We start from the raw sequence: 255,490 nt of genomic DNA on the forward strand, positions 1-255,490 counted from the left end.
TTACACCCTGAAAAGATAGGCCGGCACAGTATGAGGGTCTGCTTTAATCATCATGCTCTTTATACTAAATCTCTGTGGCGTCCCATTCATTGAGTCTATACTGATTTAATAAATACGCAGATCTTTTTTTCATTCACATTTGGTTTGACAAAAATACCCAATATTATAAAACGCAAAAATAAAACTTGTACAAAATGAACATTGCCTGACATGTGACTTTATGCAAATAGCTCACATAGTAACTGATAAAGTGCATTTCTGATACTTGAGGCAGATTATTACGACAATAGATTGAAGTTAAATGCTCAAAAATAAAAGTCTCGAACACAACAGAATCAAGTCTACATTATGAACTGTTCCCTAAACCAAAACAATTGTAACCCACATTATTCCAAAGGGGAGGCAAGACTAAACACATTAACAACATCTCTTGTAATTTAATAGATGACAAACCCACCACTGCCATAAAAACAAAACATTACCTGCGTGGTTATTGTGGATTGTCAGTGCTGCACCAGGAGATACAGTACGGTAGGTTTGGTTCCTGAAGTTATTGAAAAGCTCATCACAGCCCTCTGAAGTAAAGCTTCAGATAAGAGGTTTGACGACAGAGTAAGGTGGCAGGTTGTCTGAAGACAAATGTGGAAGGAGCTCAAAGATTTTAAATTTGGCTTCCATTTACAATTCTAAGTAGCAAACAGTTGAATTGCTTGTTTGTTTGAATCACCTATTTTTGTTAATCTCATATGGAGTTACATTTGAATTTAAGGAATAGTTTGACAGTTGTGAAAGTGTAAAAAATGTTTGGTTTTACAACCGATAAATCGTTTACAACATAACCTCTTGTAAAACCACAACTTGTCGTTTCAACACTTTTATTTTTATTTTTAACAAATAGAGGAGATAACACATATAACAGAGCTTTAGGTGCGCTGTTAGCCAGATTGTGTTACCTTTGGTCAGAGCCAGGCTCCTAGCTCCAGCTACATATTTATCGTACAGATGTTTCTTCGAAGCATATTTCCCAACATGTCAAACTATTCCTTTAAATATCAAACTTAATGGACAGCAACCACAAAACATGTGCTTGTTGCTTTTAGATTCACGTATCGCTCAGGACTTCTCGCCATGTGGGGGGGAGTGTTCTCGCTGAAAGAGCAGGGTCACACCCTTCCTGAAGCGGTGGTCCCTGACACTGTAGATAATGACATTACAGCAACTGTTTCCTGTCAGGATCCAGAAGGCAAGAAAGGAAAAGTTACACCAGGTGTATCCCACCACGTTCCCGAGCACAAACACTGCGATGGGAGAGAAGGATGCTGTGAAGGCGAATGTCAGTATGCCAATTGTCTTGGCAGCTTTGATGTCTGAAAAGGAGGGCCTGTGAGAGCATCCTCCTCCTCCCCCTGCCCCTCCCCCTCCTCCTCCATCACTCAGACTCCCCTCTGACAGCAGTTTGCGTTTTCGGGTGTACCGTCGGATGCTAGTGAAAGACACAATGTTCACTGCTAATGTGCCACCGAGCAATGTAAAGTCAAAAGCTGGGAATAACAGCAAAATGTAGGCATCAGGTGGCAGCTTTAGCGGTGTGTAGTTGCACATACGACTGCACTCATTGTACTCCAAAGTGAAGTTTCTGCTGAAGATGAGGGGCGCAAGAGCCAGCAGGAAGCTGGCAGCCCAGGAGAGCAGGATGAGGAGCAGAGTTCTTCTCCGGGACACCAGGGTGTCCTTGTGGAGGGGCCGTAGGATGGCCACGCTTCGCTCCAGTGTCATGAGGAAGATGGTGCTGATGGAGACAAAGGTGCATCCGGCAAACACAGGACCGATCAGCATGCAGGGCTGCCAAGGGCTCAGCAGTCCCCCGAGAGAAGAGGAGGTGGCCGGTGAAATAGAACTGCCCTGGTACCAAATGGGAGGTGTGCTGGTCACCATCAGGGAGATTTCAGTGTAGACGGAGAATGGGACCACGAGGACACCGACCATCATGTCCGCTATGGCCAGGGACACTGTCAGAGAGAGAGAGACAACAAGAAAAGGAGGGCTAAGGGAGCACATTCAAGCTTTTTTTTCCTGGTCAATACACTTCCAGCTCTTTTAGATAAAATTGCACTATGAGTGTGAGAATGTGTGAGAATTTAAATTATAATTGTGTCGGTGCAAGATGGGCAACATCTCAATGAGATAAAGTGATGCAATAAATCACCAAGTTCTCTTAGATCTTCGTAATTCAACCTCAGAAGGCCTTTGGTGTTGGCAGGTTGATAAAATATTCTTCATTAACAATATTGATTTGAATAGGAAACATGAAATTCCATTTAGCCATTTATTTATTTTCAGGAATTTCTGCTGGAAGGAACCTTCCCTGTGGGAAGCGCTTCAACACTAATCTAAGCTTATTCGTTTAATGACAGGTTTGCATTGAATGCTAATATGATTAACAGCATTTACCTTTCAGGTATCCCTGTGGTGTTCGGGACTGCCTCGTTTGCACAAAGACAGTAATGGTGACCACATTTCCAACCACGACAGCAAATGCCAGGCTGACCATGAACACCACGGCCAAAGTGCGATTGATAAATCCACAGCAACAGAGGGTGCAGAGCGGCGCCAGTGACTGGCCTGAAGCGAGTCCTTCCTGAGCAGCTGCAGTGACATTAAACGGACAGTCTGTAGTCGGCAGCAGAACTGCTGTACTCCCAGGAACACTGACGTTGGAAGGCAGAGCAGTCATGGCCCAGGATAGACTGGATTTACCCCTTGTGATTTGTAGGCGGTAGGGCCGCTCAGGAGACCATGTCCTGGACTGGGTCACTATACTGATGAGAAATGAAAAATATATGAAAGCAGTTAAATGGTCCATGGAAATAAAGAACCTATATTGTAAGAAGCAGTGTAAAGTACAGCATGTCATTGATCTGTATGTCAAGTTTCATGGCACAACTCTCTCTCTCACTTAAAAACAAATCAACACTCTCCCATCAACCATGCAGGGAAAACATTATGTTTTACTATTGGGACCACAGGCCACTTCCTTATTGACTCTTTGGTGGAAAAAAAAACTTAAACATATCAATGTAGCTTTTTATCCAAGATTTTAAAAAACAGTGATTTTGTGGTTACCGGTACATGCTTTTCTTGTGCCCTAACACTGTTGGAAGCACCTCAATCTGTCGGTACCTATGCAGAGACTAGTTTAGTACCAAATGTCTCCCTCAGCTGACAACCAAATACACGGGTCCTTCAATCATTGATGCTGTTCTCTAGGCTGGAGAACAGGAAGGTACACACATCCAAGAAAACACACGTAACAGGAATAGACATGTTCAGACCAGAACAAAATCAAATCCCATGTTTTCACTCTGGCCTTGGGTGCAGGAACAGCCAACAAAACATCACAGTTATGAGACTTGAAATCCATTTCAAGTTATTAGCAGTAGCCTGAGAATAATGAGAGGTTCTTGAGAAGCAGAAAAAAAAACACTTGAAGGTGTGTAGTGTGAGACCAGCATATAGTTCAGGATTTAATAAAGACTCGATTTGAATATGAAAGACCTTCCACAAATTAGATTCACAGACGCTGATTGTAAAAAGGAGTTGTAAATACAGTGAGCCAAATAAATATACTGTGATCTCTAATAAAAACATATCTGTATGGAAACGGGTAAGAGATAATACAACTTGTCAATCCTTTCTTGTTTTTCTATGATATCCATTTGCAGTGCTAACAGCATAGAACATCTAATGGATACATGAAGTGGAAATGGTTGATCAAACATTATTATACACTGCTTATAACAATTATTCACCCCCAAGTAACTACAAAAGCCCTTTTCAGACATGGAATATATATAACAAAGCAGGCTTCATCTGTCCCCCCAAGTGACGTCTTTCTGTCAATCCAACATGAGTGACTTTAATCTTGATGTTCCATTCAGACATAACAGCAGCATTCCTTTATGTGATTCAATCAGCTGTATTTGTGCCTATATTGTTATACACTATATGCTTGGTATTTACTGAGACATCATACAAGCATTCAGAGAGGACAGCATGTAGTTATGTGTCTTTCTCCAAGGCTCTGTACTCTACTCTACTTCCTCACTGTTTGGGGTCCATAGACTCCACAGCTGTATAAAAATAATAACAACCATTGCAATATTCAAAAATATATTTTTGGGAGAATAGAGGATGAACCTCATTAATGGGCTTTTTGCCTTTACCTTGAGTGAAGATGACAGGCGGAAGTCTTCCTTGTGGCAAGACCTCAGGTGTGATGAGACAAGCAGCTGAGAGCAAAGACAACACACACACACACACACACACACACACACACACACACACACGGATCTGTCAGAGAGATACAACCCCAGCATCTTCATAATCAGTACAGACTGAGAAATCTAGGCCTACCTGTGTTTGTGTAAGGGGGAAATAAAATACAAACACAGCACAACATGGCCTAAACTGGGCCATCATTTTGTGTGTGTGTCTTCTTGGAATATATTAAATGAATATTGATAAAAACTCTTTCTCCAGCTCTTACTTTCTCTCATTGTTGTTGCCCACTTAGTAGTTCATAGTTCAACATATTTGCTGGAGTTGATGTACTTGTATAATACTTCCATGCATTTATTGTAGGTTGTTTTGGATAACAAGGTCAGCTAAATGAATGTAATGTAATAAGATGAGATAGGCCGAATGTCTTTGCCAAAACCTCTTCAAACCATAGACTCTATGCTTCAAACAAAGGATTTAGCAATATGACATTATGCGCCCCCCCCCCCCCCCCACCCCCACCCCCTCTGACAAATCTGAGACAAGTGCAAAATGTGATGATTCTCAGGCAAGTTCTGAATGAAGGAGCGTCTTTTCCCTGATGAATTTTGAAGTGGATTTATGGACATTAATTCACCATGGATGTCAAAGATAACGATATCCTCGGAAAATGTAAGTTACACTTTATCGATAAAGATATGTAGGCCTATCATGGATGTGTGTTAATCACAGTATTACCGTAAGCTAACAAGCATGTTTTGTAGGTTTTTACAAGTGTGATTGGGAATAGCAGGTGTTCATTACTTAACGTAAATCAGACACTGACGTTTTCTCCCAATACATTTCAAGGCCACCCTTGGGTTGGAGTGAACCAAACTGAGCATTATGGATTGACTGTTATATACCATCAGAAGCCAACAGGGGAACAACAATCCAACAGTGAGTGTGTTTTTTGTTCTTCTTGTTCATTAAGAACATGGAACTGGAGTTTAACTCGATCACATCTCGGTGCTCTAAATGCTCAAAGAGCACAACATGTGGATTAATGTGCCCATGGAAATATAGGCGCCAACAAATCCACTACTTCTATGTGAGTAACGTTTGCTGAAGAACTACAGTGCCTGTTTGCTGTAAGAAATACGGCTTTTTTTTAAGTGAAAATGTGTATTTGTGACTTGTTTATAAAGATTTGCATCTTTAGTAGGAACAAATTGTCATGGGCCTGAGAGCCACAAACAGTGTAGGGAAGTTATAAAGTGTTGCAAAACAGACTGTTGGTCTTGGTCTTTGGTTTCCATGGGCTATTTTACAAAAAAATAGCAAGAATGCCAGCCTTATCGTTTACAACAGATCACGTCCTTTTCAGCCTTGCATTACGGCCCTTCTGCTGTTCGTACTTTTTCCCATTCAGCATGAAAAATCCTAAATAATGACGAATCAACAAGAAATCTTAGTCGACTAAGACCAAAGAGGGGGCAGCCGTACCAAATTCCATGGTAATCCAACCAATAGTTATCAATATATTTCAAATACACAAATGTCAACTGCTTAGTGGCAGGACAGTCAGGATTACCAAAGTTATTAAAATACATGTCTGGGTGGGAAGCAATAATATCTGTGCTTTTGTGAAAATGCATCTTGTAGATGTTGAGATTCTCTGAAGCGATTATCAGATAATAATAATAACTGGTTTTGCTGAAGCTAGCATTCATTGACCAGATTGAACCAATCCCCTTTAATGATGTCACATCCTCTGGGGACCACTGTGCTGCAATAGCTGCGTTTAGGTGTAGGTTGTTCATGCATGCAGTGAATTTCCTTTGACAGTGTCCCCGAGTGACAGGTCAGGCATATGCAGGAAGACTGTGGGGGCTTGGCTTGGCTCTCAGGCCAGGTCGCCCAATTCACAGAAGGGTCATTTGCAGTAATGATGGACAGGCTGGCTTAAAGCCGCCTGAGGCCGTCTGCCACAGCACATGAGCAGAATGACAACTTTCTCTTCACATTTTGGTCATTCCGTCTGTGTTTGTTTCCTTGTGTTGGTCAGAGAATTGCCCAAACACATTTCTACAGACATAAGTGTTACTTTCTTGTTATTGTTGTTTTAACTTTCCTGTGTTAGTGTCTCATTTACAATTGTGGCAATACATTTTCTCTGGCAGCATGTATTCTCGCTATGTGTCTGTCTCCCAACAGTAGTTCTACTTTTCTCTGTATTCTTTTAAAAACATAAACATTTATTAAACTGTAAAGTATTTTATGGTTCAATTTATAAAGCCACGCCCCTCTTCCCAGACTAAGCCCATTATTTTGTAAAAGGAATAAAAGGACATCATTTATAACATTAAAACTATATTCATTATAGTAAATACTCTTGTCATGTTTTGTAATTGCATCATAATTCTAAATTCAATGATAATATAAATTAAGGGGGAATAAAAAATTGATACACTCGTATATCGCAATAACATGTTTTGTGATACTGTATCGATTCTCAAAGGACGATTGATCTTTAAATAAAAGTTATGCAAAGATTCATGGCAGGCAGTGGTTCATTCTGTGTTGAGTTTAAACCCCCGAAGGCTTTGATGTTGGATGTTACAGAACTGTGAAAAATCAAAAAATGTCTGCAACTGGCGGTGTGTTCTTTATACAATGACTTTCCTAAAATTAGATTTTAAAAAATCACCTTGCTTACAAATAGCAATATATTGAATCATTACCTCTGTATCATGATATCGTATTGTATCGCTGTTAGAACATCGTTCATTGCTCCTGAACCAATAGTGTTACTATTGCACACAGAACTTATTAGCTGTTCAGTCATTTAATAAAACTTGCGGTGTAATTTATTTGAATGTTCATCTTAAACACTAAACTGTTAACCCATGATGTCCTGACCTTTGGTCTTCTTCTCTTGTAGATATTCAACAAGTATTTATTGTGTATTACAGTGTATCAAAATTCAAATTTATAACGGCAACAATATCTTTGAAAAGTGAAATTCAAATTTAACAGGACAGAGTTAAGTGTATGCAGGTGTGAGCCGATTAATGTACGAGTACATCGAAAGACAACAAATGGGCGGGAAAAAATGTACCCAATTATTTACATGGTGTCATTATGAAGTACGTTTTCCTGTTACAGGGATTTCTTTGTCATGTAAATGTGGGAAAGCTTTGCTCATAGTCAGTCCATTTTTTAAATTGAAATATTTTGACGACAGACATTGCTAAAAGCTACTTAATAATAATTAAATGTATCAAACCTGGAAGACCTAGTCAATTAACATGAGACAATAATAACGAAACCTTTTACTCCAGAAATGTACATGCTGTCAGTTTAAAACAAATGTAATACATTGCAAATGAATATCACTCAAGAGCACTAACACTAAATTAGTCGAAGCAAAGTAATTATTCATATGCAAACGCATATGTGAGTGAAGCCTGACACGCATCCATTTTTAATCATTGCTAAAACAGAAGTTTCTTTTAAAAACAAACAAATGTAGAAATGTTGTATCTCCTTGTGTGGTATTTATCATGGAAAAGGCCTGTCATATAATACCACACATACGTTATCTTACCGGCATTTCCACTATGATGGACCAAAGAGCAGTTCTGCAGACAGCGGTTGATAACAGCAAAACAATCCAGCATGAATTAGTGGAGGTAAAATCCAGAGAAGGAGAGAGTGGCGATGGAGTCCTCCTATCATTCATTCTCCTGAGAAGCACACATTCAGCACAGAGCCTCTCGTGCACTCCAGCGCTCTGTCGCTGCGATTCAGCCTCTCCTCCACCTCTCTCGTTCTGTGGAGCGCTCAACCTCCAGCTTCCTCCTCCCCTCTCCTCCCGTCTCTGCCCCTCACCCTCTGAGCGCCTTATCACATGCGCACACTCTTCCCTCGGAGCTTCAAGGTAAAGTCCACAGCAGCTCCTTTCTCACTCTTCCTCCCACGTTCACCCTCTGATGTGCCTCCTCTGCCTCCTCTTCTCCCCCTCGTTCCCCAAACATCTCTCATGCTTCGGAGCTTACAGCCTCCTTCACTGTGGAACCCTTGCTTTCAGGCCACGCTTCGTTGTATATTTATTTAACTCTTTAACTTTGCCCTCAAGCATCTGTGTCTTTGCTGTACACATTCACTCGTTGTATCTTTGTTGTGCCCAAACTAATGACGATGATCTCTAGTTCTACGTTTCGCAGCCTCGGATCCCGTAAAAAACAAAAAGCAGACAGAATGAATGAGAGAGACAGAGAGACATTACATTGCACTAATGAGAGGAGACTGTATAACAGTATGAGACGGGGGGAAATGCATCCATCCTCTAATGGGCATTTGTCCGGCTTTGCCCCCCGATGGCCTTGGCCCGTGTCCGTGGCTTTGATCATGCCTGGCACATGGGTCATGTCATCTCCTCTTTGTTGCCCCTAGTGAGCAGAAACTACAGCACTCAAGTGAGGCCCCTGCCCTCGGACATGGTCTGAGACACTGGGCAGCATGTTGCAGGACACATCACTGATTTGCCCTTGCCTTGACACTACCTCTGCATACAAATATACATCTCTCAGAGACAAGTTATTCAACAGCAACAACTTTGAAACTGAAATATAAAAATGAAGCTCAGATTCTGAATATAAATGCTGAAGTAAAGTTGATAAGATAATCTTGCCAAGTAAATAACTACAGGGCATATGCCATGTTATAGGTCCTACATATTATATATCTGATTTGCTTTCCCACAAGGTATAACCTGGCTGCTTGTTGATTACATTTGGGGTCCCAGTTGCCTTGAAACTCTACAGCACACAATAGACAAATGCATTTCTATCCTGCTGTCAAATATAATGAGATAAGCTCTGGTAAAAGTCCCAAAGCAGCATTTACCTGTGTGGATTTTTCTCTGAGGTGATAGTGACCGTGGCTGTTTCATATGCCATGTGGACAGGAATTCATTTTCATATTAAATCATTTCTGCGAGACCAGGGATTGCTTTAGAGTACAGCTAAATTTCTTCATTTAAATGCTACTTTTAGGGGGCCGGGTTGGTGGCCTAGCTGTCTAAGATGCTAACCATGTGAACGGGTTGATGTCGAGTCTGGCCAATTTTCTGTCACATCCCTACGGCATACTGTCAAATAAAGGTTCTTAAAATTGTAAATGAATGTGTGTACAAAATGTTCTGCCAATTCATCTGGCAAGTATTGACAGATTTCTCAGGAAACTTGTCTTCACCTGTATTCCAGCTCAGTTCCGCTTCCTCGTGATCAGCTGCTGTGTTTGATCAAGTTGAGGGTGCACTAGCCTCAGGTCACTGAATAATGCAAAGCTTTATCCACACCGCCACCATGAAATGACTTCCTTTGAAACCAGTGTTTGATTTTCATATCCAATCATACGCTTTAACAGATAACCTTCAGGAAACTTTCAAGTCCAAGATATGAATCTGAAATCTAGTCAGGCTTGTTAAATGTGGGAACTTGTGTGCTGCTGACAACATGGAAGGGGAAGGGAAGCTTGCCTTCCATGTAGTTTCTGTACATTTTCTGTCAGTATTCATATATATATATGTTATATATATACATATATATATAATATATATATATGGTGCAATATAAATCCACCCTCATGTGTTTGTGTACGATTCATTTTATTCTGTTTTTATCTTAATCTGTAGCCTGTTTTTGTATTTCATATCAGTATGCTTAAGCATTGGTGTTGGCATTGGATTGGCTATTTTGAAATAGAAATAGTTTGGCTGGACCATGTTTACTTACTTTATTTGTACTGGTATAATATTAAAACTGGAAACTAGTAGAGGGAAATTGTAAAGATGAAAAAAGAAAATGCAAAAATAAGATGAGTAAAAAAATAGTTTTATGATTGTTATTCCAAACACTGTAACCTGTGCATACTTTATACGAACAAATTGTCGTAGATGGCGGTCGATATTAAACTATTTGACAGCTGCTTTTTTATAATAGAAAACAATGTAATCGAATACGCCAAATTGATCAAGGCAGCAAACTCTGAAATACAATATAATTCAATGATACATGTTTTACTAATCATAAACTTCTGTAACCTCTTGTAAATACCCAAACTAGTAATGCTGGACTTTCCTCCCTGCAGCACACATCTGACTCACTGCTGTCACTATTTACTGCCAGGAATTTGACAGAACATTGTGTCTATTTGTTCCCTGCTTTTAAATCGGATGAGGGAATATGTGCTTTATTTTATGTAATAACAAATTAAACAGCACAGTGTGTTGCAATGTCATTACCATCTGATCCACCAGAGACAGAAATGTTAGACTCAGCCTTGTTTACTTGTGGTAAACTGTGAAGCAAAACTATGATACAAACGGTACAAAGTTTCAACCGTCTTCTTTTGCAGTGGAAACACTGACTTCTGAAGTAGCTTTACTTTGAAAAACCTCCACAGAAGAGCTACGGACGTAAATAAAAGCTGAATCTACCATAACTCAACTCGTATGAATTAAAACATGATCAGGATGTTTTTTTACCACATGATCAAAATGATGAAAACGTTCACGAGAAATGTTGTGCTGTGGTATTGTTGACATTACTGTGCAGCGTTACAGACTGACCTGAATTCCCTTTATTACACAATAAACCTGCGCTGGTGAAACTCAGATTTCGCAAACCTTTATTTCAGAATCAACTTTTTTCTGCCAAGCACAAGTTCCCCTGGCAGACGCTCAATATCTCAACAGATATAAATACTCCCTGCTCCAAAATGTACAGCACACTCAAGAAGAAGAGATTGTAGCCATCACTGCAGAAGATGAATATCATCAACAAAATGTGGTAAGTTAAAATATTATTTAGTCATTTATCTCCCTGAATACACCTGATTGTAAATCTCTTCCTTCGTCTCAAATATTTTATATTTAGGACTAAAAACATTCATAGCTGAGCCTTAACAATAATTACAGCAAAAGGGTTACAATCTGTAAGTAATCACAGTTTTACTATGAAAGAACTGATCTAATATCTTTTTAAAATGCAATCTAACATGGTTACATTTTACAATAATGATCCAGAAATGATTTGTGAGCTCTGGTATATCAAATACTTGGATAACTGATTTGTTTACAATTTGTCCTTCTCGATCCTTAAATGGACAATGAAACAGTTAGTGTTTGTTCATCGTGTGAATGTGTTGTTGTTTGAAGGGTTTCTCTGACTCTGCTCTACTTGGCTGCATGTGCCTGTCAGGCTCAAACCGAAGAAAGGACCAGACGCTCCGTGTCAGGTAGCACACGCTAGCAAACACAAACATGCTACACACAGATAAACATGGTGTCTTAATTAAAAAACAAGTTCTAGTTTTTACATCAATATTCTATATTTATGATCAGTCTACAGCCATAAGCACCAGCAGCTGAGGCTGTACTTAAGCACAGTGTTGCTTTGGGGTAACTGCCAATGTGAACTACTGTCAATGACAATGATAACACGCTGAAGTTTAGCAGGTATGATGTGTCCCATGTTCACCACATTATTTTAACACACACACTGATTAGCATTAATAATTAGCAGCTGAGGCTGATGGAAATCAATTCCAATTACTTTTGATATAAAATATTTATTTAGCACCTTTTCAAAAATAGTTACAAAATGCAGCACAGTCAAAACTAGGAATAAAAGCCATAAGAAAAATAACAGATTTTAAGAGATTGTACAAGTGGATAAAGAGTTTGATGAATCATTTGTTGATTCAAAAGAAGCTAATTATCAGTAAAAAGATGAAAATAATGAGAGACAAAGATTAAATGTAACAGAACTATCTACCATTTTCATATGTCATATTCATGCAGTCTCTCTAATCAATGCATCAAACTAATTCATTTAATTCCGCTTGAAAGCTTGAAAGCCATTGTTTACTGTTTTTAATACATTGATTTAAACAAGACAATACTTCTTGGTAAATAAACACTGTCACGATGTAGAATAACACCGTTAATAATCATGAATAATACATTTTTACAGTGCAGAATGGAGCCATCTGTGTACTAAGCATCACTCTGAAGAGATCACGTGAACCAGTTTTCATGATTATCTCAGCAGCACAAAGGACTTGTGGATCAAAGCACAGCGAGTGGATGGATTTTGTTCTTGGCGTCATAATAAATAAATTAGAGGCCAGTGTTTCTGGAGGAACAACGTGATAACCTCAGTGTCAAGGAGACCATTTTTTATTAAATATGTTAAACTTCTACGAGAAGGAAAACGGGTTAGAACAAAAATGCTGTCAACAGTGTTCAACACGCAGAGATAAACTACTGAAACTGGCCAAGCGTTAATATCTGAGCTCAAAACAGCCATCTTGGAATTAATCGAAGTAGTTAGTTAGTTAGCTGAGCTTTATATATTCAGGAGGACTCATTGAGATTTGAAAAGAAAAGGAACGCCGAAGGTTGTGTTCGTGAAATGTATACCAGTTCTCTTCCTAGAGTTTAGATTGAGCTTTTAGTTTCATCATAAATGCCATCAAAGAAAGTAGACTGTAACCAGGATAAAGTCTGGTTTGTGGTGGAGTCGGAGGCCTATGGTGGTGATAGTTAATAGGAGGAGCCCTGATGTTAGTCCTTGTGGATCACCCTTATCAACCACTTGATTTTAAACCATGCACCGAAAACAAAAGTCTGAATTTCACCAGATAGACAAGATTTGAACCAGATGTAAGCAGAACACTCAAAACCCACAGAAGCATCATCTTTAACTAAATGTGATTAATGTCATCAAAAGCCTTGTTGTGTTTACTAAATTTACATTATAGGTCATATGGGAACACTATCTGTGACTATGAAACAAATCAAGAAGAATCGTTCAAATACAAAACAACAAACAGTATACAGACACAGATATCGATACCGTATAATATGAATAAATATGTCCTGTTGTTTGTTTCCCAGCCTCCGGGTTACCATCACTCCGGTCCAGAAGAATGATTGGGGGGACCCTGGCTCCTCATGTCCCCTGGCAGGCCATGGTCTACATTGCTGACAGGGTGCTGGACGGAGGCTATGCAGGTGGTGCTCTCATCTCTGAGCGCTGGGTTTTGACGGCTGGCAGGAACCTGTTTGTCAGGAAGAGTCGAGCGGACGCTCAGGGTCAAGATCCTGTCCTTCCTAAAGTGTACTTGGGAATCACTGGGCGGGCAGAAGCTGATGTCTCCAGGGAGGTTGCTGTAGTGAAGGTGAGCGAGAAAGACATTTGATCTGAAATACAAACCTTTACCGATGCGACCATGTTCAAGCCACAGCAGCCGCAATTCAAATGCATGTTGTTCGTCATTAGTGCCGGATTTCCATAGATCCCAATAATGCAGTCCTGCATTGCAGGAAATATGTAAAAGTCTTTATGGCTGCAACATTATAACAATTGGAGAGAAAAATGGATGTCTGAAAAAATTCAGAGGATCACCTTCCCAAATAAATGAGAAATAAGCTGAGCAGTAAAATGTGGTATGCCCTTTGTCATCTGTGATGTCCAACATAAATATTTAGCTTGCCGTTATGAATTGAAATTGTATGTATTCTGGGTCATAATTTCTCCCGCATTCTTTGTTGCGTTTACTGGCGCAGTGTTGTCTCCCACAACACTTTTTCATATCAAAATCCGAGCACCATTTTGTTTCACTGCGTGGGAACATTAGCGAGCTCTCTGTGGCATGACAGGTTTGTCTCTACCTGACACTGTGTTGGGATTGGCCTGATGCTATTCAAACACAGCTGAATTATTGAAATCATTATGCATTTTAATTTGACTTTTTTTTTTATTGTTCTTGAGCACATTTAGATATAAAAATACCTCAATTATTCTTTTAAATGTAATCTTACCATTTGGCAGTACCCCTGCGGCCAACTAGATGGCGCTCTGAGGTCCCCTAGTGGCTTAGGAATAGTTGCTTTACACGGTCCTGATGTCAGCAGTACTCACTAGTGCACCGGATGTGTATTAATCCCCGGCTACAAATAGTCTCAGTCAAATACACCATTTACCCGCTAAACCTTATTCTTGACTAGTTTTTAAAGATATTTGTCTTCAGTATGAACAGGTGGGCTTGGAACTGAGTGCCACAGATAGGCTGGGATATTTGGAACAGTATGACAAACTAAATCATTGTTGCTTTCGATCTTTTCATGATTTCATTTTAAAAAATGTACAGGTTGTAAAAATAATAAATCCAGACAGTGACAAGATATGGAATATGTTTAACGGAGTTGAAAAAATAAATCTATTTCCACACCTATTTCATGTTGTATAATCAGATGGGACATTTGTTATTTGCTGTGCTACTGCAGTTCCGTTGGAAGGACAATGAAAAGAGTAAAGACCAAACATGCAATCATCTCTGGTATTCTACCTTCCCTCCGCCAGGTTGTTCTCCATCCACGCTTCCAGAACCAATCTGATTGGGACAATGACCTGGCGCTGATCCAGCTGAAGGAGCCTGTGGTTATGAGCGATAAAGTGACCCCCATCCCCCTGCCAGAGAGAGGCCAGGACCTGGCAGACACCGTGCGGGGGTCAGGGGTCATCACCGGCTGGGGCTGGGGGATCTTCTTCACCCCTGCTACATCACTCAAACACCTTGTACTTCCCCTGGCCAATCACTCTGACTGTAAGGCAGAATATGAACGTAGCGAGCTCACACCATCTGTAGACGACAACATGTTCTGCACCGGACCCACCAAGTATGAGGAAAATGTTTGTTTTGGCGACGCAGGAAGCGCTCTGGCTGTCACAGATGCTGAAAATGGGCACATCTACGCTGCTGGGATCCTTTCCTTTGACAAGTCCTGCAAGAGCTACAAATACGGAGTCTATATGAAGATTTCCTCGTATTTGCCCTGGATCCACAGTGTCATCAGAGGAGATACAGAGAAATCACCTGCTCTGCGCTCTGATGCAATGTCTAAGATGTTCTCATGGCAGCCATAGAGCCTCAGCCTCTGTTCTTTAGATTTTGGAGAGAAATCAGTGAATTTTATTAAATGCTGTGTTCTGTCACTTTAATGTTTTGATTAGAGAGGAAAAAATAAATAAAAATCCAGTATTTGAAATTCTTCTTGTTTGCCCTAATACACACGAATTGCCCTCCGAAGAACAACGGCAGCATATCAGTATTGACCAGTATCAGCAAATGCCCAAAAACGACATGTTTACATTACAGCAGCAATATAATTATAAAGGAGGAAGTAGTGTGACATTGTTATTAATCCAGCTCCCTTTTCCATTATTTCCACCACTATAACTGTCACTTTTCATTTGTACAAATGACTCGAGTGGAGTAACTCTATGAAAGCCCAACAAGAAAGACAAAGTGTGTGCTGTTATCCCCACATTTATATGATTACTGCTATTATTGTTTAGAACAGATACAAACACTTGAGATGTTTGGTTCTGGGGATGGATGGGTCAACAAAATGTTGGACTTTAACACAGGAGATCTACTGACATGACCGTGATCTTTCCATAAGCTTCATTTTGAGGCCTCTTTGCTTTAGTGGTCGACTGCTGTGCCCACATTACATGTTTAACTGTTCGACGGTTAACTTTCGAAAACAACTTGAGGGCGTCAAAGGTTGAGACAACATTTCATCATGTGCAGTCATCAGCGTGAAAGCAAAATTCGACGATGGAATAGAAATGACACAATGACACAACTCAGAATCTGATGTTTTCAAGTGTTGCTCACAGATGGGTTTTTTCCCCCAACAGCAGTAGTGGGACTGGAAAGATATTTTTGTCTGGCAGATGTGTCCACTCTGCCACAGACCATGAACTGCCTCAACATCAAATGCTTTTCTCCACGCTAAAAAAAAGTGGGGTGATGACAGCTACCTGTCCAGCCAGTACAGTACGGTAGAGAAAGATAAGCGGGAAGTAACAATCAAAGTGGAAGGCAGAGACGACTGAATTCCTCTCGGTCTTTTTCAGTGTATAATAAGAATATATAAGCTCAGGTTGAGGCAATGACACTCTTCATTACTGTCATCTCAAATATGTGTGCAATTTTATATTTTAATTATAGCTGTAAAGATTCTACAGACAGCTTTGACAAAGAATGCTACCGCTGACTTAAACCAACAAACATGTTGCAAAACGAATGTGGGCAGGCCGTCTGTGTCTCATAGCCACAGTGAGATCCATGAGAAGACTTTCAGGGGTCGGCGGCTACAGGCCGGTGACAAACCCCTGAAGAAATGTTTGGGAGATTTTTGACCCAACGTGTTAGACACTGCTGTCCACCAATATCATCAAAACACCAAATGAAGGGATATCTTTTGAAACAATAGTGTTCAAGTGAGGTCAGTTATAGCCCAAAAATCATAAATCACAAATTTGCCCTTGATTCAGATAAGGTAATACTCCCAGTATAGTTCAGAGACGTAGTAGAATCCAGGACAAGGTTCATACTTGTGGACGTTTTTACTTTTATTGCCAATTATAACCATGCCCCAAAACTGTAAGTTAAAGCATCTGATTGGAGTAATTTGTTGGGATGGTTCAAATCCTCACTTGAGGCATTAACTGGAAGGCTCAGTTTACACATCACAACATCAGTCCGTGACGGGCCAGCGGTACATACATGAGAGTGTCTGGGTTCACAGCCAGTGATGTCAGATTGACAGTAGAAAGAGACTTTGAGACAAGCTTTCTCTCTTCAGCTGTTCAATCAAGATTTTGGGCATTTTTTAAAACAAAAGCGGCGCTGTTGAAGGAAGTACTTTCAGCAGGTCTGCAGCAGGGTGCATGAGGTTCTCCTCTTTGGCTTCTAAAATATTAATACCCCTGTCAAGGGCCGTTACTCTCAACCAGTCTCAGAATGTACTCTCTCTGGCTCCATCACTCCTGCAGAGCCCCGACTGAGGTCAAAACACCAACAGTCTCACTGCAGTTGAATCCAGAATTAGATGGTGAAGAGATATATATATATATATGTATAGATATAGTCAGATATAGTCGTTTTCTTTGTGGCTAACAGGTCACAAGCCCAACCCTTAAGACAGTAACACAATGTACAGGTAACTTGTTCAGTCAGTGCTCATAAGTATGTAGGTGTCAGTTGTTTTTTAATTGCATTAAATCAATTACATGTCAAGTGATTATCATACTGTATATCGTCAAATCGAAGTATAATACACACTTTCTCATTTAATTACTGCATGTGTTCCTCACCTCTGAAATAGACACAGTTTTAATCAGCATCTCACCTGTTGTAACTGGACTGTTTATGCGGTCGCAGTTTAACCGACACTTAAGTTGTCGTTGTGGAAAAATCGACAACAGTCTTCAGGGAGAGAAAGCGGTAGATACAAGTCTGCATCATCTGAAAGCTGTGAACCTGAGGATGAACTTAGGATGCAGTGTAGCACCGTGCATCACGTTTTTCCAGTCATAAATCTACAATAAACATTGTTTTGATGAGGCATCTATTCAACTGTTGAAAGTTGAAATCTTGCACCACAGATTTGGTGCAAGGGTCTTTACTGGTTCTGTAAAGCTATATAGTCAGTGTATGATGACAATTACCAGTGTTGTAGTCGTTGTACCCGACTGTTCTGCTGATACCGGCCATCTGTATATTCAATCATCAAACATAAATGAATGGTATTTTCTAAGCCAGTCTGCTGTTTGAAGCCTGATGTGTACTCAGCTGCCGGGTTATGTACTCTGTCCTCATGTGTAACTGGGAAACTGAAGCTTTCTGAGCTTCGTATTGACTGTACTTACCCCAGACACACAAACACACGAAGCTTTTGAAAAGGCAATATTACAACAGATATGTCGTACTGTATCATTTTCCACTGCTGGCCTAAACAGGATTTAGTCTGTCTTCTATTCGTCAAAGATAAGCTTTATTATTACTTGCTTGATTCTGAATGATACTTCCTTTCAAATATTAAATTGACATCATCAGGAAACAGACAAAAACAATCGAGCGTCAGAACACGCATCAGCTAAAAATATGAGGAAGTCCAGTCTGAGCCACTGTCGTGCTGATCTCTCTCCTCCTGGCGGTTATTCACAATAATCCACCCTTTTTATCGAGTCCTTAAAGGAAGTGTAAATGGCATTTTAGTTGTTTTTTACACTGTCAAGAGTGTCCTGTTCAGGCTCAGATATGTCACTTTTGTCACCAGTTCAACCACATAATCAAGCACTAAAAGAAGGCAACATTAGACTGAGATATGTTTTGATTTTATGCTACTTTATACATCTACGCCTCACAGTGAAATATTGCTATTTTTACTTCACTACATTTGCTATTCATAGCGTAGCTCCACCTCTACCGACTAAAGCATTTTTGTAATGTAAATAAATACATTCAATAATATGTTTTCACCACTGACCTTTAGCATAAATTAAATCAGTTTACGGTGGACAACAGCACATTTCTTTAGAATACCTGTTGTTAAATACAATATGCTGATTAAATAATCAACAATGTGCAATGAGGTGCCGTGATAGTTCCCATCAAGTCCATTATTGAGGGCACTGTCAATAACATGTAGCTAACATGTTAAACTTGAACATGTTGAAGTTGTGTTTATTTGTTGTATGGCGTTTTAAATATTGTGATTGTTGTACTACGCACAGTGATTAACCTGCTGACCCTAACTATTGTTAGATGTCCCAATTATTCACTCTTAGTGCCGCCCATAAAGACTGGTTGGCTCAGTTGTTTCTTCAACAAAAAAACAAAGCAGCAGTTTGTAAGAGCAACGCCTCACCCTTTTGAGTTGATTCACAAAACGTGTATAACTCCACAGCGCCGTGTCAGCACTAAAGAATGGTCTGACTCCACACGTTATCATCCTGCTATAGGGGGGAAAAATGCTCTGCCTTGTTTCTTTAAACCAATCACAATGGTGTTGGGCAGCGCTAGGCAGAGGATGTAGCGATAGTGCCCTTGCAAAATATATAGTGCAGATAGCGGAATTGGAGGAGAATGAAATAGGAGGCCAATGGCAGACTTATAGCCACAGTCTAGATCCGGTGTGTCAGACTACAAAGTCAGAGATGCCGGCAGCAGTTCAGAGTTCTGGGAGCAGTCGATACTTAAATGCCAAAATCAATTATCGTTGTTAGTTTGCCCAACTTCCAATATCAAAAAAAAATGTAATTCAGTGAGCTATGAACAAAACCAGCTCATGGAAATGATTAAAGCTCTTCTTTGTCCTCTTACGCTTCCATCATCCGGGCATACAGCCTCTCACATATTATGTGGTTTCCTGCCGTCCTCTCTAAATGTGGAGCAGCATTTTCTTCTCATACTAATCCTCGACTGTCACACCTTGTCATGAACACAACCGCCTGCCGTGACTCTCTTCAGATCTCCTGGTCTCATTACCCGTCTCGTACCAGTGAGGAACCACAGTTGGTACTCCTGGTCAGAGTTGACATCACTCAGTAGCAAAGAAAAAAGGTTTTTAGGGTTTTCTTATACAGTTGCCAGTAACCTTTTAAATAATGAATAAGGGAATGAATATTTAAATGATTTGGTGCAGATTTGGTGCAGATCAGAATTGGTGCAGTAGAGGCCGAGATATCCTCATTTGAGTACCTTTCAATGAGTATCGGGCGATATTGAAATTACCCAACTGACAATATTGCTTAAAGAAAATGATGCACAAAATGATCATCCCAAAAAAAAGAGAAGCTGAAGAGAGAGATGCACATAGATATAAATATCCATGGACTGGAGGTGCATCTGTTGCCATACTCTCAGAATGTGCATTGATTTTGCTAATGAGAGCAGAAATCATGCCAATTTGGAATTTCCCCAGACTCAAACAAAGCTCCCTCCAGAGCCACACAGCTTGTTTTCACAGTGAGTAGTACTCCCCATGATGAGTAAACTGACCCTTGTATGTGTAAAACTGGAGCACCTTTAAGACACATTTGAGCCTATAGAAAGGTTGATGCATCCATGTTTAACTTGAAAAGTGCAACGCGGTGGGTCTTTCCTAAATGCCTTCACCCTGTGAGCGATATAAACAAGGCCACCCGGTGGCCAGAGGAGTCATATCACGTCATTTCTTTCAAACCTCCAGGTACTTTCCCATTCACAACAACCAACAACTTTGTGATATTCTGCAGCTAAACTTCAAACAATGAATAGGATATGATGCTAAAGCTGGCGAGCAAAAGGAGAGACAGTCCAGTTGAGCAATGATTTCTAAACATTGTCTTGAAAGTCTGTTAAAAATAAATCTGTAAACAAGTTGTAAAGATCTTATTCTGAGCCAATCAAACAAATCATTTCGGAGGACATGTTATAAATGTGTTATGAAGTGTACTTCAGTTTACATGGTTGAAATAGTTCAAATAACAAATAGAATTTGGGAAAGAAATATGCATCCTATTAGCAATGTTGCATCTGTTAGGTTAGGAGCACTTACATGTATTTTAATTATTCTTATTGGTTGAGGATGTTTCCAGCAGAGCTCAGCCCAACTTCAACCTGAGCAGATGTTTAGTTAGCCAGAATAAAAACACCTCTCTGAAATGTACACATTTAACGAATGATAAATGTGATAATTCAATCATTTGTTCTGTGAACATTAACAAAACTCGTTTGGGCTAAATAACAGTAGATAAGTCTTTGTGCTGCTCAACATGTCAAATGTCAAAACAGGCTAGCAACAATGATACTTTTTCATTATAGAGAAGTGTGAAGTAGAGTGTGTGTGCACAGCAAAAAGCACAAATGCCACAGTCGTGTGTGTGTATGTGTGACCATGCATGGACTTTATTAGCAGCGGATGCTAATACAACAGCACATCGGAGCCCCTTGTCAGCTGGATTACTCAGTGCACGTTTAACAAAGATCAATGTCAGAAGGTGAAGGAAGAGACCTGTTAGGCTGGACAGTCCACACAACTGACAACGTGAACAAAAAACGGTTCCAGACAGGGTGGTGTTGTTTATATGGTTTAGTGAATAACCTGTTATCAAAGGTCAACTTAAATATATGGTCTAGACAAACTACAATTGGGATCATTTCCTGTTTCATTTCCTCTTTCACACGAATAAATATAACTGACCTTTTCAACCAGACAGAGGTACGGTCCTTCCTCCAGTCCTTCCTACCTCAAATGTATTAACAAAGCAGATTTCTGCAACAGACAAAACACAATGCTTTGTACTGTTCATGCCAAAAAGTGGTGCAAGGACGCTATATTTCTTAAGAAACGGACATTCCAGCAGATGATATACAGAGGATAGGTGCTGTTAGAATGACATTTACGGAGTATGATAATATTCTATTGTTTTTATTTGATGTGATTTTAGTAAGAAGGGAGAACAACTCTTTTGACCTCTAAATAACAGATATCTACAATTTGAGTTCAACGAACTGTCTTTGTTGTGGGACATAAGTCATATAAGCAGGTGTCTGTCAGCTATGGGCCTCTGTGGATTAATGCTCATATCAACCTTTACCAGACTGATGCCTTTCCTTCAGTTATCAGAGTTCAGTCACAGAGCACAGTGTGTTCCGTACAATCTGTACCATACGTTAGCTCTTATACACACACACACACACACACACACACACACACATTCGATCAAAGCTCTCCAGTGCATGGAAACTGGAAGGTGAACAGCAACTTTCTGTGAATTGACAAGACACACAAGGACAGCTCAGCCCTCTGGGTGAGGAGCTTTATATTGAAACCTGTGGCCTGTCCGTACCCCTCTGTTCAATGTTGTGCGGCTTAAAGTTGCGTTGCTCGTCCTGCACATTAGCAACCAAGTGAACCAAAAACAAATCATTTGGACCACGGTTGTGGTCCAGTTTAAAAGAGGATTCGGTTGATCTGAGATTTATTCATGCATAATATTAATCAAAATAGTGAATACATCATCAAGTGTTACATCAAACACAGGTGAATTGAAAAAAACAAGTCTGCAATATATATAAAGGCATTGAAGGTTACTGAGCATTACATGTCCCAAAGTGGTCTTTTATTCATTTAACCCACAGCGTAGAGAACGCTTGTGATCCATCTCACACAATCCAACATATCAAACTCCATTTAGCTCTTTTCACAGTTTGGTGTTCTTCAGTTCAATTCTTTCATTTGGGATTCTCTTCTTTATGTTGCTCATCCCACACAAACTCCAGAGTGCAGTCCTTCATCTTGGACTCAAAGACACTTTTGAAATATTGATTCAGCTCCTCTGTGAACATGTTTTTCCAGTCTCCAATCTTACCTGAATTGTAGGGAGGGAACAATAAGATTTAATTAATTGCCAAATACATCATTTTAAAACCTTCTCGCAGGTAAATGTGCATATATGATTCAAGCACAAATATGTTTTCCTCCTCAACTGATCATGCTTATAAACAGACCTGTTGACTCATGTGTTTACAGACAAACTAACCTTTTAAATAAATGTAAACGTAAACATATCATAATGAAAGTAAAAAACAAGCATATTGTTCGTACTTACTAACAGCTTGTGGAAGACGCCAGTGACGAGCAATGAGTTCCCGGGCAGAGAATGATTGGCCGGGCTTATTACAGGCCTGCGACAGCCACAGATACTTCATTTTGCTCTCTTTTTTAATTTGTCAGTCCGGATGTAATGAGAATATTAATCCCTTTAATTATCTTGTGACCCCTCCGATTGATCTTGGGACTCTTTTGGATGTTCTGACTCTCTAGTTGGGAACCATTGTAGTAAAAGTCATTTTCGGTTTGATAACAGGTTCCAATTTTGGTCACCACTGTTTTATTATTTTTTTATTTGGATCCCATATTGTGAGACATAGGACACAATCAATCAACCGCGTTTGGTTTATCAGCATGTAATAGAAAAAAAGCCCCACCTTTTCTCATGAAGGAGCCCTTGTTATGGTCCATTATCTCCTCAGTGACCAGAGTGTAGTTGGCCATCTTGTTGTCTTTCATGCTGCTGAAGCTGCAGTGTTTCACACAGTTGTTGACCTCGTCCTCCAGTAAGGGACTTTGTAGATGAGAGCTCACCCTCTTTATGGCACCTTTTATGTCCTGACAGCAGGAAGAAGAGACTCATAATACTGAAATCTTTTTTTTATGTTACAGATAAAAAGTAATCATAAAGTAACATCTCGATTGCAGTTTGCAACAGCTTCCTTGAAATGCTTTATAAATAATTATAGCCTCTGAAGTAAGATTTGAAGGTTAAAGTCGTGTTTTGAAGGCAAGCTTTGAAGAAGTGACAGAGCAACATTTTCACAACATGAACTTCCACTTCTAGACCCGCCCCCGTTCTTGTGATTGGGGAACAAGACAAATAAGTATCTTATAAGAAATTGTTTATGGACAAATGTCTATGATGAGAGTGATGAATCAATTCTCCTTTACCATCGACATCTCTTCATAGGTGATGTGAAGCAGATTGTTCATCGTTGCTGTCTGACTGGTCCAGCCTTTAATGTGGTCAAACCAGGAGCCATAGTGCACTGAAACAAAGAAAAGCACAACTAATTGCACTTTTGGCTGCAGAGCTGCAGTCGGCATATCTTCATAAAAAATGTAAATATTAAAGTAATTCAATATGTCTTTTTGTCCTGATGTCAACTCACGTGTGCTGTCCAGGAATCGATTTAAAAACTCAGAAAATGAGCCTGCCTCAGGTAGGAAGTTGGCCATTTCGTGGAAGTGATAAAAGGAAACCACCACATCTTTGGGGTTTCTGCTCACATAGATGACCTGTGAAATGACACAGAACAACAGTGTCCGAATGTTTGTACCGCCCTTTGTATAGCTTCAGCAATTTCTAAAAATCTAATAATGATATATATTTTTTTGTTTCACATAAACAACATTTTTAGAGTTAAAAAAACCAATAAGAGCTGTCTCAGAACTAGTGACACTGTTACTACATTACCTCAAAACCTTTGTAGCATTTCGGTGCTACAATTTCGTCATACTTATCGGCCAGCACATACACTGATACCGATATGTCTGCAATAAATACTTGTTGGCCAGGGCCAATTTATTGGTTTATCTCGGTACTCTGTGGTCCAAACAGGCAAATAAACTTGTGAATTTGACCTTTGCTTTGGAGCCCTGGAGGGTGGGGCCCAGCAGGTGATGTGGCAGGTGTGTGGTGATGACTCGAGGTTTGGTGGGTGAAGCCTCCAGTACCGCGGTGATGCTCCAGCCAGGGAGCCCTAGCCCAGTTTGGGACAGTTTGGGACACGTCGGGGTCCCCTCTGCTGGATATGAGAGTCACAATTTCCTGCATCCATGTGGTGCCTGTTTAAAGAAATGAGAGGAGCATGCTGTGTAGTAATGCATCATGTAAATTCCAGTCATACTATTACATGCTTAAATGCATTTCGACATTATGTCTGTTACTCAATGTGCTCATGTTGTTAGTTGCAATATGTTTGCAGACACCGCAAGCGCCATGTATCCTGATCATCGCTTCTTACCTGACTTTGGATAAGAGACAATGATGATATCTGTGTCCTGAAAGGGAAATTTGAGAGCAAGTTGTAAGGAATCCTGTGTGTGCAGGTGTCCAGGAAAAAATAAACCATGAAAGGTCTCTACGACATCCAACCTGGCCATATCCAACCGTGATATAGATACGTTTTCTGGTCTCTGTCTCTCTGTTTCAGCTGCCTCTAGACGAGTTCTCCTTTTGTGTTTAGCTCTCTGTAGCTCTGTGCCGGTCTCTCTACTCCAGCCGCTCTGTGAGAGAGAGCGAGTGACGACCACACAGGCTTCACATGAGCTGAAAAGGGGAAATGCAAACGGACTCCTCAAATGGGTGTCAGGCGTATCTTGCTAAATTTGCCAAAGATAACACATAGGTCCAGCCATCTATCATCGCTGCTCTGACAGCTAGATCCAGTTTCCTGCTGTTACTTTGTTCAGCCTAGGGTTTGTACATTATGTTTCCAGAATTACAGTAGTTTCTGGAACTTAACAATACCTTTTAATGCCAGTCTAGTTGTCAATAGTTAATCACATATTTTAACAGCATAAACCCTGGTTTTACTGTCATGTTGCTCCTCAAATGTGTGCGATATGGCCATCATTTAATAAAACAGTCAAAGAATTAAATGACAGTGTTGTTATATCAAAGACCTCTTATTAGTGTGTTGCAAAGATATCTACTAAAATGAGCACGCTAACCGACTATCCGCTGCTGTACTGTCTTGTTTTCCACTTGTTTCTCGAGTGCTGGCCGCTCTCCTCCCGTCGGTGAGTTCTTCTGGCCGGAAGACCAGACCAGGGTCCGTGGCACTTTTGTTTCTGCCTCTTTTGATTTTATCCAACAAACAAACTATCTAACCGTACACAGACCGTACTGCCCCTAATTGGTGTCTATGCATTTGAGTTATTTTTCAAATGTATTAGTTTTTCAATAACTGAAATAACTAACTATAATTTAGACTGTATGGACCCAGAAGTTAGAGGTAATTTCTAATCTGTTTGTTTGGAGTACACTTTGCACCTTTAAAGTACTTTGAAAAGATAGAAACATTGACAGTGTCTCGTGTTTATTTTGTATCAACTTGTTACAGTTCTTCAATGATGTTAGGCCATAATACGATGTTCACACTGAATAAGTTATTCTCCATGTTTTGTGACGACATCATTCCATCAAATGGAAATATTCTTGATGTCCTGGGCATCATTTCAGACACACTTCCCCAAAATTCAGTCTCCTTTAATTCTCTTTACTTGTTTTGGGTAATGTTGGGGATTTACCCTCGGGCAAAAAGACCACCGTATAATCTGACTCCAAAAGACTACACCTTCAGAAGGACCCCGCGCAGATCGTTTTGATTGGAATTACATTCGATGAACAGAAGACGGTAGACGATCTATAAGTATTAAGAATTTAATAAGTCAAGCATCAAAGCATAAACAACATAGATCTATGGTTTCACAAAACACAATAATTGATTAAGTATCCCTAGCAACAGACAGAAAGTCAGGGCTCGGTCCACGCATCTCTCCTCTCAGTGTTTTGTGAGCCCCGTTCTATCATTTCCCTGTTTCTTTATTCATTCTCATGAGGAGGTGACCTCGTCCTGCACAGGGACGAGTTATCTTCACACACACACACACACGCCAGGGTGAGGCCACTGTGTGTGAGAGTCCTCCAGTTCCCATGGACAGAGAAGATGCTGTTCCTGCTTTCCACCTGTTGTTACTACATAATATCTCACGGACTAACCCGCTTCACAACACATCTAGTTACGAGTTGAAGCTAAACCACCTGTGTGTCAGAGCGTCTTCTTTGTACGGGAAGCGCGTGCGTGCCTCACCCGGAGATTCAAACCTTTGCTCTATGACACACGCAACACTATTGCAAATGAGCACACACGCACATACACACGCACATAATACTTATACGTTTAATGCCTGTAAATACCATTAGCATATTTCTACAATCCCTCTTTTCACACTGTTTAACAGTGTGAATATAAATTGCTATATCAGTCGTCATTTTGCAATGTAAGCGTGCAGGCAGACCAAAGGAGCACATTACAATTATTTTTGACACATGTGGAAATGGTTCGACAGTTTAAATGCGCGTTTTTAATGCAGAGTTATTTGGAAGTGGTTATAACAGCAACATCGTCGTAGTTTAGTGGCTGGAGGGGATGGCATCCACCCCCGTCAGCGTCCTGATAGTCATCGTCAGAGTGTAAGTCGAGGTATCGGTCTGGGTCCTGTTGGGTCAGAGGTTGATACAGCTGTTGGCACTGAGTGAGGAGCATTTGTCTGGGAACAGATCCCTCTTTTGTCAGTCACATTTTTATTAGGAGTAGGGTCAGTCGTTGTTACATCAGTGTCACTCTGTCTCGTCAGTGACCTTTGGTAACCCTCGTAAAATAGGATGGGGACAACAATACAGAAGGTAAGGAGTCCCAGTACGCAAGTTGATTCTCGTAACCCACATCCCCACAGACGTCTTTGTCTGGACCTAGGGGGCCTTATTGGCCATTTTCTACAGATGTACACCAAATTAAGATAGAAAAACCCACTAATAACAGAAGCAAAGTGAGCACTGCTATTAAGGCTGTTTTAGCTTCTGATGATGAAGGCTGATTGGTTTTTACTGAATTGTTTGGTCCTGATATGTCCTGTGTATCAGTGCCTCGTAATTTTCTGGTCATTTTATTCCACAAGAAGAGGAGAGCTGTTGACTATTACAGATACTTTCAGTTGCGCACACACATCTGGGCGTCTTGCCAACGCACAGTAGGCGGAGCACGAAAGGAGGGCTATTGTAACAGAAAAAACAAAAAAGAATAAAACACAATAGGCAGTGATAACCTCTCCTGGGAGAGGGCCTGGTTTAGTTAATGTTTTATGAGTGTTTAAACCAAAGTTCCCCGTGGCACAGAGCTTTTTTGTCTTTTTGCCAGTCAGTGCAAATCTAACTTTGGTTGTCTTGTGCCTTTGCACACTGAGTCTGATGATACCAGTTTGACCCTTTTTTCTCAAGTCTTACTGAATGTGTGGTGGCAGCCTCTATTCTGTAAGGTCCCGTCCACTTTGGTTCAGTCCATTTTCTTTTAATGACTTTTAACCAAACCCACTCTCCTTCTTTCACGGTTCCGCTGGGGAGCTCGATCCTTGGCTTGCCTCTGCTGATTCTGCGCCTGTTGAGAGAGGGAAGCTACCAATGTTGTTAGTGCATCATAGTATACTTTACCCTCTATACTTGATAGTTCTGCAGGCTCCTTCAGAGGGCCACTGGATGCCGGTCCTGGCATCCTCCTTCCTGTTACTAATTCATGGGGAGAGAAACCTGTACTGCTGTTTATTGATGATCTAATGCTCATTAGTACATGTGGTAATGCCTCCACCCAATGGAGGCCGGTTTCTCTGCAGGCTTTTGACAATTTGTCCTTGAGAGTTCTGTTTGCTCTCTCCACCTTCCCCTGGGACTCCGGGTGATACACTGAACCGTAAGAGTGCGCTATGTTTAACACAGCCTCTACCTTTTTTAGGTCCTTGCTTGAAAAATGTGTTCCATTATCCGATCTTATCCTCATAGGGAGTCCAAGCCTAGGGATATGTTGATTTACCAAATATTTTATCACTGACGCGGCATCCTCTTTTTTAGTGGGGACTGCCTCCACCCACTTTGAGAAACAGTCGACTATTACTAACATGGACCTGTGACCCCCAACTCGTTGTTCTTGTCCCATGTCTATAATCGATCATTATTTCTTGCCATGGCGCTGTAGGAACTGGATAGCTGCCCATGGTTGGTTTTACTGTTGGTTTAGCATTATGTTCATTCCATATTTTACAATCAATTACATATTGCTGTATCATTGCTTTTGGGTAAGGATGCCACCAATGTAGCTCCATGTTTGTCAATGTTTGTTTTCTTCCACTATGAGTAACCCCATGTGCTTGTTTTATCAATAGAGGGATAAGTCCTGCTGTATGTTACAAAAGCCATAACACCATGCTCAGTGAAAGTGGATGGCTCATGACTCGGTCTAAGAAGGCAACAACCTCTGCAGAGTTGAACCTGAGTTTTGCTTACTTTAAACCCGCACTCAGCCAATCGTGCGAGCACCTGGTGGCTTGCACTCACGCATGTCTCTGCTGATGGAGCAGCAATCAGTAAGTCGTCCACATATATAATTAACAGTATGTCCTCAGGAAGTTCAAGAGTTGACAAGTCATGTTTCAAATGTTGGTTAAACAGTCCTGGCGAGAGAACCGAGCCTTGTGGCAGTCTGGTGTATGTGTACTGCTGTCCCTGGAAAGTCAATGCAAAAACCTCTTGTAAGGCTGGGTCAAATGGAAGACAGAAAAACAGTGAGGGAGACAATGATGAGAGAGCATGTCTGTATGGACCCCGAGTCTGAAATAAAGTCTATCTATCTATCTATCTATCTATCTATCTATCTATCTATCTATCTATCTATCTATCTATCTATCTATCTATCTATCTATCTATCTATCTATCTATCTATCTATCTATCTATCTATCTATCTATCTATCTAACTAACCAACTTTACCTCTGGTCTAGAACTCTGTAAACATATGAGGTGATGAATGACATCATCTCACTCTGGGCATTATTTTTCAGGAGGCAGCTGGAGAATGAGAACAGTCGGTGTTTGATGGGTAAAGGCTGTCGACTACATCATCGCCTCAGTCTTCATGTCGGTGATGCTTGGACACGTACGGTATGAGTCAACCCTTAAATAGTCTTCTCTGCTGCTTGACTTTGTTGATGTTCGATGTTTATATCTCCATGTATTTAGTTTTACTTCAGTGGAGGACATTTATGGAGATAAGTGCACTTTTACTGTCAATCATTTGGCTAAAATACTGTGTGGCCAGTTGAAAGAAAAACTTTTTTATTTTTGGTACTGCCCAAAATAGCTAAACAATGCAAATAAATAAATATATCATAACTTTTTTCTGAAATATTAGTCAGAACTAAACTAAGCGTAAATTGCTGAAGGTGCAAAGTGTTTTTTCTAAATTTAAAGAAACGTCTCACACAAATGGAACCTGCTTTGTCGTTTGTTCTTCTGGAAAAGCGGACTATCTAGTCTGCAGCACTGTAGCTACAAGATACCTATGATGCATCTTGTGTAACTCATCAATGATAATCCATCAATAATAATCCACTATATTCACTGAAATGAGGTGGGAAGTATGAAATAAAATAAAAACTGTACATAAAACATATGAATTCTGAATAATTCATATGTTACTCTTTGACCCACTCAAGTGGGCGTCATTTCCTGGAGATCGTCATCTTTATTGACTCATTTGAAGAGCAGCCTTGAAGATAAGAAGATGGAGTCGATAGAAGCAGTAAATCAATGCTGACAGAAGGGCATCTCATCTGTTGTTCTACATATACATATCTACATGTAGATTAAGCTCTGAGTGCATATTCAGCATGAAGAGAATCCCTGTCATTGTAATCATTACACAAGGCTCTCAATTATCATCCAATGAACCGGTCACTGTTGTGTGTATGAGCCGGATATATATGTGTGTGTGAGCGTCTGTGTTTACATGCATATATACAGTCCTTAAAGTCCAAATGAAATACTGAATGTTTGTAGTGCCCCATAGTGTTTAATTAATGTACAGTCAGGTGTTCTGTGTTGGATTTCTGTGTTAATTCAGCTTCATTTTGGCATGACATGAACATGTTTAAACATTGTTTTTGTCAGGGAAGTTCATTACGGCAGCAGAAACAAGCAAAACCACAACATTGTCACGTTGTTCTGCCGAACATTCAAGCAGTTGCTTATTTGCACGTCCAGCATTTCCAGAGCAACATTATCATTCATTTAAATTCCCCCTATAACACCAGTCCAATATTCACTCATCTAATATCTCTGTTTCGTCTCCAACAACTCCTGAGAAACATAGCTGGCTCTCTCTTTCGCTGTTAGTAGCTGTTTGTTGTTTGTCAGCGTACAGTTGTGTTATTAGGCCTTTTACTGAAAACAGCTGAAAACATGGACAATGAGAAAGAAACATGAGCTGAGGAAAACTGCAGAGTTGGGCGATAATTCTCTGTGGATTCGTCACTTGGAGTATCACTTCTCACAGAATTTATTGAGAATAAGCAAAAGAAGAATATTCATATAAACACATGCACCCTTATTGTTCAGGGTCTCTTCCTCATATCATTCAAGCTGTGGCGCAAAATGTATTTATTGAGATTTAGTTTATGTGAGAATCTGTAGTACCGGTATACATCTCTTCTACATATGTGTGACTTTGTATGAAACTCCTCATCACTTGTCTTCACCCTAAAGATGGTTCATGTGCTCCAGACTGCTGTGCTGGTTCTGCTACGCAGTTCTGGAACAATACATTTAAAACTGTAAGATATTCTCGTCCAAAGCACATGTTCTGAACTGTGGGAGAAGCAGTCAAAAGGTGCATAACACATTAACCAACATGCAATGTTTAACAGGTGTAGAGATTGTAAGAATTGTTAAGCTACTGTGTCGCATTTATGACTGCAGACGCTGTAATGAGAAACAGGAGAGAGACAGAGGAGGAGCGATGAGTTCATCTCAGAACAGACAGAAACGGACTGAAAGCTGGAGAGAGAATCTGAAAGAATCGACATAAATGCAAACAAAAAACTAAAAGACTGGGAACCGGTAACCCGTGGAGAAACCTGTTTAAACAGCCGTTAGTGGAATCAGGATTACTCAGACGTTAAAGAAAGGTCAAGATCTTGCGAATGAGCTAACAAAGAAGGAAGTTTAGGCACACAAAGAAAAAGAAGAGCAGTGCGTTCAACAGTGTGTCAAAGTTTGAGAAATGCTTTCCAAGGTTATCTCAGCAGCATATTTTGCGCTGTGGGTCAGTTCTTGTACCTCCACCTCAGCTGAGGATCCGTTCATGACCAGAGCTCTGCAGCTGATGACTGAGACCCCGCTCATTGACGGGTAAGTGCAAATGTCTTTTGTATCTGGACAAAGCTTTCGTCCCTGCTGTTAAATCACTGTTGATGATGAGAGTTTTGAGAAAAGGATCTCTGAGGCTGTGACCTTTTACCTTTCTGGTCTTTCAGCCATAACGACCTGCCATGGCAGCTCCGTAAGCAATTCAACAACGAGCTCAACAAAGTGGATCTAAACACTCTGGAAACGACACACACCAACATCCCTAAAATCAAGGAGGGACGGCTGGGAGCGCAGGTATGTACGGAACATAACGTACTTGACTCATGTTTTGATTCAGTGATTTATTCTGTTTTATTGAGATGTTCCATGTGTCTTGCACTTTATTTCCTGCCTTTGTCTGTCTTACCCCGGTGAGGGTCTGCCCTTCCTCTAATTAGACACTGCTGCGTTCAATCTCCTGCACCTCCTCAGTCTGCTTCACTTCACTGTCTGCTCCTCTCTGTTCCTCTCGTGGTTGTCTGCCCCACCCTTATTTGAAACCTGCTGTGTCTAACCACCTGCACCTTCCCTGTGTATCCCTTGGCTCAGTGTTTTACAGGGACGCTCTTGTAAAAGAAATACTGTGTCTCACACTCCAGGTTATATTCTGTAAACAAAGCATGTCTAATCAATCATCAATAACGCAATAAAAAGGGATGCGGTTCAAATAAGGAACGTAGCTTTGTAAACCCTCCCTGGATACACAGCGGTGCTGATAATTCATGCATTCCTCTTTCAGTTCTGGTCGGCCTATGTTCCCTGTGAGACTCAGTACAAAGATGCTGTCAGACAAACACTGGAGCAGATAGATGTGGTTCACAGGATGTGTCAGAAATACCCTGAAACCTTCATGTTTGCCACCAGTAGCAAAGGTGAGACGAGGCGTATTTGTAATTTCAGAGACATTTGCCACCTCTCGTAATCACCCATCTCATCTCATCTCCTCTCTCATGTCTGCACTGCACAGACATCATGGACGCCTTCAACATGAACAAGACAGCCAGTCTGATCGGGGTGGAGGGGGGTCACTCCCTGGACAGCAGTCTGAGCACACTGCGCACCATGTACCAGCTGGGGGTCCGCTACCTCACCCTCACACATTCATGCAACACACCCTGGTAAGAGCCAGCCGCACACAGCAGATTTACCCCATCAAACTAAAAAATCACACTTAAGTCAATGAAAGCAGCAAATCCTCACTTGGAAGAAGTTGAAACCAGGACTTGTTTTGCCACTGAAAAATAAAACTGTTGTCAAACATTCTTTTCATTTCCCGTCGATCGACTAAACCATTCATCATTTCAGCCCCGTTTTTCTTTTTGGTTAGATTAATCTATAATAACACATTATATTCTGGCTCGTCGTATGTGTTGTATGTAGTCTTAATGTGTAACCTGCCAGGCACTGTAGATGAGAATTAGCCTGTATGACTAAATCATTTTTACATAAAAGTTACAATTAGTGTCAATTAGATGTCGTGGAGTCAAAAGTACAAACTATCATGAAATGACAATACCCAAGTACGAGTACCTCAGATACATTTACTTCGTTACATTCCACCACTACCCTATGCACATAAACAGGTCAATGTCACACGTAAACAACAACATAAATGAACACAGTAGTTTTAATGCTGTTATTCAGTCGCAACAATTGATGAACTGTTGCCCTTTTAGCTTTTAGTTAGCCTCGGCCATGTATGTGTGGTGTATTTCCATCAGACGTCATGGTCCGTTTCGATTGTCGGGAGTTTGGGGGATTCCTGCAGGCCTGTTGAGCCCTCAAGCAGCAGTGTCAGGTTCCCTTATCACTTCAGGTGGCTACATGTAGTGTAACTGCAGAAGAAAACCTCATGAATTATACATAAGGAAGTGGAAAAAACGAATTCTCCCTGACACCAAAGTATTGAAGTATGGTAACTGTTTTTTTCTCGTCAGGGCGGATAACTGGCTTATTGACACTGGATCAGAACCATCTCAACATAGTGGCCTGTCCCCGTTTGGCAAGGTCAGTCAACAAGCAGGGTTGGGCAAATGAATCTTTAAAAGTGTAATAAGTTACATTCGTGTCTTCCAGCTTGAGCTTATTACAAGCACGACCAAACTTTACTTAAAAATAAAATGTCAGCACACACAATTACAATGACGCCTTGTTCTAGCACAACTGTGTTTTGACAACCGAACATCTTCCATAAAATATTACTATCAGAAACTAATCTAATAATATCTATATGTACATGTATTTTTTTCATCCAACTAGTTGGACAGGGTGCCTATAAGCAGTCCTACATCAAACTAAATCAGATTTCATATGACTTTGATGCTGAACACATCTCTTCAACAATACTTTCTGTTATTTCATGAACGGGTGAACTAGTGACATTAGAAACAAAAGAAATAAGGATTTTATGTCATATTTTTGTTGAAATAAATATATTTTAATCGATATAATCATCGTTCTTGCTTACAACAGCAACTAATCGTGGAAATGAACCGTCTGGGGATGCTGATCGACCTGGCTCATGTGACTGAAGCAGTGATGAACCAGGTGCTGGACATGTCTGCAGCTCCGGTCATCTTCAGCCACTCCTCCGCCTACACCATCTGTCCACACAAGAGGAACGTCCCAGATAACGTTCTCATTAGAGTGGTGAGTGGTACGAGCAAGGGGCCCCAAGTACACACTTCACAAGCCAAAACGGTTGAGAACAGTTGGTTTAATTTACAACGACAGACTGCATATTAATGTGACCGAGCTGCTTTCCACCACTGACATTGGAAATTGGCCCCTTGTGTCCAGTTTAACTGACACATGCATAAAGTAGGTTTCCTGGTTAAAGGCCATGAACCAGGAAACAAGAAGCGGGTTATTGTGCAGCACTGTAATATAACAAGAAGAGATAAAAAAAGCAACTCGGTTATGACCAAGAGACATGCACTTTGATAGATGGGAGAAAAGGGAGGTCAATACCCTCGAGTCATGTAACATCCTGTCTGTCTCTCCAGAATGAGACGGGAGGAATCGTCATGGTGAACTTCTACAATGACTATGTGACCTGCAGCAAGACTGCCACTATCTCACATGTTGCTGGTAAACGACTGTTATGATCATGACAGCTGCTGTAAACCTGGTTAAATATTAACATTCATCATTCTTTCTATAAACCCCCCCCCCGTGTGTCCATCCCATTTACCTTCATGTTTACCGCTCTCATCACAGATCACTTTGACCATATAAAGAAAGTGGCCGGGGCGGGCGTCGTTGGCTTTGGTGGAGATTACGACGGGGTTACAAGGTGAGTTCAAAACATTCAAGCTTTTACTGAAACCTAAAAGACAACAAACACTCAACTGTGAAACTGTATTCCTCTGCATGTCATCCTCTCAGACTACCAGAGGGTCTGGAGGACGTGTCCAAGGTGCCCAAACTGGTGGCTGAACTGCTGAGGAGAGGATGGACTGATGAGGAGATCAAAGCTGCTCTGGGAAACAACCTGCTCAGAGTCCTAAGCAAGGCTGAGCAGGTGAGACTTACCTATGTGCACGCACGCACGCACGCACGCACGCACACGCACGCACACACACACACACACCAGGGTTATCTGGATTTAGGCTTGGAGCCTACACATTTATAAATAGACAGTTACAAGCTAGAACATTTGATCACTTTTAACGTATGCTTTTGGCCAATAATGATGTGCATGGTGTACTGCCACACCCTGGAGTACACTTTTACTCTTCAAGATCTTAGTAGTCATGATATTCAGGAATTCTTTTCCCGTTTCAAAAGTAATCCAGGGATAGTTATTTCCGTGGAAACAGGAACCACTAGCAGCCAGTGGTGGAATTTAGTCAAGTACTGTACTTGAGTTTTTTCATTTTCTGTTACTTTCTACTTTTACCCGATCACATTTCAGAGAGAAATATTGTATATTTTTACCACAGTAAATGTATTTGACAACAGTTACTTGACAGATTATGATTTTACATGTAAAACATTTGATTTTATATAATACGAGGGACTACTGTAGAATATACTACACTATATACAATTGTTCAATTTAGCTCCACCTCGACCAACATTAAAATGCCTCGCACACATTAATGCATCAATAATGATAATTATCCAATATGATAGTTAAACACTCAGAGGCCATTTTCATGCATTATGACGACTGATTATTTTCTAATTGTGCAAAGCTTTTTTTTCCTCATAAGAACTGAAGATGTATGATGATTGACATGCCTAACTTATCCTGGAAACAACACATAGCACAACTCTCACTTTTAACAATCCATATGTATCTTGTACTTTCTGTACCTGGTGGCCACAACAGTGAAAAGCTGATCAGTCAAAAGCAGTAAAACAATTATACGTAGGCGCACACAAATAAAATGTTTGGACTTCTGTTCAGAAACCTGCAGCCGAAATACAGATCGGAATCATAAGTAAACCGAATTGGCTCTTTTTATCAGGAAGGACTCGCTTTGGTAGCAGGTGGACCCTGCGAGTCAACGTACACACACCTGTCATGCTGCCTCTCTGTCTACTGCATGACGGTCTTATCTTTGTGTGTCAGGTCCGTGACGGTCTCGCAGGCAAGAGTCCGGATGATGTTCCTATTCCATATGACGAGGTGAAGAACTCGTGCAGGACGAGCTATGGTTACCGCAATGCTGGAGCCGTCCACTCACTCAGCACACTGGCCCTTGTGCTCACACTGGCTCTCCAGGCTTTTATCACAGTAACCGTTTCATAAGCTGCCTATCACGACAGCTGATGGTATGTACGTGACGAATTTGTCTGCGAGTACTAATAAAGTCTGATTTAAATGTCGGGATGATTTCCACAGATGCTCTCTGTTCTCAGAATCACTAGGTCGTTTCACTTTACTGTTTTTATGAACAGCTTGTTTTTATCTGATTTTAAAGGTTTTCTGCAGGTTAGCTTTACTACAATTGACCAAAAAACTGGCCCAACAGTTTTACAGTTATCGGGAAAACAAAGACAGCAACACGGTGATTATCATGTCGGACCAAGTTCAGTTTATTGATCTCCTCCATCTGTTTTATCTCACCATAACACTGTCAGATAGAGACTGCTGTGGGCAAATGTTGGTTGTGTGATGACAATGATACACCAGTGTAATCTGAATACACACACACACACACACACACACACGCACACACACACGCACACACAATTATTCCTCAACATCTGATTACTGACATTTCCACCTGAGGTAGTACAGTGCATAGCTCCATCTAGTGGTCTGAGAGGGTAACAACTAAGGAGACGCAAAACATCTCAACCCAAAGTTTTGAATGTAATTTACGCTTTCGGCCGGTAGGAACATCTGACCCGAAGGTTAGGATACAAACAAGGCAACAGCTCTTCGTCATTAAGGTTTTTCACTTGATAAGGACATTGAGAATTAAGGACATGAAAAGAGTTATCAAAAAACAATACATGATTTTCTCTGACCAACTGGACGAGTTTCAGTCGATACAAAAGCATCTTTAGCACATTTAGCGAACTATTACACCAAATCTTCTATAGGCCGAACCAGTGGTGTGTTTTTCTCCTGTTATTTAAGGCAACCGTGACATTTTCATCATCCTCTCAGTAACAAACTACTCTACACCTACGCTTGTATTGTGAAAATATCTAATCCCCTTCAGTTAAAGTTGGTACTGCTGAATTTTAAAGCTTTTCAACCACACTTTTCTTAATACTTATCTTTTATATATAACAAAAGGACACAACTTAATCATTACAAGACAGAGAGGGGATTACATTTTGTCTGCCAGTTACAGTAGTTAGTATATTGCCAATGTATTGGCGTCGTTTCAAGAGACACGTAATGCAAAAATAGCACCTTTAAATCAGTTTGTAACACAGTGGGCTACAGAATAAACAGAATTCACTGGCTGATATCTGGTGTTATTTTCCAAATTCTTCCCAGTGAAATAGTTTCCTTTGACTCCGGCCTCATATTCAATGACCAGTGCATCATTAAGCACCCTCTTGTGTGCTTCACAAGTATAACAAGACTCCACAAAGACCTAGTTGAGTGTGTCCTCGGGATCCTCTCAGCACTGACGCACTGCTGGTGAATCAGACGGACAGACTCGTGGAAAGTGCATGGAGCAGCTAATAAGTGGACAAAGGACTGCAGCTCACATGATCTCCAGCATCCGCACGATTGAGCGAGCTTCTCTGGTGAAACTAGTGTCTGACTATTCAGTTTGAATGCCCCTACACAGACCAGCAGTGTGACCTCCACTGCATTGGCCAAAGAGCGCGAGCATATCTAAGGGAATTCGCCACATAGGAACACGCATAACATGCAATGTTACCGTTCAACCCTCACCCGAGGTTTGGACGACAAAAACCTTGAGCTAAAGAAGGCCACTGCTTTTCAGCGCATAATGAAGGGAGAAAACAACACAGCACAGAAATGGGCTTCAAGTGTCAAATGCAACAAGAGGAGACAAACTTGGAGCCATCGCTCTGAAGTGCACTCCATCTGAGCCCAGGTCAGTTCTTCAGTTGGGTTATGACCAACCAATGACTTAGAAAATAATTAAATGAAGGACGATGGTAAACCGTCTATAGAGGTATGAAGGAGGACAGATAGGAGGATGAGGAGGATGAGGAGGCTCCGTCAGCAGAGTTAAGCTATGACCTCATTCTCTTGTTCCTGTGTTTCACTGTGTGACAGCAGAGGGGAACGAGTTGGTACAGCGATCCTATAAGGCAAATTGTCTTTAGTCAACATCCTCCTGGTAGCAGAGACCAAACGGGAATAGTTATCAGGGTTGTAGTCTGATAAAGGTGGCCGGGCGCAGAGTAGCGGCAGGTTGTCCCCGTCAGGCCGGGACAGGAAGAGAGAAGGCCGGCGTTGACTCTCGCCGTCCTTCAGGGAGTCTGGGAGCGGCTTGCGTTTGCTTTCAGGCAGGAGCATTATGCAGAGAACAGCGAGGACAGCGAAGGAGGCGAAGACAACATGGTGGAGAAAGTAGCCACTGTTATTCTGGAGCTCCATCAAGGAGGAGGCGGCCATGCCAACACAACCGGCTGCCAGCACCAGGCCAAGGCAACCACCTCTGGCAGAGAGAGGGAAGAGGAGAACAGAAATCAAGGCGGAATAATCAGACATCACTTTATATCTTGTGTTGACATTTTTCTGCATCTCTACACTTGCCAACTGTCATACCCTGTCTGTAGGACCGAAACCCAAGCCTTAGTGTTCCTACAACTGTTCTGGGCACTGTAGTTTTTAGCACATGATACTCAAACAGAAGTAATTGCGCATTTGACAGCCTCATCACTTTTGTCAGACAGACGCTTACCGAACCACCGTCGGCATCACCTCACAGGCAAAGAACGCACTGAGCATGGCGAGAGCTTGAGAGAACAGCAGACCCACGACGGAGAGCACCAGCACCAGGCCTCCGTGCAGATCTGACACGTAAGAAAAGACAACAGACTCATGTGCAAAACATAACTGCAGCACAATTTACAGCTGAGATAATCAACATTTTCTGGCCTGGTATCCAGATGTTATTTAAAGTAAAATGAAGTTAATGCAAACAAGAGATGAGGATGTCATTTACACTGAGTGAGGGCCAGCAGCAGCAGCGACGACAGCCCAGTGATGATGGCAGAGAGCAGAAGCATACCACGCCGACCAAAGTGATCGACAGACAAGCAGATGAAGATGCAGGCCAGAGCGCCGGTTATCACTCGGAGGAAGTAGACAAAGTAGAAGTTGGAGGAATAACCGTGCAGGTTTCTGGTGAAACAGTACTGGATCCCTGTTCCAATGAAGCTGAAGGAGAGAGAAGAGGAAGAGAACATTCACTATGAAGCCCAACATTCAACACACACACGCATGGCACTTTCATCATGACATGGAAGGCCTGCATCTCATGGTCAAGTCAGGTGAACTTTACTTTTTCACACTGAGCATACAAACTCACAGCGTGAAGCTCAGGATGAGGCAGTTCTTCCAGATAACACGAGTCCGACGCAGCTCCAGAACGGAAGAGTAGGCTGGCCGACAGTCCTCTCCGTATGCTGAATCTATCTCTAGAAGATGAAGAAGAGGGGAAAGAAAAACTGAGAATAATTAAACATCCACATCTTGCATCACTGTGCAATACAGACTTCATGAGGACCGATTCACTTGAAAGAAACATGCATTCAGCAGAACGTTTATGCAATAATGTCATTTATATATTAGTATATTACTTCTGCATCCAAGTCAATCAGATAAGCAAACACTGATAATCTCCACAACAGATGGATTTGATGAAGTACGAAACATGTCATGTGGTGAACCATGATCAGTCAAGTTTAGAGGTTTTACCCGGTACAGCCTGGAGCAAACAATGTTGGGCAAACTTGATTTTGATTCATCGTTCATGTCATTTTTCTAGCACAAATGCCTTAAAGATATTGGTTGTAGCTGTTCTGTTGTGAGGAAGTTCTGCCTTTGTGTTTTATGTCATTGTTAGCTGGATGACTTTGGGTTCTGGACTGTTGGTTGGACAAAACATAACAGCCGAAGACATACATATAAAATAATTGGTTGTAGAAAATAATTGTTATTTTCAGCCTTAATTTGCATTCATGTGGGAATACCTACTGAAAAGAACTCTGATGACAGCAAGGATATCAACAATATTTAGGTTGGCAAGATTTATTCTGCCTACAGAAAGTGTGAAGAACAAGATGGACGGAGTCCAGATATTATGAGAAAGGAAAAACAGGTGTTGCTTTGAGAGTCTGTTTTGTGAGTTTGTAAGTTATGAGTCTTTTGTGACTAAAACAGACGAAACATTTCCTGTACTCTGGTAGTACAGGAAATGTTTAGTCCGTTTCCTGTGCAGAGACATTTCATTCATGCTCTAGGTAATGTTATGTCACGATAATGACACATGTTTTGTCTTCTGTTTTAATAGATTATTACATGACTTGTTTTAAACTCTTCTCATGAAAGAAAAACTGTCAGACCAGTTTGTGTCTGTGTTCATTCACATGCTTTTGTGTGTGTGTACCTGACAGCAGGGTTTCACCAGGGTAGATTTCATCACGCAGACAAACACCATTCCTGCTGGAGAATTGCTGGAGGCTCCTCTTCACCTGGTGGATCTGAGCTGTGGCCAGCAGCCAGCGAGGAGACTCAGGAAACACTGACGCACAGCTGAGGACATGTACAGACGTACAACATTGACACAAACAGCTGAACAGTTGTCCACCCTGGTACTGTTTTTGATAACAAAGAAGAAGTTGTCATTGCAACATTGTTTGACATCACTGACACGTACAAGGCATCATCATACCATGCTATCCAAGTTGCTGAGATATTTAACATCCTCAGTCGACTCTGCTTTGAGTGACTGAACTTGTGTCTTGTTATGTTTGTTCTCAGGTCTCGTCTGTAAAAGCAACTTCCTGACTTCCTGAATAAATACCTAAACTAAACGAACTCCGAGTGGTGGTCCACAGGATATTCCAAGTGGGATCGTATATATTTAAAGACGTGGTTGATTGTGAATTCCAAACTGCATACAGGCCAAAATTCAACTGTGAGACTGGTATACTGAGCACCACTGTAGAATAATAAACTTCCCTTAATACACACATGGTGCGTCCACCTCCGCATCCCAAATCGTGAAACCGGACTCACCACCAGTAGGAGAGCAGCAGGAGCAGAGGCACAGTGGCCACGGCCTGGACAACGGGCCAGTCGCGGCACAGAACAGCGAGGCCCGGCAACAGCAGCTCTGCGAAAATGCCAAAGAAGCCGCTGATCATGGCAACCATGAGACGATGGGGAGGATCACAAAGCTCCAACCCTGAGTGAGCGATGGGAACACACACAGAGAGAGAGAGAGAGAGAGCGAGAGAGAGAGAGAGAGAGAGAGAGAGAGAGAGAGAGAGAGAGAGAGAGAGAGAGAGAGAGAGAGAGAGAGAGAGAGAGGGGAAAGACGGATAACATCAAAACACAGCTGAAGCTAAACAAATGCATCTGACCAAAACCAGTTAGTTTCCTGTCGGGACACAAACCTCTTCTCACATAAAGCTACTTCATGTAAAACCGGTTCAACGCAGAGACCAGTACGTTGTCGTGGCATGGAACTCCTCACCACGGAAAGTAGTAAAACATGTTTGAATAAAATGTTTGATTGTATTTATTCTGTCAAGGAATGGAGCAGCTAAACAAGTTCCTGTCTTTTTTTCTTCTTCTCCTCCTGACAATCCTAAAAAGCTATCTCACTTTATTTATTTGAAATTACGTGGAACGATCAGTTCTACTAGACGTGCAACGTGCAATACTGGCATTGAAGTATTGTACGTACATAATGTGGACCCAAGGAAGTGTAGCTCCTGTTGTTACAGCAGCTAATGGGGATCTTAATAAACTAAATAAAACTAAACATGGAATCTAACTTTCTGTTTGCCACAAACTCTTTGCACCGTGTTTGCTAGTTCATAGCAAAGCAAAGTTCTGAATACCACCCGAAAGAAAACAACGCTAGAACAACAAGCTAGATAAAGCTGGTCGGAGATAAAGGACTCTTGAACCTCGAGTAAGTGGTTCGAGCTGTGAGGCGAGAGAAGGAGGAGAGAAAAGGAAAATGAGGAGTTCACTTCCTGCTCACTTCCTTGCCTTTGGTTCCGTCCCGCTATTGTTTTCTCCTCCCTGTGGAGGAGCAGCACTGGCAGCACATCGCTGAGAAACATTTCTCTCAGGCCCTCATCCCGCCCATCCCAACATCAGCATGAACGACAACAACTAAATCTGGACTCAATCTAGCCCTGACCTCGCAGAAGAATGTGTGCGTGTGTGTGTGCGCGCTTCAGATGAGGTCACCACCTAGTACCACCACCTCCCATGCAGGAATGTGCAGGTTCTACAAATGTGAATGTAATTACATTGAGATGTTGCTTCACTCTTGTTTTAGACAGTTTCAGAAACTACTTTGTTTGCCATGATTATTGACTGACGCATTAAACCAGTGCGAGTTTGTTGTATTTCTGATGTAGCTGCTCAAGGAGTGTTTCCTGTAGTTTTAAACCACACTGGCTGTTACCGCGGCTGTCACCAAATCAACCAGGACTGTAATCTTAAGTATTTAAACTTCACATAAAAAAGGTTAAAAGTTATTGTTGTTTTCTTGGGTGTTCACAAATTTGTTTTATCACAATCCACAATTAGATTGAATTGTAAAGTTGTTCGCAGCTGTTCGTGGCTCCTTCGTTTCCTTTGTGCACTGAATTCACGGAAAGTAGTTCAACCATTTGTACGATCGTGAAAATGATCTCATTCTGCTGCAACGTGACCAGGGATTCAAATAATTGAATGTGTATTCATTTGTACGATGCAACTATCTTGAGTGTTCACTGGACTGAACTGTAATATTTTTGTCAAAATATTCAGCCTCCTCACGAAAGTATTTTTGAATAATCATTTTCTTGTATAAGAACATCATAACGCTTTAGCCGGTACATTTTTTGAACTCCAGGTCGGTGTATTTCAGCCTCCAGTATGTCCTCCAAGTTCAAAGCAATAAAAAGTCTCCTGAGAGGCCGTAGTTACGTAGTCCGGTATTCAGACGTAATAGTCATTTTTGTTAAGTGCTGAACAAATCAGAGACATGGGCATGGATTAAAAGTCTGAATTATTTGAGTTTAAATCATAACTGCAGACTCACAGGCTTCATGCAGTTAGGAACCGTGAAGCAGAAGAGAGGACTAAGACGAAGCAGCAGTAGCCATCGTTTTGAATTGGCTTGGGTTTTCCATTATCAAAGGCCTTCCAGTGGAATCTCAAGAGGAGAAAACATCTGCTTTTCAACTACCATGAATAGGCCTTGTTTTTAAGTTAACACAATAACAAAAGTTGGAAATATTAAACTACCATTTGTCTTGACTAATATGATCTGATGAAAGTAATTCAACTATTCTTTATGTTATCAGAGATTCAAAGACGAAAGCTAAACGCACGTCTTTTTTACAGGTCATAAAGAAATTAGGAGATTCTGCGTTTACATTTATCTACAGCCTCTCTTTACATAATATACTGTTTAAGATTACATGTGGTTTAGCCAGAGACGCTGAGGCCATGCAGCCACCAAATTTCATGTTAAAAAAAATATATATTGGTGGACAAATAAACAAGAAGTATTACAAAAGGTAACACTTAAATATGAATCTCTCTGGTGAGAGAACAGTGAGATGCTGTTACAGTCTTCCATCTCCTATCACCTGGAAACACCAGAAAGTTAAACTATTCATTACCTGTCTGCTAAATAATTGCATCATATACATTAAATTGACATTAAACCGGCTTATTTCCTTTCGTTCTTGTTCTTGACTTTCAGACGTCGGAAATGAAAGTCTAATCTCAGTTGTTTTTGTTTCCTGAAATAAAGATAAGATGGTAACACCAAGATGGAAGGATTTGTAATTTGCTTATGGAAGGGCACAATGGGACCTTTCTTAACTAGTTCACCCGTTAGCCAGCTGCGTTGTGCCTTTTTATTCACTTTAATCTTAATGTTTTTAAGATGTTTTCATTGAGTAAAGCACTAAAAAAAATGAAACAGTAAAAAATCACAAGAGTGAAATGTGATTCAACAAAAACATGACATTTGGATAAACACAGTGCCAGCAAACGACTCAGAACGAAGCCCGGGAATCCAAAAGTGAACACTAAAATAAACAAAGAAGTGAGTGGCTGTGTCTGAGGAAGCTGATATTTCCCCCAATCCCCTGGAGAAGTCGATTACCAACATGTAGATGTGCGTGGAGGATACTCACTGGCTATATAGGAGGATAGCAACACCCCAGCGAGCATGGCGCCCTGAGAGAGACGCAGCAGCAGAAATACCACCACACTGTTGGATAAACATACGGCCGCTCCCAACAGGCTGGACAGACTGATGGAGAGGAGGAAACATCTCCGCCGACCCAGCCTGAACACACACATTAGTGTCACATCACTTCATTCATCAGGAGCAAAACACACAAGTGAAATAAGGGAGCTTCAACGTGTTCAATTCCAAATAAGTGAGGATGTAATTCGTGATAAAATAAGTTGCATAAATTAAGAAAAACATTTAAATATTAGCAATATTTATTTTTTACTTCAAAATGGCATAGAAATGTCCTTTTTATTTCTCAATGTTAGCTTGGAAATCATCATTACAAAGTATTTTTATAGTATGTCTAAAAAAAGTCATTAAAAAGTCAAACTATAGCATGATCAAAGGAGTCATTAAAAAACAGTTAAGTCACTGTACGTTTTCAAAAAAGTCATGGTAGAACGTGTAAAAAAGTGATTGAAAAGATATAGAATATAAAGTAAACATTAATATAGCGTCACGGTGTAGCATGTCTGAAAACACAATGGTATAATCTGTCAACAAATGTCATAATATAGTTTGTAATGTCAAATAAAAATAAAGAGTATAGCGTGTCATAAAAAAGTCAAAATAGACCATGTCACAAAGTTCTTAGTAGTGAAAAAGCCATGAAAAAACATATTATAGTATGTGGCATAAAGTAACATTGAGCCCCTTTAGGTTCCATATAAATGTGATTATTACTTACCAGTCGCACAATGTACCAAGAAGGATGTATCCCAAAATCCACCCAGTCATGAAGCAGATGTGCTGCAAAGGGATTTTCCAGAAGTCACTGCAAACCAGATCCCACTGCAAAGGACCACAAAGACGAACAGCGACACATTCTCAGACCAAAACACAACTCAACATTAACTTCGACAAAAAACAAGAAAATACAGAGCACCGCCATTTAAAGAGAGACTTTAAGCGTCAAGTAAAAACATTCCATGCAGTTAGCAGGCATCATTTAGCATATTGTACCAACTGGTGCGCTTTCTTTTCTCTTATGAAAAGGTTAAAAGATTATTCTGGTATGTTCTGTTTACATTTCATGACGTGATAGAGCTGGTGCCCACTGATGACTTGCATCTCTAAAAACAGGACACAATACGTGTAGTTGAATTCTTATAAAAGGCTGAGTAATAAGCAAACGTTACTCAAGCAGAAGTGAATAGTGCATTTGTTGGGGAATATTTTCGGCTGTGGATTAATACACTGATGCTCTGGTGAGTATTGGCGGCAGCAGGATGGTGCACGTGAGATCTAAAATAATCCGAAGCGCCCATGTTCATTGCAATGAAGGAAAATGCCAATTTGTGTAACTCAATGTGTTTAAAATAGCTTTTTGTAACGACAATGGCTGTTGCATTGAGAAGTGATGCATATCAAGGCTAGAACGATGAATTCAATGTTGTTTCATGTCTTTTTGTTCACAAAAAGAAACAGTAGGTTTAGTAGTTACAATAAATGTAACTCGGCACAAACACAGAGGGAGTTCTGTGAGGAAGCAGGAATGTAGATCATGTCGTTCCTGATTGAGTTAAGATGTCTGCTGACAGCGGTATGACATTAGTAGTGCTCAAAGTAGAGCCTGACAGCAGCTCCACGCCTGATTGGTACCAGTCCTTTCAACATGATGGTCACCGTTGAAGCTTTAGTTTGTAGCACTATAGTAGCCTATCAATGATTTTAAACAATACCCAACGAGGATAATGTGCTTTAAGAATACAATAACACAAGAATGCATCAGAAAGGTACACTCGCATCAGAATGACATCGAATGTCAATCAGCGGCGTAAGAGTTGAGCTCATTCAGATTATATTCTGTCAGGTGGTGAGGGTCCACTTGTGAGCACTGCTAAACTGCTCATGCTATTTCCCCGTATTAGGAATGTCACTATGATTTTAGGATTTCTTCTCGTCACATAACACGGTTATTTTACACCGTGTGCAACACCAGAAACCCTAACTACTGACATCAGCGACGGCACAATGAAAACTCTATGACTTCGGGTTAGTCTTCCCGGACTTTCCTTTGGCTCCTGTGCAGTAAATCGTAAATATATTTTTTAAAAACCAACACAAATGAGTCATTGCGTAGGACACCAATTAACCTATATGTGAACTTTAGAAAACGTCTTAAAAGTTGGTTTTGAAGGCTTTGAAGAAGCAGGAATTGGAAAACAACATATGCCAAGCTGATGAAAAGGGCTTCAGCAAAGAGGAAGAGTGGCCTCCAGCTGATCCTCACCAACATGAAGGCAACAAACAAACTCCTCAGGTCTAGATTATTGTACTTCTCCCCCTGTATTTGATGAGCACTATTGTTTCTGTGTTCAACTTTTCTTTTCCTTTACTAAAGTTTTCCTTTGTCACAGCAAACGGCGTCATGTGCAGAGGAAGCTGCTGTTGGTGAAGGAGGCGTTCAGGGTCTCAGGAAGGAACATGGAGGCCTCAGACTTCCCAGCGCCACAGTATGTCATGAAGGACAACGAGGAAAAGTCTCCTCACTGCCAGGATCTGTTTCCATGTTACACAGACGACACTGTGAAGAGCAGCTGAGGGGAAATTCCCCACAATGACTCTGTGCTGCTGCTCAGCCCCCTCTAACTACTGCGGTTTGGAGACTATACGCCAAATACTCTGATGTTGTCTTTATGGGTTACAAAATACTGTCCCGAGACAGACGTGTTCGTGGTCACATTGACAAATATTTTTCTAAGAACTCGTTATCAATACTTGCAGACTGGGAGGGATCCTTGAATAGCTGACGTCCAGGAAAACAGAGCGAGGAGGAGATAAAACATGTGTCTGCTGCTTATTCACACGTGTGGTTACACAACAAGACGCGATCACAGTGAATCCCATCATCTGTAACACTGGTGAGATCTAAAGTGTGGAAGAGACAATCAAAGAGGATCTCAATTCAGCTTGGGAATCTCTCAAACTAAAAGTCAGAAGAGATGTTGAAAGCGAGAGATGGGTTTTTTTTGAGTCAACACTTCAGTTTATAATCCTAAATTCCAGATATTTATTTATATAGTCTAAGAAATAGTCATTTGTCCATTGCCTGATTGATCTCTTATAGTGTGACCCTGGGAAACAGAGTGCCAGACAGCAGATATGCGAGAGCAAATATTGACTGGACAGCCATCTTCATCACAACACTTGTTCACAGCAGAGACAAACTGAGCGGAAACTGGAAGATCAGCACCAACACCTGCAAGGCCATACGAAAATGTCTTAGTTGTGAAAAGTGACACGACCCCAAAAAAACGTTTCTTTCTAGAAATACCGCGACATGTGTGAGTAACTCTAGCGGTGAGGTAACGTTAAATACACGTGGATGAAAAACAACAACCCGGAGTTGAATTGGATCCGGGAAAGCGTTTCTTTAATGCAATGCTGTGGGTACTCCGCATTACTTCAGCCCCAAAAAATGTGGATAAACTAACTTGTATTACGTTTTTTCCTCCTACTCCAGGCCACCTCTTACCTCAGTCACAAAGTTGCTGTGGAGCCCCGCTACATGGCCGTACTCCCACCCCACGGTGCACGACACCCTCTGCCTGGAGAGCTTTTCGGAAAAGTCGGAGGCATTTGGCGGGTACTTGAACAGTTCGCAGTGGCTGAGACCGGAGCCGTTCCGCCAGGGGATGGTGAGGTTGAGGTACCCCTGTCTGGAGAAGTTGCTGGGGAGGAACGCGGAGGGCAGGAGCCGCGGGTCGGGTTTGCAGTGGTAGGAGTCCGGGATCACGGTGTAGAAAACGTCGCTGAACAGATTCAGCATGGCCGCGAAGTTGGGGAACCAGCTGAAAACCACCACGACTCGGTTGTAGCGTCCATAGCCGCCGGTGTGAGGGAAAACCTTCGTCTCGTAATCCATTTGAAGACGAGTGTGTTTGCGGTAACAGATGGTTCCGTGGCTATGGCGCAGTGAGCGCGCACGACGGAGAGCCACGCGACGCAGCGGCGACAGGTGCGCACCGGGAAGGAGGAGGGCGGGGTCGACCTATTAACTTCTGGATGGCCTCTGAGTCACACAAAACACAAGTCAGAATACGGTTACCATACGGTTATCTGTTGCTCATCTTCATGTTTGGATCTATGTGACCCAGCAGATAATTTAATATACAGGGTTGATATTGTGACAGAAGGGATAACAAAAACAAAACAATGTTCAAAATCAAAGCAGCAGAGGCTGAGGTCTCCTGACATTCATTTAATACAATTCTATTCAGTGTATATACTGTGCATTTGTATTACTTTGTTTTCTTAAATTCAATAAGTCCTGCTCTGTTATTTTATTATATTGTATATAGTGTGCATTTCCCATACCCAATATTTTATTTTATTGTGTAACCCTGTTTGCTGCTGCCACAGACAAATTTCCCCTTGGGGATGAATAAAGTACATTTCTATTCTATTCTTCTAAGAAACAACTTACGTAGCTGTGATAAATTACAGCACAAACATGTTTCTCTGCCTTGTGACAGTAAATGCCATGAGTAGGTTTGGTAAAAAAATATGATCGTTTAGGTGAAAGGACTCCAACGAGCATGACTTATGGAATGGCAAAGATAAAGGACACAAATTGAGTTGTTTAAATAAACCATATATTGACTATATATATATATATATATATATACTTTTTTGCAGAAATCAGATTTTGGTGCGAGACGTTCTGTGTTGAGTGCAAAACTCCCCCAAGCCATAAGATCAACATCTGTAATGGATCTGGCAGCATTTCAAACCTTCTGATTGTGAAACGCTGAAGACATGATTACCTAATCCTGCTATTAATAGAAACTGGTCTCTTGGACCACCACATCATGAGTGAGGTAAATATTATTACTCTATATGTATTATACATTCATGGTACATTTCAAATAGAATATATAAATGAATATATTTCAAAGGTATAGTTTCAGATGAAGCCAACTTTGTTCTTGAGTGTATATATTTTGGGTGTTGCGGTAGCGTAAAATGCAGCTTTTCATGACACAATCAATGACCAGAGGACAGCTGGTAATATTTCAAAGTTTTATTAACGAACATAATCTCTGAGGAACAACAGCAGTTCTCGCGCTCTCTGTACATGCAACTGTAGAAAATAACAATTTAGAATTTTTACTTTTCAGTTTTAGTCTTTTTTTCCCCATCCATCCTCATTTTCGGTTTCTCACGTTTTTTAATTTTTTTTTTATGTCTATTTTTTTGCAGGAAATCAACAGCAGCTAGAGGTGAAAGTACTGGATTTCTGTTACAGCACTGACAATATCATCAACAACCCCCCTCATATACTCCCCCCCCCCTCCTAGCTGCTCCAACAATATGTACACAAATAAACTACATTGTACAAATAAAAAAATGTTACATTAGAATCACCTGCAGCAAGCGCACGCAGCTCGTTGCTGTTAGAACCCCACATTCTACGCAATTTTTCAGACTAGTACAAAGAGGAGGGTGCAAAACGTCCTGGGAGGTTTTATTTACAGAGCTATGTACAGTATGTCTCTTTCACGCATTACAAGGAGGAAAATTTACACAGCGGAGACCAACTTCAACTCAAAACATACCACAGGTGTCAGAAAAAACAAAACAAAACAAATAATAAATAGGTTGTTTCTCACCATTTAAAGAGTAGTTCTCCATGCTTTGTATTAGTCACGTTCCACTCTAAAAAAATAGGAACAAAGAAATAGCTACAGTCTGGGTTTTAATAAAAAAATAAACAAACAAAAACTAGAAAAAAAGGCTTGAAATCGTGATTCTATAGAATGAAAAAATCGCAATTATGTATATTCATGTCCAGTAAGAAAAACAACAAATACATCTAAAATAAACATTATGAGTGAATGTGAGGAGAGTAGAGGTAATATGTTGCTGACTGAGGTGGTGTCAGGCTAGCATCTGTATCACCACGGCAAAGTGCTCTACACGCGTCCGAGGACCGATGCCCGTTTGTGTCTGCGTTCAATTTATCCAGAAATCACTCTGTTCGTGAGTTGAATGTTCACACCGGAGAATCAAAGTGGGTGGACGTGTTTAGCCTATTGCTCTGTGCAGCGGTGTGCCGCAGACTGAGGGAGAAAGTTGCCCGTCAGTCGTGTCAACCATCACCATTTCAAGCCTTTGTGGTTACAGAAGTAAAATCAAAGGCAGGGCTTAAACCGTTAAAAAAAAAAGAAAAAAGGGTGATTCGTGAAACGGAAACCGCTTGATGTCTTGTAAACAATAGTGAGAGGGCGTGGTCGGTCAGGGCATAGTAACGGTATACATTCTGCTCGATAAGCAACGTGATTGACATGCCACTGGTGTTTATGCTTTATACAGGAACAAAAACCCAGAAGATAAACACGACAACATTCAAAACTACAAACACTGAGCTAAAAAACACAAGGATTCTGTGAACAAAAGACACCCTTAAACCTCTTTCCCCCAAAACTGTGTAGGAAACCAACAACGAATTAAAACCAAAAAAGAAAACATGACAAACAGGGGTTTAAAAACCAAATGTCTGGCTATTTGTATCCAAGTATGCAAGTCTATACCAAACAGGATATGTGTATCTCTCAAAAATACCCAGGACTATACATCTAGCCACCTTGTCTGCACAGCCTCCACAACCATTGCACTTGACTAGACATACCATACACAGCCATGCTGACCGACAGTGTGTAAATAACTTAAAACGTTTCAGAGACTATTGCCATCAGGATACAGGAGCAGCTCTCTCACACAGACAGGACAGTCTGTGTGTGGGCTTGGGAAAGATTTTCAAAGCCAAGAGCCACTCAAAAAGAATAATAATAGAGAATCAATACAAGTCATCACAAATCAACATTATAAATGGGATTTCCTTTTTTTAAATCGAGGACAAAAAAAACCCCCAGATCTATTCAGCGGTGAGCAATTTCTTTCCCCTCCACTGTTTGTGTTACTGTCTGTCCAGGTTCTGGTTCATTCGAAGGAGATTTAAGTATTGCAACTGGTCTGCTTGGGACTGAAACAAGAACGTGCTTATGGCAAATACCAACACCCAAACGGAGCAATGTGACGAAGGAACCGACCATTTAAAATCCCTGACAACACTAACCAAACCCCTTGTAAATTAAACATGGATAAAAATTAGACGTCTAATGTGACTGGGGCTGAAAGCTTGGGCCTATTATATTTGAATTGACTACCAAACTGATGCAAGTGTTGTATAAGAATCCTTATGAAGGGATATTTAAAAACACTCATTCACGTAAAAGGCCACAGGTCTGATGCAAAGCCAAATAGGTTGTCGAGTCTTCTGACACACTGTGCCATTCAGTGGGTAAAGTTGGAACAGCAATTAAAAACAATAAGCTGCTCACAAATTTGGACAAAGTGGAAGACGGATGTTAAAAGTCCGTAAAGAATGAAACCGTTCGGTGGCTTTCACAACTCTTCAGTCTATTCGACGTGAAAAGCCGAACAAGCTGGGAGAACAGAACCCACAATGAAAAACCTGCGTCCTGTTGGTTTTAGAGAAAATGTTGTTTTGTGATGATTAGAAATGAGTTCAGCCCAATTTTTGTAAATTAAAAACAAGGAAAATGAATTTGAAACCATTCTACATTAACGTGATGGTTTTGCCCGTGAATGACATCTCTCTCACTTTCATCCCACTCGTATATATCTATGTGACTTTGCCCAACAATGAGTACATTTGTTTTTTTCACTGAACAAGGCATTTTCTTGGTTTGAAATTTTTCAGATATAATTGTGTAGTAAAGCAATGAATAATAATCCTCTCTCTATTCTTTAAATAAATCCTCAACAACTATTCTGCTACATCTGAGGGACTATGTGGTGGTTGGCCAGTGGGAGGCCGGTTTAAATCCAGAGGTGTTCTCTGTCAGCTATTTGTGAGTTGTGGAGATCCACGCCCAGGTGAGTTACCAAAGCCTGGGCTGAATCTAGAGATGGGATCATACAACTGTGCACTGGAGTCTTTCAAATACTGACCGAACCGTGTACACATTTTGGCCCATGGATATGAGAGGGGGAAGGGGGGGGGGGGGGGTGCTGCCCAAAAGTGAACTGTACATAAAAAGGTAATTTTTATTTCTTTTGTTTTTTCTTTACACTTAACTGAGTGATATTACAGTACATAGGTTATTTACAACTGTGCAGTAATGTGTGGCAAAATAAATTATCTAGAAGGCAGCAAGAATACATTGGTTAACGAATATAAAAACTGTACATCATTTACGGAATACAACTTTTTTTCATTTTTCTTTTGTTTTTTTTCCATTAAACTAATATTGGCTCTGTAGTGTTTCAAGTCACTTCCTCAGAAACAATGAAATGCCCAAGTAAAGAAATAGACAAAAACAATATTTCTCTCTCCTCCTGCCAAAGCACACTTTCTCAATAGTCTCTTTGAATCTCAACATTCGTTATGTTTGTTTCTTCAGGTTGTCCTGTGGTGTTTTTGCAGTCCATGGCGGTCTGATGCGTTTGTGTTTGGAGCAAGCAGGGTGGCTGAGGAACACTCCGGTCTGTCCTCAGAGATCCATGCCTGTCCTCTTCTGTTCAGCCAGGCCGAGAGGCTGCAGGGTCAGTCTCTTCCTCTCGGACACTGGCCCCTGATGTGCACACACACACAAATCGCTAGCCCTCTGCTGTGTTGCACGACTGTTAAGCTAGGCCTGCCTGGTGCAGTGTGAAGAGAGAGGGGTGTCCTTCGGGTATATGGTCTTATAGCCCCAAAACCATCAGCGACTGGTTCTAGCTTCCTGGTCTGTCCATCCCAGCTGTTCAACAGTGAAGAACCACATGCTCCGTTGACTTCCTCCGGGTCTGCGCTGGACTCTGTCCAGTTCTCCTGGCCCACCAGGAGCCCTGGGTCAACAGGGGAGGCTTCTCCTCAGTCCTCCCTCAGGACAGGCACCACGCTGCTGGGAGAGCTCTTCTCCGATACCGCCTCCCAGTGGTTGGTTCTATTGAAGCAGGGACCAAAATTGAATGCAGAAAATATATCTTTGTCCCTTGACTCACCGAAACTGAGCACTGAGGAGTTGTGTTCCGATGTCAGAGCCCCGAAGCAAAAACTGTTTCTGCTTCTCCCACTCTGATCAAACATAAGCGTAAAAACTTTTGAGGATGAAAGTGCAAGTTGTGTGTTTTCTTCCCCCCCAGTAAAAACAGGGTTCCTTCTTCACGGAAGGGAATCCAGAGCATGTTTTTCATCTTTACTCTTTTTCTATAGAATATAATTTTTTCCTGTGTAAAGTCCTCTTTCATACTTGCTAGCCCTTTCCATTCGTTCAGTTCAACGAAGTCTCTTTGAGAAGAAGTGATTCAGACAAAGTTTGCTCTTAATTTGTGCACAAAAGTGTCATGCAGGCAGCAGGACAAAGTCGTCGTTGACATCGACCATTGGCACGTAGAAGGACGGCACTTCGTTGACACAGAGGGACTTGTGCACTGCTGGGTCCAGCTCCTGGACCTTCAACTGCCACTCCATCCTTTGCACTGCGTTCAGGGCTGCTGCCTCGTGCTGTTGCCGCATCAACAAACATGTCTGGTGGAGGAGAAGCAAAGCATAAATCCACTTGGTGTATACACAAGATCTCGGTATCAACGCCTTCAACTGAAGACATCTTAAATCACTGCAGAGTGCCGATATTTACCTTCATACGGTCATATTTATCATCCACATCCTGGATCCAGGAAATGAACTGACGAGCGTTGAAGCGATCTCTCACAGATTTGTTCTCATCTCCCTGAGAACACACACCAAGTTACAATGTAGATTAAGTACTGGGTTATGTATTAATTGGCTGCCTCTAATGCAATCTGTTATAATTGACCCCACACTTGACAAGAGGATCGGGACAAGAGGATGTCAAATGTGTACATATTGTAAAGCCCTCTGAGGCAAATTTGTAATTTTGGGCTATACAAAAATAAATTGAATTGAATTGAACTTGAGTGTATGCTGAAATATTTCCTACCTGGCTCTCTGATGGCATATTGTATACTTCAGAGTCCAACAGCATGGTGCAGGCACTGAATGGCACAACCTGATTGGCTATTGTTCTGGCGGCTCTGCAGTGGACCCTTAAAACCTCCTGCTCACATGACACAATCAGCTTCTCCTGTGAAAGGAGAAAATTAACATTCCATTTAAAGTTGGGCATTAGGCTAGCCAATGGGCTGGTTAGTGAGGTCAATAGAAATGGGTCTTGGATCAGCAAGATTTCAGAGAAATCATTGTCATGTAACTGATTTCTGTCTGCATTTCACTATAGTAGGAGGTATGCAGATTTCACTTGCATTTATATTAAAACAGGCTTTGAAAAGTGTATAGTGTAGAGTACACGTATGTTGCTGCATGTATAACAGGGAGCGAGCAAAGAGTGAATTAAGGATAGAGAATGTGCAGATGTGTTCCTTACCCGTTCTATGCTGTGCTGCAACCTGAGCTTCCCTCTCACGGCCTCCTGTTGTCTGAAAAGCTCCTTCAGAGGTTCTGACAGCGAGGGAGGTGGGGCAATCTGATGAGCCAACACAACATTGAGTATTATATACTGTCTTCATCAGCCAGAATCAAAACAAGTTTTGTTAACATTTCTACAGTGAGATACAGTATTGATGTCGAGAAAAAGAAACTCCTGCAATGCAGGTCTTTTTTAATCGCAGAATCAGACTTTCATTCCAAACGGTTTTAAAACCTACTCACTGCTTTGTCTATATCGTCGGAAAGAAAGGGGTAAAGACGTCATAACTTACCACAGGGATGTGAAGCTTGCTGAGGGGCTTGCCGTGCAGCAGGTAAGAGCCAGTGTAGGTCACGTATTCAGCGTAACACTGTGGGGCCTGTGGGGTGATGTAGCACAGAATCTTCCTCTTTTCCTCAATCTTCTTCCTGATCTGCAGGTACTCAAAGTATGGGTTGGAGCGGTCACTGATGTAGGGCTCAATATCGTCCAGCTTGATGGCATTGACTACTACAGCCAAGGTCTGTTGGATCATTTCCCTGGTCTGCTGCATGGCCGTGTTTACCAGCTGGACCTGCTGCCCAGCAGAACGTGGGAATTTCCTCTTCCGTGGGTGCTGGGTCTGAGATTCCTCTTCGTCCAAGGGGACAGGGCGACCTTTTGTCGTCTTACTGATAACCAGTGGGACAGAAGTTGTCACAGAAGTAGGTACAGACACTGCCGGGGTTGTATTAGACGCAGTCGAGGACACAGTAAGCACAGATTCATTCTTCAGAGCTGGGAAGGAAGATGCTGAGGTGGGTGTCGGGGTTCCAGTAGGAATTGGGCTAAGGGTCACTGTCGGACTGGTCGTTACAGGGGCGGCAGTGGCAGACGAGGTTACTATGCAGGAGGTAGGAGGGACAGCAGCAACAGAGGGATTGTTCTTGGCGCGATTGCGAGTTATCCTTTGAGGGATTTCATCCACCTTCTTGGGGATATCTACAGTTGTGGAGACAGTGGTCAGGGTTACCGGCGTTAGCTTGGATGTGGTCTCCTGAGTGTCTGGTAGTTCCACTGTGCTGGAGAGGGTGACTGCCACTGGGAGCTGAGGAACAGGACTGCATGCAACAGATTCTGTTACGGTCTCAGACATCTCCTTCTGTCTCACCTCTGAGTTGATAGCAGAAACTGAATCCATTGGTAACGGCAAAGACTCTGTAAGGGAGTGGATCTGAATGTGATGTTGCTTACTGGGATCTGATTTTACAGATGAAAACAACACGCTGGGATCTGACTCATCAGGTTCTCCATAAGGTCCATTTCTTTCCAACATGCCGCCCTGTTGTTGTATTAGAGAGCGAGAGCCGTTAATTGGCTCGGGGTCCATCTCTTGCTGGAATTCGGCATGGGGTGACGGTACAACCAAGTCTTGTCCGGTAGGTTCTCCTAAACCTTGCTCACCAGCAGGGCATGGAGCCTTACCCAGGCTTGGTAAGTCCATCTCCATTATCTCCGGGTCATCTCTGTCTGTAATGGTAGGTCTAATGTGGGTCAGCACAGTCTTGGTGCGATCAACTAGTTCTGGGTCTCGAGACTCAGCTTCTTCCGACTTGTCAGGTAGTGGTAGGTCAGGCAAAGAGAACGGTCCAAGGTCATCCAGTTCATCTGCATCAGCTGAGAATGGGTCTGCCCAGGGCACCACAGGCTCAGGGCCCACAGCTGGAGCCATGTGGCTTTCAGTGGTAGCACTGAAGCTGTGCGTGGTCTGTCTGCTGTCTGGTTCTTCACATGTTGACTCAGTGTCCATCTGATGACTTTCCTCTATGCTAGGCTTGTTGCAATCCTGGAAGAAAGACTCCAGTCTATTGGAGGATGAAGAGGTGTTTAAATAGTTGGGTTCCTCATCGATAGCGGTGTCAGGCCTCTCTGGAGAGGGGATGTCAGCCACAGCCTCCTTCTGTTCTTCAAAGTCCTCTTGGTCCTCTTTATGCCATCTATTCCAGGTAGCATAAGGGGGTGTGACAGAGGGGTGACCAGACAAGTGCTGCATCTCACTGTCTGAATGGTATGGACTAGTTATTTTGGAGACAGCAGCCTCTATCTCTCCATACGTCCTGTGGGGAGATTTGAGATCCATATCAGGCTCCCAACCAATGCTGTGATCAAAACAGTTCTCTCCATGGTTGGGTGCAGAGTGTGTTGGGGAGAGCTCTTGTTGGACCTCTGGTTCCTGTCGGTCTGGAGACTCTTCAGGCCAGCTCTTCCTAAGAGGGTCCTCAACTGGAGGGGAGAAGGAACATGGGTCCCTTGTTTGCTCCAGCTCCTCCACTGCACAGTGGTCTCCATCAGCTCTCTCATCCATATCACATTCGTCCTCAAAGTCCTCCTCCTCTTCTTCTTCTTCTTCTTCTTCTTCTTCCTCCTCCTCCTCCTCCTCCTCCTCCTCCTCCTCCTCCTCCTCCTCCTCCTCTTCCTCCTCCTGTTGTTCTTCCTCCTCTTCCTGCTCCTGTTCTTCAGTGACAGAGGGAAGATCCGACAGGACCAGGTTAGGTTCACTGTGGTGAGGCTCAGAGATGTCATCGATATCCAGGGGTGGCAAAGCAGCAGGAGCTGGGGTTGGTGGTGCAGCAATGTCGAAGCAGGGCTCCTGGGGGTCTGGCCTGTGAACTGGAGTAGAGGGTCTGGGCAAGAAATTGTTGTATACATTGTCAGGAAAATGTTCAGTCCCCTCGGTGCCAGCAAGGGTTGGTGCTGCCACATCTGGTGTCGGAAGGGCTGGCTCCTGCCGAGGGGACAACATCCTAAGTGGGGAGAAATAAGGAGATGGGATGCACTCCAGTCTATCCACCGTTTCTGATTTGTCCTCTAGAGTTTGGGAGGGTGATGACTGATCAAATTCAGCAGCTGGATCACTCTGCTGTCGAAGGAACTTGTCAGCCTCAGCCTTGAACTCATCCTCCAGCGGCCGGCGGACGTCAGAAGATGCAGAGCGGCTGACAAGTGGTAGCTGGAGGTTCTTAGCAGGGGTGGGACATGTGCCCTCCTGGAAACTCTGGGAGTTAGAGTACCTGCTGGGTGGACAACAGAAAGACAAAATATTAGATAATATGTCACATTCAACAGAGGGCAAAAGTTAAAATGTTTAAAACATTAACCCTGCAGTATGTTTGCGCGTTTAAATACCTTTCAAAGAAGGTTGGCGAGCAGGCGTTCATTGACATAGTCATAGCCGATGAGTTCTGGCAGTCCAGCCCATCCAACATAATGTCGGGGTAATCCTCCGCACTACAGGACGGGGTACGTGGAGTCTGCATTACTTCCTCAAAGCTGGGGCAGGAGATGACAGATGTTGGCGTGGGAACACCAGTTGGCCTGTTTTGATCTGGCCTGGGAGAAGCAGGAAGGTTCTCCTTCGTTTGATGGCCAGCCAGCCAGTCCTTTGAATTTTGACTGTCTGCAGACTGGAACTTCCTGCTTGGGGACATCATTTGGGCTGGGAGACCCACATCCTTCAGCTTCTTCTCTTTAAGACCAGACTCCAGACTGTTGGACTTCTTGGATGATAGCTCACTGCGGTTTTTCCGTACTTCCTCTGTGGACTTGCTCTTGTCCTTGAGTTTAGTGTCCCCTGACTTGGGTCTCAGCTTCTCCATTTGCTTCATCCTTTCTTTATGTTTCTTGTGGCGCTCTTCAATCTCCTGGTCTTTTAGACTCAACATCTGACCAAAACTTGTCATTTGATAATCACCATCCACCAGCAGTTTTTCACGTGGACGATTATCTTTCCTTACTGTGTCCTTGGACTGAGTGAGCTTTTCATTTTCATCCTTAGCCTTAGATTTACTGTGGTCCATTCTGTTGTCTTTGTCCAATGTATCCCGACTTCTGTCTTTTTTCAGATCAAATTTAGGACTTTCTTCTTTTGACCTTTCTTTCAGAACAGTGACCTGAGGACTATCTTTCAACCCAGACTTCACATCCTCTTTGGAGTGTTTAAGTGACCCAAAGCCATCAATGTACTTATTCTTCTCCTCCTTTATTTTTTCCTTATGTTTCTCCTTCTTCTTTTTGTCCTTCGTCCTGTCACTGATGACACCAGCTGCTTTGTCCTTGTCCTTTTTGGACATCTCTTTTTCAAATTCCAAGGTTTTATCAAAGTCGTCTTCGCCGTCTCCCTTACTTCCATATGGGAATGTGTAAGGGTCTGCCTCTAGAGGCATGGGCTCTTTCTCAAAAGGTAGACTCTCTCTGCGGCTGTAAGACTCTCTGATCTCCTCTGTCTTGTCACGTTTGTCTCCTTTGTCCTTCTTGACCTTTTCTTTCTCCTTGTCGTGGCTTTTCTTGGACGAGGATGAAGAGGAATGCCGGTGCCTCTCTTTCTCTCTGAACTTGTCTTGGGGTGTAGATATGGACAGGGAGTCTCTCCTGTCCTCAGTCACATCAGTCAGGCTGATGGAGTCATAGTAAGTAGCGAGGATTGGCTCATGACCTCGGTCAGTGAAACTATCTGAAGAGATTTCACTGTTCTTGTCATTGGAGTCATCCTTGTAGTCATTCATGGCTTCTTCCTCCAATTTTTCTAAGAGGGACTTTTCATTCTCACCACTGCCTTTTGAGGGTTTCCTTTCCTTAGAATGGTCGAGCTTGTCTTTATATTTGCTCTTTGTCTTTTCCTCACTGGTGTCCCTTTTGTCCAACAGCTTCTGCTTATTTTTCTTCTCCTGATTTGAGTCCAGTGAAATTCTGTCTTTTCTTTCCTTGTGTTTTGCATCTACAGAATCTTTCTTGTCTTTGTTGTGTTTCTCTAGAGAGCCTTTTCTTTCTTTACCGGTGTCAAATGTGGTTTTTTCTTTCTTCTTTTCTTTGTGGTCTTTGTCCTTTGACTTTTCTGTGTTGTGTTTAGCCTCTGTAGAAGATTTTCTTATTTTTTCTGATGGGAAATGATCCAGCTCATCCTGATCAGGTGTTAAGTCTTTTCTGACGGAGTCAGACACAAGTGCAACAGCCCCATTGTAGCTGTCCTCGTCATCATCACTTTCATCAGTGAAGATGTCAGCTATCTTGTACCACGTTTTCTCACGGATTTTCTCAGGTTTTCTTTCCTCTTTCTTTCCCTCCAAAAAGTCCTTCTCCCTATCAGCATGTTTGTCTTGAGAGGCCTTTTCTTTCTTGTCCTTGGTCTGTTCTGAGGACATCTTTCGATCTTTGTCTTTGCCATGACACTCTTTGTGTTTGTCTTTGACGCCCTCCTTCTTGTCTTTGGTGCCCCTGTCTGCATCCTTTTCCTTGACAGTTTTTTCTGCAGAGCTTTTCTCGCCCTTATCTTTCTCCTGATCAGCTCCTCTGTCTTTTGTTTTCTCCTTGTGCTTGTCAGCTTTCGTCTTTTCTCGCTTTTCCACTACCTCACCCTTCTTTTCTTTCTCCTTTCCAGAATAGTTTCTTTCTCTGATATCACACGATTTACCGACAGCATCGGTGTCTTTGAAGAAAGCATCATTGCCATATTCATCTCTTAAAGTTTCCTGTTTGATTTTGACCTCTTTTCTTTCCTTCGTGAAGTCATTCGAGTCTTTACGGTCTCGACTGTTGTCTAAAGAGTCCTTGTCTTTCTTGTCTTTGACTGTGTCCGTGGACTCCTTCCGCTTCTTTTCTTTTTCAACTGAGTGACTGGAGTTTAATTTCTGTTTTTCTGACCAGTCCTTCTTCTTTTCATTTGTCTTTTCTGAGGAATCTTTGTCTTTCTTCTTGGAGGGGGCTTCTTTATCTGATCTTTTCTCATTGTGATCCGATTTCTTGTCCTTGACTTTGTTTTCTTTTCTCCTTGTCTCTTCCTTAACGGTCTCCACAATTAGTTTAACAGCGTTGTTGGCTTTATATTCCTTGTATTCCTTGACAGGAGCGTCCCAACTGTCATCTCCATAAAGGGAGGAGTCAGAGGACATCTCCGAGCCCCATCTGTCATGATGGTCATCCGAGGCACTGAGCTTTGTGTCCTCCAAGTTGAGGAAGTGGTTGTTAACGTCATAGCCTTCATACTCAGACTCTTCCTTCTGTGCTTTGTCTTTTTTACATTTGTCCTTCTCCTCCTTGGGGTTTTTCTCCTTGTCCACCTTTAAATGTTTTTCCTCTTTCTGCTCACTTTTCCTGTCTGTCTTTGAGGAGGACTTGTCCTTGGACTTTTTCTTTTTCTCCTCTTTGTGAGCCTTTTGTTTATCCTCCTTGGGCTTCTCCTTCTCCTTGACAGTTCTTTCCTTGTCCGATTTTAAAGGCTTCTCCCTCTCCTCTTTAATTGTCTTATCCTTGGTAGAGTCCTTTGTTTTCTTATTTTTCTCCTCTTTTGCTGTTCTGTGCACGTCTTTTCCAGATGACCAATCCTTATCCTCAGACTTGCTTTTCGAAAGCCTGTCCTCTTTTTTTGAATGGTCTTTTTCGTGTTTGGATAACTTGACCTTGCTCTCAGCGGGCGATTCTGCCTCAACAATTAGGGACTTCTGCCTTGAATCATCAAAATCAAAAGAATAGCTCTTGACAAATTTCTCATTCATGTCTTGATTGAGAACTAGACTAGGAGCTTTGTCCTTTTCCTTATTTTTGTGCTTGTGCTTCACCTTATGCTTTTTCAGCACTTTGCCATCTACATCGGTTTTGGAGATCGTACTGTCTGCATTGGAGTTTTTGTAGAGCTCAGAATTCTTCTTGTCTACTGTGCTACTGTGCACATTGTTATTCTTCTTTTTGATCTCCTGCGCTTTCCTCTTCACTTGTTTTATTGACTCTACACTGGAATCAGCGGAGGAGTAGTCGGACTCACTGGACAGTCTTGTTCTGACTGAATCTGAGAGAGAACTGACGTCGGACCACGTCGGAGATGAAACAGTCTTCCAGCCATCTGTCCTCCACTGCTTTGGATGCTGTTCTGCTAATGATGGTACTTGTTTCTGAGAGTTCGAGTTTCCATGGGAAGATGAAGAGGATGCATTAAAGCCAGGGGAGTCTTTCAGACTTGTTGCAGAAGAGTCCTTTATACTGTTTGAGCCCTTATCCTCCTCACTCTCCATATCCCCACAATCCGAGTCAGATGTACAGAACTTGTCATTGACTTTACCAAACCGCACTTCTTTACTGACATTGTTTTTACTCTCTTTCTTCCGTTTCTTTTTGACTTTATTCTTGTCTTTTTGTTGTTTAGAGCTCATGCTGCCAGAGTCTCTAGTCTTAGTATTTGTTTGCTGGGCTTGTTGCCGCGGCGTAGGCGCTGGCGTGAAAGACGTCCTATCATCCTCGTCTGAACTGTTACTGTCAGAGATGATCCGCCTGACAGTTTTCTTTGGTGTGAGCGAGTTGCTTTTGGAATAGGTTTTGACCTCCATCTTGGGTGTGGCGATCAAGCTGTTGGCCTTGATGACCATTTCCTTACGGAAGTCTTTTTTCAAAAGGTGTTTATCGTCCACAGGAGGAACACGTTCCTCCTCATCATCCTCATCAAATTCATACTCGTCTTTTACGGGTGTGACAGCAGATTTAGGAGTGTCAATGGTTTTCCCTTTCAACTTCAACTTCTCAAACTCTGAGTCCGTGTTATTGCCATCGACAGAGCTGGACGGGGCAAATGAGGGTGCATCTTCCTCCTCTGAAGATTCTGTGTAGAAAAAAAGAGGCAGGATCAAACAACTGATATAAATCCATGATCTATACTAAGAATTTACATAACTTATGAAAGTCACATTATTAGGTGTCTGGAAGATTTCATCATAAATACCTGATGAACTTTCTTCACTTGAGGTGTAAGTGCCTTTCCCCAGCAATAGATTCAGCATAGTTGGAGAGTTGGCAACCTTCAGTGCCGTTTCACCTTTCCTGTTGCTTTGACGTGGGTCCCCTCCATACCGTAAAAGTAGTTTAACCACCTGAAATGAATACAATTAAATATTGAATTACTATAAATCGCAATTTAAGAGTTGATAAGATAAAGTTATCTTGTGGTTCAGACTTTAAAGAGGTCAGAGGTTACAAAGTAAATGTACCACTAGCTTCATGGATAGGCTCAACAGACAGTCAGGGTAATAATCTCTTATGCAGTCTCATAATTACTGTATCTATCATTTTGCATTATGAATTTAGAAAGGTTATTTTGTTCTTTACCTAAAATGTGTGTATTCAGACATGAACTGCCTACATTTGAGGCTTTTTATTTTTTCTTACCTTGAAATGTCCATTGTTGGATGCATCGTGTAGAGGGGTGTCATCATCCAGACCCTTGGTGTTGACCTCTGCTCCGGCTGCCAGCAGCTGCTTGGCCACATCATAATACCCTCTGTTGCACGCCTCATGCAATGCAGTCCAGCCTAAACCGGAGAGGAAATTACTGCGTGAGAGATGTATCGAATATACAAATAGATATACATTGGTACACGCACAAAGTACAAGGACAGTCTATACAAAAAGCCTCTCACCTGCAAAGTCTTTTACATTCACATCAGCTCCCTCGCTGATGAGCTCCTTGATGCGGCGTGTCTCTCCACGGATTGCTGATCTGTGCAGCCGAGTCTCTCCTCTCTCATTCCGTTTATTCACTTTGTCTTTGGTTTTAGATGCAGAGTTTGGCGTTCCCTTCTGACCCATACTGGACTGTGACTGATGCTTTGGTGTTGTGTCTGTAAGTAGGAGATGGACACACATTTCAACAATCCAACAGTGAATTTGTTTTCATCGTCGTTTCTATTTTGTCGACCCTTATTTCCCCCAATACTATGAATACTGGTTTGCTTGGAGTGCTTACAGCCAGAAGGGGGCAATCTTACTCTAGCAATCAACAGCAGAGCACTTAGACCTACTTCACTTGAGCTCATTTTTTAAAGGTATATTTAAGGATTTAATACATTGAGGGCAAAATGACTTTGTCTACCACTAATAAACATACCACTTGACAGGACATTAGGAGGAAGTAAATGTTATGATTAATCATCTAACAGCAGATAGGATAACAGATAACAAATCAACTAAACCAGAATGCTTGAAGGCCTTTTACATTTGGAAGTCCGTTATGATTTGGCTCAAATGCTGAGATTGCACAATTAGTTCCAGATTAACGCAATACCAACAAAAGACTTGGTTTCATTTCCTGGACAGCCCCATGCTGTATTTCATAACAATAATTCCACTTCAATAATCACACTACTGTAAATTAACAAATATGTGACTGTTATGGCTGCAAAAACAGAACAACCACTTTTCTGACTGACAGTGACAGCATGGCTGTAATAAGAATTCACGTGGATTAGCTTGTATGACTAGATTCAAATCAAGCACCCGGTCCTTTCCAGAGGCAGAGTACGGCTGAGATGTGGCAACAAAACGTGCTCAACGTCCCAAAAAATAAACAAAAATAATCAATTGCATGCCCCATCTCCCCCTCTCAGCCTCTTTCTCTTTAAGACCACCATCATTGTTCTCACACACACACACACACAAAGACACACACACACACACACACACACACACACACACACACACACACACACACACACACACACACACACACACACACACACACACACACACACACACACACACACACACACACACACACACACACACACACACCTCCCATCCCTCTTTCCTTGTCTGCCAGCCGTCCACAGAGGACGTGGCCTCCATGATAAGCACGCACCTGGACTGTTGACGGACTCCTCAGCTGTCATTTGCATGAGCAAGGCCACCTGCTGCCGCTCAGAGAGGGGGTACCCGGCCCGGATCCCTGGCATCCCCATTCCGAACGGCAAACCCGCCTTCCGGGTGTTGGTTGGCTCCTTTTTAATCCGCTTCCGCTCTGGACCTGGTTTCTCTGCAACGATAGTGAGAGGAGAGAAGCAACGTTAATGTTATTATTGGGCTGCGTGGACACACATGTAGCCATGCACTTATTCATGTTCCAGAGACCCATCTGAAAACTAAAGGGGACAGAGCATTCTGCACTTCGGGCCCTGAGGGTCTGGAACGATCTGCCTGAGGAAACTGGGTCGGCTGAGTCAGGGATCTCCTTTAATCCCTTCTTAAAATATACTTTTATTGCAGCGCTTTTCCTTATTTTACTCGAGTTTTATTTTCATTTGTAATGCAATTTAAATTCCTTTAAAATGTTGTTCTTTTCCTTTTCGTAACTATTCATGCACTATAATAGTTTTTATACACCAAATCCAAAAAAAATCGTTATCGATTAAACCTGATGGTTTTATGGCTTGTATTTTGAAAAGTGGTCTAAGGATTAAATAATTTTATTATCAATCGTTCACGAACACGCAAACAAATCGAATTGACTCAAACTTGTGAAGGGTGAGTGTTGTTTTGTTATAGCAGTAAGAAAAACGTTTGTGAAATTATTCATTGGCTCAATTTATTATTGATCTCTTAATATGACTGCTAACAATTCCTTAAATTAGTTATCTTTTTTTGCCACATCATTACATTGTTTCCCCGAAACATAATTAAGTTGTTTATTTCTTAAATTTGTCCTTCACCTACATGAAACAATCTTTCACCAATATGAACATTTTCAAAAGCACACTGAATGCATCACAAGGGTAGGACACCCTGCAAAGTCAGCTAGTTTCCAAAATAAACATTAAAAAAAACATATTTGCATAACCATGTATATGTAGCCAAGTGTGTGAGAGGCTTGGTGGTAGCAGGGGCTGACTTTAGTGTTATTACCCTGCTGCTCCTGAGGGAGGGAGGGGCCAACCAGTAGTGTGTTTATGTCTGTCTGTCTCATAGCCAATCAGTCCGCATCCAGAAGAGAGGAAAGAGGGTGTGACTTGGCAGACCCAGGGTTATTACGAAATAGTTGGTTTACATTTCAATTCAATGTGGCCTTGCCAAGGTCGCCACATGCCTGCCTGCGTGCCTGATCGGTTTACTGGAGACACCGTGCTACTGGACAAAAGCAGCTGCTCCACAAAGACACACCCAGCAATTATTTTCAGCCGTAACATACCATCAGATGACCCTTACGGAGGGCAGAGCTACACATGACTAACACTTCAATCACTGAGGGGGAACAACTCCCAGAGCAAGAAAACGCGAGTGACAAAAAAAGATTCCTACCCAAAAAAGAAAAATAGGACCAACAAATGTCAACTGTGCATGTACAGAGACACCCGTAGATTTGTGAATGCGTCCAAGTCCAACTCCTTCGAGGCCTTTCTCGTTCCAAGACTGGCTGCATTGCTCAAGGCCACAAACGCACAAGTAAACAAGGCAAGAAGGAAGCATGGCGGCTGATGCTTCCGATGGCAAAAAAGGCTTTCCAGGAAAAGATTTTTCCAGTCACAAGTACAGAGCTGATGAACTTTCGCTAACATCTGTGAATACTTACAGCTAATGTGCCCCCACCCCTCTTTGATACGCTCTCACGTTTGCCATTAAGACACATTCCTTCAGCTAGACCTTTAACAGCTGGAACCACAGAAGCAGTCCAAACACGTTTTTTTTGAGCAACAGAACAGAGAAAGTGCAAGGCTAGCTTTTCCAGGCTATGTTTATAAGATTGGGAACCAGGAAGGCAGTTATTACCCATGTGGAGGACTGCTACTTAACGACACGCAAGACCAAAGTCTGGAATACAAGATTCACCATCACTGGCCTGCTCATCTCTGAGCAGGTAAGACTGTATTACACAAAAGGAACAAACAATGACACAGCATACTGTGCCTGCTTCATAGTGTGTATTTCTGTTGGATGTCTATTTAGGGAACACTGCTGGAGCTCTTATGTGTCTCAATAAATTGATATTACTCCGCTTACAGACATCGGTGAAACTCGACTAACAAGAAAAGAAAAAAGGAAAAGCAAGCTTGATGGGGTAGGCATTGTCCTCCCATGAATAGAGTGCCTACCTGAGCCAGGGGAGGAGACCACATGAAACATAAATGCCTGGAAATAATAGAGGTAGATTTTGATATGGCAGGCAGACAATACCACCGTGTCAGCTAAAGCCAAAACAAAACAGACTGTCTGGCTCGGATAACGAATGCACCTCCACGACCAGAAGAACCACTCCAACCAGCCAGACCAGGTATGTTTGACGGTAGCACGAAAGAGTGAAACAATGCTCTGTTTAGGGACTAATGAACACTGCATAAACAGGAAGTCGAGTGAGACGAGGCAGGAAGTGGCCAACAGGATGTTTGTCAATGCTTTTGTATTGAGCAAGAGAGACTGATAGAAATACAGTATGAACATATTGAGTGAATGATGCTCTGCCTGACCTCTCTATATATGACTGTTACATACTGCTTTAATCAGTTATGCAGTGACTGTACTGCTTCTGTCTATCAGTGTCATTCAGAGCCTGTGTGAGTCTGGGAGACAGAAAGACAAATATAACCTGCCAGAGGGAAAACATGTGTGGGCTGAAGATCTGCGCAAAACCACTGTTTTGATTTTTGCAACCCACTCTACGTGGCTCAGCTCGCACCTTCCTTCAACCTTCACAGACACGACCATCATTACTGTGCCGCACAACTGACCCGGTGGCAAAGGCTATGCTGCAATTACAATTAATATTCTAGAGGGCTGCAAAGGAAATGACAAAGTTCTTCCGTGTGAGCACAAGCTACAAATCCAAAGACGTAAAAAAAGAGCAACTGACTTAGACAGCACCATTAGCAAGCTGGCCACATTTGTTTGGATAATACATTTCGGTCTTTTGTAAATTCTAGGAGGGCATTTTCACACCGAAAAACAATTCTTTACTGGTATGTATGAAGTCGGCCTGCTCAGACAGGGTACAGAGATGTGCAGCTCATTTTTAATGCCACCAAAATAACTAATTAAACTCATTAGCCACAGACTGTCTGACACAGAGACATAAAAATATTAGCGCTGCATCAATTATTTGTCTTATTGATTAATGGATTAGTCGTTAGAAAGAGTCCAAAATAAGCTCATCAAATTGCTTGTCCAGTACAATTAATGTCATGTCAATTGGCCAATAGATTCATCTACTCATATTAGCAGTATACTTTTTTTTGTGTGTGGCTGTAATCAAACATTGTTAAAGTGAACGCTGACAGCATGAAGCAACAGAATGAAGTCTTTGTGTTGGTCTCACTCCTCATAAGATGATAGCTGTCCATTATTTAATTGTTTTCCAACTAAGAGGACATAAAGAACAGGAAGAAAAGATTCTGTTGTTTTCCTGTTCTGGTACTTCAGTGAGGCTAGCTCTCTAGTTGTTTTCACTCGTAAACAGCCTCTGGAGACTTATCCTTCTCAGCGCCGCCTGTACTATTTATCGCTGACCACTGTGGATAGTGGAAAGGAGGCTGACCTCAAGGAGGAGGAATGCTAATGTCTAGCCTCTTCATGAGGAGGTCATGGGAGGCTTGGCAATTCTGTGAAGGAGCATTGAAGTTTGCAAAGCTTTGATTAACTCCAACTTGACTGATCTGCAGTGTGCGGTGGACAGTCGTACGATGAGTGCATATTCTGTCCCTGCTCTAACTCGCTCATAGGCTCTCTTGTAATGTTTGTAAACACTAAGCAGGCTACTTGCATGATTAACCAGTTGCTTAGTCCGACCCCTTGACCGCAGACTGGCCAATTATAGTGCTTCATAGACTCTCGTGCAATCGTTTCAGATTTCACACTAGCCATGGCTAGACGTTGTGCAATAGTGATATTTGTTACCCGGAGAGGTTGGACAGAGAACTATTTTTCTAAAACGTTATATTTCTATGTGAAATCCTGTGGCGCTAACATTAGCACATCATTAACTAGCGTTAGCACTTCTATGCTATGCTAGCTAGTGAAGGTGTACTGAATGTCTACACATACTGCTTTTTAATGATTGTAACAGGGAATAAAGATACCTGGCTTTACAGCAACAGTGTTTATTTAATTTCATTGTGTTCTATCTCGGTCGCCGGGTGATGTGGTGGTTCACTTTTACACTGATCTGTAACTTTATCCTTTAGCGTCTCCATTTATCTTCCAAACCTGTTTTTGCTGCTCAATCAGTTTGTCTTCCTGGATATATCCTTCAAATGTATATCGAAGACCCTTCTGTCTGCTTCTCTGAAAGTACTGTTTTTTCTAAAAGCAGAGTTGACGTGGTAGCTCGAACAGCTTAACAGAGTAACAGCGGGGGCGGGGCTTAGCGAGGGGCCAATTGGAGGCTTAGTTAATAGCAATGCTTTACTGCCATTATAGCCCAAGCTCAGGCTAAAGTTGATCTTTCAGATATATTTGGTATTCCCTCTGAAGACAATGTCCAACACTACATTTTAACACACCTCCAAATAGCAAAGCTATGACCCATTTCAAATATGTAGGAAATTGACTTGATAGTATTTAAGAGCTACACTGGAGAGAATCTTGTTGTGAAGCATCTGCGGTGTAACATATTAGCATTTAAAACACAATACCAGCAAATTCCATCCAACACTGTTCTAAATTGACTTGCAATATTTTGGCAGACTTAAGCATTTCCCGAAGGCTGCTTACACACCACTACGTTTTGGTTTTAATACTCACTACTTTTGTAACGCTTATGCCTAGCGTCTAGATGGATATTGTTTGTTTTTAAACACGGTTTTAAAAGAAAACATAGTCGAGTGGATGACTCCTTAGTTTGAGCCAAGAACATGGCTGCAGAATATTTTGGTATATGCTACCATACCCCATGGTCACCTCCATCAGCTCAAGCCACAGAGGACTGGAGAGTTGATAATGGGGTATGGTTAGAGTGTGGGGAATGTGGGGGGAGAGTTGTGAAGTGTTACATTTTGCAAAGAGGCTAGACACTGAGGCTAGAGCTTGAATGGCCATGCAACAAAGTCGGACTGTAAAACACAGACATATGCAGAGACAACTCAATATGCAGAGCAGAAAAGGATGCAAACACACTACCCCAAGCTGAAATAGAAGCAGAGAAAATACACTTGAATTATTAGGCTAGCCACCGCTAAGACAAAACAAATCTTGCCGATGTGATGAAATACATCCTTTGAGCACCAAGATGAGAGACAGATGCTAGCAACTTGATTGTGTAAACTGTGAGAATTGTGCTGTGGCTTGAGCCCTGGAAACTTCCTGGCTTCTACAGTTTGTAAACATGAAAAACGATTGAGAGACGGTTCCATTTGTAATATGTTGCACACATGGAGGTAAATTTGAGAGTCAAGGGCTGAAAGACCATACAGCCCAACCCAAGGAGAGCTCAAGCTATCAGCATATGAATAGACCGTCCAGCTGTTGTTCCCTCAGGGGAGAGTTCACATACCCCCTTACTGAGGGGGGTGCAGTAAAACGGTTTCTTCGAGCCTAACACAGCAAACATGTGAATAATATCAAACCAGCTAGTGAGAATAATAATATAATATAATATACAACAAGTGTATATAATTCCCCAACAAACGGTACACTACATAATCTTGCAACATTAAAGTAATCTAGCAGAAGGCAACGACAGGTACACAAACTACAGAGATTCAAGATAAAACAAGTTACAGCTTCTCAATCAAACTGAGCAATGACAAACAACCCCATGTGTCTACATAATACATGTCCAATCTTACTGGAACCCAAACCATGAGAGTCATCCGTTGCAGCAGGCATGCTTTTAGCTCTGCACTCGTTTTTTTTCAAGTAGAATCAAAGAACATAAACCAATATAGCGACCCAGCCAGCGTGGATGATGAAGGCCGTCTCCAAAGCATCCGTTGATGGACTTATCAACAAACTAAATCCTGAACCCTGAAAGCCCAAAGCCAAACAAGCATGAGCAGTAGTCCTCCTCTCCCTAATTAAAGAAAACACAAAGCCGGAGCCTTACCAAAAGCCGGACCTGGTCAGTCCAGCGCGTTAAACAAACTCCCACTTAATTGGATCATGAGTTTGTGTGGTCCTCCTCTCCTTTCAGAATGCAACTGTAGGAACAAGTTCCTCGGTTCTTCCACGGACTCACAAGCTGACTTGAAGCTGGAGCTAGGAGCCCATTCACCTCACAAAGCCCAGCCCCTCTTTTCACAGAGCACGCATAACTACTTCCTGCAAGCTTGAGTGGATGTGATGTAACTCCCATTTGATTGCCACTTCAAAGTCACATGCAGTAGAAGCAAAGTCTACGTGTGTGCTCTTACCTGAGTCAGAATCTTTCTGGTCTCCATTAGCTCCAGCAGTGAATGGCAGCTTCCTTTTAGGGGCCTTTTCTTTCATCTCTTTGACCCCATCACTGCGATCCAATTTGGGAGTCTTATTTGACAACACTTTATCCTGTAAAAGAGGCAAAGCAGAACACAAAGGGAACTTTAAGTGACATGGGTCAGATTTGACACAGCTTTAAATCAGAATGAAGAAAAAGGGACTAATTTAAACATCTAAAGGAGTTCAAAAAGAGACGTAGGCTAATGCAGTCAGTCATATATGAGCTAGCTGCGGCTTTAGTCTGTGCCGTTCTCTGCCCAGACTGTTAACTATTATGGGCTTCGTGGAGCAAAACTTTTCCATTTAGATTCTTCCTAGATTCCAGAGCAAAGAGCCGGGGAGCCCTGGGAGAGGCGGCTGAGCCGACGCCGACTCGGCTCTGTGGTCTACAGCTGCTGGAAACAATCACAAACCCAAGAGTATCTGCTACCAACAGATGTGAATACTTGTGTGCTTGAGATCCGATAGTGACTTGCTTAACCTGACCAGAGGCTTTACAGCAGTTAATAGCTGAGAAGACGCGGCAAAAGTCTGGATATGTTTATCATGAATTCTTGCTGGGTTACAATTACATATTTTATTATGATAAATATCGACATATCAATCGGTTTTTTTTATCAACTAATCAATAGATTCACCATAAGTAACTGGAGCTCAAAGAGATTTCTTCAAATTGCTTATTTTGTCTCATCAGCAATCCAAAAACCCAGAGGATTCATTTTACGATTGCATTGCTTTAAAAGCATTCTGGTGTACTCTGAGAAGAAACTTAAGTGATAAGATATTTACTTTAAGCAAAAAACAAATTTATTATTCAGCTCTTTGACCTCATCATCTCATCAGTATCATCCGGGCCTCATTTTTCATGTTCACCAAAGTTATCACCACGAAATCCCCTCATTCTACTTTGAGTTAAAAAAACAACCTGCAACCATCCACCTGTGTTCCGGTTTAACGTTAACAACTTGGTAACTCGAATTTTCAGCTCCTTCCACAGATTTTCTATGAGAGTCTGGCTAAGCTTCTTTGTCAGTGGGCACTTACAAAAATCGGCAAGAGGTCAAATAATTATATATATATATATATCCTTTACTGTATGTAGCATATAGAGCACACATGGCTAAAAGCATTTGGAAGCCACTTATAATAGAATAATAATATACTATTATAATACAATCATTTCTTTAACTAACGACAGCCAGAGCTGCACTTCTCAGCGGGAGGCTTTCTTTCAGAAAATATTTACCACGAATGCCCAGGCCAGAAACGGAACACTCAATACATCCTACTGTGCAAATTATTGCTTGCAGGCTTTCTGATAATTCCCGTTACGTTTTTGTTCCTAAATTGCGATAATAACGAAAGTTAGCAGTTGGCAAAGTTTTGCATGCAGTGTACGTTATCCTTAACCGAGCAAGTCTGAACTGTTACGGTACAGAACATAACTTAAACTTTAACGGAGGGAAATGAAGACGCTGTAGACATCTTAATGCTGATTGGCCAAGACTCGACACCAAAAAAAATCTCTACGAATCTCCACGATCCACGTGGATGATATATTTTGATTCAAAACTGTGAATTTCGCCGAAAAGCGAGAAGTTTGCAGGTATGAATAATTGTGTGGTTGAGGAGGGAGAAGTGAGTGAGAGCCAGACGTTTCAGTGAATGACAGAACGGAGTATCACAGCAGCAAAGAACAAATACATATCCCCACATATAGAGCTGTCTGGCAACACAGCACGGTCAAAGCAAAGCTGGAACACAGGCCATGCAACGAATTTAAAATGAGTCATTCATTTAATGTAAATCTTTATTCAAATGAATTACCAACCAAATACTTTTTTGATTTTTTAATGATCTATTTATCATGCAGAGTAAATGCATCTCCCTTATAAACACTAGTCCATCCTGCAGCATTTCAGGTAAAGACTGTGCTTGTAGAATACAGATACAGTTATAAACATTACAGGACTAATCCCTCAGTGAGAAGTGAATCACCAGCCATGGATTCCCTCTGTTGGGAATTCCTGCTACATTTGTCAAATTGCTCAGTCCAAAATGTATTTTGATATAAAAAGGTCAAGCTGTCCAGTATGCTTCATGTACGGAGGGTTTGAGGTCTCATAGCGGAGATGCAGGAGCAGGTCAGATGTGATGTTCAGTACACGCACTCATTTATTTCACCAAATCACTCTGTCCCCTGCTCGTCTCTCTCTGTCCTCGGGGCAGCTTTTCCATTATGTGTCGACTCTTTGAACTCCTCCCCCTGCCCTGCCCCACCCCAGTCATAAGACCATGATGTCATGGTACAGTAGAGACAAACAGTGTCAGCTACAGTGATCTCTCTCCCTTTCTTTCTCAGTCTGTGTCTCCGCTCAGCGACACACAGGAAACACACAATTCATGCAAAAGCACGATGTACACATCAGAGCGTGTGCAGAAGCTACAGTCAATCCAAGCGGGGAAAAACAAGAAGCAATCGAGTGATTTCTTTAAGAGAAGAAAAAATGTAAAATAAAACAGCAAATGTAGCGCTAAATTGCATTGGTAGAAAATGGTATACATCTACAAAGTCTATCTCCAGAGTTGGACTGGATTCTTTTTTTTTCTTGAGTTAAATTCAAAGAAAGCTTTGACTCGAGACTTTCCTCACATCTGCCTTCACAAGACACCCTGTTTGATGGTCTCCTAGCAATGCCTGCTCTTTTCGCCTCCCTCCGTTTTCCACCCACCCCTGTGCGCTTCATTCCCTCCCTCCCTCCATGCCAGAGTCTGATGCAATCCTTTGCAGAGGGTTGTAAACCTATGCCTGCATAAGCTGTACCTCTCTTCTCTTCGCCTCTAGTCGCTGCTCCGGGTATAGCCGAACAGTTGGCACAATCCATGCCAGAGTCTGATGCAATCCTTTGCAGAGGGTTGTAAACCTATGCCTGCATAAGCTGTACCTCTCTTCTCTTCGCCTCTAGTCGCTGCTCCGGGTATATCCGAACAGTTGGCACACACCCATGACATCATCAAGCTGCGTCTACCACTTAAATCCACAGCAAACAACACGGCTGTACCAGTGTCAAACTCAGGGGACGCTGCCTTCATAGCCTGCGTTTCAAGACTGAATATTTCTTAACAGGTCAGCAAGGCTGTCGAATCCCAAAGGTGCCTCTGAATCTGGCTGAGGAATTCAGAACTCAGCCTCATGTTGCCTGAATCTCAAAGACACAAACACTGCATTCTTTGCGGCAGTCACCAAATTTTCTTATTTATTTTAGCCTACGTTCCCACCGTCTGTGAGGCCTTACAAGGTTTTGAAATTGTTGGTCAGATGTAGTGGTTCAGTGTCAAGTTTCAAGGACAACCAGCAGTTGGCATTACATGTTGTGTACACAAACATTTGGTTATTGTGCATGGTGTGTTTGTCTGTAGGCTTTTTTTCAGTCTTACCTTCTTCCCACCCTGCTTTTCCACCATGTCGGTGTTGAGTGGGAAGTGGTCCAGCTGGGGGGTTTTAGATCCCCCACCTTTGGGCATCGTTCAGCTCTCCCCACGCCAAGCTTCATTCACGCTGCCATTGCATCGTCATCAACCGTCTGGAACAAAGGGAAAGAAGAAAAGGTTAGCAACTGGCCACTACGTTTCTTTGAAAACACATTTACACATTGCCAGGCGATGCAGCCATTAGCGGCACATCAAGCACTCGATTTTCAACCATTAAACCCTGATCTGAAAGAGACGATGAGAGGGAGGACAGCAGGCTGAGGTGCAGCTGTGGGAGGCAAAAAGCTTATCTGTTGGTGAGCAAGGTCTTCCCAAATACCCTAAAAACTATGCTCGGTAGCATCTGCTTATTTTAAAAAGCAAGAGAAACTGCAATCCCTTTAAAAAGCAGCAGAGGGACACGATTCAGTCATATACTGGAGTTTAGATACAACACCAGGACGGACCATGTGAGATATTGCATAACTCCAATGTGGGATACAGACAGAGCTAGGAACAGCTGAGGAATTTCTTCAGGAACGTGACTGGCACGTCTCGACAAAAACCCAAACAGCTACTTACCGTCATAGCTAGCCACCCCTTGTAATTGTGGGCGTTACCCTGTTCTCAATCATGTCATCCCTACATAGTAAGAGGGATCATCGCCTTCTTGCAACCAGAAACCTAGCTGCTATGAGTGATTGGTTTTATCATGAACTTAGTGAATAGAGCACACTTGTCTGTGCAAGTACACAAAACAATCCTGAAAAGAGGCCTTCTGCCGCACAGGGCCATGAATTAATCATACATTTCATCCCTCAGCTCTCTCCTCCATAATGCACTGTTTTTTCTGAGTGCGTCCGAGTATGATCATCCTTGTGACTGAGTGAGTGACCAGATGAGACCATGAGTGGCTGCAGCGGTTTTTTTTCCTCTACTTTGAGACACTGGCAATCCTATCTTCCCTGGCGCCACTTCCATCTCCACTCCCCCACCCTCATTCCCTTCCCTCTGCAGTTATCCTATTCAAAAGACTGCTATTTATATCCCCCCCCCCCCCCAGTCAAGACAGCCAGCCAGCCAACCAGAGAGGTACGGAGCTACAGAGGATGTAGCGCTCCCTCTTTTACTGGTGTATGGAAAGAGACATGAGCAAACACAGCAAACCACAGCCCCCCTCCTCTCTCCTCTGGTTCATTGTTACTGCTAGGCTCCTGCTTCAACCTCCCATAAACTCCCACCTCTCAGCATACCAAACAAAGCAACAGGAAGGTTGATTACTCTCAGAAATAAACAAACCACACACACACCAAACTGAGTCAGCTGGACTTCTAGAACAACAATCTCTGCACTATTTTGGGACTACGATGATGGGCAGTTATAGCTCTAGAACATTCAGCTGACATGCGAAACACAAGAAAATGATGTTTGCAAGCAAGCGGTCACACAAGACGCACAAAAGGAGAGGACACCCTGTTCAAAAACCACAGGCCCCATTTCCTTTTGTAATTTCATCCCAATCAAAATATACAGAACATCTGCTAACCTTGTGACTCTCTGAGTGTGTCTCGTCCAGTCAAGTGTTGATTAACTCCATCTGTGTATTTGTATGTGAGTGAATATACAAAAATAGCACGTAGTATATGAAAACTAAGTTTCTCATCATATTGTTTTACCAAATATACTTTGTGCCTTTACAAGGACATGTGTAATGAAATAAAGGTCGGGCGATCCTTTCTACGTTCATATCGTCCAATCATAGCTGCTCAAGATCGCTGATAGGCGATCCCATCACCAGGGGGCAGTGTGGCGCATCGTCTGAAGTTACGTGACGAAGCATTTAAAAGAGTGTGAGCATTGTATCTAAAGTCCGTGTGTCTGTGCTCGGTGCGACATCACAGCATCGTGATGCGTTTAACACCAGGCCATCATCTTATCTTCAAAATCACAATCCAATCAGAACCATGAATTGGGCTGTTCCAAATAGTTCAAAGCATCGCAGTTTCATTCATAACGTGGAAATTTGACAAAAATACATTCGATAGGCCTACGGCCCCATTTATAACGTAAACTTCTCTTATGGAGCAATAAGCAAAGTTATGGTGAGCAGGCACATGGAGAACAGCGATGCAGATAGATTATTGTCTGCTGACCATAGCCAAAACTCCTAATAACAGTCATGCCTCGACACCAGAAACAACCCCGGAAGATTTGAATGTTTGACGCATGACGTCCAGTTAACTTGGCAATGGAGATGAGGACTGCAGAAAGAAGTGAGGAGAGGTGAGCCAGAGAAGCCATCTCTTCCAAATGAAGGACGGGACCTGCCAGTACTGTTATCCATCCGGTCTCCCTCCCTTGCACACACACCTTTCTTTCTACGTATCCTTTCTCTCTTCATCCTCCGGTAGCATCCTCTCTATACTCCGAGCCACTCCCTCTGCGGTCAGATAGAGGCCAACACTTCAGCATATTGCAGCATACTCTATGCACACTCACAGATGCACCGACACACACCACAAGCACACTTACATCAGGATGTTACAGTAGCAGCTCACTTGATTTCGGAAATGTAACAAGAAGGTCTGACTTCAAACATGACAATATGTAGTGATTTAAAAACAGACATGCTATGATTGAAATCACCTCTTGGCTGTGTCTAGCAACTAGTGAAACTCGTCGTGTAAAATGAGCACTGGCCATCGACAACAAACGTGAATTCTTCAGTTAAAACAATTTATGGTACAAGCAGCTATTCAGCTATTAGCTGAGTTAAGTAGCAGTGGCCTCCAGAGTGATTCAATGATGCTATTTCAGGCTTTGTACAATAAGAAGACGTGTATGTAAACAAATGTAAATGCAGCCATATTTAATAATAGTGCATGTGGTTGTGAGTTTCTTCCTTTTAAAACATTAATATTATAATTGAAAATACTGTTACTGTATGGTGTAACATCCTGGGATGAACACAAGCTATTTTTTACCAGAGTTAGTCTACGAAAGTGCAAAGCATTACACACCGCTACGTTCAAGAAGACAAATGCTAATTTATCGGCAGACGTTCAAAACTATGATCTCAAACCTGAAGGGCGCATGGACCAATTTTTACCATGCAGGTTTTTAGCACGGCAAGCAATTCTGCTAGAACATGAACTGTTGATTATATTGTTATTATTATTATTATTATTATTATTATATATGGGGGAAACGACATTCAGCAATGGGAAAACACAAAGATGCAGATGCACAGCCCTGTGAAAGAGGTGAAGGTGCATGTGCAGAGATGAAAAGTAGCTGTCTACTCCAACTCTGTGCCACTCCTAACTCATGACTCCCCACACAGAAACACGCCTCACATTTTACACACCGACAGCTGAGCAACACAGCAGCTGCATACAGGGATGGGCATGCTGCTCTCTGTCCGTCTGTCCGTGCTCATGTTTGTGTGTGTTGTGCAGTTTGCAGACACATATCACCAGCACGCTCCCTGGCTGTCAGTCAACTGATCTCGGTGTTGGTTAACAATGACGGTGACTAAGAAATATCTTTTGATGGATAATACAGGTGCACCTTTATCTCAACGAAACAACTAAAATGAACACCAATCCGCACTGCCACAAAGATACTTAAAATGGAAAAATCTAAACTTCCACTGAAACACAGCTCCAAGTGTGCTAGTGACCATCCAACACATCTGAAGTTGATAGCTAATCCTAACAGCTAAAAACTGGCTTAATGTGCTTTGTGGGTCATTCAAAAGCAAATGTTGTTGGTTGCCATTTGTTTCACATTCTGCACATAATAGTGTTGTTAATACTCCTTTTTAAAAACTCTTTCAAGTCTCTTAAAGCAAAAGCTACAAACAGTAGCTGTCCTGTGGAAGCCACAGATACCGACACAGCTTGTTGTTTTGATTCAGAATCCCCCATAGTTTTACACTATTATAAGTTTTAGGCAAGATAATAAAAATCACAACCTTGCTTCAGCAGAGACGTCACATTTCTTTACCCCTCTTTGCAGACAAAAGACTTATATTTTGTCTGCTTCCAATGTCTTCCCTCAGTTATCCCTGACTAATTACACAACACATGTAAAGGTGCAAAAATGACTTTACCCCAACCTCTCTCACTCCAAACTGATTTATCACCGTCACACTAGGGCTGGGCGATAAATCGATTTAATCGATTAATTCGAATGTGTGCTTTAAGGCGATGTGTTTTATTGAAAATCGAGAAAATCGCCCCCACCCCTCCCCCCCGTTGGGTTCCCGTAGTAGAGTGCGCGCGCATTGTTTACAAACGAAAACAATGGCGGCCAGCAGTGAAGCTCTCGTTCTTAAGAGAGGGAAGAATGTGTCTTCGGTGGTCTGGAAATGGTTCGGGTTCGTGTCATCTGACACAGAACAAACAGCACCACGATGTAAGGTCTGTCTAAAAGCTATTGCTACAAAATCAAGCAGCACAACAAATTTAATGCAGCACCTCAAACAGAGGCATGCTGCCGAGTGGGAGAGGTGTTGTTGCCCTGAGGAGGGAGCAGGACCGCGGGAGCACAAGCGACGCCGCCGCCACCTCACAACAACAACCCAGCATTTTGGAGACATTCACCAACTGTACTCCGCATGAGAAGAAGAGTGCCCGGTGGAAAGCCATCACGGATGCAGTCGCGATGTATATCGCAAAAGATATGGTGCCCATATACACCGTGGAAAAGCCGGGGTTTATTCACCTTCTCAAAGCTTTGGACCCCAGATACGTGCTACCAAGCCGTAAACATTTTTCTGACGTTGCCTTGCCTCGGCTGTACAATAGTACACGCCAAAGGATCTCTGCGGAGCTGGAGGGGATGTCATTCTACTCCGCAACAACTGACCTGTGGTCCAGCAGGTTGACCCAGACACCGATCCACTTGACTGGTGGAAGCGTCACCAACTTAACTTTCCAAGGATAAGTACTTTAGCAAAGAAATACCTCTCTGTGCCAGCTACAAGTGCCCCCTCTGAGAGGCTTTTCAGTGTGTGGGGGGGCATTGTTACATGCCACCGTGCATGCCTGAAGCCAGAGGTAGTAGATAAGGCTTGTCTTCCTGGCAAAAAATATTTAGAAAAAACATGCACTACTGTTTAATACTGTTGGTTATGTTGTGAATGCACTTGATTTTGTTTACATGCACTTATTTACTGTGCAAAATATGTTATGTTGATGTTAGATCAGATGTTGCACTTTTGAAAATGTGAATGTTAAAGGGTCACATACATTTTATTTCATGCTGTGTTTGTATCAGTGTATTCAGTTAGAAAAGCTTACTGTAAAAAGTTACATTTGCACAGTTGTTTACAATGGAAGGCTACTATTTAATGCCATTTAATGTTATGTTTAATTTAATTTTATATTTAAATGATTCAGGGAAACAAAAGAGTGACCAAATACTTTTTGTATACTACAGGCACCTTTCTACAATGTTCAGGTTTTGTTTGCACTTTATTTTTATCAACCTACTTGGGAAAATCATCACAAAATTAAATAAAAAATAGTTTTCAACAGCTTCTGTCATCTGCAAAAATTTGGGGGGAAAAAAATCGATTTAAATCGTGAATCGGATTTTTTGTAAAAAAATCGGAGATTTTTTTTTTAGGCCATATCGCCCAGCCCTACGTCACACCAACAACTGAGGTATCAACATCGAGCCATAAGCCCTTTGTTGATAAAATGCTTGTCATTCATAAATCATGATCAACTCCTTTGAACTCGTACTGAAGGGTGTCATTTTGTATTGATTTTGACTGTGATGTGACACAGTACATACACACGTACACAAACACACGCATATATAAAATATACATTTGTCTGGTTATTTTAACACTAAAGTGGTACCATCTCATCCAGGTTATGCATGTGTTTACCCTGCAGCGCCTGTGGCAGCAGCAGGAGAATGGGCTACAGTAGGACAGCAGCTAGCAGCTAGCTAGCCTGTTTGTTTAGTATGCCAATAAAGCCGGCCGGGCTCGACTGCTGTATCCTGGCAACCGGAGCCCAGCCTGGCGGCTCAGTCCCTGACCCGGGTCCATTCACTTCATTATGAACCCGTGTAGAGAAAGAAGAGCCCCGACACATGAACACACACACAAACGTGTGCTAACACACACAAGCGCTGAGTGGAAAGATGCATTATGCTAGAACAGAACTGTGTGCTTAAAAAGTGTGGAGCGTTGTATCAAAGAACAGTGAGTATCTGTACTTCTTGAGGGTGGAGATCCATTTTTGAATTATAAAAGATATGCATTTAGCATGCTAGCCTACATACTCTATACGGTATTGTTCCTGGTTTGCATTTTCAGCGAACAAGGAGGTTAAACAAAATGGTACAACATCTCGAGCTATCATTTCTTTTCCTACTTAATAAAAGTGAGCACGGTTAAATGTCGATATGAGCAGCAGCTGACACACAAGGGCATCTGGAAATGACAGACATGTATTTGAAATGTGAGCGAGTGGGAGTGGTTCTGTTATCCAAAAGGCTCTCGGAGCAGAGAGAGAGATGTGGGGAGGAATCCAATCACTTGGTCAGATTCTCTATTCTGAGCACGTTCACTCTCCCTTACACCTCTCTGTTCCATCCAACAGCCGCTCAGTGCTTGCTGCCCGCCTGCCAAATCATGGTGTCTTTGCCAGTGACCTCGCAAAGATAGTGGCAGACCTGCGCATATGTGTGTGTGTGATATATATATATATATATATATATATATATATATATATATATATATATATATATATATGCAGCTAGGCTGCAGGAAAGGCCAGAGACAATCTCGTGCTTTCTGGCTCCCTCCTCTCAATCCCTCAGCTTCATCAGTGCTCCGACTCATTCTCATTTCTTCCCCCTCTCAGAGTACTTCTCTCTCTCATCTGCCTTTCTCTCTATTCTCAACATCTCTCTCTCACATTGCCACAGCACACATGGAAATGCCTGTTGCCTAGCAACTCTGGGATGAGACAGATGCAGGCCTATCAGAGAAGCCGGTGAAAGAGTTGAGAAGAGAGAGAGAGAGATAGAGAACCTATTGATAGACGAGCGCTTCTGCATATATCAACCTTAAGCAATGAGGATTCAATCCCTTTCTGACCTTTGGATCACTGTCGGACAAAACAAAGCTGTTCCACTCATTCACGGACTACATGTTGTGATAACACAGCTACCACATATGTCTATAGTCATGTGGCACATGTGAACACTGCGACAGGACAACAACACAAGAGGTTGCGCAGTAAAACTGTACTATTGCTGAAAACATTAAACTGGTGTGTAGCAATCACACTATCGAGCAATTGGGGCTGTAGTCAACTAAAGAAAAGCAGTGTGTTGACTATTCCATCTACTCTTCAACATTCTCCAAATCCACTATTCATATTAACTTTTGATTTTAGGGACAAGATTTAAACCATTTTCTTTTTTAACGAGAGCCAATTCGTACCACCAAACTCGTAAAAATATGCATTAATCAACCAATCCAGGCACGCAAACTGCCAACTTTATGCATTATATATTAGTACAGCTGTCTGGACTGAGAGACAAGGACAGCTCCTGTCCTCTTGAGCTCCTCTCAAGGGGGACAGCTACAGCTTGAGCGGTCCTCCGTGTCTACTGAAGTGGGAAGATCTAAGCTAAATAATTGTTAAAATGATGTTCTTCATTGTTGAATAATAGCTCGACGAGTAACCTTTCGTTAAAGACATGAGCTCTGTCTCCCTCTCACCCTGAAAATACTGGATTAAGAAGCGCTTTTTTACGCAGTTAAGTAACACCAGCAAATATTAAATTATGTCCAACAAGAGCACATCAACCAACCTTTGGACCAACTGACCAGATGGTGTCAGCCCTGCAAGCAATATAATCCAACACGTTTGCAGAACTACCACCACTACGTCCACACAACAACAGCAGCAGCAGCAGCACTTAATAAATCAGCTGAAGCCACATTAGCTGCTCCAATTCTCTAGTTTGCTTGGCCTTATTTTCACATTGCCCAACACCCCCCACTGAGTTGTTAAGCAGGACTGATGGAGAGAATAACAGTGTTTGGTAGACCAGTCTTCCCATGCAGGGGATGCACACAGGCCTTGGAGGTGTCCTACTTACAATATTCTAAAAAGGGGTGATTTAAAGAGATACTTTTGCTATTTTAAATTCAACATCAGCATTTCTTCTTTCCTATCACTGTAAGTATTCCAGTTAGAAGTTGTTGGCACAGGCTCAGTCTGTGTGACAGCACGCATGAAGCAGCTACCCAGCCTGGCCCTTAAGCTACACCCACACTGAGCTGCTCACTGAATTTAGATCTCAAGACAGAAACACTTCTGTACAGAGAAACTTTTTGTACAGCAACCGTGAGTGCTCAATATTTTTGCAGCAATTCGTGGCATGTCTTTACCGTCAAGAAACACAGAACCAGGTTCATGCCCCGAAGATTCATGCCCCACAAACTCCAGCAGCAGTTAGCGGCTGACCGGCAGAATTGGCAGCGAATTGGAGAGACAACAAGATCCGGGAGCTCCATACCCTCCGGGCAGAGGACGAGAGCAGACAGTTTTACGTCACACAAGTAGATGACACAGTTGGGTTTAACGTCACGCCTCTTCGGCTCACGTGATGCCAGCATGCTATCTGAAATAATGCACTCGGCGGATCTTGCTTGTGGACTCTCCGTGTGAAAGAGCTATAGCGACCAGTGGACGCGCTTCATATTAACAGAAATAGACAACCTTTGCATTCCAGGTTAATGAAAAACAATAAATAATGATAATGCAGGGGCACCAGAGGAAGATTTGGGACAGGTTCATCCCACATTAAACAAAAAGCTGTGTAGCACAACTCAGTGGTTAATGGAAAGATAAGATCGAGGAGGGGGAGTGCCTGAATAAAAAACACATCTCTGGCAAAGACTGACACGGTTTGACCCGTCCTACATCAAAAACTGAATGAACTAACGGGTGAATAAATCTCCTTCCAGGACAGCAGAAAACTATTCTTCAATAACGAATGTTTGAAACGCTTCTGTATCCGACACATAACCATGACAAAGTGTGAGATTGCAGAAATAGATAGTTATTCTGGGAACATAAAACATGTTGAGATTCTACTAATGCCGTGAATAAAAGTCGATTCATCCTCGTATTCCTGAAGATGAAACGTTAGCTTACGTACTGTTCACATGCACTCGCATACATGAAAAATATACGATCAACGCCTTTGGCAAATGGACTTATTATATAGCTCCTTTCTACTCATTCACACACTGATGCCAGAGGCCGCCACACAAGGTGCCACCTGCTCATCAGGATCTAAACCAACCACACACACACACACACACACACACACACACACACACACACACACACACACACACACACACACACACACACACACACACACACACACACACACACACACACACACACACACACACACACACACACACACACACACACACACACACACACACCCTTACGGGAGCAATTGTTTGGTACAGCATCTTGTGGACTGGAGGAGCCGGGATCGAACCAAATATCTTCCAAATAGTGGAGCTCTATCTCTTGAGCCACAGCCAAATAATATTGTGGTTAGAATTGACTGCACAAGGACTGCTAATCAACAGGAATAAGGTTATACAGCCAATAGAGTGACTTTGGGGATTCTGGTGTATTTTTGAGTTACGTGCAGTGGTTTCATCCCTCTAATCAGACCAAACATAACCTTTCCAAAAATCATTTGACATAGGTGATCTATGCTGATAGTGTTGATCAGTGTCGACAAATAAAAAGGTTCATTATTCCCGTGACTCAAAGTTGGCGCATTACTGAATAACAGAGATGAGTAAATCATGCAATCTGGACTGTGAGGAACAAACTCCTTCATGTGAAGCTTTCATAAACAACAAAAAAAGCAACATCTTTCTTGAGATGGTCTCAGTAGTTATGCCACAGTTGAACAAAGAGAAAAAGCTGGAGAACGAGGGAGATGACATGCATCAGGGGTCCCGGGTCAGATTTGGAGCTGGGACATGATGGTTATGTGCTTTAGCTCACTGAGCAATGAGGCCGCCCCATCTGCCCATTATTGTAAAGTGTGCAACGTGTTACGATCTACATCATTATGCTCCGGCAAAAAGAATGCGCAGAGAGAAGAAGACGATAAATGATTAAATGTGCGTGTGCCTGCTTGAGAGAACATGAATGAGTGAGTGTTGTATGCACGCATGTGTGCAAGCGAGTGCGTATGGTAGTAGGATGTGAGGCCCGGCGACAGGCTCTACATTAATTCAGGATTACGTGAGGAGGTAAAAATAAATGCAGAGCAGAGGGAGAGAGAGCCCGGATGGATAATGAACGGAGCGAGAGAGCGAGGAGAGGCGAGGATGGTGGATCTGACCTTTCCACAGATGAGCATCATAATGTCTCACAAACAAACAGCGATGTGAGCCTGCCAGCATCTGAAGAGCGGCCCATGTTTGAAGCAGACTGCATGCTGTGATGGAATTCTGATTAAAGTTTTTGGCAGAAAAAAAAAACCCTGCATCGGTTTCACACAAAGGGCCAGATACTGGCAGACATCTGTCATTCGTCCGCTATTTGATCTCATTAGAAGTTGTGTATCTGCTGGTCCAGACCGCGCTTGTTCCTGTACATTATGGTTAAAGATCTGTTTACGGGATAACGACCAGGCTCTCAGCAGGTGACGGCCATCCTGTTTTGCATGAGGTTTTCTTTTTGCAAACACCTACTTGAACCTGCTCCATAAAACTATGTTATTCCACTTTGTCGCTCTTCTTGGTTTACTTTGGACTCTTCTGCTTTCTGCTAATTTCAGAATTTGACTCATGTTCATATTGACATAAAGCATGGGTTAAGAGTACATTTATTTGGCAGTTTTATTTACATTAATTAAATTTACAGTTACGATAACAATCTCTCACAATAAAAATCCACAATAGGCACGACGCCGTTTTCCTCATGTTCCTCACTTACTGCGATTACATTGCCTCACCTCATCTTACTAGGCACGATCAAGGATCCAAAATAAAACAAAGCCAACGTCCGACCATCAAGCACAAGATTACAATTTGCAGTTACTCCAAATTATGACGGTGATTCAAATAGACGAGTGCACGGATACTGTACTTAAAATTACATTGTTTCACATTGAGCAACAGTTAAATCAACAGCTGAATGCAACTTTATTCAGACAGACGAACACGTTCGCTTGCTCGACTGCACCGATCCAATGTGCTCGCTGAATAGAGAACATCAGCCATTTTCCTGTCCGTCATCGAGTCAGAACAAGACCAGCAGACATCAACTTGTTCACACTTGTAGAGAAGAATGAAATGACCAAGGAAAAGGAAAAGTCCAGCAGGACAAGCTGGAGGCCTCTCTCACGCACAAGGACGAGTGATGGACACATTGCAGCGTGTAGTGAACTCAAGTATTACACTCTTCATCTGTAGTTTTGAGTGTATGAAAACGGCTAGCAAATAATGCGGTGGCGTTTCTTTTTTTAGCAAATTTTATAAAATCGAATGCGATTTTTCAATTTCATATGACATTTAACCCGCAATTACAAAAGAGTATTCTAAAAGAATCTCTAAACGGAGGTCTTGTTTTCTGTGAAAAATATAACGGTGCACATAATCTATGCATGTATTGCTTTGGATAGATAAGAAACACCTATACATGTTTTGTGCTCAATGTTGATTGATTTGGAGTTTGTATATTTAGACTGGTGCAATACGTTAATGATGTGTAGTAAATTCTGTGTTTGAAATTAGCATTAAAATGGTTCTATTAGTGGGAATAGGAGTCATGTCTTTTGGGGTACTGGGGAAGGCCCCTCTGAGGAACAACGGTAACATTCTGCCGCACTGCTTTCTGTTATTACACCGGGACCAAAAGGTGGGACAGGCAGCTGACTTGGCACATATGGAGACAGAGAAGAATGACGACCAACAGCAGACAGAAAGCCAGACGAGCAACCCGATCCCTACCATAACAGTGGGACGCAGGCAGAGCCAGAGCAGAATCAACACATACAGCTACAACAACAGCCTTTTCCAAATGGAGCCTCGCTGCCGAGGAATCATTCCTCAGACACGCACAACGCACAACATACACATACGCGCACACACACACACACGGGTGCAGCGTAGCTGGGGACCAAACTGAATGTTAATGCTGTCCTGGTGCAGAGGGAGGCAGGATCCCAGATGAATTATAAATCACTGGGCAGGGCCGGATGGAGGGATGGAAGGATGAAAGACCTGCTACTGCAGAGCACAACCAGCTGAGGGCTGGGGCGGTGCCTGCTTAAAGAGGGGGCAGGGAAACCATGCCAGACTGAGGCAGTGTGGAGGGAATGTGCATATTCAGTAAAACATGCTGATTGTTCAGGGTATATACACACACATATACATCGACACACATATGTATGCAGGTATATATGCAACCTCAGTAATGATTAGCCTGACGACCATGTGATAAAAAGTGATGCTGAATCTTTCTGGTACACTACAGTGTCATCATCCAAGTGAGTATGAGCTCAAAATGAGTCTAAAGTCCGATGCAGCGTTTCCACCACATGTACTCAGAGGTGGCAGTAATCCTTGGGTGTAATATTGACCAAGATTTCAATCTCCCATTGCCAGCAACAACACACAGTAACAGACAATAGAGGAGTCGGACGTTGGAGGAGGAAGTCGATTCACATAAGAAGTGAGATTCTTATGTGATTCTGAATTAATTGATTTAAGAACTTTATCACTCGCTTTGTCTGACTAAAGCGAAGTGTTTTGTGACTACTTAACCCAGAGACTAGCTAAAGTAAGTGGAGCTCCAAGCTCTTGTTGTCCACAGTCCGTTTCAGTTCAAATAAGCTGCTACAGCCTGTGGATAACAAGAGCTGGCCTCCCGCAGTGCAAACGTTGCAGCAGAGATAGTAAGACCACTCCCACTGATATGATACTATAATAGCATCATAATGCAAATATACCTCAAAAAGAGCAATGGACTTAATCCTTAATGATGCGTCCTACGCGTATCGGACTACACCGCCATGAAACAGTCTTCAGTCTTTTGGCTAGCCTGGCCAAACGAACCCCAACCACAAATGACGACACAGTCACTCATAATGGAACAATCCATGTACTCATCAGATTGGACAAAGGCTCCAATTAGTGGATTGAAACAGTGCTGTTCACTCACAGAGACGTGAAAGCTCTCATAATTCCAACAATACATTGTAACCTAAATCTACATATAATACATTGTAACCTAAATTATTTAAGCCAAAATATATACCAAAAGCATTCTCTGTCCAGTAAAAGAGCAACATAGCTTGGAAGGACACATGCATGCTGTGACCACACATCACAGGGTCAAATCCTAAAAACACCCTCGGCTGTAAGTTTGGTCATACAACTCGACCTGGACTATAAAGAGTCAACTATGGCTCCTATAGGCGACCTGGCCTAATGCTTAAGCCAAGCAGCACAACACTAACAGTTTGCATGCAGTTTGGAGTTAGTATAAGTGTGTGTGTGTGTGTGTGTGTGCGCGCGCGCGCGTGTACGCACGCTCTAGCTCTCCATCTTTGTTCGAAATGGAAACTGCAATAATTGAAGGAGGCACTACCCTGAGGGAATTGTTGTTCACAAGGCATCACTTCTGAGCTTGAGCCTGTACACAGATGTGCACAGACACACAAACACACCTCCAGACAACAGCTATCAACACATGTATGCAATTTAGCCAATTAAAGCTTTAACCCATAACCCAGTGCAGCCCTACCGCAGAGGTAACACAAACTGTTTTCATGTTAGAAGAGAAAAGAGAAAGGATTTAAAATAATAATAAAAAGGTCTGATAGTGATAAAGCAGGAAAAGGGTGAATCATATATTAATAGAAAATGGCAATGCGTTGGCCGTTTCCCTTTTCAATCCACTATACCAGGGGTGTCAAACTCATTTTCACTCTGGGGCCACATCAGCATCACGGTCGCCCTCAAAGGGCCGGTTGTAAATGTAAGACGGTGTAAATGTAACTACTCCCTAACATATTTAGTTTAGTTTCCCGGGATATCTGTGACTTCCACAACACCTACTAAGCAGAAATAGGTTATTTTTTCCATGGTTAATGGCGGACAGTTGAACGGCTTTCAGGGCGATAAGCCACGCCCCCTCTCCGGCGCGTCCAGTGCGAATGAACACAAATAGCCCCCGGCGAGACCGGCGGCGCGAATGGTTCAACTCAATTTTTTTTTTTATACTCAAACATCTCTGTGACTTATTGAGTGGCGTAATAATCGCGCGACACAACGAATCGAAAATGAAATTCGTTGCCAACTCTTTTAATAATCGATTTTATCGATTCGTTGTTGCAGCCCTACAGACAATTGGAACAGCAGCTTACTTGATGACATCACCACCTCAGCTGGTCTCATGAGTTTAACCCGTTTTTGTCTGTAAAGTATTTTTACAATCAAACTAAATATGACAACCCTGCTGTTTTCGTTTTCATTTAAAATCAAAAATGATATATTATTTACATATATATATATATATATATATATATATATATATATATACACATATACATACATACAATTATATATATATATATAAATAAATATATGTATGTGGATCAGATCCCGCGAGCAACACCTCACATCTCCGAAATCGTCGGAGCAGATGTTTAAAATCGGCTGAATCTTGACAAACAGACCACAGATTTGGTGCTTAAACAACTAACTTCTCGCCTCAAAACATCCTAAAATTGCTTTCTGTGACTTAACAGTAGTATTTCGTAAGTTCCAACTTCCAGTGATTTCTCCTCCGCCATTGTTTCCTGTTGCTGATGCAACATGCATTCTGGGATATTTGGCTGTCCCAAGTACAGACAAGTCACCTCCGATGCATCCCCGGTAAAATGGGCGGAGCCACATCCGGGGATTAGGACCGTGCTTGGCTCGATGTGAACTTTGAATTGGAACAGTACTTGGGCTGAGACCGATGACGTTTCAGTACAGAGAAGTACGCATGTTGAGAAAGGCACGATCACTTGTTGGAAATCCTCTTTATGGGTTGTTGCATCTCCTGTCCACCTGTTGTGATAGTTTTAATGTCGGCACACAGACAACATGCTATCTCATAATTTCGACCATGGGGATATTTTTATTTTAACATCTAACTTTTAATTTTTGTAAAAAAAAAATTAAATATAATTTTTTTTTTTCTGCTGGCGGATTCACGGGCCACATAAAATGACGTTGCGGGCCGGATCCGGCCCGTATGTTTGACACCCCTGCACTAGACCAATACCCGATAAAGACCTCTGATAGGAACGTAAGCACCAATTCAGTCCTTTAATGATGATGTCATACAGCAGCTGTTTGCTTCGTAGCAGGCTCTGCTGTGTCCTTTAACAAAACACATGATATTCCATTTCTGGAACATGTGTAGATTCAAACACTATCTTGGGAAGCAGCCATTTATGAAGAGAACAATGGCCAGATTTCCATTAAGGAGTGCCGACACATTCAATTTACCAACACGGATTAGTGATGTTCATGATTGATCAATTATCTATTTTCCAACAATGCAAGTAGGGGAGGGGGTGAGATGGGTGTGTCCCTCCTCTATATGCCATCTTTATTTTACTACTCTTATGCAGTGCACTTGAGGCCTGGCACCACATGGTTGATGAGTGTTGCACAGCAAAGCAACACGGTGGAAATCCCAGTTGAGTTGCATTCTGCTGGCTCGTCAAGTTAGCTAGCCGTCCTGAGGTTCATGCCAACATCGTACTATGAGCTCCACTTTCTCGCAGCGACTCCCAGAGCGGCCCAGAAAGCAACCGCAACAGACATCGCAACAGGCGGCGTAGCTAGCCTGCTACGGCTAGGATACAGACGTCAAGTCTTTGGGGACAAGCAACGCGTCGCACAAGCTTCAGAAACAGTGAAAAGCAAAAAAAGAAGTTAAAGAGCATCCGATCTTCTGGTGGAATGGAAATATCATAGATTTCCCTCGCTGGCACAGTTACCACAGTATCTGTGCATCCCAGGGACGTTGGTTCCTCCTGAGCAGCTGGTTCTACAGACTGTAGTGAAAAGAAATCCGGGAAGACTGACGTGTGTTGTCGACAGATCAGTTGAGCCTATTTTATGTTCCCTCTTGATAACAGGCACTTGCTCCTGGCAGCCCACAGCTCTTTCCATTGATACAACACTGAGTTCTTGGCTTTAAGCACTACGTCCGCAACGTGTATCTTGTATTATGTAAATGATTGACAGTGAAGACGCCCACTCTCTTACGGAAAACCTACTTTGAAGATGAGCATGAGAGGCCGAAGAAGGAGAAAACCGCCGAATAGAAATGCATGTCATGGTGGTGCCTTCTGGCAAAAAAACACAAACAGAAAAGTTTATACTGCTGGCACACTTTTAGATTTCCCCAAAGACTACCACTAACATCACAATGAGTATTCTCTTGAGTTTGGGTGCTGTAATCGCCAAATATCTCCAAGACCAAAATCACTCATGAACTGTTTTATCACGTCTGTGGATTGCCAGGTACGCTTATTATTTGGATTTTTAGATCTGTCCACTGATGGGTCGATAACTGTGTTGAAATCACCTCCTATTATGACTGGGCAGTTACAGATGTTTGAGAAGGATAAAAAAAAAATTACGAAAAAAGGATGGGTCATCAGTGTTTGGGCCATAAACATTACAGATTGTGACTGGACTATTGTTGATGGATATGTTTATAATGATAACGGCCTTCAGGATTGGTGATGGTGGAATTATGGACAAAATAAACTTTTTTTGTTAATTAAAATACATACCCCTCTGTTTTGAGTTATAGTGAGCCGAGAATGAGTGAGTGAATTGTGGTGATTTAAATTTGTTGTGATCTGATTCTGAGAGGGGCGTTTCTTGTAATAAGCATATATCTGCTTGCAGTTTAGCCAGATGATTCAAAACTTTAATTTTTTTTGCCTGAGAACCAATTCCACGGATATTCCAGGTTAAGAATTTGATAGATGACATGTTGATTGGGTTAATATAGACTGAACATTAATGTTGATAAGTGTAAGTGTGTCTAAGTGTGTGTGTGTGTGCGTGTGCGAGTGAGAATGACACAGCAGGACCTGCAGACACTGAATCAGGGGAAAACAAACACATAAGAACATGAACACAACAAAGTAAGTAAAACAATACACAAAACAAAAATACAAAGGTGTATGTGGTCCAGATAGGGTTTCATACTGTCTGGCACATTGAGACGTAGGTGCAATACCATACAGTATAATAATCGAAACAGTGCAAATGCAGACAAAAGCAAAGGGGCATACCTAAACTACGGAGGGGGGTTTATCATATGTGAATGTGTGTGTGTGTATGCGGAGCCGTAGAGGCAGGAGAGCGAGAGAGTCTAGAAAAGCCAGGGGGTGACTGTTAGGATCTCGGTCTGACCTAGTGTGTGCTCCTCTGTTTTTCCCCCTGTCAGTGTTGTTGTTTGAAGGCCATGTGCTAATGTTTTGTTTGTGTGTCAGCCTATAGTTTCCACCCCCGAGTTCCATCTCCAACCACGCCCCTCTCCCCAGGCTCAGCTGTGGGGAATTCCGGTGATCAGCGCCGACGGACTTAAATACCCCCAGCTGTCCTCCGGCGCGTTGTCAGTCCGTACGGTTACCAGTCTGGTTCGAGTCTCCGTGAGTTTGAGCAGTGTTTTCATGAACAGTTATTTCTAACCTTTCTGGCTGTCTGCAGCACTCCTGCCGCGCAGAGTCGATCCTCGGGAATTCACCTGTGCGCAGAGGCCGATCCGAGTAGTACCACGGAGTTCACTGGTCGGCATCTCGTGTTTTCATCCCGGAACGTTTCCAGCCGTGAGTAAGGTTGAGTTTCCCTCCCGACTCCGGAGGCTGCATCATCCTTCCTCGGTTGAGTTTCCCTCCCGACTCAGGGAGAACGGACAGGCTTTGGCCACTGGACACGAGCCGTAGTCTGTTTGGATATTTTTGTCTGTTTAGGTCTGCAGCTATATATATATATATATATAATAAAGATCTTGAAGGATTAATCTGCTGTGTGAGCGTGCGTTTGGGTCCATCTACTACACCACCACATAACAGAACGACCTGACCATAATGGACCCAGCAACCACAGGAGCAGCTACACTGTACGGCCCTAACAGTCTGCTGGAGGAGGTGAGAAGTGTCACTGCTGAGATTTCTCGGATTGGCTGTTTCGTGCAGGAACTAGCCCGGGCAGTCAGGTCTCCACCAGGTCCAGCACCTGCACTATTCCCTCCAGTCCTCGCTCCGCCGGTCTGGGGATCCCCTGTGCCGGTTCCAATTCCCTATGACGGAACACTGGGGAAGTGCCAGGGCTTCCTGTTGCTTTGCCAACGAGTGTTTGACCGTCGGCCTCAGGCTTTTGCCTCGGACGGGTCCAAGGTCGCCTACGTGGTTGGATTACTGCGGGGAAGGGCTTTGGACTGGGCTGCGAGAACATTAAGTTTTGATCGGCCTAATACTGTGGGTTATGTGGACTTTGTGGCGGCTCTGATGAGTTTTTGACCCTCTGGGGAACTCGGATTATTTGGCCAAGCACCTTCTCAGCCGGAGAGGGAGCCAAGCAAGTGTAGCGGAACACTCGGTGGCCTGGCCGACTCCGGCTCCCCGTATTCGGACGGCATTGCAGCCAGCTCCTGTTCCTGCCACCTCTTCGCCGCAGCCCGCTCCGGTTCCTACCGCCTCTGCGGCACAGCTTTCCCCAGTCCCGGCCGCTGCCGTCCCAGATCAGCAGCGACCTCCAGTCCCGGCCGCTGCCATCCCAGAGCAGCGACCTCCAGGTCCCGCCGCTGCCGTCCCAGAGCAGCAGCGACCTCCAGTCCCGGCTGTCGTCTCGGAGCCGCAGCTATCCCCGGACATCGCGGTCTCAGAGCCAGAGCCGCTCCCAGTCCCGGCCGCTGCCGCCTCTACGCCAGCTCCAGTTCCTGCCGCTGCCGCCTCTACGCCGCAGCCCGCTCCAGTTCCTGCCGCCTCAGCGCCGCAGCCCGCTCCAGTTCCTGCCGCCTCAGCGCCGCAGCCCGCTCCAGTTCCTGCCGCCTCAGCGCCGCAGCCCGCTCCAGTTCCTGCCGCCTCAGCGCCGCAGCGCCAGCTCCAGTTCCTGCCGCCTCTACGCCGCAGCCCGCTCCAGTTCCTGCCGCCGCAGCGCCAGCTCCAGTTCCTGCCGCCGCAGCGCCAGCTCCAGTTCCTGCTGCCGCAGCGCCAGCTCCAGTTCCTGCCGCCGCAGTGCCCGCTGCCGTCTCGGAGCAGCAGAGACCTCCCGTGCCCGCTGCCGTCGCGGGGCAGTAGAGACCTCCCGTGCCCGCTGCCGTCGCGGGGCATCAGAGACCTCCAGTACCTGCCACTGCTGCACCAGCATCCTATTCTCCAGAGCCCTTCAGCCCGCCCGGCCGTCCGCCGGAGCACCCGTGTCCGGAGCCCTTCAGCCCGCCCGGCCGTCCGCCGGAGCACCCGTGTCCGGAGCCCTTCCGCCCGCCCGGCCGTCCGCCGGAGCACCTGTGGCCGAGGCTCTTCTGCTGCCCCGTGGCCGGTCAGAGCCAGTCACCCCTCCTCCGGACCCCCTCCGCCCACCCTGGCCGGCCTTCTAGCTGTGGGGCCATCCCTCCTCCGGACCCCCTCCGGCTGCCCTTTTTTGTGTCTGGTGGTACGTCTGGAATCCGTACCTTAAGGGGGGGGTACTGTCAGGATCCAGGATCCCTGTCTGACCTGACGTTCCATGGCCACACCCTTGAGTGTGCACAGCTGAGGACACTCCAGCTGATCACCTCCTGCTGCCTGACACACCAGACTCAGGGCCCACTAATGAGTCTCCTGGCACTACATAAGCTCTGGCCCTGCAGTCTGGGGTTGTCAGGTCGTACCGTCTTTCACCCGCGTCAACCCCGTGGCGTCCTCTGCCCTCCTTGTGTGTATGGATTACACGCCGCCGCTCTGCCCTCCTTGTGTGACACGGACTACTCTCGCCGTCAAGCTGCCAGCCCTCCGGTGTCGAGCCACGGGCCTCACACCGTCGCTCTGCCACTCTGGTGTCGGACCACGGGCTCCACACCTTCACACATTTGAAATAAAACCTGTTCATAGTAACTTCTGTCTCCTGTGGTCCTGCGTTTGGGTCCTACCTGCGAACGCCCACATAACAGTGACGTCCTTATCGCGGTACAATTGTCCATCTATATATAATTTGTCCAGTGATATTATTGCTTTCTTTCCTTCTTTCATCATGTTTTTACGGATTGGAAACAAAACTTTGCGTCGTTGGATGATTTCTTTTGGATATTGATCGTTGAGTCCGTAGTCCGTTCCTTTGAGCTGCCTGCCTTGTTGCCTGACCTAAGTGTTCAAACTTAGCGATGATTGGCCGTGGTCGGTTATTGTTGTTCCTTGGTCCCAGACGGTGTACGCGGTGGAATGTGATGTTGACGGTCTCTGCGGATAGTTTGAGTTGTTTGGACATGAATTCTTTGATTGATTTTTCGGGGTCTTCTGTAGTTTGAGGACAAAAGGACACACACATGACACGCTAAGGCCATTTTGGATCTGGGTCAGGATGTTTCGCTGGTCCTGGCTTTACACTCTTAGACGCCTCAGACAGACCCTCTGAACTCACAGGAAGATGATCTTGATACAGGAAACTCATCTCAATGGCCACCTTCAAATAAAAAATGGCTCAAGAAATAGTTTTGAACGTGGATGAAGAATTCCGCCTTTGACGATTCAGACACATAAATGGCCATGTGAAGAGGCCCTGGTTTTCTATGGGGGGTGGGGGAGGGGTGTCTTCAGCTGAGAAGCAGAAGGCAGTATTCATATGCAGATACTCTGCCATGTGTGGAAGGAGCACAGAAGAAAGGGCTTCCCTCCACACTAGAAACACACCGTGAGCTAACCAGTCAACAGGTAGCAGGCTGGAGGACTAACAGACGCAAGCACCACCAACAGATGTGCCGTGTGCAATGGCCTGGATTAGACCCGACATTAGACATGGTCACGCAATGGGTCTGGGCTTTAAAAAACAGGGAGCATAAGTATTATTGATCTAAAACGATACGCCTCGGTGTATAATGAAGAACCTAACTACAATTATATATATATATTTTTTTTAAAGGTGAAAGCCTGCCTAGGTCAAGACACGACAATGTCCAACTGTCCCTCTGATAGCAAACTTAAATCTCAACAGAAATCTGGAAATAGGCCGAAGCATTTCATTCCTGACGCAATAATAAATCTGCTTGCCGCAGCTGATGGATTCAGCATCGAGGTCAGAGGGAATGCAGTGAACGGGGAAGAAGGGGCCGAGCACGACTGGTTGTTACAACGCAGATGTAGAGAGTTTGTCCTACAAAACATGTACTGCACAGCAACGCTTTATCTCCAGTAGCAGAAAAACAAACACACCATAAGAAATTCAGAGTATACTCGAGTACAAATTAAGCAGAAAAGCAATTTCAAACAGAAAATAGTTGTCTGTTGCTGGCACACTCAAACACACTCTTACACAACGCGGAACGTGAGAGGGCTCAAGATAGAGCAACCAAGCAGGGATCAGGCTTTTGAAGCATAAAGGAGTGAGTCATGATGACCTACATAGGCATAGAGAGAGTGAGAGAGAGAAGGAGGTGTGTGGGGGGGAGAGATTCCTTCTGCATATCAAAGTGTTTACTTGGCTCTGCATGCGCCTTCTCTCTGGGAGGGAGGGAAGGGAGAAAAAGGGAGGGGGGGTAGATAACGGTTGCATGGAAAAGAAAACGAGAGGACAGGAAGGAGGGAGTTAAATAATACAATGGCCGTCACTGTTGCCTCCTTGATCTCTTGCACTTCAGGACATACTGAAAGCACAGCCAGCAAACCCCCCCCCCCCCCCCCCACAAAATATACCCTGAAAGCAAAGCGCACACACACAAACTAGGTCGACAACATCATCGTTATGGTCTGTAAGCACCAGTAATCCACCAGCATCTATCCACTGTCATCTATTGTGATGTGGACGTGTGAGGAGGCCGTGCAGCGTCCCCGCGATACATCAGCGAAGGAGACCAGCAGCATTGCTGGCTGATCAATAAGCACTGCAGAGAGATCCCGTTGCCTTTGAAGCCGAGCCGTGGATCTGGTTTCCTAATCACCTCCACCACTGCACCCTGTTCCTCCTCCTTGTTGTCCCTCCCACAGATTTTCCAATACAATGGAGCAGTTTTCACACTACATGTGGGCCTGAGCTGGGTTGGCCTGTTTGGGAGAAGAGAGAGGGGGAGTAGTAGCTTCAGAGGGAAGCGAGAAGAGAGAGAGAGAGCGAAGAGAGAGAAGAGAGAGAGAGCGAAGAGAGGAGAGAGAGACAGAGAGAAGGCAAAGGAGAACAAGGGAAAGTGGTAACACAGAGGAGAAAGCTATCATTTCTGGAAATGGGACAACAGCCTAGCATTCACACTCTGTGCTTCATCGTTTGCAGTTGAATTGGTTTCCAGATCAAAGTGAATGGAATCGTAACAGTGTTCCGTGTCGAGGCCTTTTGACTTCCTTTGAGACTTTACACTGGAATGAAAGCAGTGCGAAGATAAATCATCTTTTGAGAAACCTACACAGTTAACACCTAATGGGCTGACACTAAACCGAGGCCAGAGTACTTGGCATTTGCAGATATATATATATATATATATATATTTTTTTAAATCTTACATAATCTTGCCCAAGTATCACACTATACAGTTTGTCTGCAACATGTAAAAACAATTCTTTAAATGGGAAAGTAAGTGAATGCACAGTGCAAATTATTGTATAAGATATGTTTGGTTGTAATAGATTGTTTGTGCCAGTACAGTAACTACCTTTTAAGAAGATTTATAAACCTGTTTGCAAAAGACAACGTGAAATACAAGACAACGGTTACTCCCCAATCCGTGCAGTCTACTTTCTCTCTCTTCCGTTTTGTGCTGCATCAGCTTTATATGCGGCAACGGGAGCTCAGCCAAAGAGCTGTAAACTGCAACCAAAACAACATCATCTCTCTGAATACCACACACCGACTGTGGTGGACAATGGGTTAACTCGAGTATGGCATGTAAGGATTGGTGTGTTTGTGTGTGTGTATTTGTTTTCAGGTGGTATTTTGTAAACGGGCAATGGGGGGGGAGGGGGGGGGGGAGGTTAGGGGAAAGAGTCGGGACATCTGGGGGAGGGGGAGTTGTGAGGAGGGGGGAGATGCACTAAAAGGGCCGGTGAATTATTGATGAGCCCTCAGGACTAATGCACGGACACACACACACACACACACACACACACACACACACACACACACACACACACACACACACACACACACACACACACACACACACACAGAGCGTGGATATTGTTACACATTACATCATCCGTGCCACCACCCACAACCTCAGCCTGGAGTTAGCCCGTCTGTCCTCCTGTCTCTCTAACTCAACCCGTCTCCTGTCCTCTGTCACGCTATCCCCACCGTATTTTTCACACTCTGCTACAGAGTCCTGCTGGATAATAACAATCTCCTGGATCTCCTCATCACACTAAGCCAAAAGCATGTAAAAAAAAAAAAAAAGAAGAAAGAAAGAAATGTAATGTCGAGAGCGAAAGGTACACTATTTAGAGCACGCTAACCACAACATCGGAGTTCATGCAGAGGCTTTTGAAGTCTCTGACAACAAACGGTGTGTAGGCCAAGCATGGCACATGGAGCTGGACACGTCTATTCCATAACAACACAAAGGAGGGGGGGGGGGGGACTGAGCCAATCGAGCTGCCACCCCTACTCTATGCTCTGTGTTTGTGTGAGAGAACAGAGCGAGAGAGTGTGAGTGTCATGGGCCCTGCAGGAAGTGTTTTCTCCGAGTCTGGAGAGCAAGAGAAAGCACAAAGCTGAAGCCAGATGAAGAGGTTAGGACATATTAGGGGAACAATAAGAAGTGAGAAAGATAATCTGGACTTTTGCTCTGCTCTGTTGTAGTGTATTCAGGGTATAATGAAGGCCGCGGCTTACTTATTGATAGCACGATGCTGTTGGAATACTAAACTAGATCCCATAAGAGCCTAAGCAATCTGCTCAGTGGTCCAACAGACCTGTCCACCTCAGCCAGTGAGAACGAAGACAAACACATCCATTATTCATGCAATTTCCTCATATACTGCCTTTACCTCGACATGAATGGCTTTTCTAATACAGCATCTCTCCAAGTCAAAACAAGAGTGAGAGGGGAAGGAGAGAAGATAAAAACAAGAGCATGCTGTAGTGAGAAAAGATCAGGAACCAAACGGGCATCTCTAAAACTCATTTGTAGATATCAACAAAAGGAAGTCATAGTTTACCCAAATAATGATCTTATTGGGGCAAAGGCATGCATTATCACTCTTATGACATAGATTGATGCGTTTGACTTTCAGGATAAGCCACTAGAATTTAAAAGGCTGTTTCCCTGTGAGGGTCCAGGAAAGACTTCACTATATGTACACATTTGCAAAATGATGTTGGTGCACCGGCTCATATTTTGGGTTTCTGTTTGTGCGTACTGAAGCAGAGCACTGCATGCTGACCTGCATTCATAGCTGCCTTGCTCTGTGTCAACGTTGTTGTTGCCTGTAGAGCTCTGGGCTGCCCTTCCCCCAATACTCTCTCTCTCTCTCTTTCCCCTCCCCCTGACTGCGGCAGGCAGGGCAGATGGTATCCTAGCAAGCAGAATGACCCTGGTGTTCCTGCCCCTTGTTTTGATCCTGCAGTCCTGATTGTCCAAGCCTAATCCCACACTAGCCAGAGCTGCTGGACCGCTGCCAGCACTCTTATTAAGCACACAAAGGCTTTTCATTACAGCTAGGCTGCTAGCTAGCTCATCAGCCGACACACAACTACCTCTCTGCCGTCCTCCCTCCTTAAGCTTGCCTCTTCCATTGCTCACGGTCTGCACCTCTTCTATCCCTCTACATTCTGCTCGGCCTGCTTCTAAACAGCTCTGCATAGCTCTCTCTGTGTTTCTAGTTTGTTTTCGACAAGCCTGTGAGAACACCATCCAACTGTAAACATTAGAGATTGCGATACTGTTATAGCAGTAGCCCACTAACTATGTCAGACAATATATAAACCGTGGGAAAGTGGATTTGGACAGCACGAGATATTAAATGTGTTCTGAACATGACGCTGAAACCTGTGTCAACGAGGCAGAATGATACCACCATGATAAGGACAGAGTGGAGACACTCAGCCAATCACAACATCTTACTGGAACCAATGTGATGGAGGAAGACATTGTTAGCGTTCTGCACGAGTGCTTTTAGGGATTACTGCAAGATAATAGGGCTGGCCGTTGTATGGAATATATACAATGCAGGCTCGATATGGAGAACATTTTAAATGTCACGATATTTTTGAACCAGTATGATTTCAAAATGACAGTGCACCATCTCAATGAGTGTCAATAAGAAACGTCCTGTTTCCACAGACCAACTCCCCTTCAACATGACAGCAGACCACCGCTCTATGACATGTTAGAGGGCTTTTATCTTGAAATGTTACATCAGAATTTCCTAATGAGCCGTGTTCCCTCTAAATTCAGATTAGTTAACGAGCATGATCAAACAGTTTTGTTATTTTAGATCAAATATTAAGATGTATTTAAAGATTTAAAAATAGAGATATTATTTATAAGCCACATCGCTCAGCCCTACAGGATAAATCATCAAATCTGTTGAGCTACACAACACACATTTCCCTTCCTATTATAAAATAACCATCTATATTTTACATCCCTTCCAACTACAGGCCAAAATATATCCGGAATAAACTGGATGTAGTACGTCTTCCTTTTGAAGCAGTTAGAGCTCACAACAACTGAACTGAAGGCCTTCTAAGTCCTTCAATAAATAATCTGATAACTTCTGAGCATACAGAAATAAATGACGGGGTTTTATCCTCATTCACATAAGCAGCTGTTAAATAGCCAAAATTGCACACAGCTTGACACACCCAATCTTAAAAAAAAAACAGTCAACCATCGCTCCAAAATGAAATCAAGGAAATGAGAACCACAGAGAAAGGAACAAAGCCTGTTAAGGCACTGAATGTGTTTAGCCATGCTCTCTGAAATACTCGCTCATTCTTGCTTCCTCCTCCTCCTCCTCTACCTCGTCCTCCTTTCTCTCTCTCCTCTTCTGAGCTAAAATCAAAGATTATGACTGAGAATTCTACAGCATGTTGCCTAGCAACCTACACAAGAAAGACACCATCAGATCACATGAGAGGGACGGACACACACACACACACACACACACACAAACACACACACACACACACACACACACACAGCCAAATCCAGAATGACTGACAAATAGAAACACTTCATTCATAAGTTAAAAAATTATAAATATAAATAATATTCGTGTTCCTAGATCAAGAACAACATATTTAAGTCACTATTTACTTTTCCCCCCAAACTTTGGTCTCGCTATCATGAGTGACCGACTGCAGTTTTAAAGGCAAAGTCTTTAGAAAACGTCAACGCTGTTTGGCTTAGACCACTGCTGCCCTAAAGTATGTTGCCTGGTGAAGAGCACCTTATATAATGTACCGAAAAACAAGAGCAGCAACAGAGCGAGGGTGAAAACAACAATGGAAAGAAAGGCATTGTGAGGCAGAAGACGGGTCATAAAGAGGGCCGGCTTCACACTTTTACAGCAGACACACAAAAGGTTCAGCGCAAAGTCCGGGTTCAACGTCACTCATCTCAACCAGATGTCAATCACTTTGAGTTCCTTTCAACCTCAAACGTAGAGCTTGTATAAAAAAAAAATGAACCTTAGTTGTCGGGACATTTCCTGGTCACCTGCTGCTGGTAGACTTCTGTAAAGGCAGTCAGCTTATCAGTGTGAGCGGGTTGAGTCAATGCAGATGATGTAAAACAGCTCCGACCAGACTAGCCACCCCACTGTACTTCAGAAGCCATCAGGCTTAGCGATCAATAGGAACAGGCCCTGGCTTTGTGCTGCAGCTGCCGCATTGCAATAAAAGCCTCGCTGGGCATGACCTGGCAAAAGCTAACACTGAAAAACAAAAAAGGATTACCAGCAAACCCTGCCCTCTACTCCTTCCACTGTAACGCACACCTTTAAAGTAAATTACAGTCACACGCTACATTATGCACTTCTCTGTAGCAGCCAACATCTGTACTGCTCTATGCTACAGTACTAGCACAGTAGACGCTAGTATGCGTCCACGTACTGCAGCTCACCAAGCTAGCCTCCACATTTCCCATTATTGCGATCCATCAAAGATGCATTCACATATCCACAGTCATCTCTTTCTAGAAACCTGAGCGGATTACATATTAGTGCCTTCCTGATATGCAGGGTTAGGGTGTGTGTGTGTGCGCGTGCGGGGAACGGTCATTAAATATACGTGAAATGCCATCTCTTCCGACTGTAAGTCAACGACCTAGGAACGTGCAATATGAAAATAATTGTTGGAATGCTGTTAAGCATTCCAACTATTGTTATCCTGTTTCTTTATTGTTGGAATGCTGTTTCTTTATTCAACTTCTTCTATTTCTTCCGTGCCCCTCTTCTCCATTTTTTAAGCTACAGAAACCGTTCAAGTATTAAAATGTTCAGCTCTTTCACCAGAGGTCTGCTATGACTTTTTATATTTCTAACCTTTAAACTTTTTGAATTATTAAGCTTTTTATTTTTTCAATAGGATCTCTATGGAGAATATTTTCAAATGGCTTCAGGCACACAGGTGTTCGCGATTGAGCCAATTAGTGATGTTGATAACCACACAGACTCAGACACACGCGCACATACACTCCTCTCTCTCTGTGTGTCTCTCTCTCATACAGTCACTTATGAGACTTATGAAACTTCTTCAACTTTCAAATCCTTCAACTTCCTCATACTTTCAGCTAAAGACACCATTTCAAATTTCAAATGTTGAGAAAACCCTGAACTATTCAGCATAACATAATTCAGCAATTTAACTTATGATTTTTCAGCCCTTTTCTGACTTTATAATGGGTGTGTATTGCGCAGCTTAGAGTGGGTGAATTCCGGGTACCCTTAAACGCCTCATCTTAACTTCACTACGGAAGAAACCAGGCCTTCGACATTGTTCTCTGAGTCATTGACCGGTAGGTAGCACAGTGTGTTTCTATACTCAACTTTAAAAATGAAGCTTCCACATTTTACAATGGCATTACAAGTGGTTTCTAACTCAAACAGGGTTCAAAATAAGAGTAAACATTTTCCCGGTGAACCAAAGAAAAACGTACTAATGCTAGCGAAGTGCTAACATTAGCATAGCTGCTAACGTTCGTCATACGGCATTTTGTTGTCAAACTGTTGAAGTCTAATACTTAAAAAAGACTGTACTTGCATGAACAACAGGCCTTGCCTGTTCTCTACTTCCCGGCTGATAAGAACAGTAGCAGAATAAAACACATCATGTATGATAAGGTACATGTGTGGATGGATATCGCTAAGTTACCTAGCGAGCTAGCTAGCAAGCCAAGGTAACGGCCGTGCAGCTGACGTGCATTATACTATATTGATCCCGGTAAGGGGGAAATTTGTCTCTGCATTTGACCCATCCCTGTATATAGGGAGCAGTGGGCTGACTATGACAGGCGTCCGGGGTGCTGTTAGGGGTTCAGTGTATTGCTCAGGGACACTTCGACACATGACACGTCCCAGCCAAGGATCAAACTGTCGAGTTATAAAGTAAAGTCCCACAGGACACTGTAAAGGGCGTGACTTCATCTCTCTATTAAACTGACAATAAACCACTAAGCTAATTAACAGGTTATTTCTAATATAAAACTAGTCTTTTTCATCAAACTATCCAGACAACAATATGTTTGCTGTGGTAACATTACAGTTAGAGTGTTTTATAACTGTTTGTTAGTTTTACCAGCAGCTAAAGCTGTTCAATTATTATTCTGGCCACTTCATGTGTCAATGTGTAAATCTGTAACAGAAACTGACCAATAGACATGATTATACACAAGCTTTGTGATCTTGAATTAGACATTAATGTACAAATAACCTTTGTTCATATAATGCTGATAGTATCATTCTGTAGTAATCCACTAATATAATGCAGGCCCTATAGGAACATGACTTTATATAGTCAGTATACAGAGACATTAGATAATCCATTATTAGTCCACAGTGAGCCCTCACATGGAGCTGAGATGGAGCTGTCATTAGTTGTGGGTGTTCTGTAGTTCTGCTAGTTTTAACCCTTTATTGCTCATACACACAGAAGATAATAATGTGTTTCCTCTCTTAGGCAAAGAGAACATTGATCAACATCTGTGCTTTGGCTGGTAAGTACGGACATGCTGTAACTGAAATTGACAATAGACCACATAACTTGATGTGTTTAACTGTTTAGTATCTTAAACTAGGGCTGCAACTAATGATTATTTTAATAATCGATTAATTGGGTGATTCTTTTTTCGATTAATCGGATAAAAAAACAAAAGCATTAATTTCCAACCCTTTATTCAAAAACAGAACTGATCTTCAGAAAGTGCACAAACAGGTTGCTTCTTGAACATCCCTGAGCTGTTAAAGTAATAATTAAAAAACAAATGGACAAACACAAAAAACATACATGTGAACAAAAATATGTATATTTTTGTTTAAAGGGACCTGAGCTGTCGGAACAATAAATAATTTATAAAAAATAAAGAAAAATACAAATCAGAAAACTTAACAGGATTTGTTTGAATGTCAGAACTTGTTCTCTACACTACACGCACAAACTGAATCATCACCGTGGTGCTCCCATGCCATATCCTGTCTCTTTTGCATATCTTGCAATGAACACACTTTTTCAATTTATTAAGTGTGAAATGCTCCCACACCTTGGCCGACTTAGGTCGTACTGATTCCTCTGCCTCCGCCATGTTTCAGAACAACGTTACGGGTCCGATGGTCTTTCCTCTGTTGTAAATTGTTTGATCGCATGTTTACTTTTATTGTGAAGAGCATGAAAACGGAAGTGATTTTACTGTGAAGAGACAGGAAGTAGCATGATGCATGCAATGTGCTATGATACGACAACAATGATAACGATAAGTGAAAACCTAACATATATGTCGGGTGCAAGAGCGTGGTCTGTTCACTGTAACAGTTGTTAAACTGCAGTTTTCAGGAAGTAAAGTGTTCCGTTCAAAACCAGACGTGTCTTGGTCGTCATTAGAAGCTCCACTTCACACAACAACTGCTGTGCTCCGCTCTTTTTTCCCCTTTTGTTTTTGTCAAACATCTCCGCGACTTATTGAGTGGCGTAATAATCGCGAGACACAACAAATAGATTATGAAATTTGATAATCGATAATGAAAACTATTTTAAAAATCAATTATCGATTTTATCGATTCGTTGTTGCAGCCCTATCTTAGACCTTTTCCTTTTGTTTAGATTGACACCAGATTCATTTATTTTGTGTGATTTATTCTCTCTAAAGCAACTTAAATATATATATTGAAGACCAACATAAGTTCCTGGGAAATTCTAGATCTTGAATGAGACTTTGATAATTAACAAGGAAATAAAATGAGCTGTAATGATGGTTTTCTGAAATTAAACTAAACATTTCACCCTCCCGCTCCTCCTTCTATCCCCCTCCTTTCTGTCTCTGATTGCAGACCATCACTGTGACTCCTTGCATCTCTGAAGTGTAAGTTCACACACATGAATTATGATTTTGCTGTTACTAAACTAATATTACATTGGTATGTCACTCATTTATATCTTGAATCAGCAATTGGCTAAACTGCTTCATAGACCCGCCTCTTTTGGTCCAAAACGATTAGGCCCCCCTAGCTGCGCGTTCTCAGAGTGTCGTGCACAGACAGAGAGCACGAGCAGAGAGCACACAGGCGCAGAGCACGAGCAGGAAAAGCATATATTTTGCATATATTTATACATTTCTTTCTCTCTCTCCACTTCTTCTGGCCTCCTCCTTCCTGTCTCTAACTGTAGATCAGAGTTGGTGTCTCCGTGGTAACTTGACACTAAGTTCACATGTGAATCAACACTTTTACTTAAAACACTTAATACTGCAGGTTTTAAACACACTGTAGTGAAGTTGTAGTTAGTGAAAATGTGAGACTTCTAAACAGCTATACCATCATTTCATACCATCATATACATATCATTTCATGATATTTCACATAAATCTGTGCACTATTACCCGTTATACTGTCATGTGTTTACATTATGATCATGTGAGCAGACACTTCACTGAACTTTTAGCTTAGGGTAGAAGTTACTTAGTTTGTTATTCAGACTGCTGTCTAATGTGTCTTTATTGTGTCTTACAGGTGTCCTGCTGTCTCCCCTCTCCTCTATCATATTGGCTCTCTGTCTTTCCTATACCTAACTGATGATGATTTTTCAGCCCTTTTCTGACTTTATAATGGGTGTGTATTGTGCAGCTTAGTGTGTGTGATGTCACCGCTAGAGTGAAGAGCAGCTTGAGATTCTTGTGAAAAAAATATTTGTATTTTGCCACTGTGTCCACAATCTTCACTCTTCATGCATAATTTCTGGATGTAGAAGTAGCTAATATTGTCCTTGTCGTAGAGAAATTACTGTGGAATCCCACAGATTTCCACATTTGACACGGAAGCCGTTACTTGAGAGGAAAACCAACTTTCTGCTCCATAGAGACCAATGTTAAATTTTGCTTCAAAAACATCTTCCACAGAACACGGTACCCCATTTCTAGATCGCCAGTTAAGCCACATTTTTTACACTACAGACACAATTTTTACAGGATCTGTTCTTCAACTCATCCTTCCCCTCAATTATTAATATCGGAGCAATAGGAGCTACGGTTATGGGAGTTTTGAGGATTTGTTTGAGAGGTGTTTCCCTGTTTTATCTCCATGAAATGGCTTCAGGCACACAGGTGTTCGCGATTGAGCCAATTAGTGATGTTGATAAACACACAGACACACGCGCACATACACTCCTCTCCCTCTCTCTCTCTCTCTGTGTCTCTCATACAGTCATTCAGGTCTTAGGGATCTTTAGAGGTCATTTATTAAAATAATGTTATCCTGAACTAGATCGGTCTATTGTCATTGTCCAGCTCTGCGAGTCGCTATCGGGCTGGTATCCCATATCGGTGCATCTCTAGTCAAAAGGCAGACTGCAAAGTTGTTTCAGTCATATCTAAAACACAGATTTTCGTGTGTGTGGCTTTAACTGAAACAGAGCTGGGTCGTAACCGACTGCTGCCTCTGAGCCTTGCAGTTTCTCTTTTTCCACTGTTTGCCTCTCCTCTGGCCCGTGACATCATCACCGCACTATATTTAGCCACTCACACTCCTGCTGGGTCTCACTACTCTGCCGATGCATCGGCCGAGCTCAATCTCCAACCCACCCTCCCTGCCTTAGATGGCTCATCTCTCCTGGTAAGATAGAGAAGAGAGGGTGGATGCTTTAAAAATAAATAAATAAATAAAAAGAGCGGAAAGGGACAGAGCTGGAGAGAATGGACTTGAAAGGAGATAAAGAGGAAGATGCTCATTGAGAAAGCGAGAGGGGAGGGTTCAAGGGAACAAGCAGGATGGCGTGAATAGCCGTGCTGTAAACCAGCCTTTCCATATAGTCTCCCTGCGAGAAGAGCTCACGTGTTGCCTCGTTACGCCACACTGTCCCAATGTGTGCTGGCATGCTCACACACTTTTAAAAAAAGCCCGAAAACTAAGCCCCGCAGAGCTCTGCAATACTACACTGCACTCTTCTACTGCTGCTCAACGGTACATTAGAAAAGGCTGTGTGTGGGAGAGAGGATGGGGGAGGGTGCGCTGTGTCTGTGTGACTGGCATTTCAAACATCCTCCCTGCACAAAATAACATCCTGGGAAGATAATCTGTGAGCGTGTGACAATTTATTCAGGCTCACGTTTCTGCAGAGTGTGAAAGCCACTGAGCGGTAGAAGGGGAAGCGCAGGAGACCAAAGAGTGTGAGTGAGTGTGTGTTGGTTGCTTCTGCCTAGAGACGCCCAGCTAACTGCTTCAGCAGCCACGCAAAAAGAAAAAAGGACACACCGCTTCCTTTCATTTGCAAGTCTTGATTCACCACCAATAGCCAGCGCTTCTTCATTTTTCTATCCAATGTGGGCTTTTTTGTTATCCACATCACTGCCCACTCTTGAATCTACCCCCTCCCTCTCTGCAGTTGGGGCTGCTCGGTAAAACGCAAGGGGAGGCGGGCACTGTCGTAAAGTGAGCTACAGTGTGATGCAGAAGAAGAGGGTTTATGTTGTTTTGCACATGTGAGAGCGGGAGACGAGCCGGCCGGGTCACCATCAACCCTGCTCACCGGATCTGACTAGCAGCAAAGCTACATAAGGTGGTGTTAGCCTGTTCCATGCACCACATACAGCAATGACTTACAACAGCAAATAAACCTACATCGATTTGCTGTTGGTCAGCTTGGCGCAAACGTTTTTTTAATTACAACTCATGTATGTTCTTTCTTGAGCTGGGTTGTAAAAACTAGCCCAGGCAGATAGTTATCCTGAACAGAAGCAGCTGGTCAGCAACCACATTGTACACTTAACAGCTGTCAGCCATCCTCACCAGCTACCACGATGATTGATTCATTTATACAACTCAGCTGCTGGTGTTTACAACCACACCACCAGGAGCCAGACCCGCTGGTAAGTGATCGCCGATGTATACGTTTCAAGCCGGTGGCTAGTTAACTAGCATTCCAGAGAAATGGCTGCGAGTGTTTCTCATAAATCACCTAGACCGTGGCGGGCCGCCAAAGTCTATAATGAGCCGAAAATAATTTTACACCTCTCGAAAAAAGGGAGGGCTGGCTGGCCGTCTCTGGGTGCTGCTCCGTCACATCGGTGGCTTGCGGCTTCAGAAGTGTCAGCTTGCGGGGAGCGATGGTGAACTGGGCAGACTGTCCTCAGTGCGTGTCTGTGGCGATGTCGGCAGCCCACCAGACCACTCTTGAAACACGTATTCTGTCTCGCTTTGTGAGCGTGACCTATTTTTTTTTGCCATGTCGTCACTATTCATATTCCATCAATGTGTTTAGGATTAAATGATTTACTGGAGCAGTGTAAAAATAGTCTTCATGGATCTAGCCTATTCCCTTTGCTGTCAAATGAACACATGACCCTGGACCCCCTTTAGGAAGTCTAAGGTCCACCCACCACAGTCTCACAAAGTCCTGTGAGTCGCTGGTCGTACCCAGTGCTGAAGCAAAGCCCTGGAAGCTCCTTGTTCAGAACTGAAACACAACATGCCTCAACCCTTACACAGACCTGGATGTGAGCATATGTATGGCATATGCTTGGGAGTACAACCTCAAAATCACCAAATCTATGAGGTGTAATCAGCAATGCACACACATCACTTCACCCCAATTTACCCACCCCACCCTAAACAGTCAATAGTTTCAACAGCTAACTGGCTTCACATTCCTAGAGCCACACACATACACACTATTACACCCCCCCCCCCCCCCCCCCAGTAATGTGGTAGTGATTAAAGTGGGAACTGGGGGCTATACTAACAGGTGGGCACACATGCTGATGGGGAGATTCATCAGATTATCCCACCAGCACTCAGGGCAGGCTTGCCTTAATACTGTGTGTGTCCCCTCTCTATAAGACAGGTGAGGAGCAGATCTGCCTCATCTCATTCCTGATCACGTACGGACCCATTAGGACATGCCACCACCAGCTCCCCAATCCACCCACCCACCCACTCACTCACTTACACACACACACAAGCACACCGTCCTCCCCATCTCAAACTATGAAAGTGGGCTGGACACAAGGCAGTTGCTATCCACCTTGTTTCCCAGCAACAACGAAGCGCTCAACTGCAATGTTTTGTCCTGTAAAAGATCCCGTATTGTAACAAGTGAAGTTTTTCTATCATAAAGCAGGTCTGAGTGCCACACAGCTTGTATTCAGAAACAATAGCTCATGTAAACATGTTCTAGTAGAAACCAAGAATACATGAACCTGAGAATGAGAATCTTTAACTTCCTGTATGCGACAGAAGTGGGAACATATAATGCAGACTTAAATTGAAACCTGACTATAACCACCTTTGACCTGCATTATTTTCAAACAGCTTACTTTCCTTTTACTGCATGTTGTGTTGTTCTACATAACTGATGGTATACCTGGGCTCTGGGTTTCAGCTTGTGCTCGGCACACTTCCAGGATTAAACTCACGCTCCACAATATGTGTTCAGCGTGTGCAAGCAGTAGACATGAACATCTGTTTGGGTTACTGATGTACCAAACGGTTGAATAGAAATGCAGGCACTGTTATACCCTTATATGTTGCATATGAAACAACGTGCAATCATTATAGAATGAGCAGCTATCCATGACACAAAATGTGACAACACAAAGACCTGTGATGGTAGAGATGGGGAAGGAGTACTAGTCTTACATTAGTAGCAGCTACCGATTAGAAATAACCGAATTACGGAGAAGCTCCTGGGAGGTCAATACTGCCACTGCTATTCAAACGTTATCCATGTCCGCTTGTCTTACTGCAGCAAAAACAAAAGCAACAGTCTGCTTTAAAATGTACGCTGTGCACTTTTAAATCCTCCCTGTAAAAGCGAGGGGTTGTGTCTTTGAAGCAGATACATTTGCGCATGTACTGAATCACCGCTGTAAACACATGATCCTCCATTTGGAGGCCACGGCTTGTTGTTTTCTTCTAGGCCTAAGCCTTTATTTTGATGGTATGAAAGCAGCAACACAACTTTCAGACAAGTATTTTCATTACTTCAAGCAGATATTTCGGTATTAAGCACAGCTCCAACAAAGCAAGGCTAACGATGGAGCGGGAGCTTCTGGCTTTAGAAATCTCACCTGTTTGGATCAGATTATAGAAATTCATACCGACATAAGGATACAAACCTCACACTTTGTGTAAAAGGGTTATGTATATATGATACAAAAATAGAGAGAGCGCATTGCTGATATAGCCCTGTCCTCTGTGCCCCTCGGGCCTCTGTGACAGGTGCTGGGTTGGTTTTTTCCACTGCCATGCAGGGCTTCATTTCTCTGCAGCTCATCCCAGTCGGCTACTTGATGACCGGCACTGGAAAAGTTGGAGAACACAATGCTAACTGGGGCACAGGTGAAGTGAGCATGAGGGAGGGGGGGGGGGAATAATGTGCGGCTCAACGATGAAACTGGAGCTTAATTGGTCTGAAAGAACAAATATGAGCTGGTGTAAATGTCTGATACAGACACTTCGGCTGAACTCAATGACCTGTTTGTGTGGGAGGAAAACACACAAACACACGTTCAGGATTTAAGAACTGGACGAGCAGCTTTTTGCCATCTTAAGTCATCATGGGGTGGCAACCATTTGCTGATGCCAAAATGTGGCATTTCACTTAGCTTTGGGCTACAAGCAGGGCTACGAAGAGATGCGATACCTTATATTATCGGCGCTACAAGCGTCAGCGCCAATGTGAGACAATATTATTCCATTATACAAACACGGTGCAAATTTAAGGGCTTCGAAATAAATTCTGCCTTCATCGCATCTTGGATGCAGCACAGATCCATCCATTTTCATGTTCGCCACTTGTTTATTAATCGAGAGCATAAATTCCTTCCCCTGCTTTGTCCCCCCCCCCCGAGGCAGGCAGAAGCAGGATTATTTACCGGTCTCATTCTGGCATTCAACCACATCAGAGTGACAGGTTTCTTTTTTCCAGCATCCACAGCAACATCAACTGGACTCTGTCTCCTCAGAAGAACAGCACATTTCATGCAATCCAAACTTCAAATTGCAATCTGCATATCAAAGGGAAATTGCATGGAATCATAACTTGTAGGTTACATTAGGATGAATATGAAAAACGGTCAAATCGGAGATAAAATGTCTCATGATGAACTGCAATGGCTGGAGAACAACCTTGCTTTTGCTTTGATAAAATCACCAAATATTTCCCAAATAAAGCATTTCACAACATACAGAAATTTAGGTATACCCGAAATTGACTACAGGCAGTGTGGTTAGAAAGCAGACAGTCTGAAGACATTCAATGATATGAAATAGAGAAACACAAAGGCAGTTATGTAAGGCCTGTATGTACAATGTGAGGCCATGGAAGCAGTGACGTTTGCGTGTCGAAGAGTTCTAGCCAGCCATGGAAATGACTGAAACACTATCACACCGGGTACAACGTGCTGCCCTGTTGCTAGCCAAATTAATTGACTTGTGAAAATGACTTGCCAATGTGCCAAAAATAAATAAAAACACTACAAAACAAAGGATTTCAGATTCAAAGACATTTGAAAGCATTTACAAAGGGCAGGTACAAAGACTAATTGAGCAAATTGCCAAATCAGTTAGGTTCGTCAGCTTTAAATGTGATCTTACAATGAGATATGAATATTTGTCTTTTTTTTTGTTAAAACATAAACGTCTGTCTGGTCGGCTTAGAGAACGTTGGTGTTTTTAAATAGTATACAGTGGGTTATTGCCGACTGACAGAGGAAAGAGAAACAACACAGCCTAATGTATTCAGCGGGTGAGTTACAAGCTTTGTGGTGCGTCTCGGCGCAGCAGCCAATAAAGACGCAGGACAGAAAATAGACACCACACCTCTGATATCTTATCTGAACACATCACTGTCACACAAACAAGCCACTAGCTTCTCTCACTCTCTCTCACACACACACACACACACACACACACACACACACACACACACACACACACACACACACACACACACACACACACACACACACACACACACACACACACACACACACACACACACACACACACACACACACACACACACACACACACACACACACACACACACACACACACGATGTGAAGGCGGATGAGAGTGAGTCACTCTCCCTTCTGGCCATGAAAAAATAAATAAAACCTGCAATCTGTGGCAGAGAGACTGGGCCTTGACAATTTTGATTTAAATACGTAGTATTTGCATTTTTGTGCACCCGTTTGTTGATCAGGACTGTTTGTAAATCTTAGTTTGGTTATGAGGGTATAATAAAGCAGGGAAACCACAAACACATTTCAAGCTTACTGTAACAGTTCAACAGCGGCGAGTATCCATCCAGGTGATTACGGCCATCACTGCAATCAGGACGTTCTGCAGGACATAAAACCAACGCTAACAGCTCCGTCTAGACCCAACAACTAAGGCCACAGGGACGTAAGCTAACAGATGCAGAACAAGAATGCCTGGATGACGATGCCTTGGACTGCCTCTTCAAGCCATTTGAAATATTTTTCTACAAGCCCTGGCCTTCCATGTGCACGAGGACAAACTTCCCACACCTATCACAGGGCTTTTTGAAAATAATTTCCAGAGTGGATAGCTCTCAAAATGCAAGTCGTGCGCTGTGGATGTGAAAACAAAGCTCTTCAGAAACGTTGTTACAGCCATGGCGAGGTGCTGTGTAACAGTAATATGAAGAAACACACTGTTGCCTCCAGCGCTTTCTGATCTCCCCTTTATGCATGCTGACAGAAAATATAGATGTTCTCTTTAACCTACATTTATGTTTTTGGAGTCAACTTTGGGAACATAAAATAGTGATTGAATCAACACTCGTAAGTGCAGCAGCACAGGAATTACTTTTCACATTTGTTAAAGGATAACTGAAGAGACCAAAGTGTTGTCTGTGACCCCAGCCTAACATCGGAGTTAGGTAACGAGTGACCGTTGTGCGTTTCAGTGGTGCTATGGTGAGAATCAAGTGCACAACAGCAGACAAAGACATTGAAGACAAACACTGAAGCGGCACTGAAGTTGACGTTTCAAGGAAGTGAATAATAATGGTATCCTATTTTAAAGGGCAAACAAATTAGTTGTTTTAATGAATAGCGAACGTGTAGGTAGAGGTGGCTGTCAGACTAAGAGAGGAAAGAAGAGGAAACCAGAGAATGAGGGGATATTTATGGACACTGGATGAGGATGAGACAGAACGTGAAGAACCGACGCTTATTGTGGGTAACTTTTGAACTGCAGTAACTGAACGAGGAGCATAAGCCAGTGAAAGCCTCTGGTATACATTGCGTGTTGGTTTCCCCAACAACACTTCTAAATATAACCCTCCACAACTGGAGCAAATGTTGAATAATGAAGCGCGGGAGGTTCTGGAGAAGGCAAAGAAAACAGATTGAAACAAACTGCACATTTTCTTCTGCAAGGCTCCCAGCCAAACACATGGGAGCATTATATACACACCTGATTCTACCGGACAATATGTGAACCCCTTGTTCATCCATCTTTACATTTTTTAGGTCTTCTTATCAAATATAATAAGACGGTAGGTAGACCGGTGGAGAACAGGTCTATAACACGGGAATTTACGAAAATATGAAACAATGCAAAATTACAAAAATATAAATGACATCAGCTGCATGTCAGAAACAAATAGTTTGGAGTTGATGAGCGATAAACATTACTGAGTCCTCTGAGTCTCTAGAACTACTGGTACATCAACATACACTAAACCGAGGCCACAGAGGGATTCTTCTCAATTTTTGCATTTCAGCCTTCTCCAAGGCTGAAGAAACCGGAGAAGTGTCAGAGCTGGCGAATACTGTACAACACAGACGTTGTGGTAGCAGAAACAAACAAACTTAATCTCAATACTACCACACACACCTGATTCTTCATTCGAAGGCTGATGGAAGGTCATCGACTGGCCTCTGATGTGCCATATGGGACAACAACAACATTGCAAGGACTGCAGCAAAACTTCATCTTTCATGACGAAAATATCTCCTCATGATTTCATCTAATTTTTCTACAGCAAGACTTTGTGATGTATTGATCACACCCATACCTGCAGTGCTTTTAATGTCGCCATTTTGCCTGAAACCCACACATCCAGAGTTACATTATTTACCAGTGTTGTGTCTTTGTCCTTTCTCTCACAGGTGAGAATGAGAGCTGGGTTATGGGCTGGAACTTTTTGATAACAATGTAAAGGTTCAGTCACTTTTTGTTAGCATACAATGCTACATTTGGAAACAGGTTTAACTACCTTTTCCCTTTTAAAAGTGCCTTAACTTCCAGCTGTGTTAACTTAAATAAACAGTCATACAAGACATTGGTGTGATTCCTGTACAAAACTATTTAAAATACTTGACGGAGTAAGGAAACTGGCCACTTCGGTCAGTACTTCAATGGGAGTGAGGTTCAATACTGAGCCCAATCAGGAGGATGGAAAGAATGTGAAGCTCTTAATGCAGTGCCATTATGTTCTGGCTTAAAGGTCACAAAATAGGCTCTCAACAACTCTGTCCTGAGAGCAAAGAGGCAGAACAGGAAGTGTGAGCAGGACACAGCTCAGATGATCACTATGTAAGAAGAGTACAACACAGTGCCTTATGGGAATGCTCGTTGGCGTCCGTTTAAGAAGACAATCAAAAGTGGAAACCAGAGGGTAAACTTAACGACTTACAAAAATCCTGAATATGGCTCTCGGATCAGAGGTCAGCGCCACAAAAACCTTTTCTTCACATCCCCCACAAACTAGCCCATAAAACACACACACACACACACACACTAAAGACCTGACACTTTTTTTTTAAACAAAAGCTGCCACTCAATCCCCCACCCCTCCCCCCTCCCCCATTGCCCCTTTCTCTGCTTGACTGTGGCTCTCCTGCTCTCCTTCTGTTATGGTTATCTACATCTCTGGGAACAATACGGCCGAGGCAGTGAAGCCCAGAGAGGGCCACAGATGCCCCCGCCCCCCCCCCCCCCCCATTCAGCTCACACTTATGTTGGGAGACAGCAAAGGGGAGGCAGAGTGTAGTGGGTGGGTATAGGTGGTGGTGGTAGGAAGGGATAGAGAGGGGAACTAAAGCTATTGTTACCACAAAGAAATGGATAACATCATCTCACTGACCTCCAGCTGCTCTCTGTTTTCTTTCTTCAAAGTTAAGAGAAGGAGAGCAGCCAGTATGTTATGGAGAGTCAGTGTATTCTGCCATTCTCAAAACCTTGAAGGATAACGAAGTAGACAAACAGACAAAAGAGGAACAACCTGCCCAGCCACTCTAATATGGGAAAAAAAGAAGAAGTTTTAGGGTTTTTCGGGTACCATATGAGGGCCTCTAAACGATGAAACATGCTGTGCATCACTGCTACATTCACACAGTGAGCTCCCCTTCTCATCAACAGGCAGAGTTAGTATTGATCGTCCCTCTGAGTTTTCTATTCACAGTCTGCTGGTTAGCACCGAGAACAGGAAGGTTGTCTTCCAGAAACTTTACTCAGCAACCATTGATTTGCAATCAAACCGCGAGCCCACGTTCCCCCACCAATGCCCCAAACAGAGGACATGCACACACAGCATATTGTTATGCAACGTTATGCCCCTAAAAAACTCAGTTAGGGAGAGCTGTCTTGAAGACATGAGGCTGGACAATGATCCGTACAACTAGCTGGACGGAAAAAAAAACTAATATCTGGCAACACTTCGTGTCCGACTGACACATATATATGAATATATGAACACCCATAAAGTCACAGAGCACATAGATGTCTGGTCCTCAGAGAGATGTTCAGCCTAGTGAACATTACCCTAGTGAGAGCTTCAAAATGTTTAGTGCTTGTTTAGTTATCACTAAATAGCTTTTAGAAAGTATTGCTGTGTTTGTGCATTTCAATGAAAACTGTTTTACCATTTTAACAGGCCGTGGGTTTTTTTCCCCTCAAAAGCACAGCTTAATGTTGTATGGATCTCAGGGGTTGAGTTAGTGTGGCAAACCCACTACTGAGCATGCTTGTCGACAGGTTGACCCGGCCATGCAATTGGCTGAGCAGCATCTGAGTACAAGAGTACTACTGCATACTAATGTTGTGTTTTAAGGGTACTCTGTATACTGATGGGTTTCTGTCTGTGGCAAAATGGCTTCACAATGGAACCAACAGCAAGTATGTGTTTGCAGGTAATATCTCTACCACCGAAAGACAAAGCCAGAGCCACAAAGTAGGAGGACGAGTGGCTACAACAGCCGGCAGACAGCCGGTGGATCTCACAGGGTGTGGTGACTAAATATCCCAGAAAAATGAAAGACATTCCCGGGACAAACAAGCAAAGTGCTGGTTATGCCCAGAGAGCAGACAGCAGGGAGAAACAGCAGAGCAACAGAGCGGGCCATGGGTTTCAACATGGAGACTGGAACCTTATGTCAGCACGGTTCAACACACAAGGGGTCTGAGACAAAAAGGTCTGCAAAGGCAAAGTCTCTCTCACTGGTTTCTCTGCTTGGTGCTGGTAGCATTACATTTACCGCCCATCCCCCACCCCCAAAAAAAAAAACACCCACTCCGCTCCCTTCCTTCTACTCTGGAGAGAGACTTGCAGGTTGGAAGAGGAGGGCCAGGAGGACGAGATGGCGTGGGAAGGGTTAAGTCTAAACAGATCCATCTGCTTCCTCGTCTGTCCTCCTGGCTGACTGCTGGCACCAGGCCAGCTCTTACACAGCCTGCAGCCTGACGCAAAGCATAACAACAGACACACAACTGGACTGCACACATAAAAATAATGCTGACAGGTCTGAGTATTTTCGCAAAGCTTTTTTTCATATATGAAGAGGGAAAGGATTTCCAGATGGCCCTCAACAAGACACTCCTGCCCTAGGCCAAAAGACCTGGCTCATACATTTATGTGAATGTTTGAGAATGTCTTTGACATTTCACGACAATCATACTGAACAAGAGGAAAGGGATCCCAACATAATCCTTTTCAATGTCTACATTTACAGAAGTATTGTTTTACGAAACAACGATTACCGCTGACTAGCCAGAGTTTACATGAGTTAGTTAATACTTACACTCCGATGAACAAGATTACACCAGTTTGATTTGATGCAAAAAGGCAGAACATTATGGCACGTTCTGGCAAATTAATAAACAGCTGACATCAGCAACCTGTGCAGTCACAGCGCTACATCCAGCTTGTATTGCATTAGTATAAGCAAAAGGACGATGTGATTAACATAATGTTACGTCTGTTCATAAACGGACTAACGGAGCCACTAGTGTCTGACCGGCCGTGTGCAATTTACTGCCGATTACAGGCCGGCAACATGGAGGAGATCACATTTAGTTTGGCTTAATATGGTACGGATCTGGATTTTTATACTTAATTCAGATATGTTCACACCGATAATGACATTACACAACATACTTATTGTTTGCAGTGTTTACATAACATTTGAAATAACTGCAGAATTGGTTGTCTCTGATCATACTCACATTGAGAATGTTTGAGGCAAAACCTACTACATTGGTGTGTCAATACTTGTCCCCACTAGTTTGACCTACACCTGTGCTACTAAAACAAACGAGAGTGAGGAGGCCACAATGTGCGATACAAGCTTGGTAGAGCTATTTCAGAGACGGGCCTTCAATGGAATGGATATTCATGCCTCGACACATCCGTGCATAACTGGACAGCTGCAGGGAATCAAAGGCAAGAGAATAAAAGGGAGGCGACAACTGTGTGCACACACACCTAGATTAAGAGAGTGTGTTGTCACCGAGAGGAGAGGTTGTCTGCTGAAGGAACACCTGGGTGTGGGGAGAGGCCAAAGTTGTTCTGCCTTTTGTATCTAAACAACACTACAAAGATACCGCTAACGCAGAGGGATTCGTTCAGGCCGCTGTGAGGTGTGAGTGACTATGAGAGAGAGAGAGAGAGACAGAGAGAGAGACAGACAGAGCGAGAGAAACAGAGAGCGAAAGACAGAGAGAAAGAGAAAGACAGAGAGAAAGAGACATTTACAGTATGTCAGACAACAAGGTGAGCCCATCCCAGGAGAGGTGTTGGCTTTCTAACAGAGTACAGCTACTTGAAACCAAGGTCACCGCTGTGTGGCTATGAGAGGGGGAGTCCGGCCACACAGGGACAGCTGGGCCACATGGCCTCTGTAGAAGTTTGGATGTGCTCGCTGAATGAAACTGTGCATCTGTATGTGCGTGCCTTCAAATGGATGCAATTCAGATCACTGGCAGAAAATAACACATGAATGAATGACTGAATGGACATGTCCACGCCCATTCAGGACTTTCCTGAAACCAGACGCCTTTGACAAACAAATCCGCCCAGTATCACCGCTATTACGGCTAGAAACTTGTAGCGCAGCAATCGCTAGCTGCGTCATTCAGCCTTTAGCAGCCCTTTGCATGGTTTTGACTGCCTTCCTGTAAAAAGAGGCATATTGACTAGCATCGCGCTCTTACAGTTTAAGATTAGCGCAGTTTCCTGTAGAAACTCGACACGGTCAGACATATGGTTAGGTTTAGCGATTCAGACTAGCTGCTAATCCAGGCTGATCTCCTACACACTCCTGTGTAGACATATAAGACTACCGTACTTTCCGGACTATAAGCCGCTACTTTCCCCCCCACGCTTTGAGACTGCGGCTCATACACCGGTGCAGCTTATATACCGATTTTTTCGTAGCTTTGCGCCACCAACACATTTAACATAAATATTGTAATGTTCCACTTACGAGTCGGACACAGGGTTTATTCACAGAAATCGTCGCTCTTATTGCCGAGCAACTCCCTCGAACATTATCCGTACAAAATTAAGCAGCGTGTCTTCTCATTAGAATCTAAAAGCAACGAGGCAATAACTGTTGCTCATAACTCTGAATAGCTGTTGTGCTAGCAGCAACTGGCCAAGCCAGTTAGCCGTAAATGCTATTCAGAGCTACGTAGACACGCTGCTTCGTTTTACTTCTTCCATTTGGTAGCCTTGAGAGCCCTTAGTCTGTAATGTAAGTATGTCTGTATGAAGCATGAAAAGATGTATGCTATGAAGATATATTATATTCGCTAATGCTAATCGCGCTTAGCATTTCCCCATTGGCGGCAATGTTAAAATTAGCTTAGAAGGACATGTAATGATGTTCAGAGAAGAAGACAACTTTAGTACTGTTAAAAGCATCTTGTCGTTCAACGGGGACACCTGCGGCTTATAGCCCGGTGCTGCTTATCTATGAAAAAAATTCCTATATATATATATATTCCTATATATACAGCAGTTTGTGTTGCTTTGTAATATTTTTTTTGAGATATTTTTAGTTTTGAGATGCCAAGCTGTTAACTTTACAAAAATATATAGCTTAAACAAAAAATGCTACTATAATTCTAGATAGTCACTATTTTGATTATATGCGTCGCATGACATAAACACCCACGGTACAAATATCCATCTATACTAGTGAACTCTGTTCACAGATCTTTGACAGTGCGTGTCCTTGCTGGTGTAATTGAAAACATCCAAAGGGGCCGTATGAGGGCTGCTGGATGAACAAACAAAACGTAACTGTGTAAGGAGGGCGGGCTTCTTCAATGTTATCTTATCCCCCCCCCCCCACCCCCACCTTGGACAAGGGCCTAGCAGCTCTAAAATTAGCCGTCACATCTAAACACAGTCTGTGGTGTAGCAGCTACTCTTTGATGGGAACTTGGCTCATGGCTGACGCACTGAAAGCACACTCGAGCCCATCTCAAAATACAGAGATGAAGCCAAGATAGTATACCACTGCAAACTAGAGACACAGTCCTCCACCGTCTCCGTTCTTACATTGGAAGCATTCGGATGAAGTGACATTGAAGTCGCTCACTAGTCGATTAAACAATATATTATAGGAAATTTCATCAATTTCAATGGAATACTAACGTAATGATATGAAATGTCATCTTTTTCAATCAATATGAAATGAGCGATTTCAAGTAAACGTTGTTCAAACATAATAAAGTAGGGCACGTAGGTAGAGTAGTGGTGTAAGGCGCATACCAAATACCACAACGACAACAACTAACATCCATTATTAATACAATCCATATAATTTTCTAAGTGATTTGCGTGCCGTTTATGATAACATAATGACATCACCCAATCTGTATTTTATTACTAATTAAAGCCACTGAAAATCTAGAGGGGCCACAACAATATTCATATATATATTCAACAATAACATATATATATATACACACACACACACACACACATATATAGAAGTGATGTTTAAGATGAATTAGAATTGCATGTAAAGAAGGGAACAGATATGACTCAATGGTCATATCTGGGACAGACTGGGACACCAAGCAGGCTAACAGAAATTCCAGCAGATGATGGAATAAGTAGATAGTAGAATACATGTTCATTGAGCACCAACATAATAAAGCCGGTCTGAATCAATACAAGCATCAGGTGCAGATCCTGTTGCAGCGTGTGTGTTTTAACATGTACTTAAGCTTGAAGAGCAACCGTGACCTCCCAAGAAGAGCGGGAAGAGAAACCTTGATGAAAGCAAACCAACATCCTGTGCAGAGATATTACAATATTTTAGTATTCAGAAAAGAGTACTTGTTTAATTGATGTGGGTTATCCACAAACTTTAGTTAGTTTACTTCTTTATCATTTCACTACACAAGTCCTTTTTGTCATCTCTCAGCAGAAAAACAAACCCCCCCCAACTCCTCAGAGGGACAATGCAGAAATAAAGAACAAGCCTTGGACTCAACGCTGCAAGATGTTGTACATAAAGCTGCTATTTATCTTTTTCACTCTCACGCCTACAGGTTACTTCTACTCGCTCAGAGTGCTAACTGGTCTCAACCTCCATTACACAGAGCACACTGGCCTCCCACTCCCACCCTACTAACAGTGGCAGAATGCCAGGTTGGGAAGTGTGTGTGTGTGTGTGTGTGGTCGAACTGCACGGGACAATAGCGATAAAAACACACAGAATTAGGTAAAACTCACAAACCATCTCCCGACCCGTCAACCTTGAGAAATATCATGCAGACCTCTAACACTCCTGAAATGAACTTCAACTAGGGCCGCACAACCGACATTCTACCTAGGGCTCTACCTAGACTGTAGGTAATTAATGGGAAACACTGGATTAGTCACGGCAAATTAGAACTATGACAGTTCTCCTTTTGTATTAAGCCGCAAAAAATGTTGATAGCATGATGTGTTTTAGTTGATTTGCACACATCGCACGATGTGACTGTTGAGCGTGCGCGCATCTAATGCTGAAACGCCCAAACGCTATCCTTCTGGGTCACCACTGGACTGCTGATGTGGAGCAGGCAGTAATGCATGGGTCTGCCTCGTACTGCATACCCTTGATTCCCACCTCCCTGGAAACTGTACGACCTATGGCAGACCTCAAATTCCTCTTGCCTAAGAAGTGAGCTCCCTTCCATTCAGCTCGCTATTAGCGTATTTCTCTGCACTCCATGCCACAGTGCCTCGCCTGTTCCCTGCAAACAGACTCCTTCTATACGGCATCGGTGTACAGCCTGCCTGAGGGGGAGGAGGAGGAGCATTAGAGGGGAGGAAGAAGGGAAGGCTGGGAAAACAAAGCCTCTATAGTCGTCTCTCTCCAGCCGGGCCGAGCCGAGCTAACGGGGGCGAGTTATGCAATGTGACTGGCAGGGCCCACTTCCCTCTTCAGAGCTGCTGCACACACACACTAATCCCCAGTGAGGAACAAGCCCCGCTTTGGAGGAAGAGGAGCAGATAGAAGGGGAGCTGTGAGGGAACCAGTGGAGAAGGTGTGATTACAAGAATTTCAGCATTTCATCTGCACCAAATCGAACACACAGACGCCTCCCGTCTCTCAGCTGAAAGATAACAGTCAGGATGATATTAGCACTGCTGGTGGCTGGCTTCAGCATAGAGAGGATATTTGTAACAGGTATATGAAAAAGGTGCTTATAGTTCACACAAGGCCTGAGCGCATAAGTGTAGTTCCACACACACACCACTGCTAAACTATACTTTAATACCATTTATAATAATTAACAGAACAAACATGGTTGGCACATTTGAGTGCAGACACTCTTTCCTAGTGTGGTAGGGCCTCTGTGTTCAGTCGCTTTATAAAAACGTAATGCTTATTATGCAACATCTTCTGCTCTACAATCGCGTTCAAACGTCTCTGCAGTAGAGCATGGAGCGACCCACGAGTCAAAAGGGCCTCTAATCACTAATCACCACTAATGTCTACGACGTCAGTACATTACAGAAGCTCTATATACTCACACGCTCATACCGGAGCAGAGCATCGTCAAACCCACATGAAACCCAGAGAGGGAGCAGGTTATGATAGTGATGAGGCTTAATGACGCTTGAGAGGACGTGGCAAAAAGACCTTTCACACGGTGAACGGCAAACACAGAGCGAAGAAAAGGACAAGTGATTCCTAACCGTGTAGGCCAGGTGGAGGATTTAAAGCGGTTAAAAATAAAAGTCTGATTCTGATTTACTTAGCTACTTGCCTGGAAACCATGTGACTGGCATCACATGAGGAGAGGGAGGGGGAAAGTGTTTGTGTGTGTGTGTGTCAAGCCCCCATAGGAACACGCACACACAGCATGTACTCCACTCCTGGCACCACAATAAGCTTTGTGATCAGTTTCCTTGGTTTCCACTGACAGTAAGCAGATACAGGCAGCTCGGAGAGGTAAACAGTAGCAGCTCTTTCTGGTGCACAGCCACAGGCACACACTCAAGAGTGGTGGGTGGGAGGAGGCAAGAGAGACGAGCCAGTGCTGCAGCTGTTGTTTAGAGCTCAATGTAAATAACTTGATCCTCCTAATATTTGTACGTTTCGTCATCAGATCAATCTTTACAGTTGCACCTTTTCTCCGTACATGCATGTACATCTGCGCTAAATGCGCTGGCAGTAGTTACGAGGTGTAGGTGGTTCAGTTAGGGCTGCATGGTGTGCAAAAGTGTCTCATTTGTAAAAATCAAGTTACAGAGTGCAAAAATAAAAAGGTTATTCCAAGTGAAATAACCTGTTTGCGTTATTTAGATGATAGCTGGCTATGTTGGCCACTGTGAATCATGATGGTCCCGTAGACTGACGTTAATATTCACAGTCCGCGAACCAAACACAGATTAATGGGTATGTCGGGACTGATGTCTTGTCTCGAAAAAAAAGTGCCAATGAATTAGTCAGGAGACTTTTTGTTTTGTTCCTCCTGCGCAGGTGATAATTAAAGAGGGTGCAACATACCCACATACATGCACGATGACGCCCTTGCATGTGGTGCAGATATAGGGCGACAGAAATATAGGTGTGTGACGTTTTAGTCATTTTGCCTAAAGAATAAAGCCACGGTCCAGTTCTATAACTCTGTTGCTCCATTGTTGAATGTGGAAGACATTTAAGTTCCCAGGATGCATTTCCTGATCTATAAATCCTGTCAGGGGCATAGGCAGTCCAGGCACTAAGTACTGCGGCGCTTATTCTTTTGTATGTATCGTAACCTTCAAGACTCAAGTGCCTCTGCAGTGAATGCAATCCATGATTGCAACCTTCCAGTAAAAGCTAGGCAGCGCGTTTGTTGACAGAAGTGTGAACAACCATGTCCTTCATCAAGGTGTGGTTTGTATACAATGCCAGAAGTTTGATCGGTGTGAACTTTTTCTTTTGTGACATTAGGATGTCCAATAAAAAGCAGTTATTCACACATCTGCATTCAGGCTGTACACTGCCGCCACAGCTGTGGCCACTCAAAAACTATTTATGTATTTCTGAAGTGATACCTATCATTTGTATACATCAGTTGTTTTGGTTTAAGCCGAGCACGTTATTTTACCATTATCATATTTCCAGAGAAACAGGAAATAGTTTGGATGTTTATTCCCGGGATTAAACCCTATTCTGCACTACAGAAGCAGTGACCTACTTTTCACTGTCTCTGAGACACACACACACACTCTGACAAAGGGACAGGAAAGCAGAGGTTAGGCATGCACTAAGACCCATTCTTAATACATGCATTCCAGTGAATAGTGTTCATTGCTGCTGTGCTTTCACCTTGCCTGTTGGTACACGCAATCCTGCACACACAACCTCCTGCGTGACTGTCAAAGGGAAGAACCTGATGCTTGTAGTATGTAAGCACAGATGTGTACAAGTATACTCAAGCGCAGACAAGTATACTCAAGCGCAGACAGTCTAAACTTAAGAACTTATCAAAATATCACGTGTCCCATGGCTGACACGAACATAAACTCAATTTCACAATTGAGACTTAAGAGGAGACAATATTACATATAAGGAAAAATCATGTATGATTGAAAATGTAATCAAATGAAGGACGATGAAAAGAACAACGTTCTGCAGTTGCTTTGTGAAGAATATCCACACACCACAATGTACTTATAAGTATATAAATGTATGACAGCCCAAACTGCAAAGCTAAAAACTTAAAAATATTTTCAAGCGACAAGTGCTTTACTAATAGTGTATCAATGAAAGTGGCCTTCAAATTAGTATCAACTTATGGTTATACAAGTTCAAAAAGATATAATTTGTCAACATACCGATTCCATGGCTGTGGAAGAATGTCAGTGGGCTAAAATCCAACGAGAAAAACACCTGTCGTCTGAGTCCACAGAATCCTGAAAAACAAGATGAAAACAAGGCAAGCGTTAGTTACTAGAACAGCTTCACATTGCTTACAATGGACGGGTATTGGAGGCGATGCAGAGGGTCGTGTTTCTCCTTTCTCCCTGGCCAGCTGAGAAAGGCCTACGGAACAACAGGACACACAGACATGCATTTGGGCCCCTTTTTGTTTCCTCGACCCGCCATTGAACACACCAACCCTAGTCTTTGTCTAAAACAAGTAGAGCTGTGAACCTTCACTGGCCTTAGGATTCAATCGCGCATGGCTACTTTTCCAACAATGAATACAAGAGAAATCTGAACTCCCTGATTATTTACAAAGTGCTTTACAAAATCCGAGTACAGCAGTCTATAATATAAAAAGGCGGCTTATTTTCTATACCAGTACTTGTGACCCACCTCAAAAGATAAACATTACAAAAACAAAACATAGATCCTACTGCAGTGCATTACAAGTCTGCTGCAATCTACAGAGATATGGTTTTCACACAGCGGCTCTCAGGCAGGGCAGCGACACTGCATACATAGCCTAGCAGCTATCAGACGGTAGCTAGTTAGTTACATTTCCTTACTCTACTCCACACTAACTCGGTTTAAGTCCCAGCATCAGAACACCACCACGTTTGAATTTCAGCCTGCATGCAACATTGTTGACAACAGCGCAGTTAATATTGATAGTGAAAACAACAAGCTAGCGGAGTGCCATCTCAGCGCCGCACATCAAGGGGTGTGTACAAGCTCCGCCCTCGGTGAAACAATCAGAGGAGATGAGCGAGAAAGAGGAAGGAAAGAGAAACATAGAAAAACACGATTTAAGACTGAAATTGAACTAACTCCAGATTATTCTGTCACTGCATCGATGCAGAGTTGTCTGCGTCGCGATGCATGTTAGAATCGAGAAAGTTCCACCCCTCGAAAAATAGCCCAGCTCTGTACCCAGTCCCTGTGCTCGAATGTGGATATGATGCATCATAAACCTGTATTTGTCCTGAACCATATATACACTGATCTAAACATTCTAAACAGATTTAACAACATTCGATTCAACCCTAATACAGACTGGATTTTGTGGTACGTGGCAAAGACATGGAAACACATAACTAAGAGACGGCAACAAGCTGATTAGTATTAAAAAGCTACAGGTATAACCACAGTCAAATAGGTCCAATTCGAAAAACTTCCACAACTTCCATAAAATGCACCAACACAGTAGTCCTCAAGTCACCATTCTTCAAAGTCTCAAGATCAAAGAAATAATAAAAAGACATGAAGACATTTTTGGGATGTGACAGCATGGCCAGAATCACAATCAACACATTCAGCAAAAAGAGAAAGAAAGATGGGAACCGATAGTGTTGCGTTATTTGTTCAAGAGATAGCTTTTACGAATAAAACAGAAGAAGGCGGCATAATATCAACAATTTGAAGGTGACATAATATCAACAAGTTAAAATGTGTCATGCATTTATGGAAGCGAGCTCCCCACCTCTCATTCCCCTTCTCTCAGTCTTGAAGTAAAAGTGCCATGTCATGGGGTATTTAACAGTAGCTTTGAGTATTATCTGGAATTAAATCACATAGAGCCTCTATGTGATTTTCTGTTTGCTGCTGCCTTTAATTGAACCACATTCAATTCATATATTAATCAATTTCCTGCATTTCTGCATTTTACAACTGCATTTTATTTCTTGCACTGTTTTTTAATGTTTTAATGACCGTTCTTAATTGTTTTTAAACCTCCTTTTCTTTTGCCTTATGTTTTGATGCTTTTGATGGTTTTATGTGAAGCACTTTGAATTACCTTGTTGTTGAAATGTGCTATACAAATAAACTTGCCTTGCCTATGTAAACCAGTGATCTATCTGAGCTAGGGCTGGGCGATAAATCGATTTAATCGATTAATTCGAATGTGTGCTTTAAGGCGATGTGTTTTATTGAAAATCGAGAAAATCGCCCCCACCCCTCCCCCCCGTTGGGTTCCCGTAGTAGAGTGCGCGCGCATTGTTTACAAACTAAAACAATGGCGGCCAGCAGCTTCACTGCTGGCCGCCGCCGCCGCCACCTCACAACAACAACCCAGCATTTTGGAGACATTCACCAACTGTACTCCGCATGAGAAGAAGAGTGCCCGGTGGAAAGCCATCACGGATGCAGTCGCGATGTATATCGCAAAAGATATGGTGCCCATATACACCGTGGAAAAGCCGGGGTTTATTCACCGTCTCAAAGCTTTGGACCCCAGGTACGTGCTACCAAGCCGTAAACATTTTTCTGACGTTGCCTTGCCTCGGCTGTACAATAGTACACGCCAAAGGATCTCTGCGGAGCTGGAGGGGATGTCATTCTACTCCGCAACAACTGACCTGTGGTCCAGCAGGTTGACCCAGACACCGATCCACTTGACTGGTGGAAGCGTCACCAACTTAACTTTCCAAGGCTAAGTACTTTAGCAAAGAAATACCTCTCTGTGCCAGCTACAAGTGCCCCCTCTGAGAGGCTTTTCAGTGTGTGGGGGGGCATTGTTACATGCCACCGTGCATGCCTGAAGCCAGAGGTAGTAGATAAGGCTTGTCTTCCTGGCAAATAATATTTAGAAAAAACATGCACTACTGTTTAATACTGTTGGTTATGTTGTGAATGCACTTGATTTTGTTTACATGCACTTATTTACTGTGCAAAATATGTTATGTTGATGTTAGATCAGATGTTGCACTTTTGAAAATGTGAATGTTAAAGGGTCATATACATTTTATTTCATGCTGTGTTTGTATCAGTGTATTCAGTTAGAAAAGCTTACTGTAAAAAGTTACATTTGCACAGTTGTTTACAATGGAAGGCTACTATTTAATGCCATTTAATGTTATGTTTAATTTAATTTTATATTTAAATGATTCAGGCAAACAAAAGAGTGACCAAATACTTTTTGTATACTACAGGCACCTTTCTACAATGTTCAGGTTTTGTTTGCACTTTATTTTTATCAACCTACTTGGGAAAATCATCACAAAATAAAAGAAAAAATTGTTTTCAACAGCTTCTGTCATCTGCAAAAAATTTTGGGGGAAAAAAATCGATTTAAATCGTGAATCGGATTTTTTGTAAAAAAATCGGAGATTTTTTTTTTAGGCCATATCGCCCAGCCCTAATCTGAGCCCAGTTGTTTGAAAAGCGTCCAATCCGCGCCGATTAATCTGTCAAACCCATTACCGGACGAATATTAGACGAATATTGCATAAGGTGTCCACATTGTCTGATGTTGATTGAAAAAAACACTCGTGTGTGGATCAAGTGTCTCCAGTTGATTTAGAATATGCCGTTTGTGTCATATGAACTAGTGCAGAAAACATGTCTGTTCAGAACTGGTGCAATGTTTGGCCTGGGCTTGGGTGCCAAGTAAAAAGGGCCCCAAACAGCTATAGTACTGTTGATAACATGTCACATGATTAAGTTTGAATATGTTTAATGAAAGTAAGTAACCACTCCGGTCCATAGATTCCATCTTTGTTCCTTCATGCCAGGGTTGTACAACTCTGGATCACTGGTTACGTTTCTCCAAAGGTTGATTTGGTTTCAACTTCTCGGCCCACACCGCCGCATCTTAGATGCAGAGTCCACATTCAAACGACTGGTGTTCTCGCTGCAACACCTGATATGGTGTGAATGCAGAATAAGTAGCCAAATGAAGCATAAGACAACCTAACCGAACCAGCTAAAGCCCGGTTCCTAACCTTCCTGGCTGGCTGGCCTTCACCAAGTTGCCTCCCAACGATGACATAAAAGACTGAGGATCAGGATTTAGGAGGCAGGACATAGGGGGGAATTTAACCCAGATTTTAACCCACATATGTCCCACCAATCTGGTGGGATCAGGTTCTACCCTTTAAGGCATAACAAGAGGACCTTACAAGTGCCTGTGATATTCGTTTTACCCCAATAAAAGTGCTTATTTATTATTTGTCATTGTTCATTTATAGCTCTGCTACAGGATAATATCAAACAGGACCTGAATGGAGGGTTTTACAGGACCAAGAACAAAGGCTGATCGTACAGACAGGGTGGCAGTTGGGTATTCGGGACAGGATTAAGGCCAGCCCTCAATGGGACGGCCTAAGTGGTAAGAAGGATGTCTGTTAGATGTGTATTTGTCTTTGCACTGGAGTGGAACCTGTGGGGCTTTCCCAGCGGGAAGCACAGGATTGACGGATTGTAATAATCCAGAGAGGAAGCAGAACACTAACCTCCCAACAGAGTTTTGGATACAGAATACAGACAATCCCCCTTGATGATCACCTGCATAAACTGCCAAGTAATACACTTTTAAAACAACTGTTAACTAGAAAAAGCATGGAAACACCAACAAACGTAACACTGAGAGCAAATCCAGAAACTTCTACCAAGGTTGGTCTGTACATTTCACTATTTCTGAACATACAGATATGCTAGCTAGTTGAAAGAAGAAAAATATCAACAGTCCGTATTTTTAAATTTGAAACAGTTGTTGTCAACGTTGACAACGACTGTCTGCAAGTGAAAAAGGAGCCGTTTTGAGCATGAAAACGGATCATCTATTGTTTCATTTAGTGATAATGTCAAAGGTTTAACAAGCCTCTTAACAGTTGCAAATAGTAGCACACTGCATTTAAACAGTAGAACAAAACTGACACATCGCACTTGATATTTTGGTTTGACTATATAGCACTCTTCAGGGGAACAAAAACACAACATACGAAACACATTCCTCTGCCCACACAAACTGAGATGCCACAGATAACATTACTGAAAGCCTCGGTATACGTCGTACTTTGCCCAGTTAAGTGTTTACCAGTGTTTACCAAAGTGCCGACATCTGAAACCGGGGGTCTGTGCCTGACCATTTCTGCAACTCTATGAAACAGCCAATCCTACATTTACACCCACTGTGAAGCTGAGAAAGGAGCTGGGGTTTGAACATCTCTCTTTACATTCTTAACAGAACAATGTGTCACTTTTCATGCAAACAAATAATTGCAATAGTATGAATGTCTTCCAGGAGAAGCTGAAACTGTGCGGCATTACCCCCGTATTTAAAACTATATTGCCAATTAATTCATGAACAAAATAAACAGGGATTTGGAGAATTATTACTGTTATTTGACGTACAAAACATACAATAAATATGATCTCCTCAAAGCTACCAGACTCCAGTCAGACAACAATAATGTCACCTCGCTACTCTTCGTAAAACACGCTTCACTCAAAATGGACAGAAACAATATAAAACTCATCTGTCAACGGTCTGCTAGTCTTCCCACTGTTCCAACAATCACAAACTCTGGTTTGAGTTTGACCGAGCGGCTGAATAAGTAACTGATAACTAGAAAAGGTGCACCCGTCAGGGGTGTCTGAAACGGCCGCTGCTGTGGTGTATGATTGAACAAATACATTCCACAATTGTCTAACCCAAAGTCCAGACACAATGGGCAGCAGGGTGAAATCAGGAGAATCAGAATGCGCCACATGTAGCACACAAACACTGTCGAGTAGAGGTGGGCAGTAGAATGGTTTCAACACCATCACCGGCGTGACATTCTGCCACAACATGGGTTCTGCAATACAGACTTTACCATGAGACTAGGGCAAGGCAAGTTTATTTGTATAGCACATTTCAACAACAAGGTAATTCAAAGTGCTTCACATGAAACCATTAAAAGCATAAAGGCAAAAGTAAAGGAGATTTAAAACATACATTGAAACAATAATCGATGTCTCCCTGAGACATTACGCTGCACGCAATCAACCATACACTACCGCAATTCTGCAATTACTCGAACACAAACCACGTCTGGAAAAGATCTCTGCCGATCTGCGTTTTATAGTGTACGCCTTGCACGAACTCGGTCCTGGAGGAAATGGCGATATATTGTGCAGTCCTTTTAAAACCATTAAAAGCATCAAAACATAAGGCAAAAGAAAAGGAGATTTAACAGCAATTAAGAACAGTGTAGGAAATAAAATACAGTAGTAAAATGCAGAAATGCAGGAAATTGATTAATATATTAATTGAATGTGGTTCAATTAAAGGCAGCAGCAAACAGAAAAGTCTTCAATCTTGATTTAAATGAGCTGAGGGTCTCAGCAGACCTGCAGCTTTCTGGGACTTTGTTCCAGATATGTGGAGCAGAAAAACTGAACGCTGCTTCTCCATGTTTAGTTCTGACTCTGGGAACAGATAGTAGACCGGTCCCAGACGACCTGAGGGGTCGGGATGGTTCATAAGGTAGCAGCAGATCAGAGATGTATTTTGGCCCTAAACCATTCAGTGCTTTGTAAACCAACAGCAGGATTTTAAAGTCAATTCTTTGTTGGACAGGAAACCAGGGCGACACCATACCAGAGGAACTACATTACTCCCAGTTTATAGCGTCTATGCTTACATACAGGCTTTCACCATTAGGTGTTTCATTTTGGCAGCCATGTTAACAGTTTAGAGCAGCCGCACAGCCTGCGTGAGCAGTGCGGCTGCAACTTGTACACACAACAGCATTACTGCTGCAACAGATGATTTTCATAGTCTTGTTTTGATGAGCGGACAAAAGCCGAGCCGCTCCACTCATGATCCGTGTGTCTTAAGATGTAAAATGTTATGTTGTCTGCTTCTTTAAAAGGTGTGAATTATTTTCAGTGTAATACGATTTTGGCTGTGGGGAAAGGAGGTGAGATAACTTTGAAATTATAAAACAGTAACCGTGTGAAAAACTATAAATATTAGGTAATATCACCAACCCACACTGCTGACCGGCACAAAAACATCTTCAATCAGACCAAGTCACTAGAAAGACAAAAGAACGCATGTACATGTACACAAACCAGCACATATAAATAAAATATATTCTACATAAACAATGAAATATATGTGCTCACCACTATGGAAGTGGAGTGAATGAACAGGTCAGAGGTGAAAGGTCAAACTCCTACCCAAAGTAAGGCTTCATTTAACCAAGCCTAGTCAAAAGCACTGCCTCCACACTGTGTGGAGCCAAGGCCAAACATTCAACATTATCGTGCATAATAATTACAGCAAATTTCTAGCTCCGCATCACCATGACAACATGGCTGCATATTTAATTCCTCTGCATGTTTACCGAACATGTTCCCGTTATCTAACAGCTGAAATATCAGCAGTGCATTTTAGAGCGCTTAACTGAGCTTTAAAACAATAGAAGAGAGACTGCCGGTTCCATGTGCGCGACCAGTGGTGACACATGACGTGCGTGCGCGCGTGCGTGCAAAAGAAGGAGCCATTCCCTGGGTGCTGTGGGATTAAGGAGGAGACAGTGGTTCTGATGCTGGCTTCAGGACACTGGCTTCTTTTGTCCTGCTCTTCTGTCATATGGCATCAGATTACAAGAAGAGCTTCCATTTCAACAAACTGGTATCACTGCTGCTACTATATATGAAATATCTGCACCATATCTGGACCCCCCCCACCCCCCACCCCAGGGCAATAGAGCACCTCTCCAGTCAGTCATGCGTCTGTGCGGTCCTATCAGAGACCAGATCAGAAGCAGCTGAAAGGAGACCTGCAACAACAGCGCTGACCTCTGTCTGATTTCATAACGCGTGTCACAGGCTCTGTACGTATCATGCAGGGAGACTCATCCACGCTCACACCACAGTCTTTGCAGCAAGAGTAGATCATCTCTAACAAAATTCACAAGCTGGCCGAATGCTGTGTAGTTCATGTGCAGGACACAGTATAAGCATAGGATTGGAAATGCTGGCACAGAATCTCAGCAAGACAGAAACTAACACGCAGTGCTGCTGGGATTGGTGAAATAAAGCATCTATAGAGCCAAACGCAGCCTGCTAACAGACCTCTGGAACATTACATTAGCTTAAAGTTGTGTCCTTTGCTGTCCAGTCGATAGCAATGTGGTAAAAAAAAGAAGTTAGGTCATATCTATCAAAATGAGTCCCGGGTTGGGTTTGGACCAACTTAGACATGTATTGATTTAAATGATCTCTGTCGACAGAGAAGAAACACGCAGGGACGTGTAACATTCAACGCTATTAAAGGCCGATAAATTTCAGATGAACTTTGATGACCAACTACCCAACCAGTCAAATAGAGAAAAACAAATATATAACTATATCATGAGTTTACACTGATTCATTTCACTGTAACAAAGCTCCCGGTGTAAAAGGCCTTCACACTACGTGTTAGCACTGTACCCTCCATCAGCCTAATAGTATCCGTCACTGGAGAGCTCAGTGATGGTTCGTGCTATGATGGCGATGAGGAACCGACCTTTATATTTAGTCTGAGCACTAAACCAAACAATAGGAAGCAACAGCAGCTCAATACAAACGCCTGGGTTCGGCCGGCAGTGTGTCAAAGCATCAGTTATCGGAGCTTATTGTCGTATCTTCACTAATTAGATTCAGTCATCTGCTCGTCTGTGCTCAAACACCGGAGGGGATATCTGACACCGGAGGGTGTGGGGGAGACCGCTGGGGGAGGAGAGAGAAAAACACTACACCTCTCCTCTTCAAAAAACGTCTACATTATTGATATCGCCTGGCTTCTGTAGGGAGGGACCGCAGCACAGCGATCCAGCATGAGCTACCAACACAGACCTGGCAGCTCGATCTGAAGACCAAACACACCGGTGCAACGAGGCGTCGTGAAAAGCTAATGCAGAGGCGATGATGAGCAGGGAGTTAGGAAAACAATCGGTATAGATAAAGATAAAAAGGTGAGTCTGTGGGATGGCTGGATAGCAGCTGAGCCACAAACCAGCTAAATAAAAGCCCGGTATTAAATGGAGGCCAAGACGTGATGGGTGGGAGGAGGAGGAGAAGGGATGAGAAGGCAGCAGCACTCGTGACACAGTTAGCGACAGCGCTCGTTTGTCTGGCTCACTCGCTCAGCTCCTCTAGCTATGAATCTTCTGCTGTTGTCAAGGTAACAAGCTCTCTGGACCTGGGGAAAAAAAAAGAAATCTCTCATCACATTCAAAAGATGTCTTTTGAAATGCTGGCCTCAACCTGAGAAGTGTTCTCTATATACAGCCTGCGCCATTTAAACATTCCCCGTACATAACTCTCTGATGTCGCTGGAATTCAAAAGAAGGATAACAATAACAGCAAATATAGAGTTCAGTCTCCTCACAGATTTCCCTTTTAGGACAACCAATTATTGGAATTGTGTTCATTTGACCCTCTATTGCTGTGTTTGAGATCCATGTATATTGAGCTTCTTTTCTGCTCTTTCAAATCGTATGATTATATACATTGTGCCTTAACAAGTAGCAGTTACAGCAGTGTTATTACAGCAGCAACGGCCAGAACTGCAGAATAGACAAAACATGAGAATGCAGAGGGCTTTGGACGTATCAACACACTGATGTTTAGTTAAATCAGGTCGGGATATGCTAAGTCACATCCTCGGCCAAACTATAAGCCAATATGTGTCTCAATACGTAAATCGAGTAGTCTATATTTAATGTATTGCATATACTATCAAAGATAATGATGCTGCCCATCACAAATCAGAGCCCAAGGCGTCTGCCAGTCAAAAACCCAAAGTGTATTCATCAAATTACAATTATATGAAAATAACAGGAGCAAGAAAAATCCTCAATTCAGAAGCAGTGTATGTATTTTGATTCTTGACATAAATTAAGTTTTTTTTAAGACTTATACTCCACAATATGCCACCGTCCTATTTTACAGCATAGAAATATATGAGTCAGAAAAGCAACGGTTCTTTTCAGACACATCCCAGATACATTCTCTATGCTTCAACGCATTGTTGGCGCGTATCAATGAAAAGTACATGCTAGCATACGCGTTATTGTGTGTTAGTGGTTATAGAAGTGTCATTTATAGTGCTGATAGATTGCTGCAGGACAATGTATGTTATGGTAGATTCAATGAGTAGTACAGTTTCATTAAATCATTTTGCAACTAAAAATTGATCGACTGTCGATCAAAGCCAGCCGGTTTTTAGCAGAGAGGCCATGACTGGTGACCAGCCGGTCAGTTTCATATTTAGTTTTTATTAGGGTCACATGTATTTATAGTTTTATGTCGGCACAGACAGTAACGCCTCAGCCAAACATACACACACACGTCGTTGGTGTGGAGGTTCTTTAGCAGCAGTGAAAAAGACAAAGCTTGCAATTTTATCACAACTGCAAGTCCAAAACTAGCCGTGAAGGAACAAACCTTAAAACATGTGGTACAACTAAGTTATACACTTATTATATTGTAATGCATTCTCAGAGTACTCGCAGTGAGCAGCGCCTCTGCCCACAGCACAGGGTCTTTGACTTGATGACGCGTTCAAGCTCTACTCAGTAAACAAAAGTATTGAGTGAAGACTGATTATGCTGCTATTGTGATGTGTTTAAATGCAATCTTGGAAAAAAATTGCTTTTGGTGAAAAACTTTAAAAAGATAGTTGCTTGAATGAGATGCTTTCTCTAATCTCCAATACCAACATTCGAAAATCTGAATCGAGAGAAATCTCAATTAGCGGGTCAGAACAAAATTGCTTCTCGGTGAATCTCTAACTCTGTGTTTTTAACAATGCCACAGTGCACTATACAGTTCGTGAAGGCCAGCCAGCCTATTCACTCGCACTGTGATTTTCTATCATTCATTCAGCCACACACACACACACACACACACACACACACACACACACACACACACACACACACACACACACACACACACACACACACACACACACACACACACACACACACACACACACACACACACACACACACACACACACCATTTTCTGTTGCCATGGTTGCAGTGAAAGACAGAGCTCTTTGAATATATTGGGAATGGAGGCGTAGCAGCACATGGTACACTATGGACATAAACATCACTGAACACATCGACTGTGCTGCTTCTGAACGCCTGCGGCCATCCGTTCACCCACACAGCTCTCAGCCAGCTAGGAAGAAGCCATTTAATAAATATCTAGAGCTGATACGCATCCCGAGTCCTGTGTTCAGCTACAAAGCCAGATATCCACATAAGGATGTGAAACTCAGATCTTCAGCAATGCAACTTCTGTGTTCTTCAAAATACTACATTCAATTCAATGTATTTAATATAGCCAATGTATAGCAATAGATCCCATGTGTACAGAATGAACATGACAGAGTCACTACGCAGAGTATGGAACACATTCAATGCTTATTATGAATCTTCAACATGCCTCTTCACAATGTGGAGCAAACATTGTTATTACCAGCCAGTATGGATCCACGGTGTAGGTGAGACAGCTTGCTGCATGAGCGAGTGAAACTACTGCAAAGCACAAGGAGTGGGGGAAATGCCACAGGCAGTCTGTGGTTGTGCGTGTATACCAATACAACAACCACTGTTTCATAAAAAAACACTATCGTAGGCAGAGTGTACATGAGCGACTACTGCTGACACCAATGAGGGCTGTATACCATAAACACACCGTGCATGTTATTTTTCTCTCACTCTGAGGAGGGGAGGAACAAAAAAAGAACAGAAAAAGGAAACTACCGTACTTTTTGGACTATAAGCCGCTACTTTTTACCCCACGCTTTGAGGCGTCTGCTTATAGTCTGGTGCGCTTTATATACAGATTTTTCCGTAGCTTTTCTCCGCCACAACAACAACCGCAACTTCCGGTTCCGGTCTAACAGCAGCAAGCCAGTTAGCCGTAAATGCTATTCAGAGCTATGAGCAGAGAAGATCAGCTTTTTCTCAAGTCTGCCAGTGGATCCTAACAGCTCGGAACAGTGTGACAGAATCCACCTTCACCAACGGGTTCTGAAAGGTTCTGAAAAGTCTGGGATAGTACGAGATTAAGGGGACAGCGTAATGAGGACGACAACGCAAGCTCAGGGGCGGATTTGCCCCGGTTCATGATGTGGTGTGATCAAGGACCCAAATGCAGACTCATTTTTTCCAGTTTTTTTTTTTTCCAGTTTGTTCTACAAAACTTGTTCAAGAGTTTTTTTGTGTGCGTGTTTTTGAGTGAGAGAAATAAATGTTTTGTATGATCTTAGTTCATGTATAATTGTGTTTACAATGGCTGGTATGATGATGTTGCGTGGACTTTTTTTTGGACTTTTATTTTAATATGTCTGGACTATTTCCGGTGATCATATCATAAGATCATATCTGGAAGATATCTAGAAGATTTGCCACAATTGTGGCCAACAATCGACGAACTATGATCGCTGTATGGCGCCGGCTCACCACGGCGCATATGGCGGATGAATACATAACACACCTGTATTCGCACTGGGCGGAGCCGATCGCACACGGCGGATGAACGCATGCTCGTGATTTGACCCCGGACAGATAAAAGCGTGTCCAGCCACTGTGAGTTTCATTCATTCCACGCATCTCTCCTCGCTCGCCATGGAGAAAACCGGTACACGAAGAAATGCGTATGATGCTGCTTTTAAGTTAAAAGCGATCCGCCTGGCTGTCGAAGAAGGAAATAGAGCTTCTGCACATTCGCTCTGCGTTAATGAATCGATTGAGAGACGCTGGAGACGCCAGGCCGAAGAACTGAGCTGCTGCAAAAAGACGACAAAAGCCTTCAGAGGCAGGAAAAGCAAGCCTGATCTTGAAAACACTCTTGAGGATTGGGTGAACACACAGAGAGCAGACGGTCGAGGTGTTTCCACCGTGCAAATTTGTGCAAGGACCCAAATGCAGACTCCGGACAGCAGAGTTATATTGCAAACCTCAAAAACACGCACACAAAAACACGCATTACGCTGTCCCCTTAATCTAGTACTATCCCAGACTTTCAGAACCCGTTGGTGATGGTGGATTCTGTCACACTGTTCCGCGCTGTTAGGATCCACTGGCAGACTTGAGAAAAAGCTGATCTTCTCATGCAGCGTGTGGACATTGCTCATAGCTCTGAATAGCATTCACGGCTAACTGGCTTGGCAACAACAGCTATTCAGAGCTACGAGCAACAACAGTTACCGGTATTGCCTCATTGCTTTTTGTTTGGTAGCCGTGAGAGACCGCAGAATGTGAGTACACATTAAGAAATCATGCATGTTTTGGTCCAGTACGATTCTACTTTCTGCCCTCACGTCACATGACACAAACATCTACCCGTTAGTGTCCTGGTTGAATCTATGGTAAAGCAAACAAGAGAAAGACCTACAGAGAGTTAGCGAGAGCATTCTCACTCTCAGCATTAAAACACTGGACATGTACTGATGTGCAGCACAAATGTAGAAATAGAAGCGTATCCATTGGTGACACACACACAACTGACTGATATCTAAAATGCACTGGACACACTTAGAAATATGACAGAATTTACCTTTATTGTCAGCAATAAGTAGCCAGCCTCTTGCTACCATACACACAGAAGAATTATCGCAATTACATATCCTGACACTTGTTGCAGTAATAAAATATATCACATCTGCACTCCATTTTGGCCAACACCTTAAGATTAAGCATCAGAATCTACCGGCAGAGAAAACTGCTTGCATCTGGGACAACAGAGAAGGCATGGCTAAGTAAAATATCCTCCAGAACTTTACACAAAATACAGAAAAATAAAAGGTAGAAAAACACCACGGCTGTTGATGTCAGAGGTGCGCACACATAGTGTACTTTGATTTTGGTCGAAGGAGGAAACAAGGCAACCGGTTACATACAACGCCCTGAGCTTCCTGAGGAACCAGGGCTACTGCGTAGAGGGGGAGGAGACCGTCAGAGGGAGAGGGGAGATGGGGGAGGAGACTAGCATGCAAGTGTACTGCATGGGCTCCAATATGGAAAGGTGAGAGGACAGATGTGGAGAGAGAACAGAGGTGTTGGGGGGCGGAAAGAAAGAACAAGTGGAGCGTTAAGCCAAGTGTGTGAGAGAGCAGCATAACACCACAGGGCTGACTTGTGATCTGTCCAAGAATCACAGAGGGCGATATGAAAAAAATGTAATAGACATGTTGCAATTGAGTAGTGTGTGTGTGTGTGTGTGTGTGTGCGCGTGTAGTTGGTCTTACTCTTTTCAAGTCCCTTTGCTCAATCCATCAACCACTCCCAGTATAGCCCCGTATTATTAAATAATTAAAGAGAAGAAACATTCATAATAGAACAGCTGTAGCTTTAAATAGATTTCAATTTTGGACCATTCTGCGAGAGACTGTTCTTTCAAAAAAAATGTGTTGCCACATGGGCCACAAAACAGAGGATTATTAGCAGATCCAACCGGTGGGACACTTAGTGAGGTATGGACCAAAACATAGACACTGACAAATATGGTGTGCATTGAAATGCTGAAGATATTTAAAGTAGAGAAACACCTGATGAAGATACCGATATTGGTCCGATACTGACTCAAATAGCTGGATCGGGTAAATGTGACAACGGGCCGATATGCGTTTGTTACATTTTGTTTTACACAGTTAGACAAACAATGTTTGTGTCAAGCATGAGGCTGCCTTGCACATAAAAGAATGATCACAGTCACGTACACAAAGTGAGACATGCAGCTTATTAACTAAACACTGGTCTGCCCAACACCGGCCGACACCCAAAGCCCGGGTATCGGTACTGAAAAGGTCGGATCAGTGAATCCCTAATTTAAAAGCTTACAGGATCTGTGGCTTTCCCAGACGAAAGAATGGTGGGGCTCTGATATCCAAGACTTGAGAGCTGGCAACAAAAAGGATGCCATTTGAGTGAAGGAAGCAAACCAATTCCTCATGCTGTTTTCATTACACCAATGCTGCTACCTGCCTTACAGGTGTGGTGTTCTGACACCACAGACCATGAATGTAATACTTACTGGCAATTTTTACTATAGCCGTCCTTACTTCACCGCCACACACATCTTCCAACTCGGACTCGATTTCGATCTTAACGACGTATCTGTTTAGTTTTGTAACTGCCTCTTGCATGGTTGCAATGCTATCTGTCCACAGACAGACACTCCACACTGCTTCTGTGGTAGCTCCTGCTACAGTCAGTGTCTCCAGGACCAGCGATGATGACAGACGAGCACAGGATGAAAACACACACACACACAAACACACCACAGCTGGTAACAGGTATACACAATGTGGAGCACATGTGCTAAAACATGCAAACACTTTACTTTGATCCTTTTACCGCTTTCCCTTTTCTAAGGAAACTGTACATTCAAACAGTGATTGTGGGTAAAAACTAGCTTTCCATAAGTAATGAGGAGGACTAAAAGGCTGTCCTACATCCATGCCAGAGATTACACTGCTGGCTTCTGTTTCTATAAAAAGATTCACTGCAGGGAGTGTGAGTGACACACGCACACGCACACACACACACACACACCAGTGTATTTATAGGGAAGACGGTTCTGGTATCAAAAGAACTTTAAAGATCAGCATCTGGTTAGCTCTAGTCAACCAATCACAGATCTGTGACTATTCCGAGCCTTGGCAGACAAACACAGTGAAATGCTGGAAAGATTATTGGTAGCTCGAGGCCAACTTAATGGCCTCTGTGTCTTCTATGTTTTTCTGTTCTCCTATTTCCCACTTCTCATTTAGACTGCTTCCTTTCCCGGCAAAACAAAATACTCAGTGAAGTGTTTTCTCGATGCTCGACACGCAGACACAACGTGGACGCACAGGCCTCGGTATGAGGACCAAACACAAGTGGGCCTGTCGCTTTAAGAAGGGCTCTGAGCTGCCACATATTCAGGAGGGAAAGTCCCCGTGCAGGCTGACTGAAGATGATGTGATTTTCCACTCCCTGCTGACTGCTCTGGTTAAACACGCTCGCTAATTCCTACCCCTGCACCAAGAGTTAGGACACTCATTTCACCTTCTCTGTGATTTAGGAGGAATATTCTAGACTGTTTTATAACAAGGTATTCAGGGCTGCAACGTATTATCTGTACTTTTGTTTATTCTGTTGACTATTTTCTTAGGATTAACTGACCAATTGTCAGAAATTTAAAAAAAAAACATGCAAGCGTGAAAAGGCCCAAGTGACTTCCTGTTAGTTTGAGGAAAAATAGGTCAGCTAAAATTGTCCGCACCTTATGTCTTGTCTTTTTGCCTCTTACGTCATTTCTTCAGATTATCTACAAGCTTTTATCTTTTCAAAGATCAAGTAAAGTGATGACCACAAAGTACTGTGTCACAAAGTACGTGCACAAACTGTGCACGTTTACGGGCATAAACCCTGACACACTACGGGTCGTCCCATCTATTCTAAGGCGTGATCTTTTTTTCCACTGGCAGTCTTGTAGTGCGACTACTTCCACAAACTGTCACTCCAGCACACATGAAAACAAAAGCTTTGCTGAATATGAGACGTCCTTGATGAACCCACTTCTAGCCGAATATTAGCTTGGTGCTTAGGTAAGCAGATTGGCTGGTGTGGGTATTTTGCTCAAGGTACAAGTGAAAAGATGAGAAATTAGCAATTAATTCCAGTTAAGCTGAGACACCAGACAGATCAAAGACTTATCAAAAGACAAAATACTGCACAGCTGTGCAAAATAATATGAGACTGTACAATTCTGTAGATCTATGCCATTTATTTCACAAACTTCCACCTGGAACGTAGATTGAAATTTTTTGTCCGGCCAACAAAGTATCTTTGCTAGATGATATTGTGTTGTGGCAAAGATTCAAGGTTTCCATCTGTATTTTGCTGCCAACACAGTAGTCTCATTATAGTTAATGAAGGCTAAGGGTGTTGATGCAGTGCTACTGCCCGTCACAACATGGCTCTAACACATTCCCCAAAACGCCTCTCAATCACCGTCGCATGCACACCTCTGAGAACATCAGAGTTATCCTAGAAAGTTGGATGAACTCATAAAAATGACACACTGGCCTCATTCGTCTGAACCACAGTTTGTGTCTGAAGCCTTTAATGAGTTACAAAACCGGCTTCTTCTACCAGCCAGTAGCAAAATATGACCTCCATTACAGTGAGCCAGGGACAGCAACTTGACACTCCACAACACGTATACAGGCATTATAAATAAGCCCAGATAAAGAATTTGCACAAGTAAATCATCCGTCTGAAGGCAATTACCCACAAAGTATGAAGGCGGCTGAGTACAAAAAAAAGCAGCATCAACAATAGGTCTAACAGGAGTGCGCTGTTAAAACGGACAGTGGGATGAATCACGACCTCTTTATAGCCACCAGCCAAGCTGTAAAGACAGGAAAGAGCTGAGTGGGGAAAACGCATGGACCAGTCAAAAGGGCTGCTTAGATCCTTTGTGTCGAGTATACTGCCCCACAGCATGCTGGAGGGGAAACAAAGTATGGCTGCATGCGTTGGTGAGCTGACGGACCTCATCTCTTTGGTATTTAGGTATGCCTTTGCTTTTCATTCACATCCCGTCCGCACAGGCGCAGAGGCCCGTCTCCCCACAGCCCTCCCCTCCCCCCATCCTGTTGTTGCATTTCAATGTAAATGGCTGGATGAATGGCTGCAGCTGGCCCATCAAAAGGCCACAGCCCCGCTGAAGGGCCTTGGGGATTGAGATTCAGCCAGGCCACCTCTGCCCCTCCCCCACCCAACAACACTTTGTCCTCACAACCCCCCCCGCTGGCTCGGTTTATAGTTTTACGCCCAACATGAAGAGGACGGCTGGGCCAAACAGAGCTTAAAGAACACTGCTGCAGTCACAACACAACAGTAGTCAGGCATGAAGCGATTTCTCAAAGTGGCAATAAATCCCCAGACATGTAATATTTATCTCAGAGTGACACCAGTTGGTTGTGGACCGGTAACAGGATGCTGCTCCATTTCAACACCGCTTTTGCATACATTACATTTACCATGACTTTGGCTTAAGTCTTCTGTCAAGGTGCCATGTTCGAAAAGGGAGCTGAAAACAATATTGTTTCTGTTCTGTAACAGCAATACTGTGTGATCTACAGCGTTTAACAACATCGCTATACGCAGGTGCAATAATAGGACATTGACACAATAAAGCGTCCAATTTCCAGTCAAACCACTTCACAAGAAAGGGGACTGGCAATACAAACCATGTTCAATAAGTGATGAGCTAGCATTAACAGCAAAATAGCATCAGACAAGATACAACTGACATTTACTCTGAGACATATCGCTGTGATTTCTGCACTACGTTCTGTTTTATAACGCATCCTATTATGAGATTATAAAAATAAAAACGAGTGTCGGCCACCGCAGCTTTGGATTGGCATGGAAAACCCTTCAAAAAGAGACAGAGGAGGAAAAACGGAAAAGGAAAGTGAATATTTTTCCCTGTGTTCCAGCAACAGGCTGAACAGACCAGAACAGCCGAGCCCAGAGGGACACATCACACAGCTGCCATTGCATTTGGCCTCTACATCTGCTATCAGCTGTCAGACCTGGCCAACTACCCTCAGAACACTTCCGATGCCCCGTACGGATAATACCTCATCCCATGCAGCCTCCTGCTCAGCAGCACATTCAATCAAAACACCAACTGTTGTTTCCAGATTTTATCCCCCAACTCATGCCTGCCCAGCAGTGGTGTATAGTAACCAAGTAGAAATACTTCGTTACTGTACTTAAGTCGTTTTTTTGGACATCTGTACTTTACTTTACTGTTTATATTTCTGTTGACTTTTACTTCACTACATTTTGCAAAGAAAACTGATACTTTTACTCCGATACTTTTCCCCCCGAAACCTTCGTTACTCGCTACAAAATCAAATCTATCTTTAGAAAACAAATTAATCATGAGACCAGCGTCGGGGACTGTGGTGGAACACAGACTGCAAGCAAGCAGGTTTGGCGAATCAGTGGTCCTAGCTTGCAAGTTAAATCATTGGTTAATCACGTTAATGCGCAATTGCAAACAAGTGCTCTCAAAGCCGCGGTGTTTTGATTCCCAGTGATGCCCAGGATGCTACATGCTATAGCAAGCGAGCGACAACATGAGTAGAATTCCACACAGGACGGGTGGGATGAGGAGAGGTGGATGGGTCAAACAAACACTGGTGTTTCCTCCAGGAGGCCGCAGTTTGTGCCGTGTGTGAAACGAGAAGCCAATGTTGATTTATTTGTGACGTGACTTCCGTACTTAAGCAACGCCGCTTCCGTAGATATTTTAACGCAAACCACGATCTTTTCCTAAACCTAACTAAGTTTCATCGCCTAAACCTTGGTTGTTTCCTGTGAAGATGGAAGTTTATTTTGAAAAGACAGTATGCATGTAACAAGCGAAAACAGACTCATGTTGCTGGACTTTTGCAGGAAAAACGAGGAGTAACTTTTCGTAAGATATCAATAAAACGGGGATGAATTTGTATCACTCTATGACGAGTGACATGAGAAGATTAATCTCATGTCTGTAAGTTAAATCAGCTATAATCACTCTTTTAAAGTGATTAGTGACTCGTCTAAAACATTTAAAAAAGGAATAACTTCAATAGAATCATTGTAATATAATGTAACTTCTTCACATTCTAATAGAATTGTCTTTTGAAGATGAACAGGACATTTTTCAGTTTCAAGTGATGACTGGGTTGTCAGTGATCATGTTTTGATATTTGAGTCATTTTGTGGATGATCAGATGGAGTTATGATGGCAGCAGTCGCCCACTTGCAGATTCAGCTTGAGCAAAACCTTTGCCTATTGTACAAATCAGGCCCATAGGAGTTTACAAGGCAGGTGTCCTTTCTCAAAACACTGACCTGATCCATCAAGTGGATATTTTTTGCTGAACATAATATTATGCATTTGCCCTCTACATCCTCTAGTCGGAATGAGCAGACTTATAAACGCACTGTTACAACTCCTTCATAGTGTCATATTGCTTTTCGGAGAATTATGATGATAAGTTCATAGTAGATGCAAAAGTATACTTATGTACAATATATTATGTTGAACATTGTTGCTCCTGGATGGATCACAGCCAACCCAATTATGTTCAACACAGCTCCATGTCCTTGGTCATGGTGGCCACAGAACTTAAAAGAATAAACTTCATAATTCTCAAAATTCTGACCCTTTGCTTTTTTATGAACAGCATTTACTTGTACTTTTACTTTCAATACTTAAGTACATTTAATATAAGAAAATTACTTTTGATACTTAAGTACAATAAATATCAGATACTTTAAGACTTTTACTCAAGTAGTATTCTAATAGGTGACTTTTACTGGAGTAGTTTTCCAGTAAGGTATCTTTACTTTTACTCAAGTATGGCTTTTGGGTACTTTATACACCACTGCTGCCCAGGCTTAGGCACACAGCCATTTGCCTGATGGCGTAACCTTCTCAGGTACTCGGTGTGGAAAACATGCACAAATGCAATGGTGCTTTTTGACAGCAAAGACTTTCACCTACACTTGCGACGATATCAACAATCAAAGATGATATCTAGTCTCGCATCACAAAAGCGATATAAAAACAGATATATCACCCAACTCAGACCAAGCTGTACAAAACCAAACTCCCATTTTGTGTTTCTCTACAATCTTCAAACAAACATATGTTTCCTCACCTTTCAAAAGAAACATTAATCTTTCATGTGATGCTGAATACCTTCAATCAATACGGCAAACTAGCGTAACTGCTGGTCAGCTCATATTGTACCGTAGGCCTATTTATGCCAGAATAGCAAAACAAATGAAAACGCTGGCAGAGTACTTCTGTGTGAAGTTGTGAAATGTTCTGCATACCTAACATTGTGATTGAGCACATCAGTAAGTTTCCTTTAAAAACAAGAGCACAAAAATATTCCTTTTCCACGCTCCTATCAGCGGGATTAAAGCAGAGTCTGTGAAAAGCACATTTGTGGAGAAGCAGCAGCAGCAGCGAGCCAGAATAGAGAGTCTTTCCCTTTGATGTGCCAGAAACTCACAGAAGACAAAATATTATCAAGAACGGTGCAGCGGAAGCAAGCGCAACACAACACGAGTTAAAGACGCCATCAACCACCAGGACCCCCGCAACCCAAAATGAGGCTCCACGGTCCCCGAGGGAAACAGCTGGATTGGGGCCCGCCATTTTGCTCTACGAGGATAGGGGGGGGGGGGGCAAAGGACCAGGCTGAATTTCAAAAGGGCTTCAGATGCCATTTGAGTATCCGCAGAGATTGTGCTGATAGAACAGCAGCTATAAAAGATTTACACAACTCAAACAGGAAAGAAGAGGGGAGAGTTGAGAGTAAGTGTGAGAGACAAAGAGGGGAGAGAACCAGGAATAGCCATGCTTGTTTACCTAAAAAGGACCACACTCAGCACAAAAGGGGGGATGGGCGAGCCTTTATGGATAGAGGGCAGGCAGAGTGGGTGCTGGAGCTTCAGCCGAAGGCTTATTTTCCCCTCTTACACCCAGCATAGCTAGCTGGTTCTGCACTGGAAGGTTTCTCAGCAATATACAGGGAAGACATATTATTGACAGAGGGAGACATGGTGCCAATACAGGACAAAGTATATACTATTTGTATACGACATAGCGTTTCCTTTATGTTCATTCTGCAACGGCGCATCAGTTTGGTGTTTTCAGCTGAGCTAGATCAGAGCTTGTTTTGTTCATACGATGCCGTTTTGCCCGAACTGATCTCTCTGAAATTCGCTCAAAGAGATGTAACATAACCGTGGTGCCGTTTACATACAGGGAGCGAGCACTACACTGGACACCGTTTAGAAAATATAGACATTTAAATACTACATTGCTTGTCAGCAACCGGCCATTTGGGAATTTAAGAGGCAATTTGGCCTTGCATGCTCGGATTAATTTGACATGCAGTCAATCCATCGTCACATTTCTTTTTACGAATGAAAACTCAATTTCTTGCATTTGCTCTTGGTTATCCTCACCTCTTTTTTTGGAAGAACGAAATAAGACTATACATATTTAGAAAAGTAACTGAGAATTATTTAAAGATACTTCTGTAAGCGTTACATTTAGGAGCAGAATAACCACAAGAGCCATAAACCTTGAGAAGGACTAATAAATGTCTACGACATGTCTCTGTCAGACAGTTTTAGGAATACACGGTGGAGAATTCACAAAGATATGAAAACGATGAATGTTCTGAAGCAGATACCCGCAGAAATATTGTATTACCTCTGAAACTAAACATGTAAAGTAAACACACCGTCTTACTAACATAAAACAACGAAAAACAAATGACTGAAATTTAAATCACTTTTGATTGTCTCTATAAATAGGTTATACATTCCTCTTTAAAACCATTATTTGACTAATTATCCAGCTTACACTGCACAACTTCAACAATTTTTTTTCCAAATTCTGTGTTTCCGTTAAATTTCTGAATTCAGTGTTTTAAGCATTATGCACAAAGTGTCTAATCGTGTGAATAAAATGTAGACAATCCAGTAGGAAAACATTCAAAATGTAATAAACACAACACTGCACTACTAAAGGGCTTCAATACAGAAGAACACACGGTGACCGACTCTAATGACTCACTACATTGAAAACATCACTGCAATAGCATCGGTATCAATAAGCAGTATCAGGATCCATATCAATAATGTAACGATACTTGTTCATAATTGCCAGGCTGGCTGCCTACAGTCACCATTTGGTTGCCAAGAATCACAGCCTGGTTGATTGAAATGCAACCAATCACGTTTAACTTGGCTGTAAAACACACGGTGACACATTTGCAGAGTGATTTAGGGAATTATAAAAAGGCAGAAAAATGACCGACAAGTGCTTTTGTAGCTGGACGGTTCATTTATGAGGGAATAGTAAACCCAGCTGATGAAAAGTTAAAATGCAGAGTCATGTTCTGGAGAATGAGATCTATGGTGCAACTACTGCAGTGCTCTCTGCATCAGAGTTTTATTCATCTGCCCTCTCATCCCTCATAATAAGCTTCTTTATGTTTTGATGCCATTTTGGGTCCAAGGGCATCGACAATACTCGTGCGCGATGGTATTCAAAGATTTAATCGTTGGAAATAACGATCCTCTGGTTGTCCTGTGCAACAGTTACTGTCGAGCCACCAAAATACAACCAAGAACGTCTTGTTCTCCCGTTTTTCACCATTGTTGTGTTTTTGCAATGATTCAAGGGCTCAGCCGTGTTCATCTTCAACTCAGCTTTTTAGTCGGTCACAAAGAATATGCGTCAGACTAACCAAGAAGGAGATCTTCAAAAGGGATCAAGGGGGACAAACAGAGCAATCGGGCATGTTTTTACCACAACACTTTGCTCACAGCACCGTGACAATGGGCTGATGGGCAATCTCAGAGGTCGACAAACTGTGGTGAGGCGCGAACGGGTCAGCGAATCTCCTGCGAGAGCCACCGCCGAGGAGCAGAAACACAGAAACGCCGCCTGCCTTTCTATTACACAGAATGTGTAACCTCGAGCTACAATCACAGCGCGTGATCTTTGTGACCCGCAGCAGAACTCCATTTCCTGTTGCAAGCAGAGGGCACGGTTTAATTCTCTGCTACTGCTTATAGGAACGGGAGCAACATTCGGCTAATGGGAACCTGATGGCACGCACAGCTCGGGCAATCATTTACACTTTTAGCTATTTTGATTAAAACTGGAAAGATATCAAAATAAGACTACGGTTTATTTATAATGCATATGCTGCATTAACTGCAAACATCAGCATGACGTTTCATCATTTCAGATTTCGATGAAAACACACCACTGTAGGCCCTACTCTCTTAGATTGCCTACAATTCAAAATAGAATTCAGCACACTAGTAAATTATTCCAAACCAAAAACAATAAATCAAAGGCACACAAGTACCCGTGGAAAAATGTATGTACAGCATCGAATGTCAAAGAACACCAACTATCAAATTGACAGACCCAGTGATACAATGATCACATCTCATGTGTGATAGAGAAACGTCAGCGTTAGTGAGATTGCAATTGTGTCATTCTGTGTGTGTCACTCTTACAATCACAGTGTAAACACACATCAGTTCATGTATTTGAGCTCAATTGTGTTAAGACTTGTGCAAAAGCATCCTCCTTACATTTAAACCCTGCACGTCCGTATCTTCGTGTACAAAAAGAACGAGGCATGTCTCACCAGTCGAGGCTTTAACTGTAGCACAGAGAAATAGGAGCTATGCAAGCTCCAGGGAGACGGAGATATGCATCAGTGCCTCTGCAGTGTAGTCAACACGAACGCCCCAACAAGCTGAAACACTCAGTATCTTGGTGGAAAACACCACCAGCAGCACTGCAGTGTTTTCCTCAGCATTGGTACTGCACCAAAAAGTAGAGAGCTTCTCCTCCATATTCCGTTTCCTCCACAGCTCATCTCAAATCCCAACATGTCGTGCCCCTCCTTCACATGCTATTAGACAGAGAAAACACAGGCACTCCACCGAGCTAACAGAGAATTGTGACACTTATCCACCCAAAACAAACCCACTGTTAGTCCACTAACTACAGACACTTCCTGATAAACCCAGAGAGCCGGTGGGAATTTCAAAACACTGCTCTTTAAATAGCCCTACAAAAGCACATTTTCTCCATGGGCTGGAGTTGCTTTCCTTATAGATGGGCTTGCAACACATTCCATGTTGCTTTAGTGCTGGAAGAGACCAGCAACTGGACAGGAAACAGTGCTTCATGACTAGAACGTATGAAGCACACTAAACTGGAAAAGCAGGTAGACTAGGATGTCTTTCGCTCAACAGCCAAATAACTATTATCACTGTGACAAGCAACAATCGGTTGGCTGTTATTATTGCATTCCCTTGAGAAAAGTAATGATAGTTGTCTTGGATTTTAAAAAGTGTGTTAACCCTGAGAAAACCTTACACTATGGATGAGTAGTAGTAAGTAAAAAAAAGCCCTTTTTGCCTCGAAGACTAGCATTCCCAAACACATGCACAAGATCTGTTCATCTGTCAGTACGCATTTAGGCAGGTGTGCATATATGATATTAATTTATGCAGCACTAGCTACTTACTCAAAACATTTAAATTGTATTTTTAAAATAACACTATCAGTGCCAATCCCATCACACATATGCCATCATCTAACGCACGCAGGTGAATTAAATGTATTAAAACAAATGAATTAAGAGCATACGTTACCTCAATGTGAAATACACGATATTAATATATTTTGTTGATCAAATCATCAACGTTTTAACACAGCTAACTTCATAACCATAGACAGGCTACTTTCAAGAAGCAGAAACAATTCGTTGTATATTTCCAGTAAAAAATAAATAAAAAATCAATTACACTTCAGCATGAAGCACACATTAAATACTTAAAATCCTGAGTACGTGCAGATATTGGTTGCACGTTGACCTTTGTCGCAACACACATGAACCCACGTTAACCAGTGAGACGTGTTGTTGTTCACGCGGTAGCTGTGCAGGACCAGTATGAGACTTACCTGTGTCCGAACGTCCACAAATTCAAGTAGATATCTTAATCTTTAATGTTTAGTCTACGCCGCGATGTTTTCGGCCGATGCTTGATGATCCCATTTGTCGCCGTTGGTTCAGTACAGACTGGCCCGGAGACATCCGCATAAAGTAGCGACGACCATCGCAGCTCGACAGCAGAATCGAGGCTAAAACCATGTAGACCAACACACACCAGTCCACAGCAAAAAAATACTAAAATATCCACGAAACGTCGTTTACAGCGTTGCTATTTCGTCGTCACCGCAAACTATGAACTGTTAACACTCCATTCGTGCAATGGTAGGCTAGCTTGGGTGAACATAAACCATCAAAAGGTCGTATTTTGTCTCGGTTTAATCCTCTCCGACAACACATTCGAGCGGTTTTCGAGCGGCCTTTGACTTCACTGTGTGAACACTGGGGACGGAAACGGCTCGGCAATGAAACGAGCGTCCTGATTGGACATTGGTGCTGTGGGCGGGTACAGTTTCCACACAAGATGAAATACACGCCATTTTGGATCCGCTCCGCACCCTTCTGTCGCTTCAGAACACACACAAGCAGGGCTCCAACGTGGCGGACCGCGGGTCACAGTTTCAAACGCGAGATACCACACTCCATTATATGGTTGGAGACCAAGAAAAGGAAATGGAGTACAGGCATTGGGTGCACTCGTTTTACACATGTATAGAAACATGAAGGCGTGTTTATTCCAACTCATTATTTGGGTATTTAGATTCGTAACAGGTCAACAGTTGATGGGTATGGAGGACAGAAGCTAACTTAAGTATAAATAAATATATGCATTAATAAATGTATGAATAAATACAGGACTACATCAATAAATGATGAAATAAATGTTTGAATACAGAAATAAATGAATACAAGAATAATTAAAAGCTGAAATAAATACTGAAATAAATAAATGAAGGAACACATGTAGAAATAGATTTATTTATGTATGTCCTGTTTAGGTATCAACTTGTATTTATTAATTTCAGCATTTAAATATTTCTGTATTCATTTGAGCATTTATATATGATTTATTTATTCATTTCTGTATTATACATTTATTTATGCATTGATCTATTTATTCCTGAATTAATTCATACATTTATTTATTTATTTATACTTAAGACATTTTTCATCCTCCATTGTATGATGTGTATGCGACACGTACACTGACAATTTGAAAAGCATTTCGTAAAGCTGCTAATTTATGCATCCACACATGCCGGTAATGGCTAATACACTTCTCATCGATGCAGAATCCAGATGTTATTCACTACACATTATTATATTTATGATGTTAATCAAACATAGGTTTTGTTTTCTATGTGTTTGGGTTAGACCCTTCCTTCATACAGTCTCTGGTTAGACCTCAAACCCAGGTTATGGCTGAGAGAAAACATAGTTAAAGCGGAGTGTGCTGGTGAACAAACCTGACGCACCCATGGTCGAACTGAAACGCAAGTATATGAAACGAAGGCTCCCATTGGCTCAAAGAAAATATCTATTATCTTATTGGCTTAGGTTAAACGTCACTCAAACTGACCCGTATACGTCGCTTTACACCACTGCCGTGATACTTTACAACAGTGATAATAAGGCAGACTTACCGAGGTGATTATTTGCAACAAAACGCAGCACTGTTGGTCCTGAACGACACATCGTTCCATCATGTCAAAACATGTGTTGTGTTTCTACAAGTTGGATTAGAGCTGTCAACAAAAGTGTTCATATGTATTCATTTTTTACTGAATTTAACTTAACTGGACCAAGGTTTACTGACCCCAGAGCGCACTCTGCTGGATTACTGCGGTGTCAACATACTTGGGGGGAAAATACTTTAGTACTTAATACTTTACTGAGGTTTTATATCACATGCTGAACTGAACACAGAATCGTTTGCGAGGGTGAAATAGTAGTAATAATAACAATAGTAATAATAATGATAATCCCGTTACTGCTATTATGTTTGACAGATAATCAAAGGAAGTTTTAGTTTTACTCTCTCTCTCTCTCTCTCTCTCTCTCTCTCTCTCTCTCTCTCATACACACATATATCTATATATATATCTATATATATATATATATAGATATATATATTTACTTTAATAGAATACATGTATATTATGTTGTTTTATTTTGATATTGCTTGTTGTTCAATTTCAAGAAAGGGTTAACATTAGGCGACAGATGACCCATTTTTCGTGTATCCATGAATGTGCATCTACTTACATCACATATGGGAACTCTGACACGTTTTAAGCGTTTTTTAAACACTCAATAACAACTCGACTCCCACAAAATTGTCACTCAGCACAAGACAACCTCTGTGCCCATAGGGGCTCAGCATAAAGCGCAACTATGAACTGAACCAATATGTATGTCTTGAGTGCGCAGTGAGTGCACACCACCAAGTGTGGATTTTGCTTTACACCGACAATGTTATATTGAAGAAGTGTGCAGCATTTAGCAGCTATAAAATGCATTTACCGTTAACTGCATGACATATTATGTGAGACTAGAGATTGCAGCGCTGCCATTGATTGTGCAATGTCTGCGCAAACGTCTGCGCAGCGAGTATGTCCTTGAAGAACAACAAAGTTCAAAGTTCGAAAGCAAAGATGTTTCCAAAACCAAAGAGATGTGTAAAACGGTGCTGTTCAGTATTCAATGTTCAAGATAGTCTCTACACCTTTGATAATGAGACAATACAGATCAAATCTAATTTACAGTAAAAACGTGTCGTTTGTTTCTTTATTTCCCGTGTGCAGGACGTCCGGGAGAGGACAGTCTGCAGGTGTTGATCTCGAGCGGACATCTTTGCGCGACTGCGCAGTTGAATAACATAACATAGCGCGCTAGCTGTGAACGGGTTAGGGGGTAAACAAACGTGTCCAAACACTCGATTTGAGCGTGATATAGCACTCGTAGCTATGGGGATTTCAGTTCAGTTAATGTAACGTGACAGCATTTTGCGATAACAGACACTATGTCGGCGTTGTTGCTGCAGCATCGTACAGGACTCTGTAGTAAATACAGTGCAGGGTTACTGTGGACTCTGTCGAGGCAAAACTCTGGGATATCAACGAGCAAGCCAACATCCAGCAGTGGTGTTACAGATGTGCTGTTCAGAGGCGATCGTGTCAGAAAGATGCTCCTTTCGAAATCAGAGACACTCACAAGTCAGCCACAGACGCTCATCCAGGTAAGTCTCCATACACCATCAACATGGTACTTTTAGAGTGCGCCTCGTATTCATGGCTGCTAGTGGGAACAGTTAGTGATGTGAGTAAGTTGTGGAAACACTGTAAGAAGTGACCTTATATGTCTGTGAAGTGTGATCTGTTTACCGGGGTAGCCTCTCATTGACACCCTTCACCTTGGAATATAAACTGCGAGGGACAAACAATGACATTCTGCTTCCTTTAGCAGCATTTCAAATACACATCTTCATGATTTCCATTCGTGATATATCTATTTACAAATATACTCTGCTGCATTCAAATTCACTGTGAAGTCCTTTGGATATATTTCATACTTTAGCTCTGGATGTTTTTGATAAATGCGATTAAACTGTCATTCTACTGCAGAGGTCCTTTCATTTGAAACTGCATCATGCTTACTGCTTCTACTTGGTGTATCTTCACTACACCAATTGTTTTTACTTCCACTCTGACACGTTTTCTCTGATATTTGGTCTCACCAAAATGCAATGTTCCCGTTTTAGAGTCTCCTCCACAGACCCTTGGGTCCTGGCATGGTGGGAATTAGCAAAGAGTTGATCAGGAACAACCTGCTGACGAACCCTGTTGGTTTGGTAAATATATTAGGTAAACACGCAGTTTTATCATCGTTAGCACTTTTACCAATAATCTTTTTTTAATTTTACTTACACATGACTACTTATGATTTTAAGGGTCAATAAACTTCTTCAGTACATCTCAATCCAAACAAGAGAAAGATAAAAGTGATGAACCAAAGGGAAAAAATCCAGAGGAAAATGAAGGTAAGTGATGAATTGCTTAGCTGATTGATAACTACACACATGGCTGTGATCTTAATTTCTCATTCTCTTCCTCGCCCTTTTCAGAGGAGAAGAAACGCCGCGAGCAGGAGGACCAGATGTACCGGGAGCGCCTGCGGACCCTCTTCATCATAGCGCTCATCATGAGCCTGCTGAACTCCATCAACACCAGCGGGGGAAACATCTCTTGGAATGACTTTGTCAATGAGATGCTGGCCAAGGGAGAGGTGTCCCGTGTGCAGGTCGTTCCCGAGAGTGACATTGTAGAAATCTACCTTCACCCCGGAGCAGTCATCTTTGGAAGGCCGGTACGTTGAGCAGGATTTTTAATGCAAACACCAAATTTAGCCTCGGAACCGCTACAGCAGACGTGCGTACTAACCTCGCATTTCCTGCCGTGTTTTCCTGCTTTGCAGCGGCAGGCGCTCATGTACAGAATGCAGGTCGCCAACGTTGACAAATTCGAGGAGAAGCTGAGAGCTGCTGAGGAAGAGCTGAGTATTGACAGTAAGGACAGGATACAGGTGTCCTACAAACGCACTGGATTCTTTGGGAAGTAAGAACATTAACCTTTCTCAGTGCACAAAAGAAATCCATTCATGGGGTTCAATGAGCAATTTGAAGGAATGTCAACCACCGTTTTTCATCTGTTCACTTTGCAGTGCAGTCTATGCTCTGGGGATGGCTGCTGTTGGCGTGGCTATCCTCTGGTACATCTTCCGACTGGCAGGCATGGGAGGCAAAGAAGGCGGCTTCAGTGCTTTTGTGAGTGGAGACCACATCAGAAATTTGGCACGTGCACAGTTACGTTTTTTTGTTTTGTTTCACTGATTTCATGAGTGTGTTAATTACGTATAACAATGGACTTAACAGAATCAGCTGAAGATGGCCAAGTTCACCATTGTGGACGGCAAGTCCGGTAAAGGTGTGAGTTTCAAAGATGTGGCGGGACTGCATGAGGCTAAGGTGGAAATAAAGGAGTTTGTGGACTACCTCAAGGTAAGAAACCAGACTCACTACCAGACTGGATGAGCTGAGGTCCTTTTTCTCCCACCCATCAAGTCTCACATGAGTAAAAACGTCCCCGTTGTCCAGCACTTACCACGTTGATGTTATGTGATGTCAGAATCCAGAACGGTACCTCCAGCTGGGAGCCAAGGTTCCCAAGGGTGCATTGCTGCTCGGGCCTCCAGGCTGTGGGAAGACGCTGCTGGCCAAGGCTGTAGCCACTGAGGCCCAAGTGCCCTTTCTGGCTATGGCCGGCTCTGAGTTCGTGGAGGTCATTGGAGGTATGTAGAGGCGGCAGCAGCAGCAGCAGCAGCAGCAGCAGCAGCAGCAGCAGCAGCAGCAGCAGCAGCAGCAGCAGTGAATATGGCTTTAGGACGGTTGCGAGAGTAGATATCGTTGTTGACGATGATATTGTGATGTAGGTTAAATGCCTGTGTTACAGTGCAGACATATTCTGTAGTTCTTTGAAGAAATCAGACTTTTCTGGATTCTTGGTCATTATATACACATTACTAGTAGGGGTGTAACGGTTCACAAAATCCACGGTTCGGTTCGGTACGATACAGTGGAGCCACGGTTCGGTACGGTTCGGTACAGTAGAAAACTAAATGCCAGAGAAATGTACATTATTTTAAAATATATTTATTCATTACAACTAACATCATGAAGTTATTCTTTGACTTTGAACAATGATGGAACTATACCTGAGTGACCCATCTTCTGGGGTGTCTTCTTAGCAACACATAAGCATAAAAAACAAAAACTGCTCCTTAATGTTATGTGGTATTGTTACTTACATCTTGCTTACATCTTGTATTGTTACTGACATCTTGCAAAAGAGATTTTTAATCTCAATGGGACGACCTGGTTAAATAAAGGTTTTAAAGGTTGTTTTTTTTAATTCAAACTTATGCGGTTCGTCATGCGTACCGAACCGTGAGCCTCGTACCGAACGGTTCAATACGAATACGCGTACCGTTACACCCCTAATTACTAGTCATTCTTTTCTCAAAATGTGGTTTGTGTAACTATCGTCACAGATAATCTGTCACGCCAGACTAGAGATATCAGATGATTGGTAAAAAAAAAGAAGAGATTTTTGATTCCATGCGTCATTGCTCAGCCTTCTGGTGTGTCACTCGTCACGTGACTTGCGTTGTGCTCGTGTGTAGGCCTGGGTGCCGCGAGGGTGAGGAGTCTGTTCAAGGAGGCTCGAAGCAGAGCGCCCTGCATTGTCTACATCGACGAGATCGATGCCGTGGGAAAGAAGCGCTCCACCAACATGTCTGGTTTCTCCAACACTGAAGAGGAGCAGACCCTCAACCAGCTGCTGGTGGAGATGGACGGTGAGGTGGAACGTGGGATCTCAGAGCAGTTTGCCGTCATCGGAAGCGGACCTCTCTGACTGAGTAATGAAGCATTTGTCCGTCTTTTGCAGGAATGGGAACGACGGACCACGTCATTGTCCTCGCTTCCACTAACAGAGCAGATGTCTTGGACAACGCTCTCATTAGACCAGGCAGACTGGACAGGCACATCTTCATCGATCTGCCCACTCTGCAGGTAGTCTCCAGCATTCAACAGCTGCCAGCGACCTCAATTAGAATTGACTTAACTTAGTGTTATAATAACCATGTGCCTTGCAAAGGAAATTTTAAGGAAATTGCTCAAGCAGCCTCTTTTTTTTGCCTTTTTGAGAAAATATTTCATTTTTATTATAGCAGCACTTTTCCCACAAATTGGTATCCCATGAAGCTGTTTATACATTATCAAGCAAAATAAACATGATATTTGGACAGCTAAACCATGTTAACTGTGTGGGAGGTCTGGACAGACTCTGTCAGTTAAATCCAGTTTGTTTTATTTGAATCGCTGTCTCTCAGGAGAGGAAGGAGACCTATGAGCAACATCTGAAGATCTTGAAGCTGACCAATCCAGCTGGTTTCTACTCTCTGCGTCTGGCTGAGCTCACCCCGGGCTTCAGTGGTAAATACATGTTTCGTGTTTTGTCCTCAATCTATGAACATCTGTGGCCATAACAAAATACCGGCCTGCGTCAAGTAATAAAAATAAGCTCTCGATCAACAAACGTGAGACATAATACCAAGTCACAACAGCGTCGGTGTTGTGACTGAAATGTCATTTCCATATGGTGATCAGGGAATCTCCGTTGCCAAATCACTTTGTCTCTGCAGGTGCAGATATAGCGAACATCTGTAACGAGGCCGCCCTGCATGCTGCCAGAGAGGGGCACAAGTCCATCGATACCTTCAACTTTGAGTATGCAGTGGAGAGACTAATAGCAGGTACAACGATGCAAATACGGGATTATGGGAAAATATGCCACTCTGGAGAAACCTGACAGATCTGTGTGTGTGTGTGTGTGTGTGTTCGTCTTCAGGGAGTGTAAAGAAGAGTAAGATCCTGTCCAAAGAGGAGCAGAGGGTGGTGGCCTTCCATGAGTCTGGACATGCCTTAGTGGGGTGGCTTCTTGAGCACACCGAGGCAGTCTTGAAGGTAACGGCTGAATTGAGTGGTTCTGGTTCATTTGTATGTAGACACAGCAAGACCTTTGTTGAAATCTTTTGGTTATGTTTTTCAGGTGTCCATTGCCCCGCGGACTAATGCCGCCCTGGGATTTTCCCAGATGCTACCTCGTAACCAGTATCTGTTCACCAAGGAGCAGCTGTTTGAGCGCATGTGTATGGCCCTGGGAGGAAGAGCTGCCGAGGCCATCACCTTTAACAAGGTCACAACAGGTACACTCTACTGTATAGCCGCTGTAATCACAGCTGATTTCTCTCAAATAACTTCTTTGTAGTTTTCTACTGCTCAGATTCCTAGCCCGTCTTAATCTCCACACATTTCATTTGTCAAATTATTCTTGAAATGAAGATTGTTCTGTTTCAAAAAAGAGGGAACTCCTCCAACAAGTCTTAATAAGAATTAGTCTTGAAGGCTGACTCTTGTTGTTATTTTTAAATGCATTTCCATGATTATTATTTTGATAAATAAACATTTTTTTCTCCTGCTCAAACATGACTCATTAACTCTGAGTAGGAATTTCACCCAAGTACCTGAAAAGTAAACCGCGGAACATCCAAATATGAACGCTCTCCTGTCCTGTGTACCATAACTTGGCCCCCCCAGTTAAAAACAGTGGTTGAAGTATCCTCGCTGTGTGTCCCCAGGAGCTCAGGATGACTTGCGTAAGGTGACCCGTGTGGCCTACTCCATGGTGAAGCAGTACGGCATGTGTGACCGTGTCGGCCAAGTCTCATTCCCTGACACGGAGTCACAAGGGGCCGTCGGACGCCGTCCTTTCAGCCAGGGCCTGCAGCAGCAGATGGACCACGTGGGTTCTAATATTGGATTATCTTTCTGTCCTCCGTTATCCCACATGTTGACCGTACCCCAAACACAGCGGATGTTGTTTCATGTCATAATTAGACATATAGATTTGACAGCACGTGTTGTTCTTTCAGGAGGCTAAGCTGTTGATAGCGCAGGCTTACAGGCGAACAGAGAAGCTGCTGCTGGACAACAGAGACAAGCTGATACTGGTCAGTTGCTCCCTTCTGTGATCATACATCCCCCCCCCCCCCCCCCATCATTGAGCACAGCTCTTCTGTGTTACCTTTCGCTTTTGTGTCCAGTTGTAATAAATCCCAACTTGTTGGGGTCTGTCTTTTCCAGATGGCCAATGCGCTGTTAGAGCGAGAGGTGGTGAACTACGATGACATTGAAGCCTTGCTGGGTCCCCCCCTCCACGGGCCCAAGAAGTTGATCCTCCCACAGAGCTGGCTGGAGGCCGAAAGGGACAAACAAGACACGGGGGAAGACGGACCTCACCCACCTCCCCGTAAACACGGAGAAGACGACGTGAATCCACAGCTGGCCTGATCTCAGAATTCTTCTGTGACTGCTGCATCAGGCGCTGGGTGCATTTAATAAAACCGGGCTTTGATTCCTCACTTTGAAGCTTTCTATGCCTGAAAGTGAAATCGGCAATGTTTCCATGCAGATGTTTTCCAGTTAGCTGACCCATTTAGATCATCTGAAACAGGCCTAAACAACTGAAGTATTACTTTCAGAGAATGCATTTGACATCTGTAAATGACGTGTCTTTTATAAGTCATGTCATTCTATCCTGAAAAGTTGACTTTAGCTGTGATTTCCCTGCTTTGTCAGAGATGACCAGCACCAAATATGTCAGCATTCATTCAGGGTACATGAACACATTGAGGTCTGCATTATTGGCATGTTGATTTTTTTTTAGCTGCAGATATTACTCCACACACTGTGGTCATCTGACCAGGAGACAGACAGAGTTAATAGGTTGAAGTTGTCTTTAAACTTTCAGACAGTGTATTGGTTTGATTGCCACAAGTGACCATTGAGTGCCACTAGATTGTGCTGCTAAATAAAGTTTGTAAATATTGTGTTGCTCTTAATGTCGCATTTAGTTTTAGTGGCTCCAAACCACACGCACTACCCCATAATGACGAAGCAAAACCAGGATTTTTAGATTTTTGTTTTGCACATTTATTCGAGATAAACACTGAAATATCACATTGATCTGGTGTTGAGTATTTCTTTGAAGCACAGCCTTTAGTCTTCTTGGGTATGACGAGACAAGCTTTCCACACCGGGACTTGGGGATTCTCTGCAGATCCTCTCAAGCTCTGTCACATTGGATGTGGACCATTGGTGGACAGCCATTTTCATGTCGAGGCCTCTCCCGTCTGCAAGCCTGTGTGTTTCGGGTCATTGTCCTGTTGGAAGGTAAATCTGCAGCCCAATATCAGGTTTTCATTGAGGATATTTCTGTACTTTGCGCCATTCAACTTTCTCTCAACTCTCGAGTCTCCACCGCTGGAAAAACATTGCAACAATGTCATGCTACCACCACCAGGTTTCAGCATTTGGAGGGTTTTGTGCAGGTGAACTCTAATCAAGCTGTAGAAACATGTCAAAGATGATCAGGCCCCTGAGCTAAATGCCATAGCAAAAGATCTGATTACGTCAACGTGATATTTCAGTATTTTCTTTTTATAAACATTTGCAAAACTTGTCCTGTTTTCCTTTTTCTGATTGCACCGTTTATATAATATATATATATATATATGTGTGTAGGAATGAATTATGTGTAAACCTGGTGCAGCCTGTGAAGAAGGTCACAACAATACACACACTAAATAAAAGATTTACATTTATTCTGTAGACGCCGGTAAACTCTAAACAAAACATCATTCAAAGTCTACGCCTCCAATCAATTTGATTACAGAATATCGTGTTGCACAATTTGTTTTGTTGAGAAATGTTTTTTTCCAAACAGATGCTGGAATGGAGGAAAAGAAAAACAAACAAAATGAATATCAAAGGAAATTTACCTTATAAAATAATCACTAATATAAAAAAAGAAACACATACAGATGTTTTGTATATCTCAGGCTTGTTATGTGCCTCATCACTGAGCAAGTGTGACGATACACATAACCAGAGATGGACAATCATTTCAACACGCATTCTGTGTGCCTTGTAGCACGCACAGCTTCTTTCCTCGTGGCGGATCACGTCAACTCACGATTTGTACTGTCTCATTTACTTTCCTCGAGCTAACCACAAAACTTTGCAACGAGCCATTTTGTCAGTTGTGTCCAAATGACAAATGATCCTACACATAACCTAGGACACAAATAAATTAGGGCCCATGGTTTCACATAGCATTTATTTATCACACTTCAAACCTCGTCCTGGACTAAAATCTTTTCAAATGTGTGCAGGAAAAACCCCACCCGAGGCCTGATCTGTGTCCCTAACTGGTGGTGAGGCACACGGGTCTTCTTTCTGTGGGGTGCTGTCCACCTTAACGCGGCTCATACATGTTGGCCAGTTTGTGAAAGCGTGGTCCCCAGTCGTTGAGGTAGTCGTAGTCCTGGTCTCCATCAGAGCTGCCTGAAGCAATGGAGCTGAGGCTGCCTGCCAGTGAGCCCTCTCCCTCATAGTCATAGATCAGGGCTGTGTCGTATGGAGGCACATTCGGGTCGTTGTCTGCAGCCTCCAGGCCCTGAAGGAAGAAAAATGACAAGCTTTTTAAGTTGATGTGATCGCACAGCCTCATCTAGAGTAAAGAATGTGTATTACAACTTAATATATAGCGCTCCCCAAGACCTGAAAACAGATTTTGATGTGTAAAATTTGATGTTGCCTCGATGTATATGCACAAATATGGCAGAAGAGTTTGACCTATAGATGTAAAATAAAAAAAGCATTTAGTGTCTTTCCAAACTGATCACAATTTAAATATCCAGGAATGTTTTTATCATCACAGATCTAAACGAACCTTTAGCTGCACCAGAAAGCATTCAACAACTAGATTTAATTGTCTGGGGTTGCGGCAGGGTCACACATGCAAAATTGGGGGGGGGGGGGGGGGGGGGCGGGGGTCGACCACACACACTTCTTTGCTATTAGCTGAGGCTGCAACTTAGCCAAAGTTCTACAAAGTTGAACTCCCCCAAAGATGCTCCATGACTAAGATGACGCATTAAAAGCTCCGCTAATAATCTGAAATGGCATACACTTCCTGTCCCCTAAGTGGGCGTGGTCATGGCACGACCACGATATTATATTTTGCAAACATGGTATATTTACACATCTAACAACCATATTTAGCATTACGAAAATGAGTTATATGGAACGTTTGCAGACGTTAGTTGTCAGATCTCGCGAAGAGTGTGTCTGTCTATCAGGCCTGTTGATTACTTTAAGTGATTTTGATAGTGAATTCATGATTTGCAGTTTGATTTTAGAGATGGGTACCCTTTAAGATAACTTTACATAATAGTCTGAGATTTCGGAGTATGTTTAGTCACGGTAGAAGCGTCTCACATCATTGATGTAGTCCTCGATATCAGTGGGATCCGCTGGAGGCCTCCGTGGGTAGATGGGTGAGGGCAGGTTATGCGGGGCGTCCCTCCTGAGGGGCTGCTTGCCTCGAGGGACACCACACCCTGGGTAGTAGGACCCCGGGGTGGAAGGTGCATCATGGGGATTCCACAGCAGGTCGATGTTAAAAGCGTTCTGCAAGGTCAGAGGAAGAAGCTACAGATTCTGCATGTACTTTCAGGATGCAGTGATAAGGCGCATAAACTGGACCACAGGATCGTCCAGACCTCTTGACTCATGGCGTGTGCAGCCTTACCTCGTCCTCTTCACCCCCGCCTTGCTCATCATAGTTGAAGACATTGTCACGAATGTCGTCTTCTGATTCCCCGACTAGCAGACCTGCTCCCTTCTTGATACGGTGGCGTCTCCCGCAGGTGGTCACCGCCACAGCCAAGAGGAGCAGCACTGCGATCCAACAGAGGGAAACCATGAAGCGCTGTTAATCATTGTGTATACGATTATAGGGCTTCAGCTGACGATTTTTTTCCGTTATCAATTGATCTGCCGATTTATTATTTAGTCAATAAAATCCCAGAAAAAAGTGAAAAATGTCAATCCAAAGTCCAAAGTCCCAATCAATAAAGAACCCCAACTGAAAAAAACAAAACATTGTCATGTCTGACAGGTTGAAAACAGCTTTAAAAAGCTGATAGTGAGAGATAGAAAGAGATATCGACTTATCGCCACAGCTCTATTTGTTCGTGCATGATATGATCTTATGAGGTATTCAAGTTCCAAAATGGGTTGTGTAACATATTTGCATGAAGCCTCACTATGGGTTCTGTCTATCAAACTGCAGATGGCATTAAAACTGTTTGTGATTATTTGTAAAATGAACTCCAAAAAAGCACATCTTCACGAGTCATTTATGTCAACTGAAAATATCTGAGGTCCTGTTTGCTTGATTCTTGTTTTGCGAAAAAAGAAAAAAAGTATTTTAAGACCGGACGACTCAAGACGACACTTACACAGTAGGAGTGCAATGCTGGCCATGATGATGATGAGAGCGATGAAGCTGATTCCCATACTGGAGCCGAGCACAGCCCCCGCCTCAGACTTACAATCTCCAAAGGAGTCGCAGACACACACGGTGACGTTGACCTGAGCATAAGCGCTCAGAACTGGGATGCCGTAGTCGGACACGAACACCGTGACCGCATACTCTCCTGCCTGCAGCTCTTCGAGGGGCAGAAGCACCGCATGAGTATCTGAAGAGGGAGAGAGTAGTAGTGTGAGGTTAGGAGATCCACGCAAACCCCTCTCACTCCATCCTCACCACTCAATGCTCTTTCCTTACCGTTGACTTGATTAACAGTCCAGTTGATCGACACGTCATCGGGCATCTCGAAGGTGAAGGGTGCAGCGTGCGGAGGGAGGTCTTCGTCCACAGCCGTCAGGACCAGACCAGAGCGCCTGCCGCCTGCGCCCCGACATACGGTGCCGCTCAGAGGGAAGAGCTGAGGGGGGAAGTCGTTGGTCTCCTTCAGTGTGACGGCCACTGTGGCAGTGGTCGACACACCGCCAGCATCTACACAGCAGAACACAAATACACAGCAGTGCCGCATTCAGCTACATCTACAACGACAAATGATTTAGCCTCGTCACGACACTTGTCTTTGACTGTTTATCTTTCTGAAAAGTGCAAACAAGTCATTTTTGTTTTTATGAAGAGGTGCAGAACCTGTCAGCATATACAAACTGACCTGTAGCCTTGATAACAGCGTTGTAGATATTGTTCCGAACGTTTGGAGATCGCATGTTAAAGGTTCTCTTGGCAGTAATGTCTCCCGTGTCTCTGTTGATCTCCAGCCACCTCTCGGGATCTCTGCTAATCTCATACCTGCCACAGAGAGCAGAGTTACAGCGACAGACATAGAAACTGTCCAATCACTCCAATCAAATTCAGAAAAGCACAGAAATACTCTGCATCGTACCTCAGGTCAGAATTATCAGGGTCAAAGGCGATATTGCTTTTCAGTAGCGTCCCAGGAGCCACAGACTCAGGGACCACAATCTGTATGGGGTCCTCCCTGAAAAGTGGAGCTTCATTCTCGTTCACGACAGTCACCACCACCGTCGCGCTGCTTACTGGGAGGTTGGGAGCCTTGTTGCTCAGTTGATTGACATTTTCCACCGTCAGAATCAGGACGTGCTCATCCTGTGCTTCATAATCCAGAGGCTGCATGAGAAAACAGAGCAGAGAAGGCTGTTTGTGGAAGGAAAACGTTGCACTGCGCTGTGGTTGGATAATACATAATTTACCAAACAAAAGTCAAATAAGCAATTTTGTTTGAGTAACTTGTAGTTTAAAACTCAACCAATAGAGAGTGTTGTTCAGTTACAGTATATCTGAGGGCCTCCAAGCACTTTTTGACTTTAAAGGGCAAACCACCCATTCTGAAAATTCATATTATTGTTGTGCCTCAGAACAGATCAATAGGTTTTACATATAGAAACTCTATGGGTAGAAAAAGACGGCACTTTGACTAAGATATGCATCACAACTTTGCATAGTACGTTCCAGAAAACCTAAAATGATTATGAAATCGTGGACCTGTAAAATATAGCATTACCACAACCACTTCCCTGACCCTTACCCTTAGTGTGTCAGACTCTTTTTGCATGTCTGCAGTGAAAAATATGGAAAAATGACAAACCAGATTATAGAAAAAATAGGGAATCATGAGGTCAGGTTGAGGAACAAAGCTGATAGAAATCATTTGTTTTCTTATCCACTTACATTGGTCAGTGGGACTTTGGATGCAAAAATGTGTGATGAACCCTCTAAAATGATCACAACTCTTCCAGTCAACAGCAGATCAGCAGACTGTACCTTCACCACTGTCAGAACGCCCTCGTTGCTGCCAGGATCCGTACGAATGGCAAAGTTGCCTTCAGGGTCGTTGGAAATGGAGTACCTGGCCTCCCAGTTACCCGCTCCACGGTCGTCTCGGTCTGTCACATTCACCCGGCCAATCTCATAGTCCTTCCTGTTCTCCACTGCTGACATACTGTACTACACGGTCCACACACAAAACACAGATCAAAAGATTCAACATCCAACTGAACACTGAAAGTGAGTTAAATAACAACTGAAAATATCCCTCACACATGTCGTTGGCTGAGACTCACCGCGGCAGGGCTGAACTGCGGGGCGTGGTTGTTGATATCAGAAACGTGTATGACTGCCACACCTTCACTCGTTAGTCCCATGCCCCCCATGTCAGCAACCAGCAGTTTTAATTGGAAACTTTTCACCACCTAGGACGGAGCACGGCACATATCAGTGAAATGAACCATACTGTAATGATCTGCAGATAAAGTCTGAATGTTAAGAGCGCGACCTCTCGGTCCAGGCCCACGTCTCTGGTGTAGATGGCTCCTGTCTCGTTGTTGATACCAAACATCGTCTTGTTGACAGCGTTGGGTGGAATGCTGTCCTGGCCGATGATAGAGTAGCTCAGATAAGCGTTTTCTGTCATTGGGTCATCTGCATCAGTGGCTGACACTGACATCACCGAGGTGCCTGACAGAAATAAGTGAAAGCTTTGGTCAGCTGGATGATTCATATGTGTTCTTACAAAACATGTGAAAAGTAAACCCTACTATTCTTAGAATGGAATGGATGTGCATCTCGGTGAAAGCAATTTACTAACTTGGGTCACATGCAAATCCTTTTGTGTTAGTCGTGATCTGCTGTTGTTGTCTAAGTGAGACCATAATCTGCATTCAAGAACCGGATAACTGTGCAGCCACTGATAAATGTCCTGTAGGATTTCAGTATGTCGCTGAATAAACCAAAACAAGCTGTGAACACAACACTGTCATCTTTAATCTAAGTTGATTTGGCAAACAGTTGCACATTTACACATGTAAGTCTAACTTCAACTCTCCCTTTTAGCTGTGGTCTGAGCTTTACCAACTCCTGAAGGAACAGAAAGTATGGGGGGGAAAGTGTTATACTTCAGTCAAAGCTACTTTGTAAACTTTTGAAGCTACTTCAGGAAGAAAATGATAAAGAATTGAATGACTTTTTGGAACATCGTGGCTCAAGAAGATACGTTTGTAATGCAGTATGTTAGTAATGGATCTACCTGGGACTGAGAACTCAGAGACGGAGCCACCAAACTGGCCCTGGGTGAAGGCGGGTCTGTTGTCGTTCTGATCCAGCACCACTATCTCTATGGTGGTAGGATTCTCTAGTCTCTGTCCACTGGCGGACAGCGCAAAGGCTTTCAGCTACACACAAACACACACAACAGCCAAACAAAAGTCAATGCTCGTCAAACTTTTTTTTTTTGTTTTGAGATTGACATCCAACTCTCCTGGTGACTGCGGGTATTTGTGGTGCCTGTACTCAACATGTGCTGGAAATTGCGTAAAGACATGTGCAGGAGGTTTGGTTCAACATAACCGGTTGCATCACAGTCATCTGGTCTGAGAGGCTCTGAAGTCTCTCCCAAGATGCACATAAAGGACCCTTGGAAACTGACCTCTGCCTGTGAGACATTGATAAATGCTTTGAGGCAAAAACATGGACCGAAGCTCTTATAAGACAGTGCAGTCTTATTGATTGCACTGTGGCTTGTGTTAAGTACTTGTGTTTGATTGCGCTCTGAAACACATTTTAAGTGTCTGGGTGATGTAATAATGTTACTCCCACCAATGCGCTCTCACCGTGAAGCTGTTGTATCTCTCTCTGTCCAGCGGCTGCTTGCACCTGATTACTCCGGTTACATCATCGATCTCAAACAGATTCTTGGGCTGCTGGTCCACCCCCGGCCCCTCTAACCTGTAGATCACCTCCCCTGTAAAGATTTTGTCCGATTTGATCTAGACAGAGAGAGGAGATAAAGTTGGTGATCATCACAACCTCATGGGACGGTGGGAGGGGGGGGTGGACCGTATGTCGTAACACCAGATGTGAGTGTGCTGACAGTTAAGGACCTTGAGACAAGCGTGTTTAAACTCACAGTCTATATTTCATGCATTTCTCATATGGTTTTCGCTGCATTTTAACCACCATGTAAAAAGAGGCCGTATATTTATACATGAACTGGTCGCCTGTGGCAGCATTAACACAACATTACATTTCACAAGTCCTTTGAACACTGGTCTCTGCCGTATGTGATCATCTGTGATGAAGAATTACGATCAGCACTGCATGGCTGTACAGTACTGTGTTTAACTGGTATTGTATAAGCGCCTTACGGTCAGTCAGCCAGCTCATTGCATTGGCCTGATGAGGTGTCATTTTCATCATAGTCTAAGTATTATTATAACTTGCATTACATATATTTATTGTAAGGATTAATTGAACAGGGTGTTTATTGGCTATATGCATGCTGCAAACACAACTCTTCATTGTATTTGGGAGAAATATCTGTATTAGCGTAAGATAAACGTCTGAATACATTTTTGCGTAAAAGGAGGACTGTGGATTTTGTGGACCTACATGCTAAGAACCATTTATACCAGAACATGACAAAGCAGTTATCCAGTGATGAAATGCTGCTGTGAAAAGCTATACTTTAACACTTTTTACCTGGACAAGGTCTTCAGGAACCTGCTTGCTATTCTCCAGCACTCTGATTGGAGGGATGATCCAGTCCCTCTTCACCCTGACCATCCCCTTTCCTTGATTCCTCCATGGGTAAAGGACCTCTTCCTCTTTGTGATGGGGTTCTGCAGAGCTCCACACCTGAAGGAAACAAGAACAGCGTGAAACTCTCAGAAGGAAGTCAGAGGAGCAGTCAGACATGAAGTATATGTTTTGGTTCCAGTAATTCTCCGTCATGGATGATAAATGAGGTCGTTATCGATATTTGCAGCTGTTTAAAACCACGTCAAGAGTCTCCCTCAGCGCGATAACATTCCCAGTGGTCTGCTGGAATGGCTGTATGCTAGCTGTAGCGCTGAGGCTGTCTGTAATGTGGAATTAATGGGATTGTGCCGGGCATAAGGGGCGCAGGGCCACAGCTTCAGGTTTCTCTCACTAATACACGTCTTTGTCAGCTTCCTTTGATCCGTGTGCAAATTCATCTCAGGACGAGGAAACACAAACACTCACACTCATTTCACAAGCCCTCATTCACAGCATTGCTGTCTTGACCATGTTCACACACCCCCACACGCACACACACACAACAGCTGTCGACTATGGATTTAGATCCTGTGCTTTCCCACCCGCACTCCCACTCACAAATTCCCCTTTATGCTCAGCTCTGCACCTGACTGGGAGTTTGGGATCACCTTACGGGTCTGCTCCGCTGTAGGAATTCCACAGACACACTCATATACACGTTTTCTCACACACACACACACACACACGCACACAGGCTGATATAGTACATGCATGTGCATCAACAAAACACCCACCCACTCGCGCATATACATTTCCGTTCGTTGCTTCCTCCTCCTCTGTGGGAATTCACCGGATTCAGCACGACTTCCCATATGTTTAACAGCTCAAAGGCATTCTCCATACAAGCAGAGATGAATGTAGATGTACTAACTTGCCAAAAAGCTTAGCCTATAAAAAATTCTAATATAACTGAATCTTGATGGATGACCTGTGTTGGTAATACATAAGCCAAATAATGGATAGAGTATTTTGTGAATGGCCTGCGATCCATGTGTTGTCTCTGGGGCCGGTGATGTGATATGCCGATCCTTCGGCATGCTGCTGGACAGTGCAGGGAGGAATGGCAACCATGGCTGGCATCTGCTGGCCAAGTGAGGCTGGAGGGCAGGCTAATCTTGGACTGTTCTATAGTCTCGACCCCGACCAATTAAACTTTGTGCAGCCGTCGTCATCTCCACCCTCACAGTGGTGTTTACACTCACATTCCAGCAGTGCGTGTCACCCGCACAAATTCATCCTTGTAGCCGTCTACCGTACTTAAGACATCTGCATATGTGAGCTCTCATGGCATTGCGTTCATTCTGCATCGTCACTTAACCTCAACACCAATAACAGCTGCATCCCAGTTGTATTTCCAAGTATAGCACTTTGTAAGTTTGCCTGATTTGCGGCCACTTTGGCCTACATGAGCACCTGTTCTCACTTTGAGAACGCACACTCAGCGAGGTGCTGACGGCAGACCAGTGTGAGCTTCAATGCAAGTTCATCAGATTTAAAAACACATCGCACAACTCTTCTCCCTCGCACCGTGCTGGAGGCTCCAAATGGGACATTGAAGAATGTGTTAAGGTTAGCCGCAGATTGACTTCAACATTAGGGAAACTCATTAACATGAAGGGATGCAAGACACTTGTATACTGTGTAAAAATTAAATATGGTCAGAATTTACTACTTATTTGTATTTAACAAGAGATCACAGTCATGGTAGCTGCGCTTTTAGGCTGTACTGACTTCTGATAAATCTTAGGTCAGTGTGTTAACATGCTAACATTTGCTAATAAGCTCTAAGCAAGACTAAAGTTGAGGATGATGGGAAATCATTAGTTTTGCAGAAATTTGGTCATAAACCAAAGTATTGGACTAAAGAATGTTTGACCTGGTGATGGCCCGAGAGGATAAGGGACCACCAAAGTTATTACAGTTCATCCTGAGGAGTTTGTGAATGTGTGTACTACATTTCATATCAGTCCATCCAATACTTAGTCGAGACATGTCACTCAAAACTCCAAACGTTGGAGGACAAGTCAGAGGATCACCAAAGTCATTAGGAGACATAATCTGTGGATCATGAGCGTCTGAAACAAAGAGAATGGCAATCTATCAGATTGTTGGTAAAACAAAGTAAGACAGTAAGAAACATAATGTCAACCTATTGGTGGAACTCGTGGAAAAGTCAGGGAATCATTAAAGTCGGCAGGATTTATGGATATTTGTACCAAATTGAACATAGATATTTTAGACCAAAGTAGTGGACCGACGGATGGACTGACCGAAACGGTAGATTCAACCATTTTCAAAATCGGTTGTAGTATATCTTTTTTGTATTCTCTAGGAGTGAATATCATTAGTATTCTGTGAAAACCTTAATATGATGATGGTCGTGGATCTATGCATCAATGGACCATATAGAGCTTCAGGAAACTGGAAACAAGCTCAGACACCATCCTGATGAATGCAAGAAATACACAAAACGTTTGGTAAACAAAGCAGTTAAAGTTCTGCTGCATGTTTCTAAGTTTGATGGATTAACGTGACCACCTTCACGGTTGCAGTAAGGCTGAAGGAAACCACTCTGTGTGTTGGATTCTGGCTCCACCAAGTTTCTCCCACTGTTCTAATGTTGTTACCAGACCAGGACGCAGTAACTCCAAAGTGTCATGTTGCCAATTAGCCCGGTGAGTGCCTTTTCTGACAGGCTGAGCAATGACACCGCACACAGATGAACTGTTTTAGAAGCTTTTCCCAGATACTTTTACAGCTTGGCCTTTCACCTCGCGCCCTCACAGAAGTATGGACAGCTTGTTTGGGGACGACATTGCCCTCTCAGAAGAACCGTAAAGCACTCTGTCTGAGTGTTTACGGAGCACGAGAAAGTTCGATTATACCTCTCTGATGTCGGCTTTGCATTAACAGTATTCTGGTTTATTTAAATCAAGACATGTGCACTAAATTTCAATCTGTATCACAGTAAGTGTGCTTAAATTTTCAATCTGCCCTTTTTATTTATTTATAGGCCTGAAATGTAACAAATGATACCAGTTTGTCAAGCTTGCCGTCACATTTTCATCTGCCATCTCGTAACATAAGCAACCCCTCTGAGAAAATCCACTGTAGCTGTGGAGAGGAGTATGTATCACTTTTTGTCTCTGTACCAAATCTCTGTTGGCCGGAGCGTCTCCTCACCAGACATGTTTGAGTGGAACAGTCGTTCAAATAGCTCAAGAGCTCTCGTGCAGCCGAAACGTAATGCCTGCAACATTCCTGGCGGTCCCTTCGGCCACGGGGCTAGAGGTCGCACAGGTGTCCCTCTGGTCACTTCTGTTACTGGACAACAGTCCTGGTCCCCCACCCCTAATCCCTGCTAAGTCATGACAGCCTGGCATGGGTATAGAGTAGACACTCTATTTATGGTGCCGCTACAAGTGCGAGTGCCCCTCAGAGCAGATGTCTGAGCTCTAGCAATGCTGAGCAAAGTTATGATATTAACTACTACGACTAAAAGAAGGACTCAATACACATGGAGTTAATGAAAAGAAACGTCATCTGGCAACTATCTGGATTAAATGAAAGATAATTATATCATTTCTTTATTAAATAGAGCATGGGGGAAAATCACATTGATGTGAAAGAGGCACACATTTACTACCAATAAAGTGATGAACTGTCTCTTTCCTCCACTCACCCAGTGTATCATGCTGTCGGGAGAAACAACACTGAAACCTACAGTACTTTAAGTTTGAGAGAAAAACTTCAATGAAAAAGGGAGTTTAAGGAGTGAATAGAAACACGGATACATTCAAAAGTAATATCTTTACCGATTCAAAAACATGCGTTGACTGTCTTTTTGTGGCGACTGCCTTTTAAACACCTTTACATGAGTTCATTAACTTATTCATGGGGGATACATAATGTGACAAACCCATCATAACATTGCTGCTTATTCTTGTGCATGACCTCTTAAACAACAACCGTCATCACTTGGTCTTCCGTGTCTCAGTCCATAACAAAAAGGAAAGGACTTCACTGTTCTTCAATGATCTGGAAGTTGCCTCTCTACCCTTTGCTCCCTCTGTAACTGTAGTCAGTGTAAAACAGCCTACAGGTATCCACACCCAGCAGGACCTGCGATTCGGACTCTAAATCCTCTGACTGATTGTTTCCGACGAGTGAGACCTCAGCGGCAGCTGGCCGCTGCTACAGACTCTTGATTTGTACTCGATTTCATGGTTCAGAAACGTCCCACTCCTCTTTCCACGGTGGGGATTACAGAGCGGGACAAATGGCATCACGTATGCATCTGGGAACAGCTGTGGCTGCTGCTCACTCCTCAACACAACATACACCCAGCAGGCCGGTTCAAAACAACACCAGCTCACTGAAAATGAAAAGAGAACAACTGAAAGCTATCAGGTTTCACTGATCGAAGCCTTTGGTTTGGATTGACAGCTGTTGATCGTTAGATTAATTGAAAAAAACTAAGTAACACATTTTGGCCACGTGCAACCTACAAAGAAGATGTGTGCATTCCGTGCAGTGATTCAGCAGGTAAAAGCACAATTCATCTGCTTTGTGCAACTTTTGTTTAGCAGGTAGCAATTTGTCCTCTTTCAACATGGAGAGAAAAAAGCAACTCAAGATTCTGTAAAAGGCCACTTTAATGATGAAGATTCAACCATTAGAGGAATACACCAACCAGTGGTAGAAAACACAATGAAACAGGGCACCAGCTGCATGCAGTGGAGCACCAGCGTGGAGACACTTTTATGGCATGTAGGGCAGCCCACATGGCACTGCATACTCTTTTCTCCATGTAGGGGTGCCAATTAGTGCACTTTATCATGTTTTATCCACTGGAAGGAAACACCAGAGGCCACTTCATCATGTTTTATCCACAATAGGGGTATACAAGAGCGCACTTTTTCTATTTCTATTGAACATGAGGGCACACGTTGCTCAACAGTCTTGAAAGGTATAGCTTTGAAATGTTTATAGCTTGTTTATTAGTGGAGGTTTGGATTCACTGCAGTTGTAATGGATTCCAATGGCTCACCTGAAGAAAGTGTATTTAGCATTTTATTGGTAAAGTGTTTGTTTTTGCTCTGATGTTGGGATTCCATACGGGTCCACTAACTCTGCTGTTCCATGTGAAAGAGTCAGGTATCAACTTCTCAGAGCCGCCTTTCAAGCCTCCACGATTTCAAACTCAAAAGATAAGCGGGGCAGATTGATCGTATGTAATACAAAGTACAAAGAGTCAGTTTTTGTTTATTTGGGTATCTTGGGCTTGTAACATCTTTGGCATCTGAAGATGCAGTTTAACCCCATATCTGCCTCAGCACACAGAGCTTAAGCAGTTCTCCAATATCTGCATTCAGCCTGCAGACTGCTGGACCTTAAGGTCATGCTTCAGGGTTTACAGCTCTTTCAAGTCACACACAGGGTTATTTATTCATGTTTGTATGATAGGTCATGAGTAAAATTATTAATGAGGTCCTGAAGATTTGACCGAAACGTCTTTTGTGTAATGTCATTAGGGGCTTAGGCCTCACTGTGACCATGTACAAAAGATACAACACAGATTTTGTTAGATTCTTTTCCACCATAAATTAGTCAGAGAATATGAACATGAACCAGAAAAGCAGAATACATTCACCATGAAGGCTTTCAACCACACAGGTACTGAAAAGTCGCTGTAACTTTTAACAATCGGGAAGGCCAGACACTTCCCTGCTTGAGAAGATCTGAATTATTCATTTCCGCAGCTACAAAGCATCTGCAACATTAACAATGAATTATAGAGCACATCGTAGCAAGACTTCGCTCACGAATCACCGGAGCCAACTCACTCACTCACCCTCCCAACCTGGGCTCCATTACTTCTCCAAACAGAGAGAAAGACTGATGGTGGTTGGAAGTGCTGTTGGTAATATGTCAGTTTACATTGTCATCCATTTTGGATCTCATAATGGCGTCTGTTGACAGGGGCCACTAATGATGCCCTGAGCCTTGTGTACACATCTGGAGTCTCGTCCTCCTCAAAACACTTCATCACCCTCTTTCCAACCAGGATGACATGTTTAGATCAGCTGATTGCAGAGCCAGTTTAGTGCCTCGATTGCTGTTCTGTTGAAAACATCACTCAGGTAAAAACATAAACTGTATATTTGAAGAGCGGGGCAGCTATAGGTTATGCTCCAACCAAGATGACACTCTGGAGGGCAGGAAGTCTTGGGCTTGAATTCGAAGGTAGGCTGAGGGGGGGGGGGGGGGGGGGGGGGTAGTACACACTAGAGCTCAAGTGCAAGTGGAATACCTTTACGGCAGCCTAGCCAATCCATAGGTTCATCACCTGTTGTGGCCCTTTTCATAGCAATCAGAAAGTGGAGTGCACTCCACTAACTAACTCTATTGCTCAGGCACTTGTGCTCTAAGTTCTTTTCTAGAGTCAAAAGTTAAACCAAATCAACAACTGAAGATAATATTGTCCGCAAAACACAGAAAACAAACACAAAAAGTACTTCAACGCTCAACGTAAATCAACACATGTTGTTCCTTCCAGTTAAACAGCAGCTATGAAGAGATTTTTCTTACCTGACAAAGCAGAGTTCCCAGCACACACACCATCAACATCCGTCCAGCCATCCTCAGTACCTGCACTCAGAAGCTCAGTAGGAACAGACCTCTGGTGACTGAAAGATCTGAGGCTCCTCCACTAAGAACTGGGCTCCTGAGTGGCTCTACTGGGCAAAAAAAAGGCCAAACTCTCCAACCCTGAAACTTCCCCTCTCTTTCCTTCTCTCTATCCTCTTGCTCTCTCTCTCTGTCTCTCTCCCTCTTTTCCTCTGCCGGCGTTTGTCTCTCACGGCTCCTCCCTGTCCATAGCTGGGGTATGTATCACAGTCGTGGGGTAAGGGGTTAGAATTTCACCAGCAGCCCTCCCATGTACCCCAGCACATGTGCTGTCACTCACAGCCCGATGAGAGAAAAAAAGAGACAGAGAGAGAGAGAGAGAGAGAGAGAGAGAGAGAGAGAGAGAGAGACAGAGACAGACAGACAGAGAGAGAGAGAGATGAAGAGAGAAGCAGGGCAGCTGTTGGTGGTGTAGACAGAAACACTGTCTACACCATTTATAAAAAAGTAAGTAAACCGTAACACTTTACAAAAGAATTGTGCTTTACAGAGAGACAAGAACGTATGTAAAACACGGACACACGGATTTTTCTGTCTATCGACTAATCAATCAATCGACTCATTCAGCCTTACACAACAGTATTTTGTAAACGCGCAAATACACCCAAAGCACAACTTTTTTGAATTTCTACTGAAAAGATACTGAAAACAAATTCCCATCTTCATTCATGCTAATAAGCTGCCACGACCGACCATTTACAGTTTTTGGTTGAACTGAAAAACAGCCAATGATGTCAATCTTAGAAATAAGTTGCCACAAAAATCAATTCAACAGCTCCTTGACCACACAGAAGTCTTTTGATATCGGTTGCTGCCACACCGAGACGAAAACAGAAATTGAAACATTTCGTTTACAGCCCTCACTACACTCCACAACACACTGTCTTGTTTAAAGCCTTAAAGCACTTGTTTTCTTCTTAAATCCGTCTTGTCCGGATCAACCTTCATGCCGTAACCTCGCTGTCCGAAGCGGTCTGTGTCGTGCCCTCACGCATTCAGAACATTCAGCCAGAACTCTTTGATCTGCTGCTATTTTGAACACTCGTGTCAAAGCAGACGATGAAGGCCTAGTGTGCTCAATGGGTGATGTCAAAGCAGAGATTGGCGTGTCTGCGATGCTTGAAATTTGACGGAAACACCGTCATGAGCGACGACGTAGGAGTGCTTTGGTCGACCACCTTCCGTTGCAAGAAGAGGTGGTTGTTGTCCAGAAACAGAGTGAGAAAGTTAGTTTGCTTTATATGTTCTCAACCTGCAGGGAAGATGTGTTTGGCGTTAGGAGACGGTCAGATCGATTAAGTTCTACTTTCGACACCCTATCAGCAAGTCTGCCCTGAAGGTCAAAGGTCGATACGGATCTTTAGAAAGTAAACAACTTCGAACAACGCTGGCGTCCCTCTCAGAGGCACTCCTTCACTTGTGAAGACTAACGTTAGGCATCACAGTTATAAACAAGGAATCAGCCACACAAATAAAACTGTGAGACAGTGTTGATACTACAGTCTAGAAACGCTCATGTTAGAAACTAGAGCAGTGAAATAATTGAGTGCATTGGCATGGTGACTGTGCTGAGTGGGTGTCGGCATGCGTCCATGTGTTGTGTGTCCATGAGTGTGTGTGTGTTCTGGTATAAAGGGGTGATTTTACAGCACCTGTCTGTCATTTCAGGCAGAGGCAGTTGGCGCCCTGATGTTTCTCTTCCTTCACCACACACACACACACACACACACACACACACACACACACACACACACACACACACACACACACACACACACACACACACACACACACACACACACACACACACACACACACACACACACACACACACACACACACACACACACACACACAAAGATGATGCTGAAGTTTAAAAGAAGACAGAAACCTTTTCTTAAACCCTGCCTGCAGAGACAGAGACGGCGCTCTGCTGCCCACTGCTGGCAGCAACATCAACTCACATTAACTCAGAAAGATCAGTTGATTGATTACAGCGGGAGAAGCAGCCTATTAAAACTAAAAGTGTACCAATGATGGAAACTACCATTAAAATATCCCGAGCTGAGTTTTACATCGCTACATTATTGAATCAAATACAATTCATTACATTTTTGTTTGCTTGGGAACAGAACAAATATGACACATAGGAACAACGAATAGTTAAAAACTCTGTGAGTGTTACTGCATCATAAATATATTTACTTTTGATACTCAAAGTTAATTTTGCTTTGCTTGCACTTTTGTAACTTGACTTTACTATTTTCTTGTCTTCTCTTGTATAAAACCTTCCACAGTATATCAACTTAATTTAAAATTTGACCGGGATTGGTGCGCTGCAATGCCTTGAGCACTCTAGGTCACTGTACTTGCTTCCTAGTAATACAGCTCATCTTCTGGTACTGCAGTTTAAGTCATTCAGGAAGAAAGGAAGCCCTAATCCAGCGAGCGAGAGAGTTATTTTAGCCAACTCAGTTCACAATTCAAAGTATTTCACAGTTTGGACAATATCATTGCAATTTATGGATATTGCAAACTACACATGTTCATTTCATAAGAAGACAGACGACGTGCAAAAGCAGAATTTGTGCACTGCACCACAATTACTGAGGACTCTCCGACCCAGTAGAAGACTAAATGAGATGTTGAGTTTCAAAGGCTTTGTGGTGCAGGGTCCCACTGAGGCGATAATAGCTGAGAAGACTTGCGGTGCTCTTGAAGCTGTAGTCAGATCCCGATACACAATACTCCTCTGAACATACAGGTGGCTCGAAGCCCCACTGATCAGGAAATAGGGAACCCAACCTGTCTAGCTCACCAGGGAGACAGTAAGGCAATTATTGATGATCGGAGGGGGGCAGAGGAAACCTGTACTTGGTTTTCACTCTATATCACAATGACAGGGACACTGGGGAACCATCTGGAAATCCACTATTTTTAGTCATATAAGTTTATCCGCTTTAAAAAAAGAACAAATAATATAAATAACATTATTTATAATTCTTCCAACAGAGCTTAATGTGGACAATTCTGAGTTTTCTCAGTATGAGGACAACTCTCCTCCTGAAGCGTTGCTTCACTTTGTGGATGCTTCAGCTTGTGTCTCTTGATGTTTGTCTGAACGAGTAATTCAACCGTTCCTTGTGTTGAAAATTCAATACTTCATGCTTGTCTTATAATTTTGTTCAACAACAAAATAACAGGACAGCTCATGCAACTCGACTTATGTCCTACTTTATTTTAGGGTTATTACTACGGTTCTGTTTGCCTGCTTGCCACCTCGACAGGAAGTCAGTTCCAGTGCCAACAAAGTATTACAGGCTCTAAGCGGCTAATTGGGCCAAAGCTCTCACACCCGTTGAAGTGCATTGCAAAGCACTCATATCATTTCTGCATGTATAATGTAAAAACTGCCATCATCAGTGTGACTCATCGATCGGCTGCCAAAACATTTGCCATAGTTGCAGTTTTGCAAAACATTGCAAATTTGTTGCCCGGGTATCACACGTTAAAATAAAGTTGTGTTTCATTTGTGCATTAATGCTTTTAAAATACACTCATGTCCTGTCATATTGCATTTCTATATTAAATGACCTGCTGCAGTAAATGTTGCATTTTTCCAGGAACAGTTTGCATTGACGAGCAGAGAAACCGTGTTCATCATCTGTTGTCCCCGTACAGATGTTAAAAGGCTTCATAGAAACTAAATGTGTTACTCGAAGCTGTGAAATTGTCTCATTTACATGAAAGCAAAACGGCAGAAAATATTTTTGTATTTGGAAAATAACAAACCAATTAAACAAATGAATAAATAAAAAGCTAAAAAGTTAGAAAGTAGTTCTTTTTTTATCTCAGCACAGAACACGGGAGACTGAATAAGACATTACTTTGCATCAGTTTGTCAGTTTCGACTGTTGACTTCTATCCATGTATTGTTTCTGTGCCTTTGATTTTGACGCCAACATTTTCTTTTTGCAGCAGACGTTGTGACTCTAAACACCTGCAGAGGGCAGTGTTACATCAGGTAAGCATTGAGCTGGAGAGCAGCGGACAGACAGGAAACACATGAGACGTGAAGGTTTGTCTAATAAGAGATCCGTCTGAAGAACAGCACAAATAATGACCCTGAGGATGACTGACTCACAATGCAACACTTCAGGCAGCAACACATCACGGACACAAAAGCCTTTGTGTCATCCAGCAACTACACACCAAGTACAGAAACGATGATAATGGTCTCTGCATTATAGTCAGCTAATGAAATTATTTTCTATAATGTCTCTGACCGTGTATCTGCCTTCAACTGATCTACATATCTGTAAATGTCTTTGCCAGTGCGGGAAAACAACAGCGACTGCAAAGCCTCGAAACAGCCCATTGCAACATTTCCCGAGGTCAGTGTCTGAGAGCGGGAGGTGGTTGGGTTACTGCAGCTCTGCCTTCGCCCCAGTCAGCCTCCACCGTGGTGGGTTGCCAATTAGAGCCAACACATATGACACATTTGACTCCCCCGCTTGAACCATGGCTGGAGATAATAGGCCTCTTCCTGCAGCTCAATCGATGGCATACTGTCCCAGGGTGGATGTCTAGCGCGCACACGCACGCACACACACACACACGCAACTCTTTCCCTCTTATCTGTCACATAGTTGAATGTGAGCTTTCTGTTTCTTACACACACACACACACACACACACACACACACACACACACACACACACACACACACACACACACACACACACACACACACACACACACACAATAAAGCGTTCCGCTCTTTCTTTCTCCTTTTTTTTTTTTTTTTTAAAACCATAAACAATAACTTCCAACCAGACAAATTGACCTCATTATTCACAGTGAGATAAGAAACTAGTGCAAAAAACAGCAACCTTGATGCACAGTGAAATTATTGGTACATAAATAGCTAATCCTTCTGCTTAGTGTGTTCATACGTCAAGGTAACCCCACAGGAGGCGTCCGGGCTGTGTGAGGGCACCTGAGTCATGGGGATTACAGACATTAGGGTCATGGATATCTGCTGTGAGCGGTAATAGGCAGACGCCTTGCGTGAACTTGCTCTCGGTAGTCCGCTGCTGACATTGTTGCTTCTGACTTGCATCTTGATTTGGTTGTTAGACCGTGGCTATCGATACGGCGGGGTCATAGCTGGCTAAGCAGGAGCATAAACATTGCATCAGTTCAAATTCTTCGAGCTGTGTGTGACGCAAACCCAGGCATATAACAGTATCCCCTCAGCGCTGAGACCCTGATGCTCACTTTCTCTGGAAGAAATGTGTGTGGAAGTGTGCGTTTCTGTGTGTTTGTCTCCTCGGTTTTGTGTATGTAGTTGAAAAATGAGCAAAGGGAGAGGAGCGTTTGGGAGTCGGTGCTGCTCTTTGCATGGCCGGGGGAGGAGAGATGGAGAGAGGAGAAGCAGTTGAGAGGCGGAGAACTGCGGAGGAAGGCCTCTGCGTGGCTTTTTGGATGGGGGGGGGGTAGAATTGAGGTGAGGGGTGTATGTGGACGGGTGTGGGGTGGGAGGTGGTTGACAGTTGTGTGCGCGCATGAGCCTAATCTGCCTCCATCAGCTGTCAGAGTCGGGGGATGTCAGGGCTACCGGGGCTCCTGGTCCTCCCTCTCGCTCTCTCTCTGTCCCTCGCTCTCTTGACTGGCAATGTCATGTTGTCAGCCCACATATGCTTGTCTGCGGTGGAGGGGGGTCGGGTGGAGGGGACATAGGCACATGGGCAGCCTCCGTCTTTTTCCTGTCGCTGTCGACACTTGTCTTCTTGCCTGATGTTGTTCCCTTTTAACCCCTCCAGCTCCCCCTGTCCTCTCTCCCTGCTCCTCTCCTCTCTCCTCTCTGCGTGGAAAACATCAGAGGCGGCGCTCAGTTGAGTCGAGCGTTAAACTCACAGGGCTTTTACTTCTGGCATGATTTTGTCCCCCTGCTGCACTCTGCTCACTTAACATCACAATAGATTTTGGAGCCTCTTTAATTCCTGGTGCTCACGACATTAAAAAACTATGATTGAACAAAAGCATGTCGGCAACAGTGTCCATGTTAATTCAGAGACGTCGCTTAGCTTATGTATTATATTTGAGTCAGAGAGCTCATCTGAGTTTCGATCTTTCAAAAAAGGTTGTTCATCAACATTTAATTTTGTTCAGTAGGTATTTCAAAGATCCTTCATAATATGCCAAGTTCCTTGAACAAATAAAAAATAATATTTTTTGTCTTTTTCCAAATCCAAATAAGGATTTTAGCCACAAATGAGGAGTTATTCTTTGCTCAATTTGTATGAACATGAACCAAAATGAAAAAAAGGTGTCTTCAGTTATACAGTGTTGGTACATATACTATTTTCTTGTCAACAGCATATATTTTGGGTTAGAATAGTTTTGTTTTTAGATGGTTAGAATTCTGGAAATAGAACAGCAGTAAGTGTTGTTAAGCGATCCCTGCAGAGTATTTGTTTTCTGGAAAAAAAACAGATGTTTAGCTCTATGAAACGTAATGTGTTTTGAACGACAAACAAATTCCATTAATTTTTACGATGGAGGCAAAAATCTAAAAACCTGGACAAATGAATACAAAGTCTATCTGCTTGGCTGGATAACATCACTTATTGTTGTAATGTGAGTCAATCAAGCATTTCTACATTGTTATTATAAATCTAAAAAACAGTAAAATGTTTTTTTCACTCATCATTTTCTGCTATTTTGGCATTTTATTCGAAAAAAGGTGGCGTTACATTTTTTTTCTAAAATATTTAAAATGTTTTTTATTTCAAGTAGTATGATGCCATTTGTTTACATGATCCAGGGATTCATGAACTACAACTACAATGTGGTTTTCTTTGTCATTTCTTCTTTTAGGCTCGGCTGTACTTCATGTCTGTGTATACATTTCTTTGTACACTGCTTGCTATTTTTTCGGTGTTCATTTCATGTAACTCAGTCAATTTAATAGCTTTGAGTAATACATTTAGTTTCTATGGAGCCTTTGTATCTAAATAGGGACAACAGATTAAAAACAGGTATGCTACAGTTTGTCTGCGCATCAACGTGAACTGTCCCTGAAAAATCAACCATTGGGCTCATGTGTCCTGAGCAACGAGAGGCCCACATGCCAATAACAGCAGTCAAGCGTTTATATCTGTATGGGTAACGGTGCTCTCGCCCCAGTGACCTGCCCCTGGCACTTGCCACAGGGGGCTTTGAGACTACCTGTCAATCAAACTCGGAGTCCTTTCTCTGACTCACGATGCGAGTCTCGGCCATCTCATTACATCCCGTGGCCCCCATCTCCGACTCACAGTTTCCACACGAAGATGATATCTCTATACGTGCCGACTGGAGCGCACCGCCTCCCTGTCTCTGCACGCATGTTGCATGTTAACCATAAATCCCATGTACTGTACATTTTGTCTGCATGAATGGATTATAGTTCTGTAGTACGTCCAGCTACAGGCGGCAGCTGTGGTTCCTTATTGAGCCGGGTTACGACCCTGTCTGAAGATTTCTAGTCTGCAGGATTTTAATGCTGAGCAGCTTTAAGCAGGAGCAGGTCAAGTCTCACATTTTAGCCTCTGCAGACTGCTTGTGAAAGGGGGGATTTTTGTTAAAGTATTAGAGTACTGTGCTGCCTTCAGTGCTTCCAGAAACTGAGACGATGTCCGGATCTGAGAGGTATTTCTAATTAATATTAAAACTTTAGCCTCAGCAATAATATGTTTGATTCATAAAATGTGATCAATGGCATGAAGATTTCATGAGAAAGCTTTGTGTGTCTACATAAAGTCTTCACATCCACACCTGCACGCAAGGACAAAAAAACCACGTATATACGCTAAATGAAAACTCTCCCTGTCACGAACTAACACAACCATACACACACACACACACACACACACACACACACACACACCCCTCCTGGCTATGAGTACCCTTGCCCCGAGTGCTCCCTTGCTGCAGTCTCCATAGCAGGCAGGGAGAATGTCTGAGTGCTTTATGTTTGCTGTAACACAGAGTCATCACTGTCAGAGCCATTGATTTGTCAACAACATAGTGATACACAAGATGGATAATGGCCCATCTTGTGCACAGTTGCTACATTTCTCTGGACAGCCAGGGAGCATCTGTTGTTCTGTTTTTTTTCCTTCCTCCTCCTCGTCTTAAACCTCCCTCAAACCACCCAAACACACCCCTACACACACACACACACACACACACACATCTTTGCAGTTTGAAAACAATAAAAGAAAAGCAATGTGTCTTGTTCAGCTACTAAATAGCTGTCTGGTTTGTGTCTCCTGAGGTGGTTGCACATCAGTGGCTAGCCCATCTATCAGGCCAATGCAATGCCCTCAAACCTCCAGGCATAAAGATGATAAATGCCCCACCTCCTGAAAAGGGCAAGGAAAAAGATGGATGGATATGGAAAGAGAGAGACAGATATAGAACTCGAAATCGAGTGATTGGGGGAGAAAAAGCTGGAGAAATTCAAGAAGACAGAGAGAGTAGAATCAAAATGTCTCAGTAGCTTTTTTCACTCGCTCTTTAGAAGTTCAAACTTGGCTTGGTTATAACTTACGGTACGTGTTTACTAAGTGGAGATTTACGCATCACTTAATTTAAATCGGTCGCACCACACAAACAAACTGACGACCGGTAGCTCTCACATGAGGTGAGTTGTTGGCCAACTGATTTACACCCACTAACCCATGTAGCTAACTAAACCAACTGACCAAGCTAACATTAGCTTGCTAATACTGCATGACATGTTCAGAGGGAAAAGTAAAAAAAAATAACTGTATGAAATATTGGTAAGATATATGACCTGACACTTGGCCAACACCTTGTTTGGTAACTATGTGGCTGAGAAGAATTAAAATACCTCACAAAAATAACCTCAAATTACAAAACATCAGACTACAGTATACGACCAATGCTAACCGCTAGCTAAATAGGTTAGGTTAGCAGAATCAGATATTTCACTCTTACTCTGTGAGACTTCCTGTTTACAGAGTTTCCTATGTTAACTGCTTACTTACAGCTAAACGCGTTAAAAATGTGCAAAATGAAAACGTAAAAAATGTATTTCTTTGTATATTTATATCAAAATTCAATCATCTTTCTTCTTATAAAACATAATTGCGCTACGTTCTAAGCCTGCCCACTTTTTAGCAGACAAATCAAATACAGAGGATTTGAATTAAATCCCTCTTCTAACTGTACACTGTTCAAATGTTCTGTTTTACTGGGGGATACGTCACAGTAAAGACGCTCTAACTTTTGTTTCACTGGAACAATAAATAGGATTTGTAAGTTGCGGTTTGTAACCACAACATTTAAAGTGGGCCTCACCTCTCCGGCTCAACAAAGGGTTCGGGTGCTCGGTAGTAAGAAAAAAAAGCCAACGACAGATTCATCCTCATTTTGGAATGAGCTTTGTCTGCTTGGCGTTTGGCATTGCTATATTTACTTTTTCGGCGCGGTGTCCGTCATTTTTGTAGCCTACGATCTGGCTACGTTTGTATTAAGGTTGAAGCCTGGAAACGTAAAATGAAAAGAAAAGGAAAGAGAAAAAACAGCACTGCAAAGGGATGATTGAGATTATTTTTGTATGAATCCAACAACTGTCTTTTAGGAAAAAGCTACTCACTGTGCCTTTAAGTAGAACTTTACACACTTGGATTTGTGCACAGCAAGGACAACCTAGTCCACGCTCCTTGCGCTCATTCCCTATTCCCTCCACTATTTGATGAAACAGTACTTCCCCCCCCCCCCATTCCCCCTTATCTGGGCTGTCGCTGCATGAAGGAGTTATCTGCTGTGTGACTGGCACACTACTGTCTGCTGCCTCTGATAGCATTCCACTTTGGTTAGGTAAATAGCAACTTAACTGAACTGAGACTATTTAAACAGTCTAAATGTAAGGAGATTAAAACTGGCCAAACAGCGACTGAGCACGGGGATGCATCGCTGCTAGTCATGCACTTCTGCAAGAACGAGAAGCACACACACGCACAAACCTTCACAAAGTCAAAAATTTCACAAAGTCAAAGTCAAAGACACCGGCATCAGGGAGACGCTCAGCAAAAGACGGACGGAGCGAGAGGACACATAGAAGCAGCCTTTAGTTGTTGTTGATGCCTTAGTGCCCCCTGACCTATAAAATCTCTGTCTATGCTTACGAAATCTCCACACAAACACACACGGATACAAATGGCATGAGGCAGGGAAAGCAGGATGGACCTGGGGACAAGTTTCCGCCTGGATGCCCTCATATGCGAGCCAGTCCTGCACTGCTCTGCCCACAGGCCTTTGCAGACTGGCCAGTCGAGTGAGCGACATACCCTGACTCTAACACTGTGTGGCAGGGGGACCTAGAGACAGATGTTCCGTGCCACTGGCGTGGTGCTGAAGAGGATATGGTACACCCCATGTGCACACAGTGTGTGTGTGTCTCTGAAGACAGAGAGAGAGAGAGAGAGACAGCGAGAGAGAGAGAGAGAGAGAGTGAGAGAGAGAGAGAGACAGCGAGAGAGAGACAGCGAGAGAGAGAGAGAGAGAGAGAGAGAGAGAGAGAGACAGCGAGAGAGAGAGACAGAGAGAGAGAGAGAGCGAGAGCGAGAGACAGCGAGAGAGATAGAGATAGAGATAGAGATAGAGATAGAGAGCGAGAGAGAGAGAGAGAGAGAGAGAGAGAGAGAGAGAGAGAGAGAGAGAGAGAGAGACAGCGAGAGAGAGAGACAGAGAGAGAGAGAGAGCGAGAGCGAGAGACAGCGAGAGAGATAGAGATAGAGATAGAGATAGAGATAGAGAGCGAGAGCGAGAGCGAGAGAGAGAGAGAGAGAGAGGAAGGAGGAGGAGCTGTGGTGGTAGCTGGGTAGTGGAGGTAGTGGTGAATGGAGGGGTATAAAAGGAGAAATAAATCAAGTCAAAGCAATTTGTGGCTATGGCTCTGCTGCAGTATCATTAGGAATCCCGTCACGCAGCAGCTCCTCTGAGCAGTCAGCAGACGCAGGTTGACAGCAGGCCAAGGAGGAATTTTAATTCTCCCGTCTCACAGCCTCCACCTCACATACATCTCCTAACTACTGGCCGGCCCTGCCGATAGTAGCCTTCAAACTCATCCTCAACACTACCGGCCCCTCCTGGATTAATGGCTTTTTCAATACCATAATAACACACGATCGCTGCGAATCGTCATGCAAAACTCTGTTTGAATTTCTTTGTACTTTCACTGACGTTTCACTCACAAGTGACACATCAAGCATGGAGAGAATTAATCTGGTTTGCAGCAGCTTTTAAATCAGCATATGTTACTATATACGATGTCACTATACTGTGGTGTACTAAATACAACAGATGATGCCATTCAAGGAAATAATAATCAAAGATTTACTTTAAAACATTATTTAAAATATAAACAAATCTTTCTTGCCTTTATTTCACAGCGTTTCAAGGAAAATACATAGATTATCTACTTTATTAACATAATATCAATATCAATGTTTTTTCCAGGATATTCAGATCAACTTGCCTGTATGCAGTCATGTGATCACTTCTCAGACACAGCTTTGAGCCACAGCACAGAGCTGGCGTTCTCAGATGATGTAATTGGCAGTTTTTATATCCACACTTTGCCTCATTCTGCATCGTTTACTTGAGCCTGCGTAATGATTTCCAACATTCCCCCAAAATGATTGACATGACACGACTGAGGGGAACTATTTTGATTACGTTACAGAGGACATTCCATGGTGCATTTGACCTTTAAATAAAAATCTGCTGGATGTGACAGAGATAACGTCTCTTATAGAAACCGCGCACCGGGCCGAGTGACACAGACACAATATGGACGCGTGTCAAACCAACAGATCCAAATCAATGTTATGGGAGGATAAGCAGCACAAACTGAGAATGTGGTAATAACGCTGCCACGAGCAGAGCAGGGCAGAGTAATGCAGAACATTTCTCCTCCCAGCTGCCACTTTAATGAGCAGACAAAATGGCCACCGTTGAATAATTAATGTGCGGGTCCATTAACAAGGCATTAGAATGCATTCTATCTCTTATTGATTTTTTCCTGTCTCTCTTTTCTTTTTTTTCCTAGTTGAAAACTTTTACTCCATCCGTAGACCACTCTGCGTCCAGCGCTTGCGAGAGTGAAATATGGCTGCTGCTGTTTAAATGTCAGCTTTGTAATTACACAAGGAGCCACGAGCTGGGCTATCCCACGGCCTGGGGTCCTCTGATTTATGGTCAGGCACTGATGGCAACAGCACAGACACATACGGAAGAAATGCATTCACACATACCACATCTCCTTAACCCGCACGCACGCACACACACACACGCGCACACACACACACACACAAGTAACTTTCTTTTCCCTCTACACACGCTATCCTAAATCAGATTACGACCTTTTTTAATTTAATGTACAGAGTTTATCCAGTAAGTTCATGCTTTCATTTATTAACAGAAAACAGAACAGCTGAATACATATTATTATAACTGAAATAGTTTGTTTCTTACCCAGTTCTTGCTTTTCCACAAACGAATTACTTTCAAAATGATGCATATATAATTGTTTTGTAGCGTTTCTTTGTTGTGACTGTGATTTGTGATTACTGTGCTGACTAATTTGTGTATTGCAAGTCAACGACACAGTGATATCTGTAACATGTTGAAATTTGTAAATATTCACAAAACAAAACACGTGACATTGAAATGTATCAACATGTTTTTAAAATAACATTTTTTGCCATCTAAAAGTTGTTGAGAAAAAAAAGCCAATTATTGGCAAAAACAAAAAGCTTTTGTAAAAGTGAATACGATGTTCTGTAAAGTTTAATGCAGTGGTTATTTAATTTGTAGCTAAATCTGTGTTACTTGAGTGTCAGGTCTCTTAATAAGACCTGAGGTATATACTGGAGTACTGTTTGGCAATAGGCCCATGCATTTAAGGGTTGGAAACCCGATCTAAATCCTGTTTGCACACCTTTGGTGCTGAAACAATAAGTCATCAATCGGTCAAAAGAAAATCAAGTGATGTAAATTTCGATAAACCATTAATTACTGAAATCATTTATCAAACTAAATTGTCAAACTTAATTTTGTTTCAGCTTATCGAGTGTGAGGATTTGCTGCTTTTCTGCTTTTTTTATTTGGAAGTTGGAAAAAACAATTGTGATGGGCATCTTTCACTATTTGATAGGCCGTACAATTAATCGATGAGTCTAAAAGCGACAATGGGGCAGTTACAAATGAAAGTTGGAACCATACGCACCTTTATCTTTGCCACCGCATCGATTCAGAAACTGATAAGAGTGTCACTCCAGTGTCTGTTTGACTTGTATGAAGTGTAACCTTGCCCCCTCCTTTCCTCCTCCCGCTGCTTTTTGCTTAGCGGTCTAACACACTCTAGTGGCATGTGGGACACCTTGGTTCAATACACCCTCCCTTACGCTCTCCGCCCATCAGTCAGATTCTAGGCACAGATACCTGCTGGGAAAGCCAATCTATATTTGGACGAATAGGGGAGGAGAGGCGCGGCCAGATCAATGTACAGATATTGATACACGCAGCCATGCGAGGAGACTACACTCCTTCTGAACTCATTCTCTCTCTCTCACTGAAAAGATTAGGAATCAAGATGAACTGCTGAGTAAGGTGTGTGTGTGTGTGTAGATGACACAAAGAGACACTGTAACACACTGGCAGATACTACCGATAGAGCAGGGAGAAAGAGGAGAGATGGAGGAGGGAGCGGAGATACGTAGTGGAGACATAGATTACCACCACAGAGCTCAGTAATGGTGTGAGGGGAGCACGTCAATAATAAATACCTCCCATTACACCACGGCGGACCCCTGCAGCAGGCTGTACAGCACGACACCTGCTGACTCCCTGATCTACCTCAAATTACACTGATGCTCTCACACTGAGCTTCTGTGGACCACAACACACACTGGCTGCATCAAACACAGAGATATACTGCACAGTTACGCACCAAATCATACACGCGGCTCCGAATTCGTTTTCCAGAGCAGTACGGAGGTTGAGCGTCAGGGTTTGATCCCCGCTGACGACTCCCTGTTGGGCTCTCTGGATTTTTTTAAGGCCCCCCCCCCCCCCTTATCTTCAAAGAGACGAGGCTTGACATCCAGGTGTTTTATAGTATTTGTGGCTCTGATCATCCATCAAGCCGATCGATCACTCTCCTAGCAGCTTTTATTAATGATCTTGTCAGCCAGCCCGCTCTCGGGTGCAGCCGCTTGTCCAGGATGATAGATCATGAGCTAGTCTGCCTGCTATTTATTCTCTCATGACCTTGTCTCTCTCCATTGTTGAGTGGGCCGAGTTATGAGAACAAGAACATGATAATTCACTGTTGATTATGTATTTTTCAGTTTTTCTTCCCCGCAAAAAGTTTTTCAGCTGTGACCGTGTGCAAAGACACAGACAGTCAAGTCTTAAAGATCATTTTCTTAAAGGGGACATGTCATTCTCGTTTTCATGTTCATACTTGTACTAGAAGATGCTCACATTAAAAAACAAACATTATTTTTCTCATACAGTCTGTCTGATTATACCTTAAAGTTGTACTTAATTAGTAAGTAAACTGAGTAAAACTGAACTTATTTACTTCCCACCACTGGACACAGAAGTGGTGCTGCAGAGTAAATATGCAGCATAGCTCGATTCGTCATCGCCTTCATTTTAAAAACATCTATTGGAACGTCACAGAAAATGAGAAAAACATAATTAACAGAGGGACAGACAGGAAAGGAAAGGGGGAAAGAGAGAGAGGGGAAAAAGGTCAACAGAGAAAAAGGCAACGAGAAAACAGAGCGAGTCAGCGGGAGTTTCACAGGAACGAAGCCTGAGGCTGAGCCAGTGAGGTGTAAGCAGCTTTAGAATAAACATGAGCTCCATGTAAACAACAACCTGCCACTACAAGCATCGGTTACGCTCCCACACAGACCTGGTGGGGTTCTGGATTCACTGATGTGTGTTTGTACGTGTATGTACTGTATACTCAGGGTGTCCCTGGGGCTGAAGAGCCTTGCCTGTCATCCTCCCATCACTCCTCTCTCAACCCACTTACATCCATAAAGCCTGTCATGTTGATCAAGTAGCTGCAGGCCCGGAGCCTTTTGTGATTGTCAAAAGAGTGCACATGGTAATGTTTGACTGTATAATTGAAGCCTGATTTTCAGTTTGTGACTGCAATGTACAACACAGCAGCAGTGTGCAAGTGCTGCCACAAATCCAGAGGCCACTGTGTGTCTGTGGCTCATTACTTCAGTCTGACCTGTTTATTATGCAGTCGGTGTTCACAGAGAACAGGGAGGAACTTCTTTCTCCTCCGGAATCCTATATGATGGATGGCTTTCATGTCGGCAGCAGAGTTGACGGGCAGACCGAGACCTCTGTGGAGTCAGAGTGACAGAGGATGAGCTTCAAAGCTACGTCCTGTATGCACAAGTGCAAATCCTCAGAGTACAAGAAGGAGCATAATACTGCAGTGTTGACCTCTCTGCATTGGCTGCTTTGTGACGTTTAAATATTACGTTTACATTTCTGAACTGTTGTGTCCATATACTGACCTAAAACTCTCTCTTATTTGCTTTCTTCCTGAGAGTTACATGAGAAGATCAATATCAATCTTCTCATCCAACTCTTGGTAAGAAAGCCAATAAGTATTTCCCTACAATGTCATTGTTTTTCAGCAGCATCACTGCTGGGTGTGGTCAGACGGGTGCTGTTGCACCTGTAACCACACACAACCGTGATGTCATCGTGTACCGACACACTCTGGAGGTTAAACCAGCGGGGATCAGCCGGTGTTCAGTTGCTCTTATTCTGAAGCCCTTTGTAACTTTTCTTGAGGAAATATGGATATAGATAGTTCATACTTGGCCTTGTGTCCTTTGTTCTGTTCACAACAACTTGATTGATTGTACGTAGGTCTCCGTCGGCCCTGTGACAAAATTGCACGCTGTCAAGCTTTTCTGTCTGCCTTCAACCAGGTGTATGCTGGGATATGATGCTGAGAAGCGGGTAGAGAAAATGAATCAATGATTGAATGAGCTGGCATTCAATCAGTGTGCTGGATGTAATACAAAAAAAAATCTCACTTTGAAATCTAATACTGTTTCAATCTGTTAGCTTGTGATGCCAGCTGGCTCCTGCTATAACCTAATGTGTCCATCGTCTGAAAAGATAGATACACTCATCGAGGAAAGTAAATAAATATTAAAAGTGAAACTGTGACAAAGTAAAAAGACACCAAAACAACATGACAACGTAAACTCTCCCGTCATCTTCTTACAACATTGCCTACTATTTTTAAACCTTTGCCATTCTACCCAATCTCTCTAAGTGTCTCCAACACATAAACAACCTCACCGGTGTCCCCCATAACCCAGCCTCCCGGACCCTGGGGCCCAATAAGCAGCCATCTGCAGACAACCTCCCTCACCATGCTCCAGCAAACACAGGACGGGACTGTTTGACAGTGTGTGTGTGTGTTTGAGAAAGGGAGGTGGATGAAGTTCAAGGGCACGAGTACTCCATCAAGCTGGAGTCCAGGGAATATCTACTAGCTTCCCTTCCCCCCTTTTGTGCACCAGGGAGGCACTGAAACCCGTCCTTAGTGCCCCCCCCCCCCCAAACACACACACATACCTACAGTAAAGTGTATCTACTACTGCACACCAGCTCTACGCTCTTCAGTTTTCATTCTGACCCACTGCTGCTAGCTGCAGCCTCGGCCCTCCTGCCCGTGGCCCTGGCCGACTCCCAGGTCTGGCGTGGGTGGTTGGGTGGGGCGGCGGGGGGATTTGGGGGCACTGAAGCTGTCCTCTGGTGCTCTTGCAGCCCTGCTTGCTCATCCATCCTAGCCTGCCAGCCCACAGATCGATAGCTCTGCTCTCTTAATCAGGTCTCTGGTGACTGTGGGCGGACAAGTGTGTGTGTGTGCGGACAGGAGGTTGTATCGGCTGGGGGTTGCACTTGTGTTTCTTTCCATCTCCAGCTCTCTGGCTGTTCATCACGACTGTTTATCTCAACCGTATTTTAGTGCCTTTCTTCTTTATCTATTTCATCTCGCTCAATATCCTACACTGACTTTCTTCTACATCTTCATTTCTGTCATCCGCCTCTCTTCTATCAACTCTCTTGAGCCAGCTCTTGTTAAGGCTTCAATTTCTCTCACAGTTCCACTTCATGCGTTTGCTCGTCTCTGTGCCTTTTCTTACGTCTCCTCACACGCACTCTGCCTATTCTGGCAGCGCGCCAGGGTTCATTCAAAAGGAGTCTTCACAGTCAAGTTGGTCCCGATGCTGCTGCAATCTGTTTTGGCTTGTGATGAAGACAGAAGAGGTGAAGTGTTGGAGAAATGGTGATGAGAAAGGATGAGAGGCGAGCGGAGCGAGAGGGTTAGTCAGATGGAGTGCGGGGCGTCCAGCTGTGGTGTTGTGCCTTGCTAGAGAAGCCGCCTTCAGGCTCTCATCACACCTGTGTAACCACAGCTGCACGCACACGCACGCACACACACACGCACACACACACACACACACACACACACACACACACAAATAAGTGCAAAACACTTTTTCATTTCTATTTTGTACATTTTTGTTTACTTTTCAGATAAACATGTTATTTCAAGTGCACCAGCGTGTGTACAATGCTCACACTAACAGTGTTTTATCACTCTACCACAAGATGTGACCATTAGTATTCTCTGATCAAACCATTTTCACCAATAATATCAGAATACACCAAAATGAGTGCTGAAAGCACTCTTCACCAATAGGTACCGCTGCGTTCTAGCAAATTGTATTCGAACAGTTGAACATCTGGTTGATGGAAAGGACACGTCGATCCAATGCTCAGTATTGGGATCGCTCCAAAATCACTGAATCGGATACCAGAAAAAGAAAGTAGAATCAGATACGATCCATTTGCCTCAACTATATGTCAAGAACTGTCATTGAGGTATAGGCCACATTGAGTGTTGAGTTATATCAAGTATTTTGCACTACACTTATGTCTTTTACAGAAAAGTGCACTTTAAATTTAATTTTGAATGTTTGAATGGTGCCGACTAATCCAAAATGCTGCTAAACGTTTAAATAAGAGAATATTTCTTTCACAGTTTAAGCATGATGCTTTTTTTAGATGGCTAGGTTAGGCAAAGTGCATCCATACTAATGTCTCATGAACAGCTCAGTTGTTTAATAGAGGGGGAAGAGGCCGCATTGGATCGGTATCGGCAGATACTCGAGGTTGCCATATCGGTATCAGTGTCGAACATGAAGAAGGCAGATTGAACAGCTCCTCTGAGTGCAGACATTTCATAAACAGGTATACTGACTTTGATGTAAGTATATCACATTTAAGTCCCAGTTCTATACTACATACTAATGCACTATATATTCATCTTTATCGTACACTATTTTTGTAGTTAGTATACAAGAAATCAAGAAACTGCACCCATACTGAGACATCACTACGATTACAAACCCTACAAAAGTGGGTCATTTTAGGTTGCATACCAATCAACAGTACTTGACAACATCTTAGATATTATATTATATGTCTGTCACATCCATATTTGTTAGTGTAAATTGGAACCACTTTGACCACCACCATCTATCGTGGATGCCACTTCAGATCATTTGGACTAGTTGCGATGCAGACATTTGTGTCCTCTTGGTGGCGTTCCGTTTCATACTGCCTCAATAAATCACGTATCAAAGAGATGATTTCCAGACCTCTCTTGCACAGTGACTGATAAACAACGCTTGACATAAGTGGCAATCAATGTAATAGAATTACCTTTGTAGCCGTGTTCATAGTTGTGATTAAGTTACCTCAGAGGTCAAGTCATTTTCCACGAGGTGTTTTTTTTCCATTGCATCGTATTTCCTCTGTAAACTTGTCTGATCTAAGGACAGCCGGGAAGTCGCGTACATCTGCAGTTTTTCACCAGGAACATCTATGTTGACGATACATGTTGAGGCGATCCAGTCACGGGAAGAAGTGTCGCAGGAGGTCCTTCTTGTTGACTTTGCCCATCTGATTCCTTGGCACCTCCTCCACCAGCACCAGGCCTGTGGGGATGGTGTAGGGTGCCATGTGCTCCCTGCAATAAACACGTCAATAACATGTTAATACACTGACGACTGTTTACTGCAGAAAGGAAGATAAACACAGACGGGCATTCACCACGACGAGAACAACACTGATCAATGTGCACACAAGGATGGGAATATGCACACGCACGCATCTGCAACAACAAAGAAAAAAAAAAAAGAAGAAGAAAGAAAACAATTGCAAAACAAAGGCTAGCCCTGTGGCAGAGTAGTCGAGATAAGAAAAGAAATGTCCTTCATACACTCTACAGCTCTCCTCCCTAATATCCCCAATTCGCCTTCCAGACAGACAATTCCCTTCTCGTACAAAACAATATAATCACTGTGAGATGAAAAAAAAAAAAAAGAGAAAGAATAAAAAGAAAAACAGAAGGCCGGGATAATTAAAAGTGTTTTATTTTTTCGCTTCCAAGTGCACGGTTGTTACGTCAAGTCTTGAAGCCTGGAGCTTTTCTATTATCTTCTAACCTAGTTTGTTTGTTTGTTTGTGCGCGAGTGTGTGTTCCTGTGTGCATGCTTGTGCTGCGAGTGAGCATAATGACTCATACCGCTGCCATCAAACACTCCTTTCAGCAGATGTCTCCGTCTCTCTGACTCAGTGAGTAAAGTGTGAGCGAGTACATGTGCATACATACACATCTCTGTAATGGGGCTCGCTCGTGTCACCAATTTCTCCCGGCCAGTGTGCCTGTGTGTGTGCCCGTGTGTGTGTGTGTGTGTCCAAGGCAGTGCGGGGCGCAGAGGGTGTGATAGAGATTCAGACTGACAGCTGAAGCCAGGGCACTGAAGAGTGAGCATCCATCTACTTGTTTATGTCTCATTTTATCTCCCTCCCTCTCTCTCTCTCTGCCCTGCACCCTGGCCTCAGCAGTGGACCGTGTGCTGGCACTGCCTGTCCGCTGGCTGCACCCCTGGCTGCAAACACTGTGTGTGTGTGTGTGTGTGTTAACCTGGGTCACAAGCAGCAGTAGTAAGCCACCATGCTGGACCAGCAGGTCACAGCAGTAGGATCTAAAACCCCCACACCATATGGGGCTCACAGCCGTGACCGACAGACACACACACACACACACTTCAGAGCTGTGAATAAATGGCAGAGGTGGGTAGTAGAGATATAGCGTAGTGGACATAAACAGATGGTGGGAAAGGGAAGAAATAAGTGGAAGAATGAATGAGACAAAAATGATATAATGGGTGAGTAAAAGAGAAGGAAATGGAAAAAGATGAGGAGTGTTTGTGCCTTCAGTCGCTCCAAAGCAAAGGGCTGCATGTCACCGCCAACTGTCTGCGTTAGACAAAATAAACTCTCCTGACATTTAGAAAGGGCAGAAAAAGAAAATCAGTTTGCACGTTCGTAACAACCATTTGTTCCCTTCCTCCTCCTTTTTTTCCTCGTCTGTCTGTCTTTCCTTCAGCTCCCCTCATTAGTCCATCTCTGGCCTCTCTTTCTCTCACATCCCTTCATATTGATCTGCAGACTGCAGGGCCGGTCGCTGGGGATGTGTGTGCTCAACTGTCGAGTCTGCATTAGGAGCCTTCATTTGTTTACCACAAGACTGACAAAGAGCTGTGGAAATTGTGTTCTTGAATCGGCGTTAATAAGATTTAACCAAGACAGGGTCGGCCCTCCTTTGTAATAACGGGATATGGTGCTCTCTTTGTGTTTGTGGATTCAGGATGGTGGATTGGCTGTAAGTTATTCAGGTCACAGTCCCCACTGGTGGTACGGTTTGGAGACCACCTGCTATCGCAAATGTTATAATACTTGAGGCGGGTTCAACGTTTTTGCTGAGCCTGCATTTTCGTTGCTGGAAACGAATGAAGGGGTTGTGTTTTTCCATGCAATGCTGTTGTCTATCTAAAGACAACCTTAGACAGAAAGATGCAGGTTTATACCTCTGTGTTTACAAGCTTCTTCCACACTTTAGTGTCTGTGAGCAATAGTTCATCGTTAATAATCTATTATCAAACTGTGCCATGCATTCAGTACACACAATAACTAACCAACAGGCAGTGTCTACTAAAGAGAGATGATCGAGCTGAAAGTCACAGTACCTTGCCCAGGTCTTCAACTCTGGCAGGGTCATAGTCTGCCCATTCCTCAGCTGCACCACTGCAGTGACTTTCTGGCCCCATGTGGCATCTGGGGCCCCGATCACAGCCACATCTGCAAGGTTAGAAATCACACAGGCAGACATGTTGTTGAGTTTCAACTGCTTGAGTTCGATCATCTCGCAGTGCAGCGCGCGAGTATTAGGACGTTGCCACTGTGTCGGCTCTGTGCTTCAGCACATTGATTTTAAAAGGGAATAATAACTGGGGTTAAAGGAGCTGACTAACGTTTAAGTGGAGGGTGTTTACATGCACATCAGAAGGCCAGTGTAGGAATTGTATTCCTTTTTCGAGATAAATCTATTCATTTTAGGGAACAGTCCAGAAGATTCCACTGTTTAGTCATGAAAAACTCCATTCAAAGGGCTACAAGTCCTATAAGTCACTAAATCTGTAGAGCGCTCTTACCAATGATGTCTGGATGAGCCAGTAGGTGACGCTCCACCTCGAGTGCACTGATCTTGTAGCCGCCACTCTTGATGATGTCAACACTGGTGCGGCCCCTAATCCAATACACACCGTCTTTGTAGACCGCAGTGTCTCCTGAAAGACACGACCATACGAGGAGAGAGGCAGTACAAATGAAGAATAAAGCAGATTAGAAAAAGGACATATAGAGGAAAAAAAAGAAGAAAAAAAAAGAGAAAGAAGTCAATGGTTGTAATTAATGTAATTTATTTTGCATTTGTAAACAAACTAAGGGCCTGCAGGCTTTACGTCGACACAATGGTGCTTTGAGCGAAATGCTGATGTCAGCATGATAATGTGCTGACAATGGGTAAAACCACCTACTGGTGGCGCTACAGGAAAAGTCAGGGATGTATAAATATGAACGGTGATCCATCCGATAGTTGTCATATATTTCATGCGGCTAGCATTGCTAAAAATTAACAAAAATCTCGCAAAACTGAATTGATTGAGTCAGCAGCATTTTAACATTTTCTCTGAATTTTTGTAGAGCATATATTTGTGTTTGTAAATTTGGTTGTATACAAGCTGTGTGTGTAAGTATGCATGTGTGTTTGAGACAGAGAGGGTCAGACTGCAGTGGATGGAGGAGTGTTTGTAAGATCCCCTCACATCCTCACACACACACACACACACACACACACACACACACACACACACACACACACACACACACACACACACACACACACACACACACACACACACACACACACACGGTGTCTGGGGGACAGGTGTGGGGGAGGATGAGTACAGTATGTGGGATGAGGGGCTCAGCTGGGCCTGGGGATGACGAGCAGAGGAAATGGGTCAGTATGGATGAGTGGAGAGAGACAGAGGGGGAGAAAAATGGACAGAGGAGGAAAAGAGTGGAGAGTGGAAAAGCAGGTACAGGAAGGAGTCCGTTTGGATTATTACAGGTGGTACGTCCACAGCTGGGACCGAGGAGGGAATAGGTGTGTGTGTGTGTGTGTGTGTGTGTGTGTGTGATGCTGTGATGAGGTTAAGCGGAGTGTAGTTAAGGTTGGAGGGTTGAATAGGGGGTGGACTGAGAGGCCACCAAAGGTCAGGGATGGGGGCCGCGGCTGTAGCTACAACACAACTGAGGACAATTTATCTGCTGAATAGATGAGGAGGAAGTTATATTCCACAACTGCACACAAATAACATGTTTTTTACTTTTAAGGCTAATTGTGATATTTGTTTTTATTAATATATTCTCTATAATTTTTCTACACAGATATTATACTGCAAATAAAACATTTTAAAATCTGCACATTTATTTAATTCTAGAAACAATATTTTGGTTACAGACCCTCTTCAGACATACGGTTTCCTTTTTTATACCGAACAATAATTTAAAATAAATGAAAATAAACAATAAATAATTTACCCACCAGAATTCAATACCTGCCATTGTGGAGAAACATTAACATAAATATATATACATATTTATTAATTAAATTAACATATGAAATGCAATAAATTAATGAAAAATACTATTGTTAATAAAATATTATCTCACCTAAGTAATGCATTTCCCAAAATGTTGGACTATTCCTTTATGAATTATGAGGGTTGGGGCTGCACGGAGGAGACTTTGCACTCATTCCTTCAGCATTTAAAAAATCCTGGACACGGCCCTGCGGAGCATTTCCACCAGGTTAAGCTGTGCGCGTTTGCAGACACTACAGCAGGAAAAAGTCCACACCTGAAATATGGAATCATTAAGAGAAAGGACCGGCCCTGCCTCACTTTGAATCAACACAATGAAGCATGTTAGGAGAACAATGATATGTTGATGGTGGTCTGTGTTCACTGCCATCTTCCGTCAGTCCTCTACTTCATCATTTAATCTCATTTCACGTTCTCTAGTCTAACCCCCGTATGCATCTATCTATCTTACATTTTTGTCCACTTTCTCAGTGTCAGCCAAACACACACAACTATGTTTAAAAAAAAAATGATTTTCTTTGGTTCCATCCTTGCCCTCCATTTTTTTCTCACTATCTCTCATCACATCTCGCGTTTCCTTCCCTCCACCTATCTTCACCGTCTCTTCTTCCCCCTCTTGCCTCTCTGCTTCAGCATCAATAGAGGGCCCATCTGTTCCCATACATCACGCACTTCATTTCAGTTTATTAGCTGGGATAAATCATAAATATTTCATTATACATCACGGGCGGCTGTCGCCTGCACACCGACAATTTATCACCGCTGCCCTCTCTGCCGGCTTTCAATGCCGGCTATAAGCTTTCCAGTCTATTAAACAAGATTGATACAGTGTGTAAATTTAGATATTGGGAATTTCTTCACAGACCACTGCTCCGCACTGATAGGCCGGGGTAACAGGGGAGGAGAGGGAGAAGGGAGGGAGGGAGTGGAGAAGCTTGGTTGGGTGTTAACATCACTAACAGTAGTCACAGTTTCCCCAATTCTCCTCCTCTGGATGAGAGGAGGGGGGGGGGAGAAGACAAACTGTAGGAATAATTTGGTTACAGCTATGAAGCTCTCTCTCGTCTTATGCATGTAGAGATGGGGGGGAAATGGCAGTTTATAGTGTGTCCCGTGTGTGTGTATGCTTTATCTGAAACGAATACAATTACCATCACATTTGTCCAGTTGCCTGAAAAATGTTTAAGCGTAAAGGGGAAGGAAACAGCATTAATGAGGCAATGTTTGACAATAGGGTTGAAAGGAAGCACTCAGACAACATACTTGAATTGAGTTTGAAGTACTTATACGGGAGTCTTTAACCTTGTCTCTTTGAGGAGGAGGAAATAACCAGGGAAAGACCGGCACGTTTGGAGAGAGTCACAAGTGGGAATAGTGATTGGAGAACACAGACTGATAAGAGAGGGAAGAAGGGCGGGAGAGAGATTGTTGGGAACTGTGTTACAAGGACGCACACATACACACACGCTTGTACACATTCATACTGTATGTGCACACATGGTACATGCATAGACACACACATACGCACACAAACACTACTTCAGGCATCAGAGACTCTGCCATTATGTGTTATGGCGTCGGAGGCAGATATGGCCGAATGGCTTTCTTAATTAAAACGATAAGAAGCCTAATTGCACTGGGCTTTCATCTCATTCTGAGGCATTAAAGAAAGTGAAGGCACACAGAGTAGGAAAAAAGAAAGAAATAAAAACAGTTCAAGACTTTAACTGGAGGATGGAGGGCAGAGGAAACTTCCATCATGCCTTTCAGAGAAGAAGAAAATGATATCAGCTGGCTCTGCAGAAAACAGCATCCTGTTACAGCGTAATTCAGATTTCTTAAAATGAACACTAAATTATTCAAAGTCATTAATTATCATTTTCTTAACAGGAAAAACAACATTGTGCAGAGAAGTGTGTTATAAACAGCGTTTCAAATTCTAGCCACAGACAGTTTTGCGCTCCAACAAAATTGCCTTCAGAGGCAATTTTGTGAGAGCGTGACATTTTAACATCTTAGCAGAACTCTTGTGATTGTCCATCAGTCCTGCCGACATCTTTTTGGTTACTCAAACAAGACGACAGCGGTGTCATTCTTGACAATTTCAATGGTAAACCAAGCCTATTACATTGAACGAGAGGGAAGAGGAGAAATATGAATCTGCTGCCGTGAGAGGGGACGAGGTCACCCCGAAGACGTAACAGCAACGCACATCTTAAAACACGTGGCCTCCACACCGCAGAAAACACAAATATCATATTTTCCTGTACCTGGAAAGTAATATATAATCACATTTCTAAACACAATTTATTCAACACAATTTTGATCATGCAACGTCTATTTGATATTTCGCTTCCTGACCACATGTTATCAGGTAGGATCCCTCTGGCTGCACCAGGCTGTTGGCTCTTTACCCATCAAACTAACTGTTTGCCTTTCTCCCTCAGCACCCACTCATCAGACTCTCAGAGCTGGCAGGGAAGCCGCATGGGGCCTCCACATTGATGGTGCCATTTATGTTGCCTCAGAAAAATGTGAAGTATGATTCGAAACAATTCAGAAATAGCTATGGGGTATTTTCCAGGCTTTCCACAAATAACTCAATGCTGTCATCAATTGATTTCTGACGGAGTGCACACATGTGCCGTGGCATAAAAAAAAATGTAATTGAAGAGGTCTCGGTCGACTATTCAAAACGACACAGTCTGGACGGGGTTCTTTGCCGAGACAAAGCGTGTGAAAGAAAAGGGCAGCGTGTGACATATGACAAAGGTCAACATCACACAAACACTTCAGCCTGTGTGCCACCAGCGCTGCTGCTGGAGGTGTTTGGGGAAAGAGAGAGGCAACTGAAATCCCACAAAAACATTGTTTGTTTTTCGTGGAGGTGACAGAAGTCATCTATTAGGTTTTCAGGACCTTCAAGCGGTAACCCGTAACAGCAATAAATAACTGATGTGGGAGTATTTGTAACGGTTTGTGATTTGAGTCTGACCTTGATCTCACCACCATGTGCACACCCCCACTCCACCCTGGAGATGTGGCTGGCATGTATAGCCTGCTTTAAAGTGCACACTAGGCATCATCAAATGAAACCAATGATCCAGATTCACATTATCGTCTCATTCTGGCTTTGACGTACTGTCGCGCACACTCAAAATCAGACTGCAACAGAAACTTTGATCCATGGGTACCGGGTCTGGCTGAAAAAAATCTAATTCTAGACACTGGTTGGATGGTTAAAAATATAAAGAATTTAATACATTTGGGCTACTACACTGTACAAATAAACAAAGACATATTGGCACACTGGGTTTGTAATGTATGCTGCGTTATTAAAGTTGACAGTGCTGTGTAAATGTATCTATGGTGTTGAAAGAATTTGCATAAGTGAGTGTGTGTAAGAGTTACAGACAAGAGAAGTCCGTCTGCGCTGTTGTTGCAATATATACACAAAATTGTTTATCCTCATTGGACATTATTCTGAAAGCTCAAAGCTGATGTTATTTTTCATTTTGTAGTAAATTCAACATGCTATAGTGCTGCTTTAAAAAAACAAAATCAGGTTTATAATGCTGTTCTTATTCCATTAAGGGTCATTATAACTGATATTTATACTACTACCACTACTACTACTACTACTACTAACAACAATGTACGCCGTGACACCGTGATATTTTCTTAGACACCAGTGACTCCGTTACATCTGGTAAAACGTCACAGCGGCGTTATTTGGATAAAAATCACAGCGTATCTGTCGTGTGAGACGTCTGATACACTTGCAGTAGACGGAGGGCGAACCAATTGTCGGTTATATTCATTCAAAACACTACAGCAGTGGTCATTGCTGACACACCTGGCGAAGCTCTGCACTCTACTGAGTGCAGCTTTGTAGTTCAATTAATAAGTGCATTTAGGCTACAGTGAAGTCTTCTGTACACCATCTCTGCACACACCTGCTAAAATAATGTTCAAACCCCATTGAATCGCTTCAGTGAAGAGTGTTATTCCTTTTCAGAGGTACAATTCATCAGCCATGTGTTTATTATACATGTCACGGCACTAGGATCACTTAAGTGCTTAAAGTGAGCCGCGATGAGGAGGCGAGAAGGCACAAGTGGAGTCACAGTCTTTCACCACGTTGGGCAGGACCTAAACTCTCACACCCAGCGTCCTCCATCATCACTGTGGAGAGGCGAACCTTATCGGCACAGAGATGCGAGAGGTCTAGATCAGAGTTGTGTCTCTTCTCAGAGTGACTGTAAACACTTAGCATATATGAATATTAATGTTCCACATTAAAGCCCCGATGCCGAGATGGAAGAGTTAATGAGGATAAATAACAGACAGCCAAGCAGTGAAATCTCAGCCCTGACATTATTTATCATCCTTAACTTTTGTCACGGCTCTTTTTCTTTTGTAATTAATATCGAACAAGAAAGCACTTTGCACTTGGATGAGTGAACTAATTTGTTGAATATAATGCCATTAAGGGAGCTTGAATTGCTTTATATTCGTGTGGCTGATTATATTCCTTGCTGGGTTGCCTCTCCACCAGCAGATAACAAGCTGAACTTGAGGATTGATGTCCGTCTCAGATCTGCCATGTTCATCAAGCAAACTACTTAACTGCCGTTTACGTGGTCCTTCTCTGCACTGAATCACACAAACGTGATAGGCGACCAAAACACCTCGGTTTCCAGAAAACAGCCATCGATTGTTCAGCCTGAACCGAGCGAACCAGATATTAAAACTCAGATTACTACGAGTTTTACCACCACAAAAGTTTATTTTCCGAGGTTTTCTGCAGACAAATACACAGTGGCAGCTGCTTCACCAGTTTGCCAAACACTCCTGAAGTTTAGTGGCTCATATGAAGCAGTGTTTCACTCCATATACCTGCAACTGGTGTTCATAAAACATCGGACCACCGTGTGTTGACACCTAGGCTGTGAATATTACAGGGGCGGCTGGTTTGAACATAGCGCTGCGAGCGTGGGGTGTTTGTGAATCCCACAGGGAGCTCTGACATTGGAGCAAGGAGGACACATAGTGACTTGAGGTTAAATATGACATTGGGAACACGGAGAGGGATGGAGGCAGGGAAGAGGAGAGCACAGCTGGGAGCGAAAGAGCGATGCACAAATGACCAGTGATGGCTCTGCAGGATATGAGCCACACTTCTGTTTGTCTGTCTGTCCGCGGAGAGATTACCCTGCAGACCTGAAGCTCACCTTTACAGCTGGGCTGACATCAGCCACACACAAGCAGACACAGACAGACCAACACACATGTGTTAAGAAGAGGACACGCACACGCACACTCACTCAATCGAATGTGTTTTAACCTTTATGATTTGTCAAATGAAACGTCTGGTTCAGACTGAAATGCAGCAACTTGCGTTCATAATATAAGGCTCCTAAAATACTTGTGGAAATGGTTTTAGTTGCAGAACAACAGAACCTCCACCAGATAATATTTTGCCACATTTACTGCCAATTGTGTCTCTTACAGGATTGAACTGGCTCACACAAGCAGGTTGAGTAAAAGCAATTGAGTGTAAAACTGAGGGAACGTGACCGCCTTTTATCCCCTTTGTTAACTTTTTTGATTCTGAGCGCAAGTCTCTCCAAGTTAATCAAATTAATAATTAAACACCAGAAAAGGTAGGGTTAACACACACACACACACACAAACACACCTTCCGCTAAATCACTAATACCTAAGCTTACCGCTCTTCCCACAAGTCCTTATTCATTTATGTATTCATACATATATGTATGGTTTATTTCAGCACATCATAATTCATTCCGGGTGGAGTACCAGGCTCTCTTGGTTGGAAGGTTACGACTAAAGCCAAACCTACAACACCGATTTCAGTTGATCTCTTGCTCGTGTCTCGCCTTTGTTGCCCTCAACTTGAAGTATTTACATGCGCGCATCAAATCCAACAACCAAAGCCCTCGCTGTCTGCAGCTCTGGACGGCAGACGGACGAGCACCAAAAAGAGGGCTTAAAAAAGGCGAGAGGGGATCAATGTGTGCCGAGATGTTCATAAAGATGAGTGGAAAGAGAGAGCACTCGGGAGAAGGTGACAGCTTGCCTATAGAGCTGCCAGTCATGCTACACAGGAGCCGCTCGCACTGGAGGAGACACCTCTGGCCAGCTGAGAACTTATCGATCTAAACTCTCACGCTCCTCTCCACTTCTTATGCTCCACTTTATTCTCTTTCCCTTTGTCTCCTCTTCCGATTGGCCTGTCAGTCTCCCCTCTAAGCTGTATTTACTTCTCAGACTTCATCTTCCACTTTGTGTCATCCACACATCGCAAACAGAATGGGGTTTTTTTAAGACATTTTCAACTGCGATGGATTTTAAAGCATTTTTGCTTTTATTTCAGCTAAATGCAGTTCTGCTGGCTGACCAGACAGGTTGTGACTGCAGTAGCCCAAAATGCTCTATTTAATCCAGCTTTGGATAACTGGGAGGAATATGACTTTCCTCGACAGTAAGTGCATTATTTCCATCAACCCGTTTTTAGTGCAACTGCCAGAGAAATGTTGCATTCAAAGTTTATTTCACTTGGCTGAGGTGGAAATGTTGATGTATTGATACAAAGAAAATGTATCAAACAATGGAATCAGACTCAGCGAATAAATAATGATGTACATGAAGCATGCGACTTAGACGTCCACTGAAGCTTCAGTTTCACAGCGGCGATAATAGGAAGCGCCTGATTGCTAATGATGGCAAAACAGTAGTGGGTGGAAACACATCATTTGCAATTTCTTTTGTTGATTTTCTGGAAATTTTGTTGAAATTTGACCGACAGTTGAACAGAAACTAATCTATTATCTCACTGAAGATTGAAGCTGCAATAAAGGTCTGGAAATTGTATGCGGCGCCTTAATGAGAATACATTACATAATATATCCTTTAAACAATCTTTGTAATAATTCATACTAAACCTGGAAATAACCTGACGAACACCGTACATTACTTCTGTTGGACCATAACTGTGCTCGTCCTGTAGATCTCAGATACAGTATATCAAAAGAGCCATCGGATAACTTTAAACCTCGAGGACTATCTTTTTGAAAAGCTCTTGTTGCTACTGCACTCAGGCCAGAAGCTAGTTTGATAAATGGCACTTCTTGGCCAGAGTCGAGTCTCTCAGGCTGCATACGAATCCTGACTGGCAGACTGATGGAGCATCGCCGCCTGAGAGTAGATGGTGCTTAGGAGGCACAATTTACGGCAGGGAAGTTCCTCAAACACTTCACTCTGGTGTCGTTAGTGGATGAATGAGATGTTATGCGTATCTTATTGCGTTATCGTCCTATTTGGACTTCGAGGGAAGACATCGATTTTGCCTGCAAAAAGAGTACATCTTAGTCAGATCCCTGAAAAGCAGTCTCCTGCCGAACGCCGTTCATTTTCCTCGATGACATGGAGGTCAAACACTGGATGTAGACAAAGTGAGAGACGGCACGCTCGATGGGAAGGTGACAAAAGAGGAGCAAGAGTTGGAATGGCGGTTTGAGACAGTGTGTAAATTCACATTTGAAAGTTTTCTTTGAATAATATGCTCAACAGAACCACAGGTTAACGTTATGGTCACCAGTCAGTTTAAATTACGACAACTTTATTTCAAAAAATTATAAAAAAATGTTCTGTGATGGCTCTTAATACTACAATACCCATGAGCTCAAGCGCTTCAATTGCCACCTAACATTGTCGAAACCACAAATAATGTAAACTTTGTCTTTTGGTACCCTGGATGAACAAAAAAACCTCCCATTCCACATCTATGTGTGCGTTTAAGTTGGCATCAAGGAACACAGGCAGGTGGGTGAATAAGTAATGTGTTTGATACATTCCTATTGAGCAGACCACGGTGTGTGTGTGTGTGTGTGTGGGGGGGGGGGGGCTTGAGGGACTGGTCTGTGGGGAGCTGATTGCGCGGCTCTCATTATGTGGCCAGTGGCTGTAATGGAGTGTGACAGCAGCGTGCTGTGCTCTGGATCTCTGTCCTTCCAGCCTGCAAAGCCAATTAAACACACTCTGCCCTGCTCTCCCACTGCCTCACCCAGCATCGCTCTCCATCACTTGCTCCATCCTTGCTTCTATTCATCCCCCCCAACCCCTCGTCCTCCACCACCACCACCATCATCACCGGCTCTCCATCCTCACCTTAACCGTGCCCACACTCTCTGGGACCTTACATGCAATCCTTTGTAGCCGACTCTCTCAACCCAAGCCCCGCACATAGTTCCAGCTCGTTCCTCACACTTTTGCCTCTGGCCTTTCATTTCCTGTTGTCTACACGACAATCAAAAGCTCCAATCGCTTCTGCCCTCCCTTCTGTGTCCCCGAGCCTCCCCTCATGCAAACCTAACGCCCGTCTCCCTGTGGCTTTGCAGTGCTCCTTTGGGGGGGGGGGGGGGGGGAGAGAATTTCTGGGCTGCAGGGAGAGAGAGACAGAGATGACAGCTTCCCTGTGTGCCACACACACACTAAAGGAAGAGAGAGAAAGAGAGAGAGAGCACTACTTGGTTTCTCAAGACCCAGAGCAGTCACAACCACTTAGGAGGAAAAATGCCCTGCAGCACCAAAAACACACATAGTCCATTTATCACTCCCTCATAGTCCCCCAAAATATGTGTGTGTGCGCGCATGCACACATGTGCACACACACAAACACGCATTCAATTTCTGAGTGTGTGTGTGTGTGTGTGTGGCTACTGGACTGGATTTTAAAGTGTTTAAAATCAAGCCCCTGAAAGTGCAGTCTGTACCAAAGATGAAAAAATCTTTTGACATCTTTCCTCTTTGTGTGAATCCCTCTGACAGCACAACTCATGTAGATACAATTAGTGGCAGACTTCACTCCCTCCAAGGTAATGTGTGTATGTGTGTGTGTGTGTGTGTGTGTGTGTGTGTGTGTGTGTGTGTGTGTGTGTGTGTAGGCATGCACAGCGTTGAAGGGTGAGTTAATTGAAAGGGGAAGAAGACAGGTGGGTTTGGTACCTGTTTTGAACCAGCCGTCATCAGTGAAAGACTCTGTGGTCTCTTGGGGTTTGTTCCAGTACTCTTTAAAGACAGACGGACCTCGAACTAGGAGCTCCCCTTCTTTCCCCTCCAGACCTGGAAGTACCTGCGATATATTTTCACAGAGATAAAGGGAGAGGCCGAGATGAATGATACAGACGGTTTAAAAGAGTTGCGTGCACTATCCACTTGATGCAATAGCCAGCAGCAGCAAGGCAATACATGCTGAACCACATGCAAAGCTATGAAGGCAACAGACTGTATTTCCATTGGAAATAAACAAGCTGGCGTTCACAGTAAAGTATGGAGTTTGTTCATAAGCAGCGACACTTCTTGACACATTGTCTGTTTTTAATCCAGTCTGTAGATAAATCGGCTTAGACATTGTTAGTTCATTTGTTACCCGAGTCTCGCGGTGGTTGCCCTCCACAATTGTGGTGTTGCTTGTGTTATTCATGACAATCCGTACTTGGACACTGGGAAGTGGAAACCCTACGGCTCCTGTCAACAAACCACACAAAAAACACATGAGTACAAAGGGAAGAAAGCAAGATGGGCTGATTTGTGTCGCTTTTACAGAAGTTGAACACTTCTCACCAACAGTGATCGACACAGAGCGCACGATTTCTACCACACTGGGAGTGCTCTCTTTCAGAAGGCAATAACCTCCGTCCGCAGGCCATAACTGGTCACTAAATGCTTTGCTGAGCTTGTAAAACACTAAACTTTAAGCCATTCGTCTCAGTCGCCACAAGTCAGTTGACTTGTCGAGTAATGGGGATTTCTGGGGCAATGCCTGATGCAGCTGTTTACGTCAACATCACACCAAATAAGAGACATCTTACAAACAGATGCCAGACCCAGAACACACTCCATCACATTGTGATCTATCAAAAGTACTGAGTCGTCTCAGAATGACAGTGAACCGCAGCATCCATGGCATTAAGTCAACCCATAACTCACAATAGAACTCTCACAATGCCAGTAATACTCTACTGTTTTACGTCTTCTGCAGTTTTTGACTGTACAGTACAATTCAGCCCTTCAGTCCACACTACCGCTGAGTGCTTCACAAGGCTTTTTATTGCAGCACAGTTGCATAAAAATGTTATAATTGAGCTGACAAATTATGAAATACAATAGGGACTGAGTGGCAAAACTATTCAGAACTGTGAGCTGCAGTAATGTTTAAGGAAACTATCATTAGGAAATGTGTAAAAAATGTCTTACAAATTGAAAATCCCCACATGTACCGACACCACCTGCAGCCTCCATCTTTGTGTGAACTCCTCAGTTAAGTAATTATAGCAAAGAGTGCAGTGGGGATACAGTGGTCTTCTCTCCGTGTGTGTGTGTGTGTGTGTGTGTGTGTGTGTGTGGCAGCGTGCCTTCCTTGAGGCCATTATGCCATTTCACAGACCACTGCTCTCCCAATAAAGAGCAGGTCAGGCCCTGATTAAAGAGTGATTCTCTCACTTCATATTGATCGTATCCACTCCAGTCCTGATAGGCAATGTCTATCACACACCATCACTTGGCTCTCAGTCCAGCTGGGAAAAACCAACTGACCACAGAAGTAACTAGAAACTGTTTCTAAGTTAGACAAACAAGCTTGAGTCAGAAGGTCAGACAAGCTGAATCCAGCCACGTTATCATGATCGGTGCATCCTGAACCGCTGTATGCAGTGCGAACATGGTTCATTTAGACCTAAACTGGAGGTGGCTCTGCTATCTTATGATATTAGAGTGACAGTATGGAGGACGCAGTGGACCAGGAGGACATTCACAGAACAAGACATTCAAATAGCTTCAGGAACCTCCTCCCCTCTTTGCCTGCCACGATAACTACATTTGTTGGCTGATTTATTGTCCCATAAATAATTGTGATAAATTATATTATTGTAATTTTAAGAACCTTTTATTCCACTGATATAATGATAACATAACAGCATAATACTGCAAGTACACAGCAATCAACTTTAAATTCTTAATATTCAAACATTTGAATTGGAATGTGAAAAATAAATGTTGAAATATATGAAAGAAATTAACAAAAATTAAATTAAACCACAAAACCAAAACAATAAATAAAATAGACTGTGGGCTGTTAACAAAAATTGCACTTGAAAAAGTATGAAACATTTGGCACAGGAGTATGCAGAGTTATTCATTCCTTACCAGCCAATATCCTGCCTCTCAGTTTATAAATGGTTGTGACCTTTGTTGACGAACAACAACAACAACACTGCTCTTTCATTTGGCTTAAAGCCTAAATGTTTCCACACCACAACTGTGGACAAGCCGAAAACACAAAGGCTGTGGGAGTCATGTCCATGTATTAAATGATAAGTCAATATAGTAATTATTGTGACAGGTCTACTCCTCGCATATCTTTCCGTCATGGCAGTGGTCGGGCTGGCCGAGTGTTGTTTAAAACCCATCTAATCGTCTGACCGTTTGTGTTTTTACCTCGTCAGACTTCTTAGCAATCCTGCCGCGTTCCCAAATCTCCCAAATCAACATGTTGAGTTTAAGGTTATTAGCTATTGGAATGATGGACAAAACCTTTAAAATAATACTGAAGGGGAACTGGGTAAATAAGATATTACAAAACCCCCCAAAAAAAGGTAAATCTCTCAGCCTCTCGTCGTCTTTTCCTCTGATCGGGTGGAGAGGAGTAGACAGAGTAATCTTGCTCGAGTTCTTCACCCTGTCTAGCAAAAACACCACCGTCTACAAAATGACAAAAACAGACTTGTCTCCCTCAATGACGTGTCCAAAATCAATTGAAGTGTTTCGTTTTCAGGGAATCTCTCGACGCCCTCCTCTATCATCATTTTTTTCAGGAGCTGTAGAAATCTTGTAGCATTCGTGTCTCCATGATTCAACAAGATTGAGTGCCATTTTGAAGAGTACGGGCAGGTTATAAATGCTACATGCTCTGTGGGAAAAGGTCTGTGTGGAGTGGAGAAGGGAATGACTAAGATTGTTCTGCAGTTATTCTTCCAAGAAGTTAATGAAAGACACTAAGCTTTGGCTGGATGACATCAGGAGGAAGACACCACTTTAGGGCTGGAAGGTGAGACGCCATCTCTGTTGTCTATGTCAGTTAAAAGACCAAAAGAAAAGGCTGAAAAGTTTAAAGAAAAAGAATCAAAAAGATGAAAAAGGGTAGCAGAGAGAGAAACTTATGAAATGAAACGAACACGGATGAACTAATCTAACACACATACATGTCAACAAGGGCTATATGACCTAGAAAGCCACACTGCTGTTATTCTGGAATGCTCTAAAACTGTAGGCTACACAGCAGAATCGGGCCAATTAGACGCCCTAAATACCGTAGAAAAATATGAAGAAAATTGCTGTCAATAAGTGTATTAGGAGCTACTCAGCTGGCAGAAAGAAAAGAAAGTGTGTGTAAGAGACTCCACTACTCTTCTGACAGTGTTTCCTGTGGTTGCTATTGATCCATTTTAACCTACTTAAAAACAAGACAAGAACACACTGACGCAAACAGGCACAAGCTCATGCCTGCATGCCCACACACACACACACACACACACTAACGTACACACATCTTCCACAAAGTCTGCAGTGGAAACATCAATAGAACCACAGCTATTCTTAATAATCACCAGAGAGGGATCAAACAAAGCCTGCTCGGTTTATGCCGAACATTACCTGACAAACAAACAAAACAATTCCCCAACAAAGCAGCAGACACTGGATCACCCAATCCAGATAATTCGCTTTACCTGTAAGCGGAAGAGTTGGCTGGGGAGCAGGAAGGGTAGGAGAAGGTGGGGAGGGAGAGAAAGGGGGGAGGACAGGACTAGACGTGAGAAGAAAGCAACCGCCACCAGTCTGACCTCATTTCCAGACATTGCCTTTGTTTCTGCATGCGTGAGGGAGGCGTCGTTGGGATCATGGGGTTTTACCTGACATCGCAGCAGAGAAAACTGCCAACGATCAGAAGAGATATGTGATAAACAAAGAGGAAAGTCACCAAGTGTGCGGTCACACCAACAGCGTGGTTTCTGAGTTAACTGTCGTTAACTGCGGTTGCATCTCATTTGTAAACCGGGGTAACAGGGTAAATTGTTTTTTGTGGGTGTATAAGAGTATCCAGTCAGTAAAGCTTGTGTACCCGGGATGCGTGAGCCCTTGAGAGGGTTGGACAGGGCCATGCCGATCTCTGTCATGCCGTAGCGTTCCAGCAGTGTGTGTCCTGTAATCTCCTCCCAGCGCTGCAGAGTGGGAAGAGGGAGAGCAGCCGAGCCCGAAACCATCAGCCTAGAGAGAGAGAGAGAGAGAGAGAGAGAGGGAGAGGGAGAGGGAGAGAGAGAGAGAGAGGGAGAGAGAGAGAGAGAGAGAGAGAGAGAGAGAGAGAGAGAGAGAGCTTGTAGCATATATATATATATATTAACCCATGAGTAAGCTGTCTGTCATTGATCCCACAGCCAGTACCTGATCCTCTCTTTGCAGACTGCTTTGACAAAGTCCTTGACGTGAGGCTGTGTGAAGTGCTGATCATAGTACTGGATCAGCTTAAAGTAGATGGTTGGCACGGCCATGAACACATTAACCAGGGGAGCCTTGGAGCTCAACAGCATCTCCCACACCTGGGACAGAGGGACAGAGAGAGAGAGAACATATAACTGAATAGGGAGGAAGGAAAGGTAAGGAAAGGTGAAAAGGAAAGAAGTGTATCTAATGGACGGGGACATGCAGACTAAATTATTACATCCAGACTCATTTGCACATGTAAAAGTGCCGTTTTGTTCTTTTATTTGATGTAAATGGCAAAGTAAGGTCCAGACAGTAGCCTCATATCAAACCTGTCAACATGCTAAAAATAAATCAAGAAAAAAGATTTGTAGATTTGTAAAGGTCAGAGGGAGGAAAGCAGCAGAGCGCCGTAGGGCAGAGCCCGCATGTCGGCCAGTTAGAAGGCTTTCTGTACAGCTACTTTTGACAAATGTGATTGTTGACCATTACACAAGGAGCCGCTCGTATCTTCCGCTGCATCAAGCATGCTGCTTTAAACACACAGGCTTTGATGTGCATAAGCATACATTGTGAACTACTGTCATGCTCATATAAAAACACTGTTCAAATATCGCATAAACTCACTTGTTCAAGGACAAAGCTATTTTACACACCCCGCCCCACCCACTCTGTCTCATCCCTCACACACACACACACAGTCTGGGTACATCGCAGTAGACGATGGGAGGATGGGACGACATCATGAATTAAGCGAAGGTGAACGACAGCTTCTCTCCCCTGGGAGACAAACGCTCCTCCCCTGCTGTCTCCCCTTCCCCTCCCCTCTCAGTCTACTGATCCTCACTTCTTCTGCTTTCATTCTACCTCCATTCCCCAAGTGCTTCTTTTTCACTCCATACCTTCATCTCTGACTCCACAGCTTCCCTTCGTCTTTCTTTCTTTCCTCCACCCTTTGCTTCCTATCTCACATTCACTTACCTTCTCTCTCATTTCCTAATTTCCTGCATCGCTGCCTCTCTCTCTCTCTCTCTCTCTCTCACACACATACTTGCACACAGAGAGATGCAGTCTCTCCCCTCATCCATCTCACCTACGTAGCACCATATCCTTCTTAATATGCCAGCCATTTCTAAACTCTTCCTTCCACTTCTCCTTTGAGTCACCTCGCTGTAGACTCCCCTAATCTATTATGTATCTAACTTCTCTCACCTCCTCTGGCCCTAATAAACAAACAGAACTGAACTAGATAGACAGATACAGCTGAGGTGATCTCACAATATCATTACTAGTTAATCTAAAAATTGTGGAGCGTTCACAGGTCACCTGTACACATACAGAATAGAACTTGGTGCAGAGACGGATTATTATCCCGAGTGTGCCCTGACCATTCTGGCTGGTATCAAGTGCAGTGGAGCGCTTCCACCAAGTCCAGTCTGGAGGGGAGAGGAAGGCAATGTATGCCCATCAAAGAGTTGAACTCCACCTCGGGGACAGGATGTGATGAGAGGACCATGGCCTGCATCCTAAACAACTCTATGGTCTACTCGGGCCTCAACATGGGACTCCCAAACAATTGCTTCTTCCCGGGAAGGACTGGATGCTGAACGGCGAAGTGTCCGTCGCACAGACGATCCACAACTGGCAGGTATGAAAACTTGGTCAGATTTTTATTAAATTAAATAGATTTTGAACTAATGATGGCGATAGATGACAAGGGAAAGTCAGGGGATCACTAAAGACGATGGGGTTTACCCTCTGGGGATCATGAATGTCTGTACCTAATGCTGTGCCAGTAGATCTAGTAGTTGATAAGCTATTTCACTGGATGAATTAAAACTTAAAACTGCGCTGCTGTTGGTACCAGAGAAGAAGTGAAGGGATCACCAAAACCAGTAGGCTTCATCCTCTGGCGGCCATGAATGGCTGTATAACATGTCATGGGAATCCATCCAATAGCTGCTGAGATATTTCTGTCAGGACCAAAGTGGTGGACAGACCGACAGACAGATTGACTACTGCATAAAGAAATTGTCATCACTTGAGACAAAACACAAAAGTGCTGAGTCCCCTCGTCTTCTCCCACCTAAACCATCAATATATGAACTATTACTCTGTACATTTTTTAATTATAGAATCGGCAAATGTGAGTTTGTAAGTAGCACCTCATCAGTCCGTAAATAAAATGCCTTTATCTGGTAGAACACAATGAACTGATGCATTATCCCTCCCTCCTGTTAAATATCTCTGTGAAGACCTGTTTTTGTTTTCTTTTTAAATGAATTAATGAGTTGTTTCCTCATGGTTAATCAAAAACATGAGTTGCTGTGATGAAGTAGTGAGTAGGGATTCCAATAAACAAAAACAATCTGACCAGTGCTGTTGAAACCCCAGGAAGAGCATCTGCTCCTGTCATGCTAGACATGCTGTGTGTGCGTTTTACTGGATCACAATTCCTGCACTGAAAATGTTTGTCACTATCTCCACGCAAAATCAGAAAGAAATCAATGCCGGCCTCTGCTGCGTGGGCTACCCTTCAGAGATCTTAGGGGATAGAAGAGACAGACTATCGATCACTTCATCAATGTACTGTTACTTCAGGAGGAGGAGAATAAAGGCTGTTTTCTGAGGGTGAGAGGAGGGGTTTTGTGATTTGGTACACAAGGCCAGGGATAACGGCTGAATACTGATATAACAGTGTAGCAATACCCATGTTGACAGTTGTTCCTTTAAACACCTTTCCTTTCCATGTACCTTCACTGCCGCAGCTGCAGAGGACCTGACATGCAAACAAAAACATGTGCATCTTTACCCCTATATGTTTCAAAGCCACACACACACACACACACACACACACACACACACACACACACACACACACACACACACACACACACACACACACACACACACACACACACACACACACACACACACACACACACACACACACACACACACCTTCCCCTCCCTTCTCAGGGCCAAACAAGCACCATCATCCTTCAATGTCAGCTCATCGATTGATCTGCTGCTTAAGCCCCTGCCGTGAGTCGGCATTGGTCAGATACAAAGCCACACAAGGCAATTCATCACTGAGCCCCAAACACTTAGTCTGACAGTCAGAGAGGGAGGAGGAGGAGGAGGAGAGACTGATAGAAGCAGAGATGAGATGAAGCGAGGAGAAAGGAGGACGGAGGAAGAAGAAAAGTGGAAGGGGAAAGGGAAAAGGAAACACCGATAAAGTGTGTGAAAGAGGGACTGATGTTGAATGTCTTTTTAACCTCAGCAGCGCCTTGTCCACACAGGACTTCTACACCTGAAGTACTTCTATACCTCGCTGTCAATGACTGCTTGGCTCTCATAGTCACCTCCCGAGCCTTACAACTGCCTCTTTTGTTCAGGCGTGTTAGTGAAAAGGTGTAATGTATCGAGAGAAAGAGTAAGAACAAGAAAGAGAGGGAGACGGAGTGCAGTTGAGACCTTCTGAGACTGGAATTCGGGCAGCATGACGCAGGTGGCGCCCACCCAGAGCGGGCACAGCAGCTTGTTAACGATGCCATGCACATGGTGGAGCGGCAAGGTGTGGAGGATGACGTCGTCTTTGGACCACGCCCACTCTGAAACCAGACACTGGACCTGGCGGGGGGGTGTAAGAAGGGGAAGGAAAGAAAGGGAGGGAGTCAGCATCCTCAACCAGTTGCAGATATTGGTCTTGCTATTTTGTGGTGCAGTCAAGTTGGTTTTGTACCTCGTTTCCTACGAGACTGCTGTATTCAAAACTTAATTAGTCATTTCCTGCTGCTTCAAGAATGACTTCTGACAACCGCTGCGAACAGTGAATTTGGTTGCAGTTGGAGAGCATATTAATAACTCAAGATCATTATAATCTAACTGCATTATTATTCTACTGAGACTCCTGTTGACACTCCACGTGGCAGCGTTCGAGCTGTGTGCGTGTGTTGATGTGGTGTTTTCTATGTTCGATCCCTGTGTGCCGGGGTTGGTAGCGTGACTTATCAGTTGGACTTGTAATGTGGTCATTGATTTGGGTTTTACGTTGTTACTTTTGATAATCAGCACCGCTTTCCTTTTAGAAAGTAGTTTTCAGATTGAGATTATTTGTCCGTAGTCCGTGACCCTCTTTCCCCGGTTTATTTTACTGTCACCGCCCTCGTCCCCTGGAAGAAAATGAACAAACATACATCAAAATAGGCTCAGTTCTTTTAGGCTCTATGGATTGTTTGAGTGTTTGATTTGTCACGTTTGTGAAGCCAGTTGTTATTATGCAATACCTTTTAAGTGTTGTCATACAAGGCCGGAGTTGTAAATGGTGAATTGGTGGACTGTTTCTCCTCAGGACTGTTTGGACCTCAGGAATGAAGGACATGAACGTCTACTTTTTTCTAGTAAAGTAAATTATATTTATATACCTGTAGCTCCAAAACAACAATTATGTCTTGTGCAACAAACAACCCCCTCTATCCTATCCTAAGTTGCCAACATTAGATTTGATTATGGAGGGCATGGCCACAGATTGAACTTCATTCTTGTGCTGCTGAAACCACTGATGCTGTTGCTGAGCAGTATACAGGGGAATTGTGTCTGCGTAAAGAGTTTTATGTTTGTGGCTGTGAATATTAAATAATGGAGGAACACAATAAGTATGTGTGTGTCGCAGTAGGCTGAGAAAAAAAATTATAATTTGTACATTGGAGATATAATTAATTGCATTACATTGTCCAGGTATCCTGGTTATTGTGTTCTGTTCACTGAGGTAAGAAAGTATAATAGTCCCTTGTTCATGACCAGTAGAATGTCTACCGCATGCTTCTGAATGTAAATGCAAATGAATTAATTGTATTGTTTTTACATTCACTGGGAGAGAACATTTTGTGGATGTATAAACATTGTCAAAGACAACAAAAACGGTGGAAGTTTGGGATCAGATCATACACTTGGAAGTTATACAGCAGATTTATTTTCCTTGCAAGTTTGCTTCAAGTCTTCATTCACATTAACCTGACAGAGGAGCTTTCTAGGAACTCTGACAACCTGATGTTGTTGCCCTCCACGAAAACAGACAGACTCACTTAATCGTCTGCTCACTCACTTCCCTGGGCCAACCAGAGGCATTTGAAGCTCTGCCTTCTTTCAGATGGATTTCATTTTCCACACTATTGGACATGTAGGTCAATTTCACTTCAAAGAAAAATCTTCAGGAGATCTCTAATGGCATAAATTAGTGATTATTCAGAAAGCTCGAGCGGAACACAAGAGGAAGGAGGCTAATCAGGGAGTCAAATGTCTAAATAACGTGGATATATATGATTGGAGCTATGGCTAGTCACTTCACCACGTGAAACAACAAATGTCATGTTTTAAATAGGCCTACATCAAACTCAGAAAACAAACATGGAAAGCATGAAAAAGATCATGTTAATTTAGCAATTGCGTCAAATTAATTGATTTCTGACTCTGAAGTCAATGATGTCTGAGCTTCCTAAAGCACCTGAACACACCATCAAGGAGGCATTCAGAGCCCCCAAATATCCTGATGACTACAAACACAGTATGTTAGTTAATTGGATATAATACATCTGGAAAACACATAAGTTCAATAACGTCCCTTGAATGAATTTGATATTAACCAACACAGAAACTATTTTGAATATTATTTAAAAATGACAGGGATGTTATCAATTAGGTTAATGATTTTACAGTACTACATAAAGACTATGGTAAACTGTGAAACAGTGTCACGTTTATCTGCCGTAAAGGCTTAGGATAATCTAAAAGATACAAAGAGTTGACTCACAACACACACTGCTCGTTATTTTAAGTCCATAAGCACAAACTGTAGCATCCACTATGTCAGAGCTTTGAACCAATCCTTTTTCACTGTTGATAGACATGTCTTATTAGTCCAACTAGAAGCCAGTGGGGCTCATTCACTAATATCTTCAGAAGCTATTTCTTAAATTTCTTCTTGAGAAAGGTAAGTCTACTTCACTTTCATGGCATGTTCTTCAACCACAGACTAATTCTTACAATGATGAATTCCATCATCCTCGTGAACTGAAAGCGCGTGTGCCAGTCGATCCTAATTAACACAGAGAAACGCTCCGCCAGTCGCCCTGAAAGTGCATGAGACGCTGTGTGCGTCATTGAAAAAGAAAGGTTGAGAGAATTAAGTCAAGAATGCCCAAACGAATGTCGAAAGAGGGTGAAGCAGCGGACTGAAGATCCTAACTAAAGTTTGAAAGTGGTGTTACTTCTGCAGGAAGTAAACGCCAAACCAGCCGTCGTATTTAGTGTCAGCAGAGGATTTTAAATAACTAAGAAAAAGATGCATGGGATGATATCACTCGTTCAGTGCTGAAGTGTTTAATCATGTTTTAAGACTTTGCTTTGTTACAAATATGTCAGCACTCAAGTGTTCTCGAGTGTGCGTACAATCTGCTCTTACCGAAGACCAAATCCCAAAAAAGGAAACATTGTTGAATGCCAGAATCTTCAAGAAAAAGTGGGTTTTAAGAAGACATTTAAGAAGGAAAGTAACTTGCTTTGTCTCCAATGCAATTATGGTTTAGAAGGCAGCATTTACCATGGCGTGGAGGCCTCTGTGTGTATGTAGAACTCCCTTGGGTCTCCCTGTGGTACCACTGGTGTAGATGATCATAGCTGGTCGATCAGCCCAGTCCGTGACGTCTCCCGTCTCCTTCTCTTGGACGTTTGCCCCTTCTGAAGTGCCCAGGTTAGAAGTAGAGGGCAGTGTCAGACATGGCAGCCCCAGCCTCTGTGCCAGCGGCTCAAGCGTTTCAGCATAGGGATGCCCTGCCACCAGCAGTGAACTCTGGGAGTCAGAGATGACGTACTCAAGCTCAGATTCAGGGTGTTTTCGGGAGAGCGGCACTGCCGTCCCTCCACTCATCCAAGCGGCCCACTGTGCCACTGTATAGGAAGCATCATTAGCACACAGGAAGGATACACGTTTCCCTTCCAGACCCCCAAATTCAGAGTTCAGGGCGGTGCTGATTCTACCTGCAAGACCTACGCTGCTGCGGTACAGCTGCTTGTAGCTGTGGCCGCCACTGCTGTCAATGATTGCAAGCTTATCTCCAAATGCTGGGGCTCTTATAAACACGGGCTTCTGGTTGATCCTTGATGATGGTGCTGTAGTCCATCTATGAGCCCCTCTTTGAACCACAGTTCCCAGTAGCCGTTGCCCTGGCTTTGATGGGCTATAAGTATTGTAAAGAGTGGCTTTCCAGTGAGGTAATGTCCACTTCAGAGAGTGGCAGGCAGCAGCAACGCGTCCTGACAGCATGTTTGAGATTTTCAGACCCTCTGGAGTCAGAACCTTCAGACAGCTCCATCCTCAGCCTCTTGCACACTGCTTATATCCGACATCTGAGAGTTAGGAGGGAAATAAAGGCTTAGTTTCATCAACAAGCACACAACGTTTGATCTATCTCTGTATTATTGAATTTGACCAGGTGAGAGTCGCTTTTCCCACCACATTTAACACGAACTCACTACACATGGCTTCAATGTATTGCTTATTCTATCACTTAAAAACATGGTGTGCAGTAAAAGTATTTCTAAACCCTAAGCTATTTTTCAGTATCTTCTTTGAACATGCGGTAGTTATAGTAAAAAGGTAGCTTGTGTGTAAACTTTTAACAAGTATTGTAACGTTATTAAGTGTAACCGCGCCCACTAAAATGAAGTGAAACAATGTTCCAGTTTTATTATTGATTCGTTCGGTGTTCTTTTTGTCATTGTCACGTTACCGGATTCAGTAACGTTACAGCAGGTTAAGCTTAATGCTGACGTTATATTGACATTATGTAACTGACAGCGACAGACCGAAGACAACTCCGATAATGACCCGGGACAGCTGCGAAAAATACGGACAATAAAATCTCCTTTCTACAGCAAATACTACATGAATATTTCTAAAGTAATGCCTGTGTTCCTCTGCACAAACATCTACTGTCATTCATATTCACCTTACCATAAACATAAGCCCCGGTACGTCTTGTAGTGGAGGACGGTGCAACAGCATTACTCTTCCGACATGAAACGATTTGCTTCAATGGTTCCTGCCTCGTAAATTCTGTACACACTGCAACTGACTTTAAAAACATTGTTTTTAATTGTCCAAGAACATTGTGTTTTGTTGTTTTAGTGACGTTTTACTTGCTTTTATTCCACAACATGGAATACTTTAAATACACATATCTGCAGGTGTAAATTATATTGCATTTAGATTTAATTAATTTAAGTATTTTGAACATTCAGCCTTTTTGATATTTTTAAGTTTAAATGTTAGGCTACACATGATCTGTACTTTGTAGGATACTAAATGTCAGAGGTAACACAGTAAGTTAGATCTATTTACTAGTTTAATTACAGGCCTGAGATATTTGCAGGCCACACACAGTGTGCGGTAGCCCTCTGTCGCATTACGCTCCACATGCATGCGTATTCTTTCAACCTCCTCCTGTTTGACGCGAGGAAAGATGGAAGAGACAGCTAGTTTAAGATACATTCATCATTTATTAGGGCTACTAGCATGTCTGGTTGTTGTTATCTGCCATCTTGTGATTCTTAACTCAGCTTGGTGGTTGTTGGAAAGACCCCCCCCCCCCCTTTCATTTTTTTAGGACCTGCAGATCCAGTGGAGAGGCTGCTCACCATGAGCTGAGGACAGGGGATGGGAGAATGCAGTATATATGCAGCTACCACACACAGAGCTGTGTTTGGCTTTAGATCACATGCCAGTCCTACCACTCAGTGTGCCAACTGGCTTGGCTGGCTTCATCATCACAGTGTGCAAGTGGGCACATTCAGCCGCCAGCTGGCAGTCGCGTGCCTCAGATAAGAGAATGGTACAGACATGGCACACGTTCAAAAAGTTTTCACTTCCCTCCCCAAACCCCCTACACTGCAAACGATGATGGCATGTTCCTAACGAAATTGGAGCCTTTGTTTCAGAGAACTCCCCTCCACTCTCAGGAATAGTATCGTCAAAGACCACACGTCCCCATTCGTGGGGAAAACGCTATTCAAGGGGATGCTATGCTACCCCGGCAGCAATGTCATTTCCAGAGACTCCTTTATTTGTCAGCCATTTGCACAGTCTTTAGTCTTTTTTCTTGCAGACGGCAGTGCCGCATTTTCTCAGGATTCAACCTAAAAAAGATTGAACGTCGTCTTCGCTGAAACGCAATAGGGCACAGACGACCCATGTTTTTGGATTTGATTCCTGGAAGTTGGCCATATTTTTTGCCTTGCGTTGTATGGGGACTGGAATCTGAGCAGTTGAAGGAGTTATCTACAGCTACTGGAGACAGCGGAGATGGCTGAAGAGTGGAAGATAATATAGGGCATCACGCATATCACTGTTTGTCAGCAGTGAGAGGACAATACATTGATAAGGAGTTATGGTTACGGTATGGCGAAAACATGATTAGACAGAGTATCCAGCAGAAGCTGGCATTCTGTTGCAATGGCCTGCTGCCAACACGCCATACAGCAACGGACACCTGAAAGGATCCAGCCAGTGATGGGCAGGACGGCCGCGAGCGGGCGCCAATTCCCATCTTGGCAAAGGACTGCGTCTGAGGAAAAGAGAGCGAGGGAAAGAGGGGACCCCCCACAGATCTGTGAGAGAGTCTGAGATGGTAACACAAACCGTGGGGAGTATCCACGCATGTGTCAGGTTGGCATCAATGTGAGAATCTCTTGGCAAGCGCTCCGCTCTCTCCCCTCCCACCCCAGCTCACACACAAACACACTGTTGCCCTGCTTGGAACACATGGTACATCAGCAGCGGCATCTGGCCGCGCTGACTCCTGGCAGCTGCGCTTCGTCTTCGCCAGTTGGGAGTCTTGGCACTGCCACTTCATCAACTACCTGTGGCTCCTCCTGGGTAAAAAGGCGAGCGATGAATTATTCCGAGGCTGCAGCTGCAAAACTTGAATTTCATCCAAGAGATTCACTGTAAACATGTGACAGCACATGCCACCCACATACTAATGCACGGTTGACAACATGGCTTGTATTCTGCGCAGAGGGACTTGTGTGACCGCACGTGATGGCATGGTTCATTTGAGGTGAAAGGTGAAGGATGCTTTGTGATGATTCCCTACGTGATGTATGTCAAACGCAAGTGCTTCCAAAGAGGCTCGGGGAGAAACAACCCATGGACAACTGGAAGCTCTTGGCTTACCCAAAGTGTGTTTTTTCTTCTTTTAAAGCAGCAAATCAACAAAAGCACAGTGAGCAAAAGTGGCAGTAGCATTCAGAAAGGCACTGCATTTTGGGCTCAGTGCTCTTCATCCGGCAGCTTTGGCCCATCCCTTTGTGTTGAGAAATGGCGTTGAAAGATCAAATGAAAAGGCAGCCAAGGATTACACTGAAAGGAATTTTTCCAATGAACAAATGGACGAGTGACCTTTCAACTCTGCAATTATTGGCTCACATTCCATTAACGATGGAGGTTTTGACAACCAAGGACATTTGCCTGAAGTGCCCTGAGTACAATTTAGCTGTGACAGCCTTGTCTGAAGATTACCCCATTACACTTCTTTTTACCTTTTGTCTCGGAATATACCATCTACTGGTCTGGGTGATTCCATTTTGTCACCGAGGTGCATTAAATACCAACTCTTCTCCACCTGTCAAGATACACTCCCAGGGAATAAACCCAAAGCTTTCATTGTAACTCAAATGTCATCTTTCATGCTATCCAGGTTGGATATCCAGGTTGGAATTCAAAACTTGTGTTAGTTTTTAGTTCTAGTATTTTGTTTCAAGAGAAATGTTGGCAAGCTGTTCAAATCTGTCAAAACCTGACTACATCTCTCCCTTACACACACACACACACACACACACACACACACACACACACACACACACACACACACACACACACACACACACACACACACACACGCATACATATTATCTTACATTTTTCTGTGGGTGTTAGTCATCTGACAGTGACCCAGTGGGAGTTTTTTCTCCATCTGTGTCGGTCTGACCCATTTTAGCCCTCGGCCACGTCCAACTGTTCCGTTTCCCAAACACATGTGCGGTGGCAGGGGGATAAGCGATCCGTCGCCGCGCCTGACCTGCAGACACACACTGCAGATATGACACTGGACCCTGCTTTCCTGTCTGTCTGCTTCCCACAGCATATGTCATCATCAACAGTGGCCCAGAGGATTCACACCTTAGTGATTTGACGAAACAATACTGCTGCCTCTCCTGAGTCAAGAATGTCTGTCTGTTGTCAATTTGATTATCAGACAAAGTGGATTTTAGAAAATGTTAGATCATGTGTTGTATTTTAGTTGTTATTATGTCAATGCACTGTATGTGTTGACTGTTAGACAACATGCGCAGTCGTCGTGACTCCGCATCTCTAATTCAGTATTCACCCGTATTTCTTTTGTTCCTACAGGCCGGCCTACGTATGATTGGTCACTTGACTTGGTGGAGAGACTGGCTGCAGATTTGTCCAGATCATAACACATGCCAGTGAGGGCAGAATAGGCCGACCATACCATTGTTTTTTTCCCAAGTGGTCCAAGTTGGCAGATGAGATAGTATCACTGCACAGAGCCAGGACCCACTGGGGACTGTGGGGTGTGAGGCACATATGGGCAAACAGGCTGCTGATGAGCTGCTTACACGAGCCTCTCATCACGGCCTTCGAGAGAGATATCTCCACTGGAGGATTTGAAGTGGCTATATGCTGTGGGTCTGCTTTGTTTGGGTTGGCACAGGATACTAACTGTAGAGAGCAGACATGTTTGTTTGCAGAGATGCTCTCCCTTTATATTTCATACAAATCCATTGGGGACAAACACTGTATATCAATTAAGGTTATATGAAGATGCCTGCAACTTGTTATTGTAATTTACACGTTCTCTGAATAACTGAGGCAGACGGCACGGTCAAATGGACGGAATGAAGTTGATTTACTGTAGTCTTAAGGTAACTCACACTGAATAAATGATATCCAACTTCCTGACCTACTGGCTGTAGTTTCAGATCGCTGCAGATTTTTTAAATGGCTTTCCACTAATGCCTTATTGATTCTCCTATTTCCCTTTTAACTCACACACATGAAAATGGAAACTCTTCTGCCAGACAGGCGATCAGGACTTCCGCTCTTCCGTCTAATTCAGCGCACTGACTCTGTCCTGCATCCTCAACAATATGCTGCCTCTGGACAGCAGAAGGTTTATAGCATGACATCCAAACAAGCAGGCCAATGTTACAACCAGATGTCAAGTGAAATATTTAGATCTTCCGTCTTCTATCAAGCATGTTTATGATACAGCTTGGATAAAAACAGGTACTCTGAGTTCACATCAGGATGTGGTTGTTTCTTATCCCTCTGAAAGCCTTGTAAATGTCTGTTGAGCTTATGTTGACATGGAAGGGGAAAAAAATGGACATTTTCCATACATCATCAATTTATTTCTTCTGCCATGCAAAAAAAACTTGGCAGGCATCTTCCTTGTTCCATCATCTGCAAACATGCACAAACTACAGGCAGGCACAAGCACTCATACACATTCATAAACACACACACACACACACACACACAAACTGAGTCTGCCAGGCTGCTTGGGTGGCGTGTTGTTCTCTGGGAGACGGTGCCATATGTTGTCTAGCCTCCCAGGGAGAGCAGAGCCTAGCGCTGCACTGTTGTCCTGACTCTAAGGGAAGCCCAGTGCTGTATAACACCTCGGCCCTATACTCTACCTATTTATGTGGATTTTGTAATTTGACCTTGCAGTGCATGCACCCAGTGTGGTATTGAATGAATGTCTATCTTTTTGTTGAACTAAACTAAGTGTTTAGAAAAAACACATTTTCTAAAGGTAGAAATGATCCAGATTTTACTTAAGATAGAAATGTGTATTTTTATTCGTTAACCTTCACCCACACTTGGGGACGACATATTGAGGAACTAAGCGCGCTCTTTTAAGGGTGCTAACACTTTGTGTGTTTGTTTTCTTTTCTTTTTTTCAAAGGAAGAAGGAATATGTGCAAACATACTGTAAATGTTTGTGTGCACTTAGTCCCCGGCGTCCTCGCCTTGTTGGACGATAGGAAGTGCTACTGGCAGTGCAGCGTGCACATTTCTGTCAAACTGTAAACAAGTAAAGAGCCGTTGAGAAGGATTCTAGACAAAGGCTAACCTTGCAGTGAAAGGACCAGACAATGCCTTTGCACACCTGCAGATAAGAAGTCTTGAAAAATGAATTACAGCCAGGCAAGGTGAAAAAAAGCTTTTGTTCACTTGTGCCATCTTAGGTATTGTAGAGCCCTTGGATTTGAGATTTCTTGGATTTCTTATCATTTTTAAGAGAATGAGAGAAAAGAGGAAAGTCGTAGAGTGCAGAACGATTAAATACGTGTGTTTGGATACCTCTGGTCAGGAGTGCGGGGAGGTGATGGGTGTGTTTGCTGAGAAGGGGTTTGAAGAAAAGAGTGGGTGTAAAGAGTGTGTTTGTGCATTTACTTGAGGGGCAGGGGATGCATGTTCAGAATTTATCTTATCTGTGTGTTCATTACTACTTTGCATTTCAGGCAGAGAGCTTGGGTGCTCCACTAAATCGCAGCAAGGATTGTTAGACACGCGTGTTATTAATTTTTTCAGGGTCCCTGTGGCGTCTGTATGAATCTTAATGCTGCTGACTGGGCTGCAGCTCTATCGACTTTCTTTAAAATATGAAGAAGCTTTGCTGGAAGCGCCTGGGGTCATTAGCTGAAGAGTCGGCGCAAATCCCTCACCGAGGCTGCTCTGGCTTCGCCATGTTAAATGTGCTCTTAAAATATTCATAATCATACTCTTGCCTGCACACATGCACTCTCTCTCGCTCTCGCACACACACACACACACACACACACACACACACACACACACACACACACACACACACACACACAGACAATGCACCAGGGACATTAGGGGATCAATATTAAAATGTATTCCTGTTTTGGTGTGCGGTTAATTAGCTGCGGTTCTTTTAAACCATGAAGTTTGAGAAGAGATTAACAGTATCTTTTTGTACACAAGCTAATATTTACTCCTGCTCCATCCGTGCGGGCATAGATGAAATGCACATCAGTGGATGTTGACATATGGAAACCACAGAAAACAGGGATTTTTATTTTGGACTGTTCTTTAATATTTTACAAAAGCGTTTTAGTATCATATTATGATGAGTGAAATATGCATTGCCTTCTGTTTCACAGACACACTGTGACTTTTTCTACTCTGCTTTAATTTATATATGTTCATGTTTCTATAATTCAGTAGGATTTGCATAAACTTTGCATGAAATGTTCTCAAACTGGCATTTCATCCACTGTAATGAAATGGTGAAATCATACGTTTCCAGTTGGTTTACTCCATTGTCTCCTACATGTTTATTGTCTATTCATTTTTGTGTATTGCCCTATGTGATCTGTGGGAGTTTGTAGGGTATATGGTGACTTCAGGCAAAACAAGGGGGCCTTTTTAAAGCCTTTTTGAGCACTGTGACTCTTCGTAGCAGCTAAGGATGAGTAATAACTCTGTAGTTCAGAGACTGATGTAACGCGAGTCAGCAGTTGTGATTGTTACAAGTGTACATATATGCTGTACACACGTGTTTTGAGTGCTGTCTGGTTCCTCTTTGAGAACACAGGCTCCTTGCAGCACTCTGCTCTGGCTTTCGTGATCTAACCCCCGGTCTTCCCTTCCTACAGTTTTTGATGGAGGAGTCTAATATTCCTGGCAAAACCGAGGTGAACGCAACAAACAGTCACATTATAGTACTATCCAGGTCTGGTTACTGATAAATGCATTGTTTGTTGTAAGAGCATTTCCGTACAATGATTTTATTCTTGATCTAACCTTTATTTATCCAGAGAGTACAATATCAAAGAGAAATGATTTATAAAGAAATGATCAGTAACGCTTGTATCAAGACGTTTTCAGAGGTTTTTTTAGAGACAATAAATTTATGACGGAGATCCATATGCAGGACAACTTCCCTAGCCGAGGCAGGTTCATCAGAACAGCAAGGAGTGCAATAAATGCATTTTGACAGATTTGTGGTTTTGGAGGCCGGTGCTGATATTTGTGCCAATAATCCTTTTCAAGCAAAACAAGATTCTTGCAGTGAGCAATACTGTATCTTTTTTTGGCAGCAGTTATTTGCACAATACTGTACCAACTTAAGTACATGTACCTTAACATTACTGACATTTTACTCGATTACAGGTAAATCTAATGAGCAGAACTCAATTGTAAAGCTTTGTTAAAGTCTATAGAGAAATGGGGTGCCCTGATGTTAGGGGTTTCAGACACCATGAATTGCAAGTGCCAGGTTTGAGTCAAGGCTGGGGACTTTTATTGCGTTCCATTCCCTATTTTTATTTTTTTTTTATTTTCCTGGCACTGTCTCTAAAAAATGTCCACCAAATACTTTACAGCAGGCAGGGGGAGAGATCACAAGAGATATTTGAATTCAGAGTCAGTACAAATTAAACAATAAAACATTTCATGAATAAGTAAATATTTGATGCGTGACAATATAATCAAGTTTGTGCATTTACAGATTATTTTTTGAAGCTATTTGTCTGACATTAACCTGATATATTTGTAAAGGGACAACCTGTGTGATCCTATGACTTTCATGATTCAGCACTTTATCATCAACTTATCACATCACTCTCAATTTAAGTAAGCTCCGTAAGGACTGCCCTTACTTATCTAAAAGCAGCAGCAGTAATCAGTCCAGTGTGATCTGAGACATTTTGATAATAAACCTTCAATACCCATAATGCCCCTGGCAATAAAAAATGGCAATTGTGTCATACGCGCTGTCCCGTGGTTGGTTGTAGTAATTGATGCAGTAAAGAGATCTTAACTGAACTAATCATTAGCTGAACATGACCGTGCTATTTTTACCCCAGGGTAATTTGAACAGGAGTTAAGTTACGGCCCATCAAAGGACTCCAACATGTGCGGGACAGGTGCTGCGATGGAGACCAGGCCAAAACAATCACATCGCCACAGAAAAGGACGGCCTGTCTAATTGGTGCCTGTTTGTGTGGCATGCTGCTGGACAATGGATCGGGGCTGGCAGATGTATCAGGAGGCGAATGATACACACCAATCCACTGAGAACAATACCACAGGAACAATGGGAGCAGGCAAGCGCACGTGTCGGCTTGTGTGTGTGTGTGTGTGTGTGCCCAGAGACAGACACAAAGATAGGAAGAGGGTGGGAGCAAGAGAGAAAGTGAGAGGATTCATGAGTCCATAAGTTACTCATTCTTAATATTCTTTCCTGTAAGTGAGAATTAGCACAGAAGTACTGGTATTCAAAGTAAGTATTTCCTTTTGGAGGGACTCTCAGAGCCACAATGTTTTAAAAAGAAATACTATACTTACCATACTAATAATATGAACTAGGCTACATAATGACTGGGTTCTTAACTCCTAATCCATCATGTTTTTATATTTGTAGGTATTGTGCAAACACTAATAAAGACAGAAAAATACTTTCTACTGCAGCATATAAAAGCTGCAGTTACCTGTAACCTTTAATAATTTCACAAGACATGAAAACTACTAAATAGCATATGAGTGCAATGCAGTAGTACGCTCTAGCAGCTCCTGGACCAGCTACTCCATTACAATGCTTGTAACAAATTAAAACATTAATATTTAACAACTTGGAAGGAATCAGTCTTTTGAATGAGTCATTTTACTGTAATACATTAGTTTAATTTACGGCTAACATTCCTTACTTTTCCTCAAGTTTGAATGAGTATTTTTAATGGATTCCTTGTATGGTGTTTCTATTTCAGCTTGAAGGCTATGAATAATGTTGTTCACCACTGAATACCTGTTTATTGATATTTTGGCGACTAATATGATGTTGTTTGTCTTCAATCAAAGTGATGTTGCCTTTATAGCAATAGTTGTTAAAGACCTGACGAGATAAAACTGTATTTTCAGTATTTCACAACATATAAAAGGAAAAAAACAATCAAACAGACAGAAAATAAACAATCTTTTTTGTTTTCTATCTTGATAATTATCCTGTGAACCCATTGGGGGATCTTGACCGTTAGGTTTGGGAACCCCTGCTGTAGTTAACCTCAGATTCAAGACTAGTGTCACTGCAGCAAAACATGAATGCATCTTGTAGTCGAGGCGTTAAAGGATGTTTTTTATCCTTTAACATTTAACTTTCATGAAGGAAAAGGCTTCATCATGATATTACTCAAGATATTCTGCCCCACCGCCCTTTCCAGTGGTATGTATTGATCTGTGTGTAGCTTAATGTTGGTCTTTATGGCTACACTGCGGTTAGACAAGCCAGTAGGAAAACTACTTACTCCAGCCCACCGTTATAACTGAATCAATCCATTAGGTGAGTATTGAAACTGTGGTTACTTTCCACAACATGTAGTGATTATATATGGCTGAAAATTGAATTATTAAAAATGCAATTCAGTTATGAGCAGCATGTAAAAACCAAGATAGAGATGGATGTTTTCCTCGGGCCACAATGCATTACATCTATACATTAAATTGAAAATGTGATCCACGAGGGGCATGAGACGCAATTACAGGCCGTTAAAAAACAGTCGGGCATGAAATAAAAGTGTGTGTGTGTGTGTGAGAGAGAGAAAGAGAAGCAGTGTGTGTGTGTGTGTGTCCCTGGGAAAGTGACTGCTGTTTGGCTTGGCCCCCTGTCCCCTCTTCCAAAAGACTGTGAAATCAGGAATTAAACGCTTCACCATCGTGAAGCAATTCAGCCTGATACGTCTTCCTCCCTTGTAATTGTTTGTTTATTGGACCCTTTTCAAAAGCAATATTGTGAGGGTCTCTGCAGGCTCTGGGAGCCAGCTTGTATAGTGGAGGAAGGTCACACCGCGTCAGTTAACATAAGTGGACAGATAGCAAGGACATGAAGAAAGAAAAAAAAAAGTAGAAGAAACAAGAAGACATGAGAAAAATACATATTTTATGGAATTCAAACACATTTAAATAGAATTTGTATTTGTATATAATCCACATATTCTGCATACTTTGTAAGCATTGCTGTGTGTGTGGCTTAATGAGAAGGCAGATACAGGTGACCTGACCAGTACTAACAAGCTGCTGAGGTGGTGGCAGCACAGACCACATCACTAACTGACCACAGGGGTCACGACCGAAGAGACCTTTTCACCTTTTACTTCTGTGGTCCATTGTCCACTTCTATTCTAGTCCATTTGCTCTTCCTTGCTCCTCTTTTGTTCACAGTTTTGCACAAGGGGGAAAAAACATGGCCGTGCATAACATTTAAGTTAATGAGATGAGAGAGAGAGAGAGAGAGAGAGAGAGAGAGAGAGAGAGAGAGAGAGAGAGAGGAGACATTAAAGCAAAGAGATACAGTGGCCTGATGATTCAAGGCAGAAGGCCAGCTGAAGGCCGAAGCAGCAGGAATGTGAAGCTGAGGACTGTTGTTTAAAGTTGCAACGTCAGTTTGCGTTAGTATTTTGATAAAAACATGACGTTGTAGACTCACTGCAGTGTGCGACTAAAGATTGTTCCCCAGGAAGGGAACATAGAACAATTATTGATAAATTGTGTTGTATTGGGACATTAAAATATCAATCAGACATCATTACTCATCATTTGTTATTGTGACTTTGAAGAAATAATGAACATCAATTGATTTTGATGAATTTTGACATGTAATAGCTACTAATAAGATTTACAAGACTTAAGTTCTCTTCAACTTCAGTAAACAATGGCAGTGTGACAGTGTGCCAGCATGCACACTGTTGAGGCTAACTCTCAAGCCCCACAGAGAGAAGGCTGGAGCACACGTGTCCGCTGCTTTGTGCCGTCATCACACGCTGCAATAATAACGCTACCAAAACTGGTTTACAATTATAAGGAATTTAATTCCACTGATGCAAGTACGATTACAGTTAAACATTGGAGTACATACTCCTATGAAATATTAAAACAATAAAACCCCATTTGCAAAAACCTCAACTCAGCTCCTCAGGTGAAAAACACGTCCGTCGTCCGAGGGGCATGACACAGAGAGAGGAAAAAAGACTTGAAATTAAACCTCCCACCTCTGTTCGAAACACCTCCTCTTCCATTTATCCCGATTCCTATTGGCTAACTTCCAGGAGTGTATTCGGCTGTCTGCCCCTGAGTCTACTAACACATTCAATGACTGTCAGTTACGTTTTAACCCCTTCTATAATAATCCTTCAGTATGAAAGTTAAACTTCTGCAACTTGGCAGAAGCTTCATGTCTTTTAGCTACTATTCCTACATCACTTTATGTTTATCTTAATTATGCATTCCCAAAACCCTTATGATTATGACTAATTATGAATTATTAATTATGAATTATTAAACACTTTTATTATATCTACTAACTACAGTTTTTTGCTCAAATTTCTTACAACACGATATTAATTTGATGATTTACACCTGCGCAGTTTGGCAGATATCTTATCAGTATCAATATATTGATGATCATATCTTAGTAATTGCACTAAATATATTAATATTACTTGTTATGCAGAGTGAGCCCTTTCAAAGTGTTGTCATATACTTTGTTTTGATTGTATTATTATTGATGCATAAAAATGTAAAGATCATGGTAATGTTGTTGCTGGTCAAAGTGGAGCTATAGTATAACTATTTTATATACTGTTGGCGTGGTTAGCTGAATCTATAACAATGCATTATTTTATAAGATTAAGAAACCTGAATGTTTAAAGAAACTAATTAAAGTGGAGTGATGACAATATTTCACTCTGAAATCTAGTGGAGTAGAAGTAAAAAGAATAAAAAATAAAATAAAAAAGTTAAGTCTCAAAAGTCCAATTAGGTGTAGAGTAAATGTACACCGTCAGTTCTGACGGAAGAGCAGTTTTGATTCAGCGTCATTCTTGAATTGTTGAATGCAGATATTTCTTGAAGCAGAAGAATGCACTCAACTGGCATCCTTTGTGACTGATGCATCAATGTGAGGCATGAAACATTAAACCCCCAATAAATAGACAGATAGACAGACATGAGCTCGTGACAGCTGCAGAGTCTAAGAGCAGGTGTGATGGATAGAAGAGACTAATTTAGCCGTACACTTGTGGTGCTAACAAGACCTCCACTATGTGCTCACACACACACACACACACACACACACCTACACACACACACACACACACACACACACACACACACACACACACACGACATAGTACCAATTCTGGTTGTGTGTGTGTGTGTGTGTGTGTATCTAGGCCCACGTACCATATGGACTCACCTAGACACCTATCAATAGAAGGTAGAGAAGAATGGCAATGACGTGTGATGAATAATTCAACTTTGGCAGCAAGTTCTCCTGAACCTTCACAGAGAGAGAGCGAATTTGTCCGACTACAAACAACAATCTTTTAGCAGACCTGCGAACAGCGGTTTTCTTTTCAAGCAATATTTTTACATACATATAAAACTCTAGGTACATTTGAAAGTAATTTACTGTGATATCTGTAATAGTTATTTTAGCATCTATATTATTATTACACTACAGTGACTAATCAAGCAGAAACCTTTTGTAAGGCAGATGATTGTCACTCGCTAGCATATAAACAATTATGAAACATGTTTGCTAAACACAATGATCACCAAACTGTTGTCAGTATGCCAGGAATAATTAACATGCTCTTTGCTTTGTTTTCTCTCTTTCAACCAAATATGTCCCCTATGATAGAACAAAATGTGTATTGAGTTTTTAGAGAAACCAACAAACTACATATAGGACAAAGCGATCTCCCTCTAATGTCCCATACTATTTAGGTCAGTCACGTCTCCTGTGTAGCATCACTCTCATACAAGCAATTAAATAACCATCAGTAAACTAACAAGTGCAAGGTTGCACACAATATAGCTCTGTAGGTAGAGCGCAAACTGTTACATCAAACTCAGTTCACGAGTAAATGAAAAAATAAAAATAAAACAAAAGGCCCGTGAATGGAATCCATATTCATTCTTTGTCAGTTCACGACAATCCAAAGCCACACAATGCATGCTAATGAGTTGCCATTGTTTGAAGCATGAGCCATGGAAATGAGAACACACTGAGCTGCGACGTGTGAGATGAGGGTGACATCAGATAGAGGAAACAGACAGAGAGCAGGAGACTGAGCCCCGGGGCCCCGAGATCTCACCACAGCAGAGATGTAGAGCAGGGAGGACAAGGTGTTGCTGCAAACTATGCTACTGTGTGCAATATGTGTGTGTGTGTGTGTGTGTGTGTGAGAGGGGTTAGCTGTGGAAGGCAGATGTCCAGACCTCTCAGCTCCACCCCCACTATGGGACCACCTGTTGGATCGAGGCCATCTGGAGCGTGGGCCATCTTTTCGGACTGATAGTGCGAGGGCCTGACCCAGCATGCTAACCAATGACACATGATCACATGACAGGAAACGTCCCGCGTGTCTCGTGCTCGTCCTTCTGTCTGTGTGTTCGTTTTATTCTGTCCACTTGTGTCTGCATCTTTCTCAATGTGTCTTTTTCTGGCTGTTTATCCGTAAACTGAATGAAATGTATAATAGGCATGAAAATCAAAAATGAAAAAAGAATAATCATAATCAGAAGCAATATCCCCCCGAGCAAGTACACTGTAAACATAGAGATGGTGTTGGAAAATAAAATAAAATGTGAAGGAAATTGTTGTCCCAGTAGTGGTGCATGACTGTGTGCATGACAAAACTCCACCAATTCTTTGAAATTATTTAAATGACTACCAAACCTAAACAATTAAAATAATATAAAAGTCCTGGATTAATGTCCCCTATCAATGTAGAAAAAAGAGCATCCAATTGTTTCAGTTGTTATAGTCAGTTCAATTATCATGGTTCTCTGCCAATCTGGCTTTTTCCTCAAAAGGCCATTTTTGGGGAAGACATTTTGATAAGTCACAGAAGGAAAAAGCACAGGTGTATATCATCAACATTTGTCCTTATCCCAACCTCAATGAAAGTTCACATATTTTATTCCTGACATTATTTGTTTCACATTTTTCTGTTTTTCTTTCACCTTGACATTTTAAAGCAGGAAGGCATTCATATTTTTCTTTATGGTCTGTTTTCATCCAATTTCATCCAAAGGACCGTTTTCTGGCACTTAACCTTCACACTCCCAATCAGAGAGAGGGGATATTGACAGCGTGTGAAGATTACAGAGACGTCACCCAGACAGAAGGATCTACTGTGATTCTGCAACAACCGGCCTAATGGGTGAAAGAGAAGTGTTAAAAAGGGAGGTGTGCATCCTCCAAACAGCTGTGCTGGCACTATGTCGGTAACTCAGGTGGGAAGGTGTGCGATTGCGTCGATTTTGAGAACTCAACCTGTTAACATCAAACCTCTGTGGTAGCACGCTTTTTGCTGTAACTGAGAAAATCACTGTAGAAAACATTGGATTTGGATATTCTGCTGTATAAACAGATGCAATTAAATATATTGAGCATAATTATCACATTTTTGCCTTGAGAAGAATTACATCGACTGACAAACCTCTTTTTATTTGAGTGCGATGATTTAAAAAAAAAAATAAACATTATAGTCATGCACATTTCCTTCGATTATTGATTTAAAGAACTGTTCTGGGTTAAAAGTCTGTAACCTTGAAGGAATAGTTCAACATTTTGGGAAATAAGCTTATTCCCTTTTGTGTCGAGAGTTAAAATCAGCTGCTGGCTGTAGCTCCGTAGATGTGATCGCTCTGAAAAAAGTAAGGACGCTTATTTTCCAAACTGTCAAACCATTTAAAAAACAAACAAACACTGTGTAGAAAGAAATAAACAAAAATTCTTTCCTCAGATACCCATTTTCTTTCTTCTTAAAATTGTATTTTTTATAGTGCAACAGCATGTTGCCTGATAAACCTATATGTACTTTATATGACTAATTCAAAGTCATATATCTAACGAATGTACTCTGTTCTGTTTTCATATACACAGAATGTTCTTCCCTCTTGGAGTACTTCCTTGTGGAGACTGAAACTTTAGCAGCTTTTTACAGCTACTACATTATTGCCAGACTGTTGGGGACTCTGATGAGTAAAAAATACCTTTTTGGTCAAAGGCTCTTTTAATTTGGCATCCCTGCCGAGAAGGTTTGAACACCATTCACATCACTGTCAAAAATAAAACCAGATGTTAGGCTACATGAATACCTTGTGAACAATGGCAAGCAATTTGAATGATGTGCCAGAAAAATCGCCACGGCTCTAAAAGAAAAAGGGTTACGTTTTATAAAAAATGTTTTATAAAAATGTTTTATAAGGTAGAGCTCAAAAGAGTTGAGCATTAAGCATGACTAAAAAGAGGGTTTTGTTTTGTGATAGGCTCGCAATTATGTGGAATACATATTTTGATTTATTGCTGGAGAGTTGACAAACACAATGGTATCATCTTGTCTGCTCTTACTCTGCACTAGTTATCCGCACAGTAAACCATACCCCCATGGGATGCACAATAGCAGGACTATAATGTGTCAAAGCAATATAACAGCTGAAGATCTTGTTCTGGGAGGAAATTAGCCTGATGTGAGAGATCACGGATCTCCACGATCAGTTCGTATTACTTGATAAATGTTCCATTACCAAAACAAGGGCGGTGCTGGACATATGCTGGGTATAAAATTCACAGAGGATGGAAAGGGGCCTCCAAAGGACCCGTATTCAGCTCAAAGTTCTGCACAGGGTTGATTTTTCTAAAGCCTGGTTGTCTGAAATGTTTCTAGCGGTAGAGGACAGGTGTGACAGATCTCAGACATCTCCATGCTTTAGTCGCATGTTCCATTCATGCTCAAAGTTATGTCGAGACTATGTCCAAAAAGGATTACAATTAAAAACTGCCCTTTTATCCCAATATGTGGAAGCCCCACGGGACTGTTCACCTCTAACCAGGTAGACACTTAAACCTTCATATTGCTATTAGCACGACGCCGTCTTCTACTCCACTGGAACTCTACTCGAGCACCGTCCATCTCTCATCCCTCATTGTCTAAAACTAGACAACTAACTCGAGGAATTGTTTTAGAAAATGGCAACTCTTAATAACATGCTTCACTGCACTGAAGGCACTGCCAGACTAAACCTCTAGCCCTGCTCGTTCTCTCCTTTTCATTATTTTACTATCATTCTTTTTTGGTTGCATTGTTTCATTATTGCTTCTTTGACATTCAGAGTTTGTTAAGATGTGCAAGGGATACGTTCAGCTGTGAGCAATCTTCTACTTCTTGTGGTTGTGGGTGAAGGGTCGGTTACGCAACTGCAAATGATGCTGAAAATTGTTTTGTATATTTCTGGTAGCCTGACTAACCGGATGTAGACTGCGGGTATAAGCCTGTCATTTTTCACGAGGCATTCGTCTCCTCTTCCGCTGTCTGCATTCTCTATTCTGCAAGGCAACTGCCGCTGCGTCCTGTGCTTGGCGCCGCCCAAGACGATTGTGATTGGTTTCAAGGAAATACAAACACGCAAGAACGTTTTCTCCCCCTATAGCAGAATGGTGACGTGTGTAGCCAGACCATTCTGGAGATAGGCCATGCAATGCAGGACTATATTTTTGGTCACACAATACTATGGTCCTCTAGATCTCCCTTGGACACTGAGGCTAAGGGGAAATAATAAGGATTTCTATAATAGCACTGCTGAGTCACGGCCAGTGTGTCATAATATTCACATATGCGCTTAAGTGTTAGAGTGTGCAAGCATATGTCTCTGTGTGTAGCACGCCTGCAAGTGTACCGTACATATTTTTTGTGTGTGTCCGACTCAAGCCTGTGTGTTCATTATCGTTCGTCTATTTCGGGGTCATATTTGATAAGCCCTTGAGTGATGTGGCAAGATGAAGTGACAGTTTGTCAGAAAGCGGGTCATGGGGCAGTCGCTGTGTAGGCGGTCCTCTGCGCCCGTGTACCGGGTATAATTCGGCACTCATTACCATATCAGTCAATTACCAACAACCACTCTGGGTGCTTTCTCTCAGGAATCTGCCCTTCTGGACACCAGTTCTGAAGAAGGACAGATTTTTTTCTCCTGGCTGCAGAAGTAATTATTTTCCCTGTCTCGCTCCCTCCTTCCCCTTATTATGATTGCTACTGGTAAAACAATGGCTTAGGTTTTGTTTTGTTGTGTTGCTGCGGGCACCATCTGTGGTGGTGAGGGGGAGGCACAACAATACCCGTCCATATGGTCAGGGCATCAGCAGCGGGCTGTATCTGCTCATCAAGTCCTGTCATTGTCATCAGCCACTCTGCTCATACACTAGTCCATGTTCATCTGTCACACTCGCACACAGACACGGGACTGACACAGCAAGATGTGGCCGTATACTTATTTATGAGGAGAAGATGGGCTTGGATGAGCAGCTGTCTCGTTGAAGCATGTATAAATGTTATTTTATGAAACATTGTACAGAAATTGTCACTGGAGTCACATTGTTTTGCCTGATTATGAGTCATCTTGCTATGAGTCATCACTGTGATCCTTCAAAAATCTTATGAGAGGAAAAATAAGTCTTTGCAGGCAATTTCTGCTTTTTCACTTGTGTAATGTGGTGTGATTTTAATATCTAATGATCAGTTTTCATCTGCACCAATGAAATAATTTGCAACCTCAACATCTATCAATCCCGACCCGCAATCGTTGATTGGTGTTGGGAGCTTGGGGCTTTTTTAAACATACCCATCTGCTGTCTCGCACCTCCTAATCTGCAACACAGAGCACGCGCACACACACACACACACACACACACACACACACACACACACACACACACACACACACACACACACACACACACACACACACACACACACACACACTCTTTCCCTTTAACTTTGAATTTGTATATTTACCCGTCAAGGATTGGTAGACAATGAAGATTAATATAAATTGCATGAGATCTATCTTCATATTTATTCATTTGCGCCTTACTGTAAAGGACCAAATCTGTGAAATTCCTCCAGGTGAGAGGCAAGGCTCTGGCTGTGCTCATCAAGATAACTATTCTAATATTGGTATTAGATCCAACATACCAAAATAAGTATGTTATATTGAAAGAGGACATGAGGACATGGGCTTGGGGAGAAACAGATTATGTGAGAGAGATCTAAAAGCGATAAAAAGGCAGAGATAGAGAGAGAGAGCGAAGGAGGGGAAGGGAAGGACAAAGCCGAAGGCGTGTGAAAGCTGAGATAACCGGTTATCCCTGCATCATCACAGTCTACGTTTAGCTTCGTCTGCCTAGCGCCATATCTTTACCCATCTTCCAGTCTCACCAAATAATAGAAAACTTGAAGCAAAGCCCATGTGACTGTGGTTTTTAATTGGTCTTCAGAATCCATAATTAACACAGCGCCTTAACGTGCAGACAACAAACTGCCTGCCATTACATTTCAAATTGCTCTCGCATTTTTGCATCTAACTCTTCGCAATGAGGAAAATGACGAGTTCATGAGCATTTATTCCACTCCCCGCCGGATTCAGGATTGGTTAATTTGGTGCGGTGTCTGATTCGTCGATTTGCTTCGAGTCCATTTTCTATAAAGGAAATAAATAAAAGTAAAGGAAGTCTATATAGAAGTGAATGCAGTGGTGTCAGGACTTGAAGGGAACGCTAATAGATTGGGGGGAAACAAATGGTCTGTAAGCTGAATATCAATGGGCTTGTTATGAGGAAATGAAGAGGGGTTATATAAATCTGGCCTGTTTACTTTGGCTGGCTTGTCTTGCTCTTATAAGCAGGGAGGTCCGTATAGACAGGCTAATACTCAGATCACAGGGATTAGGATATTGTTTACTGGATCAACTGAACAATAGGAAGGGGAGCTCTCCTCTCTGCTCTCTATCTCTGTTTTGCCTCAGGTGGTGTAGGAGACTGCCAAATAGCCACATCTCTCCTTCAAACCAACACTCCTCACCCTCCTGACCTCACCCTTCCTGTCTTTCACCTTCTGTTCCTGTCCTCTTGCGTCCCCTCCAATCTGTCCCCTCCTCCTCCGCAGTCAGGGACGATTTCTGGGGCTGCTTGTCCTGCTTGTTGTTGTAGACCAATCATCCTGCAGAGCTGTTTGCCCTCTGGTCACCTGGCCCCGCACCGCAGCAGAGGGGATTTCGGGGCTGACAGTTGCCCCTGGCGAAGCTAAAACAGACTGAGGGACAAAGTGGGTGATGGGACAGGAGGGAGGAGGGGGTAGGGTTGCATGGCTGCCTCAGTCAGTTTCAGCCCTGGGAGACAGCTGGACCCCCTCTAACCTCCTGGTTTGAGGGGGTCAGCAGCCATAAGGATCAAATCCTTGGCCTGGAACATGACCAGCGTCTACGGGATTTGGCCCGGAGAGAGGCCTTGGTACCAAAACCCAATTACTGCAGATCAGAAAACAGCCTGGACTACAGCCCTGTGGGTCACTATTTCATCGACACAGATACGTTTTTGTCGTTTGCAATGGTGATAATTAACATCTAACTACTACGACTGTATAAACAGAAAAATATAACCTGAACAATTTTAAGGAATGAAAGAAAAAAGGGAGGAAGGAAGTCAAGGAAGAGGGGGGAAAGAAAAAAGGAACACAAACCAATGCCCATAAAACTTTCCTTTCTTATAGTATCCAACTTTCTAAAAGTGCAGCACACGCTTGGCAGCTGTGTTTTGCATCTGTGATTGTCTTACACATATTTCCTTTTTATCAAATTGCATGAAAGGTGTAATTATGTCGGCCTCCTTGAAATATCCCCGGCGTGTTCGCTCATGGTCGTGTGGTGCTCAGCACATATAATTTAATTTGAATTCATTACTCCCCCTCCTGTCAGTTAATATATTCATGACTTCCAATTCCCTCAGAGCTGTCCCACCACCTGGAGTGTCCTCCCTCATCTGTGTCACTCCCCCCACCTCTTCCTCCCCCATCCGTCCTACTCCTCACCCCTCCTGGCCCTGTGGGATCCCTGGGGGCCCATGAAGGGGTGTTAGGGCCAGGGTCACAGAGGCTGGGGGGCCCGCTGTCATTAGGGTGCAGTGGAATGTGTTAGCAGGGACCAGCTGGGACCAGCCAGCTCTGTCCCGGCCCTTTCTCTGCTGGTGCTGCTGGTGTTTGTGTGTGTGTGTGTGTGTGTCTACTGTATATGTGTGTGTGGTGGTGGGGAGTTGGTAACGCCCGCAAATGGCAGGCAGAGGTGGGTGTTCACACTGCTGAACTCAGCGTTCTTCTGCATCATCTTCTGTTGTTGTTCAATTAAACAAAGATAAAACAGAAGTAATTGTTTTTGGTACCAAGGACGAACAATTGAAAATCACCGCTCAGCTTCAGTCACTGATGTTAAAACCCACAAACCAAGCCAGAAATCTAGGTGTAGTTATGGATTCAGACCTCAACCTGAACAGCCATATCAAGACAATTACAAAATCAGCCTACTATCACCTGAAGAATATATCAAGGATTAGAGGATTTATGTCTCAACAGGATTTGGAAAAACTTGTCCACGCATTTATCTTCAGCAGACTGGACTACTGTAACGGTGTGTTTACAGGTCTCTGTAAAAAGTCCGTCAGAAAGCTGCAGCTGATTCAGAACGCTGCAGCTCGAGTCCTCACTAAGACCAGGAGGGTGGATCACATCACTCCAGTTCTGAGGCCTTTGCACTGGCTTCCTGTCCAACAAAGAATTGACTTTAAAATCCTGCTGTTGGTTTACAAAGCACTGAATGGTTTAGGGCCAAAATACATCTCTGATCTGCTGCTACCTTATGAACCATCCCGACCCCTCAGGTCGTCTGGGACCGGTCTACTTTCTGTTCCCAGAGTCAGAACTAAACATGGAGAAGCAGCGTTCAGTTGTTCTGCTCCACATATCTGGAACAAAGTCCCAGAAAGCTGCAGGTCTGCTGAGACCCTCAGCTCATTTAAATCAAGATTGAAGACTTTTCTGTTTGCTGCTGCCTTTAATTGAACCACATTCAATTCATATATTAATCAATTTCCTGCATTTCTGCATTTTACTACTGTATTTTATTTCCTACACTGTTTTTTTAAAAATGTTTTAATGAATGTTCTTAATTGTTTTTAAATCTCCTTTTCTTTTGCCTTATGTTTTGATGCTTTTAATGGTTTTATGTGAAGCACTTTGAATTACCTTGTTGTTGAAATGTGCTATACAAATAAACTTGCCTTGCCTTGCCTTCAGGCTTTGAAAGGGTTCAGGTGAGAATTGCAGCGTACTCATATGCAAGTGGATGTCACTTTGTTCATATTTCTACTTCTGTTTTATGACTTTCACAGGGTTGGAGTCTCCAGATTAAGATTCATATCTAATATTCACATCCTCGTTTGATGATTGAATTCAACAACAAAGGAAGCTCTTAGCACAATTAGCAAGCTATGTTTTGTTGAACTAAGTGAGTATTGTATTTTTGCATATAGCATGAATTTTATTTGAATAGAAAACATGCAAGGCGGCAAAGTGAAAGACTATGAGTCTTACATGTTTGCATGACAGTGAGAACGCTTTCATGTATCATCTGTTTGACTTCCTCCTCCTCTTTGGGAATTAGATGCATTATTTATCCTCTGCCAAAGTATTACATCACTCAATAAAATGCTGAGTACCGGTAGTCGTGTTTCTTTGCAGTTTCACGTTAGAAAGGATGGAGTTTCAGCTTCAAAATGCTCCTCTCCTCGTTTCATATTCTCTCTGTCTTTCGTGTACCAGCCTCTCGACCGACACTGACTGAATATGTCCCTTCTGTGTGGTAAATATTTCATGGCGGGGAGCAGCTCGAAGTTTGATCGTTGCAGGGTGCCGGTGTAGGAGTTCAAAGGAGACGGTGGGTCCTCTGACAGCCAGCCAGAACAGAGTAGAGGAGGAGTAGAGACTCGGGGTAAGACAGGAGATGGGGGAAGAGAAGAGAAGGCGAGCGGGAAGGGGGAGCAAGGGAGGGAGGCACTACTGTGTGCTCAGTTTAAATTCAGCACCACCATTGTCCTGGACAGCTCCCTCGGTCTTCAACACAGTGGAAAACGCGAAGTTGTGCAGTAGAGTTTTGGAACATTTTGAAACCAACTTCTATATTGAGACAAAACATATTTTTATCCATACATTTGAAGAGTTATCTAATTGAGGGAGCGACAGCGTCAGCCTTCTTTATTGCTAGTCATTAGAGTTAAATGAGCATGAGTGTGTGTTAGCCACATGCTCGTCTTGCAGTTTGTGTGTCTGTGCGTGCATGTCTTCGTATTTCCGTGTGTGTGCGTGTATTAGATGGCGGTGGGTTGGGGGTCTTCATTATTAATCAGGGCCCTTCCCTTAGTGTGAGAGCTGCTCACACTCCATGCCTTAATGACTGAAAATGAGTCGTAATTATGGGCTGTCAGTCCAGCCCCTGGCACCCTCTCTGCTCCTCCATCTCATGGGTCCATGTCCTCCCCTCTGCTGCACCACAGTCAGACTGTCATCATTTACCGCCATTGCTTATCACATGCAGTATATCTGAGTACCCCTATCACTTTTAAGCCACAGTAATCTACTCCTTACATCATACGTATAGTAAAGTAGATTACGAATTAGAAATTATTTTAATCTATTTATTTCAAAGCTGAACCAATGATCTGGAAACCATTTTATTCAGAAGATTTTGCACAACATACCTGAACTCTTCATCGGGGCTGCAATGATACCAACCAATTACGTATGGATGCATGATGGTTGCCATATATACCTCCTGTTTTCCTGCTATTCGTCCCTTGTCTCTTTCTCGCTCTAACCCTCCCTTCCTCTTGCTCTGTGCACTTAAGCTCATCGTTATGCGGCGTGTGGTTTGTCAGAGCTGATGATGAATTTGTTTATGAGTGGAGAGAGCTGATTTCCCCCGAGTGGTCTTTCTCCCTCTCTCTCTCATTTTCTTTCTCTCCTTCTCTTTGCATCAGTCTATCATATCAAGACAATCTCTCTGCCCTCACTTCCCCCTCCAGCCCTTTCCACCCCTGCAGGGTGTTTCACCCATCTGACATCGGGATTTAATTCCAGCCGATCCTGACCTGGAGGGGTTACTGATCATTGGACCATACAAAGAGACATGTGGATACAATTGAGATCCTGAATTTCTTAGAGTGTGGGGAATTATTTGCACAACCCTGTCAGTTGAACACCTTTAATCATGCTCAGTATTTGTGTTAATGTCATATTTTCCCTCCTGCAGCAGCAACTGTGAGAGAAAGCACCACAGTCGTACGATGAATGGATTGCAGGCAACACACAAACGCAAACGAGGACAAACAGCCACAGTCAAAGAATCCACATTTAACAATTGAATCCAACAGTGCCCTGAAAGCTCTCATGCATGAGTAATGTGTTGCTTGTTTAAGTCTTCAGCATCTCTTACAAGATGACAAGTTAAAAAATGTAGGCATGTTGATGCTACAGACAATACAAACCATTTTGTCTGACAGGTCCCCCTCCTGGGCCTTTCAATATAAGCATGCTGTTTGAAATCTGCCTGCATACACACATGTACCGCATGCATATACGCAGGCGCCTTCACACACACACACACACACACACACACACACACACACACACACACACACACACACACACACACGCACACACACACACACACACACACACACACACACACACACACACGCTAATATCCCTGTTGGAGGTGGTGGAAGTGCCAGCTATTATCAATTAATCTTTGCAGTGTTTTTTTTCTCTTGCAGAGAGTGGTACCATATGGTTCTCTGTCAGCCACTGCTTTTAATTTACTCCTTGCGTCTGCTGTGAAAACAGACCAACATCCTATCTAAATTGCAGATTTGATAGAGGGAGTACAGGGAGACATGACGGAGAGCACTGTTTGTACACACAATATGTATAATACATGTTGCGCATGCGGTAAGTCGCATTAGTTTGCGTCCTCTAGAGATCAGTGGTCCCCAACCTTTTTTGCACCACGGACCGGTTTCATGTAAGACAATATTTTCACGGACCGGCCTTCAAGGTGTGGCGGAAAAACACGACGAAATAAAATGATGCGACCGGCATGAAACCAAATATAAAATGCATAGATAAATACAACTCACAACAACGCTGAATCAGTGGGATCCCTGAGCTTGTTTCTCTGCAACGAGAAGGTCCCATCTGGGGGTAATGGGAGACAATGACACTCGAAGTGTGTTCCTTATGTCCAGTCTACTCCGTCATTTTGTTTTGATTGCCGTCACTGCAGAAAATCCCGCTTCACAAAGAGGATGTTGCTAATGGAAGCAGGGTTTTCAGTGCTTTAGTGGCGATCTCAGGATATTCAGCCTTGATTTTCATCCAAAACACCAGCAGAGTTGTTGTCTCAAACATACATTTAAGGCCACCGTCATTTACAATCTCCAGCAGCTGATCTTCCTCTGTCGCCACATATTCTGCAGAGCGGGCTTGGCGCGTCAGAATTACTCCTGATATTTAATTAGACTCCTGATATTGTCTGTTAAATGAAGCTTTCTTTTTCTTGGAAGTTGTAGGCTCTCCTTCTGTCTCCTTCGTGGGCCTTTCCCCCTTTGCAAAGAAGCTCTCAAAAAGTTATTTCCTAATTTTCGCTAGTTTGCGGGCTTAATCTTCGAGGTAACGTATCACGAAAACGGAAATAATATAATATTTATTCTTTCTGTGTGGCCCGGTACCGAATGATCCACGGCCCGGTACCGGTCCGCGGCCCGGTGGTTGGGGACCACTGATCTAGATCTTGTAGTACCTCCTTCACTACACGCTGCACACTGATGTGCAGATGCTCATACCGTACACACAAACGTAGGGGGAATAAATTCACACATTGATAACATTTATTTGGAAATAAAGCAAATGTTTTAATAGGAAAAGCATAGTTTCGATTCATTTTTTTCTTGTAAATAGGTTGAAGGGGAAAGATTTATCAATTACCGTCGTCCATTTTTGAAGGTGTTGCCAAAAAAGAGCACGTTCAATTATCCAACCTACTATGTTGCGTTAAATATATTAAAGACTGATAAAGAAACAGGAAAGTAACTATATATGTCCCATAAAGGACATTCATGAAACATCTGTTTGTGAAATGTATTTTGCAGTAGCATTTCAGAGTCACAGTTTGATTCAAATGTTTGTAATATGAGCTGAATTACTGTTGTATAGCCAAAGTTTAGACTACTTGTCAAGAAGCTGTTTTGGCTAAAATGCTACGGCTAATGCTCTTATAGGTCTATTTGTACTGCTGATTAACTAACAAATATAAGTCAACTTTTTACATGGAGCAACTTTCAGAAAACACTTACTGAGTAACCTACTTTCTTTATGTTAGCGTTCTTTTTTCTTTCTTTATCAGTGAGTCAAATTTGGTGGGTGTCCAACTCCACTTATGCTATTTAAATGGCGTATAATCTGGGCGTAAAGTATAAGGCACAACGGAAATATGGGTTGTATTTAGTCTCTTAATTAAAAATAGGTGTGTGAGGTCATGGGCAACCAATACCCCCCATGGGCGCACAGATGGGCGCAAGTACATTTGCTACTTACACAACGTAGGCGCAGAGTGTGAAAATGATAATTGCGTCGGTCAGAAACTGGGAATGACAGCTGTGCGTCGCTTGGCGCTGAGTGCAAGGTATGGCCATACATGTTAAATGTTAACGATGTAAATGTTCCTGCAAACTAACACTTCTCAAGCTAATTTACAGTATAGCCAGCTGTCATGCGTTTGTTTGGTAGCTGAAGGCAAATCTCTGAATGCAACTCTAAATGAGTACTGCTTACGTACACACCTACTTGATATTCTTTATCCACCAATACTGATGTGTTTGAATGATTTTAGCTTCTATAAACTGTAACATTCAACATTAACACCCACAATGAAAGCAGTGGAGAATTTCTTACACACTTTACAACTCAATTAAATTGGCTTTGTGGCCTTTCTTATCCAATTAAAAGTTTTCCCTCACTATCACCACTTATATAGCTATATATATATAAGCTAGATGTGAGTAGCTGAAGGTTACACACTTTCAACTGCACTGGAGTGCCACAGTCTGCTAAGACATTTCATGAAGCACCAGCAAAGTCATGGGGGGGCAGGGAGCCGAGCTGTTTTTCCTGCCCTGCTGTGTCTGGGTGTAAAAATGGTAGAGGTGAAGATGGAGAGGTCATCTCTGTTGTAGAGGATGGGGTAAGGACAGATGTGTGTGTGTGTTTTTTTTCTGGATGTGAATGTCTCAGGTGTAAAAGGAAATATGTTGGCATGATGTTAAGGTGAATGTGTATGTGTGAGAGGCGTGGTGTGCCTGTGTGATGGATGAGGTGTGCTGATAATAATCAATGCTGGACATACTTTTGTTAGATGTGGTGGATAGTCTTTTTAGTATAAGTTATTTGGAAGAATTTGTTTGATACTGTACAACCATATATGTTTTGTTTTAGAGTAGCATAGACTTGTTGCAGCAAACATTCATGTGAGTATATGTACAACTGCCATGATAATGAAGCTCTCAGAAAGAGCATGTCAGCCAGCAGCAGTGTTGTAGGAGCGAGCCTGCTAGTGAGTAGTGCTCAGGTGGTGAAAGTGAATCATCACAGGGTTGGCTCTGCCTAATGAGGGGATCTCCATGATCCAGTATCCAGGACAAGGTACCCTGACCCTCATCCACCAATGCTCTCAGCTCCGGGCTCCAGCTGCTACAACGCTCGATGGTATACCTCATTTAATCTCGTAAGAGCTAAGAAATATATCTTAAAAGTGATTTTAATGCTAGTGCTTTCTTTTTAATCCAAGTGGCTGTATGAGGCCTCAAGTAACTATTCTAAAACACAACTTCCTCATCTTATATCACGGGAAACATACTGCATTTCCTTAATTTGATTTTGTAAAGGTTTCAAATCATTGCTATGTGTCCGTTTACCTATAAATGCTTTCACTGATTCAAATACAATACCAAGCTCTGTTTACTGTCAGTTGCCAACCAAAAAATAAATTGCCGCCAGAGAGAGACAACATATTATTTTACAAAATCACAGTCAGTTTTTACATTCAGTACAAAATGATTGAGGACATCAGCAGCAAATGTGCAGTAACTCTAAATGATGGTGTTGATCTTGTGTTGTCTGATGCACCTGTCTTCACACTAAGTACAGTGAAACAAAAGAATTATAAAAAACAAAACAAGCAAAACGATTTACAAGACCTGAAAACAAACAAGCATATATTTTTTTACTTTCACTGAAAGTCACAGGAGGAATCACAATAAGTCAGACAAATTAATTAATTCCACCGTGCTCTCGCTTGCTTCTTAGATAGTTGCTTTCAGCACACAGACACTCTGTGCATGGTTTGCTAACTAACCTTGCAACTACTGTAATGCAAAAAGGGTTGGTATTTTTGTTCCTGAAAAGGAATGTCAGATGCTTTCTAAAGCAGAAATCCTTGAGGTGTTTCAGTGAAGGGAACTTCATTATACCATTCTGAGCATTCTCCTCCACTGTATTCCCCACTCAGAGTAATCTCTTTTCATCAAAAACTGGAATTGCTGCAGAAAACCAAAACGTTTCTTCCCACACATTACGTGCATACAGTGGGAGTGGCTGTGTGTATGTGAGTCCACACGTTCTTGTCAGTATCATTGTGTGTGACCTTTCCTGATTGTTCATAAGTCCTCACACCAGAAAGACAATAAGACAACATTTGCTAGTGCCCACAACATCCAACACATTTCTGTTCTACATGCTCAGATGAGTGATCACTGATCCTCCTCGATGGTTACGGTCTCTTTAGGATCAAGAAAACTAACGAAGTTTTAGAAAAGATTGTGGGTGTCCTAACAGACAAAGATTGCCTTCACTGTTAAAAGAATCCATAGCTGGCTCTTGGTAGGAGATGGGATGCACACTGTAGTGTCCATTGTTAAAGTCCAACACCTTGTATGTTCACCGATCAATTAGTACCCTCTCTTCCGTGGCATTTCATTTAGGATAATATACGTTTAAGCATTTGTATAAATGAATAAAATAAAAAACAATGTTGTTATTTTATGGTGAAAATAGTGTCTAAAGATGTACCAAACTCCTTGGTAAAGGAAAAGATATTCTTGTGAAGGAAAAGCAGCACTGACTATAGGTCAGAGAGAACGTGTCTTTTGACTTTAAATGGAGTCATAACAATAAGTTACTGTAAGCAGCTTTATGCCGTTGGAAGAATCAACCAATGCAGTTGTTTCTGCCTCATAATTTGCAGTATCGTAGGAATACCTGGATGTATATTATTTGATTCCACACCTCACAAGTCACACCCAATACCGACATTCAGTGCCAATACAGGAAGTAGTGTGCCCTTGTAAAGAGTTTGGAGGTGAGATTGTAGCACACCTGACTTTCATGCAGGGGACCTGAGATTGCATTCCTGCTGTTCATTACTGCAAACACGATCTTTCTCTCACCGTAACCAGGTATTTTGGTTGCATGACCTTTAACCACAGTACTTTAAATCATAGTTCATTGGCATTTACACAATATTTGACTAATCTTAACCATACCATAGTTGTCACGCACAGATTATATGTGAACAATGTAACTGAATGTATTTAAGGGCTTTGCAAAATCGTTGTCGTCAATGATGTTTCTAGTGAGGACAGTCTCTCATATTCATTATCTTGCCAAAGTGTTTGGACCGCTCCAACAATACAGATCATTGTGCCTCTTTTCTTTACAATCTCCAATGTGCATTATACACATAACAGTCCCTCTTGGACTCGCTCGTGTCTTCACCATTTTCACATTTCCAACAGGTTTCTTCACGAAGAGCCCTGTTGAATCACCGCTTTGCACGTTCAACCCTCAACCCCCTGCTCGCATACATACAAATGTGACATAAAGGCGGAACAACTCAGTGATTAACAACATAGTCACACATGTAATACACTCGTTCAGAGTGGTTTCTGAATAAAAGCAGCACAAAACTCAACAGCTCTCTCGCAACCGACATCTAACTATATTGAGCCTTGCCAATTTGAATGCTAATTCATCCCCATGCAAACGAGTGCCTCATATACAAATACGATGTGAAATACATGTTTGATCACACACAAAGCTGAAGCTGAAAAAAGATGACCCTGACGCCGTGGAGCAGGATTTATTTTGCTCACTGAATTCATTCATTCAGTTTGTTTTGTACTGGCTGGGGCCGCTGGTCTTAAAATCTAATTAGCAAAACAAATCAACCATATGATGCGCAGGCTTGCTGATTGCTGCTGGTTTTTTTTTTTTCCTCCCTTCATTTCATTGGCATTTTTTTCTCTCCTTTCCTCCTTTCTTCCTGAAGTTGCAGCTTTCTCGCCACGAGGGTCCCTGTGGACCGGACCAGATGTTCCAGGCAGCACACTTCCCCACTCTCTGCCTCATGGAATATTCATGGGCAACCAGGCACCTCGGCACAGCACAGCACAGCACCGCGCCGCACAGACCAGAGACCACTTATTTATTTATTTCATCACCCTGCTGCCTGGCTGTCTAATGCACAACAACAGTTCAACATGCAAGAGCATCTTCTCACCTTCCTGTTTCGCTCAGAGTCGCTCACCACAGTCATGCTTTTTTCTTCCTTTTCATTGGCACGGTTCCTCCGGATACATAAACATGGCTTACTTCATATCTGTGGGTATTTTGATGGATCATTCCCTGTCTTGCCATTCCTGTCTACCTTTCTTTCTTCTGCTCTTGGTTTCTCCCTTTCTCTTGCACTCTTTCTCTCCCTCACTTTTATTAGGCAGATGGGTGGGGAGTGAATGGAGTGTTGAATAACTGATGTTTGTCTGTGAAGCCTAATGGTGGTGCTTAAATACAATGCCATTATTTACAACCCTGCCTAATGCATTGGGACACTTAAATTCTTTGTTTGGTGGTGATAATTGGGCTAAATGCTCCACAGTAATGCATCCTGTTGGGCTGTTAGTGGCATGTTTTCCGTGATGGATTGGCTTGTTGTTTGGACAGAGGTTTGGAGGCCATTACTTCATCAGCAGACGCCCAAGTAACATTCATGATTTGCCTCACTGGCCAAATAGTGGCCCTCCATATCCTGGCAGGAGGAACCTGGAATGGACATACTTTGTTTCTTAACCTCACCCCCCCCCCCCCCCCCCCCCCAAAAAAAAATAATCAGTATTTAAGGAAGTTAGGGTCGAGAGCAAAAAGTGAGAGGAGGGCTGAAGGAAGGAGTGGAGGCTCATTTTCAAAGCTGCAGACAAACCAGCGCTCTGGGTACAAAAGGAGGCAGGGAGCCAGGCGGTACCTCTGCTCCACTTGACTGTGGTCCAAAATGACAGTTGATGGCTGCCGCACAGACATCATGGACGAGCAGATGTGGCGGCAGCTTTCCAAGTACAGAAGCACTTCATCCCCTCCTTTCTTACTCTCTCTCCTTTTTCTTCTTCTTCTTCTTCTTCTTCTTCTTCTTCTTCTTCTTCTATGCCTTCAGGTACATGCCCTGCCTACCTGTCTGTCCATTTCTCAATGCATCCCTCTACCCATGTCTTTCTGCCTGTCTCTGTCTCACTCATCTGTGTCTCCCACAACAGATTGCTTTCTGACTCAAATGTACACCCTTTCACTTTGCTGTTTTCTGCCCTATCCAGGGGACATTGTAAAAGAGGCAACAAGAGAAAGGTTGTGTTTTAGTTTTTTTCTGATTTCAAGCAGTTGTTTATTTTCAGAGACTGATCCCCCTGCAGACTCCCAGCATGCACCTGTGGCAAAGAGGTTATTCAGCTCTCTCACAGCTGAGGCACAGCTGACTACTCTCTGGCCCACATCCCTCCCAATTAATCAAATAGCTTTTACATCATCAGCTAATTAGCAGCTAATATAATTCTTCAATTATTAGCTACTCTAAACATTTCATTTTTGATATTTCGCTATCTTTCCCTCATTTCTTACTTTCTTTCATTTTCTCTCTGTCTCTGCAACTGTGTGTATCTGTATCTACCATCTCTTTCCGGGGAGACTTTATTCCAATCACTCAATGTTTATGGCCTTCTCTGGTCCATAAGATAGTAATCCTCATGCAGCAGCAGCCAAAGAAAAGAAGGGATCCTTGGTGGGATGAGTTTATCAGGTGTGTAGGTCAACTAGGCCAGTTAATAATGCTGTTATCTCGGAGGCAAGGGGGAGGAGGAAGGAGGGAGCAAAGGAGAGGATATGTGGGGTGAGAGAGAGGTTGGGAGGGAGGGGTGTAGAGAGAAAGTAAAAGTAAATAAAAGAAGATGAAGAAGGGGTGGGAGGGAGGGAGGGAGGACAAGAAGTGCAAAAGGGAATTAGCCCAAGGTTCAAAAGGAGCTGTGCCCACAGAGAGAGAGCCCTGCTGGGTCTATGCGGGGAGGGGAGGGGAGGGGAGGGGGGCAGGTGGCCGTCTGGAGAGCCGTGTATTCGTGCATGTGGCTGTGTTTCTTTGTGTGCAGTATGCAAAGGCGGGTCTGCCATATTCAATATTCCTGTCAGCCTGGATTTAGAATACCAAAACAACCTGTCTGGGATTATACAGATGCTCCTGCTCTCCACACCTTCCTCCCCCCCACCTGTCCTCCTCCACCTCCACTGCTCTGTTTTCTCCCCTCGCTCTCCTCGCACATATGGTCCACCATTTCAACTGCTATTCCTCTGACAAAACTGATATTTGTCTCCAATGGGGGTTTAAGTTTGAATAAAACATTTGTTTTGAGAGCTCATTGATGTGTGCTAATAGAGGAAAAGTACGGCCGCAGCATTTTGTCTAAGGTGACATATATCTCAGCAGTTGGGCAGATGTTGGCTGCTGTAACGGAGACAATTTTCACAGTTTGATCTCTGTCAGTGCTGGTGAATAGAGGTAAAAGACTGTCTATTGCTGAAGGCATGACTCTGAAGAGATAAGAAAGAAGCAATGTTGGCAATCTCTTGTGTAAAAAAAGAAGAACAAGTCTTGCAGAGATGTGTTTTGGGCTTGTATCTGCTGTGGATTTGAATAAGGAAAAAACAACAACATTGCAACATTTCTCTTTCCTGCTCCCTCTCACATTTAGACAAACCTCATAAGATATGCTTGTAGTGTTGAGAAGAAGGCATGCTCTGCAGAACAAATGGTGTTAATTTGCCGCGCCTCTCTGAAGCTGCACATTAGAGAGAAGCCTTCAGGGAGAGAGGGAGGGAGGAGGAGACGTGGGGTTGAGGGGGTGGGTGGGTGGGAGTGGTGGAGGGAGGTGGGGAGAGGATGGAGGGAGGAGGAGGAGGAAGAGGCAGCAGCTGTGCTGGAATTAATGTCTGCATGCCAAATTAGAAACACCATGCATCTCCGTCAGAGATTCACAGAAAAAAAAATTGGGGAGGGGATGGAGGGAAAAAGAAAGAAAGAGAAACATAAAAGACAGACAGACAGACAGACAGATAGATATATAGATATATGGATAGATGGATAGATGGATGGATATATGGATAGATAGATGGATATATACTGTACATGCATGCAATTCAAAGATTGATAGATCCCATAAGCAACCTTTAATCCGCATCACTTTATGTCTCTCCAATGTAACACTGTACCAGCAGAATATCCATCATGCCACAGTCACACCAATGCGTTGTTAAGGCATGCGTATTGCATGCCTCTGTGCTGGCTGGTTTGAAAGTTTAAATGTGTGTGTGTGCGTGCATGTGTGTGCTGATGTGTCGTTGATGGAACACCCTTACAGCTGCGGTGCAGGGATGGTGGGGGCCACCGGTCCCAGTGGTGCCCCCTAGGGACTTAGCATGCATAGCATTATCAGGCAGGGGATCAATAATGAGAGTACAGGCTCTCTCTAATGATAGCTACAGGCCACAGGGCCAGGGGCCTCAGGGTACCGAGCTGGCAGGACAGCCCTCATGAATACAGGATAAGACTGTGTGTGTGTGTGTGTGTGTGTGTGTGTTGTGTGCAGGTCGAGTGTGTCTCTGTGCATGTGCATGCGTCTGTACGAGCCAATATGGATGAGAAGTATGTCAGATGAAGGACACAGGGAGCAGATGGCTGGTTGGAGCTGTATGAACACCTCATCTCTCCCTGCCTCTGTGCATCATTCAGCCTGGACTTTTTCCTCTGCAGCATGACTCAATATACCTCGCTGTTCACTCACCTCAGCACCACACAACCCTGAATCTACCGCCAGCAAACACACACAGAGCACATTCTGTGTCATACACAGCCGTTTTTGTACCCTGAGGTTCCATATTTACACCTTTTCACTCAGTGATAAATCCATGAGATATATGCACAGATGCATGCCTGGTTAACAATTTTCTGGGTGCAGGTGTATGGTCTATCAGACAGAATTATCCTCATTGTCGTCCTCGTCACATGATTCCTCACAGACACGAGCTGGCGGAGGTCACACAGCAAAGCGACCATATAGAGCGACAGCAAGAACAACAACAACATGCTCATTAGCTCATTTCTGTTTTTTTCCTCTCTTTCTCTGCTGAGCTAAATTAACCATCCCACTTCTCTTCTTTGTGTGTCCTCTGCAGAAACAAAGCCATGTGTCCCCCCCCACGCACACACACACACACACACACACACACACACACACACACACACACATACACCCCTCCTCCACATCATCCTTTCCTCCCTCCCCGCCTCTCGCTTCCCCTCCCTACTCCCCACCCATCCTGTCATTGTAAAGTGTGCGTCTCCTGTCTGACCGTACTCCCCCCTCTCCTTACCCGCGCCTCACACCTCCTTCCACACCCCACCTCCCTCTCTCTCGCTCTCTCTCTCTCTCTGTCTCTCTCCCACCCTGCCTTCCAATCACCCCCCGGGAGGTGACATCTGCCGGGATGTGCTCGGCTGGTTCCAGATGCACCACCGCCTCTTCCACCACCGCCACCCGAGCGAGTGAGCGAGCGAACGACACCCCAGCACTCATTTCAATTCCATCACCCTCTCCCAATCATCTTGCCTCTCCCCAGTGCAACATTAACGAGCCTCTTTCATTTGAATACATAATTAGCCGCCCGAGCACTCTGCTTCACTAATTTTGAGACAAAAGGATGGAGGAGACGAGGGGGGTGGGTGGTGGGGGTGGAGGGCGGAAGGGTGGGGGTGTCATGTGGGATGAAGAGGATGAGGCAAATAATGACAACAAAAAAGAAAAAAAAACATTTGCATTTTAATTTGGGAGCGGAGGGGGGGGGGGGCTGTTTTTTTTCAATCAGGATCTTTTTCTTTGTCTTTGTCTTCTTGCTCTTGCTCTTGCCCTTGCTCTATCCATCATATCTACATTTGGAATTTTACAGTTTATTTTCTTCTGTATACCTCAGTATTTCAATGTGACTCCATCTCCCTTTAAGTTGTTCTTTGTGTGTGTGTGTGCATATCTCTAAATGACAATGCACGCATGTGTGTGAGTGAATCCATCACCAGCCCTTAGGGCATGCAGTGCTCCCAAGCCAAAATACACCCCACTTACTCCTGCACAATAAATCATTCTTCTCAATGAGCTGAAGCCAGCTGAGACGCTCCTTAGTGCATTACAATATCATCTACATTCAATAAACATCGCTCCTATTGCCCTCACTGTGGGTGACTTCAGTTTGCTAGAAATAACGGCCTTGAGGCTTGACAGAATATTCAAAGATAAATGAACATGCATCAGGCCGATATTATATTCCTGACTTTTATTCCCATAATGTACTGGAGCTCCATTAGCTCTATTGTATGTTTTGTGTGAATGTATGTCTCTGTAAAAGAGAAGGAAGGTCTGAGAGAAAGAAAAAAGAAGACATCAAAAGCAGCATAGGGAGACCTATAGTGGGAACGAGACGCAGCAAAAAGAAAAGAGGCTGTGTTTGACGATGTGTACTTACGTAGCCTGTGAAAGTGATGTTGTTTCTCGTCTTTCTTGGTGCTGTGCCAGGCCTGGCCTCCTGTCAGCCATCGGGGGAGCCAAATGACAGCTTTGATCCTATTAGGATCAGCGCCAAATCAACACTTTGCTCATTAAGGGCCTGCACACGCCAGCTAACAACGCGCTCGCCTTCCATGCCGACCCTCTGTGCCAACCAGCCATGCCCTGTGAGTGCCAGACTCACCTGTCGTCACTGGGAAACACAGCAGCATGGAGGAGACACTTTGCAGAGTCAGTGCTGACTCAACAGAATTTTAATTACACAGTTTAACGACAATTTTTTGTATGTGTGTAGGACATCATTTACAATAGAAAAGGTTAAAGGATTAAAGGTGCTAAATACGAGATTGGGAACATTTCGTTTGCCTCTCAACGGCTATCAACATGGTGAGGGCTGAGCCGGCGGCTCGCAGCTAACGGTGCTAACAGCAAAAATGCTACAAACTACGGCAAAATTGCTGCCAGAGAAGAGCAGGGAGGCCATGAGCAAGCCAGGGTGCCACACAAACTCACATGCGCGAAAAATGGACTAAAAGCACAGGCGGCTGGCTAGGCTATGTAAACAAA

At 43.0% G+C, this 255,490-nt stretch overlaps 9 protein-coding genes across 11 annotated transcripts; 3 read left to right on the top strand and 6 right to left on the bottom strand.

Annotated features, from left to right (window-relative positions):
- Positions 1-1,113: 1,113 nt before the first annotated feature.
- LOC306789351 (trace amine-associated receptor 13c) lies at positions 1,114-2,734 on the bottom strand (the record flags this gene model as incomplete). Its single annotated transcript, XM_079285262.1, has 2 exons — positions 1,114-2,009; positions 2,452-2,734. The coding sequence occupies 2 exons, from the start codon at positions 2,732-2,734 to the stop codon at positions 1,114-1,116; spliced, it is 1,179 nt and encodes a 392-aa protein (XP_079141388.1).
- Positions 2,735-11,091: 8,357 nt separating this feature from the next.
- On the top strand, positions 11,092-15,257 carry hp (haptoglobin; the record flags this gene model as incomplete). The annotated part of the gene is made up of 4 exons (XM_079286431.1): positions 11,092-11,114; positions 11,483-11,562; positions 13,226-13,509; positions 14,694-15,257. The coding sequence occupies 4 exons, from the start codon at positions 11,092-11,094 to the stop codon at positions 15,255-15,257; spliced, it is 951 nt and encodes a 316-aa protein (XP_079142557.1).
- A 7,147-nt stretch (positions 15,258-22,404) lies between these two features.
- Positions 22,405-24,892, bottom strand: sult5a1 (sulfotransferase family 5A, member 1; the record flags this gene model as incomplete). The annotated part of the gene is given in 7 exon segments (XM_079286444.1): positions 22,405-22,541; positions 23,161-23,341; positions 23,678-23,775; positions 23,899-24,025; positions 24,371-24,466; positions 24,468-24,574; positions 24,754-24,892. Coding segments are annotated over 7 exon segments (885 nt in total).
- Positions 24,893-31,619: 6,727 nt separating this feature from the next.
- dpep1 (dipeptidase 1) lies at positions 31,620-36,503 on the top strand (the record flags this gene model as incomplete). Its single annotated transcript, XM_079286453.1, has 10 exons — positions 31,620-31,747; positions 31,873-31,999; positions 32,484-32,616; positions 32,712-32,862; positions 33,682-33,751; positions 34,217-34,393; positions 34,750-34,834; positions 34,964-35,039; positions 35,132-35,267; positions 36,324-36,503. The coding sequence occupies 10 exons, from the start codon at positions 31,620-31,622 to the stop codon at positions 36,501-36,503; spliced, it is 1,263 nt and encodes a 420-aa protein (XP_079142579.1).
- Positions 36,504-36,779: 276 nt separating this feature from the next.
- Positions 36,780-48,574, bottom strand: slc22a31 (solute carrier family 22 member 31). The gene is made up of 9 exons (XM_079287840.1): positions 48,161-48,574; positions 45,371-45,474; positions 44,579-44,733; positions 41,442-41,610; positions 40,810-40,955; positions 39,730-39,838; positions 39,364-39,578; positions 39,100-39,211; positions 36,780-38,853 (listed from the first exon to the last, which is right to left on the bottom strand). The coding sequence occupies exons 1-9, from the start codon at positions 48,548-48,550 to the stop codon at positions 38,421-38,423; spliced, it is 1,833 nt and encodes a 610-aa protein (XP_079143966.1). The 5' UTR covers positions 48,551-48,574; the 3' UTR covers positions 36,780-38,420.
- Positions 48,575-49,699: 1,125 nt separating this feature from the next.
- ankrd11 (ankyrin repeat domain 11) lies at positions 49,700-151,150 on the bottom strand. 3 transcript variants are annotated; one of them, XM_079288185.1, is made up of 14 exons: positions 150,766-151,150; positions 125,327-125,404; positions 74,769-74,914; positions 71,267-71,399; positions 64,795-64,968; positions 63,578-63,778; positions 63,327-63,469; positions 62,884-63,031; positions 58,308-62,763; positions 55,435-58,192; positions 55,101-55,199; positions 54,657-54,800; positions 54,333-54,425; positions 49,700-54,223 (listed from the first exon to the last, which is right to left on the bottom strand). In XM_079288185.1, exons 3-14 carry the CDS (start codon positions 74,853-74,855, stop codon positions 54,038-54,040), a joined length of 8,622 nt encoding a protein of 2,873 aa, XP_079144311.1. In that variant the 5' UTR covers positions 74,856-74,914; positions 125,327-125,404; positions 150,766-151,150; the 3' UTR covers positions 49,700-54,037. The 3 variants fall into 3 exon arrangements, with proteins under 3 accessions (XP_079144311.1, XP_079144309.1, XP_079144310.1); XM_079288183.1 differs by having other exon boundaries at positions 55,435-58,195; XM_079288184.1 differs by lacking the exons at positions 125,327-125,404; positions 150,766-151,150 and adding an exon at positions 91,173-91,240 and having other exon boundaries at positions 55,435-58,195.
- Positions 151,151-153,608: 2,458 nt separating this feature from the next.
- Positions 153,609-160,261, top strand: spg7 (SPG7 matrix AAA peptidase subunit, paraplegin). The gene is made up of 17 exons (XM_079289503.1): positions 153,609-153,992; positions 154,515-154,617; positions 154,704-154,793; positions 154,878-155,119; positions 155,228-155,367; positions 155,474-155,576; positions 155,685-155,810; positions 155,938-156,100; positions 156,992-157,165; positions 157,258-157,382; positions 157,703-157,805; positions 158,015-158,125; positions 158,221-158,336; positions 158,422-158,578; positions 159,011-159,174; positions 159,305-159,382; positions 159,516-160,261. Exons 1-17 carry the CDS (start codon positions 153,777-153,779, stop codon positions 159,720-159,722), a joined length of 2,418 nt encoding a protein of 805 aa, XP_079145629.1. The 5' UTR covers positions 153,609-153,776; the 3' UTR covers positions 159,723-160,261.
- A 103-nt stretch (positions 160,262-160,364) lies between these two features.
- On the bottom strand, positions 160,365-175,252 carry cdh15 (cadherin 15, type 1, M-cadherin (myotubule)). Its single transcript, XM_079289516.1, has 14 exons — positions 175,006-175,252; positions 168,316-168,471; positions 167,448-167,603; positions 166,865-167,009; positions 166,115-166,296; positions 165,903-166,031; positions 165,604-165,786; positions 164,705-164,949; positions 164,474-164,610; positions 164,068-164,298; positions 163,739-163,978; positions 163,027-163,175; positions 162,714-162,905; positions 160,365-161,889 (listed from the first exon to the last, which is right to left on the bottom strand). Exons 1-14 carry the CDS (start codon positions 175,054-175,056, stop codon positions 161,689-161,691), a joined length of 2,397 nt encoding a protein of 798 aa, XP_079145642.1. The 5' UTR covers positions 175,057-175,252; the 3' UTR covers positions 160,365-161,688.
- A 17,559-nt stretch (positions 175,253-192,811) lies between these two features.
- On the bottom strand, positions 192,812-219,929 carry acsf3 (acyl-CoA synthetase family member 3). The gene is made up of 10 exons (XM_079295471.1): positions 219,901-219,929; positions 218,488-219,293; positions 215,364-215,519; positions 211,845-211,999; positions 211,525-211,670; positions 207,778-207,875; positions 207,354-207,480; positions 196,809-196,943; positions 196,344-196,455; positions 192,812-194,278 (listed from the first exon to the last, which is right to left on the bottom strand). Exons 2-10 carry the CDS (start codon positions 219,208-219,210, stop codon positions 194,164-194,166), a joined length of 1,767 nt encoding a protein of 588 aa, XP_079151597.1. The 5' UTR covers positions 219,211-219,293; positions 219,901-219,929; the 3' UTR covers positions 192,812-194,163.
- Positions 219,930-255,490: the final 35,561 nt, after the last annotated feature.

This window comes from Melanostigma gelatinosum, assembly GCF_949748355.1.
Source record: "Melanostigma gelatinosum genome assembly, chromosome: 2".
Classification (NCBI taxonomy): Eukaryota; Metazoa; Chordata; class Actinopteri; order Perciformes; family Zoarcidae; genus Melanostigma; species Melanostigma gelatinosum.

Coding starts and splice junctions, on each gene's coding strand:
- ankrd11 (XM_079288183.1), bottom strand. CDS start 74,855: ATGCCCAAAGGTGGGGGATCTAAAACCCCCCAGCTGGACCACTTCCCA. Junction 58,196..58,307: donor TCGCCAACCTTCTTTGAAAG/GTATTTAAACGC, acceptor TTGTCCACCCAG/CAGGTACTCTAACTCCCAGA. Junction 55,200..55,434: donor GCAAGCTTCACATCCCTGTG/GTAAGTTATGAC, acceptor TTGGCTCATCAG/ATTGCCCCACCTCCCTCGCT.
- cdh15 (XM_079289516.1), bottom strand. CDS start 175,056: ATGGCTGGACGGATGTTGATGGTGTGTGTGCTGGGAACTCTGCTTTGT. Junction 167,604..168,315: donor TTCCTGAAGACCTTGTCCAG/GTAAAAAGTGTT, acceptor CTCTCTGTCTAG/ATCAAATCGGACAAAATCTT. Junction 165,787..165,902: donor CGCAGTTCAGCCCTGCCGCG/GTGAGTCTCAGC, acceptor TGGACCGTGTAG/TACAGTATGTCAGCAGTGGA.
- slc22a31 (XM_079287840.1), bottom strand. CDS start 48,550: ATGGATTACGAGACGAAGGTTTTCCCTCACACCGGCGGCTATGGACGC. Junction 44,734..45,370: donor CTTGGTACATTGTGCGACTG/GTAAGTAATAAT, acceptor GTGTGTGTTCAG/GCTGGGTCGGCGGAGATGTT. Junction 39,579..39,729: donor CTCATCCTGAGCTTCACGCT/GTGAGTTTGTAT, acceptor TCTCTCCTTCAG/CTTCATTGGAACAGGGATCC.
- spg7 (XM_079289503.1), top strand. CDS start 153,777: ATGTCGGCGTTGTTGCTGCAGCATCGTACAGGACTCTGTAGTAAATAC. Junction 158,337..158,421: donor ACACCGAGGCAGTCTTGAAG/GTAACGGCTGAA, acceptor TATGTTTTTCAG/GTGTCCATTGCCCCGCGGAC. Junction 158,579..159,010: donor CTTTAACAAGGTCACAACAG/GTACACTCTACT, acceptor GTGTGTCCCCAG/GAGCTCAGGATGACTTGCGT.
- acsf3 (XM_079295471.1), bottom strand. CDS start 219,210: ATGCTGTCAGGACGCGTTGCTGCTGCCTGCCACTCTCTGAAGTGGACA. Junction 196,944..207,353: donor TGACGGCTGGTTCAAAACAG/GTACCAAACCCA, acceptor CGTGTCTTTCAG/GAGACACTGCGGTCTACAAA. Junction 194,279..196,343: donor GAGTTGAAGACCTGGGCAAG/GTACTGTGACTT, acceptor TGTTTATTGCAG/GGAGCACATGGCACCCTACA.